The sequence below is a fragment of the Haliotis rufescens genome, unplaced genomic scaffold (genome assembly GCF_023055435.1).
Source record: "Haliotis rufescens isolate VD_foot unplaced genomic scaffold, xgHalRufe1.0.p SCAF_4, whole genome shotgun sequence".
Taxonomy (NCBI): Eukaryota; Metazoa; Mollusca; class Gastropoda; order Lepetellida; family Haliotidae; genus Haliotis; species Haliotis rufescens.
In genome coordinates this window covers 61624175-61912532 of record NW_025964112.1, presented here as the reverse complement: position 1 = coordinate 61912532, position 288358 = coordinate 61624175, and the positions used below count along the sequence as shown (strand labels likewise).

The following is a 288358-nucleotide window of genomic DNA, read 5'->3' as shown; positions in this document are numbered from 1 at the left end:
GTCTATAGGCTGCTACCCCCGTGACAACACCGACCCACACATGCCCTTGTCTCACCACCTCTCACAGGCCGGCTTGGCTAAATTAACCGATGTCAGTGCCCATTTCTTACGTTGTTTAACCAATGCATGTGTCTCAGTATCACAAGATATATGGCAGATGTATTCAGGTCTGTGGTACTTTGTTTAACCACGCTATGCATCTAAAAATAACCTATTATACCACCTTAATATTACTCATAAATAATAATAATAAATCATTTTCTGTGGTAAGTATTGGATTCAATCATGTCATTTGTATCAACATCATCTAATATAGAACCGATGTATTACCAATGAATAGACATATTTTCAGTGAGTTTGTTATTTAATCACGTCATGTCTCAAAATATGCTATTAAAACTAGTTTGACATGGGAAAAGACCGTTTGTAAATTTGTAGTTTTAAAGAATATTATAGGTATTTTGTATGCTTTTAAAAACAAATATTAAAAACGTTTGACATTTGTAAAACATTTCATTTAAAAGTTAATATTTCAGCTTTTAATTCATATCATTGTGATTACTTACTTATATATATTAAATAAGTATGCTTTAAATAGCATAATGATATATCAGCCATGAAGAAAACAAAGTTGATATGGTCACCTAAGTGTAATATCAGAAACAAACTTATAAATCATTATTAATTAATTGAAATATGAAAAGTAGAAATAATGATAGTTTCTCTGATTTATCTTAAGTTATAAAAACAAGCAATCTGTACCTAGAATAATAATGCTCTTAAATATCCCACATTTCAAAAGACCATTTTAGCACTGAAATTTCAAACGATTGAATTTGACATCAGCGTTTTCGAAATAAATCTTAAAATGTGCCTATAAATGTCGTTTAAATATGTGTTAAATATCAATAACATACCAAACTGCTTTTATCAATTATTTTTTTTGGGCATAAATTAATAATGCAGTTTACCTCAGCGATTTAACCGCCAAAGGAGTTTCCCTCAACAGCTGTCTAAACGCGTGTGCATAGTTTACAAATATCAAAACTTTTTTGTCATTTTGAGAGTGATATACCATGTGTTTGACACTCCGTTTTTATGTTTTGGAATTAAACATTGCCACCGTGTTTTTTTGTAAGCATGTAATATATGCCGCAATTTTGTGAAAGGTGTGAAAGACAGGCAAACAGAGCGCCGGTGATGATCAGAAGGGTAAACAGTTGCAATGAATTTTGGAGTGGTGCCTAGCTTCAAAGTGGGTGTGTTGCGTTGTGTTGTGTATACATAATAAATTGCTACTGGGACGAACGTTTAAAAGAGATAATTAGTATTTTTGACTTCCAAAATAAATAGTATGAAATTGAAACAAATTTGAATTCGGGATGTATTTCATATTTCAAGCTAGATACGGGTATTTCGACACTAAAAGTGTGGCATCAGTCAATGAAATTCTCAATAACTTTATGAAATTAAATTAGCTCTGACGTTATTTGATGAGTATGTGGGCGCTTCTCGGTACTGACACTGAAAGACATTGGTGTAATTGCACAATCATTGCAAATTAGCCCCAAAGAGATCATATCTTTGTAGTAAGTGTTGTTTCGTCACTGCCATGTGCCCTTCTAGAAACACTACGGTAACGAGTAATCAGGCTGTACTCGAGCGAGTTGCGTAAATGACACAATATTTGTGTACTCTCTGTTTCTCTGTCAGTTCATGAGAGAGGTAGTATAAATATAATAAACTACATACACAGAGTTTTGAAAACTCGTTCTAGTAAATAAACAATTTGGTCCCTCCTTTTGAGTAAAGAAACAGGCCCTCTCTGTTCAACGAACAAAGAACATTTATTTTTTCATTTAGTTCATGTCCTGTGCCCTTTAACCCCTAAAATATCGAATGGAATCTTCCGGCGTTTGATACGGAACATACCAAAAGGATTAGAAAGGGAAAAAGGGTAAACATTGTCCTCCCATAACATAGTTTCCTGTGCTTGTATAAAAACACCAGCCAACGTTCTAATACAGGAACGGCATCAAAGGTCCGTCTCTTTGAAACCCTGGCTACAATTTTGATTTTGCGAGTCAATTTCAAACCCTGTTTATCAACATGACTGGGCTCACTAGGGTACTGGTCTTGTTTTCTCGATCTGCTGGTGTTGAGATCGTATTGCAATTCTGTTCACATGCACTGGAATAGGCACTACGATCTTGGGTTTGTTTTGTTGATCGTTCGTACTCCCGGCCCGGGCGTGCACCAATCCAGCTTTAACACGTTTCCATTTTGCACGACGGTTTTGAAACCAGATTTTCACTTGTACTTCACTGAGTTTTAAGTTATGTGCAATTTGAGATCGCTCAGTTAATGACAAATATTTCTTGCTATGGAACTCTTTTTCCAACTCTAACAACTGTTCGCTCGTGAATGCAGTCCTCCTCCGCCTTGTTTTCCCACCGGAAGTGCCTATATCGCCATTGGAATCGTCAAAAGTTTTCCCGGAAACTCCGTCTAAATTGCCACCTCCGTCAATACCCGTCCTGTCGCTGTCAGTTGTTTCCGAAATACTCTCCCCTTCACTCGTGTGGTTCATAGACGTGTCCGCATCTGATAGATAAGCACAATCGTGGAATTAAAAACATAATCTGTGTATATGAAAAAGATCTGTAATGCAATTTTAAAAATTAGGATCGATTTGAATCATCTTATCACCAAAGATGAATGAAGAAAAAAACCCCTTAAAATTCAAAACACCAGAGAACAGCCAGTCTCGATTATCTACAGAAACAGATTCAATTGGACGTAAAAGGCAAATTAGTAATGAAAATATGTAAGGATTACTGAAAATCAGCCATGACACCAGGTGTTCTCCAAACCAACGGAACACATTAGTTTTCAAACGTGTTCAGCATTTTATTAATACCTTCGCTATAGCATTTTGTTTGCCTATATGTTTACTAACCGAATTAGGTATATGTTCCCGTGTTTTGTTTCAGGTAAACAATTGACTTGCCTTTGCATGTGTTTGTGACGGGTGCCACTGGGCAGAATACGCTCACCTTTTTGCGCACACCTGGTACCGTCAGTATTTGATAGTGATTCATAAACACATGGTCTTAATATTGTCGGAATCGTACAATCGACTCTGCTTTTAGCAAAGATTTCTTATGTGAAGGGAAAGGTGTTTTTTTCGGTTTTATTTTCATCATACTTTCTTATCATTTCTAAACTTATCTTGGTAAAACATTGCTGGTCCTATTTGTCAGCTGTTTGCCGATTATTTGTATGTAAAGGATTTTGATAATTGATTACATAACCGTGAAATCGGCAGTACATGTAGACGCGGGCATTTGAGTTTGGGTCTGTAGCTCACCTGAATTATCTGGAATATTTTCAAATTCATAGATTAAGTTATTTGAAACGATACAAAAAACAGAAATGTACGCACAAGGCATACTCATTATATATGTTAATTACACACTGGTACTTGAATAACTGTTTTGGTAGTGGTAATATCACCAGTAGAAATCTTAAGTAAGATTTAAATGACACTATTTCTGAGACCATAAACACATTTCAACTCATAAACACTGTTATTGGAAGAAATATTTAAAAAGTGGTATAACAGGCGTAAAGGGTTAAATGAAGGGCAATGGTTAAAGGTTATATTAGGGTAAGTTATCAAAACATCCCCAAGTCCCACCACATATTTCATCAAAGATACAGTCACTTAATTTTGAATAATACACTGAATTGGGAAAACATGATTCTATGGACAATTTCCGAGAGAGTACTGCCGGATTTTATACACAAAATTAACAAACCTGTCGAACCCATTGTTTTAAGTGAGTGAGTTTGGTTTAACGCCGCTTTTAACAGTATTCAAGTTATATCACGTCGTGTCAGTTTAATGTAGGAGGAAAGCCCGAAGTGATGCAGGTGTCAGACGTTTACCACTTCGGTGAAACCCACGAGCACGGGTATGGTGCGAACCGGGATTCGAACCCACAATCATAGGTTTCTGGCGTGCCCAGGGGACGCAACTCTGCACAGCGAATCGTGGCGCCTTAGACGACTGGGCCACCTGTGCCCCCCATTGTTTTAAGAGATGTCGAAATAGGTATAGGAGTATCTATCGGCTGAGAATAATAACTTTTTATTATAATAAAATAATAAATAATATAATTTTTATAATAACATTAGTAGTGAAATAAACAATTGCACATACCACATTCCCTCAGCATGTCTAATTATCTAACAACTTGTGAGCAGTGGGTCAACGAGACATTTTCGATATGGCTGACACCAGCCGCCATTTTTCAAATAGGATCGCAATCCAGTTATCATCAATACTTGGAGTATGTGTAGAGTAAAGTTAGGTAAATAGAATGACACACATATCGGAAACAGTGAAGTCTGGCTCGATACGTGGGAGTTTTTACAAAGAGTCAACTATGCTAGCAGCGGTCCTATCTGACGCAACGGCTGCATGAAACTGTACGTTACGATTGCCCGCGGTGACTGACCGACAGTCGTCTAGGGCACCATTTTATTTCCTAGAGGTGTGTGTGTGTGTGTGTGTGTGTGTGTGTGTGTGTGTGTTATCGAAAAAATGAAATTGTTGAAAAAAATAATCGTCCCTCCTGTTAGAATATCAAATGGTCGGTCCCTAAGGCGCTGTGACATTTCGCTGTGAAGAGTTGCGTCCCATCGGCACGCCAGAAACCTATGATTGTGGGTTTGAATCCCGACTAACCCTGATTAGGTTTCTAGGTTTGTCAGCACCATACCTCTGCTTGTGGGTTTCACCGAAGTGGTAAACGTCTGAGACCTGCATCACTTCGGGCTTTCCTCCCACATTAAACTGACACGCCGTGATATAACTGGAACACTGCTAAAAGCGGCGTTAAACCCAACTCACTAACTGCCATACGTCGCATTAGGTGTTTCAGTAGTTGCTAGCGTCCCAACTGCCACGGAACACGAGGTCAAGCCGAGGAAGGTGTCTGACGAGACAACGCATGCGAGTTGGCCAATACAAATTAGCCGAATGGTTAAAGCGTTAGCTCGTCACGCCGAAGGCCTGGGTTAGACATCCCACAAGTGTGCAATGTGAAAACCCGTTTCTGGTGTCACCCTTGATAAAACTTACCCACTCCCTTAACACATATTACTACCTTAATAAGCGACCTGTTTTGATGTTCTTGTTTTCGTATTGAGAAATAAATGCTTGTGAACAAGGGAATCTCAACATTAATCACTCGTAATCAACCTACAAGTGAGCTGGGCTCCGTTTCAGAAAGGAGAGCGGAAGGTCCGGGGTTCGATCCCCGGCCGCGTCATACCAAAAGACGTTTAAAGATGGTACATCTTGTTACCCTGTCTGGCGCTCGACATTAAGGGGCTAAAACAAGGACTGGTCGGCTCGGAGTCAGTATACTGTGTCTGAGTGGGGTATTCATGTTAACTGCGGCATGGTATCTCAGTGAGCTAGCACTATAAATCGGCATCAGTCCGGACTAGTACAAGCAGCCACACACACACACGTGCATGCACGTCGCTATATAAGTGCAATAATCTTGGACGCGACGTTAAACCCAATTTCACCTCACCTCACCGTTTCAGAAAGCGACCTTAGTGCTACGACTAACGTACGACTGCTTGAAACAGATGCTGCTCTTTGAAAACAAACAAACAAACAAACAAACAAACAAACAAACAAACAAACAAACAAACAAGAGAAAACAGAAAAAGGAACGATTAGCAAATTACACCGATTTACTCAACAGAATTTGACATCTTTGTACATCGGCTAACAATTGCCATTGTCTCGGGTACTCTATATCCTATAAACCACTCTCCGATTTAATTAAGCCAGAGAGGTCGTAATGACATTATGTATATAATAGTAGTTGTAAAGCTAATTGCATGTCAGTCTAGGACCAGGCGGTGACTCCAATACTGCACACTGGGTTATATGGTATAGGACAATAGACAGGTACCATATGCCACCAAGATGCTGGACACAGCACGTTGTGATTGGTTGATTACTGGGCCTCATATACATGTCAGGTTACGTTCTCACAGCTAATGGGGCGTGGTCATGCTTGTCAACAGTAATTACGATACGATCACCCAAAACAGAAAGGGTTAAGGTTTGAAAGGGCTATGCAGAGTAAATAGCACAACAAGGGTTAATGTGGTGATTTGCATAGTGGGATTGTCTGTATATAACCCCTAACGAATTGTTGGAACGGCTGGAAGCTCATAAATCTGTCAATGATGTGAAGACGACAACGGGAACGACAATGACTGAGATGCTATAGATGACGTAATATACAACATCTACTGTACACACGTCCACGCCGACGTGGGCGGCGGTTGACCAGTGACCAGTACTGCAATGTCATACACACAATGTAATCAAATATGTCTGTCGCAAAATAAACCGGACACACAACTTCGCCATCATAACTCTTGTAACAGTGTACTTATTACTTATGGAGCGGTGGGGAAGCCTAGTGGTTAAAGCGTACGCTCGTCACGCCGAAGGCCCAGGTTAGATTCCCTACATGGGTACAAATGTGTGAAGCCAATTTCTGGTGTCCCCCTCCGTGATATTGCTGGAATATTGCTAAAAGCGGCGTAAAACCATACTCACTCACTCACTTATTACTTTTATTGATTCCAATAACTTAAAATGCACATAAAGAATTTCAATGAAAAAAACGCGATAGCTTGAGGTTATCAAATGAAGCAACTGCAGGCAGCATTGACTCTACCCCAGGGCCTTCCGTCTGCGCCCTGTCTCAGTCTAACCTGTCGTCAGGTAAAATTCATTCGGTAGAATGACTTTTCCAGAATATGTCTCCCTACTTGATTAGCCGAACCGACCTAAGCATCCACAGACCTTATAAACCTATCTACTGTATACCCCGATCTACCACATATACCAACCCATTTATATATTTACCCATACATCAATCTGCCCAATATACCAATCTACCCCGGTATGCCAAATATCCCAGTCCACTGTACACCCCGATCTGCCAAATATCCCAGTCCACTGTACACCCTGATCTGCCAAATATCAGTCCACTGTACACCCCGATTTGCCAAATATCCCAGTCCACTGTGCACCCCGATCTGCCAAATATCCCAGTCCACTGTACACCCCGATCTGCCAAATATCCCAGTCCACTGTACACCCCGATCTGCCAAATATCGCAGTCTACTGTACACCCCGGTATGCCAAATATCGCAGTCCACTGTACACCCCGGTATGCCAAGTATCGCAGTCCACTGTACATCCCGATCTGCCAAATATCAGTCCACTGTACACCCCGGTATGCCAAATATCGCAGTCCACTGTACACCCCGATCTGCCAAATATCAGTCCACTGTACACCCCGATCTGCCAAATATCGCAGTCCACTGTACACCCCGGTATGCCAAATATCAGTCCACTGTACACCCCGGTATGCCAAATATCGCAGTCCACTGTACACCCCGATCTGCCAAATATCAGTCCACTGTACACCCCGGTATGCCGAATATCGCAGTCCACCCTAGGCCCGACCTGCATAAATAGTAACCCACCCTATACCCCAGTCCATCAAATACACCACCCACCCATACCCTGAACACCCAACCCCATGACCCTAGATTCCCTCAGCCGCAGACCACGCCGACAAAACATAAGGTACACGTACACAGAACAGCTCCATCAGACAACTCGTTTTCCCAACCACACAACATACTTGTGGCCCATGGAATCTCCGTTCAGCTTAATCCTCACCTTATTGATGGGGTGGTACATAAAGGGTTAACGGGCAGGAAGGAGAGACACTTTATAATGTCGGTAAGTTTTAATACCATTACCAGGACAGTGACAAATGTTTCTCATTTCCATCTCAATCTATCGGGTGTTTACAATCTAACACCTTCGGTGATAAAACCCTCTCAATGGAACCTCCTTTCAAAAGCTGCAGTGTTATTTATTACTGAAGAGAGAAGTGCTGGGTCGGTATCTGGCTGTCCGGGGCCATACAACGTCAGAAAATACGGAGTTTTAATTATTGCGGATTCGGAGTGTGAATAGTTTATGGTTTAGGTGAACTGACCATGAGTATATAGGACACTTGACAAGCAATAAGTGCTTTCAATACATACAACGCGGTACACTAAGGTGAGGGTATGTTCAAGTTCATTTCTCAGAGTTTGTTTAATGGTAGGACAAAAAAGTTGAAACCGTTTTTAATCACGTTAATGGTCGTTGGTAATAAAATTCGTTACGAATTATATGAAGCAAAACGATTGCTGATTAATGTATGTTTGTACCTTAACAGTCTAATGTCATGTTTCTTGTTTCAAATAAGGATGTTCACGTTATAAAGTGTTAATGTTTCTCAAGATCATGTCTGGATTCAGAATTTGCAATGCAGGTGGAGCCTTCTTTCGATTACAGTTCATTCCGCGTGTAGTCAGTTCCACTGCGTTAACTGTGGAAAGGTAGAGATATCCGACTAGACTCGGTCCCACCCCTCATTTCATAATGGACAGGTCCAAACTCCACAATACTAGAGACAAAAACCGTAATACATTTAAAACTTGAAAGAAAGCGGAACAGTTTAAAATATCCCGCTGAGGTGTAACTTAGAAGTGAACAGGAGGAAGCACGATTTAATTTAAACAACAATTATTAAGAAGCTTAGCTACCCCTTTTCCTGAGTAGACTCTCCTTTGTCTTTCAGATATTTAAGTATAAAAAAACATTAAACCAATCATGACGAACAGGTGCCTTACTAAAATTAACAAAGCGATATATATTTACACTCATAGGCAATACACTTATAGTTCATAGCCAAGGATTAAATAACTTCTCCCCTTTGTGTAAACAGATTTCTGAGTCACATGATCATCAGGAGATGTGTTTTTTTTTTTAACTGACTATAACTGAATGGTATTTAAATTCCCAATATAATTCCCAATATGCACACACTGATCTGTAAGAGAGGCCAACCCTCGGCGTGTAGCGTAGGTTGCATCCCAGAGAAGAGGAAGACAGGTTATTCTATATGGCGTTCATTACAGACTGTATAATACGCGACTGACATGTGTCCACTGGAGATGTGTCACTGACAGAAAAACCCAGTCAACCTATCAGGATTCCTCACAACACAAAAACTAACAATCGTCTTGGGGCTACTAGACCCCCAGGTTTCAGGAATAAATTGATATTATATTGTTCACCTGCTGCTGCAGTACATAACTCCTATAGAAGTGTTAGAATTATGAAATAAATTGATATTACCCGGTATATTGTGCATCTGCTGGTGCTGTACAGAACTATTATTTCTCTGAACTAGTTTGCAGAAAAGTTAGAAATTGGGAATATGGCTTGTTGAATATATTATGATATATAATATTTGGTCATTGTATATAATAAATATATTCAATTCTCTCTTATTTTTGTTTTATCGTCTCCTACACGGACTGGTCTACTATGTTTCTAAAGCTTATCACCCCTAATCACCGGTGCATAACTTTGTTTTCATAACACTATAGACGAACTATAGCTACACCCATAGCTCAATACAAGAAATAGTAATGTACATACAACTCTATTAATAATAATGTTAATAATACATAAAAAACAACCACTACACAACACAATTGCCATGTACTAGAGAAACAAGGAGTCCAATTGCACGTGCATGTTCGCATTTAATCATAGGTTCATTAACAGTTTATTTAATTTCACAATTCCCAATAATTACAAAATTTGTCACTTAGTTATTCGATGCCAAAATGATTTCGCTTACCCTACACCCAAATTAATTTACAGTGGACCATTATGTTTCTATGAGAGATGAGATGATAAAACAATTTCTACACTCTCAGTTATATAGTCTGAAAAATATTAATAACAATCAGGTAGTGAATTCTGGCACCGATGCAACATGGTCGTGACTTTGTGGGGATACGTTGAAAAAAGTAATTAAGATATGCATCGAGTGAGGAAACATGTTATTTTTAATTGGATTAGACTCACGATACGATACATATTGAAGTATTTAGAATCTAGTTGCAATTAGGCAGGGTTTTACGGGTCTAGAGCTTTACAGATGCGTATGATATTCCGATGAGTGGATGGGAAGAAAATTGTGAAATAACTGTTTCATATTCTTAGTTTATTTCTGAAGGATCTCATAAAAACGACGAAGAACTGACGATAACCTAACAGACACTCTCATCCCGCACAGGAAATAGTTAATCTGTATTGATTGCCTGTCTCGTGTCAATTTCAATTAAAGTTGAAATTTTATTATGAAATAGAATATGTGTTTCGTAAGCTTTCTTTAAGTTTCAGCTTTTATACAAGTTTTTTTCTTTTTGCTTCATGGATATCAAAACATTTTGAAAATAAACTGAAGTAACAAAAAACGTTTGATTTTGTATTTTGAAGTGGCAGTTCCTAATTTATTATGAATGATGTTGAAAGGTCACAGGGCATGACAGCAAAAATAGTCTTTTCAAGCCTCATCCATCAAAACCCCATTACTTTTCTCGCGTTTAGAATTTCTGGGTCACACACGGGAAAAAAAACAATTTAAATTTTGTAACCAAATCTACAACAGAGGGGATATACCTTATTAGGTTTTTAGATTCTAAGCTAGACGCGGATAGTATGAAAACAGGTTGAAGAAAAATAAACATGATAATAAACAATAAAACTGGTTATCAGTTTAGATCTTGATTCATGATTTTTTGCCTCCTGTTTACATCTCCATATGTGGAATTAACATTTTGAAAGTATTATTTTTTCTCAGAATGTTCATAATCGATCAGTTTTATGAATGTTTATGACAGACTCGAATAGTATAATTATATACGGTCATTAAAATAGCAACAATTTATTTTTTTAAATTCCATGTGTATTACAAACATTTTTATAACGTATCTAGTACTGTTGTCCATGAACTGCGAGATTGACGTGGTGAAGTGTCACTTCGGGTGACATAGAATGTGAACTATAATACAAATATTAGATTTAAAAAACACTTCAGCAATTTTCAATTGCGTGTGAATATGAACTATTTACCAACCATTTAAATTGTTTCAACTCTGTCATTCTTGTTTGTCCTATTTGCAATTGCAATGTCAACCAGTGATATGAATTCATGCAGATTACATCCACTAACTGAGCATAATCTTACAATTATTTATGACACTAACTAAATCATTGACACTTCAGTTGGGATAATTTCACTAATGAGATGCAGGTGCAGAAAATTGCCTTCCAATACACCAAGTCCCCATTGTCTCTTCTTATTTCCAAGCTCTGCACATAATGCCAGTTATGTAAGTTCGGTAAAAAATTCTTCATAACGACCATATCATAGTGTGTTTTCACTTGAATCATACAACATTAAATTGAATTTTTTGGTTTGTGTATTAATTGAAAAAACCCATTAATTTTAATATCAAACGTTTACGTTTAAATTATTATATATAGTTGATTTATATTTTTAATAGATTTGAATACTTTGAATTGCCTGAAATAACACACCTGATATTGTTTTGAAAAAGAAAGAACCCATTATACTTTTAAGTCTTTTACGATAATAATATTATCATTTAATAACCAACTTGTGATTTAATTTGCTTTGCTTCATCAGAAAATACATCTGCATGGACAGTGCTTAGGCAGATTAAACACTCCTACACATGGATCGTGTTTGTCTTCATCATAACGCCATTCCGTCCTTGATGATATTGATAACGATCACAAAATGCCAGTAAACATGCAAATTAATTTTCTACGAGAGGATAACTGATTAACATTACGGGCAGTAAGGCACTATAGGTTGGTAGCGCCACTCTGCATGCTAGAGCTAAGGCGTATCCTGTGTTGTTGCATGGCGATTGTATGACAGTCTGGCCTCCATCCTCATTGCAAAAAAAGTATTGTCAAAGAATGCAGCAACAAGAGAATCAATCATGACAAATTAATAATTGCTACATATTGTACAGATGTTTGTGCTTTTTAATATTTTTATGCTTTAGGGGGTATTTAAATTTTCATGTGCTCACCTCTCAACATTATTCAATATAATTCTTTACAGGTAAACGGTGTTAATTTTAAATTGTAATGCAGAATTTTTCGCCTTTAAAGGTTAAGGAAAGTTTAGAGAAGAGATTATTCCTGAAGTGAATGCCCAAATTCAAATAAAAGTGACAAGGGTTCAACCCCTAGTTGACAGCGATGACTTGGGGATTAGGGACCAATTTGAGGAAACCCAATAAAGCCACTGACAAACAGAGTTTAAGTAAGGGACAATAGCGATATGTTTGAGTTTTCCGATGCCAACAATCTAGCACTAACTTGGTGATTGACAAAATTAAACATTTCAACAATCGGGTATATTTGGTCAACAAAACACGGGGAAATTGAACAATTAACCCAATCTGAACGACGGTTATTTGAATGACTTGACGGTCCTTGGCACCGAATGACATGTTCGATGGAACAAACAAGGAAATAATAGCCATTTGACGTGCAGGGTTGAAGAGAATAGCTGTCGATAGATCGACGATTATACCCCCTCGCCGGTCAAACTGGGCTGATTTAATTTTAATTTTATATTTTGGTTTGATAGTGGAGTTTCTGTGAATGATAAACAACTCTAACAAATACAATTGCAAATAATGTTTCTTATGAAAGCGTTTTTTTTATCAGAAAGGTTAACATCAATTACAATGAAAATTGTGAATCTCAATTATTTTTTAATATATTATATATTAATGTATTTAAGGAAAATATGAAATTGTTTTTTTTAATTCAGCCTTATCAAACTGGAATAATGAATGAACTGTTGTGAAGGCAGTGATGTGTGCCTCGCCACATGTATGTGACGGACAACACTCAATGGTGACTGATTCCCCCATGAAGACTGCCAGTGAAGACTGGCAGGCACCACTGGCCATGTGGTTGTTGTGTTAATAGCTTGACGATTAGGTTTCACACATCTGGCATTCTGGGGGCATTAAAACCTATCAGGAGTCAATTACATACGTAATTGGGGTTAGAAACACGACAATTAATTGCCAAAATGTTTGTCCGACTGAGAGAGTTCCTCCTCGGCTCAAAGAACTGTCTGGGTAATTTACCAACAATGTAGATTACTCATTTCCCTATGCAAGTTTGTATACTGAATGTGTGAATGGGTGACGATAACAGGTAATTGGTCAGCTCAGCGCTGACAGTGCCGGAGGCTGTGTCAGAGTGTATTGTGTTAATACATTTACAAGAAAGGTTATGTTACTCTCCTACCAATGATGAAATAGTTTCCACAAATTAAATTTGAAAATAATCTGGCAATGGAATATGAAATTATATTTTTTTTTAACAATAAAACATTTATAAAACGACTAACATGATTACGAAACGTTGTATGCTTTCCATCGCCATTTTGTTGAATATCAGGAATTATTGTTTTCCTTTATCGCAAAGATATTATGTGATATAAAATAATAATTATATGAATAATTCTGGAAGAAAAAAAGCAGTGTTTCTGAGCAATAAATTATTCTTCCTTCAAAGAGAATGTTCCCGTCAGACACACGTTAAACACATTACAAGATAATAAAAGCCATTTTGAGGGCTGTTTATGGCGACATGATCTAGGGTTATGTTGATAACACTTCTAGGTCAACCGTTCAACTGAAACATACCTTGTTGCTTCAAGTAAAGACAAATTTATGTTGATGCACTTTAAACACAACTGACAGTACTTCCTGTAACTTGACATAGAACTTCCTATTTAGCTCTTTACAGGAAACAATACACACATTTGCGAATATGGTAATTTCATTTAGAATTTTTGCTCGTTTGTTTGTTTTTTTACATCAAATTATTTCCCGAGTCTTTACCTCAATACGATACACGTGTAAATAATTCTTTAGCGATTATATATTTATTTGACATGATAACAAGTTTGAATACAACGCTTACCTTCCAACATTTCATCGTCAATATCCTCTGTGTTTTCATCACTACTGAGCGGACTGACTGAGCGGGTAGATTCGTTGACCCGCGGGGTGGGGATTGTCGGTTGTGCCGTAGGTCGGAGGGGTGAGGCTTGCATGGTGTTACCCGCATGATGAAGTAAAAAATCTCTGTGTTGCTGGTTTAGGGCAGGGGATCCAAGGAGTTGGGACTGGGAGAATACCGCGTGGGTAAGAGAACTCATCGCCCGGGGGTCGCCGAGATTCGCTGGGAGGGACGGGGCGACAGACGCTGAGGGCATGAACATATACCCGGGGTAGTAGAGTGGAGGAGATATCCGTGGTTGCGGCGCCATCAAGGCATCGATGGAAAACGAACTGTACATCGGTCTGTGCATGACGATCTGTTTCAGACCCGAACGGGTCGTCCTGCTTCGGGCTTGTATAGAAGTCTAACAACTGGGATCGTTGGCTTTAGAAGTGACGGTATCAGTGTTGTCTAAATTGAGAGGTGTACCCCCTCCGCTATTCATCATCGTCAAGTTACAGTTGACAGCGGGAGGGATGTCTAGCTGGAAAAACCCTCCCAATCACGTGACGGCAAACACAGCCATCCCATTGGTTTAAAGTCACGCGCTGGCTCTTGTCAGAGAATAATTGACAGGTCGACCCAGCACGCTTCCGTCTCTATTGGTCTGTTGCGGGAGGGTTTGAAAAGCGGCCACACCAGTGCAATCAGGCGCTAGTAATTATGATTGATGAAATTAAATTGGACTTGCCAAAATTGAGGTTATCCGTAGCCACTGTAGCCGCGTAGAGATCCATGAAGGCCATGATCCGTGATGGAAAGTCCAAAGAGATAGGTTTTCTATGACTTCAGTACGTTGGCTATCTTATTGGGATGAACCGTGCAGCCTAACTCGCCAGGTCAAGCCTCTACTGTCCCCCCGCGGACCCCCGATGATATGAGATTATGCCCTGCGACCCTCCAAAGTTTGATTACGTTTAGGAACCCCACATCGCTATCCTATCACCCAGCATCTTGCTTCTGCTAAGTTAAAACACATATCTATAATTTCAAGCAATAATACCTTTGATCTTTATCAACCTATGACATTTTATCTACAATATCATCAAATCTGTAATATTTGTATTTTCATTAAATGATTTCTTTGTGTTGACAGATATGTATGTATGCATGTCTGTATATGGGTATGTATTAATCATAATGTTTTGTCATTTTATAATTGCATCTGTTCCGTGAGAATAATCTTATCTTACACGAGAAAACATTTTGTTAGGCAACACAAGCTAGATCAACACCCATTACTGGTAGGCTAATACTTACTAGCGACACAGAGCAGTACATGTATTTGGAGAAAATAATATTATTTCACTAAGGAAAAATAACATTTTATTCCAAACTTATTCTTAAATATATTAAATAGATTTCAGAGTATTATATTCTGATGTGGAGATCAATCTTTTTCGATACTCTAAATAAAATTGATTTAAAGTTAAATCGCAATTAATCTGAATAATATACTAAAAAAATCTTGTTTATAAACAACATGTTTCATTATTTAGTAATGAAGACTTTGTTGGGAATCGAATTACTAAATACTAAATATAGATAGTATATTCAATTTTTATTATGTACGCAGAATACGGTATTATCAATAAACGTTTTTATATGTCTATCAGTATCAATATATCCCGCATCCTAGATTTTCTTATTCAGCCAATTGTATTTTTTGTTATTATATTACTGCAGTAGTATGTGTTATAGAAGCAGAAATTTAATTTATTCTTTCTTCGTAAACTACGAATATACGCAGTAAGCCTGACAGGTTGTATGAGGGGTGTGATCCCTTCTGAGCCATATGGGCAACAAACTCCGCAGTGAATAATAAGACACGTTGATAACCAGTAGCATAGCCCAGTCCAAAAATAAAGCATTTAAATCCGAAACTTGATATCCACAAACATCGCTATCTAATTATGACCAGAGTAAATCAAATTTTATTGCTGCGCCGCAGATTATGAGACCTCAGTGCGCAATATCATAATTTCATAAACAGACATGTCAAATGCAATTAAAATTTTAATAGTATTACCCACTGTGAAATTCAGCTACGGAATTATGGGCTGATGGGAATAATTTCCCTTTGAATTTAGGAAAAATATAAATTTCAAAATTGAAATTTAGCTGGTGATTCTATTATAGATTTCTTTGTGTGTAGCATTTTTAAAATTAAAAATCTAAATATCATTCTTAAAATGATTGAAATGGATACATAAATGTGTATATTTCACGAAGTGTGCACATAAACATTTACAAAATAAATCATTGAAATTTGAAGAAACATATTCATCCTGTTCAAATCTAGAGAAAAAACACGAAATGCAAATGTTTAAAAATCAATTATTTTCCCTCAGGGAATCCAAACAATTAATTGACTATGAAAAGAAATGTGTTTAACATCAACACCCGGCCTCTGGCAAAGTCGCTTTCTGTCCTGATCAGTAATCAACGGCTTAGTAAGTGTGTAGCGTCTAATTTTACCTATATACCCCAGGCGTATTTTTGTGTTAAATCAAGGAGACAATTGAAGATACAATAAACTTGTCACGCCCATTTGTGCTAAAACCTGAATTGTTTGTATTCGTAACTATCTGTAACAAAGATGAAAAGGGGAATAATGTTTACATTAATTTTCCTGCATCATTGTATTTGTTGAGTGAATAAACATATACAACAGACAACAATTACAATTAGTGTTTTGTTGACCTTCGACCCTGAACAAAAACATATACTATACAAGACGTGAACGGGTTATTCTTAAACCAGGATTCCCGTCGTTTAATTAATTACATTGCCATCTCTTTAAATGTATGTGTGCATAAACATTAATCGTTGCAAGTATCATCAAAATAAAAATATTATTTTTTTGTTTTCGTAGAGTGTGGAGGATGAGGAAGAAAGAGTATAAAGTCATGCCGTTAATAATACATATCAGATATTTCAGCATAACGTCAGAGTGAAGGAACGAGCTAATTAGGAGATTCAGTGCATTGCAATTCGTAGCCAGGTACGAACGTTTTCAGTGCAGAACAATTCATCCACCGACTATTAAGCATGCTCATCTTATTCAGTGAAACTCTTAAGTGGGCTCGCATTTCCAAGAGTTAACCACTCCGATAGAAGAAAAATCAGAAAATTGTGTAAAAATGCACGAAACCTCCCCAGATTTACCGATGATTTCATCTTGGTGATATCGCGCGGTGGTACACAGATCTCTCGGCCTTCAAAGCTTGCTTCCGCGAAGTCGCAGTCTCCTGTTTCAAATCACCTTAAAGGTTTCACGACAAAGTTTTAGGTTTTGTACATTGTGTGAACGTGTGAGGAAGAGGTTGTGACGGATAACAAGCTGACGGCCTATTGTCACCTGGAGGACACGTGCCCTTGTGCTCATTAACACCGCATGTTTTGCTACACAACATAATGACATCGACAAGCACTGGTTTTGTTTGGGGTTTCTGGACTCGAACACGCATTTATTGCTCTCCGAAATTAAAACACATTTTTTTCTTTAAAATATCCACGTTATTCATCGGTGAAGAAGTTCAAGATACTTAGTGTCTGTGAAGAGTGGTGTGCTTTCATTATGCTGTTCCCCTCCCTGTATTGATATCTTATCAATGAGGATAGAGAAGCTATTTTTATCCCGCTGACAAAAACAGAAAGATACGCACGTGCACATGCACACGCATAAGAGATTGTGCTTGTGGTTGTAAAGTCACTAGAACCGCATTATATTATAATCAATTCATCAATGTTATAAATGACAATCAATATGTACCTTGTCGGCTATGTGTTTATGGTGGTGGAATACTTTACACAAGCGTGGAACTGTTTGCATGTGCGTGTGGGTCCGTCCTTGTGTGCGTGCGCGGACGCCTGTTTGTGTGTGTACGTGCGTGTCTGTGTGCGCGCACGCGTGTGTAGTATCGTTATATCCAGTTTCAGGTTATCATATATCTATTTTGCGACATCATCTTTTGCAGCTAGACAAAGCAACGTTAATATCCACTGTGTAGATCCTTGTATGCCCTTCTATGTATCTGGAAACGATTTCGTTAAAAGTTTCTGCTGATCTGATTCATTGTCTAAATTATGTGTTGTATAATGATGGTGATAATGACATTATAAATTGATAGTACAGTGGTGGTGATGTAAACTGATGGTATATGGTGGTGATAATGTCATTATAAACTGAAGCTGTATGGCGATGATAATGTCATTATAAACTGATAGTATAGTGGTGGGAATAATGACATAATAAACTGATAGTTTGTTGTGGTGATAATGTAATTATACACTGATAGTACAACGGTGGTGATAATGTTATTATAAGGGTAACGCTATTTTTCAGGGCATTATCATTTGCAGAAGCCCAAGGTCTTCCATTAACTGACCGACGAAGGATATAAACTGATAGTATATGGTGGTGATAATGTCATTATAAACTGATGGTGTATGGTGATGATAATGTCATTATAAACTGAAAGTATAGTGGTGGCAATAATGTCATTATAAACTGATGGTATATGGTGTTGATAATGACATAATAAATGTATGTATGGTGTATTGTGGTAATAATGCCATTATACACTGATAGTACAATGGTGGTGATAACGCCATTATAAACTGATAGTTTATTGTGGTGATAATGTCATTATGAACTGACAGTACAATGGTGGTGATAATGTCATTATACACTGATGGTATATGGTGGGAATAATGACATAATAAACTGATAGTTTGTTGTGGTGATAATGTAATTATACACTGATAGTACAACGGTGGTGATAATGTTATTATAAGGGTAACGCTATTTTTCAGGGCATTATCATTTGCAGAAGCCCAAGGTCTTCCATTAACTGACCGACGAAGGATATAAACTGATGGTATATGGTGGTGATAATGTCATTATAAACTGATGGTGTATGGTGATGATAATGTCATTATAAACTGAAAGTATAGTGGTGGCAATAATGTCATTATAAACTGATGGTATATGGTGTTGATAATGACATAATAAATGTATGTATGGTGTATTGTGGTAATAATGCCATTATACACTGATAGTACAATGGTGGTGATAACGTCATTTTAAACTGATAGTTTATTGTGGTGATAATGTCATTATGAACTGACAGTACAATGGTGGTGATAATGTCATTATACACTGATGGTATATGGTGGTGATAATGACATAATAAACTGATAGTTTGTTGTGGTGATAATGTAATTATACACTGATAGTACAACGGTGGTGATAATGTTATTATAAGGGTAACGCTATTTTTCAGGGCATTATCATTTGCAGAAGCCCAAGGTCTTCCATTAACTGACCGACGAAGGATATAAACTGATGGTATATGGTGGTGATAATGTCATTATAAACTGATGGTGTATGGTGATGATAATGTCATTATAAACTGAAAGTATAGTGGTGGCAATAATGTCATTATAAACTGATGGTATATGGTGTTGATAATGACATAATAAATGTATGTATGGTGTATTGTGGTAATAATGCCATTATACACTGATAGTACAATGGTGGTGATAACGTCATTTTAAACTGATAGTTTATTGTGGTGATAATGTCATTATGAACTGACAGTACAATGGTGGTGATAATGTCATTATACACTGATGGTATATGGTGGTGATAATGACATAATAAACTGATAGTTTGTTGTGGTGATAATGTAATTATACACTGATAGTACAACGGTGGTGATAATGTTATTATAAGGGTAACGCTATTTTTCAGGGCATTATCATTTGCAGAAGCCCAAGGTCTTCCATTAACTGACCGACGAAGGATAATGCCCTGAAAAATAGCGTTACCGCTATTGTAGCTAAAATGGATAGAATGTGTTATCAAATAAAAATAAACAACAATATCGGCTTTGAAACATTTACTGCATTCAACACATAACGAATGTCACTGACCCACTTTTACAAATATGGAACTGATAGTACAATGGTGGTGATAATGTCATTATGAACTGATAGTATATGGTGGTGATAATGTCATTACAAACTGATAGTATATGGTGGTGATAATGTCATTATCATTCTATGGTTTATTGTGGTGATGATGTCATTATACACTGATAGTATAGTGGTCGTAATAATGTCATTATAAACTGACAGTATATGGTGGTGATAATTTCATTATAAACTGAAAGTGCAATCATTTTAATAATGTCATTATAAACTGATAGAGCAATGATGATAATAATGTCCGTATGAACTGATATCGATATTCCTACTCTCGCTACCCCACATTTGATGATGGTAATAAGGTCATTATACCCTGATATTGGTAATCATATTACCCCTAATACTGATGTCAAGGATGATAGTAATAATGTCAAAATACACTGATACCCACCGATACCCACCGATTTCGCGGCAATATATCTTAAAAGGGATTATCCCTTTTAACACTGGAATAGGAAGACCACACCCCTTCTTATCCACACACCTTAAAGTGTAGATGGACGGGCACTCTCTCTTGATACTGATGGCAGCGCTTCTTTAGGGGCGGATATTTAAAACTTTTGTTTAATAGAAGGAGCACGCAGCCTGAGCATCACCCTACATCCTGTATGTGTGGGTTACCCTTTGCTGTGATATTGCGACGTTAAACCTAAACTAACCCATTTATCGTGGATCATTTGGACAGAATATATGTGTTGGTTTTCGAAAGTCAGGTAAGGTAGGTTAGACATTCTTGTTGACTTTACTGGAACCTATTGCGTTATTAAGAGTGTGGTGTCGGCATCGGTTCGTGACAGAGGAGTGTAGGCATCGGTTCGTGAGAGAGGAGTGTAGGCATCGGTTCGTGAGAGAGTAGTGTAGGCATCGGTACGTGAGAGAGGAGTGAAGGCATCGGTTCGTGAGAGAGGAGTGAAGGCATCGGTTTGTGAGAGAGTAGTGTAGGCATCGGTTCGTGAGAGAGTAGTGTAGGCATCGGTTCGTGAGAGAGGAGTGAAGGCATCGGTTTGTGAGAGAGTAGTGTAGGCATCGGTTCGTGAGGGAGGAGTGAAGGCATCGGTTCGTGAGAGAGGAGTGTAGGCATCGGTTCGTGAGAGAGGAGTGTCGGCATCGGTTCGTGAGAGAGGAGTGAAGGCATCGGTTCGTGAGAGAGGAGTGAAGGCATCGGTTCGTGAGAGAGTAGTGTAGGCATCGGTTTGTGAGAGAGTAGTGTAGGCATCGGTTCGTGAGAGAGTAGTGTAGGTATCAGTTCATTCAACTTCCCGAGGCAAGGGAGTTAACTGACTGTAAATGTCCAGTTTCCACCCTTGCTGAACTAGGCTAGAATTTCCAGGCTCGATCGTAGCGCCACCAGTGGCTATTGCGAGTTATGTCCCTTCTATGTCCCTACTATTGACCAATCAGATGCCATCTCTCATATCACTTGTATTTACTTCAAACAAAATGGCTGTGGCCAGTCAAGATGATCTGATCGATAATCAAGATACATATTGTAATAAAACGGGCCTTACCCGCGAAGTGCATAAAATCACTTGAGCACCTTAAATAAAAGCAAAAAGTTGGCGGTACAGATGCTTTGCAAATCCTGCAGTCGACCGTAGTCTGGATGTTGAAATCCATGATGTTTTTAAGAACCGGATGTCTAGTTCGTTACGCGATTTTGATTGGACTATGCATAGACTCGTTAGTCAAGCCAAAATGTAACTCCAGAATTCCAGCCTAGTTCGGCAAGGGTGGAAACTAGACTTTTATAGTCAGTTAACGCCCCTGCTTCGGGAAGATGCGGTTCCAGAGAGAGTAGTGAAGGCATCGGTGAGTGAGAGACAAGTGTAGGCATGTGTTCGTAAGAGAGTAGTGTGGGCACCGGTTAATGAGAGAGTAGTGTAGGCATGTGTTCGTAAGAGAGTAGTGTGGGCACCGGTTAATGAGAGAGTTGGTAGGCATGTGTTCGCAAAAGAGAGTAGTGTAGGCATCAGTTCCTGAGAGAGTAGTGTAGGCACCGATAAGTGAGAGTAGTGTAGGCATCAGTTCCTTAGAGAGTAGTGTAGGCACCGGTTAATGATAGTAGTGTAGGCATCAGTTCCTGAGAGAGTAGTGTAGGCACCGATAAGTGAGAGTAGTGTAGGCATCGGTTAATGTGAAAGTAGTGTAGGCACCGGTTAATGAGTGTAGTGTAGGCACCGGTTAATGAGAGTAGTGTAGGCACCGGTTAGTGAGAGTAGTGTAGGCATCAGTTCCTGAGAGTAGTGTAGGTACCGGTTCCTGAGAGAGTAGTGTAGGCATCGGTTCGTGAGAGAGTAGTGTAGGTATCAGTTCATTCAACTTCCCGAGGCACCACGCGTAACAAGGAGACACCAAACGACACGGCGTGGCGAGAAACACCCACACCCACCCCCCACCCCCCACCCCACCCTCCATGCCGTTATATAGTAGTAATTCGAACCCAGGACTTCAACGAGGCAAGCGAACACTTCATGATTTGATCTGCGATCTTACGTGACAGGGGTACAATTTTCATCTCTCATTATCATTGCAATGAACAAGACTTAGTCACTATTTGGCTGGTGTGACTTTAAATTTTAAGTCACTCACTCAATACAATGCCACCGCCAAAGTGCATACACATGGAATTATGCAGCAGTTCTATACATCAATGATATGCATAGGTAGAAATATTCACCATTACTCATTACAAGCAATAACACCTATAGCTATGTGTATTACCTATGTAAGATAAACGTATAGCGTAAGCCACATCTCCTGCCCTTCCACAGCGTGCTTTTGGTGATTTCACATTGCACTGACAACACAATGTATATATACCTACTCATCTAGAGAAATACATCAACCGGTTTAATCCCATCCAAAGGTAATAATATACTATCCCAGGCAGTATATACTGATAGATGTGTTTGTTTCCTAATGTTTGGGGAGGACGATATTACAGCATGACTCACAGCGAGGTAAGTATGTACACTCCGCGCCCAGCACGAGTCTTGTGTGGCTACTTAGGGGAACAGTTCAGAAGTTCGATGTTGGACAAAAGTCTTAATTTCTAAAGTTTACAGGAGGGGACAGACGGGTTGTATGTCAGCAAGGTTTTCGTCCCACGGGATAAACGTTTCAGTTGATTAGCATTAGTAAAATAGAGACCATTTACATAATCATAGCACATTGTACGGTTCCGACTACCTGTATACCATGTGTCAATCATGTATCAAATAGTGTTGACACCAGATGTTTGCGAAAAGGTGAGCGCATCCTGCCCCACTGGTGTGACCTTTCACAAACACTTGCAAAGGTAAGTGTCACACCAATAATTTGAACAAAATCATTGTGAAGTAGGATTCGCTTTATAATTATTCGTACGAAGATGTCAACATTTTCACAATTAATTGTTATTTTGTTTGTTTGTTTTTTGTTTCTCCCTTGAACTGCTTCCCATGTGGATGCATTGTGTATTTATGGTCCCACTGACTTCAGCACACTGGGTTTATCGTTATGAGTTGGGTTTAACGCCACTTTTAACAGTATTCCAGTCATATCACGGCGTGACAGCTTAATGTGGGAGGAAAGCCCGAAGTGATGCAGGTCTCAGACGTTTACCACTTCGGTGAAACCCACGAGCACGGGTATGGTGCTGACAAACCTAAAAACATAATCGGGGCGAACCGGATTTCGAACCCACAATCATATGTTTCTGGCGTGCCCAAGGGACGCAACTCTGCACAGCGAATCGCGGCGCCTCAGACGACTGGGCCACCTGTACCCCCTTATCGTTATGAGAGTCGCTTAGGTTATTGTATTCCAGGTGTCGAACGAGTGAGGTAATATCAGTTGACACCGCAACCACAATCGATGTAAATGCGAATTAAAATAATCCCATATACTTGCGGACCGCATACGTAAAATGTACAGATTGTTTACTTTTACTCTTACTGAAGTATTGTAAATCATACCGATGCACTTAAAGAACATGCAAATATGACATACAAACGTCTTATGTTTCTATTGCCTAAACGTTTATAAATGCCCGTTTGTGATGTGTAATGCGTGTCTATTTACACTGCCATCAACACGTTATTGTGAATTATGCATACAGGGTAAGTTTTGGCAGGTAAACATGCAGTATTGACCGAATTGTGAGTGAGTGAATTTTAACAAAATGCCAGCAATACCACTGTCGGGGTTATCCAAAATTGTGTTTACGCATTGCACTCATTTTGGGAATCGAACCCGGGTCGTCGGCGTCCCGAGTGTCTTTTGATATCAAATATATCAACACGAGTTGATAAAAGTGTAAAAATCCGAGGCTCACCCGAGTGTCTTTTGATATCATATATATCAACACGAGTTGATAAAAGTGGAAAAATCCGAGGCTTGCCGAGGATTTTTGCCACTTTTATCAACGAGTGTTGATATATTTGATATCAAAAGACACGAGGGTGAGATTTTAATTATCATCCAACATCATTCTTCCAACTTTTTCAAATTGTAGACAGTAATTAGCAGTGTCTTCAGTGTAAAAAGTACTGCTAACAGCTTCAGTAGCAGAGCTATTAGTGATTCCAATTGATTGTGACGTCATGGTAACCAGTGACGTCACAATGGTCTGCAAAGCATTGTGATGTAATTTCATTGCAGCGATATCTACAGCGATAGCTACGGTCGACTTTATTGACGGATTATTTCAACATAATCCCCTCTGAGGTCCACCCCTTTGTGCCAACGATGCTGGAGTGTCCGGATCCCGGCGTAGAAGGCTTCCCTCCACAGCAAAATGACGCCATCGGTTGCCTACTTGGCAGACAGTTTTATCTTCACGTGTAATAAGAGGTGGAACTACTTTTCGGTGCCATGTCTGGTGAATATTACCCATGAAGATCCGGGTGAGAATAGGTCTTCAGCAACCCAAGCATGTCGTTAAAGGCGACTAACGGGATCGGGTGGTCAGGGTCGCTGACTTGGTTGATGCATATCAGCGTATGCCAATTGCGTGGATCGATGCACAGGTTCAAAATCACTGGATTGTCTGGTCCAGACACCATTATTTACAGACCGCCGTCATATAGCTGGAATGTTGCTAAGTGTGGCGTTAACAACAAACAAAACATCTAGGGAATATGGAGGATGTTCAATGAGTTCAAAGCCATAGTCATGCATTGCAGGCGATAGACTTGAGCACAAGGTCGGTGTCCTGGGGGAACAACACACCTTTAGTAAGTTTCAGCCTTTCTATGGTTACAGATCGCCCAACAAGGTCATCTATCGTCCGCGTCAAAACCACGTACATTCTCTCGAGAGATGATGAACCTGGAGCGTGTCTGATCGGGAGTCTGAAGCCTTGGAACCATGCGTGCTGAAACGTTTGTCATGCCCAGTTCATTCCTCAGAATGGTATGAACTCTCTCACGCCTACTGTATTGGTTATGTGGCGTTATGGTGAGCCGTCGATCATCCATAATCATATCATGTATTTTATGAAAACAATTTTAAGTGCTAGCAGTTGAAGGTCTTCCTGAGCTTGCATCATCTCCGGGGCTCTCTCTTCGGAACTCCTGCTGCCTCTTTAACACTAGCAAAGGAAGGAGCATCGCCCCCTAAAGTTGACACCATTCTACATGGTTGGCTGTTGGAGTTATCCCTTTCAGTTGGAGATACATGACAGCGCGGTATCCAATTCTGTCCATTTTCATCATCAGGGAATCTGAAGGCACTTTGATGCCTGCAGAAATCTGTTGCCTGGTTGTTCCAAGCCGTCATACAGCTAGAATATTGACGTGCGGCGAACAACAAACAAATAAACAATTTGGTTCAAATGCAGCCTGTTAGCATGAAAGTATTGTACTAATACATGCACACTGTGGGGGGCACGGGTGGTCCAGTCGTCTAAGGCGCCGCGATTCTCTGTGCAGAGTTGCGTCCCTTGGGCACGCCAGAAACCTATGATTGTGGGTTCGAATCTCGGTTCGCCCCTATTATATTTCTAGGTTTGTCAGCACCATACCCGTGTCCGTGGGTTTCACCGAAGTGGTAAACGTCTGAGACATGCATCACTTCGGGCTTTCCTTCCACATTAAGCTGACACGCCGTGATATAACTGGAATACTGTTAAAAGCGGCGATAAGCCCAACACACTCACATGCACACTGTTATTAAGCGTGTTCTTTACATGCTTAGTACTTTTCAGCCACGCTCGAAATTTTATATTCCAAATATAGATAACAGTGTTCATTTGTCTCAGGCATACGTAAACCAGTGAGTTATTCACTGTGGACAGAAACTGTACCCAGTACACCATGTAAGAGCCGACTAAACTATGGATTGCTAGGTTACAGTGTGTGATCTGTCTTAGTGTAGGTCATAGTTGCTGGCGTTGTCAATCACTGGTGGTTTGTTTAGACTAGACTCAAACCAGGCCCCGAGATATACATCGTAACTGGAATAACAGCATTTACTCCCTCATCTTAAATTGTTTCCCCGCGCTGCGCAACTATCCAACTTTTAATTCGCCAACATTGTGGGCGCCACGTGTGTATGGTTGAAACATTTGCTATGATTAACATTCCTTGCATTGCTTGTATTCATGACAGGAGAATGATTTAAGGAAACCTTTTTTATGTGAGAACAATAAATAAATATTTGAGGGTACGGATGGTCCAGTCCTCTAAGGCGCCGCGATTCACTGTGCAGAGTTGCGTCCCTTGGGCACGCCAGAAACCTATGATCGTGGGTTTGAATCCCGGTTCGCCCCGCTTATGTTTCTTGGTTTGTTAGCACCAATGTGGTAAACATCTAAGACCTGCATCACTTCGGGCTTTCCTTCCACATTAAGCTGACACGCCTTGATATAACTGGAATACTGTTAAAAGAGGTGTTAAACCAAAGTCACTCACTCAATTAAGTCTATTTCTTTAATTTGTTACAAGGGAAATGTTAAGGCAACCTATATCACAATTTCTATTTTTCTGAATGCCAATGTGTCACAGGTCAAATAAAATGCTTAGTTCAACTCATTTCGAATACCAGGTCATTGGCCCATGTTTCGGGTGGGCAGTGAAAAGAATTCTTTCTTGTACCTCTGACTGACTGTAAAGTGGAATCGTCACACTGTCGTACAGTGCACACCCAAGGTGCATCCAATGCACAGCGTGTTCAATGTCAACAATCAATATCTACCTTTAATGAGTTTCTAAGTCTGCAATATTTGGGTTTCTACTCGAACCCCCTTTTTAAGACATCAGCAATACAATGTCAGTGAATTTCACCACGTGCATTTCCACTATATACAAAATTTGAGCAAGCATACACCCCATTGTTGTCATCTCAGCCAAAGCTATTGGTGGGATAGGAACATAACATAGCGTTATTCCAGTCATTATCCGCAATGGATCAGTTATATGAAACATCCCTGTCAATCTGCATTGCAATATGATCAAAGAGGGCTAAGTGCATCCCTTGCAAATTGCTTGAATAGGCCTAATGATGCTCAAACAAATCATATGTAAGCAACGCACCCCGATGAATAGGAGCCGGGTTAGCTAAATCACGCTTTGAATGGTTGTATTCAACAATGTCCCTTGGTGGTCGTTATCTCAGCACCTTCCAACTTCTCATTTTGGGATGATGGTGTGTTGCGAAAAAATCAGTTTAAGGACTCAGTTGAATCTATCAATAATCGCATGGTAAATAAACGTATAATAATAATTTCTTAATAATGGCACTGATGCGATGTGAGGAATAGAATGGAATAACAGAGCAAACAAAAAACAAATGGCGACCATCAGTGGAGTAATTACGCATGCGCAGTCAGATGACTTCCCATGATGCATCATAATTGCTCTTTGTAAGAGTTAGTGTGATAAAAAGCTTCGTTGATCACGATTTAGGTTAACGACACAGTTATTATCAGGCGAAAAGGCAAAAAGATTGGATTATTTGGGTAACTGGATTTCGGGATTGGTTTGGTTATTGACTAGCAATGGATACACAAACTACGGAACAAAAACAGAAGCGATTTGGAAATTGCATCGATGATAGCAGTTTTCCCACAGGGGCCGTCTTGTTTTTATTGATAGCTTTTTCAGAGGTGTGATGTTTCAAATAAAACCCAATTGTGGAAAGTCTGTTAGCAAATTAGATCCCCGATTCATCACGACTGTATTACGGGCACTTTGAAGTGAAGACGTTCACAAAGGCCACAAGCTGAATCTTTCGAACGATTGCAGATTTGTGGAGGCGAAGTGTTGAGTGAAGAGAACGAGACTGTTGGGTTTAACCGCTTTGTCATTTACAGAAATGCTGTAAAGGAATTTAGTTAAAGGGTGTGATTGTACCTAGATATACGTATGATATAGTCTATGTACTTCAAAAGATTCAATCTGTAGGGAAGGTCTGCAGACGTCAAAGAGCTATTGTGTACTGTCGTGGCGTTACGTGAAATGGCTACATAATGTATGGTTCATCTGGGAGTCTATATACCGCGTATATAGACTGTCTGGGTTATCGAGTACATAACGATACAGAATACAATAAATGCTCTCCGTTATTATTAAATACGCCGGCAAAGGGATTAGACAACATTGAATATCCACCGTTGTTGGTTTAACCAAAGAGGGCGAGGGGGTAGCGGCGTGGTTAAGGCGTTCGCTCGTCACGCTGAAGACGAGTTTGATTCCCCGCATGGATTATAATGTGTAAAGACAACTTTTAGTTATCTTTCTTTCAATGTGATAGAGGATGAACATTGCTAAAAGCTCTACACACCTACCATGTCGGGAAAAGTATATGGCTCCCTTCGCTTTGTACTTTCTGCAGCATTAAGCTAACACGCCGCGATATGAAATAATGTTCATGCAGCGTTAACCCCAAGAGACACGTGAACGTATACAGTATACATAACGTATAGATGTTTGCTAAGGTCTGATTTGTATTGTTGTACTTACGCCCTTGATATTAGAAAATGTAAAACGTCAACGCAAAAGAATAACCAGTCTCAATTATCTGCCGAAACAGATTCCATGGACGTAAATGGCAAAATAGTGGTGAAAATGGATCAATGAATATCAGTGATGACACCAGGTGTTCGCGAAAAGGGTAAGCGTATCCTGTTCTTTTCAGTTAGCACATGCCACTCACAATTTACACAAAAAAAGCGGCCTGTCAACCATAGAGTCTTGACCAGACATTCCAGTGATGGAGTCTGGACCAGAACGAATGTGGACATTCAAACACTCTGACTTTTGGCCTAGACCACACCATAGGACAGTGTATCGATACAAAACGCAGACATGTATGGATGTATATGTTATTAACAATTTATAACTCGGGGGCACCGGTGATCCATTCACCTGGGGCGCCGCAAGTCGCTGTGCAGAGTTGCTTCCCTTCCTCCCAGAAACCTATGATCGTGGGTTCGAATCCCGGTTCGCCCCAATCATGGTCCTATGTTTGTCAGCACCATAGCCGTGCTCGTGGCTTCCACCAAAGCGGTAAACGTCTGGGACCTGCATCACTTCAAGCTTTCCTCCAACATTAAGCTGACAGCTGTGATATAACTGGATACTGTTAAAAGCGGTGCTCATTAGATGTTTGTGAATAATGAAATGAACTGAAATTAGTATACACCCGGAAACGGATTGGCAATCAATGAGAACTCATTTCATTTATCGTGGATCTTGAAAAAAACCCAGATAAAAACAAGCGACGTGGAACCGACGTTGACACAGTGCGTTAATCTACATCATGTGACCCATCCTATGTAATAGACTCTGTACAAGATTAGGAAGGGGTCAGTTAGCAGTCAAACTTTGTAAGTCTAAAAAAATAATGTATTTGACGATAATTGACGTAATTACACAGAAATCATGTATCAGCGTAGCAGATGCATTAATTATAATATCTAGTGAGCACGATCCATCATGAGCGTAATAATATTTCCTAAAGAATCTATTTATCTCGATCAAGACACCAATATACGAACACACGTGGCAAGTTGTACGCACCCCCTGCACTCTGTACTGGCACTTCGCTACACTCCGGTAACGCCACCTGCCAGCAATACATCCTCGCCTACACTCCAACTTGACTAATACATCTACGTGAGGTAAGTACTATCAGCTACAAATCTCAATATTACGCCACATCACACAGAGCTCCGATCCTATCTAAACACTGTTGTTCAATTTCGGTTAGACCGGCAACCAACAGATTGCCAAACTCGGCCCTGCGTTACCAGAACCCTCGTCTCGGCGCTGGAAATTGGAAGGTATTAATTTCTCGCCAACTACCGACCCGAAACGTAGGGTAATGAACGCCTGCAATAAATCGCGCCATCTACGCTCGTTATGGCCGCGTTATATATTTCATAATTAAATTTGGGTACTTCATGGGCGATTTGCCCCCAAATCTCTCTCCATTATGCCGAGGTAGTGTCTTTTTACATTATTATTTCCTGAATATTGAGGTTTAAAGACCTGTCGGTCCTGCCAGTCCCTAACAGGGGGCAAATTATCGTATGAATTATGAGGGTGCAATCTTAATGCGTTAATTTCTTGATATAAAAATTATATGATACATGAATATCAATGAATAGATCAATTCAGTTGAAAAACTAATATTCTCCAAGTAACCTGTCACTCAATGTCGGCCATTGCGCTGTGTTGAGCGGTACTTCCGGTATAGATCTCAGCAGTGCTCAGAGACCGTAATAATTAGCTATACATCACTCAGACGGCATTGTCAGGGTCCTCACTCCAAATACATATGTATACCCACCGTGTGTTACTATCAAAGTGTTCTGGTATATGCGTTTTGATGTAATTGTTTGTTCATAACGCTTTATTATTGACGTTATGGCAGTGAAGTATTGGTTACGTCGAGTGTCTTTTTACCATGCGGGTAATACATACATTAATGAGACGGTGAAGCACAATTGCTGCGGTCATTATTGTTTGTAAAACTGATATTTTGAATTATATCCCAACAATCATGTTTTATTTCTCCACGGCACAAGTCTGTAATAACGAGCTTGTCAAGGTTTTGACTCCACAGCAGATGCTCTACGCGGAGTGTATTAGCGTGTTAGACAGTATGCATGCATATCTGTTCATTAATCAGTTGTCTATCGTTAACACGTAATTGGGTTGACAGCTGTTAAAAAAAAAGGCTGGCATAAAAGCCGATAATTGTTCCATAGCAATTAACATATTTGATGTCAACTATTATGTGGATCTACAATAGCACCGAACAAGGCTGTAATGGCTTGAAGCACTGGTGTACTACGATGCTAAATGCTAAAGGAGAGAATACTGAGAAAAATAGCTCTCTTTTGCTTTGTCCTGTTCTTTTATAGGCATACGTCTATCAGTCAGAGAAGACTGAAATTCATATTCTGTCCTAAAACATTACTGGGTGTTGTGTGTCAGCTTTATTTGTTGTAACGATATTGTATGTAAACAAGTCCAGGTACAGAACCACCCACCTGTGTCCCCATTGTCCTGGTGCACTAGGCTATCTAACTAGTATTTAGTCTACGAAATCTTATATTACACAATACCCTTCTTGCCTCTAAAAGTAAACAAATAATTTTCCTGATACTGATTTCATAGAGCTAGTTAGAGCTGGCTAGGTTTGCTTTTGTATACATATCTAGATTCGATTTTTCTTCATCAAATAAATATATTCCACAGTCATGGTGCAGGATTATAGGCTAACATATAGTCTCAGAAATAAAGTTATCTTATAACACATATGTTTATTTATCTAAACAAAACACAAAATAAAGCACAAATGGAGCCCAGAACAATGCTTAATGGACAATCTAGACTTACCGAATCATCCTAGACTTGACTTGGATTCCTTTCTTAATTTATTGTCTAAGGTCTGGGGACTGCCTACTGGTGCACATACAATTACAAATATTTATCTAAGGCGTCTGTTTCGATCAAAGGGAATCTCTTTCATTGATCTCCAAAACGTGTCTAAAATATAAATATACATATTACTCGAGATGGGAAATAGACATTTATTGAGTGAGTGAGTTTGGTTTAACGCCGCTTTTAACATTATTCCAGTTATATCACGACGTGTCAGCTTAATGTTGAGAGAAAGCCCGAAGTGATGCAGGTCTCAGACGTTTACCACTTCGGTGAAACCCACGAGCACGAGTATGGTGCTGACAAAACTAGAAACATAACAGGGTCGAACCGGATTTCGAACCCACACTCATAGGTTTCTGGCGTGCCCAAGGGACGCAACTCTGCACAGCGAATCTCGGCGCCTTAGACGACTGGGCCGTCCGTGCCCCCGACAGTAAAAGATTAAAGAACAGCAGATGTAAAAACCCAAAATAAGCATGGAATGGTAGCATACAGAAGCTTATACAGCGTAATGGCGTTAACTTTACATCCACCGTTTCACCGAGTCAAGCCAAGGATAGTCTGCTCTAGAAAGGCCAATAATATTATTAAATCACCTTGACCTTCAATTAATATCTAATAATTGAAAAATCTACTTCATTTCAAGTATATATCATAATCATATATAGTTACTATAGTTCACTACGGTTATAACGAACTCAAAAGGACAACTAAGTTTAGTTCGTTGTAACCGTAGTTCGTTATAAGCATAACATACAGAATATAAGCAAATGACCGTTATATTCATCAGTTCGTTATAACCGTGCTCGTCATAAACGTAGTTAACTGTATATTACTACTGTATCAAGAGGTGGTGTTGATTATGTTAATTATAACTGCTGGGAAAAAGAAAGTATGCATTTGAATATTGGAATTGACCAAAACATTACAAACATTATGAAAACTTTATAAGGCGAAAACAGTCGCTGACACACAACAATGAAACCAGTATCAAATACATCAAAATCTAATAACCATTTCTTGCTTACTCCATTTTAGCAACCATCAAACTTTCTTTTGCCCGCCAGCTTAGGCTATTTGTTGTTTGGTCTCCTTCAGTCAGATCATTCATTGACAGAGACAACCGATTACGCTAAAAAATGGCTGGTTTGTATTGCGTCTCGAATGTCAGTGACGTCACCACACGAGACATTCACTAAAGGACACCCTAATGATGTGATCATTTAGGAGTGACCCTTGCAGTTCTTGTGTAACGTTTACTCGCAGGATCATCACTAAAGTGACAAGTCCTCACTCGGCCTTCTTGCAAGTTAAACCAGACACGCGTCGAGGCTAGAATTTCGAGAGGGAGTTGGAGGGGAGGAACGGGAACGCTGGAGAAGACTTGGTGTCTCCTACCATTGATTTCAGAGAAAAGGGGGACCTGTGTGTATAATGAGCGCCCAGGACGAGGGGGAGAAGGCGGGGCTTGGGGCCCACTCGCGCTTTACACACAACCGTAAACCTTTTCAAGATGGCGGTTGAATCCCTGATAGGTTCTTGCGATCACGGTTTTGTTTGACAACAAGACTTTGGCCGTCGTCCCCTGCCGTGCTCCCCTCGATGTAAACATGGATTAGCTAATTACCGGTCTGACATCAAACGTGCCGCATACGTGAATCAGACGCCACGCAACGTGGCCGCCATAATTGTCGCGCGCGCCAATTACACTCAAGCAGACGACACGGAAATGACTCTGTAATGCACGAGCATTGATTTGGTAAGACGAGAAATTTGGATGAACCTCGATGGTTGTTTGATCATTTCTTGGATGTGCTTGTTAGACAGACGAAGAGCGCCTGGCCATTGGGAAATATGTAAAAAAGGTTTACCACACTGCAAACTTTGTGCCAAGGAACGCCCTTTGTCAATAAGCTTTACGGTAGCCTGTATATAAATCTCTTGTCACTTTCACGGAACTCTTTAATAGAATACTATTTAGAGAACTTCAAATACATTTGTCTGTAGTATGTCAACGGCACAAACTTTAGGGTATATAAAGTTCGGTCCATGGCAATTCATATCAATTTTGGTCTACGATATGGAGAATATCGTGTCTGTGAAATGTAACATCTGGTTTGTGACATATACTATATGTTCTACGATATGTTATATATCTTTTATTGTCTGTTCTACGATATGTAATAGCTGTTCTACGATATGTAATACCTGTTTTACTACATGTAATACCTGTTCTACGATATGTAATGACTGTTCTACAAGTAATACCTGTTCTACGATATGGAATACCTGTTCTACGATATGGAATACCTGTTCTACTAGTAATATCCGTTCCACGAAATGCAATACCTGTTCTACGATATATAATGCCTGTTCTACTGGTAATACCTGTTCTATGATACGTAATCTTTGACGTTGCAGTAAGACATGGGGTAGTGTCGAAGAAAAAAAAATCAACAATATCAGATCCTTTTGTGGATTGCACTATATTCAAGCCTGTCCAATCCCTTTTATCCATTGAAATTAATTTCATACGCAAATAAGTTTTTAAAAAAATGAAAACAAACGGAACAAATGAGACCACAATTACATAACATAATATTTGAAGTTGTAATGCCTTATCATGACACCAACCCGGCATTCAGAGTTATTGGTAGGACAGGTTGCTTGTATGGCTTTAATCAACTGTAGGCACGGTTATGTTGACTGGTTGTTAACATGCGTACAACCACGTTTCACTGGAACAGGGGTTATGATATCTTCCTGAGGTATAAAAGTCCAGTATCCACCCTTTGTAGAGTTAACTGACTACAAAAGTCCAGTTTCCACCCTTTGTTGAGTTAATTGTCTATAGAAGTCCAGTGTCCACCCTTTGTGGAGTTAACTGACTATAAAAGTCCAGTTCCCACCCTTTGTGGAGTTAACTGCCTAAAAAAGTCCAGTTTCCACCTTTGTGGAGTTAACTGACAATAAAAGTCCAGTTTCCACCCTTTGTGGAGTTAACTGCCTATAAAAGTCCAGTTTCCACCTTTGTGGAGTTAACTGACGATAAAAGTCCAGTTTCCACCCTTTGTGGAGTTAACTGCCTATAAAAGTCCAGTTTCCACCCTTTGTGGAGTTAACTGCCTATAAAAGTCCAGTTTCCACCCTTTGTGGAGTTAACTGACAATAAAAGTCCAGTTTCCACTTTTATAGTCAGTCAACTTCCTGCCTTGGGAACTGGGGTTGTTGACGTTACTCTTCATCTTTCGCTCGAAGCTGTAGGGTCAGTTTGTATCGTTTGGCTCTCAACACTCTCTAACGCTTTCTACTCGACCAATAGAACTTTATTATATTACTAGTATATCTCAGTGAAATAAGAAAACATATGTTAAAGTTTATGGATAACAAATTCTGGTCCACTGCACTTAACGATGTAGATTCTAACAACGTTATCAAGCCGGAGGTATATTGGTATACGAATCTAGATCGAAAACTCTGTTGTCTTATTTTACTCGCCACCTTCAAGAATGCCAAACAGTTATATTTCAGTGTTCATCAAATGCCTCACTATAACGAAGTACAAGGGGCCAGAGAAATCAGGTCGTTATATATGTTGTTCGTTATATTCGTTTTTGCTCGGAAACTTCCGTCATCTTGGATAAAACAAAACACAATACACGTAATAGCGGTTCGCTGTATCCGTTTGTTCGCTGTATCCGTGTTCGTTATATCCGTGTTCTACTGTACTGCAAAGACGCTACCATAGCCTCGTCTAAAACACATACAGTATATTAAAATGCACCGGAGTGTCCATACGATGCACCTCTGTGGCCCGACCATGTATCAAACGGTAAAGAGATGGCGACACGTAAAACAACAAGAAACACACATGTATATGCTCTGGTGAACGTCGCCATGCATCACGGTAGTTGAATGTCAATACATTTGGACTATTCCAGTATATGTTCTTACATAGCTTGCATTTAAAGGAAAGTATATTATCCCTTTGTTAGTTTTTAGCATATTTTCATCGTAAGCTTGTAGGTAAAGCGAGGTATTATTTCTTCGTTAGCTGGTGGGTGAGGCAAAACATGACGGATCCAGAATTTTTACAAGGGAGCGTCCAAAATATTAAAATCCTCTCTCCGTGGGGGTGAGGGTGGGGCGTTGTCTACAAGATACTACATTTGATTTTACAACTCCCGCCGCCTACACAAAATATATTTTCTTCGTTAGCTGGTGGATAAGGCAAAATGTGTTTTCGTCGTTAGTGCAACACATCGCTAGTGCCAACAAGAACCCGTTTGGACAGTCCTATCACCAACACAGGACGTAACAACACTAGCGCTGACTAGTGCCCGTCTTCAGATCTAACCAGAGTTCCGTCTCTGATACTCAAACGAAACTGTCGGTTGCCTGGTTTCGCCACGGCATTAGATCCGAGTTGCGACCTGGGGAGGAACAGACGTGCAGACTTTACTAACACAGCGGATTGGGTAGACGAGCTTTGCAAATGTAATAAAGAGTCACAAACAATATTTGCTCGTTCGATTAAAGTGATCTATTTCGGCAAAAACACTCTAATTGAGAGAAGTTGGAAAGTCCCTACAAACGATCCTCAAACAACTAGTCTGAAGAGAGGTACGCCCCTTTTCGGACTCGTTAATGACTGAAGGCAAGAAAACACAACCTGTATAAGACATGTCGTCTATAGAGAAGGCGGACCAAGGTGTCGTTGTACAAAGCGATCTTAGCCTTAAGGTGATCGTAACTCCCATACCTTAACACAGACTTACGACTAGTCGTAGTGCTAAGGTTGGTTTGTACATCGGCACCGTCTTCTACAAACTATTGTCCGTTGCAGTCTTTGTGACGCATAGTCAGCTATTTACATACCACATTTATACTTGTTTGACTGACTTTCATCTCAGTAGGGATCGCGTCTATGGTCTAGTGGGAAGACCGTTTGTCCGGAGAGCGGACTGTCGGTAGTTCGATCCACGGCCACGGCAGACCAAAAGACGTTTTATAGATGGGCCTTGATAATTCCCTGCCTGGAGCTCGGCATTAATGGGACAAAACAAGGACTGTCGGCTCGGAGTTTGAGTGGGGTATCCATGTTAAACTTCCACATGGCATCTCAGTGGGCTTGCGCAAATATACGGCATTAGTCTGGACTAGTACAAGTAGTCACATACATGCATGCATCTCGCTATATAAGTGCAATAACTTTAAATGCGTCGATAAACCCCATTTTACCTCACCTCACTTCAAAAGAACACTTTGTATTTTTGCATGTGAAGTATGCTTGACCTGTAGTACAATTTCAGTTTTCAGTAATAATCAACCAGGGTCTCATTATTTAATGATAGATTATTAGCCTGACTCACCATTGTAAGTCCGTATACTTAATCTGAATATATTCTCTTACTGTTATTTTTGCAAGGGGATATGTATGCTTTAGTACTCGGGCCACGGTAAGAGGTCGACGAAGACCTTTAAGAAATCCAGACCAGCACTTACTCATTCCTTTTAACATATAGCTTATAATGAAGTGAATGTAACTGTTATCGTTTGTTTGAAAATTCCTGAAGTATATGATTTCAACACCAACCCTCCTTTTAACCAACAAAGGGAGACAATCAGATCGGTCTAGACCAATTCCACACAGAACGTCGTGTGATTTCCAGGAGTCATTCAATCAGAGAAGTGGAATCTTCGCTTCCATCAGAGAATTTGCCAACAGGGCGACAGTGGGCGTGGTAGAGATTTATCCTCTTAATTAACACGCTTTTGGCAAGCTAAAACTGACAAAGAGAGTTAGCAAAATTGACCCAAGATGCTTGGAGTGTAGCCCTGCGTCCTGACCAAGGCAATGAAAGCTAAAGGGAATTTTCCGGGCGATTATTTTGATCTGCCTTTAATGTCAAATGCATTAGTCTTTATAGGGACCCTTCACGAGCTATCGTCACATCTAACTATGTGACTCAGATGGACACTCAATGAAACGGGCACTTGTCAATTTTTATTTGATCAGGAAAGGACCTTGGCCCTCATGCAATAGACCCACGAAATGAGCAAGGGTCGTCGTTCCATTTCTTTTCAGGTTGTGTTCAATAATTGAGAGTAATTGATTAAGCGAGTATCGGGTAATTTCTGGCGGTGAAATAATTGACAACAACTCGCTCATTGTAACGAGATACGGTCGCTGGGACAGTCTGAATTGAATGAGAAAATATTATGACAACATGGTCAGCAACTGGCATAGGGACTCAATCATCACAGGCTTGGCTGTAACCCAATTGAATGAACGCCCAGAATGTATCATAATTCCTTTAAATGCATTGCTGCTACAACTGTGGAATGGCGCTCGATTTGGATTATGGTTTTGTGATGAAGTTGTGCAAGAATAAATGGAGATTATTATATTTGAATAACGCTATGGAATCGTGAACACAAGATCAATATAATGCTGATATCCATTAATACGTCCCATAACAGGAACACAATACTATTTTGGGGTTCACGTGGTATGTCGCCATTGTTTCAGCACTCCCTGACACGCTGCCCACGAAACCAAGGAGCTGCGATCATTTTAGGAAAATATTAGTTTTAATCTTAATGACGACTGCGATTTCAAGCCATGTCTACAGGGTCTTTATCAAGGGGAATAAGGGTTATCTTGTTTTGTGAATCACCAAGTAAGGAAACAAATATCCATAACATTAAGATTTCATGTCCAACAGTTCAACAAGGGAAATATGATGTGAAATAGGTAAAAGTTACAATTATTTCACCTGTATTGTTCTCAGTAGCTTGTTACTTGTTAGTCCTTGACTGATCAAGACAAGTCCTAAACATGCAAGAAGCAACGTCGGCCCATCCTTCTATACATCCTGCCGAAGAAGTTCGAAACTGTCTGCATTCTATTGTTTTCCTTTCCATCCATGTGGTCGTAGACTGAGTGAGTATGGTTTTACGCCGCTTTTAGCAATATTCCAGCAATAACACGGCGGGGGACACCAGAAATGGGCTTCACACATTGTACCCATGTCGGGAATCGAACCCGGGTCTTCGGCGTGACGAGCGAACGCTTTAACCACTAGGCTACCCGACCGCCCTGTGATCGTAGAGTAATTTGACAGTGTGAAATATCTGCCAATACTTAATTAGACGGGAGTTCAGGCTCTGGCAAATTTGCAGTCCCAGCAAGTACCATTCAAGTCCTTCAAACATGCTAATTTACATTAAACTGACACAATTTTATGGATAACAACTTCTTTAATATACTTCTATCGCGACGTTTCGGTCCAGATCCTTATACGGTCGTCAACGGATAAATATCTACCCCTTAGATTATCCATAACATTGGTCCAGTTTTCGGAAATGTGTAAAAAACAATCAAATTGAATTATTTATATCAATCTTGGAATTAATTAATACGCTATTTACGAAGCGACAATGTATCAATTTGCATGGCATCAATTCAAAGTCTAGACCGAACAGGAACCCAGACATGAGACCGTTGCGAATATTGTCTCGCTTGATATGAACGTCGGGTTTATTGATAGCTGATATGTTTGTTTGATATTTAACATTTCTGTGGCTTACAACGTGTATCAAGACGACATTGTGAGTATGAATACTGTTTTCCAGAGAGACAGACAGTTTTTATTAACACAGTGGTAACACAGTATACCACGGGTTTTTAAATCGTTATTATTGATGATAATGTTAGGCTGCCTTAGATAGTAACACCACGGACTTGGTTGTATAGGCCCTTGGTAACACGCTTTCTTGCAGAAGTCAACTGATGGAAATCCTAGGAGTGTCACCTCGACGATGGTTTTTATTTTAGTTTTCATTGAAGAATAAATTTGTCCAATATCTTCCGTGTGTTTCTTGTGAGAAGAAACGGTGCCCTTTGTAAAGGAAGTCGTCAAGACTGGCGTATTTGGAAGGCACGTCCCAGCCACGGAAGCAGTGGTAATGAGGCATTTGCGATACAACCTTACAGAATTAATATCGAGAGAAAATATGTCTAGAACGTTTCATCGTAAAATAATAAAATTTTATGATGCCTTAGTGACAGATTTGCAAACAAAACGCTGTGACAGCATAGGAAAATGGTGATTGTACGGCTCATTTGATTCGAACAACTTTCAACACCAAGATGGCGGACTTTGATTTCTGCAGACGACACGCACAATGAAGTCAATCTACTCTTGTGCGAATCGTGTATGGAAATCGAAATTGGCTTTGAAATAAGGACTTTTCAGAGCACTTGTAGCGGTTAGCAGACAATGGATTGTCGTTACGGTCGGCGCGGATATAATATTGGTCTAAATTACTAGCTGTGAGGATCGGAAAGTGTTATTCGCTTAAAACGAACCCGGATCGTAATTACCCTATATACCAACGCACAAACTAATCAAAACGATACCTCTCTCAAGCGGACGGCCTCCCTTCGTTGATTTGTAACAATAATCCCAATTCATTATTCTGAGGACGCAGCGGAGCGTGTTATTGGGCTGAGAGGTGTCAACATGTAAAGAAAAAATTGAAATCAGGATGATTATCTCCCGTGCCCTTGATCATCAAAATCAGGAAAAGGTGACTTTTTTACTGTGTTATAAATCTAGTTATGGATTCTAGATAACTATCCCTCATTATCGTCATCAGTTTGTCAAAAGAACTGCAGTATTAACACATGTGGCTTCCCCATTATCAATTTGTACTGATTAAGTTTCACTTCTGTAAAGTATATTGAAATTATGTGCCTTGTAAAATCGCTGAAGCGTATTAATCTATTTTTGACTGCTGCGGATGGGTGAAATGAGGTCCTGTACACTTGTCGAGTAGAAACAATAGTATTTGGACAGATAGAGCAGTTAATAGCGTTAAATTCGACAATTTTCCATTAGTTTCTCTTTTCGGTCGGAGTATGGGACTTAGTTCTGATAACGAAGGACAATGTCCCCGACAACAAAAGGATGATGTCATTCAATAATAAGAACAAGAATATGAACAGCAAGAATGGATAGCCGCACGCATGTATGCACGCATGCACGCACGCGCGTAGTTGATAACCCCATTATGTCCGACCATGCATGAAACATATGTCTTTATTTATGAAGATTGGGGATGGGCGCCGAGCAACCCATTCTTGTGAGAGTCGACGGAAATGAGGATTGGTTGGTTACGATGTCCGAAGGGGGGTACTTCGTGCAACTGAACCCCGACGGCGTTGATTATTGCCTGTTCTACCAAACACTGGTGTTCCTGATCAAGACTCGCGAGATTTTAGAGGCCTTCGTGATATGACTGGAGTAATGGTGTGGCGTCACGCAACAATCACAGCTTATGACGTGGATTGCTGTGTCGTAATACATGCAGTTAGCATCTGGTTCGTCAAGGTCTCGCAGAATCACGTTCGACTGGGCTGGAGATTGGACTTTCACCGTCTGAGTGTTTTACCCTCAGAGTATTTTGTGCATTTCAATATTTTATTGTAATTTCGATGTGTTTTATCATCTCAAACTACCTCTTTTACATATGGGTACAAAAAGTGAGACAAAACCTAATAATCGCTCTCTCTCTCTCTCTCTCTCTCTCTAAATACAGCAAAGGCTAATGCTGTTAGAAACTCAGGAGGACTTTAGTGTTGATAAAAGACAAGTTTGCACCATCTTGTGATCTACATACATGCAGCACAACAGATAATGTAATCATGCTGAATGTTCATGTGTTTTTTCCCAATGAAAGTGCTTTACACAACCTATCCATTTGTCCAAATTACACCGAGATGAGATAAAAGCTAACAGTATGTTGATGGATATGACCTTAAACCCGTCCTGTTTGGAAACGTCAACCTAAACAAAGTAATACTCCTTAATATCGTTGATAATTTCGTTGTACATAATTTCTTCACTATGAGCAAAAGATAAACATGCACCCTTGTATATAACTCACTAACTGTTTAACTTTGATGTACCTCATGTGACATAAAATCAAGTTCATACTACTATATAAAATATATACTACTGATGCTTGTTTGAACTTTGATGTTCATCAATCCCCTTTCACTGAACCAAGTGGAAATACATATATTTTTAAGAAAAAAGATAATATCCAGTGAGGGTGAAAGTGAAGGATACAAAAAATCACATCCCTTTGGTTTTTGACACTAGTGTATAATACACCAGTCAACTCAAGTGTACATTCAGCAGAACCTGTTGGACATGTTGGACAGTGACATCAGACACATCAAAACAGATCACCCTGGTTGTCATATCATTGTGATGGGAGATGGGCGTGTGATAATTTTATCGATAATGATGACATTTCATATTTACCTATAGCTGATGACCTTCACTATATCGAAGATTGTGAGTTCATTCCACGAGTCTCACAAGATTGTGTTCTTTATACACGAGGTTGTAAATGACTTGATTTGAGCACAGCTGGTTTGAGAATCTGCAATGGTGAGTGAGTGAGTGAGTATGGTTTTACGCCGCTTTTAGCAATATTCTAGCAATATCACGGCGGGGGACACCAGAAATGATCTGCAATGGTAGGCTTGGTGACGATGCAGGATGTGGAAAGGTAACACGTAGAGATAACGACGGTAATAGTGTAGTCGACTAGGTTATGGCTTCCGAGCATGCCTTCCAATGTTTTACATCGTTTACCGTGACGTTTCGGGTAGAATAGGTCTTCAGCAGCCCATGCTTGCCTTCAAAGGCGACTACGCTTGTCGTAAGAGGCGACTAACGGGATCGGGTGGTCAGGCTCACTGACTTGGTTGATGCATGTAATCGATCCCAGTTGCGTGGTTCGATGCTCATGATGTCAATCACTGGATTGTCTGGTCCAGATTCGATTATTAACAGACCGCCGTCAAATAGCTGGATTATTGCTGGAGTGCGGCGTTAAACAACAAACCAACAACAACATCGTTTACCGTCTGCGACCAAGTTGAATATTCTCAAATGCCAGTTGCTTTCTCTCTCCAAAGAAACGTTACATACTCTTATACATATGAAAACGTGTCACCAAAACAACGATTTATGTGGAAAGATGACTTCCAAGTAGAATATACTACTAAATCTACATACTTCAATTCTACGGGATCTCTATTTCCAGCTGACTCAGCAAAACATTCATCATGCGGTCTCCTTGTTTACAAACAAACATAATGACAAGTTGCGCAATTATCCGCTCGTTGATTGCTTCATGCATTTCATCCCACTAAAAACAGTAAATTTATCAGACAGAAATACAGATCAGCTCGGAGATATTATAAAGACTTGTGTATGGAGAAATGGATGTTTCGTTTAGTATGTATAAAATTATTGATAAATTACAAGTTGCCATCAGCGACTACAACAGTAAACCTTTCTGTTCATTACTTTCGGGTACACCAGATATTGATATTAACGATTATACTGATTTCTATTCAACCACCGATGACTTTGTGAATTCATTATCCGATAAACTCATTGGTAATTCTGTTGATGAATATTCATTTATGGATTCTGATATAACCGAGTCTGAACTTTTAGAAGCCATCCATGATATGAAATCTGGAAAAATCACCTGGATATAGTTGTTTGCAATTGAATTTTTCAAAACTATACCCCCACTCTGTATTGAAATATTAAGATTATATAATGTCCCACGGACATGAATTTATCAATGGACATATGGTGTTATCTTGCCTATTTATAAGGAAGGAAGCTCCAATGACCCAGGATCCTATAAACCTATTACATTATTGGAGTGAGTGAGTGAATATGGTTTTACGCCGCTTTTAGCAATATTCCAGCAATATCACGGCGGGGGACACCAGAAATGGGCTTCACACATTGTACCCAACATTATGGGAAAATATGTACCAAAATTCTCGCTCTAGATTGACATTATTGGCTATATTGAAGATAAAATAGTAAAGGAAAAGGCGTGTTTTCGGTCCTCAGATAATACATTTATTCTGAATACTATAATTCAAAACAGCGTATCTCAGAAAGGTGGTCGTTTCTATTGTGCATTTATAGATATAAAGGCTGCATTCGTCAGAAATGGTTCATTGTATAAACTTTGTATAAAGCTTGTATTTCACTAGATACTGACTGTACAGACTTTTCATTTGCAAATATGGATTGGGGCAGGGCCGCCAAACGTCACCTTTTTCTTTTCTTTTTATATTAAGGATATTGTAGACGTTTAAAATACTCATGTACAAGAGGAATTACCATGGGTCTCATGGGGTTGTTTATATTGCTGACTGCTTACGATATCGTCATGTTTGATTTTACACCAGTTGGTCTACAAACGCGTTTAGATATATTAGCCATTTATTGTAATAAATGGAAATTGGAGGTAAAAATTGATATAAGTAAGGTCATTGGTTTTTAGAAATGGTGGACCATTACGGTGTAATGAAATGTTTTGCCTCAACACTAATGATTTTGAATAGTATCTAGCTATAAGTTTCGGGTGTTCATTTTTCCTCATCTGGTTCATGGTACTTAACCCCCAAAACATTGGCGCAAGAAGCTTGAAAAGTTATCAAAATATTGCAATGTAAGTCTCTCAAAAACTTCCCATAAGTATACAGCTTCATATATTTTACATTAAAATGATGCCAATATTATATGGATCCGAGGTATGGTGTTTCCACTCATCCCCAGATGTTGATAAAATTCATGACAAGTTTTGTAAATCGGTATTGGCTCTTTACGCCAAAGCCCGACTAAAGTTGCGAGGGTGGGAGATTCTCTATGAAAGTTTTCCAATATAAGAGAGTAATTACTTACTGGTTCCGATTATTGAGCCAAAGCACAAATATTATTCGTAAGCATGCGCAAGACTTCGAGTTTAGCAAGGTCGAAATGGGGAAAATATTCTGGGCTTATGATGTTAAAAACATTGTTGTATAAGGTACGGTTTTTGGAGACGTTTGACTCCATCAAGGGGTTGGCTTTGCTAACTTGTCTACTGACCATTTTGTAAAACACTGTAAAGATATTACAAACAAGACACAATCCCCATAAAGTGTGCATCGCAGGCCTGCAGCTGTGTCTGTATGTGTCAACCAACAGTGTTCAGCCCCATCAACAGTTGCCAATGTGTCGGTCTGTGGCTGTGTTCAGTGCCCACGGGCACTGTTCATACCGCTACTATCAGAAAGAGATCAATGCTTTCTGCCTTGTATCATGACCAGGTCATACAAAACGAAAGTGATAACTTTCGATTATTTGCACATGTGGATTTAAGTGGATCTAAATGCTGATTGGTTAGCTGAAGTGATATGACGTCACATTCTTAATTACTTATACTATATGACGTCATTGTTCATGACGCAGCAAAGTTATAAGGATTAATATACGAGGTGTGTCATAGTGGTTTTATTAAACGAGTGTCAGAATTCTTGTATTTTCCGAGCGAGCGCGACAAAAATTCTTACACAAGTTTCGTAAATAACATTACATCATGTGGGCAGTGGGTAGAGTTCAGTGAAGTTTCTCTGTAGAGTTTACCTTTCATTCCTTTCTACGTCATTTTCATTTACTTCATTGCCATAGAATAAACTACTCGACAAACGGATTAAGGATTATCTGTCCCTCGTGAATGAATGCCAAGGCGCGGAGCTTACACTCAGGACAGTTAATCCTCGTTCCTCGTTGATTATGTTCTAATCCTTACACATAGGCGCGGGGACACGAGTGGACCAGTCGTCTAAGGCGCCGCTATTCTAGATGCAGAGTTGCGTCCCTTAGACGTGTCAGACACCTATGCTCTCGGGATTGAGACCCAGTTCGACCTGGTCATGTTTCATGGTTTGTCAGCATCATACCCCAACGAGGCAAACGTCTAACGTCTAACCATGCTTAAAGCGGCGTTCAATCAAACTCACTCATTTTAATTCTTACGCATATTCTTGTAAAAGTCGTCTGATGTTTACTTTTGCATAAACAGTCAACATTCGGTGACTAGCTGTAGTTGTAGTAGTAGTTATAGATGCATGAGCAAACAGACGCCCCAACACAACACTTTAAGTTATACTATATATCCATAATATGACCTGGGCACAAACAAAAGGAAAGGAAAAAAGAAAACATACAAAGTAAGAAAAAAATAACCATAGTGTTCAATGTATGTATACAACGTGTAATCTGTACACAAAGAGAAGAAGTAAGCTGGTTCCCGCATAACAGATCCAAATGCAGTTCAAAGAGATTTAACATTGATTTAAATCAACAAAATATTTAGAAAACTAAACTAGGCACGACAAACTAAAAGCTACATACATGGTCGATTGAACAATGTCATCAAGATAAAATAATATTTAATTGACAGTCCATGAGTGCCCATTGGACTGAACCACTCATGGCGTTTGGATTTTAATTGCAATTTCCTGATCATTTCATAAAGCAATAGGACAGAGTTCCGGGGACAACACTGTCACAATTTCCACATCCTTATATATCATAGCTTTAGAGGCATTTCCACAACAGCGAGTCGGATTAAATCACATCTGATCAGCCTTCGTTCCTTTCTGCGAATACGACAGTGACTGAAGACCACACGAGTAACGTCCCCTTACCGTGTAAACTTATAAAGTCAGAGAAACGTCATAAAATTATGAGAGCACTTACATTTTGACATTTAGCTCCATTGTGAAGCATTTGATTTTGAATTTGCGTCACCTCAAGACCCCGTCACCGATGACATACCACTGTACACCATGAATGTACTGGTATCTACAACTGTATTATACCATGTCTGTACCGCTTTATCAGAATATCACGCGTGGTGATGGTAGCTGTCTAAACGGCAAGTCGCCGTCTTGTAAATTCCTGTAAATTCGGAGGACCAACCTGTTTTGTTTGTTGTTTGTTGTTTGACGCCGAAATCAGCAATAGCCCAGCTGTATGACAGCGATATGTAAATAATCGAGTCTGGACCAGACAATCCAATGATTGACATCATCATCATCGATCTACGCACTTGGGATACGATGACACTGGCCGGCCTGTACAGATATCATGACGTCTTAATGTTTGAGTTGGGTTTAACGCTGCTTTTAAAATTATTCCAGTTATATCGCGGCGCGTCAGCTTAATGTGGCAGGAAAGCCCGAAGTGATGTAGGTTTAAGACGTTTACCACTTCGGTGAAACCCACGAGCACAAGTATGGTGCTGACAAACCTAGGAAACAAAATTGGGGCGAACCGGGATTCGAACCCACAATCATAGGTCCATAGGTCATGCCCAAGGGACGCAATCGCGGCACCTTAGACGACTGGGCCACCCGTGCCCCCGACAGTAAAAGATTAAAGAACAGAAGATGTAAAAACCAAAAATAAGCATGGAACGGTAGCATGCAGAAGCTGATACAGGGTATTCCGTATGTGGCATTAATTTTACATCCACCGTTTTACTGAGTCAAGTCAAGGATAGTCTGTCACATCACCTAAAACGAGTTTTGCAACTTGTATTGACAAATTAGTTACATGTGTCACTAGCGGGGTGTGGGGCGGTGGGGTCGCCCAGTGGATAAAGCATTTGCTCCTCACGCCGTGGACTCGAGTTTGATTCCCCACTTAGGTAAAATGTGTGAGGCCCAATATTGCTGAAAGCGGCATACATCCACTCACTCACTCACTACTGGGGCTGAACGTTCGTATAGACGGCCTACAGTGGGAGGCATGAACGCTTTAATTACTTTAGGCTACTGTCACCAACATCTAATAGTGACGATTGAAAGTACAAGTACGTTTGTACAAGTTCCTTCAGAATAGGGAATTTTGATGGCAGGGTCGGCGAAAAGCCTTAAGATATAGACACATCTTGAAAACGCAATTCTCTGATGTCTTTAGGTCTGTGATAGTAAATGATTAATTTTGTTAGTTTGAGCAAGTACATATGATGAAAACGTAGACGTTTACAATTCCAGTAGTCACTTCATATATCTTATCCTTCACAGGCAGACTTCTCCCCACAAGTCCATGGAAAGTGTCAGTAAAAGTGCTCAAATATGAATTCAATATTTTCAAATTCAGACCATCATAATTCAACATGTATTTTAGCTTTGCGAAGGTAGTTTGTAGTTCACTGGCAACAGGATTAATGCGAACAAGGCTTAATATATTGCATTATATGACTACATTGAGTGCAACGACAAACCAACTTCTACTTTAAGAAAATAAGACCAAATTGAGTATTTGTCCAAATGTGCCTGCCACAGTCAACAGTTCTAAAATCACCGATAAAGTCCTCAAGGCTTTTATTCCTTCGTTGTGTCATGTGGTAATTTGCTTAGGGTTAGGAGTGTCACATGCTAAACACTAACACTAATATTTGTTTCAAATCGTGATAACAATTTGTCATCAAAGAGTAATATTTTAATACTTTTGTAAATAACACTCTGTGGAAGGCATGACATCACTGCGTAACACGTGTGTTGAATTTGTGCAGCAGCTCCAGGGTTCAGTCTGAGACTACTGCAGCTCCAGGGTTCAGTCAGAGACTACAGCAGCTCCAGGGTTCAGTCAGAGACTACTGCAGCTACAGGGTTCAGTCAGAGACTACTGCAGCTCCAGGGTTCAGTCAGACACTACACACTACTGCAGCTCCAGGGTTCAGTCTGAAACTACAGCAGCTCCAGGGTTCAGTCTGAGACTACACACTACTGCAGCTCCAGGGTTCAGTCTGAAACTACAGCAGCTCCAAGGTTCAGTCTGAAACTACAGCAGCTCCAGGGTTCAGTCTGAGACTACTGCAGCTCCAGGGTTCAGTCAGACACTACACACTACTGCAGCTCCAGGGTTCAGTCTGAAACTACTGCAGCTCCAGAGTTCAGTCTGAGACTACACACTACTGCAGCTCCAGGGTTCAGTCTGAGACTACACATTACAGCAGCTCCAGGGTTCAGTCTGAGACTACTGCAGCTCCAGGGTTCAGTCTGAGACTACAAACTACTGCAGCTCCAGGGTTCAGTCAGAGACTACAAACTACTGCAGCTCCAGGGTTCAGTCAGAGACTACTGCAGCTCCAGGGTTCAGTCTGAGACTACACACTACTGCAGCTCCAGGGTTCTGTCTGAAACTACAGCAGCTCCAGGGTTCAGTCTGAGACTACAGCAGCTCCAGGGTTCAGTCTGGGACTACTGCAGCTAAAGGGTTCAGTCTGAGACTACTGCAGCTACAGGGTTCAGTCAGAGACTACTGCAGCTCCAGGGTTCAGTCTGAGACGACAGCAGCTCCAGGGTTCAGTCTGAGACTACAGCAGCTCCAGGGTTCAGTCTGAAACTACAGCAGCTCCAGGGTTCAGTCTGAGACTACACACTACTGCAGCTCCAGGGTTCAGTCTGAAACTACTGCAGCTCCAGGGTTCAATCTGAGACTACTGCAGCTCCATGGTTCAGTCTGAGACTACACACTACTGCAGCTCCAGGGTTCAGTCAGAGACTACTGCAGCTCCAGGGTTCAGTCTGAGACTACTGCAGCTCCAGGGTTCAGTCTGAGACTACTGCAGCTCCATGGTTCAGTCTGAGACTACACACTGCAGCTCCAGGGTTCAGTCAGAGACTACTGCAGCTCCAGGGTTCAGTCTGAGACTACTGCAGCTCCATGGTTCAGTCTGAGACTACAAACTACTGCAGCTCCAGGGTTCAGTCAGAGACTACAAACTACTGCAGCTCCAGGGTTCAGTCAGAGACTACTGCAGCTCCAGGGTTCAGTCTGAGACTACACACTACTGCAGCTCCAGGGTTCAGTCTGGGACTACTGCAGCTAAAGGGTTCAGTCTGAGACTACTGCAGCTCCAGTGTTCAGTCTGAGACTACTGCAGCTCCAGGGTTCAGTCTGAGACTACTGCAGCTACAGAGTTCAGTCTGAGACTACACACTACTGCAGCTACAGGGTTCAGTCTGAGACTACACACTACTGCAGCTCCAGGGTTCAGTCTGGGACTACTGCAGCTAAAGGGTTCAGTCTGAGACTACTGCAGCTCCAGGGTTCAGTCAGAGACTACTGCAGCTACAGGGTTCAGTCTGAGACTACTGCAGCTACAGGGTTCAGTCTGAGACTACTGCAGCTCCAGGGTTCAGTCTGAGACTACACATTACTGCATCTACAAGGTTCAGTCAGAGACTACACATTACTGCAGCTACAGGGTTCAGTCTGAGACTACTGCAGCTCCAGGGTTCAGTCTGAGACTACACATTACTGCATCTACAAGGTTCAGTCAGAGACTACACATTACCAACACTAAGCATGTTGCATCCTTCCAAGGAGGTGGGAAACACCAGAAGCTAAGTTTTGGAAAATCTTTCAAATTGTAATGTCTGTTAAATTCATATTAAACATGAACATATTACAGCAGTGTCTTAGCGAGCATTCAAATAGAACTGAAAATACCTCTTCCAAGCAAACATCACTTCAGAAACAGTCCCGACAATGACATGAGTACATACATATGTCAAAATATTTACATGAGATTAAATCATGAACTGAGAGATTTTCCTTAGGTTACCATGGTTACTTCATCTCTGCACTGTGTTGTGACAATCACTGAACTGTTTTGTTAAATTCAACATAAAAAAACCATAAAATAAATATAGTCCTTGTAAATTCTGATCCCGCTGTTCCATATTAGCATTAAGAGTCTCTTGGCTTCGGTAACATTAATAACACTGAATTGTGTCTGTCATATATTCCATGCCATTCAATGTCATTCCCACTGGACACAATGTGCAAAGAGATTGTCAATTCCTCTTTATGATATAACCATCCGTATATGCCAGAACATCCAGGCTATATCATCTCCTGCATCTGTTAAGAACAGTATTGTCAATTGAAAAGATTCAAGTGTTGTCGCAGTCAACCAGATACAGACCACAAGAGTTTAACTTGGATGATTAAAAAATGTGTATGGACAATGGACTGTTAATGACAATGTTTTCTCATAATTATGGTTTTTAAACTCAGATCTGAATAAGTAGGTTGCAATATTACCATTCATCTGAAATGAACTCAGAAGTTACCTTTATCATAATCACTAAAGATTTTATCCCTAATATTTCACAAACAGATGTCTTTTTGAGACTAGAACAACCAAACAAATGCTAGCCAACTGACTGACCTACAGGTCTGAACAGGCATTTCAAGGGTGCTTCATCCAACCAAGATGTCTGTACAGTTAACCCAGGATACAGAACAGAGCAGAGTCTGACTGATATAACACACTACACTGCCCTCACGGTCATCTGAGGAAAGAGGCAGACGTCTGACTGATGTAACACACTACACTGCCCTCACGGTCATCTGAGGAAAGAGGCAGACGTCTGACTGACATAACACACTACACTGCCCTCACGGTCATCTGAGGAAAGAGGCAGACGTCTGACTGATATAACACACTACACTGCCCTCACGGTCATCTGAGGAAAGAGGCAGACGTCTGACTGATATAACACACTACACTGCCCTCACGGTCATCTGAGGAAAGAGGCAGACGTCTGACTGACATAACACACTACACTGCCCTCACGGTCATCTGAGGAAAGAGGCAGACGTCTGAAAGTCTCCATCAGTCTTCAAAATGTCATGCGTCTGCTTCTGTCTAGAGTCTAAGATTGATGATGTATGTACAGCTGCTGACTGTGCCGAGTCCTCCTTAGAAAACAAACACATAATTCCCCAGTCCTCTGAACTGCTAGATCTGCTGTGAGTGTCCATAGTCCTCAATGCGTTGAGCATCTCACTCTGCAGTTTGATGACCTCTGTTGGCGCCATGCTCCGACTGACGTTGAGGGTGATGTCTAAAGGGTTCTCTATCTGCATGGCACTGTCACTTGTCTTGTCAAAACTGGTGCCCGTCACAAGAGATATCCTCCGTCGTCGGAAGTTGAATTTAGTGTAGAAAGAGAAAAAACCATGAAGTAATTCCTCTGAAAAAATGAAACAAATGTCAACATACCCTGTGAGATCAAATACGTTCTGGGGCACAACAAGAATCAGTAACAGCATTCGATGAGTTTACAGTGTTTATTCTGGACTTGTTAAAATGATAAACAATTTAAAACTCTCAAATATCTTTGATCGAAGCAGACGAATGGCGAGTACTACATACTGCCGGCATCCACACAACGTCACAACCACTCCTCATCATCCACTCACCTAGCGTTCTTGTGTCTGTGGGTTTGGGCAGACTGTCCATATCTCGCACAAAGTAGAAACTTTCTCCACCATTTAGAAACTCACTGTTGGAGTCTGGAAGATTGATGCAAAAGAACAAAAATTGGTTAGCAAGAGAGTGAGAGAATGACTAATAGAATGTGCATGGTGCGTGTGTGTGTGTGTGTGTGTGGTGTAGTTTGTACACTCTGGAGACAGCAAGCCACTATATATTTCAGCGGTTGAGCTTAACACTACAAGCATGTATGTTGGTTTTGACACCACGTCAATTTCATGTGGAAGTAAGCCAAGAGAGATGCAGGCTCTAGATGTTGACCAAAGTATCCTTGTATGACCAAGGGATGCAACTCCGCACAAACAGATGTGTTACAAGGCATCATACATTTAACTCACCGATAGATGCATGCAGAAATAGCCATGAAAATGTGTTTTCAAAACATGGGGGCACTTATTGGAGCAGATTGATTAATTGCTTGTTACCGACATAGTATGTTGTTCTGAATCCATCAGTTGTACCTACCTGGATTGATCATGATGTGTTACGATGCATTTAACTTTCCAGTAGATACAAACAGAGTTATTGGAGCGGATTTATTAATCATGTTATTTGCTTGTTACGAACACAGAGTTCATCTGAATCCATCAGTTGTTTTGTTTGTTTGTTTTGTTTGTGTGTTTGTTTGTTGTTTTTAATGCGGCACTCAGCAATATTCCAGCTATGTGAAGGCTGTCTGTAAATAATAGAGTCTGGACCAGACAATCCAGTGATTGACAACATGAGCATCGATCCACACAATTGGGATATGATGACATGCATCAACCCAGTCAGCGAGCCCGGGCACCCGATCCCCTTAGTCGCCTCTTATGACAAGCATAGTCGCCTTTTACGGCAAGCATGGGTTGCTGAAGACCTATTCTACTCCGGATCTTCACAGGAATCCATCAGGTGTACCCACCTGCCATAACCTGCATGGCGCCGACGGTGGGCAGCAGCTCCTGGGTCTGCATGTAGAACACCACCATGGCCAGGAGGATGAAGTTGGTGGCGTAGCGCCCCGGCATGGGCCGAGTGATCAGCTTGTCCCGCGCCCACTGCTTCACCACACTCATCAGGGGGTACAAGTCGGGGTTGTAGCATCCGTACACAAACATCAGCTCCGACAACTTGTGTGTGATGCTGAAACCCATTGTATTATATTATGGATAGTGTTAATGACGCAATAAAACAATCCGATAAACTTGGTATCATGATCTGATATATATGCAAATGAGGTCACCTAGCGGGAACTACATCGATGCTGTGATGTACGTGCCCAATAAACTACTGACTTAAATTCCCAATAACTAACATTAGTGTTTCGGAAGGTTTGGTTTTCCCAATGATGGCAGCAAAGCATTTGACACAATATATGACAAATGGGGCCATGTGGGGTGTGTGTGGTTGCTTGTACTATTCCGATCTGATGCCGACTGATAGTGCTAGCCCACTGAGGTACCATGCCGCAGTTTAACATGAATACCCCACTCAGATACAGTATACTGACTCCAGATGACGAGTCCTTGTTTTAGCCCCTTAATGTCGAGCGCCAGACAGGGTAAGAACAATTACCATCTTTTAACGTCTTATTGTATGACGTGGCTGGGGATCGAACCCCGAACCTTCCGCTCTCCGGGCGAACGCTCTACCTCTAGACCACAGAAGCGGTCATTTTAAGAATGACATACGATGAAGAGATTATTAAAGTACAGCTATGAAATTGAGATTTGTTACAGATATTGACAAAATAACATGAATTACTCTCTGAGTTTAACTCAGATTCAAAACAGAGTTAGTAAATGGTGTTTCTATCAGTTGGAAATATTCAAGCTATATCACCAGTTTCCATTACACATTCGAACCAGTGGATGACAGCATGAACAACACATGACATTTTGGTAAAACAAGGTCCCCAGCAATCTACTGTAGGAGGTGACTAAATTGGAGGGGTTGTCCAGCTTGATGACTTGGTGGATACACTGTCATCATACCCCGACATGTGATGTGCTTATAACACCAACCCCTGGTTTGTCATGCCCACACTAGATGTCATACAGGCGGCCATTGTGACTACAATGGAATATTGCTGACCGCAACATTAAGCAATATTCACTTTGGAGTCACCAACACACAAGGTCCGTACAGTGACCATTTGATCCTGATTTGCCATGACATTTAACTTGGTTGGTTTGTTGTTTAACGCCACACTAAGCAATATTCCAGCTACATGATGGCGGTCTGTAAATAATCGAGTCTGGACCAGACAATCCAGTGATTAATATCATGAGCATCTATCCACGCAACTGGGATCGATGACATGCATCAACCATGTCAGCGAGCCTGACCACCCGATCCCGTTAGTCGCCTTTTACGACAAGCATAGTCGCCTTTTACGACAAGCATGGGTTGCCGAAGATCTATTCTACCCCGGATCTTCACGGGTCGACATTTAACTATAGTAATATGAAAGAATCGGGTGTTCTTCAACTTCTTTTAAGTAGTATAATAAGTCATGTCTTATGACAAGAAAGGGGTATCTATTCTGCTAAGATCCGTGTAATAGAGTTTCGAACAGAGAAAATGAAAAGACTCTTGTATCTGAAGAAATAGCCAGAAATTGAAAAAATATATCTTATCAGACACGTCAGACTTTGTGTCCAGAAAGCCATATAAAGAAATAAGCTTACCTGTCATGGTAACTGAGGTCACATCTTACACCTGCAAGGCCGTGCCTGAACCTGACTATTGGCACACGAGCCTTCAGTATGTTTTGGAACTCTGAACACAAGGGCACATAACTCCTCAGTGTCTGACTCAGGCTTTCCAACACCCTCCGACTCCTCTGATCTTCTGACAACCTGGCGTACTGCTGTTTCGCTGAGATGAACTTCATGTCTGTTCTTCCAAGTTGCTATTCAAAATCAACATTAAATCAATGACAGACATGATGAGTGAGTAAGTGAGTATGGTTTTACGCCGCTTATAGCAATATTCCAACAATATCACGGCGGGGGACACCAGAATTGGGCTTCACACATTGTACCCATGTCGGGATTCGAACCCGGGTCTTCGGCGTGACGAGCGAACGCTTTAACCACTAGGCTACCCAACCGCCCGACAGACATGATGGGGGTGTTCATATGAGATTAAGTTTAAAAGGGTCAGGAAAAAATGACAGTGAAAGAGGGGGTTGTCCAAGTGAACAAAATGGGGGGATGAACAAAATGTTACATGATTGGTTGGTTGGTTTGTTGTTTAATGCCGCACTCAGCAATATTCCAGCTATTTGACAGCGGTCTGTAAATAATCGAGTCTGGATCAGGCAATCCAGTGATTGATATCGATCCACGCAATTGGGATCGATGACATGCATCAACCAAGTCAGCAAGCCTGACCACCCGATCCCGTTAGTCGCCTTTTACGACAAGCATAGTCAGTTTTTACGGCAAGCATGGGTTGCTGAAGACCTATTCTACCCCGGAATCCACACGGGTCAAATGTTACATGAAGTGGGGGCGGGTTGGGCATAAAAAATGTTACATGAAATGTGGTGTGAGGGGGGAGAGAGAGATATATTACAGTGCCAAGAACAATCTCACCACACCCTATGATAAATGACCAGTCCCTTACTGTATTGTTGAACTGGAACATGTAAAGTATCCACACATCCCGACCTCCTGCACAATGAACTGTCTGATCCTTCTAACCCTTTCTTAAACCTGAATCAAGTTGTTCCAAATCTTAGCCCCCAACAAAAACTGAAACTGTAAACATGATGAAGAGAAATACATCTGCTTTAACTATCAGTTACCATAGCAACTTACAGTATCAGGTGGGAAAATATTACAAGTGAAGTCCAGATCACAGTCAGTCCAGCCAAAGCCGTTAATGCACGACCCGAATGGCTTGATCTGGCAGTGGGGTAGCATGCCTGACAAGGCTTCTTCAATGGCAGACGCAATGAAGAACCGCAGATGTTTCTCTTGCTGAGTAAGACGTTTGCACTGATGGAGGGCATCCATTTGATCCGAAATCTAGAACAGATGATGACAGTTAATAAAAATTTGTTCAAATATTTCATTTTTTACCAGTGTTTGAACTAAGCATGAAATTCACAGGGTCCTTGTTGTAATGCAAGCGCAGGACACATGTCAAGGCAAACCTTTTGGCTCCAAGGTTCTCCTGAATTTTGAACACTAGATTTTTATGCTGATTGATTATAATGGTTTAACCACAGAAAGATGTAACCAGGTAACAGGATTACAAAATATCAGTAAATGTGACTTAGCCCACATTTGACACAAAGACACAATATCTTGGTCTTAAACCATCTTTACTCTGGAAGTAAACGTGGTCCACGCACGTGTGGCAGTCAGTATCCTCAGCGCCATCAATGTAAGTGTTCTACTTCACCATTACAAGCAGAATAACCCAGTGGAGACTCCGGGTTAGAACAGGTGCGACGCAATCTATGCCGGTTGTAAGAGGTGACCAAATGGATCAGGATGGACTGGCTGACTTGGTTGATTGAGTGTCTTCATACCGACAGGTCCGACTGTTGCTCGGAATACTGATTACTGGTTGTCTGATCCAGACTTGATTATTTACAAGCTACCAGCATAGAGCCGGAATATTGCTGAGTGCAGCATTAAACAACAAACAAGCCTCCACCTCTGCTGGTTATGGCAAACTGTTCACAATACCTTCCTTGCCGGCTGCGCAGTCCACAACAAGTACCGACAGATATCTGCCATTAAATATTGTCGCAGTCTGTTGCCTCGAAGCCATATACAGTCAAGTTCTGTTAATCCGACATGTTTGGCTGCATATGATTATGTCTTATTCCCGAGTATGTCGGATAAACAAAATTAAGCACTATTAACGTTCGTGATTGAAAATCGGACAGCTACACGATTGATAATGATACCTAATAGAAAAATGAAATCTTCATATTGTAATGTTATCGGAATATGTTTTCTTATCATGCAACCTCAAAAACTAAACACAAAACTACTGTTACGGGCTGTATGACTGACTCAAAATACTTCTGAAAGCAAAGTCCGGAATGGAGGTCTAGTGCCGCAAAGCTCAAGAAAGTTGCTTTCTTAGTGGCTAATGTTGACTTCCTGCTACTCATTTAATAGGTTGGTCAAAGTTCATGAAAAGGTCGTTCAGACGTGACCTGTAATGGGATGACCTTCAGCGGTAGCGAAACTTATATCAACGAAAGGTAATCTAAACATGTGACTAATCCTGTTTTGTTTATTTAACTAAAGCATTAATTGTTTATTGTTAAGCAAGTTTATCTCTGCAACTGTTGTAATATGCAGCTACTAGCCAACAGTTTCGCATCAAAACACGGGCTGTGTACTTGTGGGTACATAACCACAGTGTACACTGATCACTGAGTGATTTCGGCAATTCATTGCAAATTAGGTTTGTCATAGTGAGAGACTGTCGGATTAACAGGTCTAAGTGGTACTGAATAAATCAGTTCTGATCACTAGTGTCAGACAAAGCCTATTGTCGGATTAACAAGTGTCTGATAAACATGACTTGGCTGTAATTTGGGAATCAAGTCCCAGGTTGGAATATACTGTAAATCATGAAATTAAACCGAGCGGGAATTAAATGCAAAAAATGCGAGTGGTCTTTGCTCGCATTATTAAACATCGCATTTATATAAACAATAAGACATTTTGTATACCAGAAATACCAACTTAGACATATGCTGAAAACAAACAACTATGTATTCCACATCACTGTTTATTGAGCAGCACTTGTAACAAGTATATGAACAATGTCATTCAAACACTAATTACATCCTGTGAATTGTCACTGCTGGGGTCAAGACAACAGTTCTACTCACTTATGTCATCACTGATCACACCTGCATGTCCAGACAGATGCCACCCGCGCAACACAGTCTTTCTGCTCTTTGCGACTGCATCAAAGGCCTACACAAGCCAGCGTGCATGGATGGATGGGCTTCATCACACTAATTTTTAGATGGACAGCCTTTGTTTTGTCACCCGCCTTCAAGTTTGTTGAACTTCTTTAATGCCAGTCAACAGAATAAACACAAAAAGTATCTGTTGTTCTTAGAAAAACACTATTGTTTTAGAGGAAGTACTTTACTCAGCGCTAATAAGCGGTGCTATTTGGTGTGTGATTGGATTAAGGTGAGGATTCTCCTGTAAACCTGACAGAAGACATTTTCTTTATACATAATTCCACTGATGCTTGAGAGGAAGGGGGTGTCGCATTCATATTGAGTCGCATTTTTGGCTAGGGGCATTCTTTTGGAGGCGCAATAATTTCACGATTTACAGTACCCAGTAATGTAATGTATACAGACAGGTGATGGACGTTACACACTTCTACTTACTGACACGCATTCCTTCAACCTTGAAAGCACATGTTCATGTGAGGTAATATCTTTTTGAGGTGCTCTTTTTTTCTTAATACTGTGTTGGTTTAGGAACATCACTCTGGATCTGACTGGGAACTCCCCAAATGAATAGCCGGTGTCCACCATCAAATCAGCCACCGATGTCCTCTCCTTGTACTCCACCATGAAGAAAGACTAGAAAAAACAAGTACATATTGTCACGGTGATAGGATCTGGGAACAGGCAAATCTATACTAATGTCAAATAAATATCATTGTACAAATGTTTCAATTTTGTATTCACTGCATAAAAATGTCTTAAGTGCCTCGCAATTATGTTCATCATGTAAATTGTCATGACAGAAATTTCAAATGGAAAGTTCTCATTTGCAACCTGTTGGCTGACGATTATGATAGAATACAAAACATTTATTCTCCACATCACTTGTTTGTTTATTCAATTGTAGACTGCCTCTGTGGTGTAGTGGTAGAGCGTCCGCCCGGAGAGCGGAAGGTCTGGGGTTTGATCCCTGTCTGAGTCAAACCAAAAGACATTAATAGATGATATTGTTGTTACCCTGTCTGGCGCTCGGCATTAAGAGGATAAAACAAGGACTGGTTGGCTCGGAGTCAGTATACTGTGTCTGAGTGGGGTATTCATGTTAAACTGCAGCATGGTATCTCAGTGGGCTGGCACTATTAAATCGGCATCAGTCCAGACTAGTACAAAGTACAAGCAGCCACACACACACACACATATGTGCATGCACATCGCTATATAAGTGCAATAATCTTGGATGCGATGTTAAACACCATTTTAACTCACTTATTCAATTGTAACATTACATGAAGTGGAAAAAGAAGTGTTAATTGTTGAAAGAAAAGAAAAATATCACATCCATTCCACAAACATAAATGTAGCACATATATTTCAATGGTGACCTCCTAAAAAGATAACATAATAATCTCTTAGTATTACCTTCCTTGCATGATGGAACTGCACAGCGGACTCGATGATGCCATACTGTTGCAGGTGCCGACGCACCTGGTCCTCATCTACCCCCTGCACCACCACGGTGCGATGTGCCGCCTCCCTCCTTCCTTCCACTTCTCTCTCATATGTACTCAAGGATTTCCTCCCGTCATGTTTTCTGCCTACTCTCTCATCTGCAAAAAAGTTACACGGCATGGACAGATCATCAGCTGCACATGTCCCTAGCATTGGGGGGTCTTCCACATGGTGTAAATGATATGATCATCTGTATTTCAAAAACTGACTGTTTTTTTTACTTTGTGTAACATTTATCTTTTTGTTTTCCTTTTTTGTTTTCCTTTTTTGTTTTCCTTTTTTGTTTTCCTTTTTTGTTTAACACTGCATTGAGCAGTATTTGAGCTATATGATTGTACTCTCTAAATAATCAAGTTTTGACAATCCAGTGATTGACATCATGAGTATAGATAAACACAATCAGTGACAAAGTCACCGATCCTATCAATTTAGTCACCTCTTACGGCAAAGGCCCTGTCAGTCTTATGAAATGTGACAATACCAATATGTTGGACACAGTAAGAATCCAGCTTTATGACAGTGGGCTGTAAAGAACTGAGTCTGAACCAGCCGAAACAGTGATGGACATTATAAGCATTGTCCATATTGGCGATATATTATTTTCAAAAAGGAGGGGTGGATAATCCATGAACACACACTCCCATAATGTGGACAACCCCCACCAAACATTACATGCTACATGCTTACTGTAATCATTGTAATAAGATCATGGCAATAACATGACATACATGTATGGATACATTACGTTAGCATTTAATATCTATTGAAAGGAGTGAGTGAGTGAGTTGGGTTTAACGCCGCTTTTAACAGTATTCCAGTTATATCGTGGCGTGTCAGCTTAATGTGGGAGGAAAGCCCAAAGTGATGTAGCTCTCAGATGTTTACCACTTCGGTGAAACCCATGAGCACGGGTATGGTGCTGACACAAATCTTGCATGACTATTGGATTCTTAGGGTTAGTTACCTCAGGGTTACCCCCAACTTTATCCTTAGCCCTTGGATGCCCTTACTGAACAAGCAACCCAATACGATCGTTTACTGGGGTTAAGTACCCCTTTCTCATCAAACACTGATCATTTGAGGAAAATCTGTATAATTTGTGTCTAGTTTGAAGTATTGCAGATAATATTGGGCGCGTATCAAGGTTAACAATCTGGTGATGATCAGTAGGTATATGAGCACTAGTCATTTTGTGACAGCGCCTGTGGTCCCGTGGTAAAGTGTTGGCTAACTATATTAACTCATAAGCCTAGTTTATCTTCAAGATCGCAATGTGAGTTCCAGCCTCCGTGCAGTGCTAGCTGAAATCTGAAAAAAGTGAGACCAGACTTGTTCAGTAAGTACTCCCATCAAAGGTAGCTGAGTTTGAATAAATCAAATTGTGACGTTTTATAATCAGAATACAAAAGCTGCATATGAACACATCGGATTGCATCATATAGCAAGGTTAATTATGCTATGGCAACCACACACTACCACAACAATGGTCACAAATTTGTGGTTTAGACAGTGTCATCCCCTAAAGCTTGCATCAACAAACATGACAGGATATTTTGTTTTGGCCAACGTTCTCAATTATGTTTGAATTGCAGCCGATGTGGTGTATACATAAATGGAAACAGTTGTCGCTAGTGACAATACAGTAGCTTAATTTGTCCCCAATCCCTCTACACATGAACTATACAAGACTCGTGCATCTAAATGGTCTAGGCTACTCTGGGCCTATATTTAGGTTCAACATGATTGACAGGTTGAAAGAAGAACTGCCTGAACACCGTGATCGAGTGCTCTACCTGCTCTGTGTGAGCCCCCCGGTCTAGATCCGTAATTTCGTGTACTGAGGCGGTGAGAACAGATGAATGGCCATTCAATGCCTAATGACATTGGATAACGTCTGAGGACATGCCGGCGAAGCATGTTTGGCAGACAAGTCGCCATATTTGAAGCTATTAACATCCGGAAAATGAATATTAAACTTACAAAGTTAGTATTCACATTATGGTATTACATTTGTTAATGTAACCAGCTTTAATAATAGTGTATAGATCGAAAACAAAATGTTTGTTCTATAACAAAAGTTGTACCACAGCGTTTTATTCATATGCGATTGCATTTTCCGCTAAACAGCCTGGTTAGATAATCCGTACGGAAACTCCACACGGGACTGTATGGTGTTAGGAGTTTATCACCAAGGGGTCGTAACTCCGACGTGTTTCTTTGCGATTTTCCGCTTTTTTGCTCCGGTTCTTCTCATATGTTTCTACGTTTTTTCACATGGTTTGTTTCATAGATTCCACACGCACACTTAGTACACTTTGACGTAACCGTTATGTTAAAGTAACTGACTATTCAGTTGTAAACAATACATACACTAACTATTTTCATGACATTAGAATTGGCGGTGCATCGAAATGTATAATTGGTGTTATTATGAATGTTCCAGCCCATAGTTAAGGTTTAAACACTAGTAGGGCCATTTACTGTCCAGGGAAACAGCAAATGTCGCCATGAACACTCTGCAACCTTTTCTGAAGCTGCCATTAATCATCATAAATGTATATGTTTGCTGTTTTTGGATGAAATACATTGCCGAACCCGTAAATCGTTTGTATTATCTTGCTTCAGACCAGAAGAGGTAGATACATGTGTATTACCTGCCATGCTTGTTTGATGCTCCTGATAAGTATGAATCATAATATCAAGTGAATTTATAAATTAGTGTTACTTTAGGATTAGGTACCCCTTTCCAATGAAACATCCCTTTATGATCCTTAGGGTTGGGCACCACTTGCTAGTCAAACACCCCTTTACAATCCATAGGGTTAGGGAAAGCAGATGCTGAAAGTCATTGCGCAATGTTGTGTCCCTTAGCTGCCCGAACAATATGATCCAGGATTTACGCCCAGGGCATGCTTGCACAAAGCGTTCTTAAGACGATTGTCTTATACCACAACTCTCATACCTACAATAATCGTAGGGCTAGGATTGCTTTGTGCAAGTGGTCCAGATTTGCCCTGACAATGATCCTTGCCATGTCGGCACTATTCCTGTGCTCATCAAGTTTTGCAACATTGATTGACTTCTATGACCCGCATCCCGTTTTTCTTTCCTCCTGCATTAAGCTATCAAGCTGTCAATAAATATCACCTTGTCAACAACCATTATTTCCAAGTTGTCCTTCCAGTGGGGTAGCCTATAGTTGTCTAAGCATTGGCTCATCACATGGAAGATCATGGTTCAATTCATCATGTTGGTAAAATGCATGAAGCCAAATCATATGTGGGGGGCACGGGTGGCCCAGTCGTCTAAGGCGTCGCGATTCGCTGTGCAGAGTTGCGTCCCTTGGGCACGCCAGAAACCTATGATTGTGGGTTTAAATCCCGGTTTGCCCCAATTATGTTTCTAGGTTTGTCAGCACCATACCCGTGCTCGTGGGTTTCACCGAAGTGGTAAACGTCTGAGACCTACATCACTTCGGGCTTTCCTCCCACATTAAGCTGACACGCCGCGATGTAAGTGGAATACTGTTAAAAGCGGCGTTAAACCCAACTCACTCACTCACCCATTCATATGTTATTCTCCATATTCTTAGTGACTTATTAACCATATTTAAGACTGTTTGACTAAGAAAGCATTTTATTTTGTCCATGTTGTTTTTATACTAATATAATAAAACATTTCACTTCGTAGCTTACTTTTTTAGAATGCAAATAGAAAACATGGCTGTCGCTCATCCCTACAATTTCTATTAAAGTCTGTCACTGTTTGTGTCTTCCAGCTGGTCATAATGGAACAAGATGATGACTTTGTGTTGTATGTTTCAGGTTATATATTTCTGAAGCCAGGAAACATGGTGATTCAGTGTGAATACTGTATGGTGACTGTTCCTTCAGGTAAGTCAGAAGTGTTTGCTGTCAACAGGATTACCAAGATCAAAGCACAACCGTATGATGAGTTTGCAAAGAATAAACATTTACCAAGTTTAAGCAAATTTCTAGGACCATTAGCTCCAATGATAATAAACAAACAGTGATAAACCAAGGTTTCTAGTAGTACTGCTGCTGCTTATGGTTTAGTTGGAATGATTCATTTAGTCATCCTCTTCACTGCCTGTGCCTGAAATTATGAGTTCAAAATAGATTTTACTCATTAGTTATGGGCTATCTTATGCTGAGCTTATTACCGATAGACCAAAAATTTTTACTAGACTAGGATTTCAGACCTGTGAAGATCCAAGTTAGAAATGGTCTTTTGCAACCCACGCTTGTAAGAGGCGACTAACGCGATGGGTGTTTGCTGACTTGGTTGAGGTGTGTCATGTATCCCAATTGTGGAGATCGATGCTCATGATGTCAGTCACTAGACTGTCTGGTCCCGACTCAATTGTTTACAGACCACCATCATATCATGCATATAACTGGCATGATTGACACATTCATGTTTGACATTGCTGAAAATCAACAGATTATATGTAATAGTCAATACTTGAAGACATTGTAAATTAGATTGGCATATCATATCCAATATTCACTTGATCAACAACACATATTTTAACTACATGGAGATTATTTTGTGGTGTTTTGTTTTGATATTATTTTACTGTCTTCAACATTTAATACTGCTAGTTAGCTTAGATTCATCGTCAACAGGTTAACAGGTTTTGTATACTCTGCATTCATCCATCCTGTGAAGTCGTGATGGCTTCTCTTGTTCTGGAAGACTATTGAAATGTCATACTCATCTAGTGATATGACCGGTGACAATTCGTCCTCAGTAAAAGATGCTTGTCATAAGAGTCGACTATGATGAATCAGTCAATCAGACTCTAACTTGGTTGTTTTGGGCGGTCGGGTAGCGTAGTGGTTGAAGCGTTTGCTCGTCACGCCGAAGACCCGGGTTCGATTCCCGACATGGGTAAAATGTGTGAAGCCCATTTCTGGTGTCCCCCGCCGTGATATTGCTGGAATATTGCTAAAAGCGGCGTAAAACCATACTCACTCACTCACTCTAACTTGGTTGATTAGTGTATGCCATCATGCCCTGATGACGTAGATCGTTGTTAATGTTTTCATTCAATGGTTTGTCTGGTCCAGACATTATTATTAACAAGCCACTATGATATTGCTTGAATATTTCTGACTGCGGTATTGAACAACATTCACAAACATGAAAAACACTGTTATATCTAAATTGTTTTGAAAAGGATGCACAAAGTCAATGATATAGTCGGTGTGGGTAGTACATGTAATTCAGAATGAATGTGACTGTGCAGAGGAGGCCATGAAGGACCATGTGAAGGGGAAGCGCCACATCCGTGTGATCGAGGCCTGCAAGCTGCGGCAGAAACAAGCCAGCCTCACTGTCTTTACAAAGGGCTTCAGCGATGACACCACTGAAGACGAACTCAGAACATATTTCTCCAAGTTTGGCAAAGTGGAGAAAATTTTCATGGAGTACAAGAGGGTGAGCAGATTTGTCAGATTTGTTGAAGAATATTTCATGTAAAGAAACATTTTGACCTGCTGAAGAAACAAGATTTTAAACCAAGCTTTTAAACCTGAGGGTTATTGTTGACTCAAAAGATATGTCACATACAATATTTGGCTGAGTTTTCAATACATGCCACTGCGCCCCGATCAAGTAGATCATTGTTCGTATGTTCAGTCAGTGGCTTTTCTGTAGATTTTTGCTCTTACAAGACTGAACAGATTTTTACTAGACTCTGGCTTTAGACTAGTGGCTAAAGTTATTACTTTGCAGATGTGGCTTGTATTTCACTGATAACGACCAAAAAACAAGAAGAGCTTTTAACATATTTAATGATTATTTTTTCATTCTTGATTTAAATGAAATATTAAAATACCCCTGAACTTTCAGAATATTTGGACTTTCAAGAAAATCCCACTTTTGAACAAAATTTCATCATTTCCGAATTTTTCTGTCAAGGGCAATAAATTGGGAATCCTGGATACATCTGTGCCCTGCATCAGGGAAAGCCCTGTCAGCCATCCAGAAACTGGTCACATTGACAGCATGATCAACTTAGGGACTTCCTCATTATCTTAGACCTGTTTCCGACCCTCCCTATGGCTGTTACAGGGCCTGTTTGCCATGGTTGAATATGCTGAGGAAGAGTCTGTCACAGCTGCCATTGCTCACACTGAACATGAACTGAAGGGGGACAAGATCGTGGTGAACCCCCGCAAGGTGAACCAGACCCCCCGCTGGGTGCTGAAGGAGAGGAAGATGAAGGCCAGACAGAATGCCAGGGTCAAGGCTGCCAAGGAGAACAAGAAGGCCATTGCTGTCAACAAGGAGGAGCTGTTGCTGAAACTCAAAAGTGCTGAATCAGTAAGTTTGTCAAGAGGAAAAAAACTAGGGGCTCAACAGCTCTGAATCAGTAAGGTGGCAGAACCAGGGGCACAGCAACTCTGAATCAGTAAGTTTGGCAAGAGGTCTAAACCAGGTGTTCAACAGAGCTAAAACAAGGGGCCCAGTATCTGGAAAGGTTCCTTGTTTAACACTAAAGGCAATGGTCAAAACAAAAGCAAATCTGGAACACACACACACACACACACACACACACACACACACACACACACACACACACACACACACACACACACACACACACACACACACACACACACACACACACACACACACACACACACACACACACACACACACACACACACACACACACACACACACACACACACACACACACACACACACACACACCCCACACACACACCCCAATTAGGCCACGCCCACTTTCGGACTACTGTTTCTTGATTGGCTGAAAATAGAATGGGTGATGCTTGTGTTGCATTAATTTCACAGATTGATGATTGTCGTCAGTTTTTTGTTTTTTAATAATTAAGTTAGTCTGTGAAGTTATAATTGTTGACATTTGTATTTCAAGAATGTGTTTTTGCGCTTTTTGAGTTGGATTTATTCAGTATGCACGCAGGTTTTTACAAATAGGTTGAAGTCAGTTTCAGTAAGTCAAGATATTCCTTCCTTATGGTGGTAATGACATGATGCTGTGTGGTACATGTGACTGCCATGTTTCTGCAGATTGTGGACCAGATGCGGGTGCTGGCGGACTTTGTCCGTATGACGGATGAGGAGATCACACAGAAGCAGGGCATCTGTGACATACTCAGTGCAGCGCTCACAAAGTTCTTTCCAGGTAAATCATGCTCGTCTTAACATTATTCAACTGTGTTTTCAGATCAGGCAATATGTCATAACTATGACTATCCTGATATGACGATGTGCAGTGTCATTCTTATCTCTGATATCCACAACACATCACATGAATGCAGCCAGGAAATCGGTCACCTACACAGAGTTATCTGTCCTTGAGCTTCCTCTTGCTTCAAAACACCCATGTACTAGAATGTTTAGTTTGGTTGGATCGTGTGATGTCCTTTATCTTCCTTTTAAAAAGACCTTGTTTGTGTTAGAATTTGGCTGTGTGTACCTTACTGTTTATTTGTGAGTGGCTGGGTAGCCTAGTGGTTAAAGTGTTCGCTCCTCGTGCCGAAGATCCGGGTTCAATTCCCGACATGGGTACAATGTGTGTAGCCCCTGTCTGGTGTCCCCCGCTGTGATATTGCTGGAATATTGCTAATAGCGGCGTTAAACAATACTCAAAAATTGTTGTATTTTCGTCCACTTTTCATGCAGCATTTGTTGCCTCTACTTTGAGGAAAGACCAAGGGCAGCTAACTCCGAACTTGTCATGCCTTCGTGCCATCTGCTTTTACTCTGTGCTATGGATATCAATGATAAGAAGAAAATTGCACAGATGGTACTTGTTGTTACCCTGTCTGGTGCTCGGCATTAAGGGGCTAAACCAAGGACTGGTCGGCTCGGAGTCAGTATACTCTGAGTGGGGTATTCATGTTAAATCATTTCACCTCACCTATTAATATCATGTACAGAATACTCAGATTGCAGTAATTTCCTCTAATACAGGCAAAGTCTGAACCAAATAGGAAGAATAGATTGAACACAGTATATACTATACAAGTAAAACAGTATATGAATGATCCCCATTTAGAATTCATATAATGACTAGTCCTTTACCTCTTGCGATACTTCAGTCACGACATACTTCAGTCAGGATATTTGAATTGCACCCTTTTTGCAAGAAATTCTTATTATCCATGTTACCAAGCTAATAAGCGGTTGTTGCTATCAGCCAGTTTGTGTTTAACTCCTATGACTGGATAACTGAGGTGGATTCTACCAGTATTGTGCGATCAGATTTTACTTAGTATTTCGTTCATGATAAGCAGTAATGCTGTAGCTGGATTGTGACACCTACTCTATTGTCAGAGGTGTAACGATACAGTGGGGTTGCGATATGACTTGTATCCCCATACAGTTCTTTTATTTCAAAGTTTATATTCTTTTCTTTTGCAGTTGAACCACAACCCTGAATCATTTGTTTTTAAATTTCAGAAATTAAGATGGGATATTGTAAGGCAGAACCATATAGGCAAGAGGGCACTGTGAATGTTATGTTATTTATAGCCAGTTGGATAATACTAGAGAATCTGTGTAAGCTGGTTGGCAAACAGTTTTGTTTACCATCAAATTTATTATTAGTCACATGTTTTTACACCAGTATAACTTGTAATGTGATGTATCGTATGTATCGCAATGCAGGAGTTGTAAATGGATGTATTGTATCGTGGCCCCCGTATCAGGATACAATACTGTATCACCGTATCATTATACCACTATATATTGTGATGATATTTGTTCCTCAGCCTGCTCTGTGCATCAGTTTGGCTCCTCTGTGAATGGGTTCGGAGTGAAGGGTTGCGATGTTGACATATACCTGGACTTCCATGATGACCAAGAAGAGGCCCTCAATCTCCCAGATTCCCAGGTACACTAGACATGATGTGACAGTTGTGTGGGTTTGTTGTCGGCTGCATGCAGTGGTAGAGTGAAATAAAAAGATTGAAGTAAAAATAATGATGACTTATTTCTTTCCGCTAAAATATGTCACCAAAAGATGTTAAAAGATGGTACTTTTTGTTACCCTGCCTGGTACTAGGCATTAAGGGGCTAAAACAAGGACTGGTCAGCTCAGTGTACACTGTGTCTGAGTGGGGTATTCATGTTAAAAAGTGTGGCATGGTATCTCAGTGGGCTAGTGCTATAAAAACAACATCAGTCCAGACAAGTACGAGCAGGTGCGCGCATGCATATCACTATTAGTGCACTAATGTTGAATGCGATGTTAAACCTGATTTCACCTCACCTCTTCTGATCATGACTCAGGGGTTGATTTTACTGCTGCCTGTGGCCAGTTAAAATTACAAAAACACCTCATGGCCTCCACCAATTAGTTGTAGGCCAGTTAGTTTGGAGAAGGGCCAGTAACTTTTGAAAGGAGCAAGCCCTGCTGGCTACATTTGTTCTTTAATCTACCCCTGATGACTTGGTATTAACAGTAAGTTGTCTGATTAGCTGAACCTTTTCATCATCCCTGAGGTCGCAGGAATGGAAGTTTTGCCATTCAGATCTGACTCCCTTCAGTTTAGTGTGCCAGTGTCCTATAATCGTGGGGTAAAAACTCAGCATCATTAGTTTGTCGGCACTTTCTGTGACATTTGGGTTTCATCAAAGTGGAAAACAGCCAAGATCTACACCATTTTGGGATTTCTGCCAACAGAAAGCTGACACACCCTGATACTGCTGATATATTGTCAAAACTAACTCACTCACTCACTCACTCACTCACTCACTCACTCACTCACTCACTCACTCACTCACTCACTCATCCCCACTCACTCACTCACTCACTCATCGCCAGGCCCCTGTGAAGCTGCCGTACCACCGAGACATCCAGTCCCTGAAGAGGACCGAGGGCCCTCTGACCTCCGCTGACCTCCAGCTGATGACAGCGTATGACAAGGTGAAGCTGGTGTCCCGCATCCTGGTGGAGCATGCCCCCGGCTGCAACAACATCATCGTCATCCCCAGCGCCAGGTGTCCCCTCATCAAGTTCACTCACGAACCTTCGGGCATCAAGTGTGACCTCTCCATCAACAACAAGTGAGTCAGCCATCTTGGCACAGTTATTCTAAACATGGGAACACTACAGAAACAGGCCAGTGATTCTAACTGGATTTTGATTCTTTGTCTAGTTATGCATCTTCATTTCATTATCATAAGTTATCAAAATTCTTGACTTTCACTTGCCCAAATTTAAGTTAAGTTCACCTCAGGACTGTAAACATTTTGTTTGTTTTTTGTCAACACTGATATTGTACAAATGAGTCAGTTTACATCTTGTACATTCAAGATTCATTGAAAGGTCTTGAATTTTCACATCACTTTGTTAATATACTACTCAAAAAGGTTAAGGATCACCCATTTCTTGCATATTACTACAGTTAATCAGTCATGGCTGTTATGAAAGAATTGGGTGATCCTTAACTTTGTTTTTGTAGTATAGTATGCAGATACAGGACAAGTTGGTCACAAACACCTATGAACAGTTGACACCACCTTATCAGTCACCCAGTGTCCGAAATAACTGCCTGCCCACCTGCCCGTGGCCAGTAACTTTTTTGTCGGGCTGCATGAAATATTCCTCAAGCTGCCCGACGGTCAGATAATTTTAAGTCTGCTTGTGTATCAGTTTCATTAGAACTCCTTTTAGCTTCTCAAGTTGTTCTTTGAAGTATTTCAACTGAATCAAGATGCGATTTGTCTCTTAGTTTTGGCGATTTTTCAATATTTATAATGCATGAGTACGGGCAGGTAATTTTGAAGATGGGCAGGCAACACTTTGGGCCACCTTCCTGACTGTCTTGTTGGGTTTTAAAGTTATTTCAAACACTGCAATCACCACCTCACTTCCCCTACAGACTGGCGTTGCGTAACACTCGGCTGCTGCAGCTGTGTAGCCGGATCGACGAGCGTGTGGGGCTGCTGGTCTATACTGTCCGCTACTGGGCCAAGGTCAAGGAGATTGCTGGAAACATCAACTCAGGCCCTCGTCTGTCCAACTACGCTCTCACATTCCTCGTGGTTCAATACCTCCAGAATCTCGCCACTCCCATATTACCAACAACCAGTAGACTGGCGGAACTGGCAGGTAATATATACATATCAACCATGTTAACATTGATATAGGATTGTGTATGTCATGACCAGAGCCTAAACATAAACAAATTGTTGTTTGGCAGTATGGCAAAAACAAATACTTCGCGTCTGTATCTCGATTTGTTTTCAAATTCGTGGACAGCTTTTTTATTGTCTAAATATTTGTATTATTATTATTATTATGTACTTCTCGTCACGATATGGCTGAAATACTGCTGATGTGGCGTTAAAGCTTAACTCACTCACTCAAATTGTGGTAAATTATATACATGGTGGTAAGTTAAATGCAGTTTATCCCTTGGGGAATATAGATTGATGTACCCTCAGATGATGTACCCGTGCCCCACAGAGGGTACATCAAACTGTATTCCTCTAAGGATAAGACTACAACTTACATTGTTATACCTCTCTTAAGAATCTTGCAATTCCATTGGTTAATCCGTACCATGTGATGAAACAGTACATTTCAATGGAGACCCTTAAATCATGTTCCCGACACTGACCTCGCATATTGACATGTTACATGATCAGTATTGACCCGTCACATGATGAATATTGACTAGTCTGCTAGAAAACAAGTTGGAGTCTGGTTTGAACTTTTCACAGTTCACAGCTAAGTTACTGTAATGAATCAGAGGATGGTTTAAAGACATCAGAAATTTAAATGTGAATTTCGTTATAACAAAACGAATGATTATTCTTGACGAGGTTAATATACGAAAACAAGGACCCTCGGACCTGACCCCTTCGGCCGTCAGACCACCTCAGAGTTTGTGTCCTCGGTCTTTGTTTTTGCATATTGACCTCGTTAAGAGTACTTACCGTATTTGACGTAATAAGCGCCCCGCTCTAATAAGCGCCCACGGCGTTATTTGCTAATATATTGGCTAGTGAACAATCCCAATTAGCACCCCTTCCGATTGATCAATGAACACAAGACTTATTTATTCGTGTGTAATACGCATTCGTTTAATTTGTTATATGCACCCTTAATTATGGGCAATTAAATTCTCGAAAAATATATCTATCGTGTATAATACTAACAGATTCTTCTTTTATATCATTCCAGGCTTACCCAAAATTTACAATCTTTCAACCTCGTTTTAATCTCACCAAAATCATATTCTAATAAGAGCCCCCTATTTCTAATTTTGAGAGCGCCCTGAGCGCTTATTACGATGAATACGGTATTTGTATAATATTCAGCCCTCAATCTAGAACACATAACTCTATTCTTGAATCAAGCCCTCTAAGTTCCCACAACTCGCTTTGGGAGTTATGTCCCTTTGCTGCATGATTTTAAAAACCAGTTTTGCTGCAATCCTGATCATATCCATCAGTCCATACTCATGTCCTTTGACTTCACAAATGTGGTAACTCTAAACATTTTCAACCTGAGCGTTCGAATATAAACATGGAAATTAGGGGTCCTTGTCGTAAATCTAAGGTCAAATACAAATATAAATAATTTAGTGGTCCCTGGTTTTAAATACGATCTCAAGGACCCCAGGTCGTTGTTGCGCTAAGATCTCTGTCGGATATGACCCTGTTATGTATCTGGAATGCTGAAGTGCCTTTAGACCCAACCCTAACACACTGTGCTTTGTGAACCAGGCAAGGAGAAGGTGGTCATTGATGGCTGGGACTGTTCCTATCTGGATGAGCCGGAAACATTCACATCATCGGCTAACACGTGGTCCGGAGGTGAGTGGGAAGTGCAAGTGAGGTGTAGTTTCATTAAAGGACATGGAAAATGGCGTGTGTAGTCATGTACTTTGCGTCAGCTTGAAGTAAATTGGCCATGTTTGTCCCCCTAAAGATTTTGTTGATCCTTGGTGTCCCATGACTGCTGAGGAGGCTGAACACTTTATTAGTTGAGGTACTGGACACTGTGCCAGTGAAAGTTGAGGTAAGACTTCCACCCGTTCCCTCCCACCCCCTCAAAATATATAAATTTACCATGATTGAGCGACAATGCATACACATGCTACTTTTGGTAGGGGATACGGGCAGAAGTCTTTCCAAAGTTGACTTTTGAGTTGCCCTTTATGAATATCACAATTCCAGTAATGAAATATGTTTCAAATATTCATGTAATTCAGTGGTAGAACATAGTGCTGGTGATCGGAATTTGTGTATCCTGGATCAAGCAAACTACCGTGTTGTAATTATGATGGTAGTGGATAGTGTCTATGTTTCACTTGCAGAGGATCTGTTGAGGGGCTTCTTTGAGTACTACTCCAACTTGGACTTCAGCACGGTCGTGTTACAAACCCGCACTGGTCACATCCTCCCAGTACAGCAGATGCTGGAACAGCCCAACACCGAGTCACAGACATTCAAGGTACGTTTCAAAGTTTGAAGATTTTGAATCACTTTTGTTTAATTATTTGTTTTTATCCCCCCTGTATGTAATATGGGGGTATATTGTAATCAGCTTGTCTGTCCGTCGGTCTGTCCGTCCATAATCATTTTTGGTCCAGTTCATGTCTCTAAAACTAATAAGTATTCTTTCATGAAACTTTGCAAGCACAAAAACAAGGTTGTTCTTTAGGGATTTTTCTCATTTTTATTTTCCCCGTTTCCATGGCAACGAGTTTGACTTTGACTGTCCATATTGTGTTTGTCTGGACCATATCTCCTAAACTACTTGATATTCATTCATGAAATTATGCGCACAGAGAGATCAGAGAGGTCAACTGGTGCCTTTTGCTATTTAGGGATTTTTAGAAAATTCTTTTTTCCATTTTCATGGCAACAAGTGTAACTTTGACCCAATTCAGGGGCATGTGTTTTTGCAGAGCTTTTCTTCAAAACTGCCAGTTTTCTTCAGTATGCGCACACCATGACCAAATTGTAAGCAGCTGTTTGTAATTCTTGACAGAATTTCAATTATTTGTTACGCCTCTGTTTCTTTACATGATTATTCATATTTACATCTTATCCCAATTTCATGGTATTGTTTTGAAAGCTCAATAACTACTCTTGTATACAGACAGACAGATTTGATAGGGATACTCTCATCAAGTTGCACAGATTTCTCTTGCAGGACTTGCTGGAACAATCAGATGATTTGTTGTTTAGAATTTGTGGGAGCCGGGAGGATTTGTCATCTTCTGATGGCTCTTGTAATGACATTGTCAAAGTGAGCTGTTGTCATGGGTCTGTGGGTCAACTGAACTGAAAAGAAATATTATCAAAAGCTCAAAATGACTACAGCCTTTACACCAATCTCTTCTCCTTCAAGGTTATCAGACAAATTGCTTTCAATTATATGGAGGATGTTCATGCTCACTGTACTTGTACGATTTGTTTTCTACTTCAGCAGACCCCTTCTAAATGAAGGCTGATCTACCTAAATGATTGGCTAACTTTGAGGGTCAAGGTCACTACTAAGGTTACAGAAAGCTAATGAGCCCCATACCCTGGGATCTGTTAAAATCCAATTATCTTGCAAAATTCTAAGGGGAAAGGAAATTCTCATGTTTTCCTTACCTAGATTTCAGCACAAGAGAGGATTAATAATTCAAGTTTAGGCAATTAAATCTGTTATGTCCTGACTCTAACTCAAAACTTTTCTTCAGGGTATTATAAATGTCAGCACAACAAGAAATGAGTATGTGGAGTTCAAGTTCACAATATTTCCTAATATCCATCCTGTCTTTGAGTTGTGAATTGGGTTTAGCACCGCTTTTAACAGTATTCCAGTTATATCAAGGCGTGTCAGCTTAATGTGGGAGGAAAGCCCGAAGTTATGCAGGTCTCAGACGTTTACCATTCGGTGAAATCCACGAGCACGGGTATGGTGCTGACAAACCTAGAAACATAATCAGGGCGAACCAGGATTCGAACCCACAATCATAGGTTTCTGGTGTGCCCAAGGGACGCAACTCTGCACAACGAATCCCGCCACCTTAGGCGACTGTGCCCCCTCCTGTCTTTGAAGTGTAGTACAGCTATTTTGTTTATAATGTGCACCATTGCAATGTCATAGTTTTAGTATTTCAGTACAGTTGACAATACAATGTATGTCATGTCTGTTTTCACTGCCTCTCAGATTGGGCCAATCAGCATCCAGGACCCATTTGTCCTGGACCACAACATTGGTGGAAACGTAACTGAAAAGATCAAGCAGAAGATTTCGGAGGAGTTCCAGATCGCAGCCAAGAAATGTGAGCAGTGGTCCAACGTGGTGGCCGAGGTACAGTTGGGGCTGGTGGACCTGCTCGGTGTGGACGTACCAGCGGAACTAGAGGAGGAGCTGACGAGGCTGCGAGACCTGGATGAGGAGAAGGAGGATGACCACAGCTTCACCGTCATCTTGAAGGTGGCGCAGCTACCAGCTGAAGCCTTCAAGAATCCCCAGACACCTGACTTCCGACTGAACTGGTGTTTTAAGGTGTGCCTATTCATACAGCGAGTCCTCGAGACCATTCTCATGTTTGAGACTGAAATTCTCGCCCAGACAATATCGGGAGACGTGCCCACGGAAAAAATGGAGGTTGATCCAGAGTCGAAAATGGATAATTCTCAAGCAAAACCAACTGTAAAAAATACTAGTCCTAAAAATTCATCGGAGCAGAAATCAGGAACTCCCAGTAAAGGAGCTGCAGGGATGAAGGAGCCCATGGTTGCCCCAGGAGTGAAGTTGGAACCAGGCATGGCTCCCCTCGGATCTCCCCAGTCCCCAAGCCTCCACATGGAGCTGATGTGTAGCTCCTGCTGCCGGACCTGGAGCGGGCGGAAGACGCTGAGACGCGAGGTGATGGAAGGTGAGCTGGACGGGTTGGAGCTCGAGCGGGAGATCTCCGAGAAGATCATAGAGAGCGATGGATTCTCACCGAAATATGTAGTGCAGTTCCGTTGTGACATTGACACTGTTGTTAAGACATCCAAAACAGCGGTCATCCTAAAACTCGAGCCCACCGACGAGGGCAAGGAGTTCTCCTGTTTCTACCCTTTCTTCAAGACATTGATTCGAAGGTTGGTGGATAAAAATCTGTATGAAACTTGGTAGGGGAAGGTTTCAAGTTTGGAAACAAGTTGCTTCTCAGAAGAACTCTGAACATAGCTGTTCGTTTCATTATTTCACGTTGATCATGTTGATGATGATTGAAGGCTCATTATTGATGTAGGAAAACATCCCTTTATATAAAATATGCTGAAGTTTTCATTTCGGTCATTATTTTCATAAACATATCTCATTTAAGACCTATTTTCTTATTTTGACATTTATTGAAAGGTTGAGATTATGGAGCCATTGTGAGTTGCATGAGGCTCACGTGGCCTCATCTTCCCAAGGCAAGCACGTCCACTAGCCTTTTATCAAAATTTAGTTTTCACCCTTGCCACATCAAGCCCACTTTCCTGTGCTAAATATCATTGGAATATCGCACATATTGGTAGTCCAATCAGAGAATGTTTCACATCACCATCCATGACTGGTTCACCTTCGTATGAAAGTGATTTACCGCTGCCTGTCTTTGTTGACACGTCTTCTTCATCTTTTAAACCAATGTTTTTGTGTTGGGGATGCAATCGCGAATGTTTTTATCATATGATCGGCTAGGTCGTCGCCTATGGTAGTCGCCATCTTTGTACAGCTATATGAGATAGGAACATCGTTCTGATTGGAAAACTCTTTTTCATTACAAGGGGCACAATTCGTAATCTACGCGAGGTGGCGCCAGGGTCGAGCTAAGAAAAGTGATCTCGATGTGGCAAGGGTAGAAACTAGGCTTTGATATAGGCTAGTGAACACACTTGCCTCGGGGAGGTCTTTGTTGTAGTTGTGACTGAAGTGGTTATGCAAGTTGTTCTCCCAGACATGTCGTAGATATGATTATTAGAATATCTTATACCTGATTTTGATTCTATGATCTGTATGTTTTTTTAGGCTGAAAAATATGAAGGCTTGTTGATTCATTAATTTGAAACTGATTTTATGAGGATCTTTTCGATGTGCATTTGCATATGTATCTTAAGAGAAAGAAGAATTATTTTCAGAATGTGGAGGGCACTTCTGTTACTGATTTGGAATGGTTTTGAATAAGTTTACTAATGTTCTGATACAGATGATATATATGAATTGTCCTCCACATGCAGCTGTTGTGTCACTTGCAGATGATCATATGTAATTCTCAGAGCTCTGATCGCAGCTGATCATATGTAATGCTCAGAGCTCTGATCACAGCTGATCATATGTAATTCTCTGAGCTCTGATCACAGCTGATCGTATGTAATTCTCAGAGGTCTGATCACAGCTGATCGTATGTAATTCTCAGAGCTCTGATTGTAGCTGATCATATGTAATTCCCAGACCTCTGATCACAGCTGATCATATGTAATTCCCAGACCTCTGATCACAGCTGATCGTATGTAATTCTCAGAGGTCTGATCGCAGCTGATCATATGTAATTCTCTGAGCTCTGATCACAGCTGATCGTATGTAATTCTCAGAGGTCTGATCGCAGCTGATCATATGTAATTCTCTGAGCTCTGATCACAGCTGATCGTATGTAATTCTCAGAGGTCTGATCGCAGCTGATCATATGTAATGCTCAGAGATCTGATCGCAGCTGATCATACGTAATTCCCAGACCTCTGATCACAGCTGATCATATGTAATGCTCAGAGCTCTGATCGCAGCTGATCATATGTAATTCCCAGACCTCTGTTCACAGCTGATCAGATGTAATGCTCAGAGCTCTGATCGCAGTTGATCGTATGTAATTTCAGAGCTCTGATTGCAGCTGATCGTATGTAATTCTCAGAGCTCTGATCGCAGCTGATCATGTTCAATGCTCAGAGCTCTGAACAATATTATCTGTGGAGGTCCGTTTCCGAAGGGATATTTAGATATGTATTTTAATGTTTAATGATCAATGTAAAACATTTAAAGGATGAAATGTGTGCCTGTAATATTTCTGTGACCCCTTGCAGATGTTTGTTCTACCCTTAGGCATGAGGCAAAGGGTATTTTTTTGTTTCAAAGACATCTTACTAAGGCATAGCAATTAACACAAGGCCTAAACTAAGTTGCAGAAATCCACCTGTGGAGATTCCAGATCAGAATAGGCCCAGTACCCCATGCTTGTCTCTTAATGGAGTTTCCAGATCAGAATAGGCCCAGTACCCATGCTTGTCTCCTTATGGAGATTCCAGATCAGAATAGGCCCAGTACCCCATGCTTGTCTCCTTATGGAGATCCTAGATCAGAATAGGCCCATGACCCCATGCTTGTCTCCTTATAGGGGTTTCCAGATCAGAATAGGCCCAGTACACCCTGCTTGTCTCCTTATGGAGATCCTAGATCAGAATAGGCCCATGACCCCATGCTTGTCTCCTTATGGAGATTCCAGATCAGAATAGGCTCAGTACCTCATGCTTGTCTCCTTATGGAGATTCCAGATCAGAATAGGCCCAGTACCCCATGCTTGTCTCCTTATGGAGATCCAAGATCAGAATAGGCCCAGTACCCCATGCTTGTCTCCTTTTAATGATTCCAGATCGAAATAGGCCCCAGTACCCCATGCTTGTCTCCTTATGGAGATCCTAGATCAGAATAGGCCCATGACCCCATGCTTGTCTCCTCATGGAGATTCCAGATCAGAATAGGCCCAGTACACCCTGCTTGTCTCCTTATGGAGATTCCAGGTCAGAATAGGCCCAGTACCCCATGCTTGTCTCCTTATGGAGATTCCAGGTCAGAATAGGCCCAGTACCCCATGCTTGTCTCCTTTTAATGATTCCAGATCAGAATAGGCCCAGTCCCCCATGCTTGTCTCCTTATGGAGATCCAAGATCAGAATAGGCCAAGTACCCCGTGCTTGTCTCCTTATGGAGATTTCAGAATGGGCCCAGTACCCCATGCTTGTCCCTTATAGGGACAAGCTTATAGGGATTCCAGATCAGAATAGGCCCATGATCCCATGCTTGTCTCCTCATGGAGATTCCAGATGAGAATAGGCCCAGTACCTCATGCTTGTCTCCTCATGGAGATTCCAGATGAGAATAGGCCCAGTACCCCATGCTTGTCTCCTTATGGAGATTCCAGATCAGAATAGGCCCAGTACCCCATGCTTGTCTCCTTATGGAGATTCCAGATCAGAATAGGCCCAGTACCCCATGCTTGTCTCCTTATGGAGATTCCAGATCAGAATAGGCCCAGTACCCCATGCTTGTCTCCTTATGGAGATTCCAGATCAGAATAGGCCCAGTACCCCATGCTGTTATCTGACTTGGCATGACATTGTAAGCCAGCATCATGGCACGTTGAACATTCTGTAACCATGGAATTGTCTGTCCCAAGCTTGATTATTTACCTGGCAACTTTTATTACTGATTAACATGTTGTATCACTCACTACATGTTACAGGCCAGCAAGGGCAGAAGGCAAAATAGGGCTCTTCTCTTTCCCATTGCTATGTCATGTTATGCTCTCTTCTCCAGCACCACATGTTTTCATTTCATGAATTTTTGTACCATGTGTAACACATTAAATTATTAAATACTTGGTTCTTAGGCAAGTGCTGTTGAAATATTGACAGGGGCAAGTGACCTTTGTGTTTACAACATTCTGTAAAATGTCTCCTTGTTTGAGTAGAACGTCATGCAGGCATGTTTTAACCACACCAATAGCCTGTTATAAATCAAGTATTATGAGTGATGTCACTTGTTAATGAAATTTTTCAACTGCTTCTGAATTTGAAAGCAATTATTACCAATATACTTATTAAGATGCTGAATGTTCAAGGCATATTGAATAGGTCATGTTTCTTTCTTGTGGCAGTGTTTTGCCAATTTTCATGTGATGTGTACATGTTGCCATGGTTACATGTATACGTGGAGGATCATTTTAGAACCTGATTATTACCTGCACAAATTGAAGGATGACTACCGTAAGCGACCATGTGTGCTTGGACTCTAGTGAAACTAAGTCATAACCATGTGTGATGTCGGCTACAGATGCAGGGTGAACTCATTGTTGTGTATTTTGTACATAGAAGTCAGCATTAAACAATGTTAAGATGTTTCCAGTTGTGTGTTGCATTGTGTATTGTTTGTTCTCCATTGGGATTTCTCATTGCTTGTCATTTCTGTGGGGACTTGGGGTGAGAATCTGTCACCAGCTACCTATATTCTGTTTGCTAGAGCCGACTTTTATGAATCAGGTACCAGTAATCAGCATCGGTGACCTATATCTTGGTCGTAAGGGACCGACCATTTAATATTATTGGGAGATTTTTATTTTGAAAAAAATATATTGTCCCAGAAAATTCTTTAAAAAGTATTCATGCTTCAAACTGTTGGGAAGTAGACAACAAAAAATATATTGTTGCAAAAGGTTATTCATATATTTAGGCTCATAGTTATAATTTTATAAAATATCTGGTTTTTTAGGTGTTGCTGAAAACATATCTCCACATGAAATCCCAGGCATCCCCAGCCCCACACACACACAATATTAAATGGTCGGTCTGTAAGAGGCGTCCAAGAAGTGGATCGGGTCGTCAGGCTCTGTGATTTTGTTGATAGCATGTGACTTTACCTGACAACATGGATCATTGTTCACATAGCTGAGTGCAGCTTTAAGCAGCAAACAAACAAACAAACAAACTCAATACTGGCTGTAAGAGGCAGCGGCGACTGAATTCGATGTCACTTGACCAGACTGGATGGGTATGACCTTACTGCGACAGATATAGGCATGATACAGCTGTGATATTGCTGACAATGCCATACACTTGTATGTAATCACATTTACAGTACTGTCATCTCTTATGCTCAATCACAAAATCCATGTGTCAGTTCTTGGTGTGTATATCTCCAGCAAACTCTGCTTGTCACAGACCTAAGGGCAGCTCAATGGACTGGTTGGTCAGGCTCTGTGACTTGGTTGATTGCATGTCATCATACCCTGATTATTTACAGGGGAAGTGAAAATGATTAACATCGCCTTCAAGATTATTGCACTCGTCTGTCTGTCTGTCTGTACTATTTGGGTTGGTTGATTTGTTGTTTAATGCCACACTCAGCAATATTACAGCTATATGATGGCAGTCTGTAAATAATCGAGTCTGGACCAGACAATCCCGTGATTAATATCATGAGCATCGATCCACGCATTTGGGATTGATGACATGCATCAACCAAGTCAGCGAGCCTGACCACCCGATCCCGTTAGTCACCTTTTACGACAAGCAAAGTCACCTTTTACGGCAAGCATGGGTTGCTGAAAACCTATTCTTCCCCGGAATCTTCACGAATCCTGTCTGTAGTTGGGACTAATGCTGATTTTATAGTGCTAGCCCACTGAGATTTTATAATAAATACCCCAATTAGACACAGTACATTCACCCCGAGCCGACCAGTCCTTGTTTTAGCCCCTTGATGCCACACACCAGGCTGGGTTACAGGTACCGTCTTTTAACGACTTTTAGTAGTCGCCGACCTTCCACTCTCCGGGCAGACGCTCTACCACTAGACCATGGAGGCAGTCAAGATTACCACCACCACTACCACATAGGTGGAATATTGCTGACTTTCAGTATTAATCGAACAGATCATTCACAAAATAAAACAATGCAACATATAATATACAATTTTATTCCAGCTCTTCTAACAAGACAACCGAATTGGTTCATAACAGAGACATACTAACAGGCAACAGGCAACAGGCAACAAAATAAATGCCTACGGACGGACATAACACTTTATGATGACATACAATAAATAAATCTGACATTGCTACTTCGATGAACACTTTACAGTAGATGGATGGATATCACAGACACTGGGTCAATTGATGATAGCTAATCACTTCTAAAACAAATAATCATGATAATACTAACATATTCTTCTGTTGAAAATATTCTTATTGTACTATTATTCTACTCATGTTATAGCTGTATAAGGCACAAATACAATTTGTTGTGATAACCCTTTAAGATCATGTACTACAAATATTTAAGGAAGCATTTTGAAAGGATACATTTTGGAGAAACAGTTTTGCTGTTTTGTTATGCAATTATTTTGTTCTCTTTCACATTCTGGGTTCAGTCGTAATGTTAATCAGAAACATTACATACATACAACATACAAATTTTATTTGACCTAAAATCCACATGACAGTTCTCGTGTGACAGGACTGCTAATAGAAGCCGGATATATATGTAAACAGGTATGCACAATAAAAGTGATAGATTAATATATCCATATGTATAATTTCAAAAACGTGTTTATGTACTGGATCTAATTTATAAATAATAGTCAAAAATGTAAAAGATAGAATGCCTGAGAAGATGGAATGTTTTGAATGTGTGCTGTAGGGAAGCGGACATTCACAACCATGCAGGGATCATTGCCAGTGATAGAACCTCATCCAGCATACGAGTGCTGTAGTTTCAGGGTAAAAATATAAAAAAGCAATTGCTTCACTGGCACTGATGTTTGTAAAACTGCTAGTGGGTGTGAAAATAGGTATTATTATGTTAATGTACTGAAAAAAGAACGTAACTGTACCTGCTCTACGATAATAGACAGCTGTGGTGTGGGACTAGATGGTTACAGGCCATATAAGGAAGTACCATACACATGCGAGATGGTTGTCACTTCACAGAATTACAGAGCGGATCTGTGTTGTGAATATCAGATGGAAGTGGTTATTGTTGCTGGAGACTGGCTTGTTTACTTCTTCTTGCCTGGAATAAACAAACATTGAGATGAGAACTAGCACAATAACTGATGAAAACAGAATGTTTCACAGAGTACATTGCATTGTCAATATTAATCAGATGATCCATGTCACGACACATGTTCCACAACAGTTTATGATGATCCCTCTTTACATAGTACCAGAACAACAGTTTGTCATGATACCTCTTTACGTAGTACCAGAACAACAGTTTATCACGATCCCTCTTTACATAGTACCAGAACAACAGTTTATCATGATCCCTCTTTACGTAGTACCAGAACAACAGTTTATCATGATCCCTCTTTAGGAAGTACCAGAACAACAGTTTATCATGATACCTCTGTACGTAGTACCAGAACAACAGTTTATCATGATACCTCTTTACATAGTACCAGAACAACAGTTTATCATGATCCCTCTTTACATAGTACCAGAACAACAGTTTATCATGATCCCTCCTTACGTAGTACCAGAACAACAGTTTGTCATGATACCTCTTTACGTAGTACCAGAACAACAGTTTATCACGATCCCTCTTTACGTAGTACCAGAACAACAGTTTATCACGATGCCTCTTTACGTAGTACCAGAACAACAGTTTATCACGATCCCTCTTTACGTAGAACCAGAACAACAGTTTATCATGATCCCTCTTTAGGAAGTACCAGAACAACAGTTTATCATGATACCTCTGTACGTAGTACCAGAACAACAGTTTATCATGATACCTCTTTACGTAGTACCAGAACAACAGTTTACCATGATCCCTCTTTACATAGTACCAGAACAACAGTTTATCATGATCCCTCTTTACGTAGTACCAGAACAACAGTTTATCACGATACCTCTTTACGTGGTACCAGAACAACAGTTTATCATGATACCTCTGTACGTAGTACCAGAACAACAGTTTATCATGATACCTCTTTACGTAGTACCAGAACAACAGTTTATCATGATACCTCTTTACGTAGTACCAGAACAACAGTTTATCATGATACCTCTGTACGTAGTACCAGAACAACAGTTTATCATGATACCACTTTACGTAGTACCAGAACAACAGTTTATCATGATCCCTCTTTACGTAGTACCAGAACAACAGTTTATCATGATCCCTCTTTACGTAGTACCAGAACAACAGTTTGTCATGATCCCTCTTTACGTAGTACCAGAACAACAGTTTATCATGATCCCTCTTTACATAGTACCAGAACAACAGTTTATCACGATACCTCTTTACGTGGTACCAGAACAACAGCTATCATGATCCCTCTTTACGTAGTACCAGAACAACAGTTTATCATGATACCTCTTTACGTGGTACCAGAACAACAGCTATCATGATCCCTCTTTACGTTGTACCAGAACAACAGTTTATCATGATACCTCTTTACGTGGTACCAGAACAACAGTTTATCATGATACCTCTTTACGTGGTACCAGAACAACAGTTTATCATGATACCTCTTTACGTAGTACCAGAACAACAGTTTATCATGATACCTCTTTACGTGGTACCAGAACAACCGTTTATCATGATCCCTCTTTACGTGGTACCAGAACAACAGTTTATCATGATCCCTCTTTACGTAGTACCAGAACAACAGTTTATCACGATCCCTCTTTACGTAGTACCAGAACAACAGTTTATCATGATGCCTCTTTACGCAGTACCAGAACAACAGTTTATCATGATCCCTCTTCACGTGGTACCAGAACAACAGTTTATCATGATACCTCTTTACATAGTACCAGAACAACAGTTTTTCATGATACCTCTTTACGTAGTACCAGAACAACAGTTTATCATGATCCCTCTCTACGTAGTACCAGAACAACAGTTTATCATGATCCCTCTCTACGTAGTACCAGAACAACAGTTTATCATGATCCCTCTCTACGTAGTACCAGAACAACAGTTTATCATGATACCTCTTTACGTAGTACCAGAACAACAGTTTATCATGATCCCTCTCTACGTAGTACCAGAACAACAGTTTATCATGATCCCTCTCTACGTAGTACCAGAACAACAGTTTATCATGATCCCTCTTTACGTAGTACCAGAACAACAGTTTATCATGATACCTCTTTACGTAGTACCAGAACAACAGTTTATCATGATCCCTCTCTACGTAGTACCAGAACAACAGTTTATCATGATACCTCTTTACGTAGTACCAGAACAACAGTTTATCATGATCCCTCTCTACGTAGTACCAGAACAACAGTTTATCATGATCCCTCTCTACGTAGTACCAGAAGAACAGTTTATCATGATACCTCTTTACGTAGTACCAGAACAACAGTTTATCATGATCCCTCTCTACGTAGTACCAGAACAACAGTTTATCATGATCCCTCTCTATGTAGTACTAGAACAACAGTTTATCATGATCCCTCTTTACGTAGTACCAGAACAACAGTTTATCATGATACCTCTTTACGTAGTACCAGAACAACAGTTTATCATGATCCCTCTTTACGTAGTACCAGAACAACAGTTTATCATGATCCCTCTTTACATAGTACCAGAACAACATCTTATCATGATACCTCTTTACGTAGTACCAGAACAACAGTTTATCATGATACCTCTTTATGTAGTACCAGAACAACAGTTTGTCATGATCCCTCTTTACGTAGTACCAGAACAACAGTTTATCATGATCCCTCTTTACGTAGTACCAGAACAACAGTTTATCATGATCCCTTTTTACATAGTACCAGAACAACAGTTTATCATGATCCCTCTTTACGTAGTACCAGAACAACAGTTTATCATGATCCCTCTTTACGTAGTACCAGGTACAGCTTCATGAACATGCAATAGAAAATGTTGTTATAGGTGAGGTGAATTTGGGTTTAACGTCACATCCAAGATTATTGCACTTATATAGCGACGTGCATGTACGTGTGTGTGTTTGTGTGGCTGCTTGTACTAGTCCGGACTGATGCCGATTTATAATGCTAGCTCACTGATATACCATGCCGCAGTTTAACATGAATACCCCACTCAGACACAGTATACTGATTCCGAGCCGACCAGTCCTTGTTTTAGCCCCTTAATGCCGAGCACCAGACAGGGTAACAACAAGTACCATATTTAAACATTTTTTGTATGACGCCCGAACCCCGGACCTTCCGCTCTCCGGGCGGACGCTCTACCACTTGACCACGGAGGCGGTCCAAATGTTGTAATAATCCTAAAATTATGTAAGATATGAAGTCAGACAGCCCACTTGCAGCCTGACTCTCCCTGCACTCACCTACACCCTCGTCGCGGATCAGAGCCAGCAGCATGGTCCGGTAGTCCCCGGACGTGTCATCCTGCAACAGTGGGGACAGAGTAAGCATGTGGAAGAAATACTTTACTTGTGGAAAATAACCTTCACTCCCTTCATAACAGTTAGCATTCAGACAAGTTCTATTGTAGTCTAATAAGAGCTGGTATTTTCGTCGTTAAATTATTGGGTTCATCTTGTTAGCGTGTAAGATTAGTGTCATGATTTCTGTTAATGTATCAAGGGAGAAATTAAATTCTTCCCCGTCGGGAAGTTTTTGCTGATGTGCCAGAGCCTCAGAAACCAGACAAGACAAATACATAATCTATCTTTATAATGAACACACTTATAACGAACTGATGGAGGAAACAAACTTTGTTTTGTCCATTTGCTATATATATGTGCATAACAAACTAAAGTCATAACAAACTAAAATTAGTGGTCCCTTAGAGTTTGTTATAACCATAGTTTACTGTATACAGAATTATGTCTAAACAGGTCCTGAAAAGTATCAATCCAATTAAATCAGACCTTTTACTCTGCATGATCTGGGACACCTCCACAGAGGTCGCTTAAGGTGAACTTTCTAATGAGCCCATCAACGTCAAGGCTCCTAAACGCTTGGTATGAATAACAAAAACATTCAGACCAGCATATCTGATTTCTGTGTCTCGAAAACGAACTAAAACAAATAGTTCTGAAAGTTGATGTTGTCATGGATATTTTATACACCGTGTCACTTCTGAGCACCATGGCATCTACATCCCAAAGGGAGAACCATTAAAGGAACATGTGTGTTCTGTAAGGGTTTTCTTATGTACAAACTGAAATTTCCCAATCTAGGTGGTAAAGAAATTAGGCTAAATATATAGCTTTAGAAAGCTGACATCTGACTGGCTAAAACCCATGCATCCTTCACTAGATTGGGCAGTCAAAGTTCACTCAGTGTTCACCTGACGCGACCTGACGGCGTCCTCAGATCTTCATGCAGAGAGGTATCAAATCACAGTAAAACATCTGTTTGCAAACACCTGGTGTCCTCACTGATATTCAGTGATCCATTCATATAATTTTCACTGCTATTTTGCTGTTAATGCCACATGGAATCTGTTGAGACTGATCGATCTCTGGCGTTGACATTTTATTTTTGATGAGATTGTGAAGAGTGTCCGAGTACTGAGAGAATGACGTCATGATCGTAAGTTAAGATAGTATTTTTGCGACAACAAGCAGTTTCTCACCTTGATGAACATTCCGAGAGTCTGTTTGAAGTTCCGCTGAAACTCCTCCTTGATCTGCACCATGTCCACCTCACACCGAGACCCGACTACACGGACCAGCGTGTCGTCATCCGTACCAAGACCCTTCATAGCCCGGTACAGTTCCGACGCAAAGTAGAAGGCTTTGTTGCGGATACACTTCACTAGAAGGGGAGAAATAAATTTTAATATTTCAGGTCCATAATTATGTTCTCATGGTTTCTAATTGATAAGTAGAACTGGCCTCTGTTATCTGAATCAGATATTCTCATCAGTGTAGACAGCGCCTCAATCCACAAAATGATTGTAGCGCAAACATTTTGTAATACCCATACTTTAACATAAACTTATGACAGTCATAGTGGTATGATGGCTTTGTGGTATGGTCCTGATATTTAAGGTCCTAGACAACCATTAATGTACTTTTAGAAAGAAGAATAATAATATTTCTCAGAAGTCCTGAATATATCTATTGCTTTCTGTTCCACTATGGGTAATATTCCTTGTGTTGTCTCACCGACTGCAAGGAATCCTTCCTTCAGGTCCCCGGACATTTCGCTGGTGATGGTGTCCTCGATGTCTTTGTTGGCCAGCTTGGCATACTCCTGGAACGTTGCTCTCAGCTGAGCGTAACTGCGGGAAACGAGGATCACGTTGAAGCGGGACTCATCCGTCCCCCACTTCTTCTCCCCAGCGTTCAGAAGCTCCTGAGCATCAAGCTTGGCCTGGTTGCGGTCAAATGTGGGCTCCTCTGGACGATTGGCCTGTAGACATGCCACCAGGAGGCGCTTGAAGTGACCAGACGTGTCAGAAGCGACATCTGCTTCCAGATCCTTGCTGAACACTGTGGAGTTGAATACAGCAGTCATATACAGGGGAGTCGGATGACAAATACTGGAACACTTTAGTAGGATGATGAGTGAGTGAGTGAGTTGTGTTAACAGCCGCTTTTAACAACTAGTATTCCAGTTATATCACGGCATTCAGCTTAATGTAGGAGGAAAGCCCAAAGTGATGCAGGTCTTAGACATTTACCAATTTGGTGAAACCCACGAGCACAGGTATGGTGCTGACACACCTAGAAAACATAATCGAGGCGAACCGAGATTCGAACCCACAATCATAGGTTTCTGACGTGCCCAAGGGACACAACTCTGCATAGCGAAATAGGATGATGAACGCGGAGGGGTATGATGAAGAGAGGGGAGTTGGGCGATGAACACAATGTGTGTTTAATATACTCCGAAACATTTTGCCAAGTTTTGCAAATTTGGAAAATGGCCCACACAAACAAATTAGAGTAGCTTCCTTGATGATTCCTATCTAAGATTGCATGAAGACAAAATATCAACATATCCAGATATAAGTTATCAAGAAGGATTACTGAAATGGTGACTATTGCTGCACTTACTTGTCTTGTATGTCTCCTTGATGGTTTTGAGCTGCTCATTGGTCCTGGTACAGATAATCTCCACAAGCACCTTCTCATCCGTGCCCAGGCCCTGTACAAGGTCACACACTCATTAGCACTGACCATCTTGGTGGGGGGGGGGGGGGGCTTATGCCCAGGCCCTGTACAAGGTCACACACTCTTTAGCACTGACCAGCTGGGGGGGGGGGGGCTTATGCTCAGGAGAAATTAATTTTGTTGATGCTTATCAGAAGGTGTAGATTTACATTAAACTCTACAACACAATACCTGTTCCTTTCTTTGGTTTGCTATTCATTTTATCCCCCATATTGAGAACTGTTTTCTTCACTTGTTGTTCTCAGTTTTTCAAAACTCGAAACATGCCAAATGTTTTGCTGTATTGTAATGTACCTGATTCATTGGCTGGAGCAATCATGTCCTGTTTGAGCATATTTGGTTGGGAATTTTGTGATTGGCCTTTCATCATCATAAATTATTAATGTGCTTTAGACATGAGAACAACACTTGTATTTGCTGAACTATTGCTTGGATTATGGTGCAATTGAAACAAGTTTTATGACAGGTTATGAAAGAGATCTTCCTGAAACTGGCTACAATTCATGTCTAAGTGTGGTCATGAATAACAATGTGACCAGCCATGAGATAAGGGACCTCATCGGTGAAAAATCACATTCTAATACTACAGCATCTCCGTAAGCCAAAAATACAATTCACAAGCTTTAATTCATATTTAAAACAGAGATACATGACATCACACATGTCAATCTTTACTGAAGTAAGTTGACAAACATCAAACATCTTTATGACGTCATAGCACAATTGTATCCTAGCACCCATAAGGTCCCCTTTCTCCTGGTGGGTCACAAATTACATGTAGATTTCAACATCAGAAAACAATTAATTAAAAATAAACAAATGGGGGTTTGCAAATGGAATTGTATCTATGGTATGTTAACTTGCGTTGTTACCTTAACAGCCTTGTTGAGTTTCTTGGCATCGAACTCGGCAGAGGACAACAACATGTCTGTGCAGAGGGTCTTGAAGTTCCCACTCAGTTCACTAGACAGCTCCTTCGACAATTCCTGGGCAAATGCAAAAAAACCATTTAAATTGGGTCTGGTTTGTTTAATACCATCTCTCATCATGAGATCCCCATTAATGGACTCAGTTCACTAGACAGCTCCTTCGACAGTTCCTGGGCAAATACAAAAAAAACATTTAAATTGGGTCTGGATCTCATCATGAGATCCCCATTAATGGACTCAGGTCACTAGACAGCTCCTTTGACAGGTCCTGGGCAAATACAAGAAACATATAACTTGGGTCTGCTTTGTTTAAATACATTCCAGGGGTCAATTGTAATGCTGGCCCATTGGCCCATGGCCACTTAAAATTACAAAGGGCTTGCTGAAACGTAAAGTAGATGGCGGTCTGGCTAGTCAACAATTCAACCCTTCTCCGTGTATGTTTAATATTTTAATTGGATGATTTCGGTAGAATGACAACCAGATGCCATTTTGTAATATTGTGCACAACAACTTCTTTATTTGCTCATAAGTCACCATGAAAGATTTGATCGCAGAGTGCAGAAAAAAACGTTTTAGGGGTGAGGAGTTCTAAAGTTTTCAGAGCCCTGCTAGGTGGCTACATGACCTCAGGTTCAGCCTCTTCATGGCCTCCACCAGTTTGGAGAATGGTCAGTAACTTTTGAAAGGAGCAAGCCGTGCTGGCTACATACATATATGTTGTTAAATCTACCCCTGCAATCTCTCATCATGAGATGACCATTAATGGACTCGCATCATTTGTGGCACAGGAGGATGCAGAGGGGTCTTCTATCATGAAGATACTTCATACAAAACAAACAAGTGTATACTGTGCATGATACATGACTATATAGTGATACATGTGATTGTATTGAGTGAGTGACTGTGGTTTAATGCTGCGTTTAGCAATATTCCAGCAATATTCCAGCAATATTCTAGCAATATCATGTCGAGGGACACTAGAAATGGGCTTCACACATTGTACCCATACAGCGAACACTTTAACCCCTAGGCTACCCCCCCACCCTGTATAAATGAACAGGGAATGCAGAACCTACCTTTCCAAACATCGTCTTGAACTTTGACGTCAGCTCCACCCTCTGTTCATTGGACCTGTAGGCCAGGATGTCGATAATAGCCTTCTCATCCGTGCCTGAAAGTACATCACACGACTGTCACCTTGGTCCCATCACATCCATATCAGGCAGCATGGTTACATGACTGTCACACAACACATCACACGACTGTCACACAACACATCACACGACTGTCACCTTGGTCCCATCACATCCATATCAGGCAGCATGGTTACATGACTGTCACACAACACATCACACGACTGTCACACAACACATCACACGACTGTCACCTTGGTCCCACCACATCCATATCAGGTAGCATGGTTACATGACTGTCACACAACACATCACATGACTGTCACACAACACATGACACGACTGTCACCTTGGTCCCACCACATCCATATCAGGTAGCATGGTCACATGACTGTCACACAACACATCACACGACTGTCACCTTGGTCCCACCACATCCATATCAGGCAGCATGGTTACATGACTGTCACACAACACACCACACGACTGTCACACGACTGTCACACAACACACCACACGACTGTCACCTTGGTCCCACCACATCCATATCAGGTAGCATGGTTACATGACTGTCACACAACACACCACACGACTGTCACACGACTGTCACACAACACACCACACGACTGTCACCTTGGTCCCACCACATCCATATCAGGTAGCATGGTTACACGATTGTCACACAACACAGTATCAGGTATGGAGAGGACAACTGATGTTACACGATTGTCACACTACATACATGGAACGCTGATAATGTGTCAATGAATGTTTGCGATGTGGTGTGCGGAAACTCACCGAAACCTTTCATGGCTTTACGTAGCGCCTCTGCATCCTGCTCAGCATTGAAGCCCTCGAATGGAGTGACTGTTGGGTCAGCCTGGAACAGAGATGTGCTTATAATCCAACAGTCTCAATCTTTCACAGGATGCACATTCAACTCAAGCATGTAGCTGTCAGAGGGACAACAGTGCTATCCAACATACAAAAACCACTTCCAACAATGAAACCACTGCACTACTAGTAGCTTTGACTGTGAAGCAAACAGACAGGGTATATCAGAATAGGATAATTTTGTAATATTCTGTATAACTACCCACAGAGTAACAGTGAGTGAGTGAGTTGGGTTTAACGCCACTTTTAACAGAATTCCAGTTATATCGCGGCGTGTCAGCTTAATGTGTGAGGAAAGCCCGAAGTGTTGTTCTCAGACGTTTACCACTTTGTTGAAACCAACGAGCACGGGTATGGTGCTGACAAACCTAGAAACATAATTGGGGCGAACCAGGATTCAAACCCACAATCATAGGTTTCTGGCGTGCCCTAGGGACGCAACTCTGCACAGCGAATCGCGGCGCCTTAGACGACTGGGCCACCCGTGCCCCCCCACAGAGTAACAGGCCTATGCAATGGCTGATCCTGTTGCCATATCACAGCAGGTGTCTACATGGCAGGTTAACCATAGTAATGTGACAGAATCAGGTGTTCTTTAACTTCTTTTGAGTAGTATATCTATCTATTACCTCCACTTTCTCTGTCTCCAGGCGAACCTCTTCATCAAGCTCCTCCTCAGTCTTATTCTTCACTGCCTCCACGAAACCCTTCCCCGCTGAAACACGTTACCACACAATCACACCAACCACCAGCACCAGGGAGTAGAACTCAGTGAAAGGAGGGCAACTACACTTCCAACACTATTTTAGTTAAATACTGAACAATTTTTATTTTTTTTTAGAAAACTGAGCACACAAATTCATACAATTACTGCAAGAAATATTCATGATCGATACGTTTGTTTGTTTCAGTATATATCAAGGAGGATTCTCTACAACATACTACATTTTGTTTTAAAGGGAGGGGTCCAATGTCAAAATCCTCTCTCAGTGGAGGTGGGGGAGATTGTCTACAACACACTCCTCTGAATCCGCCTATGGACACATAGATATATATCAGCCTTGATATGTTAAACTACTCCACACTTGGCTGAGAATCACTTATGAAAAATGACAGCATCTCATAATAGCTTGAATCTGAATTATCACAAACTCTTCACAGCGATAGCTCATTCGCAGAGCTCTCTATACTATCGCTGCCACCAGTCAAAACTCCCCACTGTCATATGTGGTCACAGCCATGCTTGGAGTTGAACTCGCAACAGACGGACCGTTATGCTTACAAACAAGCGATGACAGCCGTGACGCCGAATACTCTTACCCTAACAACATTATTTTCTTTCTTCGTCTATTTGAATTTCTATTTCATTTCAACTATCATGTAATTGGTATAGTAAGAATGCAAGGGGGAATTTGGGTGATTTTCCATTCGTCTGCAGTCTTGAACCAATCTGATCAGTCGTAAACCTTGTAAAAAATAACTGTATTGGCATTCCAAAAGTATATACGTTACTACATTTGGGTTAGAGGGCAAATTTCAAGATTCTTGTAATGGCCGCGCCCACACTGGTGGCAGCGATGTTACCGAGAGTGTTACGAAAGTGTCACACGCTGGGAAGGAGCTTGCTCAATTTAAGGCTAAGGGGAGTAACTCTGCACAGTGCATAGTGGTGCTTCAGAGAGCTGGACCACAACCCCACAAGCAGGACATCTCCAGAAATATGTTGCTGCATGTTGCTGATCACCCATGCTGTGCCATAACCTACAAGGTGAGTGTAACTAGGGTCTGTGTGAGGGAACAGCTACAACTTACACTGCACACTGGAGGCAGGAGGGGGGCCACCCGTCACCAGGGCCAGGATGATGTTACGGTAATCTCCAGAAATGTCATCCTGTCAAGTGAAAAATACAGTGAGTCAGAATTTTAGTACCTGAAGAAATCTAAAGTATCGTCAGATCATAGGTTTTTGGACGTCATACGTTTTCGAGCGGCCATGTTTATCGCAATTAGGTGCGCAATAACTGGGGGTGTAGCATCACACTGACATCGATAATACTCAGATGATGGCTTGTTTTGAAGAGAAAATTGTCTTTTAAAAGTGAATGAGATGTTTTACAGTTGTTAATGTGATTAGAGAGAAACCTATGAAAGTTTCTTAAGCGTCCAAAAACCCATAACACGGGATATTTGGTGAACACACTGCACTAACCCAAGCTCACCTACAGTAGATGATATGAAGGAGATGAGTATAGGAACTGCCCAGTGACTACCTACTGTTATATACTGTTGCAGGGTCTGTCCCGTCAGCTTCTCGAACTCCTCCTTGACCTGCACCATGTCTATTTCACACCGACTGACCACCACGCGGCAAAGTGTGTCATCGTCTGTTCCCATGCCCTTCATCGTCTTCTGCAGCTGCCGGGCGAAGTGGCCGAACTTGTTCTTTACACAGCGCACTAAGCAAGAACAGAAACACCACCATGAAACATCACCTGAACTGGAGGGACTGTTTGTTTGTTTGTTTGTTTGTTTGTCTGTGGCCGAACTTGTTCTTCACACAGCGCACTAAGCAAGAACAGAAACACCACCATGAAACATCACCTGGCCTTGATGGATTGTTTTGTTTGTTTGTTTGTTTGATTGTCTGTGGCCGAACTTGTTCTTCACACAGCGCACTTAGCAAGAAGAGAAACACCACCATGAAACATCACCTGGCCTTGATGGATTGTTTTGTTTGTTTGTTTGTTTGTCTGTGGCCGAACTTGTTCTTCACACAGCGCACTTAGCAAGAACAGAAACACCACCATGAAACATCACCTGACCTGGAGGGATTGTTTTGTTTGTTTGTTTGTTTGTCTGTGGCCAAACTTGTTCTTCACACAGCGCACTTAGCAAGAACAGAAACACCACCATGAAACATCACCTGACCTGGAGGGATTGTTTTGTTTGTTTGTTTGTTTGTTTGTTTGTTTGTCTGTGGCTGAACTTGTTTTTCACACAGCGCACTTCGCAAGAACAGAAACACCACCCTGAGACGTCCTAACAAACAATGAAGTTGCTATTCATAAACTCTCCTGTCTTCAAGAGTGAAAGGTTTCAGAAGCAATAAATTAGATTTCAGCTCAAAAACAAAACAGAGGTACTTTAGATAATAATAATATACTGATGCTAAGTAATAATAAGTAAAACATGACATTTGTACGAAAATACTCCCATCTTGAATGACACTGCTGGGAGAGAAGGGCTTTACCAGCTTTAAGACATATACTACTCACCATTTACTAAGCACCCATTTGACTAAGACTATTTCGAACCTTAGCAAACGTTGAATAGTACAAGTGTGTTTTCCTACATACCTATGATACCTCAGAATATGACACATGACTTAAACCTACTTTCCATACAATTTCTTGACTTTGTGTTAAAATCTTGGGTTTGAAGCTGCTTTGATCAGTATTATAAATTTTACAATATAATATTCCAAAAACATGTCTCCATAGTTTGAGAAGAAGAATGAAGTGGAAGGGGGAGGGGGGTCATGTGATTGTATCATGTAGGTCGCTAACCACAGGACTACAGTGCATGACCCATTTGCTAGGGAGGTGACCGTGGTGATGCTTGGATGTGTTTTGGTGATTTGTTTTAGAAGCTGGAAACATTGTTCAAGCATGTTTCCACATAGGATCGAAAATAGAAGGAAGAAATGCATAGTGCGAAATAGGATAAGTTTAAAATCTTTTATTTATATCATGGTGTGGGGATAATTCTAGGGTGGGACCTTGTGCTTTTAGACCCTAAATTTGAAACAGCCTACATTTTAAAATACAAAGGGGCATTTTAACATTGTGCAGTATGGGCGTACCTCTGGAATATTTGAAATTTTCACATAAAGGGCCCATGTCAGAATATTCCTACAGTCAACCTAGATGGTGTGTCAGTTTATGTTACAAGGAAAGCCCAGACTGACACGGGTCAGTTATCACTTCGGTGTGACCCACCAGCACAGATTTATATGCTCACTGCCAAAACAAATGTGACTATCATACATGTTAGTAACATAAGAAGACTTACTCATATTCAAGAAATATTAGATTGGTTCGATGCACAATCAAACGTAGTGGTATGTTGTGTGAACTGATACTCATGAACGTATCACATGTGACGTCATAGATCCATGACTCGAGATGCTCCATTGTCTCAAGCAGGATTAGCGTGTAAAGTTTGGAAGTTTGGAAACATATCGTAATATGAATATAGTACAGTGATCCCTCGATATACCGCTGTCATCGGGGACCAAGAAACCGACCCGCGTTCTAGGAAAGAGCGTTGTACAGATATTCATTGCTGAGGTTCACATTACGTAATGATGGTAGTGAATGGAACAGTGGCGCAATTATTTCACAGTGGCATGGGACATGTAGATCTATGTAACACTGATCGTGGACGATGATTCAAAATGCATGCGTGAAAAAATATAAATACTTTGTGTAAATCAGTCAAAGTACAGTGTATTATTTTACGACTGGATGTTATACATGTAGAATCTAAATAAGTGTAGTTAGTACTAAATGTAAATGTAGACACTCTGTGGTAACACTTTGACTGGTTGTTAGTTTTGTCCTTAAATGATTCACAATGGAAACATCTCTTCTTAACGTACAGACTTCTCTACATGTTTCTATGTTTTTTTTGGAGGTGAGAATACATACTCTTGACAATATCGTAATATTTGCAACTCTCTTCCCAACTTCAGGATCTGCACGAAAACATTTCCCCCAGACTGTATATCTACCTATGGTGAGCATCCCCCGGAGGATATCGCCCGACATCTCACTCTTCAACACATCTTCAATGTCCTTCTTGGAGATCTTCTTGTACTCCTCAAACATGGCGCGAAGCTGTGGGTAGCTCCGAGAGCCTAGGATGACATTGAACTTGGACTCGTCCGTCCCCCACTTCTTCTCCCCTGCCTCATACAACGCCTTGGCATCCTGGTGCGCCTTGTTTCGGTCCACCTCGGTAGCGTCGCTCCGACTGGCCTGGACCAAAGTCACCAGGAGGCGCTTGAAGTGACCTGAGGTGTCCCCTATGATGTCCTTCTCAAGGTCCTTGTTGAACTCTGGGAGGAAGATAGTGAGAGAGTGAGTGGAGTTTTAACACTGCTTTGAACAGTGAAAAGTGAGAGAGAGAGAGTTAAGCCTGATGTTGCTTTGTACAGTATATTGATTTTATGAGTGTGTTAAAAAGTGATGTGTCTTAGTTGACTAAAAATAGAGTTCTCACATTTCTGAGAATCAATGCAACTATAAAAAATATGAAATCAAGTTAATATCAGTAACAAATTGCAGAGATCAGAGTTGTCCCTCTTCATAGTATCTGACTCGTGTTTATTTTATTCATACCTTCACAGAATCAAATTTCTGAGGAAAAAACTGTTGCATATATACCGGGTAAGCTAGTGAAATTTGGAACTGGCTTGTAACAGTTAAGGCCAGCTAACCTACCTGCCCAGCACTATTTTGAGACTATTTCACACGTTGCACCCAAGATTTGTACAATAAAGTGTCCTTGGGAAGATGTGTGGAGGCTGACATGAGCAACCACACTGTCAGGAGCTGACACATGCATATCATGATCACACATTTTGTGTGTCTGATAATAATGTCCAGAAACAGATTTGTACTTATACTTGTCTTACTTTCTTTATACTTCTTCTTGATCTCCTGTATCTGGGCGTTGGAGCGTGTACACAGCACCTCGATCAGGACATCCTCGTCTGTTCCGAGACCCTGCAGCAACATGTATGATCTTAATGTTAATAGTACTGTGAGAGAACAGCAGGGTCTAGAAGCTAAACTAGGGATGAAAACCTGAGGTGAACAATAGGGCTGTAACGAACACCGATACCTACGACATCATCAATACTTAGGTTCATACGATACTTGAATCGTCAGTTCGTGAAATCGCGTTATGATATAAAGAGAACAGGAACTAATAGAGTTACCTCCAATAATGGCACAGGTAGCATAGCGCCACCTATAGGCATATCAGAACACAAGGACGCGTTAGCTGAGGATGTGCCGAATAACTATTACATTTAATAACCATCACCTACATTTCAAACGGTTCTTGTGGTTTTCTTTGTTAAAGGTTTTGAGATAACTATAAATAAATGCATGAAGAAAGAGGTTCTAGGGGTGTATTTCAGTGATTTCATCATTTCTTCCTATTTGATGTAGTTTATCATGATACCAGTAGTATGGTCAATCCGTATCGTGATACGAATTGTATCACAAGATACCAGGATACCATGCGATACTCAGCTCTAGCGACCCAGGTAGTTGACACTTACTTTCACCTGGCATCGATACAGAAGCTCACCTTCTGGTTTGTCTGGGAAACCAATCTCATTAAAATCAGATCTTAGTTCTCGCTACCGCTAAACAAAGATCTGAGGACATCCCATTACAGGTCACGTCAGACCGACCTTGCACGAACTTTGACCAACCAATGGCATGACCTATCAGAAGGCCGCTTTCTCGTGCTTTACGGCCCTTATTTCAAATTGGCGACTACGCTTCGAAACATATTTTGACAAATTCTCGAATATGAATTTGAAACCTGAACAAAAAGAACATTCTGGAATGGCTAATAGATGGTCTACATTGTATGGATTCAGTCGTTAAGCCCGTAACTATCGTTCGGAGTTAAAGTTTTCAAGGTGGCATGATTAGAAATCACATTCCAACTGTCACTTTCATAATCTGGTAAGCGATGGTCTGATTGGTCGGATGAAAGGTCGTTCTGACGTGACCCCTAATAGGATGTCCTGAGATCTTTGTTTAGCGGCAGTGAGAACTGAGGTCTGATTTTAATGAGATTGCTGGGAAACAAACCCACAATCAGCACATCCTGCTAGTTTGACAGTGCACAATTCTACACCGTGAGTTGCAATGACTAAGGTGAGGTGAAATGGGGCTTAATCTTGTGTTCAAGGTCATAGCACTTTTACAGCAACGTGCATGCATGAGTGTTGTGTGTGTTGCTGATTTTACTAGCCCTGACTGAAGCCTATTGCATAGTGCTAACCCTCTGAACTGCCAAGCTGCAGTTTTAACACTTATACTCAACTCAGACAATGTCAAGCACCAGGCAAGGTTACAAGGACTATCATTCAACAACATTTTGCTAGATGCAGCCAGGGACCAAACTCAAACAAACAACCTTCCACATTCGGGGCAGATGCTCTATCCACTAGGCCACAGAGGCTGTCTTACTTAGGACCAGTTTACCACCAATGGAGTGTGTGAGTGAATATGGTTTTACTCCGCTTTTAGCAATATTCCAGCAATATCACGGCGGGGGACACCAGAAATGGGCTTCACACATTGTACCCATGTCAGGAATCAAATCTGGGTCTTCGGCGTGACGAGCGAACGCTTTAACCACTAGGCTACCCGACCGCCCTACCACCCATGGCCAAGATCTAGCAGGGAAGTGTTCCTGAGTGACTAGATGCTTTGAACATTTATCAGGAGTACATAGTTAACAACTCCAGGTACACAACCTTGGTGCATATTCCATGACAGAAAACACCTTATCACAAACAGCCATGACATAATCACATCTGCTTTGCATCATTAAGTGGCAATGATAAAACCCCGATTTTAAGCCCATCACATTATTATTACATCTTTCACAATTTGATACTTCTCTTGAGAGAAGACCTGACAACTCTGCCAATCAGTGTCAAGGATTCTAAAAACCTCAGTATGAGTGTATGAAGATGAATTCAGACCAGAAGATATGTTTCTTGTATTTTTTAAAACAAAGTAAAAGGACCAGCGCCAACATTATTGTTTATGGTTGTTATAATGGCAAGTCACTGGAGTTATCTCCCTTGCCCGGCCTCTGTAATGTCTGCCATTAAACACTGAAGCCTTACAAGCGTGTTCATGGTGTGTATCGCATTGGGTGATAACTACCGTTTTTACTGGAGCAGTTTTACAAATAAATAATAAAAGCCACACCATTGTTGTGGATATTTTATACACTCTGTCATTTCTAAGCTCCATGGCATCTACATCTAAAAGGGAGTATGATCAAAGAAATGTTTGTTCTGTGTGGATTGGCCTTTCTGAACAATTACCGGATCAAGGTGGTAACTAACAAATTTAAGCCGAATCATATTAGAAATCTGAAATCTGATTGGCTCAATGACGCATGAATCCTTCATTTCAGACTGGGTTGTCAAAGTACAGTTCTTCCCACACAAAGATCTGATTGTAATGAGACTGAGTTCAAGCAAGCATTACCCAGCTGTCGTGGTACCTTACCTTGATGGCTTTCCGGAGAAGATAGGCATCAAACTCGGCTGGAGCCATGCACAGAAATTTGGCCACATCGCAGAATGATCCACTCAATTCCGACTTCAAGTGCTCTATCAAGTCCTGCAATTGTAGTTGACAAATCAATACTTTCATGTGACATGTTTTAAGTCGAGAACATGTTATTTTCTGGGTTTACAGATTTTCTGCGTCAACATGCAGAGGGGCATGCCCAGAGGCAGGTGGCAAAATGTAGGGCTGATTTGATGTTAATATATTGTCTGAGTTGATGTAAATATATTGCCTGGGTTGATGTAAATATATTGCCTGGGTTGATATGAATATATTATCAGGGCTGATTATTGTCAGGGTTGATTTGGGTTGATTACTGCCTGGGTTGATGTAAATATATTGCCTAGGTTGATGTAAATATATTGCCTGGGTTGATGTAAATATATTGCCTGGGTTGATGTAAATATATTGCCTGGGTTGATGTAAATATATTGCCTGGGTTGATGTGAATATATTATCAGGGCTGATTATTGTCAGGGTTGATTTGGGTTGATTACTGCCTGGGTTGATGTAAATATATTGCCTAGGTTGATGTAAATATATTGCCTGGGTTGATGTAAATATATTGCCTGGGTTGATGTAAATATATTGTCTGGGTTGATGTAAATATATTGCCTGGGTTGATGTAAATATATTGCCTGGGTTGATGTATATATATGGTCTGGGTTGATTTGATGAGATATATATTATCAGGGTTGATTATAGGTTAATTACCTTCAAAAAATCTCTTGAAATAAATTAATTATTAGGAAATATTGTAAAATAGGAATGGAAGTATACCTTTCCAAACATTGTTTTGTACATGGAGACAATTTCCATCCGTTGAGGGTTGGACCGGTAGGCCAGCACGTTGATGATGGCGTTCTCGTCAGTCCCTGGACACACCATGCACATTTTATAATCCAAACTACATATACCAAGAAACCTAAGGGACCATAGACAATATATTCATACTTTGAGACAAGTACAAGTATAAAATACAGGACAATATAGCTCATACAACAATTTAGTTTTCTCCTCAATGTCAAAAACAAATCCCCATAAACCATGAAATGCTTGAGAAGAGAATGTGAAGAGTCCCAATGATGTTTTCACTTTTCTCAATTGGAACAAAGTGAAACTACAAGTGAAACTCAGCTTGTTAGAAGTTCGTTATTCATAATAACATCAATCACCACTCCTACGTGACTACAACTTCATTAAAATCAGATCTTAGTTCTCGCTACAGCTAAACAAAGATCTGAGGACATCCCATTACGGGTCACGTCAGACCGACCTTGCGCGAACTTTTACCAACCAATGGAATGACCAATCAGAAGGGAGCTTTCTCGTGCTTAAGGGCACTAATTTCAAATTGGCGACTACGCTTCGAAACATATTTTGACAAATTCTCGATTACAAATTTGAAACCTGAACAAAAGAACATTCTGGAAAGGCTAATAGATGGTCTAGATTGTATGGATTCAGTCGTTAAACCCTTAACTATCGTTCGGAGTTAAAGTTTTCGAGGCTGCGTGATTAGATATCACAATCCGACTGTCACTTTCATAATCTAGTAAGTGACGCTCTGATTGGTTGGATGAAAGGTCGTTCTGACGTGACCCCTAATGGGATGTCCTCATATCTTTGTTAAGCAGTAGCGAGAACTGAGGCCTGATTTTAATGAGATTGAAGTGACTAGTGTTGGCTTCTGAATAAATAATATTATGTTAGACTAAACTGACAGTGTTGTGTCTCAGCTTACCTAGACCCTTCATTGCCTGCTTCAGAACTTCAGCATCTTGTTCCGCATTGAAGGCTGCATACGCAACCACCGTGCCCTCTTGCTGAAGGAGCAAACACACGGCACATCAGTACCATCAGAGACCATATAATAGATCTATTATATGGTCTCTGGTACCATCCCTCCAACTGTTCCATGACGTTCAGCTTGATTACCCATCAATTATCTCATGCTCTCAATATTCATTATACATACACCACAAGCAAATGGTCTGTTTTGGTAAACACCGGGTCAGTTTCAACTAGAATATTGGTGCATATCGCCAAAATTGTAAATCAAATTGTATATTTATATACTTATCCTATCTCAGACTATGCATTTCTTCTTCTTTTGATTATTGTGTGGAAACGTGCTAGAACAAAGTTTCCAGCTTCTAAAAACATTTCAACCGAACACATCCCAGCATCACTATGGTCACCACCAAAACAAATGGGTCACACACTTTATTCCTGTCTGTGTGACCTTACACGACTTGATCACCTGACTACCCCTGCCAACATCATTCTCTTTCTCATCGCCACGTTTATTGAGCACCAGAGAATAACTTTTTGTTTTTTTGTGTGAGAGCTTAGTTTACATTTGTTTCAACTTCTACGCCGTGCAGACGTACCTATCACTCAGTTGATTCACATGATCTTTGTTGCGATTCTCACAGCCTTTGCAAGCCGGACCACTGATGCTCGTACGTATTTACATAAATGTCGGGCGAAATGTTTTACGAAGCTGGATACTTTGTTCTAGCACATTTCCACACAAGGATCGAAAGAAGGAAGAAATTCATAGTGTGAGATAGGATAAGATAAAAAAATTGCCATCTTGGCACTGCTTTCACAACCGTTTTACCATTATACCTCCTGCATGATCGCGCCATAATGGGTTAAGATAGCTAACCTAGTTGCCAGTAGGAGGAATAGGAATACTCGTCGTACAAACCCTTTAAAGGGGGAAAAGGCTCAGCTTATCGTCTGTCCCAGAAAACTTGGTTCACATCCGCTAGCTAAAATTTTATGATATATTCCAATTTAGCAGTTAATGATAACCATCAGAGATAATGTTTAAGTTCCACACAACATATTAATTAAAATGTCTAGATGTAGGTGGAAAATGAGTACTGTCTCCCTATGTACAGAGAGTTAACTGAAACTGCTGTCTGTGGATTAAGTATTATTTAGGAGTGTTTACACCGTCTTACATTGAGATCCTCAGTTTCCATAGCGTAGTAGGGATCCTTCTTAGCAGGGGGATCCTTCTTCTTTGGCTTCTCTGGCTTCTCTGACTTCTTGGAGGAGTCGGACATGCTACCAGTCGGCTTCCAGGGAGGGTGGGTGGGTGGCGGTGCAGCAGCTGGTGGCTTCTTCTTCTTTACTGTACCCCCTGAAATAATGGACCAGTCCACTGCAAGTAGCACCAGCCTGCTCTGGTTCCAGTACGTCTGGTTATGATGATCTAATGTTCTGTGTTTCCGACTATGTATGAGGATTGATTGTTTTGTGTGTCGTAACTTTTATGAGGATAGATAGTTGTGTGTTGACTTCGGACAGTTATTTGAGGGCCTAAGGGCCTGTGTGTTTCTGACTTTCTGAGGATCTCGTGGTCTGTGTATTTCTGACTGTTTATGAAGATCTAGTGGTCTGTGTATTTCTGACTGTTTTCAAGGATCAAGTGGTCTGTGCATTTCTGACTGGTTATCAGGATCAAGCGGTCTGTGTATTTCTGACTGTTTATGAAGATCTAGTGGTCTGTGTATTTCTGACTGTTTTCAAGGACCAAGTGGTCTGTGTATTTCTGACTTTCTGAGGATCATGTGGTCTGTGCATTTCTGACTGGTTATCAGGATCAAGCGGTCTGTGCATTTCTGACTGTTTATGAAGATCTAGTGGTCTGTGTATTTCTGACTGTTTTCAAGGACCAAGTGGTCTGTGTATTTCTGACTTTCTGAGGATCATGTGGTCTGTGCATTTCTGACTGGTTATCAGGATCAAGCGGTCTGTGCATTTCTGACTGTTTATGAAGATCTAGTGGTCTGTGCATTTCTGACTGTTTTGAGGATCTAGTGGTCTGTGTATTTCTGACTGTTTTGAGGATCTCGTGGTCTGTGTATTTCTGACTGTTTTGAGGACCTCGTGGTCTGTGTATTTCTGACTGGTTATCAGGATCAAGCGGTCTGTGCATTTCTGACTGTTTATGAAGATCTAGTGGTCTGTGTATTTCTGACTGTTTTCAAGGACCAAGTGGTCTGTGTATTTCTGACTTTCTGAGGATCAAGTGGTCTGTGCATTTCTGACTGGTTATCAGGATCAAGCGGTCTGTGCATTTCTGACTGTTTATGAAGATCTAGTGGTCTGTGTATTTCTGACTGTTTTCAAGGACCAAGTGGTCTGTGTATTTCTGACTTTCTGAGGATCATGTGGTCTGTGCATTTCTGACTGGTTATCAGGATCAAGCGGTCTGTGCATTTCTGACTGTTTATGAAGATCTAGTGGTCTGTGCATTTCTGACTGTTTTGAGGATCTAGTGGTCTGTGTATTTCTGACTGTTTTGAGGATCTCGTGGTCTGTGTATTTCTGACTGTTTTGAGGACCTCGTGGTCTGTGTATTTCTGACTGGTTATCAGGATCAAGCGGTCTGTGCATTTCTGACTGTTTATGAAGATCTAGTGGTCTGTGTATTTCTGACTGTTTTCAAGGACCAAGTGGTCTGTGTATTTCTGACTTTCTGAGGATCAAGTGGTCTGTGCATTTCTGACTGGTTATCAGGATCAAGCGGTCTGTGCATTTCTGACTGTTTATGAAGATCTAGTGGTCTGTGTATTTCTGACTGTTTTCAAGGACCAAGTGGTCTGTGTATTTCTGACTTTCTGAGGATCATGTGGTCTGTGCATTTCTGATTGGTTATCAGGATCAAGCGGTCTGTGCATTTCTGACTGTTTATGAAGATCTAGTGGTCTGTGTATTTCTGACTGGTTATCAGGATCGTGTGGTCTGTGTTTCCAACACTTTTTTCAAGCAGCACAAATTCTCCAGCAAACGAAGCTGACTATCCTTTAGCAATATTCTGTCTCTGTCTGCAGTACACCAACTGACCATGTTACATTCCTCCACTACGCGAGTGTTAAGCCCTACTAAAATCAATCCAAGTATATAATCTTTTCATATGATGACACCTATAAAGCTGTATTACTGTCTGCTTATTGAATATTAGACGACATCAAAACACCATGAATTAAAACCATCCCAACTTGTTTCTTTGTTTTCTTCAGAGATAGTAACTGAACACAATCATGTCTGCTACCACATACTTTGCATAATCAAAGTAATATCAATTTGATTAACATTCTCACATTTTATCAACAACCTGGGCTTTCTTGTAAACAAATTTTGCTGATAGCATGGTTACTATGATGTCAAAACATCAACCAAGCACTGTCCAAGTAAATAAGAACAAAATAGACGTTTCAAGATATGTCTTTATTTCTGTACAGAAAAGTGGTACAGAAAACTGCTAGAATGTACAGAGAGATATCACAGATGGGTCTGTACAGTAAACATGTACAAATAAGGCAGGGAAAATACTCATAGAAAATTACTTTAAAATTATCAGTGACTAAATAATGAAGACAGAAAGCCCAGGATGTTTCTACAGATGTCCTATGTTACATGATCTATTCATTATTTCTGTTATATAGAAATACAATGTAAGCTACAAATTGATTATTCCATCTACCAACATTACCTTGCTATCATGATCCTTATTGCATAGAAATAACATGGGAAAAAATACTTTATATACTTTAAATAAATAATTCCTGATTACAGATATACAAGAAATATGAGAGTTGGGGTCCCCTTCAGTGACTGACCATAGCCCTAATACTCTGGAAACTCACATGACCATGTGACGTGCGGTGCTGTGAGTATAAGACTTCATTAACGTGGAATGGGGACTTGGTCTCAGACTGGTGGAATGGTAAACAGTTTAGGAAGGTCATGTGCCAACAATGTTGACTTGTCCCTCTAATGTTGGTTCTGAAGACAGATCTGATGTATTTCCAACCCCCATGTTTGACTTCCCAAAATACTGGTACAGTTAATACCATTAGTAACAATGCTGTTTTGACATACCAGTTAATGCCTTTTCATGTCATTTCGGGTTTCAAATTCATGTGTTAAATGTTTAAAATACACTGCCAAATGTGCCAGTTTGTTACACCTTTCCCAACTATCACATACAGATTGATCAGTTCTACAAGTGTTAATAATCAATCTCATTCAAATTAGATCTTAGTTCTTGCTACCGCTAAACAAAGATCTGAGGACATCCCATAGGGGTCATGTCAGAACGACCTTTCATTCGACCAATTAGAGCGTTGCTTACCAGATCATGAAAGTGACAGTCGGAATGTGATTTCTAATCTTGCAACATCGAAAACTTTAACACGGGGTATTCCGAACGATAATTACGGGCTTGACGACTGAATCCATACAATCTGGACCATCTATGAGCCATTCCTGAATGTTTTTTTTGTTCAGGTTTCAATTTTTTTATCGAGAATTTGTCAAAATATGTTTCAAAGCGTAGTCGCCAATTTGAAATTAGCGCGATAAAGCACAAGAAAGCTGCCTTCTTATTGGCTAATGTGGACTTCTTGTCAGTCATTTCATTGGTCGTTCAAAGTTCGCGCAAGGTCGGTCTGACGTGACCCGTAATGGGATGTCCTCAGGTCTATGTTTAGCGGCAGTGAGAACTAAGATCTGATTTTAATGAGATTGGTTAATAATGTACACATCATTTGCATAGAAGCTTCTCACAGCACCCTCTAGTTCAAGAAGTATATTTTACAGACATTGACTTACCCTACTCTAGAATTTGTAAATACAGGCAAACCACTTTCCAGTTGTTTTTCCAATTCCTGAACTATTTGTGATCAAGATTTCCAAGTGTGCAATTGTTGAAAGCAATATGTTACTGAAAGATTTCACAAGAACACTAACAAAGATGTATTACTCGAGGTCAGAGTACACCCTAGTGGCTGTAGACTGTGTGTGTCCTAGGTTATCTGGTCTGTGAGTTGTCTATCTGAGCTGTATTGTATGTCAGTCTGACTGAGAGCTGGACTGAGAGCTGGACTCACTCGGCACGCCTGGTTTGGAGAGAACAACCGTCAGTTTGTAGCCATCTCCCTCATCTTCCAACTTCCCCTCCAGTATCTGCAAATCAACATTGTCACATTGAAATATCCCTTCCAGTACCTAGAGTAAGTGCCGCACCGATGATAAAACATACACCGATCAGCATACCAGAGAATGAGTGAGTGAGTTGTGTTTAACACCACATCATGTGGGAGGAAAGCCTGATGTGATGCAGGTCGTAGACATTCACCACTTTGGTGAAAACTATGAGCACGGCTATGGTGCTGACAAACCTAGAAACATAATCAGGCAAATCTGAACCCATGATCATGCATTCCTGGCAGACCTAGGGGACACAACTCTGCACAAAGAAATGCAGCACCTGTCAATTGGGCCACCAGTGTCCATGTCAGTGCCAACAAATAAACACTGAAATGTTGAAATGCAAGCGATAGAAACTAACAGTTTTAGTCCACTGGTCCACATAATGATAACAAATGGCAAAACCCTTAGTCCTTATGATACCTTAACTATTCATCTTCCCGAGGCAAGAGAGTTAACTGACTCTAAAAGTCCAGTTTCCACCCTTGCCGAACTAGGCTGGAATTCCTGTGCTTGATCATAGCACCACCAGTGGCTATTACGAGTTATGTCCCTTCTCCCTCTCCTATGGACCAATCAGATTCAACCTCTCGAATCACTTGCATTTGCTTCAAACAAAACTGCGGTACCCAGTCAAAACGATCTGATCGATAATCAAGATCTATATACTGTGATAAAATGATAAAATGAGTCTTGCATCGCGATGTGCATCAAATCATGTGAGCACCTTCATTAAAAACATAAAAAGATGTAGAAAATATTTGTTGACAACGAGTTAGCGGTGCACATGTTTTGCAAATCCCGCAATCGACCCAAATCTGCATGACAGATTACGAACCGGATTTCGATTTTTGAGCGCGATTTTGATTGGACTATGCATAGACTTGTTAGTCCAGCCAAAATGTAACTCCATAATACCAGTAGTTCGGCAAGGGTGGAAAGTGGACTTTTATAGTCAGTTAACTCCCTTGCCTTGGGAAGATGTAACTATTGGGCAGTTTGGCAAGGACAACACTACTAGTGCCAATTTCTATCTCTGAATATTAGTTAGAAATTATTAAAAGGGAAATATACAGTACATTGCAGATCCTGATAGCGCAAATGACCCATTGTTTCTGACAATATTAATCATACTGACCTCCTGATCTTGTGTGAAACCTACATCCATGGTTTTCGAAAGTAAAGTTTACTTGATCAACAAGGTGTATAATCAACCTGAAGCTCTGTATGCTTCATTTATGTATTCATGTTTAGAGTTAACATAATCTTCATCATTAACAGCTTCAAGCCAAACATGCTACAGAAAAAGCCAACAGATAACAGTGGACGTCACCTACCTTCCCCATCCGTGGTTCTGCGACCCGCAGTCGGAAGTCACCGTTGTTTTTCGCATGTTCCAACATGTGGGCGTATATGTGGAGCAGGTTGCCCTTGAAGTCCCCTGGAGAGTTGAACATGATTGATATATGACATACATTCCCCTGCAGACACAGTTGTTATGTTCCATACCCCAACATGTTTAACTGTTAAAGGGCATGTGGAAGACGGAGCAGAGATGACAATACACATCTATATCCTAATGGCCGCTGTGTACTGGCTCTAGCATTGTAGAAGTCCCTGCCTGGACTACTGGTCAATCCTACTTCCTCTGATCATGTGTTTACATTTTTAGGTATCAAATCAGGGTCTAGCATTGTAGATGTCCCAGCCTGGACTACTGGTCAATCCTACTTCCTCTGATCATGTGTTTACATTTTTAGGTATCAAATCAGGCTCTAGCATTGTAGATGTCCCTGCCTGGACTACTGGTCAATCCTACTTCCTCTGATCATGTGTTTACATTTTTAGGTATCAAATCAGGCTCTAGCATTGTAGATGTCCCAGCCTGGACTACTGGTCAATCCTACTTCCTCTGATCATGTGTTTACATTTTTAGGTATCAAATCAGGCTCTAGCATTGTAGATGTCCCTGCCTGGACTACTGGTCAATCCTACTTCCTCTGATCATGTGTTTACATTTTTAGGTATCAAATCAGGCTCTAGCATTGTAGATTGGACTACTGGTCAATCCTACTTCCTCTGATCATGTGTTTACATTTTTAGGTATCAAATCAGGCTCTAGCATTGTAGATGTCCCTGCCTGGACTACTGGTCAATCCTACTTCCTCTGATCATGTGTTTACATTTTTAGGTATCAAATCAGGCTCTAGCATTGTAGATGTCCCTGCCTGGACTACTGGTCAATCCTACTTCCTCTGATCATGTGTTTACATTTTTAGGTATCAAATCAGTATGAAAACATACATCTTTATGGATAACTTCTGGTTTATTGCATTTAGCAATGTTTTGATGTAGATTCTTACACCATTATCAAGCATTAGTGCTTGATATTCAAACATCGCTTAATGCAATAAATGAAAAAGTTGTTATCCATAAAGTTGTATATTTTCTTATTTACTCAGATTCCTGCATTTAATACCCTTCCATAGGCTCAGATACAGGCTAAAGTTGTGAGGAGAAAAATACAAATCTGAATTTCCAGTTACATACAATATTGAAGGCAAACAGCACTGCTCTATCGCTCCACAAACTTTACATAGTGAGGCAGCAGGGTGACGCACCTTTCCCCGGACTGACTGGCTCTAGGGGTGGGTTCTTGTACACTGGCTTGTACTCTATAGCTGGCGCTGGGGCAGGAGTTGGGGCTGGGGGAGGCGGCGGCGGCGGGGCTTGGGTCCTACTGGCCTCCTCCATCAGATGGCGCAGCTCCCCGACTGTCACCGGCCGGTTAGCAGCATTCAGTTTCTGAAATCAGGGGCATCTCTGTGACGACCTCCATCACACAATCACATCTTACCTCCTCAAAGGTATCATCATAACAGTTAAAACTAAGAGTCAAACATTACCAATCCAGAAGTGGATGTGAAATTAATGAGTGATAAAATTTCACATTTTGTAATTTGTTTGTAAAATTGTATAAGACAGGTTATAGGCCTCATTCTAAACCTCAAAAAAAAGGAGGTTGGCTGATCAAAAACCAACCTTCTTTAAAAGCATTTGCAGGGACCCCGGTCAAGAGCATATAATGATGGAAATGTGCCACTGAATAATTTCACAGCCTGGTCCTATGGGATAGTTTCAATCAAAAAACCCTGTTTGCTGAATAAAGGCAATAATCCCATGATCCCTGCTCAGCATCACCAAGACTCACCTGTATCATCTGTTCTGTAAGGAAGCCATACTGGACTGGGTACGGAGGCTGAGGGTTGCCTCCTATTATTAAACTCCCTGGCTGTCCATTCATCATCCCCGGGGGTGCCCCACCCCACACATTTATCTGGGTCCCTGAGTAGTTGGTGGGGTTGAAGGGGCCATCCGGTATAGGTGGGTAGGCTGCAACATATCATAGACTCTTTAGCATGTTTAGTTGAGGTCTCTCTAATATGCGGTCGTCTCAGGAGCAGCAGTTCACTGTGCACAGTTGCTTTCCTTTGGGCATGCCACAAACCTATGATCATGGGTTCGAATCCAGGTTCATCCTGATTATGTCTCTAGGTTTGTCTGCACCATACCCGTGCTCGTGGGGTTCACAAAAGTGGTAAACATCAGTGACCTGCATCACTTTGGGCTTTTCTCCCACATTAAGCTGACACACCGTGGTATAATTGGAATAAACACAACCCACTCACTCACTCATTCTCTAGTAGGCTGATTGGCTGATATTTTATTATTGGTGCGGCAAAATGCAAGAATTATCAGTTCTTTGCACAAGCATGTCTCATTCTGTTTAAATATTGCCTCTTGTGCATGTTTCACTGGGACAAGGCAGAGCAGGGTGACCCTAGGTTTCTATCTTACAAGATTCTTTAACATGACAACAACTGATCAAACATATGAAATTTAGTACATTCAGATAATAATATTGAACTCTTTGTACATGTATAGTCTGTTTAATGTTATATATGAGAGCCTGAATGCCATGTATCTGGCCTCCTCCATGGTCTAGTCAGGGCGGTGGGGTAGCCTAGTGGTTAAAGCGTTTGCTCGGCACGCCAAATACCCGGGTTCGATTCCCCACATGGGTACAATGTCTGAAGCCCATTTCTGGTGTCCCCTGCCGTGATATTGCTGGAATATTGCTAAAAGCGGCGAAAAGCCATACTCACTCACTCACTCAGGGTCTTCTAGCGGAAGGTTGGTGGTTTGATCCCCATGCCATGTTATACCCAAAAGACATAAAAAGATGGTACTTGTTGTTACCCTGCCTTGTGTTCGGCATTAAGGGGCTTAAACAAGGACTGGTCAGCTCAGAGTCAGTATACTCTGTCTGAGCAGGATATTCATGTTAAATCTCAGTTGACTAGCTCTATAAAACTAGAATTAGTCTGGACTAGCTACACACACACACACATGCATGCACATCGCTATATAGGTCCAACAATCTTAAACCCCATGTCACCTCATCATGTCATAGCTATTTACCTGCATCCCCTGTGGCCCCAACTTCTCCCCTCTCCACGTCCCCTTCACTGGCCCACGCTTCCCGGGTCACATGATTGCGAGGTTTGCGTGTGGGAGATTTCTGCTGTGAGCAAAGAATCAAGATACAATACATCTCACCTCCATTCCAAATCACAGGCAAAGCATCTAACAGGTATGGTTACAAAAACATATTTTGCTTTTGCTACCGATCTGGTAGTTCATAAACTTATGAAACATTCTGTGTATGTATGTGTGTATATGTGTGTGTGTGTGTGTGTGTGTGTGTGTGTGTGTGTGTGTGTGTGTGTGTGTGTGTGTGTGTGTGTGTGTGTGTGTGTGTGTGTGTGTGTGTGTGTGTGTGAGTGAGAATGTGAAATTATGAAACATTCTGTGTGTGTGTGTGTGTGTGTGTGTGTGTGTGTGTGTGTGTGTGTGTGTGTGTGTGTGTGTGTGTGATAATGTTTCATAATTTCATGAACTACCAGAAATTTTAATACAATGTTATACAATGTTATATATATTAAAATTTCATTCTGACTGAAGTGTAAAAGGTATTAATTGACATGTGCATCTTCTGTTTTCTAATTTTGGCATTGATAAATAGTACTTCTAGTCCCTCCCTGAAAACAACAACCCAACTTACTCTTTTCTTGGGCTTGGATTTGGATTTGAGTGTAGACTTGGATGTGTCGGTGTCGGATGTTTCGAAGAAGCTGCTGTAGCTGCTGTAGTCATAGCCATCGGAAGTTTCAGGATTCTCCTCAATCAACTCACTCACGTTAAACGTCTTCGTCACAACAGCACTTTCCTGTAGTCCATCCCTGCATGTTATAAACATGGGTGAGTATGTGTGTGGGCTGTGTGTGGGGGTGGGTGGTTGTGGTATGTGTGGGGTACGGTTTTGGACGCATGAGTAGGTGATCGCATCTGCATTCAAGGACACGACATTGTGTAAGTTACATCATGACTCACAACATCAAGTGATACAGAATGAACATCTCATTATTAACAGTCCGATTTTGTTGAAATTTGACTTCCGCTACCAATGAGTTTACTAATGACTACTACACACAGGATTATTGACATTAGAGATTAGTCTTCCATTGACTTCTTCAGGCAGAGGTGATAAGAAGGTCAAAGGTCAAGGTCACAAGATAGAAATATAATCACCAAAAACGTTTGATTACACTTTCTCAAAACATAATTAAAACAATTACTTTTAAACTTGGTATGTACCTTCTCTGAGATTGGGCACTGCTTTGAAATGGTTTCGGGTCAAAATAAGAGAAATGTCTGTCAAGCTTTTTGTGTAACATGGTCATATATGTTTCAGTTTCTGAGGTATGCCTACTTCTCTATAAAGCATGAAACCTTTTATTTGAAAATATCTTTACAAATCTTATCTCATCCTGTGTTTAAAATTAAGGGGTGTTCTGTGATCCCTGAGTTTGCTCCTATAGTATTTGAGTCTCGGGTCATAGTTGGGACACTAAAACCTTGAACATCTAACATTAGGGTAATGCAGGCTTACAGTGACATCTAATGTTGGTGCTATGACTAAGCAAAGGTCAAAGACATCTCTGAGGTATGGTAATTGTGAAACATGGTTGTATCATTTATTGCCTGTTACTGGTGCCAGTTTACTGGAAGTAATGTATTTGGGCATGGTGGTATTTTAACACTTGAAGCTTTGAGGAAATGGCAGTGATGTCTGCTTCTGTTTTGCGAGTATTTGCAAACACTTCTAGTCAATCTTTGTAGCCTAACTAAAAGATCATAACTAATCTCTACCGAGAAACTACTGAATAAGCGGGGCACAGTTTGCATGACTTATTGGCTCATGTGGACGTTTGATGTCACAGATACAAGAGAAAGATGATATTGGTCATCCAATATATTATAATGACAAATAAACTTTTTTTAATGAAAAACAATATCTCTAACTGGAGATACGCAAATATATCACATTGTGCAAACTGGTATTGGATGATGTATATCCTTAATGTTTTAGAGCATCAATCCTCAAATAACCACTCCCAGTTACTCCATCATCCCCTTTCCACTGCAAATGAATACTTTTCTCTCAACCCCTCCCCCAAGAATGATGTCATGGCTCTCCTACACTGTGGGAGTCCAAGTACAGCGAGAGTGCATCAGAAAATTACTAACTTTCGTAGTTTACAAAATTAATAAACATAAGTTGTTTTCAGATTTGCAGGTACTATTATAATAATAGGCTATTTATATTGCACATATTTCCACACAACACAGGAGCATCCTCAAAGCGCTATTATTATCCCGGTCACTGGATCAGTGTGCACTCAACAATCATTCTCAGCTCCCTGAGGAGTATACAACCCAAGCTGCCTGTTAGGCACTGGAAGATAATAACAATCCTATCCTACCGGGTACCCACTCACTGCTGGGTGAACAGAGGCATATTTCGAACAAAGTCACTTGCCCAAGGAGACACCACATATGTTACATGTGCTTCAGTGTGGGGCTGGACCGAAGCCCTAGAAACTCTCAGGAGCCAAGCTGCCGAAACACGGTCAACCATCCAAGGACTCTCCGCAACCGACGTTGCTTAACTTCACCTGATGTGTGACCTGGGCACTGTGCACAGGACCACGTGCCACCACAAGTTGAGATTGAATATTTCATGCACAGAATTTGAACTTTTGAATGAATTTCTGGTACACTCAAGAACCACTGCAAATGTTTATGTGTCAAGAGGAATTCCTACCTGGTGGTACATACTGCCTTCAGTACTCTCTTCCCTGGTTTCAGTGTGAAGGGGGCAATGTATTTATATGTGACTTCCCGCCCTGCAATTTTCCGCTGGAATGGACATGGCTTGGTTCCATCAGTGGTGAAGAATATCTTACAGTTGTTACTCTCTGAAAACAAAACATTGATACATCAAACTAATAATTAAGAATTGATAAGTTAATGTTTGTTTGTCGTTTGCAGCAGCACCTAGCAATATTCCAGCTATATGATGGCACCCTGTAAATATTTGAGACTGGACCAGACAGTCCAGTGATTGATATTGTGAACAATGATCCACGCCGTCTGGCATATGATGACAATCTATCAACCAAGTCACCAAGCCTGACCACCCGAGCCATTTGGTCGACTCTTACAGCCAGCATAGGTTGTATTCTATTCTAACATTGGGATCCCCACATCATTGAGTTCCAGCACATCACCCAATTTAGTCACCTCATACGACATATACTTGTTCTAGTCCTGATCCCTATGATGTGTATAACCATGACTGTCTATGTACCTGTAGACAGCTCGATGAGGGAGTTGACATCGATATGGTTGACTGGCAGCTGTATCCTGTCGGGGATCCTCCTGATGGGGGTAATTTGGGGAGGACATAGTGCTCCTGCACTTGGCATCCTGAATGTGTTAGCTGCAATAAAATTTTACAATGTATATTCTGACAATGTCATATCCTTTTTACAAGTAAAACATTTTGACAATATGTCAGTCCCTTAAACAAAGTAATACGGCCTCATCTGAAGGTACTTTTTGAGGTTTTTTCCTTCAAACTGTTTTAGCACTTTCAGGTATGAATTAAAACAATGTGACCATTATTATGATTGATGAGGCGATACATTTAAGGATTGACTGTATTTTTATCGGTCCATTTATGTATGAATCGAAAAACTTATGTGCAAACTGTATGAATCTGCATATCGGATTCTTACAAAAGTTTGCACATCACTTTTCAAATTCATACTTCAGTGAACCAAAAAATATACACAGTCAATGCTTATGATTAAATTTGACTAGTAAAACATGTTTTGTCTACAATAGTTTAACTAAAAAAGTTGTATATATATCAAAGCAGACAAAAATGACGACATTGATGAACATTCCAGGTGTAAGAACACATACTGTGGCATGACGTGAATCAGTTGATCGTTTTATTTATGCACATAACTTGACACGCCTACAAAGTCAGAAGCTAATCAAAGGAGAGTAGGATCAAAACAATGTTCATAGGACCTGTTAATTAAGGCAAGAGGCGAGAAGAACTGCAACAGTCAGGCTGTAATGAACCGGAAGAAATTTGTACGAGAGAAGGCGGCTGTTTCAAATGACATGGACAGTTACCGCCAGATGTAAACATTCGTTCCCTGAGAATGGGAAGACGCAGGTGGAAAAATGCTAGTTAGAAATGAAACCTGAAGACATGACAGTTGTGGAACCAAAATGAGCGGGAAAAACAGGCAAGGGTTGGTTTGAAAATGAATATGCATGAATTTTGCTAAATGTCCTGAGCATGAAAATACACGTAAGCAGAAAGGAAACTGTAATATTGGGAGTCCCCGACATTATGTAGTAATAAAAGTAGTCTGTCTCGGTGGGCGTGGCTTAATTTTTTACATCCATTTGGAAATGAATGCAATAACATGTGACCAATTCAGCTAATTAGAATGCAGGAATTTCAATGAACAAAACGAAACTTTAAATATTTCAAATTAAAATTATTGGTTCTTTCAGCTTAATTTTTTTTTAATTAAAATAGTCTGTCTTATAGATTTTTTTATTCAAAACATGTATTATCGAAAGATTTGGGATGTTATGATCCTCGAACTGTTTGATTGGCATTCTAGAAGTTGGTGAGTAAATAAGAAAATGGACAATATTATGGATGACAACTGCTGGTTTATTACATTGAGCAAAGTTGTTATGATCCTCTTTGGTAAATAAGTCTAAAGCTCCCTATGTTATCATGATTAAGTCCGACAACTATCTCCCTGGCAAAATGGTCTGGATTATAGCCGCAAGATCACTGGAGCACTACAGATAACAGAGAATCTTTTCTTAAACCAACATTGTGAAAAAATAAGATTTCATTTTCAACTTATGATTAAGTACAAACAGTTGAATTTGTGTTTTCCATCAATTCAGAAGTTTATAAAGAAAACTAATCAACAGAGTATGATATTTTGTCAAAAGGATAAAAATATTTCTGTTTGCAGCGATTTGGTGTCCTGAAACTTGAAAATGATTGTATCATTTTTATATTAGCACATTTCCGAAGATCATTATTAACATTATTCTTCTAATAGAGCATCAAGGAGTTGACAGGGTACATAATTTAAAGAGTGAAACCTTGCAGTATTTCTTTGAATAATCGGTCATTGTAATTTCAGTAGGCATAGTTGTTGGTTGCAAACTTGATCTGACAAGTCCAAATTTGGTCTTGGTACCCGTCTTAATCTGTTGCACTAAACGTGATGATATTTTATCTAATGTAAAACCATACTTGTGCGGTCATTTCTAATAACTTACGGTAATGGTATGGAAAGAAAATACTCAGAAAATGGACATTACCTGGACGACATATAAATGTGATGGCAGATTCTGTTGTCAGGCGGCCATATCAAAACAATGTAATACATATTAGCAATACACGACTATCATTAGCACATATACACCGATACACAAAAATAATAATGTTTTTAATTCTAATTTGTACATATCTTATACAAGTATTTCTTACATGCAACAAAAAATAGTTTAATTATCATTATATAGTGAAATAGTGTCATAAAATCAGAGTACTATTCAAAATATGATTATAGCAAATAGCTGTTGTCTTGACAGTAGTTTACTCTATTTTTAGCGCACCTGCCGGAAATAACCTCCGCTATGCGACCTCTTCCGCCATCTCCATTTCGGGAAAAGACGACAGTGACATGTGAGTAGTCAAATCCGCGTTTTATCGAACAAATTATCCACCATCCCGACAAATATAACGACGATTTGCTTTCTTTGATGTTTTGATTTTTCATTTCTACTTGTTGTTTTATCTTAGTTGTTAATTTCTTTACTTTTCCGATAATTGTTCAAGCAAGCATTGGGATGCTGTAGTAAACAAAGTTGAATATATCCATGTACTCGGATTCTGGAATTTCCTCAGGGAATGATTTACGGGCTAGTATCTGAACTTTATCATTAAAAAGGTACGAATGTGAATTGAAAAAAATCTACATTTTAATAATTTGGATGTGGTACGAAATTTGGGACCGTGCGATTTTTGAAACCGATGCCAGGTGAAAGTTATGCATGGAACTAGGACCCTTATGCACAGGCAGATGTTTTAAGTGTGCAATTGTAGATAACTCCTCATGTAGTATTATTCTACAATATGATATCCAAAATAACGGACTGAATAAAATCAGAGATTACATAATTAATACTTGAATCTCATTCCTCAGAATGCCTACCGAGGCAGTAGAAAAACCTGTCGAGGAGACGAAACCTGAAGACTCAGGGTCTGCAACAGATACTGATGGGGACGATGATTCCCCACCCGAATTGGAGGACCAAGATGCTTCGATGCAACAGCAAAGCCAGGTTTGATTCTTTTTGTTGAGGTCTGAGATTGTAACCACTGGCCTGAAGCTAAAATGTCCTGTGTATAGTAACCTCAGCTCATGAAATAGCCCATATGATAATAGTGTTTATGTGGGCTATGTTACTTAGCCTGTGTTGCCTAAATATTTTAAAGGTAAAATACTTGGATCTGTTCTACAAATCTTGTATTCTTCACCTTGTAATTGTTGTTTTTGTTTTTAGGTGGCACAGGCAGCAGGTATTCAAGAGGAACTTGTCAGCAAGTCGAAACAGTCACGTAGTGAGAAGAAAGCCAGAAAGGCTATGTCCAAACTTGGTAAATTACTTTAGAATTCAATTACCTGTTACCATCTGAGCTAATGATGACAATATGTGCGATTTCATTTGATATTTGAAGAACTTCACCATGTTCACCAGCACTCAATAATATATTTGCTCATAGTGTATGTTATCAAAGTCTATTTTCACCTGGAACATTCCCACATGATTATCAATAATGTATGAATAATATGTTTATGGTGCATTAATTTGTAATTGCATATTTGGTCAGTGAGAAATCCTACATAGAAGGGAATAAATTGTGGTTATCAATTCATGCAAGCAATGATGAAAAACATTTTTGTTTCTAATAACATAAATTAAATTTGTAACAATAGTATACACCATTTTCTTTCAGGTTTGAAACCCGTCACAGGAGTTACCAGGGTAACAATAAGGAAATCTAAAAATATTCTGTTTGTAATCAACCGACCAGATGTATACAAGAGTCCAGCTTCAGATACATATATTGTATTTGGCGAGGCAAAGGTGGGTATTTAATCAGTCTGATAGATGGTTATTTAGTAGATTAATGAACTTTTATGGTCGACTTTCGAACTTTGACATTAACATTTATTCAACAGTACTTATCCCATGACCCTCAGTTCACCATGGGTCCCCAGGGCCTACATTTCTCATATCTGACCAATCAATTTGCAGGTAATAGATCACTGGTCCCATAAGTGGTATTGTCAGTCTTGAAACTGTCCCAATATTATTTCCATGATACCTGTTTTGCACCGTCTGAGAGTGCTGAAAGTTGATAGCGTCCGGTGCCTATGATGTATACTTTTTTCCCCGGCTTATCGATAGATGCTGAGAAACATGCATTTCATGCCAGTTTAGCTGAGGCACCGTTGATTGTAACCATTTATGTCCAGCTTCAGCTGTTACTTTATACAGTGGGGCGGTCGGGTAGCCTAGTGGTTTAAGCGTTCGCTCGTCGCACCGAAGACCCGGGTTCGATTCCCGACATGGGTACAATGTGTGAAGCCCATTTCTGGTGTCCCCCGCCGTGATATTGCTGGAATATTGCTAAAAGCGGCGTAAAAACATACTCACTCACTCACTACTTTATACAGTGCTGGTATGTAGTATGCTACTTGAGATATGTGAAGTTTCCGTTGTCATTGCCCATACTTTGGTTAGGTTATTCCCTTTTCAAAAGATGTGAGTATTTAACTTTAATTCTGGTTATGTCTGTTGGGAAAACATTGTGGAAAATGTTATTTGTAACAATAGATCCATGCATTATGTTAGGGGTTCATTTTCATTATCTTTGTTACTCGCTATACATTCTAAAGACAGGTTGATGTATCTCCGAAATAGGAAAGTATAGGTTTCATTGATACTTACAATGTGTACCATTTAGATCATTCCATCAAGATCTTTGTCAACAAAGCAAGCAATTTATTTTTCCAAAGTTAATGTCCATTGTGAACTATCCTCAGATACACATGGTATGGATTGATTCGTTTTACTTCACAAAAGACTGGTGCTCTCGCTGTCAGTCATTGGTTTCTCATCCAGGGTTTATAGAAGCATGCTATCTAAACTCGACATTATCATAGAAGTTATTGTTGCCTATGATGTATACTTTTTTCCCCGGCTTATCGATAAATGCTGAGACCCTTGCATTTCATGCCAGTTTAGCTGAGGCAACAATCTTCGTATATTGATATAATTGTCGAAATTGGAAGCCCTTCAAAACAAGAAAGAAATATCAGACGTTTCTGTTATTTTAGCGAATTTGATAAGACATTCGTCTATACAATGACCAAAATGGAAAACTGTCTTCAGGACATTACTGATAAGTCATGTCCTAGAAAATGAACTCGTCTGAAACCCTGACTTCCATTCAAAAGACCCGTGGCTCGCCACAACTGGGCGTCTTTTGAATGGAGGTCAGGGTTTCAGATGAGTTCATTTTCTAGGGCTTGCCACAACTGGGCAACCCGTGAAGATTCCAGGTTAGAATAGGTCTTCAGCAACCCATGTTTGCCCTAAAAAGCGACTATGCTTGTCGTAAAAGGCGACTAACGAGATCGGGTGGTCAGGCTCGCTGACTTGGTTGAAGCACGTACATGTTATCGATCCCAATTGCGTGGATCGATGCTCATGATGTCAATCAATGGATTGTCTGGTCCAGACTCGCTTAATTACAGACTGCCGTCATATAGCTGGAATATTGCTGAGTGCGGCATTGAACAACAAACCAACCAACCACAACTGGGCAGTTGTGCAGTGTAGTGGTTATAGCTTTGGCTCGTAACATGACTTTTCTTTGATTCCCCATGTGGTACAGTGTGAATGTGTCCAATATCATGGATTGACTTGAGTGGTACTATGAGCTCCTTTAAGCCAAAAATGTCTCTTCAATCTGAAGTTCCTGTTATTTGTTGGGGAAAGTACCTGCATTTGGAAAACTGACTTGACCGAGGAAATACCTTAGTTTTTTAGAGTTACTTAAATCAAATTTGTAATCGGAAGCCAGTTCAAAGGCTGATCGTCCAAATAATTTGTGAATCTTGTACACTGAAGGACAGATTGTTGCCTATGATGTATATTTTTTTCCCCGGCTTATCGATAAATGCTGAGACCCCTGCATTTCATGCCAGTTTAGCTGAGGCAACAATCTTGACCTTCAATCAATACAGTTCCTCATATTCTGTTCTTGTTTACCTTTGCCTCATAATTTTCTGTGAGGGACAGGGAATTCTGTTACACAATCGAAGTAGCACTCATCCTATGATAGGGTTCCAAGCAGTGAAATTCTAATGATTGGACATGTAGCGGTGTTTGACCCTGTTCAAAGAACTCATTGAGAGCTGTGCAGAAATGTATTGAAATATGTAAATTTGCACATACAAACAGCATTAGAAATTGGCCCCAGTCCTGTAGTCCTTGCCAAACTGCCAAATAGTTAAGGTATCACAAGGACTGGTAGAAATTTGCAGTTCTTAGGATTTTGCTATTGATCATTAGGACTAGCGTACTAAAACTGTTAAGTTTCTATTGCTGACAGACCACCTGAACATGAGCTTCATGGCTCTCAATGGTTAAAAAGTACATTACGTTATTTGTAGTCATTTCTAAATTTTTATTTAGTTTCGTTTGTTTTTCAACTTTTCTTGACATTCAAGGGCCACCTTCTGAAAAGAGCCATCTTGTTTATCTTTCCCAAAACTTCAAAATGATGCCACAGTTCAAACGTTGGATGAATTATTGTTGCCTATGATGTATACTTTTTTCCCCGGCTTATCGATAAATGCTGAGACACCATGCATTTCATGCCAGTTTAGCTGAGGCAACATTTCAAAAATATAAGACCGGTGTGAACTGCTGGTTCAGGTGTATGTTCAGGGTCAGATGTTATACATGTCAACTTGTGCCCTTTTCCATTTTGCTGCAAAACCATTAGGATTGTCCACGGTTCAAAATCAACACAAGTCCGCTGGTCAGAGACTAGTAAGATTCAGGTGACATTGTCAGTAGAACTTATTTCAATGTCTGGGTGCACCGGTGGCCCAGTCTAAGGTGCTGCAAGTCGCTGTGCAGAGTTGTCCCTTTGGCACACCAGAAACTTATGAGTATGACCGTGGGTTTGAATCCAGATTCGCTGATTGTTTCTAGGTTTGTCACACCATACCTGTGACTAAGCTTTGTGTTGTCTTTATTTCAGATTGAGGATCTGAACCAACAAGCCCAGATGGCAGCAGCCGAGAAGTTCAAGGCTCCAGAGAACCCTGCTGGTGCTGGGGAAGGCGGAGTCCAGTCCACCATCTCACAGCCCATCCAGGAGGAGTCCGAGGAGGAGGAAGATGTAAGCCTCCTTGTTACTGACCCCTGAGATTCCGGGTTGGAATCAGTCCATGTTGTGAGAGCAAACTAAAATATTGGATCACGAGGCAATATGTGCCTGATCGAGTGAGATCAGTCTGCTGATTAGATGGAGCATTGCCTCTAGGACTCCCTTGCTCAACTATTTGCTTAGTGATTTGAGTGATTTATAATGAGCATGGCAGTCTCAAAACATTTAGATAATGACAAATATTTGATATGCTAAAATGGTTTTCCTTTGATCAATGAATATCAACTAAAGACACCATTTATTATAATACAGTTTTATATAAAGTTATATACTGTAGTCATGAACGAGGCCAGGCTGCCATTCCACATTGGTTCTGAGCTTTAGATTTGCACATCCAGCTTGCTATGATGACAATTTTTTCCCCGTCTTATCGATAAATGACGACACATTGCAATTATTTGCCAGTACGTCTGATGCAAGCTTGAAGAGAAGTTACTCCTTTTTAGTAGAAAAGATACAATTTCAGTGGAAATTTCTTATTTTGATATTTGTGCATTGTTTTCAGGTTGACGAGTCTGGAGTTGAAGCTAAAGATATTGAGTTGGTCATGTCGCAAGCCAACGTCTCGAGATCAAAGGCAGTCAAAGCCCTCAAAAATAACAATAATGATATTGTTAATGCTATTATGGTGAGTTTCAGTGGCCAAGTGCATTGTCTAATATTTTACACACACAAGGACAAAGAAATGATGACAATGTGTCTGGACTACTGATAATTGTTGAAGATACACCTTGAGTTCCTGATCTTTGTCTGTGATGTGTAAATGTCAAGAAAGTCCTGTTCATCTAATAATTATAATTTCTAGAGCCCATGGGAATAATTGTGCACCTCCATTAATATATCTTGCATACTTTGTAGGGGTGTCAATATTCACCAAATGTTAAATGCATCACAAATTGACACTTGACCGTATGATACACGATAGTGTTGATTCATAATTTAATTCTCAAACATTTTAATACCCCGGCCTGATAGTTACTTGGGCTAGCATTACTTTACTGCCTTTCTTGAAATGTAATGTTCAGTCTTCTGGTATGATGGTAATAGAACGATCCTAAATTAAACAGTGAAACAAATTGGTTGATGGCAACCAGGCCACTGGAAATATGGAGAATTTCACACAAAGACCTGCTAATTTGGTATTGTGATTTGTATTGTGACTAAGTATCACGTAATGTATTGATATGTGAGGTATGCAAATGGCACCCCTAATACTGTATGACTTGTTCATCTCTCATTTCAACCTTATCGTGGAGCCATGCTTAGTCTTGGACTATTTTGGTGTCTTGGACTATTTTGGTGTCATTTGTGTTGTCATCAGGACTTTGTTATGAAAATAAGGATTCTGAAAGTGTTCTTCATTTTCTTTGTTTCACAATTTCCAAGTTCTTTCAAGTTTGAAACAGTGTTGAAGGACAGATTGTTGCCTATGATGTATACTTTTTTCCCCGGCTTATCGATAAATGCTGAGACCCCTGCATTTCATGCCAGTTTAGCTGAGGCAACAATCTTTTATGTCTTCACTGCTCTATTTCCCCAGTAAATCTAATCGATATATTGCCTTTCCTGTTGTAATTAATTGTATAGGTTCGGCATAGGGAGTTGTGTAACGCCTTCAAAATCACTTGACATGGACCATCCATCTTTGCAATAGGTCCTGGGTGTTCTTGGTTCCAGAAATAGTAGTTGTACAAGGAGAACATGTCCCAGGCTGAATTATTTAGGTCATGGTGTCGTTATTTAGATTTATCTTTGACTCTTGTCCTAGGGGAAGCTGTTATGAATCCTGTAGGCTCTTTAGTATGGCAGTCTTTATACTGACTGATATCAATAATTATACCTCTGTCAGCATGGTCAGAGTATTGTTTTTGTTGCCTGTGATGTATATTTTTTTCCCCGGCTTATCGATAAATGCTGAGACCCCTGCATTTCATGCCAGTTTAGCTGAGGCAACAGTTTCTGTAATTATTGACAACATTAAATGTGTGTATGCTATTCAGAGGCCCACGTATTGAGAAGTGCATTTAGCTTCATCCAACAACTAAACTTATTTTTTCACCATAATATACATGATAAATTTGGCCTCTTTTGTAGTTCATGTCTAATTTTCATTTCTAGTTTGTCATTTATCTCAACATGATTATGTACTTATTGATCCCTTATCTTGAAGTTGTTGCCATTTTCTGGTTTAGCCAATTAAGTTTGAATACATATCTTACAACACATACAAGGACAAAGACATGATGACAATGTGTCTGGACTACTGATTAATGTTGGAGATACACCTTGAGTTCCTGATCTTTGTCTGTGATGTGTAAATGTAAAGAAAGTCCTGTTCATCTAATAATTATAATTTCTAGAGCCCATGGGAATAATTGTGCACCTCCATTAATACATCTTGCATACTTTGTAGGGGTGTCAATATTTACCAAATGTTAAATGCATCACAAATTGACACTTTACCGTATGATCATGATGATACACGATAGTGTTGATTCATAATTTAATTCTAAAAATCTTTAATACCCCAGCCTGATAGTTACTTGGGCTAGCATTACTTTACTGCCTTTCTTGAAATGTAATGTTCAGTCTTCTGGTATGATGGTAATAGAGTGATCCTAGATTAAACAGTGAAACAAATTGGATGATGGCAATAACCAGGCCACTGGAAATATGGAGAATTTCACACAAAGACCTGCTAATTTGGTATTGTGATTTGTATTGTGACTAAGTATCACAACTAAGTATCACATAATGTAGTGATATGTGAGGTATGCAAATGGCACCCCTAATACTGTATGACTTGTTCATCTCTCATTTCAACCTTATCGTGGAGCCATGGTTAGCCTTGGACTATTTTGGTGTCTTGGACTATTTTGGTGTCATTTGTGTTGTCATCAGGACTTTGTTATGAAAATAAGGATTCTGAAAGTGTTCTTCATTTTCTTTGTTTCACAATTTCCAAGTTCTTTCAAGTTTGAAACAGTGTTGAAGGACAGATTGTTGCCCATGATGTATACTTTTTTCCCCGGCTTATCGATAAATGCTGAGACCCCTGCATTTCATGCCAGTTTAGCTGAGGCAACAATCTTTTATGTCTTCACTGCTCTATTTCCCCAGTAAATCTAATCGATATATTGCCTTTCCTGATGTAATTAATTGTATAGGTTCGGCATAGGGAGTTGTGTAACGCCTTCAAAATCACTTGACATGGATCATCCATCTTTACAATAGGTCCTGGGTGTTCTTGGTTCCAGAAATAGTAGTTGTACAAGGAGAACATGTCCCAGGCTGAATTATTTAATATGGGGTCATGGTGTCGTTATTATGGGGTATAGAAACGGGCTCCGTCCGTCCGGAGCCCGTGGGATATAGAAACGGGCTCCGTCCGTCCGTCACGTTTCATTTTCGGAGCTTAACTCAGAAACTGTTCAATATTTTTTCATGAATCTTGGCAGGTTTGTAAGGTATATGCTGAACTGGTGCCTTTTGCTATTTAGAAATTTTAGAAGTTTACATATTTTACGTTTCCATGGCAACAAGATGGACTTAGGTTCCAAACTCTTCTTTTTTTTTTACAATTTCCATGACAAGTTCCACCTCGGTTAAAAAAGGTTAGGTTTTGTTTAGATTTAATTATGTCATAAATTCTGCAACAGGGGCGGGGTCTATAGCCACGTTAGTGGCAAACTCTTATATAGATTTATCTTTAACTATTGTCCTGGGGGAAGCTGTTATGAATCCTGTAGGCTCTTTAGTATGGCAGTCCTAATACTGACTGATATCAATAATTATACCTCTGTCAGCATGGTCAGAGTATTGTTTTTGTTGCCTATGATGTATACTTTTTTCCCCGGCTTATCGATAAATGCTGAGACCCCTGCATTTCATGCCAGTTTAGCTGAGGCAACAGTTTCTGTAGTTATTGCCAAAATTAAATGTGTGTATGCTATTCAGAGGCCCCCGTATTGAGAAGTGCATTTAGCTTCATCCAACAACTAAACTTATTTTTTCACCATAATATACATGATAAATTTGGCCTCTTTTGTAGTTCATGTCTACTTTTCATTTCGAGTTTGTCATTTATCTCAACATGATTATGTACTTATTGATCCCTTATCTTGAAGTTGTTGCCATTTTCTGGTTTAGCCAATTAAGTTTGAATACATATCTTACAACACACACAAGGACAAAGACATGATGACAATGTGTCTGGACTACTGATTAATGTTGGAGATACACCTTGAGTTCCTGATCTTTGTCTGTGATGTGTAAATGTAAAGATTACATGTGGAATGAAAGTCAGAAATATTATTGTCAGATATTGATGTCAGTTGGGTAGACTAGGTCTCCTTACATGGAGAATTTAATGCAAAAACAGCTCAAATTAGGTGTGGTGACATTTATCATGTCACGAATCCAGTAACGATACATGAGGTAGGATTTTGAAGGCCCAAACCCCTTGTATGGTTGTATCTGCCTAACCATGAGTTCTTTTGTGCTGCCATCTTGATTCATTTGGAGCTCACAAGATTTGTCATGAAAAAAGGGATTCTGATTGCTTTCATTTTGTTGTTATCACGTTTAGACAATGTTGAAGGACAGATTGTTGCCTATGATGTATACTTTTTTCCCCGGCTTATCGATAAATGCTGAGACCCCTGCATTTCATGCCAGTTTAGCTGAGGCAACAATCTTATGTTATCTGAAGGTTCGTTGTGGACTTTGAAGACCTGTTTTGGTCTTGTCTCACAATATAACTGCTAGCATACATACTGCATAACATGTGTTGTCATCTCCTCAATGATGCTGCTGTTGTATGCTTGAAATAAGGTGGGAAGTAGTTTGGGGTGAACATTGCTCTTTATGTATTCTGTTATTCATTGTCTGTAGAGTGGATGAGGTGATGAGTTCATGGATTTTGACAGCCATTTTCTTGTGTTTCAGGAGCTGACAATGTAACCAGCGCTGAATCATGCTGCCGTTGTCCTGTAAATTTGTTTCCTCTTGTTTATTTACTGTCGCCTGTACATCTGTGTGTATAAAACCCATCATGGGAATAAAACATTTTGATAAAATGTTGTTTTAGTCTTGATTCTCAACACCCGATACCCTTACTTTCAAACCCATTTGGATCACCGATCTAGTTTCCTAGAGTAGACTTGTCAGGGTTGAATGGACATGTCACCACGGCAAGGCTTGTTGGCTATGTCATTAGCAAATCATTCGCCTGGTCCAGACCTGTATTTAGTTTTTTTACAGGCTGAGACCATTGTTACCAGGGTTAGAAACTAACAGTTTTCGTCCACTAGTCCTTATAATGATAACATAAAGAAAAACCCTTAAAAAGGGCAAAATTCTGCTAGTCCTTATGATACCTTTACCATTGGGCAGTTGGCAAGGACTAAAGGACTGGTCCCAATTTCTAACGCTGGTTACATTCGTCCTTGATAAAATATGGAATAGCTTCACAGCACCCTTTGTTTGTAAGAGCAGATTGATTGGAGTTTGACACTGCCTCTAGTACGAAACTGGTGAAAATCTAAAGGGACCATCCCCAAATCTAGTAACAACATAAAACCACTGGCCTGAAATAGCTGTGGACAAGTTTTATGTGACAATTGTCTACCACTGCTTATGAGGATCGGGTGGCTACAAAGTGGTTCAGATGGTGTTTAGGCTATGGCATGGATTGTTGCCGACTTCCCAGTTCCAAACTTGATTTTGTAATTTACAGACAGCATCAGTATCAAATTGAATTGCGAGGTTCATAACCTAGACATATTCAGATGTTTTATGTATTGGTTAGAGCACGAGGACCATTTCAACGATTAGACCGCATGGTCCAAGTTCCTTCGTCACCACTCGCCCCTTTCCGTAACCTGTACGAAGACTCGTCCCCCCTATCGCTGAATGTTATGTGCGAAAATATGACATCAATCAACGCGAGTATGATTTCAAGTTCTTCGTCAAAGAATCCCTAAGAAATATTTTTTTTATTTTACATGTCTTGCATCTAAAAAATCTCAAGGCACAGTTAAATGTGTTTAATCATACTGTTTAATTCTGGATGTGCTTTAAATTACATTTGAAATATATACTGAACTGCAAAAGAAACATCACCATGGATAGAAAAATGAGAAACCTGATTTGTCCTAACACTGTAAACATACTTTGAGACATATTAAAAAGATGAAACTTGAAGGTCATAGGCACTTGAGCCCACACTCTGAGAAACGCTGGACCCAGTTCAGCTGCAGTTGTCGGCCTTGGTCGGACGTCATTCAGCCATCTTTGAATCTCATCCCACGTGCTAAATGGGATTTAAATCTGGACTGTGGGCAGGCCACTGCATGGTTCTGATGCCATTCTGCTGGAGGAAGTCTTGTTCTAGCAGTGTGGGCACAGGCGTTATCATGATGAAATTCGTGGCTGTGGCGATGTGCCAATGGAGGTCTGGCGTGTGGTCACAGACTTGATCAATGTACTGAGCTGTGACACCATTTCCTCTCCAAGGACCGATGTTCTGGAAGAGGGGCGGTCGGGTGGTCATAGTGGTTTAAGCGTTTGCTCGTCACGCCGAAGACACGGGTTCGATTCCCTACATGGGTAAAATGTGTGAAGCCCATTTCTGGTGTCCCCCGCCGTGTAATTGCTGGAGTATTGCTAAAAGCAGCGTAAAACTGTACTCACTCACTCACTCTGGAAGACCACAGGGCCGACCCTCTGTGCAAGACCAATTTCCCCCCCTCCCTCTCCCCACACCATGATGCTCGGACCACCCCACGAGTCAACAACACAAACATGCGAATAACGTTCCCCACGGCGTTGCCAGACTCTCTCTCTCTTCCATCTGCTGTTGAGGTACAGTAACGGCTCTCGTCTGAGAAGAAGACTCTTCACCACTGCCGGTGGTGCCAATGCGGGTGCTGTGTTGCCCACTGAAGACGGTGCCTGGCCTGTGACACTGGAGGTGTCTGTTTGTCAATAATCGACGAACGGTATCCGCACTAATATGTCACTGGTGTGTCCCCCATGGTCTGTCGAGCAGTTTCCACAGCAGTAACAAAGCGATCCTTACGTCAGGTGGTGACCCTTGGTCTTCCACTACACGGTCGGTCATCTGTAGTGTTGGTGGTCTGGTACCGTTGCTGGAGCCTGTATATGGTCCTTATGTGGACTTGAAATGCATTGGCTTCTTGCCGGGCGGTATGTCCAGTTTGCAATCGTCCAAGGGCTTGGTGTGGCTGATTTCTTGTCAATCTTGGAATGTGGTAGCAATTCAATAACGAATCAATGTTATCTGATATGGGTGGAATTTTTATAGGGCAAGAAATGGGGGAACTCGCATGCATCAGGTTACTAAGGCCTTTGCCGTGATGCGCTTTGGCGATCGGTTTTATTGTCATCTGCTTTGTTTTTTTATCATCAAATTTCATAATTCCGGGCATGGTAATGTTAAATTTTAGAAACTTTGACAAAAATTACCCAGATATTTAAATGACAACTTTTCATGCAATGCTGAACTCCAGGCTGGGTAACAACAAGTACCATCTTTTAAAGTCTTTATGTATGAGATGCCTGGGATTGAACCACCGACCACTCCCCGGGAAGACGCTCTATCCACTAGACCATGACTGCTGTCCTGAAGAACATGCTGAACACTCAAACAATGATCACAAAGAACAGAATTCATTGTACACAAATATATTTTAATCACTAATGATAATGTACAAGTAAATGAATCATTTATTTATGCAACTGTTAATGCTGAAGGCAAATATGTACAAATTGACCAGATTGACAAATTTCAAATGTATTTATTTATGCATATCAAAAAAGCCAATCGAGACCTGTCCACGGCAAAGTTAGAGGGTATCTCTTTGAAATACAGCAAGCACTAGCGTCATCTCCTTAACTGCATGATCACTGGAGGTATAACAATATAGTCGGGTTGCGATATGGATCATGATACTACAGGTGCGATATGATTCGTATACCGACACAGTACTTGTTGGTACCGTATTCGACGTAATAAGCGCCCAGGGCGCTCTCAAAATTAGAAATAGGGGGCTCTTATTAGAATATTATTTTGGTGAAAAAAAACAGTTGAAAGATAAATTTCATGGTTATGCTGACAGCCTGAAATGTTTATGTACGACAGATATATTTTTCCAGAATTTTATTGCCATTAAGGGTGCATATAGCACACGAGTGCGTATTATACGATAATAAATTAGTCTTGTGTACATTGATCAATCGGAAGGGGTGCTAATTGGGATTGTTCACCAGCCAATATATCAGCAAATGTCACCATGGGCGCTTATTAGAGCGGGGCGCTTATAACGTCGAATACGGTAATCTATTCTTTTGCAGGTGAAGCACAACCCTGGATCATTTGTTCTTAAATTTCGGAGATTGAAGATAGGATATTGTAGAGCAGAAACAGGCGAGAGGGCACAGTGAAGGTTCTGTTGGAATCTGTGTAAGATGGATGATGAACAGTTTGTTTGCTGTATCTGCATATCGTTACTCCACTAAAGATCACGAATGGTCTGGACCTGGGCCCACTTGCACAAGGCAATCTTAGCACTAAGATGATCTTAACTCCCATACTTTAACATAGGTCTACAATTGTCTTAGCGCTTAGATCGTTTTGTGCAAGTGGGCCCAGAGCAGATGCATCTTAGAGTGAATGACTTATTTGGAATGAAATTGATATGCTTAAGCATGGCTGTCTATATGACACTAGCGCCATCTCCTTCACTGCATAATGGGGAATGGTCATGATCTGTGTAGATGCAACTTGATGTATTATAAATAGAATCTCTGTCTTTACGCTTGGCTGTCCACATGGTCAATTTCCAGGTGAGATGTCATCACATCCTCTTCCGGCTGGTCATGGAAGTTAGGATTGGTAAACCCGCCATCCTTGTCTTTTGACAAAACCTTCACCTTGAATGACAAGAACATGATCTAAATAACGCAGCTTCAGGAGACAAACCACAATTCTTGTGCCTAAGGGCTGTGTATTGGCAAAAGAATTGTGTTGCAAAAAATTGCAATACAGGTATCTGTCATGTTTGTATTGGTAAATATGTGGAGGTAAAGTGTAACTGACTGACACTGATTGTACATGTAGATCCTACATCATGTAATGACTTGTTTGTTTGTTGTTTAACGCTGCACTCAGCAATATTCTAACAATATGACAATGGCCTGTAAAAAATCGAGTCTGGACCAGGGAAACCACTGGTTGATATTATGAGCAATGATATATGCCAACCCATTAAGTCAACCCTTACAACATACGAGGAGCGTTCAATAAGTTTTGCAACTTCAATATAAGACTAAGTCGCAGAATATCTTTTGCACTTTTATTTTTCAATATAATGAATGTGATGTGCGAAAATACGACAAACCAATCAGAATGCGCGTATGATTTCAAGTTCTTTGTCAAAGAATCCCTCAGAAATAATTTTTGATTTTACATGTCTTGCATCTAAAAATATACCCATGACACAGTTAAATGTGTTCAATCATACTGTATCATCTTTTGGTCTGATGCAGCTGGGATCAAAGCACCAACGTTCCGCTCTCTGTAGATGCTCTCTCCACTACCCTACCGAGGTGGTAAGTCAACATGGCCTCCAGAGGTGAACTAAGACTGCAGCTTCATGTACCTCATTGTCTTCGTATTTGACTGGAGAAGTTGGAGCATTCTTGAGTGTCCGTCGCCTCATAAAGAACCCCATCCCTACGATGGCTGCCACCAGCACAATGAGGAAGGCAATGACGATACCGATCACCTGTCCAAGACTTAGGGAGAAATCTGAAACAAAGGAGGACAGAATGGAATGCACAGGTTGTCATGGCAGCACCATTTCCTCTCCCGAGGCCCCTGCTTTACAAGAGTGACTGCTGATGTCAGCACATCTCTAAGTAGAATGTGTATGTGTGTGTGTGTGTGTGTGTGTGTGTGTGTGTTTGTGTGTTTGTGTGTGTGTGTGTGTGTGTGTGTGTGTGTGTGTGTTGTTTAATACCACACTTAGCAGTATACCTGCTATTTGCTAGTGTAAATAATCAAATCTGGATCAAATAATCCAGTGATTGATATTATGAGCAACGATCCACTCCGTTGATGACACGCCATCAACAAAGTCACCAAGTCTCACCCTCCAATCCATTTGGTCTCCTCTTTCGCCCAATAGGTAAGTGAGGACCAGATCTAGCCTGGAATCCCCAAAGGTGAATTTGAGTGTGTTAGGACTGGTCATACAAAGGGCAATAGTTTTCTCTAACTTTAATGTTAATGAGCCTTCGCCAATAGTGTTGGCTGGTTATTAGCGTGGTTTTCGAAAATAAAACCTCTCGCAACCGAAAAGCCTCTCCATCTTGTGTCCCAATCGTCAGTGGTCTAAGAGTGTCTGTCAATCCATACTGGCGTTTGTTTGCCCGCAAATATACAAAATCTAGACACAGGCACATAGTATCCAGGTAGTTCACTATTCCAGAAGGAAGCAACACACCACCACCCAGTTTACTATCCCAGGTAAAACACACCACCACCCAGTTTACTATCCCAGGTAAAACACACCACCACCATGTTTACTATCCCAGGTAAAACACACCACCCAGTTTACTATCCCAGGTAAAACACACCACCACCCAGTTTACTGTCCTAGGTAAAACACACCACCCAGTTTACTATCCCAGGTAAAACACACCACCACCCAGTTTACTATATCAGGTAAAACACACCACCACCCAGTTTACTGTCCCAGGTAAAACACAACACCACCCAGTTTACTATCCCAGGTAAAACACACCACCACCCAGGTTACTATCCCAGGTAAAACACACAACCACCCAGTTTACTGTCCCAGGTAAAACACACCACCACCCAGTTTACTGTCCCAGGTAAAACACAACACCACCCAGTTTACTGTCCCAGGTAAAACACACCACCACCCAGTTTACTGTCCCAGGTAAAACACACCACCACCCAGTTTACTGTCCCAGGTAAAACACACCACCACCCAGTTTACTGTCCTAGGTAAAACACACCACCACCCAGTTTACTGTCCTAAGTAAAACACAACACCACCCAGTTTACTATATCAGGTAAAACACACCACCACCCAGTTTACTGTCCCAGGTAAAACACACCACCACCCAGTTTACTGTCCCAGGTAAAACACACCACCACCCAGTTTACTATATCAGGTAAAACACACCACCACCCAGTTTACTGTCCTAGGTAAAACACACCACCACCCAGTTTACTGTCCCAGGTAAAACACACAACCACCCAGTTTACTGTCCTAGGTAAAACACACAACCACCCAGTTTACTGACCCAGGTAAAACACACAACCACCCAGTTTACTGACCCAGGTAAAACACAAACCATACAGTGAATCTCCCAGAACTATTAACAAGCCTCTTTCTGAACATGAAGTTGTGTCCCACCCACCGAATTGGTTTTGGCTGCTCCTCAAGTTCTGACCTTGACCTGTCATGCAGTTGTCTCCCATCCAGCCCAGGACACAGTTGCAGCGACCCTTTAAACACAGAGTTCAATGCTTTTATATACGTGTAACTGAAATATAGACTTGGACCTATTTGTCATGAATGGTTAGACAAAGGGCGAGACATAAGGGGCTTCTTTTGCCAGGAACCAGCCGGCAGTCTCATGATTGTCACACCACAATCTCATTAAAATCAGATTTTATTTCTCGCTACCGCTAAACAAAGATCTGAAGACATCCCATTAGGGGTCACGTCAGAAAGACCTTTCATCCTACCAATCAGTGCGTCACTTACCAAATTATGAAAGTGACAGTCGGAATGTGATTTCTAATCATGCAATCTCGAAAACTTTAACATGGGGTATTCCGAACGATAGTTACAGGTTTAACGACTGAATCCATACAATCTAGACCATCTACTAGCCATTCCAGAATGTTTTTTGTTCAGGCTTCAAATTTGTAATCGAGAATTTGTTAAAATATGTTTCGAAGCGTAGTCGCCAATTTGAAATTAGTGCCGTAAAGCACGAGAAAGCTGCCTACTGATTGGTCATTCCATTGGTCGGTCAAAGTTCGCGCAAAGTAGATCTGACGTGACCCACAATGGGATGTCCTCAGATCTTTGTTTAGCGGCAGCGAGAACTAAGATCTGATTTTAATGAGATTGGTCATACCAATATTTCTTTTCCATAGTTTAAACATTTGACATTTCCAGGGACCCACGGGGCTGTTAGGACATCTCTACCTTTGCTGTTCTGTTCATGTTCAGTTCTTGTGAAATGACAAGGTGGTTATGTATCACTGAGAACTGACCGATCCTTGACTCTTCACTAAAATATGGTGTAGGCCTACAACTTTTATACTGCAATAAAAAGTTAATGCTGTAGACGGCTTGTCACTAAAGGGTGCATAAGTGAGTTGAGTTATATTCCAGCAATACCAGAGCAGGGGACACCTTTGGCATGATGATCAAACGCTTGAGCCACTAGGATGACCACAGAGGTGAGTCAGGGGAGGATTAGCTTTGAACACTGTTGCAGCAACATATCACGGCGGGGTCTTCATAATTTGTAGGCAATGTAGGACTGGGCTATATACCCTACAGAAGTGTTTGACTGATGTTTTTTGTTGGAATGCCCGAATGTTGTCCAGATTTATCATAGCTGCCTTTGGTAATGGATCCTTGGCAACTAAAAACAGTGTTGAATAGCACCTACAATCACCTAGATGACAGTATCACCTCCGGGATCCCGTTCCGCAATGGACTAACGGGATCGGGTGGTCAGGCTCGCTGACTTGGTTGATGCACGGTCATCAATCCCAATTGCGTGGGTTGATGCTCATGATATCAATCACTGGATTGTCTGGTCCAGACTCAATTAATTACAGACCGCCGTCATATAGCTGGAATATTGCTGAGTGCGGCGTTAAACAACAAACCAACCAACCAACCATTCTGCAATGCCATCGTAGCGCTATGGCTGTCTTAAGTTTATGTTAAAGTATGGGAGTTACGATCATCATTGCGCTAAGATTCCTTTGGGCCTGGTCCTTATTTTAGTCTAATGACATGAGTTTGGCATGGGACCCCCCACAGGGTTCTTCCATCATTAAACTACTACCCCCCACCCAGCTCTGGAAGCTGTGTCATTAAACATGAATTCAGAATTAGATGAGTGTGTTGGGTTTAATGCTGATAAGAACAATATTTCAGTTATAATGTCCATTTACCACCTTGGCAAATCAAGAAACCTAATCAGGGCAAATCTGGGCTTCGAACAATGATCATAGGTTTCTGGAATTTCTAAGGGAGACAACTTTGCACCATGACTTACAGCACAGGATAAATGCAGCTGTGCGTACATTCTACTTCTGCTTATCCTATTCGCTGTCTGTGAAATTGTTTTGTGTGTTAGTAAGAGTGAAACCACATGCGGATGACAGAGATGATATAGATTCTACACATTATCTTAAGTGTCATCAGGTCTGAGCAGTATGCTTTAACAAGGTTCCGCAATATCTGGTAACTGTAGAATGACGAAGATAAATCTCACATCCTTGCCACACGTTCCTCCATTCTGGCATGTCCACATCTGGCACCGGCAGACTCCAGTGTCTGCCAGACAGCTGGCGGCACACAGGGACGAACACTTCTGTCTGCAGCCATCTCCCCATGTCCCTCGCGCACACGCTGCAACATGGCGGGGAACATCTCACATAGTGCTGGCATGAATGGACAGTAGCTACTAGGGCTGGGACAGGTAAGTTGGGTACTTGGGTCGGGTGGGTCCTGAGTAGGTCACGTAATATATTGTTTACGTACAATAACAATAAAAGTCACTTTTTTTAGTTTGCATTTATTTATTTCTATGCACACATTGTTTCTGATTTTTATACATTTGAGAAAAGCTATAACTGTAGTTGACTTCGGTGTATGCATGATCTGATTGTTTTATACGTGCATGTAAATAGCATTTGCCAGCTCATAACAATAATAACAATTCCCAATCTGACGTGATGTACCTAACTCTTGATACCTACAGTGGGTACCCAGGGTAGGGTCGGGTAACAGGAAGTTGAGTACCCAGGTCATAAATTTTGACTCATCCCACCCCTGACAGCAACTTTTGATAAACTAATTGTCACTGAATCAACTCAGCACTTTACAATAACAAATTGACAAAATTATAACTTATAAAAAATATATTTTCTACATGTTGTTGGGGGATACTATTCTTTGCATACTTTCTGTAAATAATTTTTTTTAAAATGGGACTCATTGATGTTTTGGATGTTATTGAAATTCCAAATTTTAAACAAAAAAAGTATTTAGCTAGAGATTTAACCTTGGTGGCATCAAGATGCCACTGCTGGGGCAGTCATGGAAATATGTTGGACCAAAAGTTTCAGAGAAAATGTTGAAAACTAAAAAGCGTGTGACAGACATGGAGTGAATGACACAATGGAGACACAATGGAGACACAATGGAGACATAGTGGAGACACAATGCAGACACAATGTTCCTGACATTACCACCAAGTAGCATTACTATCTCTCACATTGTGAGCAGTTGGTGCCCATGTACCCAGCGGCACACTGGCACGTGCCAGTCGTGTCACATGACGCTCCGTTCATACAGTTACAGGTCATCGTACATCCGTCACCATAGCGACCACGGGGGCACTCTGAAAGACATCAAGGGTACACCTGTGACAGTCACCATTCCTTCGAGGAGGTAGTGGAATGTTTACAAACTATTGTGCAGCAGTCTTGAATGATACAGACACTGTGCCTAGGACCTACTCAGCCTTGTAGACCATCTTTCCACCTTGAGACTATTCGTGATGCAGTGGGAGAGATAATCCATAACTTTCACCTCATCAAACAGGAAGCCAAGGCCGGATCCATGATATTAAAAAAGTAGGGGTACACATTACCCAAAATAATGAGACAGGTCGACAGATATCTGAAGAACAGACTTGGAATCAGTACTCTTTAGAGGAGAGGGGTCATAATTTGAATATGAACATCGGTTGGTGGTGGATGGTGGATGGTGGTTGGTGGTTGGTGGTCGGTGGGTGGTGGGTGGTGGGTGGTGGGTGTTGGTTGGTGGTTGGTGGGTGGTGGTTGGTGGGTGGTTGGTGGTTGGTGGTTGGTGGGTGGCTGGTGGTGGGTGGTTGGTGGGTGGTGGGTGGTGGGTGTTGGTTGGTGGGTGTTGGTTGGTGGGTGGTGGTTGGTTGGTGGGTGGTGGTTGGTGGGTGGTGGTTGGTTGGTGGGTGATGGTTGGTGGGTGGTGGTTGTTGGTTGGTGGCTGCTGGTTGGTGGGCGGTGGGTTGTTGGTGGTGGTTGGTGGTGGTTGGTGGGTGGCGGTTGGTGGGTGGTGGGTTGTGGGTTGTGGGTGGTGGTTGGTGGGTGGTGGTTGGTGGGTTGTGGGTGGTGGTTGGTGGTTGGTGGTTGGTGGTTGGTGGGCGGTGGGTTGTGGGTGGTGGGTGGTGGGTGGTGGGTGATGGTTGGTGGGTGGTGGTTGGTGGTTGGTGGGTGGTGGTTGGTGGGTGGTGGGTGGTGGGTGGTGGGTGATGGTTGGTGGTTGGTGGGTGGTGGTTGGTGGGTGGTGGGTGGTGGTTGGTGGGTGGTGGTTGGTGGGTGGTGGGTGGTGGGTGTTGGGTGGTGGTTGGTGGGTGGTGGGTGGTGGGTTGTGGGCGGTGGGTGATGGGTGGTGGGTTGTGGGTGGTGGGTGGTGGGTGGTGGGTGGTGGTTGGTGGGTGGTGGTTGGTGGGTGGTGGTTGGTGGTTGGTGGGTGGTGGTTGGTGGGTGGTGGGCGGTGGGTTGTGGGCGGTGGGTGGTGGGTGGTGGTTGGTGGGTGGTGGTTGGTGGTTGGTGGGTGGTGGTTGGTGGGTGGTGGTTGGTGGGCGGTGGGCGGTGGGTTGTGGGTGGTGGTTGGTGGGTGGTGGTTGGTGGGTGGTGGTTGGTGGGTTGTGGGTTGTGGGTGGTGGGTTGTGGGTGGTGGTTGGTGGGTGGTGGTTGGTGGGCGGTGGGTTGTGGGTGGTGGTTGGTGGGTGGTGGTTGGTGGGTTGTGGGTGGTGGGTGGTTATTTTGTCAATGTTATTGGGTCTGTGTGGCATTTGGCTGATCCACCTCAAGAACCTCCCCCAACTGATGGACAACAGAGACTCTGACAGTGTTAACAGACTTACTTTGGTTGCAGTAATCTCCGGACCAGCCTTGTGGACAGTGGCAGGTGCCGGTGACAGGGTCACACGCGGCACTATTCTTACACTGACATGTCTGGGCACACTGCAGGCCAAAGTGGCTCCCATCACAGTCTGAAGAGAAGTGAAGGAGAATATTTCTTCAACTCACAAGAAAATAGCATCAGTTGCATTACAGCCCACTTCAGAATATTCACTGGAATGTTTGTGAACATATCACTGCCAACTTATGATTAAATAAAAGCTATGACAAAATGCATAATACTGACCACAGCATCAAGCGTATGGTTCCATGTCAAGGGAATGACTGGTACAGATAATGCTTGCAGGCAAGTCAACAATGGATGTTCTTTCCAGGAACTTGCAATATTCCCAGGAGCACATAGTGTTTAGAAAAAGAATAAAAAGTAAACAATGTCCACTTACTTTTTACTCCTTAAAAAACATAGAGAAGCTCTTAAAGTGTCATATTTGAACAAATTGAAATTTTGTGTACTGTGTTACCCTGTTGACAGTTAGCTCCAGTTTTTCCAGCCGGGCAGTCACATGATCCAGTCACATGATCACAGTGGTGACCATTACAGTTGCACTGGTTGGCACAGTTCTTCCCCCAGAAGACATCTTGCTTACACGCTGAAATAACAAAATATTCCATCTGATTTCAAATCAAATCAGGAACAAAAAGGAATATCACACATTATTATCTCACATCTGATGTTTTTACTTCTCCCAAAAGTTGAACTGTAAGTTGAAACTTGAATATATTGTCTTATGCACTGTGTTTCTCAAGTTGTGCTGCAGATATATATTCTTATAATCAAATCTGGAAATACATAGCCTTAACATGGTCTTGTAGCAAGTATATGTGTATCAGAAATCCTGTTTGACAGGAGCGACGTTTCGGTGTAGGTTTTCTAACACCGTTATGAAGCAAGAGCTCGAAGTGCGATCCTGCATGGAAACGTCGCTCCTAATTGTAAAAAAGAAGTTGTTCATCCATATATCTCATCCTTAATAAGTACTCCAACTTTGAAATACCTCTCAAAAAAATTAATTGAATTCAAACAGCAAGTTAACATACGTTGAACACAAGTTGCACCCATGTAGCCTGGCGCGCAGTCACAGACGCCGGTGGTGATGCTGCAGTTGCCTCTGTTGGAGCACTCACAGTCCTGGGTGCAGCCGTTGCCCCACTTCCCCACTGGGCATGCTGTGAACAGAGTGAGTGAGTGAGGGAGGGAGGGAGCGAGAGAGTCATGGCAGGTACATTTTTCATAAACGCCTAAAGTCAGGCAGGCTGATGTTTAAACCAGTCAAATGTATAAGCATGGGTAAGATGGTGACAGATCAAGGACATAACCAGGTTTATCTAGGATTCAAACCCATGATCAGCTGATCCTGGTACAATTAAGGGGAGTAATTCTCCACAGTGAACTGCAGTGTTTAACATGCCTGTAAGTGCCTGTGCTCAGGCCCCTGTTGCATAATATCTATATTCCGAGAAATCTTTGACTGAACCTGGCCCTCTTCTATTCATCAATACACTCGTAGGTCCTTTCAGTGGGATTTGCCTGGGGGTGGGGGAGAGGTGTGGCCTTCTATACTCACGCTGGCTACATGTGGTGCCTTGATATCCAGCAGTACACTCACAGGAACCGTCGAGAGGGCTACAGCGAGACTTGCCAGCAGCACAGGAGCAGGTGAGGGAGCAGTTGGCGCCGTAGTAGCCGGAGTCACAACTCTGACGACATTTCACTGAAGACCAAAAAAAGCAACGTTATATAAAATCTGAAACTTGTTAAGTTATCGGTAAGTATGTTTTGGACAATAACAACCTCTCATTGTCTTATATATCACCAAGACACCAAGACCCATCTCATAATACAGACAATTGAAGCACCTCTATGGTATCTACTTTGTTCATCACATAATCTAACTCCCTTGGGTTTTCAAAGACTAAACACAAAAATTTCAAAACATGAAAACATTTTCCATTCCCCCAGCACAATAAAATAGGTGAGGTAAGGTGAAAAGGGTTATAACGTCGTGTACAAGATTATTTCACTCAAATAGTAATGTGTGTGTGTGTGTGTGTGTGTGTGTGTGTGTGTGTGTGTGTGTGTCTCTGTGTGTGCATGTCTGTGTGTGTGTGTGTCTCTGTGTGTGTGTCTGTGTGCATGTGTGTGTGTGTGTGTGCATGTGTGTGTGTACGTGTCTGTGTGTCTGTGTGCATGTGTGTGTGTGTGTGTGTGTGTGTGTGTGCGTGTGTGTGTGTGTGTCTGTGTGCATGTATGTGTGTGTATGTGTGTGTGTGTGTGCGTGTGTGTGTGTGTGTGTGTCTGTGTGCATGTGTGTGTGTGTCTGTGTGCATGTGTGTGTGTGTGTGTGTGTGTGTGTGTGTGTGTGTGTGTGTGTGTGCGTGTGTGTGTGTGCGTGTGTGTGTGTGTGTGTGTGTGGCTGCTTGTTTGGACTTGTTGGTTTTATAGTTCTAGCTACTGAGAGTTCAAGCCAGAGATTAAGATGAATACCCCATTCAAACAGACTACACAAACTGGGATACCAAGCTGCCTTGTTTTATCACCTTAATGCAGAACACCAGGCAGGGTAACAACAAGTAACATCTTGTAACACTCTTCGTATGACAACGTCACCGGATCAGAAAACCGACCTTTCATTCTCCCACAGTGAAACAGTGATGAAAACAGATGATAGAATGACAATAATGACACAAAATAATATTAATATTTCCAAAGTGACCATGCACGTGGCAATAGTCAACTGATCCTAGGGTTGGCTATCGATACACATCATAGAGATCGGTTTTCGTTAACTTACTGTCAATCAATTATCGATAAATATCGGAGAAGTAACTTTGAGGAAATACACAAAACAAATTCTGAAAGAAATCGACATATTTGACTCCACTGGTGATTGGTGGCACATTTATGTAGGGATTACTTTGTGGACATTTGAGATGTACACGTAACAAAAACAGTTACTTTCCATCCTCGACAATTGACATTATTGACAATTACAAATCTGTTTCGGTAAATCTAAACTTTTATTTCATCACAATAATTTATATGAGATATTATCGATGACACACTTTCCATATCGATAATCGTTAATATTTCTTCCCACCGATTATCGATCTGTTTTTTGCCAGGCCTAACTGATCCTGTGAACATTGTTGCCTACCTCCCTGGAACCCGGGGTTGCAGATACAGAATCCCATGGTTTGGTCACAGCGAGTTGAGTGTGGTCCACAGTTACACGAATTGATACAGTTACCTCCCCATGTTCCATCAGGACACTGCCATGCAAAGACATATAAATGAATGTATAACTTAAAAAAACCTTATCTTTTGACTACATAAAATATCACATTAATCTTTTTGAGTGGAAGTTGATATTAAAACAGTATTCTTCAACACACACAAAAATTACCATGTTTTAATAAAAACAATTCCTTAATGACAATTACCTTAAATATGACCTTGTACATGAAAGTGTACATTCCTAAAGAAAACAAAAGGAAGCTCTGCACGGTTTTATTCTATACCACGCACCACATTCAATTAGAAGATAAACATTATGTGCTTTTAGATTTGTGAGCATCATTGAATAATCAATGGCCGGAAATTTCATCTCAAACCAATGATGCAAGCTGGAATGTTCAATTTTTTCAATTTCCAGGAATTTGTCAATAACACCTGCAAATCTAAAAACACATAATGGTTATCAACTTTGTACATACAAAAAGATTTCGGTAATTTTTTAATGCACTCTTTCTACAAGCTGCTCAACATCAGATTGCTGGTAGTTATAAGAGGAAATACGGTACATGAGGGAGTAACTTGCTGTGACTTACCGCCTGATCACACGCAGTGCCTGTGTAACCAGGGTTACACGTGCAGTTCCCAGTCACCGTGTCACAGGCACCGTTCACACAGCTGGAGTATAACACAAGCCAATGTCATAAACATCCACATAAAATGTCACAGTATTTGTCACAGTATTTGTCACAGTATTTGTCACAGTATTTGTCACAGTATTTGTACAGCAGTTACTTATATGTTGGCAATGTTATCATATTTGATAGCTATCATATTTGAAAGACGGCAAGTTGAGCACTGTTGCTGTTTAAACTTGAAACCTCTTATGGACAACTGTTCATTGTTTTTAGATATCAATTATTTTCTCCATAGATTTAACCTTTTTTTTAACAAATGGATCTATGGTAAAGTTTCATGTTAGAGACAAAAACTTACTTTTGCCAAAATGGCAGTTGATACAATGGCAGCTATTAAAGAAGTTGATTAAAGAAGTCTGTTAAAGAAGTTTCTAATGGCAATTACCTACACATATGTTCAGATCTTTGTGCCTGCAAGGAGATTCTTTAACATTGCTTTCTTAAATTTGGAAATTTTAGAGAATTCAAAACCTTACTACCTTTAATATCATAGCATCATTTTCTTTTCAATTTGAAATTTTAATCCTATTAGCCTCCAAAAGTTTAATCCCAGTTTTGAGAAGCTGAGAGTTAACGTAAATCATTAGGATCTCTGTCCTGGTTAGGAGAAGTGGGGTAGCCTAGTGGTCAAAGCATTCCCTCAAAATGCCAAAGGCCCCGGTTCAATTCCCCACATGGTTACAAGGTGTGAACCCCACTGTGATAATGCTTGAATAGTGCTAAAAACAGTGTAAGAACTCTCACTCACTCACTCACTCACTCACTCACTCACTCACTCACTGTCCTTGTCAACCGAAAATGTGGTCTTTTTTCAACTAATATAGACAATGTCTTCTCACATTCACATGTTGATGCTCAAACAATCGTTATCTTTGGACCTGATGTAATGCCGCAAGGAAGTACCAATAACTACCCAATATGACATGGCAATATCCTGTATACCTACTTGCATGTTTTACTACACTGGTCACCATACTTCCCCTGTGGACATGGCTGGTCACATGACAATCCAGCATAGCCTGTGGAACACTGGCAGATGCCAGTCACAGGATCACAGCCATACGACCGCGACCCACAGGATGGGCAGGGCAGCTGGCAGTTGGGTCCGAAGGTACCATTCTAGAAACATAGAACTGACATGAGGCCTTGGGTTTCCCTGTAGCTTTCTGGAAACATAGAACCAACATGAGGCCTTTTTTCCCCACTACTTTCTGGAAACATAGAACTAACATGAGGCCTTGGTTTCCCCGTAGCTTTCTGGAAACATAGAACCAACATGAGGCCTTTTTTCCCCACTACTTTCTGGAAACATAGAACTAAGATGAGGCCTTTTTTCCCCATGGCTTTCTGGAAGCATAGAACTTAGATGAGGCCTTTTTTCCCCATGGCTTTCTGGAAACATAGAACTAACATGAGGCCTTTTTTCCCCATGGCTTTCTGGAAACATAGAACTAAGATGAGGCCTTTGTTTCTCCGTAGCTTTCTGGAAACATAGAACTAAGATGAGGCCTTTGTTTCCCCACTGCTTTCTGGAAACATAGAACTAACATGAGGCCTTGGTTTCCCCATGGCTTTCTGGAAACATAGAACTAAGATGAGGCCTTTGTTTCCCCACTGCTTTCTGGAAACATAGAACTAACATGAGGCCTTGGTTTCCCCATGGCTTTCTGGAAACATAGAACTAAGATGAGGCCTTTGTTTCCCCACTGCTTTCTGGAAACATAGAACTAACATGAGGCCTTTTTTCCCCATGGCTTTCTGGAAACATAGAACTAAGATGAGGCCTTTGTTTCCCCACTGCTTTCTGGAAACATAGAACTAACATGAGGCCTTGGTTTCCCCATGGCTTTCTGGAAACATAGAACTAAGATGAGGCCTTTGTTTCCCCACTGCTTTCTGGAAACATAGAACTGACATGAGGCCTTGGTTTCCCCGTAGCTTTCTGGAAACATAGAACTAAGATGAGGCCTTTGTTTCCCCACTGCTTTCTGGAAACATAGAACTAAGATGAGGCCTTTGTTTCCCCACTGCTTTCTGGAAACATAGAACTAACATGAGGCCTTGGTTTCCCCATGGCTTTCTGGAAACATAGAACTAAGATGAGGCCTTTGTTTCCCCACTGCTTTCTGGAAACATAGAACTGACATGAGGCCTTTTTTCCCCATGGCTTTCTGGAAACATAGAACTAAGATGAGGCCTTTGTTTCCCCATGGCTTTCTGGAAACATAGAAATAACATGAGGCCTTGGTTTCCCCATGGCTTTCTGGAAACATAGAACTGACATGAGGCCTTTTTTCCCCATGGCTTTCTGGAAACATAGAACTAAGATGAGGCCTTTGTTTCCCCACTGCTTTCTGGAAACATAGAACTAACATGAGGCCTTGGTTTCCCCATGGCTTTCTGGAAACATAGAACTAAGATGAGGCCTTTGTTTCCCCACTGCTTTCTGGAAACATAGAACTAAGATGAGGCCTTTTTTCCCCATGGCTTTCTGGAAACATAGAACTAAGATGAGGCCTTTGTTTCCCCACTGCTTTCTGGAAACATAGAACTAACATGAGGCCTTGGTTTCCCCATGGCTTTCTGGAAACATAGAACTAAGATGAGGCCTTTGTTTCCCCACTGCTTTCTGGAAACATAGAACTGACATGAGGCCTTGGTTTCCCCGTAGCTTTCTGGAAACATAGAACTAAGATGAGGCCTTTGTTTCCCCACTGCTTTCTGGAAACATAGAACTAAGATGAGGCCTTTGTTTCCCCACTGCTTTCTGGAAACATAGAATTAACATGAGGCCTTGGTTTCCCCGTAGCTTTCTGGAAACATAGAACTAAGATGAGGCCTTTGTTTCCCCACTACTTTCTGGAAACATAGAACTGACATGAGGCCTTTTTTCCCCATGGCTTTCTGGAAACATAGAACTAAGATGAGGCCTTTGTTTCCCCACTGCTTTCTGGAAACATAGAACTAACATGAGGCCTTGGTTTCCCCATGGCTTTCTGGAAACATAGAACTAACATGAGGCCTTTTTTCCCCATGGCTTTCTGGAAACATAGAACTAAGATGAGGCCTTTTTTCCCCATGGCTTTCTGGAAACATAGAACTAACATGAGGCCTTTTTTCCCCATGGCTTTCTGGAAACATAGAACTAAGATGAGGCCTTTTTTCCCCATGGCTTTCTGGAAACATAGAACTGACATGAGGCCTTGGTTTCCCCACTGCTTTCTGGAAACATAGAACTGACAAAAGGCCATTTTTCCCCACTGCTTTCTGGAAACATAGAACTGACATGATGCCTTTTTTCTCTAAAAATAACAATACATTTTTTACATGACAACACAAGGTACCCGGATGTGGCTGTTGTTACTTACTTTTAACACTGCATTGTCAAAGGTCTAAGCACTGTGGGTTACCCTTCATGAAGATCACTCACCGCACAGGACATGGCACATGTTGGTCCTGTGAATCCATCTGAGCAGCTGCATGAGCCATCTGTTGGATCACACATAGAGTTGACACATTTACATGGACTCCCGCAGTTCGCTCCATATGTCCCTGTATAAAGACAGCAACACCTTTCATAAGACGATATACCTACCTGTATATATACCCGAGGTGCATTCTACAGTGACCTACCCCAGGTGCATTCTACAGTGACCTACCCTAGGTGCATTCTACAGTGACCTACCCCAGGTGCATTCTACAGTGACCTACCCTAGGTGCATTCTACAGTGACCTACCCCAGGTGCATTCTACAGTGACCTACCCTAGGTGCATTCTACAGTGACCTACCCCAGGTGCATTCTACAGTGACCTACCCTAGGTGCATTCTACAGTGACCTACCCCAGGTGCATTCTACAGTGACCTACCCCAGGTGCATTCTACAGTGACCTACCCCAGGTGCATTCTACAGTGACCTACCCTAGGTGCATTCTACAGTGACCTACCCCAGGTGCATTCTACAGTGACCTACCCTAGGTGCATTCTGGGTACTTGCTACCCACCCTGGGTATATATTACTATACTGGGTACACACCCTGGGTATATCTTACTATACTGGGTACACACCCTGAGTATATATTACTATACTGGGTACACACCTTGGGTATATATCACGATAATGGGTACAAACCCTGGGTATATATTACTATACTGGGTACACACCCTGGGTATACATTACTATACTGGGTACCCACCCTGGGTATATACTACTATACTGGGTACCCACCCTGGGTATATACTACTATACTGGGTACACACCCTGGGTATATACTACTATACTGGGTACAAACCTTGGGTATATATTACTATACTGGGTACACACCCTGGGTATATATTACTATACTGGATACACACCCTAAGTATATACTACTATACTGGGTACCCACCCTGGGTACACTGGGTCTGGCACATGGTGCCTGTCCACCCGGCATCACACACACATGCTCCAGTCTGAGAGTCACATCCTCCATGGACACAGTTACAAGGACTACTGCACTGTGGCTTCCAGAAGCCCTTCGGACAAGTGCAGGTGCCACTCTGAAGCAAGGAGAACATCCTGACTGAAGTGATTCAAGTGATCATAGTTTTACAAGTACAGTAGTGGTGCTGCATGTTTAGCTTCTGAACTGACTTGTTTTGGGTATCAAGAGTCAAACATAAGTGTATGTGAAGCAAGATGAAATAAGATAATTTCAAGGGATTCTCAAGTTAAGGCAAAGACATAGTAGAGATCAAATCTATGTGTACTTCCTAATAGTAAGGTTAAAGCTGAAAGGAAAATCTCAGTACATTATATGCCCCCTTACCTGAGATCCATGAAGATCCAGGGTAGAATAGGTCATCAGCAACCCATGCTTGCCACAAAAGGGGACATTGTTTGTTGTAAGAGGCGATTAACGGGATAGGTTGGTCAGGCTTTCTGACTTGGTTGATGCATGTCACCGTATCTCAATTGCGTGGATCAATGCTCATGACATCAATCACTGGATTGTCTGGTCTAGACTCGATTATTTATAGACCGCGGTTTTATAGCTGGAATATTGCTGAGTACGGCATTAAACAACAAACAAACAAACAAACAAACAAACAAACAAACAAACAAACCTTACCTGGCAGATACAGGTGCCATCTGCCTTGCTGCACACACCTGCTGAACATGTTGGGCAGGTCAGTTTACATCCAGCTCCGTATTTCCCTGCTGGACAAGCCTGGTTACATGTGGCGCCGATGAGCCCTGGGATACACTGACACTGGCCACTGACCTGAGAACAGGGCACACAGGCTCTCAATGATTCATACAATAACAGGCAGACAAGCGACCGAACAATACATCAACTGAGAATAAAGGGGATAAAATTTACCAATACACAACAATAGTCAGATGTTATGAAGATAATAATAATGAATGGATATTTGTAATGTGCTGTTGTCCATCCATTGAAGACCCATTATTTACCCCGGTCAATGGATCAGTGTGGACTCGATGTTCCTCCTCAACTCCCTGGGGAGTATACAGCCCAAGTGCCCATGAGGAGCAAGAAGATTCTAAATCACATTACCATCTCATCCTACCGGGTACCCATTCACTGTTGAGTGAACAGAGGCATATTGCAAAGAAAGACATTTTTCAAGGTGACACAACATGTGTTCAGTGTGGGACAGGACCGAAGCCCTAGAATCTCTCAGGAGTCAAGCTCACTCATTCCAAGTACTCTCCACGACTAAGATTATTGCACTTATATAGCGACATGTATGCATGTACTAGTCCAGCCAAATGCTGGTTTAACAGTGCTAGCTCACTAACATAGCCTGCCACAGTTTAACATGGATACCCTCCTCAGACGTGTGTGCTGAGTCAACCAGTCCTTGTTTTGTCTCCTTCATGCCGAGCTCCAGGCCGGGTAACAAATAAATGTTTTTTTGGTGTAGCTCTGCTACCAAATGTAGCGGCCATAAAATTTTCGAGTCCCATGATGGGATTCGAACCACGGACCTTCTGATCCGAAGTCGGACGCCCTGTCCACATGACCAAAGAGGTTAACCCTGTCAGCAAGCTGACAAGGTAAGGATGTCATCTGTGGGAAGACAGGCATCCAACAATGACCTTCTGGTCTTCTGATAGATGCACTGTCGACTAGACCATGGAGGTGGTCAGAAAACAAAGAACATGACTATGCAGCATAGCTATATGTCATATCTTTTGCCTTTTCATAACCCATGAGAGGTTACATGTATTTTGTATTGTATTCTTCTGTTGTTTGGCTTGTAATAAATAGTTGGACCCAAGGTTGAGTTGTGATACAAGTCAAATACATGTGAGACAGAGCTTAAAGCCATAAACCAAAACGATTCACGAATTCCTAGAAAAATTCCTTTTTACTTAATAATTCCGGGCCCAAGAACATGAAATGGTTGGCCCCAAAGGTCAAGGTCTCTGAGGCTAAGGTCAAGGCCTAATCGCAATTCCAGGCAATTCAAATGCTGACATACCAGATGAAGGACCCAATCAGTGTATGACTTTCAAATTAATCTCAACTGCTCATATTGGGAAAAGTGTTGAGGTTGCAATGTATTACGAACTGGGTCACACGGAGATCCTCCCGAACAGGCGCACGTCTGCTTGCAGCCAGGACCGTAGTACCCACTGGAACATGGCAAGCTGCAGTTACGTCCCCTGAAACCTGGCTTGCAGTGACATCTACCCAAATCAAAGTCACAGGAAGCGGTGTTGGCTTGAACACATGAACAGGTCTGAAGGCAGTCCTGCCCATATCTGAAAAACAAAAACGTATACTATGCTGGTGGCTCAGAAGAGGAACTTGTGTGATCATAAACTCATAGCTGTTGCATTTCACATAAACCTTGACATGATACCAAGTTGTGCAATGAGTACTGAACGACATGACTAGCTTCAACAAGTAGAAGCTAAAGTCAAGCTTTATTAAATATTGTTTTGAATGAATTATGCATTGTGCTATCAGATGAGAGTTGCTCTGCCCAGATGGACTTTGTGGTCGGTGTGCTCATGCTATTATTGTAATCACAGCCACTGGGGTAGTTTCTGCCAAACAAAGGGGGTGGTCCGTTGGCCTAGTGGTTAAAGCGTTCACCCGTCACGACAAAGACCTGGGTTCGATTCTCGACATGGGTACAATGTGTGAAGCCCATTTCTGGTGTCCCCCACTGTGATATTGCTGGAATATTGCTAAAAGCGGCATAAAACCATACAAGCTCACTCACTCACTCTGCCAAACAAGGGGTGGTGGAATAGCTTGTCCAGGTGGACTGGTCAGTGTGCTCAACTGATACTTTTGTTATTAATGCAAAACAGCTACTGGAGTGGTTTCTGGCAAACAAGGGGTGGTTACACATTGTGGGTACAAGGGGTGGTTACACAAAGTGGGTACAAGGGTTGGTTACACATTGTGGGTACAAGGGGTGGTTACACATAGTGGGTACAAGGGGTGGTTACACAAAGTGGGTACAAGGGTTGGTTACACATTGTGGGTACAAGGGTTGGTTACACATAGTGGGTACAAGGGGTGGTTACACATTGTGGGTACAAGGGGTACACAAAGTGGGTACAAGGGTTGGTTACACATAGTGGGTACAAGGGGTGGTTACACATAGTGGGTACAAGGGGTGGTTACACATAGTGGGTACAAGGGGTGGTTACACATAGTGGGTACAAGGGGTGGTTACACATAGTGGGTACAAGGGGTGGTTACACATTGTGGGTACAAGGGGTGGTTACACATAGTGGGTACAAGGGGTGGTTACACATAGTGGGTACAAGGGGGGGTTACACATAGTGGGTACAAGGGGTGGTTACACATAGTGGGTACAAGGGGTGGTTACACATAGTGGGTACAAGGGGTGGTTACACATAGTGGGTACAAGGGGTGGTTATACATAGTGGGTACAAGGGGTGGTTACACATAGTGGGTACAAGGGTTACACATAGTGGGTACAAGGGGGGGTTACACATAGTGGGTACAAGGGATGGTTACACATAGTGGGTACAAGGGATGGTTATACATAGTGGGTACAAGGGTTACACATAGTGGGTACAAGGGGGGGTTACACATAGTGGGTACAAGGGATGGTTACACATAGTGGGTACAAGGGGGGGTTACACATAGTGGGTACAAGGGTTACACATAGTGGGTACAAGGGGGGGTTACACATAGTGGGTACAAGGGGGGGTTACACATAGTGGGTACAAGGGGGGGTTACACATAGTGGGTACAAGAGGTGGTTACACATAGTGGGTACAAGGGGGGGTTACACATAGTGGGTACAAGGGGGGGTTACACATAGTGGGTACAAGGGTTACACATAGTGGGTACAAGGGGGGGTTACACATAGTGGGTACAAGGGGTGGTTACACATAGTGGGTACAAGGGGGGGTTACACATAGTGGGTACAAGGAGTGGTTACACATAGTGGGTACAAGGGGTGGTTACACAAAGTGGGTACAAGGGGTGGTTACACATAGTGGGTACAAGGGGGGGTTACACATAGTGGGTACAAGGGGGGGTTACACATAGTGGGTACAAGGGGTGGTTACACATAGTGGGTACAAGGGGTGGTTACACATAGTGGGTACAAGGGGGGGTTACACATAGTGGGTACAAGGGGGGGTTACACATAGTGGGTACAAGGGTTACACATAGTGGGTACAAGGGGGGGTTACACATAGTGGGTACAAGGGGTGGTTACACATAGTGGGTACAAGGGGGGGTTACACATAGTGGGTACAAGGAGTGGTTACACATAGTGGGTACAAGGGGTGGTTACACATAGTGGGTACAAGGGTTACACATAGTGGGTACAAGGGGTGGTTACACATAGTGGGTACAAGGGGTGGTTACACATAGTGGGTACAAGGGATGGTTACACATAGTGGGTACAAGGGATGGTTACACATAGTGGGTACAAGGGGTGGTTACACATAGTGGGTACAAGGGGTGGTTACACATAGTGGGTACAAGGGATGGTTACACATAGTGGGTACAAGGGATGGTTACACATAGTGGGTACAAGGGGGGGTTACACATAGTGGGTACAAGGGGGGGTTACACATAGTGGGTACAAGGGGTGGTTACACATAGTGGGTACAAGGGGGGGGTTACACATAGTGGGTACAAGGGGTGGTTACACATAGTGGGTACAAGGAGTGGTTACACATAGTGGGTACAAGGGGTGGTTACACATAGTGGGTACAAGGGGGGGTTACACATAGTGGGTACAAGGGGTGGTTACACATAGTGGGTACAAGGGGTGGTTACACATAGTGGGTGCAAGGGATGGTTACACATAGTGGGTACAAGGGGGGGTTACACATAGTGGGTACAAGGGGGGGTTACACATAGTGGGTACAAGGGATGGTTACACATAGTGGGTACAAGGGGGGGTTACACATAGTGGGTACAAGGGGTGGTTACACATAGTGGGTACAAGGGGTGGTTACACATAGTGGGTACAAGGGGTGGTTACACATAGTGGGTACAAGGGATGGTTACACATAGTGGGTACAAGGGGGGGTTACACATAGTGGGTACAAGGGGGGGTTACACATAGTGGGTACAAGGGGGGGTTACACATAGTGGGTACAAGGGGGGGTTACACATAGTGGGTACAAGGGATGGTTACACATAGTGGGTACAAGGGGTGATTGGGCGGCCTGATGGGGAAAGCATTTTCTCAAATAGGCACAATGTTCTTGGTGTTCCATGACATTAATGGAACTGTGTTAAAGCTGATAACACCCCACTCTGGCCTCACTGTACCCATGAAGTGTAAAGGGTCCAGGTTTGACGACTTACTTCCACTGAGTACACTTGGTGCCACAGTCAGAACCTACATAGCCTGGAGGACACTGACAGAGCCCCGTGGAGCCATCACAGCCAGCGTTCTGCTGACAGGAGCAGGTCTTGGCACAACTCTGGCCATACTTGCCGTGGGGACAATTCTGAAACACAAACACACATGGTGGTTAACTCCAGACACATTACAGCATGGCTCCTAGGCCAGGGCGGATCCATTAGTTTTAAAAGGGGGGGGCCAAATATTTAACCTCTCTCATCTCAGTCAATTTTACTGCCTTCAACATACTACATTTGGTTTTCAAAAGGGGGAAGTCCGGGTCCCCTGGACCAACCTATCCCCCTCCCCCCCTCTGGATTTGAACTAGTCCGTATATTCGTACTGCACATGCATTCTGATCATTGGAGCCAGTACATTCATAACGCAAATGCTTAGGATTAATGCAGGAGTTTAAAATGTTCATTGCAGAAAGAAGGTCAGTCAACTGTCAATTCATAACAGATAATCTACAGCTGAAACAGTAGCGTGACATCACAGCTGTACTTTAAGCGGGAATAAGCTCAAAGTGATGTTCACAACTTGGGTGAAGAAGGTGTCATTCTGCTAAGGAAAGCATGGTTACCGGTACGTCTCGGACGTCATGCCTACCTTCTGGCACTTGTCACCAATGAGACCCGGTCCACACTGGCACACTCCGGTCTGGTAGTTGCAATCCTGGTAGTTACAATCACAGAAGAACAGACAGCTCGGACCGTACGTTCCCGGATCACACGTCTCTGCACAGAAAGCTGCACGCAGACAATGAAACATGAGATCATGTATCACTTTGGTGAAATGGTTTAACTTTGATTTGTTTGTTTGTTTGTTGTTTAACACCACACTCAGCAATATTCCAGCTATATGACGGCGGTCTGTAAATAATCAAGTCTGGACCACACAATCCAGTGATTGACTTCATGAGCATCAATCCACGCAATTGAGATACAATGACATGCATCAACCAAGTCAGCGTGCCTGACCACCCGATCCTGTTAGTCGCCTCTTACAAAATGCATAGTCGCTTATTACGGCAAGCATGGGTTTCTGAAGACCTATTCTACCCCGCATCTTCATGGTCACTTTAACTTTGAACAGCTCTTCAGTTACATCATGTCAGCTTAATGTAGGAGTTGTCCACTTCTTAGATGTTTACCATTTTTGTAAAATAAACAAGCAGAATATGGTACTGGCGGAGCAAAAGTTGTGGTTGTTTTTTATCTGGGATTCAAACTCTCAATTGACCAGCCAATCCTGGCAACTAAGCGAGGCAACTCTGCACCTTAGACCACTGGGCTACCCATGATCCCAAGAACATGTTCAAGCAATTACAAGTAACAATTTGACCAGTCTGATGATAATCAGGTCCTACTCTCTCCAGAATTCCAGAATCAACAGTCTGTGGAAGCATCATAGGATTAATCACTATTGTTCAATTTCAAACAATTACATCTTCCCAAGGCAAGGGCGTTAACTGACTAAACAGAGTCCACTTTCCACCCTTCCCTAACTACATGTATGTCTGAAATTCATAGCTCGATCATAATGTCACCAGTGCCTATTACGAGTTATGTCCCTTCTATGTCCCACCTAGTGACCAATCGGATTCCAACTCTCATAACACTTATGCTTCAAACAAAACGGCAGCGCCTAGTCAAGATGATCTCATTGATAATCAAGATCTATATTGTAAAAAAATGGGTCTTACTTCACGGAGCGCATCAAATCATTTGAGCTCCTTGATTAAAAACATGAAAAGATTTGGAAAATATCATTCAACACCCAGTTGACGGTACAGATGTTTTGTAAATCCTGCAGTCGACCCAAATCTGCACCTTGAAATCCATTATGTGATTATGAATTGGATGTCTAGTGTGTTACACAATTTTGATTAGACAATGCAGAGACTTGTTAGTTCAGCCAGCATGTAACTGCAGAATTCCCCCCTAATTCGGCAAGGGTCGAAACTGGACTTTTATAGTCAGTTAACTCCCTTGCCTCGGGAAAATGAATAATTATGGCAAGATGAAAATGTTAATTTCTCATTCAATTTGTTTGTTTGTTTGTTTGTTGGTTAACACCACTCTCAGCAGTATTCCACCTACATGACTGCGTTCTATAAAAAATCAAGTCTGGACCAGACAATCCAGTGATTGACATCATGAGCATCGATCTATTGGGATATGATGACATGACTCAACAAAGTAAGCAAGCCTGATCCGATCCTGCTAGTCGCCTCTTTCGACAAGCATTGGTTGCTGAAGACCTATTTTAACCTGGATCTTCACAGATATGTCATTCAGTAAACATAACAAAAAGTGACAGCCACTATCATTCCCCTGACAACTATATATGGAATGGGTACCTACGTAGCATATATCCCGGGTCACAGTTGCAGGTACCATCTTCCGGAGAACACGAGCCATGGTAACAGTGACACTTTTGAGTGCAGTTGATGCCATATTGCCCCGGGGTGCATGGAATGTTACATCGGGGACCCGACCATCCTGCCTTGCAGCTGGATATTAGAGAGCTTAATACAAATATATGAAATGTTTTGGGCCTAAAAATATTTTGATTGGTCAATAACTGCTGGAGGAAAATTTAAAAAAAATGACATGTGTTATCAGGATTGAATTGAGCTTAATTTTCTTTCAAAACTTTAAATATAATTTTTATGCAAAGATAAAAACACATATTTTCAATCAAACATAGCATAAATTTAAGGTAGGCTTATCTATATTGATCTGGTCTAAAAAAAATAATCTTCTCGTTTTGCAGCCTTGAAGAAAGGAGATTCAGATGACAAATTCAAATTCAATTTTACATGACCCTGTTTGTTTAAGAAGGTCAGAAGCTCTTGGCATGCTGTTGCCATATTTCTATGTGATCAGAAAGAAATTGGAACAGAGTTTTACATACATGCAGTTTCCTGTACGAGAGTCACATGTTGCTGTCTCAAGACAATTGCACTTTCCTGGAAACATAAATAAATAAGACATTATACAACTAATCACACTTGCGACTGGAGATGCAGACATACTGAAACAATAGGAAAACACAATACTTGTTTGACATAGTTACCAATGTCAGGGTAATGTATTACTTGTTTGACATAATTACCAATGTCAGGGTCACGTATTACTTGTTTGACATAGTTACCAATGTCAGGGTCACGTATTACTTGTTTGACATAGTTACTTATGTCAGGGTAATGTATTACTTGTTTGACATAGTTACCAATGTCAGGGTAATGTATTACTTGTTTGACATAGTTGCCAATGTCAGGGTCACGTATTACTTGTTTGACATAGTTACCAATGTCAGGGTCACGTATTACTTGTTTGACATAGTTACCAATGTCAGGGTCACGTATTACTTGTTTGACATAGTTACTAAAGTCAGGGTAATGTATTATTTTGTTCACTGTTCATTGACTATGTAAAACAAGTAATACATTACCCTGACATTAGTCACTATGTTAACAAATACTATTTTAAACTGACATTAGTAACTATGTAAAACAAGTAATATATTACTCTGACATTAGTTATTATGTAAAACAAGTAATACATTACCCTGACATTGGTAACTATGTAAAACAAGCAATATATTACCCTGACATTAGTAAATCAAGTAATATATTACCTTGACGTTAGTGACTACATAAAACAAGTAATATATTTAGCTGACATTAGTAACTATGTAAAACAAGTAATATATTACCCTGACATTAATAAAACAAGTAATTTATTAACCTGACATTAGTAAAACAAGTAATATATTAACCTGACATTAGTAAATCAAGTAATACATTACCCTCACATTGGTAATTATGTAAAACAGGTATTATATTAAGCTGACATTAGTAACTTTGTAAAACAAATCATATATTAACCTGAAATTAGTAAATCAAGTAAAATATTAACCCGACATTACTAACTATGTAAAATCAGAAGATGACAAATCCCCAGGCCCAAACAAATCATCAGACTGTTACTTCAAGTCCAACTTGATGAGAGAATTTCTATCTAAACTGTCTGTCTATGTACAAAAGAAGTTATTGAGCTATCAAAACAATACCATGCAATTGGGATTTGAAACTTTGTATTTCAGGTACACACCAAACTGGTTGCCATGGAAACGGAAAAAATATAAATTCTTAACACTCCTAAGAAGCAAAAGGCACCATTTGACAACCTGGTCTTAGAGTGTGATATGGTCTGGACAAACACATCACTATGAACAGAGTCAAAGTCAAACTTGTTGCCATGGAAACAGAACTTATTTCAAAAAAGAAATTTCTGAAATGGCAAAAGGCATCATTTCAGCCCCTGATTAATACATGCACCAAGTTTGGATTTATAATGTTGAATAGTTTTTCAGTTCTGCCCCGGAAATGACACCTACCTCTGTTTCAGCTGAGTCCATTGAAACAGGGGAATACAAAATAGCAAGAGGTACCACTTCAGCCATTGGTTAATATATGTACCAAGCTTGATAGAAAAGTCTTTCACGGTTTTCAAGTTGTGCTCGGGAATCAAAATCACCTATCCACTTATCAGACTAAGTACAAATTGTCTCCATGGAAAGTGAGAAAAATATAAATGCCAAAAATAAAAAAATAGCAAAAGGCACCACTTCAGGATCTGTTTGATGTATCTGCCAAGTGTTGTTGAAAAATATTGAACAGTTTTCGAGTTGTGTGCTCTGGACATGAAATGATTATGGACGGACAGAAAGACAAGGCGTCATAATATGCCAGGGGGAGATCAATGTAAAACAACTAATGTTTAATGTTTTACATTGGTAACTATGTAAACTAAGTAATATACCGGTACATTTCTAGTTTACCTTGGCAGTTGTCCCCAAAGGTTCCGTTGGGACATCTCTGGTTGCACTGAGGCCCAGTGAATCCAGGCTTACAGTTACACTGTCCATCGTTGCTGTTGCAGTTGATGATGTTGGTAATGTTGCAGTTACAGGGATTGCGGCAGTTGATTCCCCACGTTTTGTTGGTGCAAACCTGCAAATATCAAACAATAGTTATCATTGTGAATAATTCTAGGAATTATCTGAGTGGCTCTTGCACGAGATGAATAGACGTCTTTGACGTCAGCAATGTGGATCAGTGGCTGTCAGATAGAACTTGAGAGCTCGTATAGGACAAAGGAGGCGCCAAGGTGGGAATAGTTTAATGTCTGTGACCCAATGGACAAGTAGCTGTGAACTGATTCTTGGCTATAAAGTCCGGTAAGGACCGCAAATGATGGAGGTCCAGTTGGGAGCGTGAGTGAGACTGAAATAGTCGAGAGTGTGGAGTTCAGAAACTCTAGCTGCAGAAGCCATGGCTAGTAAAAATACTACTTTACAGGAATTTTGGAGAAGGTTTAGTGTTTCCAAGAGGTTTGTATGGAGCAGTTAGTAGAGCAGACAGGACGACTGATAAATTCCATTTTGGGAAGAACCGGGAAATGTGAATATCCTCGCTTGAGTCTGTTAAGCACTGGATGTGTTCCAATCATCAATCCATCGAGGTGGAGAACAGAATGGAGGGCGGATCTATATCCTTCAATAGTTCCATGTTAGAAGTTATTATCCTGTCGTAGGTGTAGAAGGAAGTATGCAACTAGGGAATGTCCACTGTGACATTTGTTAGACCACATCTGTGTCTCCACTGGACGAATTTGTCCCATCTGTTGTGATAAAGTTGGGGTGGATGACGATCTCCATGATCTTGCGACAGCAGTAGAGGCAACTTGAGGGAACCCGGAGGCCTGCATTCTCTGCAAGATACTTTCCAGGCGGTGAGATGGAGGTTGGGACGATTGGAGTAAAATAGGCTCGACCTGGGCTGAGGCAGGAGTGGAAGAGTGAGGGGCTCATCCATCAGGAGTGATAGTAGTCTGGGAGTTGGAGTTGGAGTTGGAGCGATGAGGATGACTGTACAATCTGTCACTTCCAACTTCATTATGACCTTCATGACGGATGATTTGATGAGGCGATCTTTCCAAGTCTGGAGTTTATGTGTAGAGCTGTTTCCGTCTCGGTCCATAAACCCTGAACTTGGAGGTTATCCATGTGAGCTGAATCCGACGCATCTGTGAACAGGTGGTGTTCGGGAGCTGGTAGGGTGAGAGGAATCCCTGTCATTGCATGATCTTGGTGAGTCCACCAGATTAGATCTTGACATAGGTGGAGAGGTATCCTGTGTATACAGGGTCTGAGATCGTAGGCAAAATTGTAATCAGCCTCTTTGAGTTATATTTTGTAGAGAGGACATCGTTCCCATGGGAGACATCCACCTTTTGATCGATCTGGTAGGTTGGTCTCGGGGCTGCGTTGATCATGGCGATGGACTTGTTGAACTGATCATCCAGGGGACAAAGATATCCTGTGCATAGGGGAAATCTGGCCCCAATGTAGACTATGTCTTGTACTGGACAAATCTCCGTCTTGGTCGGATGGATAAGGAACCTGAGATAAGACATGAATTGGGTGAGGAATGTCACATCCTGACGCAGCTGGGTGTGTTCCTGATTGGCGGCTGGAAATCATCTAGGTAGGTAAATGGGCGAAGTTGATGACTGGAGCCGTTATTCTGGTAAATAACCAAGGGGCTATTGATATGCCGAATGGTAGAACCTGGAATTTGTAACGTCAGTCGTTTACTCCGAAACGGAGGTACTTTCATGACATGCAGTGGATTGGCACAAGAAGATATGCCTCCTGAAGGTCGAGGCTGATGACCCAATCTCCTGTTCCGAGTGATGAGTGTAGTTTCCCGACTGATTCCATCTAATATCTTGGAGGCGGGACCAAGTACTTCTTGTTGAGAGTTTTGAGATCTATGATCATTCTTATCTCTGTGGAGTTCTTTTTTGGTACTAAAGACACCAGGGAGTAGTACTTCTTGTTGAGAGTTTTGAAATCTATGATCATTCTCATCTCTGTGGAGTTCTTTTTTGGTACTAAAGACACCAGGGAGTAGAACCCCTGAGTTTTGTTGGTATCCCGCAACCTCTGAATGGCCTATTTGGTGATAAGACCCTTGATGGCAAGGTCGGATGCGTCCAGTTTGGCACCCTTCAGGTGAAACCTGTTCCCACCGGGCGGGAAGGCGAGGGCGCTTGGGAAAATGTAGCTTGTACCCATGATGGATAACGTCTAAAATCCAGTGGTTGTTTGCAATGTGCGTCCAATTTTCAGCATATGACAAACGACACCCTCCCACTGGACCCTGAGATGGTGTTATGTTGAATGGCGAAAGTCGTGTATCGTGATCCGTAGACAAAGCCATGGATCGATAGGATCTGAGATGCTTGGAGGGGGGAGAAACAAGTCATCTTCTATCCCCGCGACCTCCGGACTTGAAACCTCAATGGCCAGATCCGCGGCCTTTGGAGTCTGAGTTCTGAAAAGAGTCTGGCAATGGCTTGGATGCCTGGTAGGATTCTTTTCCTGATGGGATGTACTTCTTTTGTGGTGGTTCTTGGAAAGAGGAAACCCTGGCCCGTTCTCATGCTCATTTAGACGGGAACCGTGATCCATGTGGCCTGGCTGCCCGGTTGATCGAAGACACTTGGAATCTCTCTGTCGTCATGCCCAGCTTGTTGTTTAAGATTGTCGATGATGTGACTGGCTGTGACATGACCGTCTGCTTGGCAAGCTTGGAGACAGCCCTTGATCTGACTTGGGACAGGAGTTGTTGACGCTGAAGCCATAGGAGCTGGGAGGCAGTCCAGACCTGCGTAGATAACATGTCCTCCTGCATGCGGGCAATCGCATGATGAGTCCCATTTGGGCCATTCGGATAGACATCAGGGTTTCTGCCGGGACATCATCAAAAGACCTTGGTAGAGGTGGCAACCCCAGTATACTTACGCATCCAGCCAGATCGTAACCAAATAGTATAATATTTCTGAAGAAATTAATTAAACAGTGTGACTACCTATACCAAGTGCTAGAGCGAAAACAAAAAAACAGGTGTTGACTCTAGCACACACAGAAAAGAAGTGACGTTTTGTCCGTCTTTTTGCACAGAAGAGCTGAGGAGCTACGTGTGCTATTAGGGGAACAACTAGTTGTATGTAGTTGACAGTGAAGAGGACTTCTGTTGAAAATCTGAAGATTTAGTTATAGTGTGTCTGCAGGCCAATTACAGGATTTATGGCTCTGATGTAATAGAGGTAGAGGATTTGCAGGAATTATGTTGGGTTTCACAAATAAACATGAGTGAGTGGTTGTAATATGTTGTCTTAGTGAACGGGGTACATGGTGAGCGTACATGGTCTCAGTGAAAGGGGTACCTGGTCCCACTGAATGAGGTACCTGGTCTCAGAGAATGAGGTACCTGGTCTCAGTGAATGGGGTACCTGGTCTCAGAGAATGAGGTACCTGGTCTCAGTGAAAGGGGTACCTGGTCTCAGTGAATGAGGTACCTGGTCTCAGAGAATGGGGTACCTGGTCCCACTGAATGGGGTACCTGGTCTCAGTGAATGGGGTACCTGGTCTCAGTGAATGAGGTACCTGGTCCCACTGAATGGGGTACCTGGTCCCACTGAATGGGGTACCTGGTCTCAGTGAAAGGGATACCTTGTCTCAGTGAAAGGGGTACCTGGTCTCAGTGAAAGGGGTACCTGGTCCCACTGAATGAGGTACCTGGTCCCAGTGAATGGGGTACCTGGTCTCAGTGAATGAGGTACCTGGTCCCACTGAATGGGGTACCTGGTCTCAGTGAATGATAATAATTCGTTAACCACCTACTCCTATTTGAATGACAAGCTTTAGAAGGTGAACATAAAATGAAATGAATATGGCAATCTGACAGGACCAAAATACTTATGTGATGCCTCTACCTTTAGAATCAAGCACTGTGTAACATCAGGTTAGATCAAATATGTTTTCGTGAGTGATGATTTAAGGCTTGATGTAAAGAAACAAATGTTTGAAAAGAAATTGAAACAAGAATAAAGGTATCAAAAATAATATTTTTTAAGCCTTTTTTTAAGCATTTTTTTATTACTCTTACAGAATTTTCAAGAATTTAAAATGGTCTGGCCTTACCATTCCTATAAAGCCATGAGATACATGATATGTGACTGACCTGGTCACAATTTGAGCCAGTAAAACCTGCTGGACATTCACAGTGGACATTCCATGAGGTGGACGTCAGACTCCTCAGATCACACACTCCCCACTTGGGCTGGAACATACATAGCATGTGTCAGCTACAGTGTACAATGTGTGCCTCCATAACTTCCTCTTGGGCCTTATTTGGCATGACGGTTAGTTTAACAGTCCAATCAAATTACACTCAAGAATGATAGAAATCAGTCTAAGAAAGGAGAGATAGGAATGGTGACATCCCTTCCCAAATGAATCTACAGTGGCTAAATAGGTCCAGGATACTTATCAATATAGACTGAGATATAATACACTGAATAAGAACAGTTTTCATGTTGCTGAATTGCCAGGAACATTTAAGATTTTGTTCCCTTTGTAATATTTCAAAACACTGCAAGTTTACCCGAGATGGTGAATACGTATCTGATCATGATTGGTGTATGGTTCACGCTCTACAAGCTAAATATTTGTTTTATTTCGGATCATGGAGGATGTCTGCAATCACCTGACTGGAGAAGGCGTCTGCTGTGGCGCACCATGGCTGACAGGAGGATGCCACGCCGTTCTGACCCTCGCCGGGGATGTAGGGTCGGGGGCCATACACTGCCAACCGATAGGAGGCACCGCAGTATTGTTGAGAGTCACCTTTACATGGCATCCCGCAGTCGCTATGGAAACAGGCATACTGATTGCATCACAGTTGATATTCCCACCTTCAGGGATTATAACAGAAACAAATCCAGCAATTTGATTGGCTGATGAGATAAACAGTTTGTGTTAATACCTTTCAGCCATGCCCCAACTCCTACTAATATATTCACCATGTTGCATGTCATGAGTGTTTTCTGTTTGATAGCTCTTTAACGCCACACTCAGCAATATTTCAGCTTGGTGATGGCAGTCTGTATATAATGGAATCCGGAATAGACAGTCAAGTGATTGATATCATGAGCACTGATCTATGCCTCTTTCGACATGTATGGTTTGCTGAAGACCAATTCTAAGCAGGATCTTCACAGGGTGTGACAATCATTATTAACAAAATACAAATGCACAGTAACAGGTACACAACATTTATTTGATCTCTGACCCGTCAAGATCCGGGTTAGAATAGGTCTTCAGCAAACCATGCTTGCTGTAAAAGGCGACTATGCTTGTCGTATGAGGCGACAAACGGGATTCGGTGGTCAGGCTCGCTGACTTGCTTGATGCATGTCATCGTATTCAAATTGCATGGATCGATGATCATGATGTCAATCATTGGATTGTCTGGTCCAGACTTGATTATTTTACAGACCTCTGTCATATAGCTGGAATATTGCTGAGTGCGGCGTTAAACATTTTGATCTCAACTAGGTAGGGCGGTTCAGCAGTGAGTACACATGGATATCCCAGTGATGTTGGAATCAAGTTTTGTTACATACACAGTGATATATATGTATGTGTATATATATGTATGTGTATATGTTAATAATTATATATATATATATATATATATATATATATATATATATATATATATATATATATATATATATATATATAATAATCAACATTTTGACACAGCATATTTTTTAAAAATTGGATAGGCCTTGATCATGTAGGATCGAGCAAGATGTTCTGGCATGAAAGTTGTTAACACCATATTTATGAGCAATCATAGAAAGATAAGCTAATAATAAAAGAATAAACAATTGTTGGAATCAAGTTGGCCGTGTAATGTTCACCTGTCAGGTTTCTTCAAGCCCCAGTTAAAGTTGTTGTCACAGTAACACTCCGATCCATACTCGACTCCAGACACGGTGTACCCCTTTTGTCTGGAAACATAGGAACAGTATACATATAGCCACACAGAGTGAGTGAGTGAGTGAGCTGAAGTTCAATACTCATTCATACTACGTCATGACAGTTTAATATACTCCTAAAATTGAAACGTATAACCACCTTAGAGCTTGGTAATTAATTAAGGGTGGTGGGGATGGAGGGTCGGTGAGATTGTACTTTGGACTGTATCCAATCTCATTAAAATCAGACCTTGGTTCTCGCTACTGCTAAACAAAGATCTGAGGACATCCCATTATGGGTCATGTCAGACCGACCTCGCGCGAACTTTGATCGACCAATAGAATGACCAATCAGACGGCAGCTTTCTCGTGCTTTACAGCACTAATTTCAAATTGGCGACTACGCTTCGAAACATATTTTGACAAATTTTCGATTACAAATTTGAAACCTAACCAAAATAACATTCTGGAATGGCTAGTTGTATGATTAGAAATCACATTCTGACTGTCACTTTCATGATCTGGTAAGCGATGCTCTCATTGGTCTGATGAAAGGTTGTTCTGACGTGACCCCTAATGGGATGACTTCAGATCTTTGTTTAGCAGTAGCGAGAACTAAGGTCTGATTTTAATGAGATTGGACTGTATCATATTTTGCTGACACCCCATTTATGCTGAAAGCTGTTGCAGTGTTTGTGGTTCAGGATACTGCTGTCGATCTAACTTGTCCCAACTCGTCCCATAGGTGTTCTGTTGAACACCTTGGCTTTAGCTGACTGCAACTCTCCTGCTTTTAATTGACAAAGTTGTTCCGTTGTGTTTCTGCTGGTCGTGGCATGACTTGACATGACAACTGTTGCTAACAGACAATGTTTGGGCAACAGAGAGCCCACCACTTTTGTAGACCTATGTGCAGCGTTTTGTATGCACTGGCATCAATCCAGTGGTTCACATATCATGTCAGTTTTCTGTATTGTTATGCTTAAATAATGCATTTAGTCAGTGCTGCATTTTGATGATTCCAGGAATGTCATCATTAATGTGGTACCAAATGTCATCATTCATGCTTCAAATAGTGTAAGTGTGCAAACGTCTTTCATATATGACAAATCACCATATCAATATGACGTATGCATTTTTCTTTTTGAGGAGTTCTTGGATATTAGCAGTAATGTTTTGTATCATGTTATGTTGATAAACAATACATGATTAATATGATGTTGTGAGATGAGTGAATCATACAACCAATGCAGGGTTGTTACAACATTCCATAATAATTAAATTTTCCTTGTGTTCGTTGAAATTCCTGCATTCTGATTAGCTGAATAGGTCATGTGTTATTGCATTCATTTCCCAATGAATGTAAAAATTAAGTCTTGCCCACTGAGGCGGACTAGTTTTATTACTACGGAATGTCGGGGAATCCCACTATTACAGTCGGGGGAATTCCCTTTCTGCTCACGTGTATTGTCATGCACAGGCCATGAAGCAAAATTCATGCATATTCATTGTCCAAACAACTCTTTGAGACCAAGGTAGAAGGAATGAAACAGCAAACATGCAGGCTCTCTCGCCTCTTTTTTCCCACTCGCCTCGGTTCCACCACTTTAAATTCATGTCTTCGGGTTTCATTTCTGACTAGCATTTTTCCAACTGTGTCTTCCCGTTCTCAGGAAACTAATGTTTGAATCTGGCGGTAACTGACCATGCCATTTGAAACAGCCGCCTTCTCCCCGACATATTTAATTAAAAGCATTGACTGTGCATTTTGGGGGGTTCATTGAGGTATGAATCGAAAAACTGATGTGCAAACTTTTGTGAAAATCCGCTATGAGGATTCATACAGTTTGCACATCGGTTTTTCAATTCATACCTCAATGAACCGAAAAAAATGCACAGTCAATCCTTAAATGACAGGATACATATCTCCATAATAGTCAGATTATGAGTACATTGCATGAAAGGAGGACTCACTCACTCCCTCAGAAGATCAGGGAGTGATCAGTGCTCTCAGGATGAGGTGAGGCCCTCCCTCCCCTACTCACTCACTCACCCACCTGCACATCGCCATACAGAAGTCAGGTGTGACCTGTGCTGTCTGCTGTTGAGACAGAGATACACGGTAGACAAAGTGACGGCTTGTTGTGCTATCCAGGAAGCAGCCCCGGTAAATCTCATTTCCGATCACGGTGGTTGTCGGGTCAATCATTTTCTGTCCTGTAATGCTGTAATCCTAAAATAACAGATTGACAAAAACTTGTCACAACTGCAATAAAATCTTCCTCCATACTGACCACTTTCTATCAAGCAACCTGCCAAATAGATACAGAAATGTTTACTGTGCTATTCAAATTGTACTTGATGTTTTAGCGAACACATTGTTCAACAAGTTCAAGTGGGAGACTGTCCCACTCAGAAGCAGCTGCAAGAGAGACGGCCATAGATGACAGTCTTAGTTATGGTACAAAGAGGAGTGTCAGACCTTAGGGTTCATGCTGGTGTGTAGATCTTAAGAAACAGACGTTCAAACCTGAAGGGTCATGCTTGTGTTTAGATTTTAAGAAAGTCACGTTCAGACCTGAAGGTTCGTGCTGGTGTGTAGATTTTAAGAAAGTCACGTTCAGACCTGAAGGGTCATGCTGGTGTATAGATTTTAAGAAAGTCACGTTCAGACCTGAAGGTTCGTGCCAGTGTTTAGATTTTAAGCAAGTCACATGTGAGTTTCAGTCAATGGTCAATGGTCAATGGTCATTATAAAATAACTTTTTGTATTTAACAATGTTACTAAATCTATTATAATGATGTTGACTTATTGATTGTGTTAAGGATTGAAAACCAAATAGCGAACTTTTATTCCAATCAGCATCATAGACTCATACCACTTGTACATTTATAATAACTAATAACTCTTCGGGATTATAGATAATACTAGTCAACCTATGAATACCTAAAGGTTTTAAGTCTGGTCCCTTCCACTGCAATCAGTCTGAAGAACAAATCCTCTATGTAGCAGAAGACAATGTCAGTACAACAAACCTATTTACAAGTCTTTGTGTAAGGCACACAACTCCATACCCAATGCCTGCTCAAAGCACTGCATTATCATTACCCTGGTCAATGGATCAGTGCGCACTCCATTATTCATTCTCAGCTCCCTGTATACAACCTAAGATGCATGTCTTGCACTAGAAGGTTAACATTCACATAACCATCTCATCCTACCGGGTACCCATCCTCTGTTGGGAAAACAGAGGCATATTTGGAACCAAGTCCAATCTCATTAAACCAACCTTAGTTCTTCTCGCTACCGCTAAACAAAGATCTGAAGACATTCCATTAGGGGTCACGTCAGATCGACCTTTCATCCGACTAATCAGAGCGTCGCTTACCAGATTATGAAAGTGACAGTGAGAATGTGATTTCTAATCACGCAACCTGAAAAACTTTAACAAGGGGTATTCCGAACGATAGTTACGGGTTTAACGACTGAATCCATATAATCTAGTCCATATATTAGCCATTCCAGAATGTTCTTTTGTTCAGGTTTCAAATTTTTAATCGAGAATTTGTCAAAATATGTTTCGAAGCGTAGTCGCCAATTTGAAATTAGTGCTGTAAAGCACGAGAAAGCTCCCTTCTGATTGGTCAATCCATTGGTCGGTCAAAGTTCACGCAAGGTCGGTCTGACGTGACCAAGAATGGGATATCCTCAGATCTTTGTTTAGCGGTAGCGAGAACTAAGATCTGATTTTAATGAGATTGAACAAAGTCACTTGCCCCTGGAGAAACAAGATGTGCCACATGTGCTTCAGTGTGGGGCAGGACCAACGCCCTACAAACCTTCAGGAAATTGCTGAAGTCTTAAGTCATAGCTATGCACACTTGAACTTCCAAGTAAACAAATAAACTTACTATATACTGCTTGGTTGCATTGTTGGTGTTGATGTGCCCATAGGCTGAGGAGACATGGCCTTTAAAGATGACTGCGTTGATCTGGATTCTGCCGACTCCTCCATCTCCACCGCATCCCCCCACGCCACCGTATCCCCCCTGCCCCCCATTGCCCCACAGACGGTTGTGACCTACAACACACATGTTTAGTAAGGGAACAAACATTTGGTCTTAAAGAGAGAGCTGAAGACTTTGCTTACAAACTCTGTCCCAGATTGTTAGGGGGCTACACAGTTAGATAGAAGCAATAAACTTAATGTACAATTCATTCTTTTTGGGATTAAGTGACACATTGTGGGTTTTGTGGTGCTGCAGCACTCATCTTGACCTGGGGCCTCATGCTCCCATATCTTTGTTTGCATCACTGATGATGATACTAAACCTCACCAAGACTGCAGAACACAACAAACATCTGTCACATAAGGACTTGAGTTATATGTAGGATAATGCACATCCGACATTCTAAAAAGCTTATCAGCGCCTCTGTAGCCTAGTGGTACACTCACTGGGCTACATATACGAAGGTTGCGTGTTCGTTCCTCGGGAATATAAAGAAAACATTCTGAACGGAAGTTGTACTAATAAAATACCCAGGATATTATAACACATTATACAGCAAATAAGTCTGGATTATCCCATAAAATCCCGGGGACATTGCAACATCCCTGTTTATGATATTTAACCCGACTGACTTCACTAGAGGTTTATAAGTGCAGTCATAAACTTTGTAAATATCTCCATGGCCTGTATGCTTCTGTCAACTAAGGTACATAGAGACCACAGGCCTATATCACATTTTAGATGTTAAACCATTACTGGTTGGTTGAGAATAAAAATCACGTACCGACATCGACAACATTTCCTGTCATGTACATGCTACCGCCACTGCCGCCGCCTCCTGGACCAGACATGTCCCAGCAGGCACTTGTGCTGCTGCCAATGCAGTGACTTGGGTTGGAGGCTTTACACGATGCGGGGCATCCCTTACAACTGCAGCAGACATTATCTGTTGTTTGGGTACTTAGGAATTGACATCAATATAATGCATTTATGGAGATGAAAACGTATACACTGGTGTTTGTTTGTAGTTAATCCCGCACTCAGCAATTTTCCAGCCATATGACGGCGGTCTGTAAATAACCATCTTCCCGAGGCAAGAGAATTCACTGACTTTAAAAGTCCAGTTTCCACCCTTGCCGAACTTGGCTGGAATTCCTGGGCTCGATCGTAGCGCCACCAGTGGCTATTACGAGTTATGTCCTTTCCATGCCTCTCCTATTGACCAATCAGATTCAACCTCTCGTATCACTTGCATTTGCTTCAAACAAAATGGTGGCGCCCAGTCAAGACGATCTGATTGATAATCAAGATATATATTGTGATAAAACGAGTCTTACATCGCGAAGTGCATCAATTCACGTGAGCGCCTTGATTAAAAGCATGAAAAGATTTAGAAAATATCTGTTGACAACGAGTTAGCGGTGGACATGCTTTGCAAATCCTGCAGTCGACAGAAATCTGCAAGACACTTTACGAACCGGATTTCGATTTCAGTGCGCGATTTTGATTGGACTATGCATAGACTTGTTAGTCCAGCCAAAATGTAACTCCATAATACCAGCGTAGTTCGGCAAGGGTGGAAAGTGGACTTTTATAGTCAGTGAACTCACTTGCCTCAGGAAGATGGTAAATAACTGTTACTGACCCTGATTGAGTGAAACTGTCCCCCTGTCCAGCCTCCCCGGCCACTGAGATGGACCCAGTCACTTGGATGTTGCCAGTTGAATACAGCACTATGGCCGCTCCACCATTCCCTCCATGGCCACCTGGTGGACAAAACAGGAGTCTGTCAGTTGCTGCGAACTGTCCCAAGAATCAACTATTGAACATTCTTTTTAGGGTGAACTCTTTCACCACAATGTATGACATTACGTACCCACTGGTCCAGCCTGCTTGCAAACATGTTAGCAATTGTGACCTATCGCAAAGGTTCTGGGCCATGTTCCACAACCTGATCTTAGCGCTATGACCATCCTAACTCCCGTACATTAACATAGGCTTACGATAGTTGTAGTGCTGAGATTGCTTTGTGGAATGGGGGCCTGGTCAGTCGGGCTCTGATGAGTACTCAAGTTTATTACCCATAACGTTAGAAATAACCGAGTTCATAAAAGTCACATAGTGCAAATATCTCTAAGTACAGGTAAGACTCACCTGGGGGTGTGTGAGTACAGGTAAGACTCACCTGGAGGTGTGTGACTGAGTACAGGTAAGTCTCATCTGGAGGTGTGTGAGTACAGGTAAGTCTCACCTGGAGGTGTGTGACTGAGCACAGGTAAGTCTCACCTGGAGGTGTGTGACTGAGATCCTTGGCATTGCCGCCACTTCCTCCTCCAGACCCCATGTATACTGTTGACACTGCATTGTCTCCGTACACCGCACCACCAGAACTCCAGCCATTGCCCCTATTAGATCTCTTCACTGAGCTCATCCTACAGGTAGACACACAAACACACACCTGTACAGCACTCGTTATTTCCACTTTCCATAGAGGTATTACAATCAATGTGTCGAATCCCAGGTGGTGTCGAACTCCTGACTGGCAAAATCTTATCCTGTTTATCCCCATATTAACCCATATTTGTCAAACTCTCAGTAGTCTCAAACTCAAGTTATAGTACTAGTGGTACAAAGTAAGTTACCCTGATAATTCGATTTGATTAAAAAAACACAAATTTATAACAGAAGTTGTAATTTGTATCAATTTAGGTATGACAAGCTTGTTTCTTGTTATTATATAAATGTTACTGACGTAACATGCATGCTTTCTATTGGCTGATGGCTAGGTCATATGACAATAAGGTCAAGTCGGATGTGTTGAACCTCAGATAAGTCAAACTATTTCTCTGATCTGCAGGAGTTTGAGTCAATGGGTACAACTGTATATCAATTATCAACTTAATAGGAGGACTATCTATCATTGAAAGCAAATATTTCGTTGTGTTGTAGAATTATGAAGTATTCTGTATAATGATCATAATTACCACAAAACATGCAAGAAGTGAGATCAAATTTAAATTTTAAAAAAAAAATCAATATTAAGGACAGTTTGGCAAAGCAATTGCTAATGTCATCAGCAACAGCCCAAGTTGTGAGGTTAAGATAAAACACAATCAACCCACAATACACACTGACCATCCAATCCCCAATTCTGTCAGCTCTTATAACAATCACATGGGACTGGTCTATCCTGGGATTGCCAACAGAGCAGTTATTATTGGAAAATCTGAAGCCTTCCTGGTAGAAGTTCGTTCCACTGACCAAAATTATTGATTGATGAACCCCATGGACATGACTTACCCTGCGGTGCCATACCCTCCTCCGGCGCCGGGTCGACCATACCCCTGGGAGTCAATATGGCCGCCACTGCCACCTCCACCACCTCCCTTGTTGGCTCCTGTGCCCCTCTTGCCGACTCCTGTCACAACAATCAACTGTCATCAAGCAGTGGCCATAAAATTGTCCTGTGATAGGAATCAAACCAGGGGCTTTCTGATCCAAACTTTGACGTCTTGTCCACATGACCAACCCAGTCAGCAATTTCTCTGGATGCCATCTATGGAATGACTCCATGCCCTACATGAATCATTTGCTAATATTTTGTGCAACTTTGTGCATCCCAAATTGTAACATTAAGACAACTTCCACATCTGTATGTAAACAAGCATAGCGGGACTTTTGTATCACATTGTATCAGCTAAGACCCAGTGGCAAATGCCATTGTCCAGATTTGGTCCTTTCGGTGGCGTGGCGTTGACGTCATAATCTCACGATTTCATGCTCTTGTTGCCTAGCGAGACCGAAACAAGGTCACCTCCATAAGATGACTGAAGTATTTCGTGACTTTTTCCTCCTAAGTTAGAATTAATATATTGAAATATATTGAAATAAATATGAAAAATATGATGTGTTAGTTAGTTTTGGATTGGAGTATTCCTTCAATATATGGGGCTCTTTAAAACATGCCCAAACCTCAAAACATCAACTGGTTTAGATTTCAATCATGAACAAACAAAATCAATCATCAATTTCAGAAGCGAAATTTGACATTTTAATGTAATGGCACAGGGGAGTAAGACATAGTTGTGACCAATCACCCGATCCCGTTAGTCGCCTCTTATGACAAGCATGGGATGCTGAAAGGGTTGGGTTGGGTTTAATGCGGCATGTCAGCTTTTTGTGGGAGGAAAGCCAGAAGTGATGCAGGTCTCAGACGCTTACCACTTTGGTGAAACCCACGAGCACGAGTATGGTGCTGACAAACCTAGAAACATAATCGGGGCAAACTTGGATTCAAACCCACAATCAGAGGTTCCTGGCATGCCCAAGGGATGCAACTCTGCACGGCCAATTGCGGTGCCTTAGACGACTGTGCCAGGCGTGCCCCCACATTGTGATACAGGGAAATATCTAAGATAAGGTAGTGATTCAATGATCAAGTTGTAGGATCAGCTTCTATAAATACCCCATGCTCTAGGAGCTGGAGCTGCAGCTAGTATATACCTACCATTTATAGATTCTCCTTGCATGCCATCTTGATTTGGGTAGGCGTCACCCCCTGCTGCACCACGGTAACCAGCACCCATCCCATTCAGGTAGCCGTCAATCTGTATACTCTGTGTACACACAAGCATCTATGATCACCACCACACCACTCACATATCCAATCACCACCACCCATACCAATCACATAGCCAATCACAACCACCCATACCACTCACATAGCCAATCACCACCACCCATACCAATCAGAGAGCCAATCACCACCACCCATACCAATCAGAGAGCCAATCACCACCACCCATACCAATCAGAGATCCAATCACCACCACCCATACCAATCAGAGAGCCAATCACCACCACCCATACCACTCACATAGCCAATCACCACCAACCACACCACTCACATAGCCAATCACCACCACCCATACCACTCACATAGCCAATCACCACCAACCACACCACTCACATAGCCAATCACCACCACCCATACCACTCACATAGCCAATCACCACCAACCACACAACTCACATAGTGATTATTATTTAATGATATGAAACTCTGAGAAAAAAAAAATCATCATCAAGGATATGATGTTTATTTTATCTCAAAAGTCAATAAAAAATATGTCAAATAGTTTGATGCTAAGTACATGAATAAATATACTACTTACAACAGAGTACATACAGTTTTTTTGTACCCTCAAATACATGTACCATTGTTTCATGTCCCTGCCTTCCCTCAAATAAATTACCAGTCCCAAAAAAATATTTAAATGTATAACTTTTTTGTACACAAAAAAATATTTTTTCATGCTCCTCCCCCCCTATCTTAGTTGGGATACAATTTCATGACCCCCTCTTTTGCTGTCATTCCTCCCCACCCCTCTCAATCCCTTGTTATCGACAACAACACACTTCATCCACACATCCCCTTCCCCCATAACAAATGACCAGCAGTCCCTGAGCTCGACCCAAAGTAAAAGTATAGCTACTTACTTCAGAGTACACTTCAAAGATGCCCCCTGAAGTCCCATCATATTTCTTGATGAAGACTGTCACTCCCTTTGGGATGAAGAACTGACTTACATTGCAGTGGGAACCTGGAGGGGTCAACATGTGAAATGTAAGACAACGTGAAACATCATGCTCGTACCATAGAGAGGATCTAATTGTCTCATGGAAGATAAATACCTCCATGTACGCATTGATTTAAAATACATGAGGCAACAAGTTTGTACTTGTAGTTTACATATTCAATCATGGAGTCAAAGCCACAAAGAATAGAAATAGTTCAAATATATATTTATTTGCCCCGATTGATTTACTGTACTAGAAAAAGAAAAATATACCTCTACAAAGACCTAAACAACAATTCTGATAATTATTATATAAAACCAGTATGACAGACACAAATGTAATCATATCTGTTTATAACATTGCTTGCATAATGTCATTGCTGACATGTAATATCCTGTGTTTATACCATACTATATATGTAATAACATCTGTTTATCACATACCAAACAGAATGTCATTTTGGGCGACAGTCCAGTCGTCGCCCCCGTGGTCGATACCATTACACGGCACCTTGATGCCCTGCCCCAGCTCATAGTGTGCCACCAGACCATTATATCTCGCCTCAATCTGACAACACAAACCACTTCATTTACCAGGCACACACGGTGAAAAAATGACATCAGTCCACTGGTCTAAGACTGGGAATACAGTAAAGGAATCAGTGGTACTTGACATTTCTAATTACACCATGTAATTCCAAAAGTGGATGAGTGGATTTCAAATTGGTGTCTACCCCCTGAAGATAAACTAAAACATTTTTAAAACATATTAAATGTACTGCGGTTTTCATGTCAATTTATCCTCTAAATACCAGTACATGTGGGTTCGAATGGTTCACCACGATTATGTTTCTAGGTTTGTCAGCACCATACCCATGCATGTGGGTTTCAACAAGGTGGCAATTAAACGTCTAAGACCTGCATCACTTCTGGCTTTCCTCCCACATTAAGCTGACACACTGTGATATAACTGGAATACTATTAAAAGCGGCATTAAACCCAACCCACTCACTTACTGAGGACTACACACTCAGCTGGCACTGATGCCAATGATGTCACATTCAATCTGTTAGGGCTGGGAGGAGTCCAAATTCACTACCTGGGTACCCACCCAACTATTGCCTGATCCTACCCGGGTACCCACTGTAGGTCTCAGGAGATGTCTCAAAATGTCCTATTGGGAACATTTTTAGCATAGCCCTGGCAAAACTTATTTAGACACGTGATAAAATAATCTGGTCATTCATACACTGAAGTTAATTAAGTTTTAATGGTACATAGTCAGAAAGAAATGCGAACATTAGTGACTTGTAGTGTAACCATAGATACTTTTTGTCATTGAACAATATATCCCGTGACTAACCACGGGTCCGGGTAGTCATGTGGGTACCCGGGTCCTACTCAGTACCCACCCCACCTGGGTACCCGTGTTACCCGTCCCAGCCCTACAATCTGTAGCTAGCCACACACAGCCCATCAGTATCCTCTACTGCACAGAGTAACAAGTAAACAGTCCAGTTTCATCATATCACCTTCACCATCCAGGACCAAGCTTGCTCAGTATCTAACTTGATCAGGTTTACATAGAAAGTACTTCATTGAGAGGCATTTAGAAGTTGGAGTACTAAGAACTTCGTTATTACAATTAGGAGTGACGTTTCTGTGTAGGTTCTAACACCATTATCAAGCAGTGAATGAGTGAGTGAGTGAGTGAGTATGGTTTTACGCCGTTTTTAGCAATATTCCAGCAATATCATGGCGAGGGACACCAGAAATCGTCCTCACACATTGTACCCATGTCGGGAATCGAACCCGGGTCTTCGGCGTGACGAGTAAACGTTTTCACCACTAGGCAACCCGACCGCCCCTCATCAAGTATCACTTGATAACGGTGTTAGAAACTACACCGAAATGTCTCTCAATATTGTAATAAAGAAGTTGTTCATCCATATTTCTTATCCTTACACAGAAAGTACTAAAATTGTTTTTAAATTCCAACTCTATCAGTTTATATTTCTTACAAGACCGACTAAAAGTGATTAAGCTTTTTGATTGTCCAATTTCATCATCAGCTTTTTGTGCCATGATGTTTGTCAAAATGAAATGTCAACAAAGAAAATGACTATGGTCTAAATTTCATGTTAGTGTTTTGAAATAGATTTGATGTGAACATTTGACAAGCCCTAATTATTCCTGACAGGTCTATTTGACCTTGACCCAGCCCCCGTGTATATCTGACAAGTCCATTTGACCTTGACCCAGCCTCCGTGTATTTCTGACTAATCCATTTGACCTTGACCCAGCCCCTGCGTATTTCTGACTAATCCATTTGACCTTGACCAAGCCCCCTGTGTATTTCTGACAAGTCCATTTGACCTTGACCCAGCCCCCGTGTATTTCTGACTAATCCATTTGACCTTGACCCAGCCCCCGTGTATTTCTGACTAATCCATTTGACCTTGACCCAGCCCCTGCGTATTTCTGACTGATCTAATCCAGCTGAATACTTACTGTTGAGTTGACACTGCCGACCACACTCATGCTTTGAGTGATCTCATCTATACCTAGGCTTCGTTTCCAGACCTTCACCGACTTAAACAAATAATTTCACTCATAAATTACATTTTCACTCATCAAATATAATACATTATTATTACAGCAACGTGTAAGTAGGTGTAGAACCTATATTGCTATTCCCTATATTTATGATGCTCAAGAATTACAAATACATTTATTAGTTTTTGTGATTATTTATTTTTTTCTGTGTTCATTCCATGGCAATATAATGGATGGATGGTCAGGACTGGTGAATGCATGTCACAATACCACCTGAGTGAATTGATGTTCATAATATTATCAATCAATCACAGGTATGTCTGGTAGGATGAGATGGCAATGTGGTTGTTAACCTTCTAGCACCTAACAAGCAGCTTGGGTTGTATACTCCCCAGGGAGCTGAGAGTGTGTTGAGTGCACACTGATCGAGTGACCGGGGTAATAATAGCATTTTGAGCATGTCCCTGTGTGGTGTGGAAATATGCACAATATAAATGGCCTATCATCATCATCATCATCATCATCATCATTTACAGGGTGCAGTCACATAGCTGGAATATTGATGAGTTCAACAAACAAACAATTATTTGTCCTATGACAGGATTGTACTAGTGTTGTGTGCCAAATGCAATCACATGAAGTTAAATCTATAGGTACCCCAGCTCTACACTGTAAAACCAGCATCCCCTCATGCTTCAATACTTGCCTTGATCATTCCCTGGAAGTTCTCCCCCTTACAGCATTGAGAGCTCCCGATCCGGAAGCCTGATGTTGTTGGAAGTGAATATGGACGATTCTGACAACAACAAAATCTGATGAAATATGAAATAGTTTGATAGCTTGATGTTTTCAATGTGGAGCTAGGTTACCTGTAGATTTAGCCAAACCAAATACAACATTTGAAATCTCACAATGTGTGTTCCAAATTGAATTTAGCTCAGTTAAATCTGCAGGTAACCCAGTCCCACATTGAAAACACATCATACTTTTATAGCAGATGTCAAAACACCAGTATCCTGTCATCTTCCTGAGTCAAGGGAGTTAACTGACTTTAAAAGTCCAGTTTCCACCCTTTAAAAAAAAGGCATGAATTATGGAGTTATAATTTGGCTGGACTAATGAGTCTATGCATAGTCCAATCAAAATCGAGTAACAAAGTCGACATCTGGTTCGTAAACTGCAGTGCAGATTTTGGTCAATTGCATGTGCACTGCCAAATTAGCGTCAAAAGATATTTTCCTAAACTTTTAATGTTTTTAATCAAGGTTTAGTTCGTGAAGTAAGACTCTTTTTATTACAACATAGGTCTTGATAAGCAATCAGATCGTCTTGACTGGGCGCCACTATTTTGTTTGAAGCAAATGCAAGTGATATGAGAGATGGAATCTGATTGGTCAAGAGGAGGGACATAGAAGGGACATAATTCGTAATAACCACTGGTGGCTACTATTGAGCCAGGAAATTCCAGCCTAGTCCAACAAGGGTGGAAACTGGACTTTTACAGTCATTTAACTCCCTTGCCTCATGAAGATGGTATCCTCTTGGCTAATTTATAACCTTGTCTTTCATAAACGTCCAGACCAGGAGCATGATGCACTGGGAAGCCATCCTGCTCTAGAATGTCCATAGGTGCTGAGAGAAATGAAAACATGCCCTCACCTTGGCTGTGTTGACCTGCTTGCCGTTCAGGTAGAAAAATGTGTTGGTTCCATTATTGGCAACAGCCAGGAGATACCATTTCCCCTTGGTGTAGGGAGTTGGTGCAAACAGAGAGGAAGTGCAGTGTCTCCCTGTAGTAGGATAGTAGTAGCTATTGAATTTGCCTCCCTGCATTGCTAGACCAAAGTCTCGACAACCAGCCACACCACCAACAATAGTCTGTCAACAAAAATACATGATTGAACCAGATCAACTTCAGTAGATGTGAGTGTTAGGGATTACAGTTATTTGATGAGAAAACTCACAGATTATTCCAGAAATGTGCCATTTCAGTTGCAAAGATTTCCTCATCATTTTACAAAGGTTAACCAAAACCCCCAAATCATTTTTTTCTGCCCCTGAAAAAGGCCAAATAGAAAGACTACATAAATAAAACAGAAAAGGCCAATAAGAAAACTCAATATCACATAAAGGTAATAAAGAAAGAAATCGAGCCTGACATTGTTTGCTGGTTAATTAGAGGTGTAACAATATGTAGAGGTTGCGATACGATACATATCCTGATACTCTTGGTGCGATACGATTCGTATCCCGATATAGTACGTTCATTTCACAAGTTGATATTCTTTCTTTTTGCAGGTGAATGATAACCCTGAATCATTTGTTATTAGTGAGATCAAAGATGGGATATTGTATGTATTGCGATACATGGATTGTAAATTTATGTGTTTTATCATGGGCCTCGTATCCTGATACAGCACTGTATTGCCATATTGTACACCTCTAGCCTCAATCATGTACAATAATGATTGATAGTTGGAATAGCACATTATGAACTCCGTCTCAAATTGAAAGAAAAAAGTTTGCTAGAAATCCCAAGATGTCGACATAATTCCTGAAAAAGTGTCTAGACATAAAGAAATGTAAAAAAGTGTTTTAGGAAATGGAGCTGAAAGCATTATGCTCTTCTGTTTTGCTACAGACATGATAATAAAGTTCACATGACACTGTAATCTGACGTCAAACATGATGGACTGTTAGGCAAACCTTTTTATGTATTTTCTAGTATGTAAAGAAACAAATTATGAAAGAAAGTTGACAGACATGATTGGAGTTTCTAAACAAATCTTGAAATAAAAAGTTTTCACCACAGACAGTTGTCTGTGTTTAAGACATTCATTTATACATTATAGCAGTATATAAACAATTGCCCACTTATTACAATTAGTTACGAGAGGACACTTACCCTCCTCCGTGAGTCTGAAATTGTTGGGTACAGCCATGCTGCAATTGTGTACACCGTTCCAGGGTTCCATTGTCCCAGATCAATAAAGTCATTGTTTCCGTCAAACTTAGCTCCACATGCAAAGGGGGGTCCAACCTACCAAAGCATAAAAACAGAGTGAGTGAGTGAGTGAGTGAGTGAGTGAGTGAGTGAGTGAGTGAGTGAGTGAATTGGTGGGTGAGTGAGTGAGAGTGGGTGAGTATGGTTATACACAGCTTAGCAATATTCCAGCAATATCACGGTGAGGGACACCAGCAATTGGCTTCACACATTGTACCCATGTCGGGAATCGAACCCGGGGCATGATGAGCAAACACTTTAACCACTAGGCTACCCCACTGCCCCCATAACAACAGAAGATACATGAGACATATAGCATTGAGGGATGGATTCAGATCATTAAGCATCAACACTAAGTTCAGAGCCAGTATCCACAGTTGAATCAGTCATTGAATTGACCACGAGTAGTTGAAACATGTAGGATTAAAAAGTCATCTCTCAATGACTAGCATCAAGATCATGGCTAATCACAATTGTTTAAGAATGGAGTGGCCCTAGCATCAAGCTTCAGGCAGCTGTGTCACTGGTATCGTACAATGCATGGTGTTGAATCAAGGTACTTTCTTGACTTAGTAGACAGTTGCAGTTGTGTTTGGAGACATGAGTGCTTCCAGCAGTGAACCACAGCACAGCATGGTGATATAGTGGTGGCACAGTGATGGTGTGGGCTGCCGACAAGGGAGCTTTTACAGGAATCTACTCACCTGGATGCTGTCGCTGATTACCTGGATGCTTTTGATACAAGTGAGCCCTGTGTAGGTCAACTTACCTGGTTGCTGTTGATACAAGGGTGCCCTGTGTAGGTCTACTTACCTGGTTGCTGTTGATACAAGGGTGCCCTGTGTAGGTCTACTTACCTGGTTGCTGTTGATACAAGGGTGCCCTGTGTAGGTCTACTTACCTGGTTGCTGTTGATACAAGGGTGCCCTGTGTAGGTCTACTTACCTGGTTGCTGTTGATACAAGGGTGCCCTGTGTAGGTCTACTTACCTGGTTGCTGTTGATACAAGGGTGCCCTGTGTAGGTCTACTTACCTGGTTGCTGTTGATACAAGGGTGCCCTGTGTAGGTCTACTTACCTGGTTGCTGTTGATACAAGGGTGCCCTGTGTCAGTCCACTCACCTGGTTGCTTTCTATACAAGAGCTGAAAGTGAGCCCTGTGTAGGTGAAGGGGAACAGACAGTGGTCTCCAGCGTTGTCGCCACCATAGGTGTGGACTGAGTGCTCTGGCACTGCCAGGCAGGTTCCTGCAGGTAACAAGATTTTAATAACTGTTTAATGCTGCTTTTAGATTTGCTCCTGCTATTTCAAGGTCTGGTACAAGAAGAACTAGCTTCACACATTGTACCCAGGTGGGGAATTGAACTAGGATCTTGCAGGCGACAAAAACCCAGTAACTGTTTTATGGTGCTTTAAGACATGTTCCATCCATTTTTCAATAACTTAATGTCATCATATGTGATCTTAATTTCCCTGCAATGGCTGACAGCTAAAACATGGTTGGTATCACTCCTCCAATATCTCAATAACTGTTTTATGGTGCATATTCCAGCGGTTTCTCAATAACTCAATAACTGTTTTATGGTGCATATTCCAGCGGTTTCTCAATAACTCAATAACTGTTTTATGGTGCATATTCCAGCCGTTTCTCAATAACTCAATAACTTTTTTACAGTGCATATTCCAGTGGTTTTTCAATAACTCAATAACTGTTTTATGGTGCATATTCCAGCGGTTTCTCAATAACTCAATAACTGTTATATGGTGCAAATTTCAGCCGTTTCAATAACACAATAACATCAGTATCTTTTTCCTTTTTCTGCAATGGCTGACAGTTGGTGTCCTGTGAGTGACTACTCGGTTACCTGCTCCGCATGCAGTTCTGTTGTTGTGGTCCTCGTAGTAGCTGCAGTAGTCGAACAGTTCACAGTGGTCCCCGAAGTAGGCTGCCGGACAGGTACACGTCCCAGTCACCCTGCTACATGTGCCGCCATTCAAACACCCACACATGTACTCTGGAGGGACAAAAATCCTCTTGTTAGAAAGAGGGATGTTGTTTACAACAACTGAGTAAACAATCATATAATGCTTGCCTGTAAATAATCAAGCCTGCACCTGTCAAACCATGCCATCATTGGTTGATTGGGTTAACAACGTTCCAAACTGTCAGGGTACAGAGACACAATCAGGGATCAGAGAAACACAATCAGGGACCAGAGACACACAATCAGGGATCAGAGACACACAATCAGGGATCAGAGACACACAATCAGGGACCAGAGACACACAATCAGGGGTCAGAGACACACAATCAGGGATCAGAGACACACAATCAGGGACCAGAGACACACAATCAGGGATCAGAGACACACAATCAGGGACCAGAGACACACAATCAGGGATCAGAGACACACAATCAGGGATCAGAGAAACACAATCAGGGATCAGAGACACACAATCAGGGATCAGAGACACAATCAGGGATCAGAGACACACAATCAGGGATCAGAGACACACAATCAGGGATCAGAGACACAATCAGGGATCAGAGACACACATTCGGGGATCAGAGACACACATTCGGGGATCAGAGACACACAATCAGGGATCAGAGACACACATTCGGGGATCAGAGAAACACAATCAGGGATCAGAGACACACAATCAGGGATCAGAGACACACAATCAGGGATCAGAGACACACAATCAGGGATCAGAGACACACAATCAGGGATCAGAGACACACATTCGGGGATCAGAGACACACAATCAGGGATCAGAGACACACAATCAGGGATCAGAGACACACAATCAGGGATCAGAGACACACAATCAGGGATCAGAGACACAATCAGGGATCAGAGAAACACAATTGGAGATCAGAGACACACAATCAGGGATCAGAGACACACAATCAGGGATCAGAGACACACATTCGGGGATCAGAGACACACAATCAGGGATCAGAGACACACAATCAGGGATCAGAGACACACATTCGGGGATCAGAGACACACAATCAGGGATCAGAGACACACAATCAGGGATCAGAGACACACAATCAGGGATCAGAGACACACAATCAGGGATCAGAGACACAATCAGGGATCAGAGAAACACAATTGGAGATCAGAGACACACAATCAGGGATCAGAGACACACAATCAGGGATCAGAGAAACACATTCGGGGATCAGAGACACAGTTCTTGTTTTAGCTCCTTAATGCCAAATGCCAGGCAGGGAAACAACAAGTACCATCTTTTAACATATTTTTGTATGACGCGGCCGGAATCGAACCCCAGATCTTCTGATCTCCGGGCAGACTCTCTACTACTAGACCATGGAAGCAGTCACCTTTCCAAAGTAGGATCCCATACAAAACCAAAAGGTATATACCAAGTTTAATGTTATATGCATTGATACTTTTTGAAAAATGTGTAACCACAATCTTTTTGCTAACAATATCATCAACATCATCATCTTCATCAATATGAAGTGAACAGTCAAATTTGTTACTGACGTTTACATCGTGCTTGCACTGTACAAGAGCCGCAACCAGAGATTGAGCACTTCCTGTTGGCAACGTCCATTGTTCCAGCACCTTGTCCATGATTGTGGTGGTTGCTGAGACAGGAAACAAACATTGTTATCAAATGTTACAGTGGTACATCTCAGTACTATTGTGAAAGTTATACTGAGTATAGCTGAGTATAGTATTCATAGATTTCAACCTCACAACAAATGTTGTCTTGAAACATCAGTTTTGAATGCAATGGAATATGTCCGATAACGAAAATGCCTCTAGAATCTGTAAGTACCATTGGCACCATTAGAGCAAAAAGTCACTGTAACCATGGTAACAAAGCAGTGTCACAGCTGAGAGCCACTTTGTTTGTTTGTTTTCTATGCTGCAATCGGGAATATTCTGGCTATATGACAGCGGTCTGTAAATAATCGAGGTAATTCAGTAATTGACATTATGAGCATCGATCTACGCAATTGGATGGATGACATTCATCCATTAGATCAGCGAACCTGACCAACCGATCCTGTAAGTCACTGCTTACAACAGCATGGGTAGCTGACTCACGACTTTCAACCCAGATCTTCTGTCTGTGTACATGCGTGTGTGTGTGTGTGTCCATGTTTACATGCATGTGTATCTATGTGTACATGTGTGTGTGTCTATGTGTACATGCGTGTGTGTGTGTGTGTCCATGTTTACATGCATGTGTGTCTATCTGTACATGTGTGTGTGTGTGTGTGTGTCCATGTTTACATGCATGTGTATCTATGTGTACATGTGTGTGTGTCTATGTGTACATGCGTGTGTGTGTGTGTGTGTGTGTCCATGTTTACATGCATGTGTGTCTATCTGTACATGCGTGTGTGTGTGTGTCCATGTTTACATACATGTGTGTCTATCTGTACATGCGTGTGTCCATGTTTACATACATGTGTGTCTATCTGTACATGCGTGTGTGTCTATGTGTACATGTGTGTATGTATGTCCATGTTTACATGCATGTGTGTCTATCTGTACATGCGTGTGTTTGTGTGTCCATGTGTACATGTGTGTGTGTCTATCTGTACATGCATGTGTGTCTATGTGTCCATGCATGTGTGTCTATCTGTACATGCGTGTGTTTGTGTGTCCATGTGTACATGTGTGTGTGTCTATCTGTACATGCATGTGTGTCTATGTGTACATGCATGTGTGTCTACCTGTACATGGGTGTGTGTCTATCTGTACATGCATGTGTGTCTATGTGTACATGTGTGTGTCTATCTGTACATGCATGTGTGTGTGTGTCCATGTGTACATGCATGTGTGTCTATGTGTACATGCAAGTGTGTGTGTGTCCATGTTTACATGCATGTGTATCTATCTGTACATGCGTGTGTGTCTATGTGTACATGTGTGTCTATGTTTACATGCATGTGTGTCTATGTGTACATGCGTGTGTGTCTATGTGTACATGCATGTGTGTCTATGTGTACATGTGTGTGTGTCTATGTGTACATGCGTGTGTGTGTGTGTGTCCATGTTTACATGCATGTGTGTCTATCTGTACATGCGTGTGTGTGTGTGTGTCCATGTTTACATGCATGTGTATCTATGTGTACATGTGTGTGTGTCTATGTGTACATGCGTGTGTGTGTGTGTGTCCATGTTTACATGCATGTGTGTCTATCTGTACATGCGTGTGTGTGTATGTCCATGTTTACATACATGTGTGTCTATCTGTACATGCGTGTGTGTGTGTGTGTCCATGTTTACATGCATGTGTGTCTATCTGTACATGCGTGTGTGTGTGTGTGTCCATGTTTACATGCATGTGTGTCTATCTGTACATGCGTGTGTGTGTGTGTGTCCATGTTTACATGCATGTGTGTCTATCTGTACATGCGTGTGTGTGTGTGTGTCCATGTTTACATGCATGTGTGTCTATCTGTACATGCGTGTGTGTGTGTGTGTCCATGTTTACATACATGTGTATCTATCTGTACATGTGTGTGTTTGTGTGTCCATGTGTGTGTGTCTATGTGTACATGTGTATGTGTCTATGTGTACATGTGTGTGTTTGTGTGTCCATGTGTGTGTGTCTATGTGTACATGTGTGTGTATCTATCTGTACATGTGTGTGTTTGTGTGTCCATGTGTGTGTGTCTATGTGTCCATGTGTGTGTGTCTATGTGTACATGTGTGTGTTTGTGTGTCCATGTGTGTGTGTCTATGTGTCCATGTGTGTGTGTCTATCTGTACATGTGTGTGTTTGTGTGTCCATGTGTGTGTGTCTATGTGTCCATGTGTGTGTGTCTATGTGTACATGCGTGTGTGTGTGTGTGTCCATGTTTACATGCATGTGTGTCTATCTGTACATGCGTGTGTGTGTGTGTGTCCATGTTTACATACATGTGTATCTATCTGTACATGTGTGTGTTTGTGTGTCCATGTGTGTGTGTCTATGTGTCCATGTGTGTGTGTCTATGTGTACATGTGTGTGTGTGTTTCCATGTTTACATGCATGTGTGTCTATCTGTACATGCGTGTGTGTGTGTGTACATGTGTGTGTGTCCATGTTTACATGCATGTGTGTCTATCTGTACATGTGTGTGTCTATGTGTCCATGTGTGTGTGTCTATCTGTACATGCGTGTGTTTGTGTGTCTATGTGTACATGTGTGTGTGTCTATGTGTACATGCGTGTGTGTGTGTCCATGTTTACATGCATGTGTGTCTATCTGTACATGCGTGTGCATGTGTGTCCATGTGTATATGTGTGTGTGTCTATGTGTACATGCGTGTGTGTGTGTCCATTTTTACATGCATGTGTGTCTATCTGTACATTCGTGCATGTGTGTCCATGTGTACATGTGTGTGTGTCTATGTGTACATACTTGTGTGTGTGTGTGTGTCTATGTGTACATGCGTGTGTGTGTGTGCGCTGACACTCACTTGTCCCAGACAGAACAGCCCACAATGTCGGAGCCCACAGGACATATTGCTGTCTGTTTGGAGGTGCCGGTTGGTGCCTGATTGTACAGCAACACGAAGCCAGGGTCACCATAGCGACATGTAACTTGTGGCTGGAATACACCATGATCAAAGGAATTAGTCAGGAGAAAACATTAGGTGTTTTTCAGATTAGTATTTACATTGACCAGGAATTTCATCTGCAGCAGATCCCATAAGCCAGGGGTTTCAAATGTTAACATGCTGGACACAAAATCACTTTACGAAAGGTATGTCCATAGTTTTCATGATCTTTCCAAACACTGTATTGAACAATCCTCCTCTGACCACGCCATGTCATTTTCCATTTTGCTGATTGTAACAGGTGAACCCAATGTCCAACTGCGGATACATGTTGTGGCATGCAGCAAACAAGCTCCAGGGCTCCCTTGAGTCATAGGCTTCATAAAGTCAGTCTCTATCTCATTAAAATCAGATCTTAGCTCTAGCTACTGCTGAACAAGGATCTAAGGACATCCCATTAGGGGTCACATCAGAACGACCTTTCATCCCACCAATCAGAGTGTTGCTTACCAGATCATGAAAATGACAGTCGGAATGTGATTTCTAATCATGCAACTTCGAAAACTTTAACACAGGGTATTCCGAACGATAGTTATGGGCTTAACGACTGAATCTATACAATCTAGACCACCTCCTAGCCATTCCAGAATTTTCTTTTGTTCAGGTTTCAAATTTTTAATCAAGAATTTGTCAAAATATGTTTCGGAGCGTAATCGCCAATTTGAAATTGGTGCCGTAAAGCACGAGAAAGCTGCCTTCTGATTGGCTAATGTGGACCTCTTGTCAGTCATTACATTGGTTGGTCTAAGTTTGTGCAAGGTCGGTTTGATGTGAGCCATAATGGGTTGTTCTCAGATCTTTGTTTAGCGGTAGCGAGAGCTAAGATCTGATTTTTTAATGAGATTGAATCAGTCTCTTAGAAAGTTTTTCATGGGAGATAACCCCTCAAAATAGATTTTGAAATTATCTGGACCAAACCATCATCAGAATTGCAAGATAAGCTAGGGGGCTGATGGGCACACATGGATCAAGGATTTTGGAAAAAGGGAGAGCACACTACCCAAGTCATGAAGTGAATAAAATTGGAGACTGACATAGGTTGACATGTGGATCGTTGTGGTTAGTAGCATGACCGGTGCAGGTCTACCTTGACACAGTGACTGAGTGAACTGGGTTTAATGCCGCTGTATGTCAGATTAACATGGGAGGTAAGCCCAAAGTGATGCAGATCTTCGCTGTTGACCACTTTGCTACCTTACACCACAGGCAGGAGAATGACACCAAGAATGGACTTCCCATGTACCAATGTGAAGAATCAAAACCCAAGTTTTGATCTGACAGTAAACGCCTGTCGACACCAGCACCAGGTGTGTTTATAAGAGCAGGTTGCTTCCCACTGAATACAGTTACATAACTTGCAGTTTCCCTGTGCAGAGCTACTCCCCTTACTCACCCCAGGATAACCTGTTAATGGGTTCAGATCCGTGGGTGTGGTGCTGACAAACTCAGAAACCAGATTAGGGATTCATTTCTAGGTTTCTGGCATGTGTGTGTGACGCATTCTGCACAGCAAACTACATCTTCCCAAGGCAAGAGAGTTAACTGACTTTAAAAGTCCAGTTTCCACCCTTGCCGAACTAGGCTTGAATTACTGGGCTCAAACTAAATAGCGGCGCCCAGTCAAGACGATCTGATCGATAATCAAGATCTATATTGTGATAAATCAGGTCTTGCATCGCGAAGTGCATCAAATCAAGTGAGCACCTTGATTAAAAACATGAAAAGATTTGGAAAATATCTGCTGACAACGAGTTGACGGTGCACATGCTTTGCAAATCCTGCAATCAACCGAAATCTGCACTACAGTTTATGAACCGGATTTCGATTTCGGTGCGCGATTTTGATTGGACTATGCATAGACTTGTTAGTCCAGCCAAAATGTAACTCCATGTAACCAGCCTAATTTGGCAAGGGTTGAAACTGCACTTTTACAGTCAGTTAACACCCTTGCCTCGGGAAGATGTGAGATAAGAGACTTTATGGGTGAAAAATCACATTTTGACTTTTCATTATATTTTAAAACTACAGTATCTTTATAACCCAAAAATATAATTCAAAAGCTTCAATTCATATTTATTACAGAGATACATGACATCACACATGGCAGTCTTCACTGAAGTAAGTTGACGTCGAACGTCTTTATGTCGTCACAGCAAAATTGTATCCTAGCACCCATAAGGTCCCTATTCTCCTGGTGGGTCACATATGGTGTGACTATTCAAAGCAGCTTAAAACCCACTCTGACATGAGTGGTACCCTCGCTCACCTCACTCTCAAGATAGAGAATTCAAATAAAATGACCTTTGTCAAATGATATCTTGGAAAATAGACACCTTGGAAGAATGTGGAACCATGATTTCTTACAGGAAAACACAGATCGTACAATTCACAACATGGCCGACTACATTGTCAGTCTCACCTTCCCGGATGATGTGGTGCAGCTGTCGGCCTCGAAGCGGGCCCCGGAACACGTGGAAGAACAGGAACACTGCTCTGGCTGCATGGCCGCGGGGCAGTCCGACCCGTCCACATTGATGAAGGCTGGACAAAAGGACAATTTGCAGCAAAGTATCATCCAGCTCAATGCATGGTAAAGCCATTAATAGTATTTATTTGAGCTGTCCTAAACCTACGATGGGGACGGATGGCCCAGTCATCTTAGGCACCTCAATTCGAAACGTATGATCATGAGTTCGCCATGATTAAGTGTCTACACTTGTCTGCACCTAGACTAACATCTAGTCTCTGAAATGAACTATTTTTTAAACAAAAAATAACAGCTGTTAAATTTGAGTTATAAAACATAAAAAAAAGGAGCCCAGAGACTTTCTTCATTTTCAGATTTTCATTACCCGGTATTGCCAATTATTATAGACTTGCACAGGCTGTATTGGACATATTTGTTTCAGGGTCTGTACGACAGACAAGTCAGCACCATACCCATCAGCTCATGGGTTTCACCAAAGTTGGTAAACATATCAGACACGCCCTGTTGTAACTGGAATACTGGTTTATGGAAGCATAAATGCACAAATAATTGCTATGTTAGCCAATCAAATGACATGGAATCACTTGCAATTTATTAATTCCAAGGTAAATCTGTACTTTTATTGAGTCCTCTCATTGTGTACAGTGGGTGATTTGCATAACCTAACACATGAGAGGAGGTATGGAGGTATTTATTTGGGAATTGGAGGTACCCATTTGCATGGAACGTTCGTCGGGTATCGGTACACAGGCATACAAGTATGTTCCTGAGGTGCCTTCTAGAAGTACCTGTTCCACCAACAACCCAATCAGTGTTTCCTCACTGCCTGCTCCACACGGGGATTCTAGATTGTGGATTGGGTGGTCAGACTCAGTTACTTGGATGTAGCGTGTCATCATACTCCAATGGCATGGATAGTTGATTATAATATCAATCTGTGGTCTGCTCCGGATTCGATTATTTACAGCCCACCGTCATATAGCTGGAATATTGCTCATTGCGGATTTAGGCAACAAACAAAATAAATATATAACCTATGACACCCTTCTATGTTTTATTTGAACACCAAGACTCCTTAATGAAATATCATAACTTACACTGCAGCTGATCGCAGAGCGGTCCCACATATCCGTTCTGGCAGATACACTTGAAGCCCAACTCCGACACAGCGACACAGCTAGCCTCGTTCCGACACACACCACTGAACAAAATATTCCATAAATCAATTCCATGGCCAAAACGTATCGAAATGTACAGATTTTTCAGGTTTGAAAACACTGGTAGGTTATTTTTTGGGAGAACAACCAATATGGGATTAAATGTAATTACCGTATTCGACGTAATAAACGCCCCGGGCGCTCTCAAAATTAGAAATAGGGGGCTCTTATTAGAATATTATTTTGGTGAAAAAAACAGAGTTGAAAGATAAATTTCGTGGTTTATGCTGACAGCCCGAAATGTTTATGTACGACAGATATATTTTTCTAGAATTTAATTGCCCATAATTAAGGGAACATATAACACACAAGTACGTATTATTCACGAATAAATAAGTCTTGTGTACATTGATCAATCGGAAGAGGTGCTAATTGGGATTGTTCACTTGCCAATATATTAGCAAATACCGCCGTGGGCGCTTATTACAGCGGGGCGCTTATTACGTCAAATACCGTAAATATTAGCTCCCAAACACCACAGACTATTCCTCCTTGGACTGCTGGGCATTTATGAACATTTAGTTATTTATATATGCTTATAGATCAATATCTTCAGATGTTACATATGTAAATAAGGCAGAATTGTGTCATGGGACATATCATACAAATTGCACCCTCCAGCGTGTTGACCTAAATGTATGATGCAGATGTCTATAATGGCATGATAGGGAAATGATAACAAGACATATTAATCACCAAATACACATAGTGAAAATGTGTTTTCTTCCGGATTGGTTCCTCTCTTGAAAAAACATGTATACCAGCATTTTAGAGGGATGTCAGGAGTTGATAAGTCATAGGCACCAGATTTATTTGATTCATAAATCAATAGATGTATACAGAATCTCACCCAACTGTCTTTTGATATAACATATATCTACACGAGTCGATAAACGTTTATACTCTGAGGCCTGCTGAAGAGTTTCTGAACTTTTATTGACGAGTGTTGATATGTTTGATATCAAAAGACACATGGGTGAGATTCTACTGATCATTCTTTGATCTGTTCCAGTTTGTAAACAGTAGTAAGCAGTGTCTTAGTGTAAAACATACTGCTAACAAGAGAGATTTGTAATGAGGTCACAATGGAATACAATTTCAATGCAGCTATGTCTCATGGGAGAGGTGAGGTGAGGTGAAATTGGGTTTAACGTCGCGTCCAAGATTATTGCACTTATAAAGCGACGTGCATGCACGTGTGTGTGTGTGTGTGTGTGGCTGCTTGTACTAGTCCGGAATGATGCCGATTTATAGTGCTAGCTCACTGAGATACCATGCCGCAGTTTAACATGAATACCCCACTCAGACACAGTATACTGACTCCGAGCCGACCAGTCCTTTTTTTAGCCCCTTAATGCCGAGTGCCAGACAGGGTAACAACAAGTACCATCTTTTAACGTCTTTTGGTATGACGCAGCCGGGGATCGAACCCCGGACCTTCCGCTCTCTGGGCGGACTCTCTACCACTAGACCACGGAGGCGGTCCTCATGGGAGAGATTGTTTGATCTCATCCAAGCGATATCTCCTGTGGAAACTAGTTTTGGATGAACATATTCTACCTTATAAATCTTTATAGATTCATTGTGAGCACATTTGATCCCAAATATAATAACTCCATAATTTTTTAATTTTTTGTTTCACGGCCCCGCCGCCCCTAAGAACGAGCGGTCCAAGAAAAAATGAAACATAAAAATATTTATCTTTATTGTTATTTATAAATAAATAAATATATAAAAATAAATAAATACAGCATCAAAAGATATTGTGAAGCTTACTTGAGGCATGGATGCTTGCTGACAAGTGCAAGTTTTATGCCCTTGAGCGTCAGTGATGACTTGAGAGCGGGGAAACATGATCCGGGCATCCCACCACAGCTTCCCTGGGTTATCTGGTCTTGTGCTGAAGGTCACAGTTCAAGGTTGCCAGTCAGAAATACAGATAATTATGGGCGGCCATTCGGTAAAAAAATACAAAGTTGAAAAAAAGGACAAAAGTACACAATAAAGGTCAAATATTAAGAATAAAGAACTAAATGTTACTAATAAAGGGTCAAAATACAAATAAACAGGCGCTGGTTAAACAAATACAAAGTTGAAATAAAGGTCGAAAGTATTGATATTAATAGTCAAATGTTATGAAAAGACGTCATAAGAAAAGAAAGAACAATGTGTTCGAAAGAAGGCAGTGAGCACGAAAGAACGTTTACAATAGAGAACGCCAGTGAGCACGAAAGGACGTTGACAATAAAGAATGCCAGATGGCGCTGCAATTTGTAAAACATTCAGAGTTTAATCGGCTTGTTCCGCCGTGTATATGATAACTGCATGCATGCCGAGGTGCACAATGTATTACGTCACTCCTCATGCACTTACCATCTGACGTCACAGTCTTTCACACACAGCCGCGATACATACATCCCTGAATTACGCGTACATTTCAGCATCAACTAACAACTTGTCTTTGTCACAAATATAAACAAGCGAAATAAATCTGGTTTGAAAATGAACGCTGGTGTCTAAGAGGAAAATCGCTTTTCTTTATTTATGGCAAGTTATTTTTCCTTACGAATGTGTAACGTTATACATATGCATACAAATCTATTTGATATTATTTCTGACGTTCAGATATTGGGCAGCATTTTGTTCGCACACAGTTTCCGAAAAGCTGTTACATAAAACAATTCTCGCACAAAGTTCACTGTTTAGATGTTATGACAATATGTGTGTCTGACACAAGACTCGGCATCATAGCACCCTCGGGTTGCACCAAGCATGAACAGTTATTGGATCATTGTAGATTAATCCTAGTTTAGCGTTAAATGAATGTTTATTGTAGGTTGTATACAAAATACATGTACAAATTAGGCAGATGTCGGATTACACAGTATACTGTATTTAAGAAAAGGCCCTCAGCCGGTGACGATGCTTAAACATAATATGTATATACACAATGTGTACATTATACATTATACGTACATACATTACATACATAAATATATATGACGTCAGACGGTGAGAGCACGAGGAGTGACGTAATACATTGTGCACCTCGGCATGCATGCAGTTATCATATACACGGCGGAACAAGCCGATTAAACTCTGAATGTTTTACAAATTCCACCGCCATCTGGCGTTCTTTATTGTCAACGTCCTTTCGTGCTCACTGACATTCTTTATTGTAAACGTCCTTTCGTGCTCACTGACATTTTTTCGAACACATTGTTCTTTCTTTTCTTGTGACGTCTTTTCGTAACATTTGACTAATAATATTGCGTACTTTTGACCTTTATTTCAACTTTGGATTTTTTTAACCGGCGTCTGTTTGTTTTGTATTTTGACCTTTATTAGTAACATTTAGTTCTTTATTCGTAATATTTGACCTTTATTGTGTACTTTTGTCCTTTTTTCTATGTTTGTATTTTTTAACTGAATGGCTGCCCATAGATAATGTCAACAAGCTTATAGTCGAACAAATGAAAGTATCATGCATAAATGCAAGAAATAGTATTTGGAATCATCATACAAGAAAGTCGGTATGTTGTGTAGAGGACACTTTTTGGTCTACCGATGAACTTTACCTGTAGCATACACAGATATCCTGTAAGCACCCCCACAGGTCTGGGCGAAGTCTCCCTGACACTTGGAGTTACATTCTGTCTCCTTAGAGGCCAAGGCATAGCGGGTGTGGCTGTCTCCACAGAAGCACTGGTTTGTATACTGAAATCGGAACACAGATATCAGACTAGGCCAGAGTCTTGAACCCTCACAAGAGTCCTACCATGGACCTGAACCCTTGCATGAGTCCTACCATGGACCTGAACCCTTGCATTAGTCCTACCATAAATCTGAGTCCTACCATTGACCTGAACCCTCACATCAGCCCTACCATAGACCTGAACCCTTGCATGAATGCTACAATGGATCTAAGCTCTACCATGGACCTGAACCCTTGCAGCACATCCACTCACCTCTACTCCAGCATAACGGTAGCCCTGCTGTTTGCAGTGACTGATGCAGACATCAGGAGTCATGGAGGAGGATGTCATATACGCAGATGGTAGCAGACGAACACGACCATCTATGAAGCATCCAATGTAAGCTGGAACAAGTATATGGAATGAATGTGGTACCCATCAATAAATGATCAAAAGAACAATAAGAGAGAGAGAGAGAGAGAGAGAGAGAGAGAGAGAGAGAGAGAGAGAGAGAGAGAGAGAGAGAGAGAGAGAGAGAGAGAAAATGGATGTAAAATTCTTTATTATGGGGAACACAACTTTTTGGAGTATATGCTTACTCCTTTTTCTGGTGAATGAATTCAAGGATTCAGAGAGTATATATCTGTACATGTAAATGTCCCAGTCAGCTCCAAGACTGGCTCAAACAACTGGCTCCAAACGGCAATATCAATTATCTCCGCCATCAGTTAATAGACACAATCAAGAAGCCCCCACACCATGCTAAAACTTCTCCACCCAAGAGACAAGCCATGACTGAACTCCGTTAGGATAACACCATCACCATAACAGAAGCTGACAAAGGCAAAGCAGCTGTCATCATGAACACCCCAGATTTCCTGCAGCTCTTCAACAACACCCTCTCTGTCGCGACCACCTATCTCACTATCCAGAAAGACCCTACTGCTAAACTAGAACGTCAACAGATGACCCTGAAAGATCTCCACCAGAACAGAGAGGTAACCAACACCATCTTCAACCATGGGACCCAATCAATTCTGAAGCCCCTTATTAAAGTGTGACAGTCATGTTCCACAAGAACCCACCAAAAGCCAGAATACCAGTCCTCTCGAGAGGACCTTTGTTCTACAACACTGCCCATTACCTCTCCCGCCTTCCAGCCCTTAGGCAAAGATGGCAAGTCCTACATCAGCCATTCCTCCTCCTTCATCAACCAGTGTATAGAAGCAAACCTCACAGGCACCATGATAAGCTATGATGTGATCGCCCCCTTCACTAACATCCCTCTACAAGAAGCCCTTCACATCCTCCACAAGCTACAAACCAGAATTGACGACCTCGACACAAAACTGACCATAGACAGCATCATCAATCTTACCTCTAGCTGCTTGACACCTCATATTTCACCTTCAACAACAAGATCTACGAGAAAATCCACGGACTGCCCATTGGTCCCCTGTCTCCACTCATCACTGAAAATCTTTATGACCTCCTCCTACAACTCCTGCCACCATTCCCAGATAAAACAAGCCATCATGCCATCATCACCAGACATGCCAAAACCATTTACCACCCTGATGCCCTCAGCAGTGAACTGAACCATCTAAAAAAAAATTAACTGAACAGTTACCCTGCCCACCTAGTCTCCAGAACCATCAACAAGACCCTCAAGAACTCCGAGACCAGACCAAAACCTGCCCCATCACCCATCAGAATCTCCATACCATACCTCCTGTCAGCCATCAGATTTCCTGCCTCATCAAGGAAAAAGCTAACATAGATGTCACCTTTTCCAGCAGCAAGACCATCAAGACCCATCTGCATGCCAATGGCTGAGGCACCAGCAGCAAAAGTCCCAACCCTAGAAGATTTATATACCAGATCCCCTGCAGCTGTGGCCACCAATACGTTGGAGAAACCCTCAGACCTCTCCACACCAGACTCAAAGAACATCATACCTCTGTCAACACACTAGACCCGAAATCTGCAATTTCCGAACACATCATAAAGAACCAAGACCATACCATCATGTGGTAAGCTTCCTAAGTCCTGTTCACCAACAACAACTGGCGTCATAGGAAACTACAAGAGGCCATTGACATCAGGCGATACCAGCCAGCCATGAACCATGACCAGGGAACATCTGTCTTGTGCTTGGGACTCACTGATTCATAAATCTATCTGAAGCATTGTCTCTGAATCAAGGCTAAATAATCAAGTTGGTTTCCATCCAATTGGCTTCCTTTTGTCCGTTGCTTATTACTAATCTGTGCTTTTATTACAAATCAGTTCTAAGCTAACTCCTGTCTTCCAGTGCTTACTTAACTCCTGGCTTCCATTTGTCCTTCAATCACCTATCAGCACTAGTTACTGAAGTTGGCAATGAAGGCCTGTCCCTGGTGTGTGTTACTTGCTGTAGTTGGCAATGAAGGCCTGTCTCTGGTGTGTGTTACTTACAGTAGTTGGCAATGAAGGCCTGTCCCTGGTGTGTGTTACTTACTGTAGTTGGCAATGAAGGCCTGTCCCTGGTGTGTGTTACTTACAGTAGTTGGCAATGAAGGCCTGTCTCTGGTGTGTGTTACCTACTGTAGTTGACAATGAAGGCCTGTCCCTGGTGTGTGTTACTTACAGTAGTTGGCAATGAAGGCCTGTCTCTGGTGTGTGTTACTTACTGTAGTTGGCAATGAAGGCCTGTCCCTGGTGTGTGTTACTTACTGTAGTTGGCAATGAAGGCCTGTCTCTGGTGTGTGTTACTTACTGTAGTTGGCAATGAAGGCCTGTCCCTGGTGTGTGTTACTTACTGTAGTTGGCAATGAAGGCCTGTCTCTGGTGTGTGTTACTTACAGTAGTTGGCAATGAAGGCCTGTCCCTGGTGTGTGTTACTTACAGTAGTTGGCAATGAAGGCCTGTCCCTGGTGTGTGTTACTTACTGTAGTTGGCAATGAAGGCCTGTCCCTGGTGTGTGTTACTTACTGTAGTTGGCAATGAAGGCCTGTCTCTGGTGTGTGTTACTTACTGTAGTTGGCAATGAAGGTGTGTCCCTGGTGTGTGTTACTTACTGTAGTTGGCAATGAAGGCCTGTCCCTGGTGTGTGTTACTTGCTGTAGTTGGCAATGAAGGCCTGTCCCTGGTGTGTGTTACTTACAGTAGTTGGCAATGAAGGCCTGTCCCTGGTGTGTGTTACTTACAGTAGTTGGCAATGAAGGCCTGTCCCTGGTGTGTGTTACTTGCTGTAGTTGGCAATGAAGGCCTGTCCCTGGTGTGTGTTACTTACTGTAGTTGGCAATGAAGACCTGTCCTGGTGTGTGTTACTTACTGTAGTTGGCAATGAAGGCCTGTCTCTGGTGTGTGTTACTTACTGTAGTTGGCAATGAAGGCCTGTCTCTGGTGTGTGTTACTTACTGTAGTTGGCAATGATGACCTTTCCTGGTGTGTGTTACTTACTGTAGTTGGCAATGAAGGCCTGTCCCTTGGCTTGGCCAGGCTTGCTGTACTGCCCGTTCCAAGTCCATTGAACGTCTGGGCTGATAGCAAATGGTGTCTCAGACAAGTCAATCTTGAAGTTCCCATGTGGTGTGCAGTTGAGAGAACTGGAGAAGCTGTCCCCAGCACATCCATAGCTGTAAGAGTGAGTCATTCTTTAACAGAGGAATCATGACATCGGTTGCATCATGGCATGTCAGTCAAATGGAAGAGGAACATCCAAATGGTTAGTGGTATAAACAAAATTCAAAAGTTTGCCAAATAGCGCTTACCATATATGGTTTGGTCCAATCTGTTTGGTGAATGTATAGTCTGTGATGTCTACATTAAAGGTGTCAACATGCAGTCTGATCTTGGTGAACTCCGTCCGCCCCCATTGGCTGTATAACTGTGCTGGGGACATGCTCCCACAGCTGTCAGTTCCTGTACAGACATCAGTCACATCCTACACAAACATCGGTCACATCCTACACAAACATCGGTCACATCCTACAAAAACATTGGCCAGATCCTACACAAACATCAGTCACATCCTACACAAACATCAGTCACATCCTACACAAACATCAGTCACATCCTACACAAACATCGGCCAGATCCTACACAAACACCGGCCAGATCCTTCACAAACTTCTGTCACATCCTACACAAACATTGGTCACATCCTCCATAAACATCGGCCAGATCCTACACAAACTTCTGTCACATCCTACACAAACATTGCTCACATCCTCCATAAACATCGGCCAGATCCTACACAAACATCAATCACATCCTCCACTAACATCAGCCAGATCCTACACAAACATCGATCACATCCTACACAAACATCGGCCAGATACTACACAAACATCGGCCAGATCCTACACAAACATTGGCCAGATCCTACACAAACATTGGCCAGATCCTACACATATATCGGCCAGATCCTACACAAACATCGGCCAGATCCTACAAAAACATTGGCCAGATCCTACACAAACATCGGTCACATCCTACACAAACATTGGTCATATCCTTAACAAACAACAGTCACATCCTTCACAAACATCGGTCACATCCTACACAAACATCGATCACATCCTACACAAACATCGGTCACATCCTATACAAACAACAGTCATATCCTTCACAAACATCGGTCACATCCTACACAAACATCGATCACATCCTTCACAAACATCTATCACATCCTACACAAACATTTATCACATCCTACACAAACATCGGTCACATCCTACACAAACATTGGTCACATCCTAAACAAACAACAGTCACATCCTTCTCAAACATCAGTCACATCCTACACAAACATCGATCACATCCTACACAAACATCGATCACATCCTTCACAAACATCTATCACATCCTACACAAACATCATTCACATCCTACACAAACATCCGTCACATCCTTCACAAACATCAATCACATCCTACACAAACATCGATCACATCCTTCACAAACATCGATCACATCCTACACAAACATCATTCACATCCTACACAAACATCGGTCACATCCTACACAAACATCGATCACATCCTTCACAAACATCAATCACATCCTACACAAACATCGATCACATCCTACACAAACATCATTCACATCCTACACAAACATCGGTCACATCCTACACAAACATCATTCACATCCTACACAAACATCGGTCACATCCTACACAAACATCATTCACATCCTACACAAACATCGGTCACATCCTACACAAACATCGATCACATCCTTCACAAACATCGATCACATCCTACACAAACATCAATCACATCCTACACAAACATCATTCACATCCTACACAAACATCGGTCACATCCTACACAAACATCATTCACATCCTACACAAACATCAATCACATCCTACACAAACATCGGTCACATCCTACACAAACATCATTCACATCCTACACAAACATCGGTCACATCCTACACAAACATCATTCACATCCTACACAAACATCGGTCACATCCTACACAAACATCGATCACATCCTTCACAAACATCGATCACATCCTACACAAACATCGATCACATCCTACACAAACATCAATCACATCCTACACAAACATCATTCACATCCTACACAAACATCGATCACATCCTACACAAACATCAATCACATCCTACACAAACATCATTCACATCCTACACAAACATCGGTCACATCCTACACAAACATCATTCACATCCTACACAAACATCGGTCACATCCTACACAAACATCATTCACATCCTACACAAACATCGGTCACATCCTACACAAACATCGGTCACATCCTACACAAACATCGATCACATCCTTCACAAACATCAATCACATCCTACACAAACATCGATCACATCCTACACAAACATCATTCACATCCTACACAAACATCGGTCACATCCTACACAAACATCATTCACATCCTACACAAACATCGGTCACATCCTACACAAACATCGATCACATCCTTCACAAACATCGATCACATCCTACACAAACATAGGTCACATCCTACACAAACATCGGTCATATCCTACACAAACATCCGTCACATCCTACACAAACATCGGTCACATCCTACACAAACGTCATTCACATCCTACACAAGGATTGGTCACATCCTAAACAAACAACAGTCACATCCTACACAAACATTGGTCACATCCTACACAAAAATCAGTCTCATCCTACACAAACATCGGTCACATCCTGAACAAACAGTCACATCCTACACAAACAGTCACATCCTACACAAACAGTCACATCCTACACAAAGGTCAGTCACGGCTACACACAGCTACACACAAACATCGGTCACATCCTGCATAAACATTGGTCAGATCCGAGACAAAACATCATTTACATCCTACACAAACATCAGAATGTTTTGGACGTCATTTACAACTGGGCTTTTTCATTTCTTACAAATGACCACAGGTGAAACCCTGAAACACAAAAATGGAGCTGACCAATGTTTACACTGACAACATTTCTGACTGTGTGCTGCAAACCACTTACCTTTATGTTTAGAGTAGACTGCAAAGTTGTTGCTTCTCCCTGCCTTGAGAGTGAGGTATTCCTTAGGGGAGTTGGTGTTCATACCTGTACCAGACACACAGTGATACTTGTTGAAAGACAGTACAGCTGTAGACTGTCATACTGTTCACATACCTTACTGTATATTACTGGGGGAATCGGCCATATCCAGTGTCAGCCAATACCCTGATAGTATTAAGTAATACTTTTATTTAACAGTTACAGTACAAATACTTGTAACAAGAATAATTTCTCATAATGTTTCACTATCTTTTTCTTTTTGACTGAAATATCTTGGTGTCAGTTATATTCCTAGTTAAGCAGTCTTCAAAATGAGAGTTCACTGAAGCTGCAGAAACAATATGACATAGTTTCAGTATTTCGATCCCTGGGGACAACATACATGCCACAAGCCAGTTTTTATTATCAATTACATGGTTAAGAGTTCATCTGATCCAAAATTTCACAAATTTGGTATTTAGAAGAAAGTAGGACAACACAGGAAGGAAGCAACCCTTTAATTCTCATTAGAAAGCAAAAATTCCTTCAAGAAATCACTTATAAATCATGTCTTCTGAGGGTGGGCGTTATTACCTGTATATCAGTATATTGAGGTTCACTAGTTTCCACAATAATTTTATCACAATATCATTTTTTAACGCTCAGTATATCGGGTGATTTCAAAAAGAGATTTTTATCATGTGTTTAATGTGAAACACTTGCTAAATACACAGAGCGTGCATCCGTGCATTTTTATTAAATGAGTATTCAGCATTATGGCAAAAAAAGATTTTTCAAGTATTATATGCAGGAGAAAATGACATCGTATCCCTTCAGCCAATTTCATTTATCAACTTCAATTCATACACTGATATTTCAAATTGATTATGAATTCAAATTTTAGAATTATACAATATATTGTGATATGTATCGCAATACAGCCTTGTGCATCATAAATATTATGATACACTTTAAACCTCAAATACCCATCCTTAATGTGATCATTTTTTAAAATTTTGACCAATGAACTAACTTTTTGGTAAAAACTCTGGAAACAAAGTTATTAATAAAAAGAAGTCGAGCCTTGCCAATTATTGACACAACTACTTCTGGTGATAATAATTCTGCCTACAGTGAGATTGAGTGAATGACTGTCTCGGAAGATACCGAGAAGTATATGTATTGTATCACAGTTCTGAACGCCCAATTGTGAAGCTGTTATCACCGGTATCCCTTTGGGACTGTCACTATCCACACCTACACCACATACTATCTACATGGCCTTGACAGTGAACCTTGAGTTTGTGTGTCAGTAATGGTGGGTTCTGCATGTGTTCCGAGTGATGCTGCTTATATCCCGGCTTATTAGCAGTTCTGACATGTGATGAAGGTCAAGGACGTTTATGCCCTTACCGAAACTCTTGATCATCGTAAGCAATAATGGTAAGATTCTGTGAATAAAGTGATACTAATGCAGGTCATAATTTGCATATGAATAATGAAACTAAAAAAACAAAGCAAATACCAATAAACAACCCTGACATTTATCGTGAGTGAGTGAGTATGGTTTTACGCTACTTTTAGCAATATTCCAGCAATATCATGGCGGGGGACACCAGAAATGGGCTTCACACATTGTACCCATGTCAGGAATCGAACTTGGGTCTTCAGCGTGACAAGCGAATGCTTTAACCACTAGGCTACCCGACCGCTCCGAGAGGCTGAGAGATTTGGCTGTGAGAATGTTACTGGTCAAGTCAAAGTTTCAAAGAGTCATGATCAGAAAAAAAAACCATGTGTTTTTCCAGGTACTATTCTCTAGCTTCGCTTTGATATTTATACAATTAGATATTTATACAATTTCAGTTATTAATGTCTTCAAATGAAGCAATTTCATTGGAAATTCATACAAGTCAGAGGTGATGCCAACAGTATAATTTGTTCATAAGTAATGACCTTGACTTTCAAAGCAATCAATATGCCAGAATAATCATTTTGAAATATATTGGGTTGTTTAAGTTCACTTATCTCTAACAAGTACAATAATCATAAGGTAGACACTATTAGTTAATCACCTGATCACAAACACCCTATTTCTGATCACAAACACTCCATTTCTAACAAGTGTTGTTAAAACAGGTATTAATCTTGCAAAAGTAATACCTTACTCTGTTGGTAAGAAGGATCTTATGAACATCCTTTGAAAATTTGAAAACAGTGCATTATTATGATAGTTTCTTACAGGAAACTATTTCATCCATTTGTTGTTAAAATATGTCAAAAAGTCAAATATTATTCAAATTATACACAAGGTACTAATGGGACTGGTGCCTTCAGCATTAAAAAGGTCTCAGTCAGTGTACACTCTGGAATAACAGGGTCTGGATTAACAGGGCCTCAGTGTACACTGTACTGTCCCGATTAACAGGGTCTTAGTGTACACTGTACAGTCTGGATTAACAGGGTCTCAGTGTACACTGTACAGTCTGGATTAACAAGGTCTCAGTGTACACTGTACTGTACCGATTAACAGGATCTCAGTGTATACTGTACACTCTGAAATACCAGGGTCTCAGTGTACACTGTACAGCCTAGATTAACAGGGTCTCAGTGTACACTGTACTGTATTGATTAACAGAATCTCAGTGTATACTGTACACTCTGGAATAACAGGGTCTCAGTGTACACTGTACAGTCTAGATTAACAGGGTCTCAGTGTACACTGTACTGTATTGATTAACAGAATCTCAGTGTATACTGTACACTCTGGAATAACAGGGTCTCAGTGTACACTGTACTGTCCCGATTAACAGGGTCACAGTGTACACTGTACAGTCTGGATTAACAGGGTCTCAGTGTACACTGTACAGTCGAGATTAACAGGGTCTCAGTGTACACTGTACAGTCTGGATTAACAGGGTCTCAGTGTACACTGTACAGTCTGGATTAACAGGGTCTCAGTGTACACTGTACAGTCTAGATTAACAGGGTCTCAGTGTACACTGTACTGTACCGATTAACAGTACTCAGTGTATACTGTATAGTCTGGATTAACAGGGTCTCAGTGTACACTGTACAGTCTAGATTAACAGGGTCTCAGTGTACACTGTACTGTATCAATTAACAGAATCTCAGTGTATACTGTATAGTCTGGATTAACAGGGTCTCAGTGTACACTGTACAGTCTAGATTAACAGGATCTCAGTGTACACTGTACAGTCTGGATTAACAGTGTGTCAGTGTACACTGTACAGTCTGGATTAACAGGGTCTTAGTGTACACTCTGCAGTCTTGATTAACAGTGTGTACACTTCACAGTCTGGATTAACAAGGTCTCAGTGTACATTCTGTTGTCCTCTTCCAGAAAGAAGGCATGTTCCTTGTGTGTCCAGGTTTTACTTATTTTACATATTTGCTCAGGAACTATTGAGTGTTCATATAGTCTCATTACCTCTGAACATATATCATTTAAAGAAATTCATAAATCATTTAGTTTTTGTCCAAAAAATGCTAAAATTGTGTTGACATTTAAAAGATACTCTTTTCATGCGGTACAGTGAGTGAGTGAGTTTGGTTTTACGACCGTTTAAGCAATATTCCAGCAATATCACGGCGGGGGACACCAGAAATGGGCTTCACACATTGTACCCATGTCGGGATTCGAACCCGGGTCTTCAGCGTGACAAGCGAACGCTTTAACAACTAGGCTACCCGACCGCCCCTCATGCGGTACAGTATTTGTTGTCCACATACGAAGATGCAGATGCTGCTGATCAAACTGCTTGAAGTGATAGTCACAACCAACATACAAACAGATGTTTAAAATACATATGTTTAATTGAAAACATAAATTGTTCATTTTTGACTTCTGCAAATCTTGAGCAGGCTTCTCCATAGTTTAAATATAACTGACTGTTCAAACTAATAATAAAATAATAAAACATAAACAAAATACCAGAACAGTTGAAAACATGCGATAACTCACCTGTAAGGCATATAACTCACCTGCACAGTATATAACTCACCTGCACAGTATATAACTCACATAACTCACCTGCACAATACAGTGAAGCTCCAGTATTTTGTTGCAGATACAAGATATATTCCCCGTCAGATGCGTTTCCAGTCTGTTGCTTCACATCCACGCAGGAATGGAACACTCCATGAACATTCAAGACAAATAGTACAAAAATAAAACATTCTTCCAAACAGTTTCTCTTCATTATGATAACACAGCGTCTGTCAGTTATACTAGGGTTGAGAGTCGACCTTGGAATAAATATAACGAAGCAAGTTCTCCTATTCACAAATTCTTTCCTGAACCAATTGTCCCTCTGACATGATCTACTCCAGGCTACTCATTGTCACATCTGAGAACTCTAGTAGGACTGCTCACGACTTCCAGCGATGGTATCCTGTTGTGTAATGTCCCTTCTGCCACTTCAGGCTCTCAGTCTTTGAATCAACAAATTATAATTAGCAAAGATAACAATTCAAATTTGTCAGCTGGGAGAACGACTTGCAAACTTATTTATGATCTAAGTCCACATACAACGGACACACAACATCACACTGTGGTGTCTTTGATAAGCTATCACAGCTATCACTGTCTGATATCTGTCAGTAGGCATTGTGGCTGAAAATGACTACAATCATTATCTGCTCTGATATGACATACACAGGGCAATAAGCAGTGAAATAACTAATGATAACAATTCATTGTTAACAGATATATTATGTATACAGTTTATAGTAGGTATTTACAGATTACTGATTATTAACATGGTGTTAAAGATAGATTAAGGGAAAACAATCTACTGTCCCTTTAAAAAGTCTCACCGCTTGCTCCAATATACAAGTACTTGCAACTGTCTATAGACTTATGACTGGTCTCTTGGGTCACCGACTTTAAATAAAAGTTGGCCTTCATCTGCTGGTCAAGAGGCCATGCTACCAGTAAGGATGACCCTGAGAGGGGGTAGCTTGCTGGTCAAGCCAGTCATGCAGCAAACAACAGAACATAGGAGCAAATTTGGGGAGCGTGGTCAGGGAAGTGTGAAGCTTGGTTGTATAGTGAACTGGACCTAGAGTCTGTGATCAGGGTGTGAAGCTTGGTTGTATAGTGAACTGGACCCAGAGTCTGTGATCAGGGTGTGAAGCCTGGTTGTATAGTGAACTGGACCCAGAGTCTGTGATCAGGGTGTGAAGCCAGGTTGTATAGTGAACTGGACCCAGAGTCTGTGATCAGGTTGTGAAGCCTGGTTGTATAGTGAACTGGACCCAGAGTCTGTGATCAGGGTGTGAAGCCAGGTTGTATAGTGAACTGGACCCAGAGTCTGTGATCAGGGTGTGAAGCCTGGTTGTATAGTGAACTGGACCTAGAGTCTGTGATCAGGGTGTGAAGCCAGGTTGTATAGTGAACTGGACCCAGAGTCTGTGATCAGGGTGTGAAGCCTGGTTGTATAGTGAACTGGACCTAGAGTCTGTGATCAGGGTGTGAAGCCAGGTTGTATAGTGAACTGGACCCAGAGTCTGTGATCAGGGTGTGAAGCCTGCTTGTATAGTGAACCTGACCTAGAGTCTGTGATCAGGGTGTGAAGCCTGCTTGTATAGTGAACCTGACCTAGAGTCTGTGATCAGGGTGTGAAGCCTGCTTGTATAGTGAACTGGACCTAGAGTCTGTGATCAGGGTGTGAAGCCTGCTTGTATAGTGAACTGGACCTAGAGTCTGTGATCAGGGCATCTTCCCGAGGCAAGAGAGTTACCTGACTTTAAAAGTCTAGTTTCCACCCTTGCCGAACTAGGCTGGAATTACTGGACTCGATCGTAGCGCCACCAGTGGCTATTACCAGCTAAGTCCCTTCTAAGCCTCTCCTATTGACCAATCAGATTCCACCTCTCGTATCACTTGCGTTTGCTTCACACAAAGATCAAGATCTATATTGTGATAAAACGGGTCTTACATCGCGAAATGCATCAAATCACGCGAGCACCTTGATTAAAAACATGAATAGATTTGGAACATATCTGCTGACAACGAGTTGGCGGTGCACATGCTTTGCAAACCCTGCAATCGACCGAAATCTGCACGACAGCTTACGAACCGGATTTCGATTTCGGTGTGTGATTTTGATTGCACTATGCATAGACACCTTAGTCCAGCCAAAATGTAACTCCATAATACCAGCCTAGTTCGGCAAGGGTGGAACCTGGACTTTTATAGTCAGTTAACTCTCTTGCCTCGGGAAGATGTGATCAGGGAGACGTGAAGCCTGGTTGTACAATGAACTGGACCCAGAGTCCGTGATCAGGGAGACGTGAAGCTTGGTTGTACAGGAACTGGACCCAGAGTCTGTGATCAGGTTGTGAAGCTTGGTTGTACAATGAACTGGACCCAGAGTCTGTGATCAGGGTATGAAGCCTGGTTGTACAATGAACTGGACCCAGAGTCTGTGATCAGGGTGTGAAGCTTGGTTGTACAATGGACTGGACCCAGAGTCTGTTATCAGGGTATGAAGCTTGGTTGTAAAGGAACTGGACCCAGAGTCTGTGATCAGGGTGTGAAGCCAGGTTGTACAATGAACTGGACCCAGAGTCTGTGATCAGGGTGTGAAGCTTGGTTGTAAAGGAACTGGACCCAGAGTCTGTGATCAGGGAGACGTGAAGCTTGGTTGTACAATGAACTGGACCCAGAGTCTGTGATCAGGGTGTGAAGCTTGGTTGTAAAGGAACTGGACCCAGAGTCTGTGATCAGGGAGACGTGAAGCTTGGTTGTAAAATGAACTGGACCCAGAGCCTGTGATCAGGGAGGTGTGAAGTTTTTCATTTTGGAGGAAACCTGGGAACACTATCTGAGACAACATATCTTTTTTACTTCACAACAATATTTTTCTGGACATCCAGAATGACAAATGAACAATTTCATTTATTTATTTTTTTAAACCTGAGGCACGATCCATTTTTTTCAGGTACAATTCTATTAAAAAAAATATATATATATGTATTGCGAAAAACAAAACATCAAATCCGACAACTAACTAAACAAATCTCACATTCCCTTACATCCTGTATGAGAATGGCAGACAAGAAGCAAACAATAGTGTTTTCAATTCAACTCCTGTAACCTCTTGAGTGAGTGAGGATGGTTTTACTCCGTTTTTAGCAATATTCCAGCAATATCACGGCAGGGGACACAGAAAAGGGCTTCACACATTATACCCATGTCGGGAATCAAACCCGGGTCTTTGGCATGACAAGCGAACACTTTAACCACTAGGCTACCTGACCGCCCTTGTAACCTCTTGAATAAATTCAAGCGACATCATTGGTGGAACAAGCATGTGATGTTCTTTCTTCACTGGTCCAGTGGTTGTTGACAAGATTTTACAACCGACAACGCACAACTGACAAGAGTCGGGGAATCAAACACAGACCGATGGCATGATGAGCCAAGGATAATACAAGGCAACCCCATAAGGCAAAAAAGGTGAGGTGGTTTAACGCCGCACTCAGCAATATTCCAACTATATGACGGCGGTCTGTAAATAGTCCAGTCTGGACCAGACAATCCAGTGATTGATATCATGAGCATCGATCCACGCAATTGGGATAGATGATATGCATCAACCAAGTCAGCGAGCCTGACCACCCGATCCTGTTAGTCGTCTTTTACGACAAGCATAGTCACCTTTTACGGCAAGCATGGATTGCTGAAGACCTATTCTACCCCCGATCTTCACGGGTCGAGGTGAAAAGGGGTTAACATTGCATACATGGTTATAGCACTTATATTAAAACAAGCAAGCACTCGTCTGTGTTCTTGTACGGGTCCTGACTAATGCCGATGATTACTGCTAGCCCAGTGAGATGTCATGACACAGCTGCTCTATCCACTTGACCATGGAGATCTCCACTGTCCCATGTAGCCATATGGGGAATCAAGTACAGGCCACTGAGCCAAGGGTATCACCATGAGGCTCTCCTACCCATCCAGAGTAAACGAAGTGGGTGATCTTGATTGTACACTGCTTCTAGCCATAATCCAGCAATATCTCAGCAGGGGACAGCAAGAATAGGCTTAGGCTTTCTACATTGTGCCAAGAGGAACAGACCTTTGAAGATTCCGGGGTAGAATAGGTCTTCAGCAACCCATGCTTGCCGTAAAAGGTGACTATGCTTGTCGTAAAAGGCGACAAACGGGATCGGGTGGTCAGGCTCGCTGACTTGGTTGATGCATGTCATCAATCCCAATTGCATGGATTGATGCTCATGATATTAATCACTGGATTGTCTGGTCCAGACTCGATTATTTACAGACCGCTGTCATATAGCTGGAATATTGCTGAGTGCGGCGTTAAACAACAAACCACCCACCCACCCAGAGGAACAAAACCTGTGTCTTTGGCACCAAAACCACGAGGTTACCCTTCTTGGCCTTGGAGAGAAAGGAAGTAAATGAATTTACTTTCACACTGCCTACAGCAATACTCAGGGCATATATATCACAGCAGCGGACATTGTTATTGACTGATATTGAGGGATAGTAACTGATTGGCTGCTTACTAACAAGGTGGCACAGGACATCATGTTTCCCACTTAGGTGAACGCTATGGTAATTCATTTGGTAAACAATGCATCAACTGAAAGAAGAGTCATCAGATGACAAATCCCCCCGGCTCTCACAAATTCGAAAGAACAAAACATCTGACTGTTGCTTAAGTCCAACTTGAGAGAATGTCTATCTGATCTGTGTCTGTATGCAAGAGAAGTTATTGAGCTATCAAAACAGTACCACGGATTGGGATTTGGAACTTTGTATTTCTTTTGACAATAAAGATACCACTATGCAACAATACTCAACTGTTATGAATAAAGTATCAAATGTTACAAATAAGGTCATTATATGAATATGGATAATGACATTAAGAATTCAAAAAAAATAAAAATGATCAACCTTGATATATATATATATACAGTAAACTACGTTTATCACGAACACGCATATAATTAACCGACAGATATAACAAACTTTGTTTGAGTCCCGTCAATTTGCTGTATATATGCTGTACATTTGCTTAAAACGAACTACAGTTATAACGAACTAATATTAGTGGTCCCTTGAGTTTGTTATAACCGTAGTTTACTGTAGGTAGCAAACAAAAGACACCATATGAAACAAAGAACATGTTCTAAAGAAAGTCAGTGCACACAAAAGGACACCAGATGGCTCTGATATCTGAATAACATTCAGAGTACGATTGGTTTATTCTGCTGTGTATGACACAAGCATTCAATGCCCCACTATGACCCTAATAACTAACATTTAATACTTTAATCGTAACATTTGAGTATTATTGCATACTGCTGACCTTTATTTTTTTACTGAATGGTAGCCATGGAAACCAACAAGCACAGATATCTTGATCAGGTTGTAGCTGGGTTTCAACCAGAGGTGAGGTGAGGTGAGGTGAAATTGGGTTGAACGTCGCGTCCAAGATTATTGCACTTATATAGCAACGTGCATGTACGTGTGTGTCTGTGGCTGCTTGTACTAGTCCGGACTGATGCCGATTTATAGTGCTAGCTCACTGAGATACCATGCCACAGTTTAACATGAATACCTCACTCAGACACAGTATACTGACTCTGAGCTGACCAGTCCTTGTTTTAGCCTCTTTATGCCGAGCGCCAGACAGGGTAACAACAAGTACCATCTTTTAACGTCTTTTGGTATGACGCAGCCGGGGATCGAACTCCGGACCTTCCGCTCTCCGGGCGGACGCTCTACCACTAGACCACGGAGGCGGAAAACCAGAAAGAACAAAGTAAGTCATTGATGCTGTACAAGATTTCTCATGTTTTATTCATAAATAAAACTATAAAGACAGTGGAGATGTCTTGATTTATGTCAAATAAAGGCTCTTCTTCATTCTGAATCTGAAATTAAGTATTGCATACGTCAAGCTCACACATACACACATGAACATAACTATTTCAGTGTTGTCAGCACATACACAGTACCTGTAATCAACCTATAACAGCCATTGCCATGGCACTGGTCTACCTATTCATAACACTACCTGGCACCTCATAATTATCTTATTGTTTAAAGCTTGGACAGCTAATATAAATGTTAATTTCTTTTTTCAATTCACTAAAATATTAACATATTATTATTAAGTTCTTGACTTCTTATTTTGGCTGCAGATTTCTACTGGCATTGAAATATCTAAAGCTCCTGTATTTTGTCTATTTCTTGCAACTGCTACTTTCAGTATTCTTGAATGTGGAAAAGAAGAGTCACACGGAGCCACATAGCATTCGCTTCAGACAAAGCTGACGCAAAGCACCAATTACCAGTAGTGTCTAACGTCAGGCGTGATATCTATTTTTGGCTTGGTTTACAGATCTGCTGTTCTAAAAAATAGAAAATTCAGAAAGAAAATATCAGAATGACAAGGTTGTTTAATATTGTTGATGCTAAAGAAGGCTCTGAAAATAAATATAATCCAAGGGATTTTTATATGACATTTCTTTTCCAATGATAAATGTTCATTGTTTTTTTCATCACCAACCGATCTGTATTGAACCTTAAGATGAATAAAAAATCCTGTACAACGTATTCTATTTTTATTATTATTTTGTCCTACCAATCAAATTTTCACAACCAAGTCCATAAACCAAACAATCAAAAGAAGTCTGGCCTTAATAACCACAATAGGAGTCTTTAGACTGAAAGTATAGGTTGTGTAATAAAAATACACAAAACACTTGTACCAATAACAGTGGAAGACTATTCAGTTGTTTCTTAAAAAAGGACCGATGATGAGATACACTATGATTCAATTCAGAAACAGCTGTGGAACATAAATGGACCTTGTCAATGTGGTGTTGGTGATGCGGGTAGTGTCTGCAACTCAGCAGTGAGTGAGTGAGTGAGTGAGTTGGGTTTAACGCCGCTTTTAACAGTATTCCAGTTATATCGCGGCGTGTCAGCTTAATGTGGGAGGAAAGCCCGAAGGGATGTAGGTCTCAGACGTTTACCACTTCGGTGAAACCCACGAGCACGGGTATGGTGCTGACAAACCTAGAAACATAATCGGGGCGAACTGGGATTCGAACCCACAATCATAGATTTCTGGCGTGGCCAAGGGACGCAACTCTGCACAGCAAATCGCGGCGCCTTAGACGACTGGGCCACCCGTGCCCCCGCAATTCAGCAGAGTAAACTAAGAGCCTTAAGGGCCAGTACATTTAAAAAACTCCGCCCAGTGGAAAAACTGTAGGCCCAAATATTTTAGCTGATGCAGGGAGACATACTCTTGGAATAAAAATTGCAAAACACAACCAGTCAACAAGAAGCTTTCCTGCCTCATGGTGGTTATAGATGAACCCTACATTTATGAGGAAATTATCAGCTTGTAAAACACGACTACATGTCATTTGAAAGGTATAATCCTACTATTTAAATATATATGAAGGTATTGATTATCACATTACTTGAATAATTACGTAAATAAACTGCAAGCAATAAGGGCCTCCTGAAACTTACAACTATCAGCCCGAGGCAAATCTGTTGGCCTACGGACCGATGTCTATTTTGACCACTGGATGTGGGCCTTCTGACAAGTAAGACAATTTTCATGGTAATAATTTGTTTATTAGCCTAAACCTAACCCTAACAATTTATACAATTTATACAATCATGTACAATTCTGATGGTGACTGTATAGATATATTTTGAAAATGGATGTATCACGTGTATCATTACACCTCTTCTGCAGAACAACACAAATGTGTCCATGACAAACAGTTTATTTCTTCTTGCCCTTCTTCTTCCCACCCCCGATTGTCTGGTCTGGGTCCAAACCCTGAGCCACGGCAAGCTGACGTTTCAGATCCAGGAGCTGGGCAACAGCGGCATCAATGGCCGCTTTGTCTCCCTTCTTTGTCTTTAGCTCTCGTACAACGGTGCCCTGCAATATGACAAAGAAACATAAACAGTCTTGTCCAAACATATATAGCAGGGTCCAATTCAACAAAGTGATCTCAGCATTATGACTATTGTAACTTCCATACACTAAGGTCAGCTAGCTTTGAGGAATTGGGCCTGAGTATGACTGAGTAAGCGTTTAACCTTTCATACCCTTTCATGTGGGTGCTGTTACTGTGGTGTTGCTGCTGTGGGTGTTGCTGTTGTGGGTGCTGTTACAGTGGTGTTGCTGCTGTGGGTGTTGCTGTTGTGGGTGCTGTTACTGTGGCTGTTGCTGCTGTGGGTGTTGCTGTTGTGTGTTGTTGCTGTGGGTGTTGTTACTGTGGCTGTTGCTGCTGTGGGTGTTGCTGTTGTGTGTTGTTGCTGTGGGTGTTGCTGTTGTGGGTGCTGTTACTGTGGCTGTTGCTGCTGTGGGTGTTGCTGTTGTGTGTTGTTGCTGTGGGTGTTGCTGTTGTGGGTGTTGTTACTGTGGGTGTTGCTGCTGTGGGTGTTGCTGTTGTGGGTGTTGATATGGTGGGTGTTGCTGTTGTGGGTGTTGCTGCTGTGGGTGTTGATACTGTGGGTGTTGCTGTTGTGGGTGTTGTTACTGTGGGTGTTGTTGCTGTGGGTGTTGATACTGTGGGTGTTGCTGCTGTGGGTGTTGATATGGTGGGTGTTGCTGTTGTGGGTGTTGCTGCTGTGGGTGTTGATACTGTGGGTGTTGCTGCTGTGGGTGTTATTACTGAGGGTGTTGCTGTTGTGGGTGTTGTTACTGTGGGTGTTGTTGCTGTGGGTGTTGATACTGTGGGTGTTGCTGCTGTGGGTGTTGATATGGTGGGTGTTGCTGTTGTGGGTGTTGCTGCTGTGGGTGTTGATACTGTGGGTGTTGCTGCTGTGGGTGTTATTACTGAGGGTGTTGCTGTTGTGGGTGTTGTTACTGTGGGTGTTGTTGCTGTGGGTGTTGATACTGTGCGTGTTGCTGCTGTAGTGTTGCTGCTGTTGGTGTTGCTGTTGAGGGCGTTGTTACTGTGGATATTGCTGCTGAGGGTGTTACTGTGGATGTTGTTGCTGTGGGATGCTGCTGTTGAGGGCGTTGTTACTTAGGATGTTGTTGCTGTGGGTGTTGTTACTGTAGGTGTTGTTACTGCGGGTATTGCTGCTGAACTGCTGTGACTGACCTGTGCAGAGACCTGTTCAGTGAGTCTGTCAATCTCTCCCTGGTCCCCAGAGGGTGTGGCTGGAGTGGGTGTGGCTGGAGTGGGTGTGACTGCTGGGGCTGGTGTCGACTTTGCATCACCCTTCCCCTGCTACAACACAGAACAAGTCATCTGCAGCAGTTGATGCCAATAATGGACATCAACATCTCTTTGTGGTGTTCCTTATTATCCTTCATTCAAACACAGATTTGACCGCCTCCGTGGTCTTGTGGTAGAGCGTCAGCCCGGAGAGCGGAAGGTCCGGGGTTTGATCCCCGGCCGCGTCATACCAAAAGACGTTAAAAGATGGTACTTGTTGTTACCCTGTCTGGCGCTCGGCATTAAGGGGCTAAAACAAGGACTGGTCAGCTCGGAGTCAGTATACTGTGTCTGAGTGAGGTATTCATGTTAAACTGCGGCATGGTATCTCAGTGAGCTAGCACTATAAATCGGCATCAGTCCGGACTAGTACAAGCAGCCACACACACACGTACATGCACGTCGCTATATAAGTGCAACCCAATTTCACCTCACCTCACCTCAAACACAGATTTGGATCCAGTCTATATTTGTCATCAAGTTTCTGATCTATCTTCATCAATATAACAAAACATGTCAATATAACAATATTGTCTCTCATTTATTTTGTCTTGGTCTGAGTCACCAAGTGAGACATTACTTGTTACAACAAAGCAACAAAGCAACAGAATCACTGTGGCTTGTAATTACCCAAGTCTGGGTCAGTCTTATCAGTAACTAGTGACATGACCAACTCTCCACAAGTAAAGGTAGAAACACATGAACCAGCTAGTCACACATAGTAACCACACAAAGTACATTACAGTCTTCCTAGGACAAGCATGGGTTACCATGCATTGTGACAGAACCTTGACCGATACAACGGCAGATCTAACCTTGCCCTATACAACCGCAGGTCTAACCTTGCCCAATACAACGGCAGATCTAACCTTGCCCAAAACAATGGCAGGTCTAACCTTGACCGATACAACAGCAGATCTAACCTTTCCCTATACAACTGCAGGTCTAACCTTACCCTATACAACTGCAGGTCTAACCTTGCCCTATACAACTTCAGGGCTAACCTTGACCGATACAATGGCAGATCTAACCTTGCCCTATACAACTGCAGGTCTAACCTTGCCCTATACAACTGCAGGTCTAACCTTGCCCAATACAACTGCAGGTCTAAACTTGCCCAATACAACTACAGATCTAACCTTGCCCTATATAACTGCAGGTCTAACCTTGCCCTATACAGCTGCAGGTCAAACCTTGCCCTATACAGCTGCAGGTCTAACCTTACAACATACAACTGCAGGTCTAACCTTGCAACATACAACTGCAGATCTAACCTTGCCCAATACAACTGCAGATCTAACCTTGCCCAATACAGCTGCAGGTCTAACCTTGCCCTATACAACTGCAGGTCTAACCTTGCCCTATACAACTGCAGGTCTAACCTTGCCCAAAACAACAGCAGGTCTAACCTTGACCGATACAACAGCGGTTCTAACCTTGCCCTATACACCTGCAGGGCTAACCTTGCCCTATACAACTGCAGGTCTAACCTTGCCCTATACAACTGCAGGTCTAACCTTGCCCTATACAACTGCAGGTCTAACCTTGCCCCATACAACTGCAGGTCTAACCTTGCCCTATACAACTGCAGGACTAACCTTGCTGTATACAACGGCAGGTCTAACCTTGCCCTATACAACTGCGGGTCTAACCTTGCCCTATACAGCTGCAGGTCTAACCTTGCCCTATACAACTGCAGGACTAACCTTGCTGTAAACAACAACAGATCTAACCTTCCCCTCTACAACTGCAGATCTAACCTTGCCCTATACAACTGCAGGTCTAACCTTGCCAAATACAATGGCAGGTCTAACTTTGACCGAAACAATGGCAGGTCTAACCTTTCCATATACAACTGCAGGTCTAACCTTACCCTATACAACTGCAGGTCTTACCTTGCCAAATACAACAGCAGGTCTAACCTTGCCAAATACAATGGCAGGTCTAACTTTGACCGAAACAATGGCAGGTCTAACCTTTCCATATACAACTGCAGGTCTAACCTTACCCTATACAACTGCAGGTCTTACCTTGCCAAATACAACAGCAGGTCTAACCTTGCCAAATACAACAGCAGGTCTAACCTTGCCTTATACAATGGCAGGTCTAACCTTGCAACATACAAGGGCATGTCTAACCTTGCCCCATACAACTGCAGGTCTAAACTTGTCCTATACAACTGCAGGTCTAACCTTGCCCCATAAAACTGCAGGTCTTACCTTGCCCTATACAACTTCAGGTCTAACCTTGACCTATACACCTGCAGATCCAACCTTGTCCTATACACCTTAAGATCTAACCTTGTCGTATACAACTGCAGGTCTAACCTTGCCCTATACAACTGCAGGACTAACCTTGCTGTATACAACTGCAGGACTAACCTTGCTGTATACAACTGCGGGTCTAACCTTGCCCTATACAGCTGCAGGTCAAACCTTGACCTATACACCTGAAGATCTAACCTTGTCGTATACACCTGCAGATCTAACCTTGTCCTATACACCTGCAGATCTAACCTTGCCCTATACAATGGCAGGTCCAACCTTGCCCCATACAACTGCAGGTCTAACCTTGCCCCATACAACTGCAGGTCTAACCTTGCCCTATACACCTGCAGATCCAACCTTGTCCTATACACCTGCAGATCTAACCTTGCCCTATTCAATGGCAGGTCTAACCTTGCCCTTTTTCTTGCCAGCTGCAGGAGGTTCCCCTCCCTGAGCCTTGGTCAGCTGCTTCTTCAGGTCCAGGAGTTTGTTTACAGCAGCTTCTATCAGGGCCTTCTCCGCCTTCTGGCCCTTCAGCTCCCTCACCTCATTACCCTAAAACACAAACGTCACTGTCAGAGTTGACGAAACAGAGGCTGGTCACTCTCATAGTGGAGGAATCACAGGTCGGTCACTCTCATAGTGCATGAATCACAGGTCGGTCACTCTCATAGTGGATGAATCACAGGCTGGTCACTCTTATAGTGGAGGAATCAAAGGTCGGTCACTCTCATAATGGATGAATCACAGGTCGGTCACTCTCATAGTAGATGAATCACAGACTGGTCACTCTTATAGTGGAGGAATCACAGGTCGGTCACTCTCATAGTGGATGAATCACAGGTCGGTCACTCTCGTAGTGGAGGAATCACAGGCTGGTCACTCTCATAATGGAGGAATCACAGGCTGGTCACTCTCATAGTGGATGAATCACAGGCTGGTCACTCTTATAGTGGATGAATCACAGGTCGGTCACTCTCATAGTGGATGAATCACAGGTCAGTCACTCTCGTAGTGGAGGAATCACAGGCTGGTCACTCTCATAGTGGATGAATCACAGGTCGGTCACTCTCATAGTGGATGAATCACAGGCTGGTCACTCTCATAGTGGATGAATCACAGGTCGGTCACTCTCATAGTGGATGAATCACAGGCTGGTCACTCTCAAAGTGGATGAATCACAGGTCGGTCACTCTCATAGTGGATGAATCACAGATCGGTCACTCTCATAGTGGATGAATCACAGGCTGGTCACTCTCATAGTGGAGGAATCACAGGCTGGTCACTCTCATAATTGAGGAATCACAGGTCGGTCACTCACAAAATAGATGAATGCTGTTAAACATCACTGTAGATTTGTGGACCAAAAGTTATGTTTCATCAAGCTAATCTGAATTATTAAAAACAACACTACCTCTTTCATAGAACCGATCCATTAATAGGGTAGGTGAACAAAAAACGAACAAAATTTACTCAAATTCAAAATACTTTCTGTAAGCATTGTAAATAATGCACCTGTTTCCATGTAAGAATTGTCAGAAATGTACCTGTTTTGCCACCTCCTGTGTCAGTCTCTCAATCTCCTCAAGGCTGGCTGCTGATGCAGGCTTGGGCTATAAACAGAAGGCACAGACCTTATTGACTATAATAAAAGGTGTCATGTATTCATGTTCTCTCAACTTCTAAATGGCTATCAAAAACTTCATGTCATCAGTGATCAAATACACTTAGGAAGTAACTGTACCTGTCCCGAGGCAAGAGAGTTAACTGACTATAAAAGTCCAGTTTCCACCCTTGCCGAACTAGGCTGGTATTATGGAGTTACATTTTGGCTTGACTAACGAGTTTATGCATAGTCCAATCAAAATCGCGCACCAAAATCAAAATCCTGTACGTAAACTGTTGTGCAGATTTCGATCGATTGGAGGATTTGCAAAACATGTGCACCGCCAACTTGTCAGCAGATATTTTCCAAATCTTTTCATGTTTTTAATCAAGGTGATCATGTGATTTGATGCATTTCGCGATGTAAGACCCGTTTTATCACACTAAAGATCCTGATTATAGATCAGATCGTCCTGACTGGGCGCCACCATTCTGTGTGAAGCAAACGCAAGTGATACGAGAGGTGGAATCTGATTGGTCCATAGGAGAGGCTTAGAAGGGACATAACTGGTAAAAGCCACTGGTGGTGCTACGATCAAGCCCAGTAATTCCAGCTTAGTTCGGCAAGGGCGGAAACTGGTCAGTTAACTCTCTTGCCTCGGGAAGATGAGGCAAACCAAATCAGCCAGAATGTGAGCAGTGATCTTAAGGGTACTATCAGTGGTTTCTACGCCTACTAAAAGGTCTTATCACCATAACTCAAGTGCTGACATGTACAGGTTTTTTACCCTTTTTATACTACGGGTTTATGACGATTAAAGAAATAAATACAAACATCTTTTCGAAGTCGTTATAAGGGACATCAGTCAGAGTCTCACCTGAGCGCCTGCAAATCTCTGCTTCAGCTCCTCGATCTTGGAAGCTTCTATCTTCTGGAACAGTGGGCTTGGCTGGAATGGAAGGAGATCCATGTTTAATCAACAAGAACCATGTTAAATACAATTTATTTTGAAAATTACAATTACAATTTGAACAAAACCTTTGAAGTAGACACCAACTCTTCTATATGACTGACTTGTCACCGGATCAGATATGGTGATAGGGTCAAGTACTGGTTCATACTTTTCACCAACAAGCCACTACCAGATGCAGGGGAAGACTGGATGAGACCATTCCATCAGAGACAACAAATCATTGAAACAATAAACACTCTTACTTGACACCAAATCTGGAACTGTGTCTCAAAATTCACAGGCCTCAAATTTGAAAATTGGTCACAAAAAGAGCTGTAGCAGTACAAATGCGACAAGTTCTACATTCTAAAACTGTTGTTGAACTCTAACACAAAAGATGCTGGACTTTCCTAATTTGTGTTTGAGGCCTCTGGGTCTCATCACACTTCTCCACACAGAGTTGTTACCTTGCCAATCTTGTGTCCAGATTTGAGCTGACAGGTGAAGTTACTGACGATGATGTTGCAGTCTGCAGGGGCGTTGAGCTGCTCCTGTATGATGCCGCTGGTGACGGGCAGGTAGGGCTGGAGTAACACGGACAGCTGGCACGCGATGTTGGCAGACAGACTCACAACACATCCAGATCTGGCCCTGTGGACCACACGACAATAACCACATATATGAGATTACTACGCGATAAATTGCAAAGGACAATGAAGAGCAAGGGTTGGTTTATTTCATGACAAAACATTGTTCTATCATGACGTCATTTCGGAAGACTCGCAACTTGATGACACTGTATATTGGAATGTCTAGTGAGTTGTTCCCCATAGATGTAGCTTGGCAATGCAGATAAACGCGATGGCCGAACGATCACAGGAGAAAGTCGGAGAGATATGAAAATCGTTACTGAGAGAAAAACTCGGGTAATCGATGTGAGGATTGTGAGAATATGCAGGAAATACCCACCTGTGCATAAAATAGACTTGTCCGACAATGCCGCGGTCGGATTCTATTGAGGGAGTCATCATTATTGAAATACGGGTAAATATCTTCAATGCTTGTACATTTTATCCTCATACGTAAAGAGTGAGTGAATGAGTTTGGTTTTACGCCGCTTTTAGCAAAATATTCCAGCAATATCACAGCAGGGGACACCAGAAATGGGCTTCACACATTGTACCCATGTCGGGATTCGAACCTGGGTCTTCGGCGTGACGAGCGAACGCTTTAACCACTAGGCTACCCGACCGCCCCTCATACGTAAAGAAGCTGTAAATAATGGTGATATCTCATATAAGAAATAAATGACTTGTGGTCATTATTTATCATACAACAATGCAGGGAGAAAACAACATTCTATTTCATGACAAACTACGACCACAAGTCATTTATTGTCCCCTTCTTCATTGTCTGGCACAACCACATATGACCAACACCACCTCACCCTCACCCTCAGCCATAAAAGGCACTCAAGAATATAATGGAATATGATTATATTCATATTACCTGTTAGAGTGAGTGAGTGAGTGAGTAATGTTTTATGCCGCTTTTAGCAATATTCCAGCAATATCACAGCGGGGGACACCAGAAATGGGCTTCACACATTGTACCCATGTCTTCGACGTGACAAGCGAATGCTTTAACCACTAAGCTACCCAACCGCCCCTTACCTATGAGAACATCAGGATCATAAATAATAAACATAAATAATCTATGTGTCATATATATAGGTCATGAGATGCATTACTGTTGTTCATTGCTGATCATGATGACATTGGGTCAGTCACTGGCTCACCTCAGCCCCTTGTGTTGTAAATAGAACAAGCGCATAGTTGACAAAGTCATCTATATCCCCCGCCCATTTTAACACGTTATGTTCCCAAACCAGGTAACTGACCCAACATTTCTCTTAGCCCATCTCAAAATAGCTGCAATGGAAATTCTAAAATAAACATTTCTAAAACTCCTTAATATCAAATGGCACTAGTTCAGTATGCGCTTTATATATAGACATGCAATGTTTGGCAAGGAAATATTTAACAGTTTATTTGTTATACTACTTAAGTAAACCAATCCTATATTAAAACTTAAATCCAACTTGTTGTCATGGAAACATAAACAATAAAAATTTCTAAAAGTGCTATATATCAAAAGGCACCAGTGACCAGTTCAGTATGTACCTGGTAGACATGCAAAGTTTTGTAAGAAAGTATTTAACGGTTTTTGAGTTACACTCTGGAAACGAACACCACCCCTGTAGAACTGAAGTCCAACTTATTGCCATGGCAACGTGAAAAATAAGAATTTAAAAAATTCCTAAATAGCAAGAGGCACCAGTCCAGTATGTGTCTGTTAAACATGCACAGTTTTTGTTGGAAAGTATTGAATGGTTTTTGAGTTACGCTCCGGAAACGAACAGCACCCTTATAGAACCTAAGTCCAACTTATTGCCATGGCAACGTGAAAAATAAAAATTTTAAAAATTCCTAAATAGCAAAAGGCACTAGTTCAGTATGTGCCTAGTAGACATGCAAAGTTTTGTAAGAAAGGATTGAACAGTTTTTGAGTTATGCTCCGGAAACGAACACCACCCTTATAGAACCTAAGTCCAACTTGTTGCCATGGAAACGTAAAAAATAAAAATTTATAAAATTCCTAAATAGCAAAATGCACCAGTTCAGCATGAGTCTGATAGACATGCAGAGTTTCGTAGAGAAATATTTAACGGTTTCTGAGTTATGCTCCGGAAACGATTTCGGGATGCACGCACGCACACGGACGGAACCCATTTCTATATCCCCCGCCAACTTCGTTGAGGCGGGGGATAATAACTCTGGTTACGTACCTTTCCTGTGGAGTCCCTTTGGCTAGCACCCATGGTTTGTTTGCCTGCATGTACTGGTTCCCCAGGCGTGAGATACTCAGAATATTGCGAATAGAGTCTCGTATCCTGCAGCAAAATTACAAAGAAAACAAAATTTCATGTTCGGCAATCGATTGCAAAGTGTAAAAGACACAGTTCATCACATCACCTGAGCAACATCTACAAACTCACATGTGGCAGTTTACAACACCAACGATGCAAACATATGTGACACCTCACCCTTTGTGTGTCCGACCCTGAGTTCCAAAACCTGTGTTACCCAAATCCAGTATTACCCAACCCTGTGTTCAAAATGCTATTTTACCCACTCTGTCTTCCTTGTGTTGCCTTACCCACTGCTATCACTCTGTGTTACCCCTGTCAGTGTTACCCCACCCTATAACCCCACCCTATGCTCCAACACCGTTAACCCCTCCTCTGCACCCTGTCCCACCTGTCCTGTCACCCACCTGACACTCTCCATGTTGTCAACGTATGTGGCCAGCTCCCTGTTGACGAGAGCAATCAACTTCTTGTCTTCCAGAGAGAGATTCATGTCCTGGATGGTCCCCTCAAAGCAATTGGACACAAACATCAGCGCCCTGAAAACATCACACAATTATCATAAGTCTGCCGACATTCAGAAGCAGGGGTGGTCACATGTATTCCTCCACATCAACTCCAGGAGTTATCAGCAGTCAATACAAACCTGTACAACCAAATGTACATTCTTGGAGTTACTGTCATTGACAGTGGTTTCATTATCTCACACGCATGGTGTCAAAAATGTGTGGCAGCAGCAGTCAATTTCAGAGAAAACCTAAAAACATCTCCATTTATATTGAGCTCCCCAAATAAGTATCACGATAAATATCACAACCCAAGAATCACAATTTTTAACAATAGATAGTTAGTCTTATCGCGGCACCTCGGCTATCTTTGCTGAAGCAGCAGAAAAACTTGATAACATATTTCTCCCCATAAGACAAGTTATTGTTTGTTTGTTGTTTAGCGCCGCACTCAGCAATATTCTGTCTATATGACGGCGGTCTGTAAATAATCGAGTCTGGACCAGACAATCCAGTGATTGACATCCTGGACATCAATCTACACATTTGGGATACAATGACATGCATCAATCAAGTCAGCGAGCCTGACCACCCGATCCCGTTAGTCGCCTCTTACGACAAGCATAGTCCTTTTACAAGCAATGGGTTGATGAAGAACTATTTTACCCCTTATCTTCACGGGTCCATTCATCCTCATAACATACATGGGTAGCTTGAAGATAAATTCTAACCCAGATCAAAGACAGGTTACAGTGAAATGTTTATAATACCAACTTATTAAACTGGCACAACTGACACATTCTCTACCGTATTATTACCGGCATATCTATGTGTGTACATCTTGACTTACTTCAATGTACAAATTGATTCTATCCCTACAGATCATCAGCACCACCTTATTGCCTTTATGTCCAAACACCCTTAATAACAGAACTCTGTAGTCCATACCTGTTGATGAAGTTGCCGATGTTGTTGAGGAGTTCGCTGTTGTTTTTCAAGAGGAAGTCATCCCAGCTGAAGGCAGAATCCTGGGACTCTGGTCTGACATAGAGGAGGTAGAATCGGTATACGTCCGGCGCGATGCCGGTGTCCCGAGCCTGGTCCCCGAACACACCGACACCTCGGCTCTTGGAGAACTTGCCATCCTCGTAGTTGAGGTACTCTAGAGGAAAGTAGATCATGAAATCACACTGAGCGATAATCAGTTTCAAAATGTCAAATCCCAACTGTCAACTCTATAATTACATCATATCAAATGAACGTGATTGTTTATAATGCAAAACGAAAGAAAAACATGGAGTTTCACTTGAAGATGTCACCAATTCCTCAAACAAGCTACATAGTCCGCTGTGTGGTGAGTACCAGCACCAACATGACCAGTAACATGAGTGAGTGAGTGAGTGAGTAGTGGGTGAGTGAGTGAGTAGTGAGTGAGTGAGTGAGTGAGTGAGTGAGTGAGTGAGTGAGTGAGTGAGTGAGTGAGTGAGTGAGCGAGCAAGCGAGCGAAGAGTACTTCAGTTATATCATGGCGTGTCTCAGCTTGGTGTTGGAGGAAAGCCCAAAGTGATGCAGGTCTCGAGACATTTACAACTTTGCCAAAACCCACATCCACGGGTATGGTGCTGACAAACCTAGAAACATAATCGTGGCGGACCATGATTTCAAACCACAATCCCAGATTTCTGGCACATCATGGGACACAACTCTGCACAGCGAACACGGCAGGAACAATCAATGAAGCATTGAAACAGTCAAATGGACCAAACACTAGTATAAGCCGAACAAGAAACTACGACGGCTTGAGCACAGGTTCATGATGACACACAGCCGTGCACACATTGTGACCACCCAGTCCTCATTAGTCAGCTGCCCCGTCAACATCTGGGCTACAATTGGCCTTGAGCATCCCATGCCTGTCACACCCCATCAAATTCCAGGTTAGAATTGTTTTTCAGCAACCCATGCTTGTCGCAAGAGGCGACTAACGGGATAGGGTGGTCAGACTTGCTGACTTGGTTGTCATGATGTCATTCATCATATTTTAATTACATCGATCAATGCTTATGATGTCAATCACTGGTTTGTCTGGTCCAAGGTCGATGATTTACAGACTGTCGCCTCATAGCTGGAACATTGCTGAGTGCGGTGTTAGACAACAAACAAGCATTAGTCAACTCCTATGACAAGTATGGCATCCTGGGGCCATCTTCTGCCCTGAATCCCCATAGGGGACTTCTTACTGAGAATACTTGACTTTATACAAGAAAATCCTATCAATCTAGAGAATAAACACCAAACAATCGAACACAGCCCTTGTGACAAACACCTCATGTAACTTGTTTGATAGGCATTACTTAGAAGTTGACGGATGACAAGATAGACACAATTTTATGGATAACAACTTCTTTAATACTGTGAAAAGCGGCGTTTCAGTATACCGAAACGTCGCTTTTCTCAGTATTAAAGAAGTTGTTATCCATAAAATTGTGTCTATCTTGACCTCATGTAACCTGACCACACTTCAGTGTTGGTCTACAGACAATACCCACCTGTTGCCAACATGCTGTTGACGATGGTGTAGTTGTCGTCAGCTCCCAGCAGGGTGCAGGGGAAGATGACGCTGTGGAAGGGAACGTTGTCTTTGCCGAGGAAGTTGTACATCTCCACCTACAGACAGTACAGTCATGAATTCTACATGTGGCAAGCGTAAAGCCCAGAGACTTGTAGGACATGGTAGGCTTCATAGTCCTCGAAGTTTCTGGATGGAACAGTTTCTAGTAGGCTGACTGAACCAGATCGACAAGAGAGCACTTCAAGGCCTGTTTCAACTAGACTGGTTTCTACTCTACAGGTCAAATGCAGATTGGATGCCTATTCAGAAAGAGCGAATTCCTGCTAGCTTCCAACTTTATTTGAGCCCCTTATGGTTTATTCTCCCTGCAGTGTTTTATTGTACGATAACTAACGACCACGAGTCCTTTATTTCTTATATGAGATATTAATATTATGTACAGCTTCTTTAAGGAAGTTAAAGAAAGGTAGAAACTTTAAAAATATTTACCGGTACCCGTATTTAAATAATAATGACTCCCTGAATAGAATCCGATATTGGCAATGTTGGATAAGTCCATTTAGGAACAGGGAGGTTAAATTTGGTCGTTCCCGCACATTCTCACAATATTCATGTCGTTTATCTGTACCTTTTCTCCCAATAACGATTGTCATAGCTCTGCCACTTTTGGATACGATCGTTAGAGCATTGTGTTTATCTACGTTGCCCAGCTACATATATGGGGAACAACTCCCTGGTCACTTCCCTCTCAAAACTAACGTTGTTCAATTTACGTCATCAAGTTGCGAATTTCCCGAAATGACGTCATGATCAATATTTTATCATGAAATAAACCATGCTGTGTTCTTAAATGTTCTTTGCGATTTATTGCATAGCTATCTTATATTGTAGATTCAAGACTAGAGACTGTCCTTTCTCAAGACATTCAACAGTGACAATATTCTGAACTTTCCCGAGAGGTGAGACATAAATACCAGTGTGAATGAGTTGGGTTTAAAGCCGCTTTTAACAGTATTACAGTTATATCGCGGGTTGTCAGCTTAATGAGGGAGGAAAGCCCGAAGTGATGCAGGTCTCAGATGTTTACCACTTCAGTGAAACCCACAAGCACGGGTATGGTGCTGACAAACCTAGAAACATAATAGGGGCGAACCGGGATTCGAACCCACAATCATAGGTTTCCGGCATGCCAAGGGAGGCAACTCTGTACAGTGTTTCCCCTGGCCCTACATAAGTACTAGAGCCCATTACTTACCGGTATTGCTTCTATCACTTATTTGACCAATTGTATTGCCATTTTGATTGTAAACCTAAAACTGTGGGTTTAAATATATCTTATTTCCGACACCATATACATTGACTCATGACCATCTAGGCACCGGTACTACTGTTACCTTGTCTGGGTTCTTCCACCACTTCTTCCACTCCTTGGTGTAGTTGGCGGTGATGGAGATGTAGCCGATGGGAGCATCGAACCACACATAGAACACCTGCAACATCGTCACGTCAACACCATCAGCCCCAACGTCACGTCAACACCATCAGCCCCAACGTCACCATCTCGTTTCACACTTGCAGTCAATGTCACGGAAACAATCTTGACACTTCAGTCTTATAATTATGCTTAACCTTGTGAGTTAGATTATTTTGATAAGACAGTCCTTATTAGATTAACTAGAACTACATGGAGAATTGAACGTATTGATGAATCTCCTATATGCAAGAAAACAATATTTTTTACTTGACACTGCAACATCCAATGTTCCAAGCAACGTCTGACATCTGAGACGCCTTTAGCAAGGTCCGCTAAACCAAAGCACTTCGATTATGCGTTCACAAGAGTTACTAAATTGGGAACAAGTGAAGCAACTGAGCTGATTTCAACATGGCATCCCCCTTCGCGATACAGTGTGTGGACATCACAAATAGCGACTTGACCACATCCACCATCTTTGCCTCCTCATCAGAGTGCGGGTATGCTAGAGGGCAAACGCAGCCAGCGGCTTGTTCATAGGGAAATATTCCGATGATCGCTGGTACATCAGCACTCCTAGGGTTATTGAATTCGCAGCTGCTCACCTTATCAGTGTATCCTTCTAGCGGCACAGGCGTCCCCCACTTCAGATCGCGGCTGATGCATCGAGGCTTCAAGCCGTCCCTGATCCACGATGATGTGATAACTTGTGCGTTGTGTGTCCACGTTCCCGTCTCAAACACTCTGTCTAAATGCTGACGCAGCTGGGGTTCAACCTGGGAAGAAGCCTTTATGTTCACAACACGGTCACAGAATTCAACATTCCACGTTGAAGTAAAAACAGCGGAAGTGTAAGTATCTGTAAGTGTGTGACTTCTCATCTTCATCAGCTCGATACCATAAGGCCAGGCTGAGGGCAACCAATGTCATCATATTGTACAAGGGGGGTCACTGATTGGAAATTATGGTTCTGATATATTGACTCACACGTATCACGCTATATCAAGTTGTATAGACAAGAATTACTCAGGTAGACCTGCAGTTAATTAACTCAATGCTAAACTTCTGCTAAAAATGAATTAGGCTGATCCATTAAATTTTCTTTTCATGGTTCATCTTAACCATGGTAATCTAAATAAATGTAAACATTTCAGTGGAAGTAAATCATTAAATTAGTGTGGATAATGATTATTTTGATATGCGATGACATCGTATATTGTACACGTTTAAAAGAAACAGTGAATGTTTTCTTACACCAGTTAGCAATTCAGGGATTCACCAACGATCCCATTTCATGGTTGTACAATTACTAAACATCAGGCTGATCAGAAGATACTCTATTGAAGTCAGCTACTAAGACAAGCAGCAATCCCATGAATGACCAGTGCCTACCTTGGGCAGGTCCAGGAAGAGATGCTGGGACGTCTTGATGACGGGGGTGCTGCTGCAGATCTTACACTTGGGCTTCTTCAACTCCACGGCGTTGATGAGTTTGCCACAGCCATCACACTGGTCCCCTCTTGCATCATCGTAGCCGCACAGTGGACATGTCCCTTCCACGAACCGATCGGCCAGGAACCTGCACAAGAAACAAATGTCTCAGAACTTCTTTCTGTTCATTCTGCAGCAAGTGCCTATGTGCAAGTTGTTGTTTTAATCAGAGTGTGTTTTCTTTTAATGAGCTTTTTAAGCATGTTGCATATAATTTCTGTTCATCCCTCAACCTTCAGCACTCTAAAAGGGTGTCTGAGCTGGGACAAAATGGCAGTCTCAGCACTTTTGATTGAAACCCAATTTTTTTTTTTTATTTTAATTTTTATTCAGTCATATACTCAGGATACAGATGCACTCGAAAAACAGTACAGCTTTATGAATACAGGTACTTCTCAAAAGGATGTGGTACAGAGGAGGCCTAAGGCATAATCCACAGCATGGTACAGATGAAGGCATATTTATGTATACAATTAAGAAGATGCGTTATTTATGGTACATCAAATTATGTTGCAAGCATCAAGTGAATAAGTTATTTTGCAGTTTGAGTAAACAAAGCCCATTTTCTATTAAAGGCAGAGTTGAAATCCAATTTTGTCCGTTTGCTTACACAAATACACGACATAGATCCATCTATCACCTAGTTATCAGCACATAATACAGAGACAATGTCTGGGAAAATGTCTCAGTTTCACACAGGGCAAGACTGCATGTTCCATCTCTACACTTAGTACCATCTTATCCCTAATACTTAGACTGCATCTGAAAAACAATGTTCTCAACAATATCTCGCAAGGATCAAACACAATAAAATGAGATATGCGTACCTGACACACTTCTGACACTGAAGCTGGTCTACACTGTCCTTGAGGATGAAGCCTTGATTGTACAACTTCCAGAATATATCCTGAGCAATTCTAGAATACAACAGTTGAGTCAGCACAGTGTGAAGTGTAAAGACTAGCAAACATGGTACTCACACTCATCATCAAAACCATTATCCCTTGTATTATGTCTCCAGGCTGTTGCCACTGACCCCCTGAACCCATGTGACACCAAGTCGGGGGTCAGCAGTGACGTCATCTCCATCTGACTTAGGGACAGGTCATTTATCATAGAGATGGGATGAGGGATGGGGTGGGGGGTGGAGGGTTTCATGAAATATTGACACAACAACGAAAGAGGGGGTTCACCAAATTTAAGAGGAATCAATGAGAGTTCTAATTTTCAAATAAAAATGTCACAAAATTGAACACTATACATGGACTGGTTGTTTATTATATGGAATGGGGAGTGGTGGGGGAGGGGGAGGTCATGGGGAAATGTTACTTGTATTTGGGGGCGTGATACGTTACACATAATGGGTGTGTCAGGAAATTATTAAGGCCAAGCTAGCCCTTCCCAAACAGACCCATCCTCCCACATAAATGAATATCACCAATTCAGCACTGAATTTCTCTCACAGAAAACCTTGAAACTGATCAACAATCAAAATGCTTCTGAATCCCCCTATCCAACCGCAACCTCACTCACTCACTCACCCACAGTCACTCCAACAAATCAGATAATTCCTACACCTACTCAGTTTGTTCTTTTGTCGTTGTCCTGCCAAAGTAGTCAAAGTCGATGTTGAGCCACTGGTAGATCTCGGAGTGTAGTTTGTTGTATTTATCACAGATCTGTTGCGGGGTGAGGCCTTCTTCCATGGCCTTCGTCTCAGTGGCAGTGCCGTACTCATCAGTGCCACACACATATAGCACATTGCGGTTCCGCAGTCGACAGAACCTACAAGACAATTCAAACATATCATGCACTCATACACTGACTATCCCACAGATATCATCAGGGTTAGAAACTAACAGTTTTCGTCCACTAGTCCTTATATTGATAACATACAGCAAAACCCTTAAAATGGGCCAATTTCTACTAGTCCTTAGGATAGCTTTACTATTGGGCAGTTTGGTAAGGACTATAGGACCAGTGCCAATTTCTAACGCTGTATCATATTCTTATCTATTACTCGCCCTTTGAAGATATCGCTGTTTAATAGCAAAGAGCATGCTTATGTTATGCAGGAACTAGTTTCACTAACAAATACTGAAAACTCTCAACATCTCTGGGCTTATCTAATCACATTGCATGTGGAGATGATGGATCACTGAGAGGAGCTACGCCCACTCGATGACCCCAGCAACCCTGTCACGATACTGACATCACAGGGCATTGTTTTGCTGGTGTATCTTGCAACAAAATTTCACAAATTACATCATAGGGTTTTGTGATGTGTTTGGAACCTTTGAGGTGCTGAATTCTAAAGGTAGGCCATATCCACACAATTGGGATATGATGACCAACCAAGTCAGCAAGCCTGACTACCCGATCCCGTAAGTCGCTTCTTATGAAAAGTATAGTCACCTTTTACAGCAAGCATGGGTTGCTAAAGACCTATTCTACCCCGGATCTTCACGGGTTACCGTCAGAAGTAATAACTGTAAATGTGAGAGGATACTGCAGCTCACCTGGAGAAGACATCGCCACTGAGTACACAGCCGATGATGTTGCCGAGGTGAGGGACGTTGTTGACGTAGGGCAAGGCACTGGTTATGAATATATTCTTCTCCCCCTCACAAGGTAATCTGAATGCACATCACAACAATAATTAGGCAGGTTCTAACATAGTGATACTCAATTACTTTCACTATTATAAGGGTAACGCTATTTTTCAGGGCATTATCATTTGCAGAAGCCCGAGGTCTTCCATTAACTCTCCGACGAAGGAGGGCAGTTGAAAAGACCGAGGGCTTCTGCAAATGATAATGCCTTGAAAAATAGCGTTACCCTTATTATAGCTAAAATGGATGGAATTTTTTATCAAATAAAAAGAAACAACAATATCGGTTCTGAAACACTTACTGCAATCAACACGAATGTCACTGACCCACTTTTACAAATATGGAAACGTCATAGAACAAACCAGATGGCGTCACTATTCAACGTGACATCACTATCCCTACCCTATGATGTCACCTAACGACGGGCATGATAATGGCCCGTCGTCAAGCAATATGAGGGCATTATCAAGTTACAGTGCATTATCAGTTTAATGATAATTCTATCCATTTTAGTGATAAAGAAATATAATAAGAAACCAGCTGAAGAGGACAAGAAGTAACCAAATGTTGACATATACTTCAAGGTCATAGTATTCATACACCATAACTTTCACAGGGCACGGGTGGCCCAGTCGTCTTTGGTGCCACAATTCATAAAAATCTGGGCTATGTTACTGATAAGGGAGATGAGAGAGATGTGATGTGAGTCCTGAAATGAAGCTATGGAGGTGAATGGGGACAGGTTTTCATCATAAAAGGATGGAGGTACAATACACAGGATATAAGAGGAAGTAAGATGTGTGATAGTCTCACATTGGGTGTTTGCGGAGTCTTGGTTTGGGGCTAGTGCTGGCGCCGGACAGAAAGGACTTCTCTCCTGTTGCAAGCTCCTCCGCCGTGATAGTTTTCTCTGGTTGCAGGAACTGTGGGATAGACATAATGTTGTCCTTATCAATGTTTGAAACAACACAAAGTATTCGTTGTTAACAAATAGTGGGATATCCATAATGCTATCATTGTAATGGTTGGATATAACAAAAAGTTATTCTTGTAATGGTGGGATATAGCACAAGGTATTCGTTGTAATGTGGGATATAAAACAAGGTTATCCTTGTAATGGTGGAATATAACACAAGGTTTTCGTTGTAATGTGGGATATAATAAAAAAGTTATTCTTGTTATGGTGGGATATAGCACAAGGTATACGTTGTAATGTGGGATATAACACAACGTTATCCTTGTCATGGTGGAATATAATACAAGGTTATCCATGTAATGGTGGGATATAACACAAGGTATTCGTTGTAATGTGGGATATAACACAAGGTTATCCTTGTAATGGTGGAATATAACACAAGGTTATCCGTGTAATGGTTGGATATAACACAAGGTATTCGTTGTAATGTGGGATATAACACAAGGTTATCCTTGTAATGGTTTGATATAACATAAGGTATTTGTTGTAATGTGTGATATAACACAAGGTTATTCTTGTAATAGTGGGATATGACACAAGGTATTCCTTGTAAAGGTGGCATATAACACAAGCTATTCCTCGTAATGGTGGGATATAACACAAGGTTATCTTTATAATGGTGGGATATTACACAAGGTTATCATTGTAAAGGTGTGATATAACACAAGGTTATCCGTGAAATGGTGGGATATAACACAAGGTATTTGTTGTAATGTGTGATATAACACAAGGTTATCATTGTTAAGGTGGGATATAACACAAGGTATTCCTTGCAATGGTGGGATATAACACAAGGTCAGGTCAGCTGAGCAAAACAGGTGATACACAAAACAGTTGTTTTCCACATGGTTTGATGAAGCATGATGTGTCCTCTAGGTGGTGTGATATGACATGATCTTATCAAAGGAGAGGAGTGATGCAACACGGTATCCATGTCACAGAGAAGCTTGTTTTCACCTGAAACTCATCTACCGGGGCTGCAGATTTGGCAGCCTGTTGAGCCCCTTCCGCTGTGTGGCCCTGCATCCCCTTGTACAACTTGGCTGTGTCGATGTTGGCTGGAGGGGGCACCGGTTGGGCCAGCAACGACGCCTGCAGGAGGAAACATGGCACCAGTAGCTGGAGTTTCTATGTTAGCAGCATCAACTTACAGTATCCAGGGACAGACATGTAGTGTTTTCCAAGCGATCCACAGGGGACTCACTAAGACATCTTGGTGTGCCCTTCGGAATTTAAGTGAAGGAGAATACTTTTGATTCATCTTCAAATTCAGTGAATGTTTTTTCATCATGAGCTACATAATAAACAGATGTAATTTAGACAGTTCCATTTCATTTAGATCGATATCATCCAACCTAATTTCCCAGGTCTACTTTATGAAGTAGAATAATACTGTGGGGGAAGTATTCGTGTGTTCTTTTTACAACCTTGTCCAGATTACCTTTGTGAAATAAACAAAAGGTGTGCCCATCTGCAGGAACATATTTTAACAGTGCCATTGGCAATAAAACACAAGTAATTTCCTATCCTAGTTTGTACTATGAAAGTTGTATAAATCTTACCTTCAGAGATTGTACATTCCCCCCTTCTGTGACCTGTCTGAGCGCCCCCTCGACCTGCGTGAGATCTGCCACGGTCTGCCCCCACGCCTGGATGGATGGACACTCCTTCACACTGTCTGTAGGAATCGGAACACTCGCAGTAATGTATTGGAAGATAATAATGGGTATGCCATGGTGGCTAAAACAAATTAACTACATTGTTGAGTTGGTCTGGGACGTTGGTCCTGAGTAGGACCTGGGTACTCGCAGGACTACCCGTACCTGTGGTTAGTCAAGTGACATATTGTTTTATGACATTAACAATAGAACTCCATGGTTACACTACAACTCAATAATGTTTGCATTTCTTGACTATGCACGCATGCCTTCTGACTTTCATTTGTGTAAAGATAAAGCTTAAGTTAACTTAAATGTATGCATGGTCAGATTTTTTTATATGTGAATAGTATTTACTTGGGACCTGGTAAAACAATTCTCAATCAGACATTTTGTACCCAACTCTTGAGACCTACAGCGGGTACCCGGATAGGGTCGGGTAACAGGGGATCAGGTACCAGGCCTACTTGCACAAAGCGATCTTAGCGCTAAGATGATTGTAACTCCCATACGTTAACATAGGCTTACGACAGTCTTAGCGCTAAGATCGCTTTGTGCAAGTGGGCCCTGGGTAGTAAGTTTGGACTTGATCCAGCCCTACTTCTGAGGGAAATAAAGTACCACCTTCAAACAACAGGTATGCTTCATATTAACAAAATAAGGTGTAAATCTGTTATAGTAATACTGTTGAACTACACAGAGGAACAATACAGGGATCATGAAATATCTACCTTTTGCAAGATTACCCAGCAAGACTGGAAACAGGGTACCAAACACGATGATGTCAGCTGAAGACACTCTAGACTGAAACATAAACAACGCCTATGTTCCACAAACCAATCTTAGTGCTGTGACTGTTGTATACTTTAACATGGGCTCATGATTGTCGTAACTCCCATACTTTAACATAGGCTCATGATTGTCGTAACTCCCATACTTTAACATAGGCTCATGACTGTCGTAACTCCCATACTTTAACATAGGCTCATGATTGTCGTAACTCCCATACTTTAACATAGGCTCATGACTGTCGTAACTCCCATACTTTAACATAGGCTCATGACTGTCGTAACTCCCATACTTTAACATAGGCTCATGATAGTTGTACCTCCTATACTTTAACATAGGCTCATGACTGTCGTAACTCCCATACTTTAACATAGGCTCATGACTGTCGTAACTCCCATACTTTAACATAGGCTAATGATTGTCGTAACTCCCATACTTTAACATAGGCTCATGACTGTCGTAACTCCCATACTTTAACATAGGCTAATGATTGTCGTAACTCCCATACTTTAACATAGGCTCATGATTGTCGTAACTTCCATACTTTAACATAGGCTCATGATTGTCGTAACTCCCATACTTTAACATAGGCTTATCATCATTAGTGTCGGATAAAGCCGATTGTCGGATTGACGAGACTTGCCTGTACTTAACATTGGCAAAAAACTCTTTCTTGGCCAAACAACCCTGCAATTTGTCAAAAGTCAAGACAGAATTAATTCATTTAATGAAGAAGAAACCGACATGATAAAAGCACAAACAAACTCACCCCGACCAAGAACTTCTTTCCTTTGAGTTTTGCCTCCAGATACTTGAGTAGAGGCTGGAGAGTCTTTTCCTGGGTCTTGTCCTGCTTGCCTTGGCCAACTGCGCTCACCAGGAGGGGCACCACAACTGGCTGAAGAGAAGAGTGAGGGAGTTTTGACTCGAAAGCTACCTTTGATAGCATATGCATCAATACCATGCAATGGGGGTTACGATCGATCGTCTTAAGAGCTAAGATTGCCTAGCAAAACAGGGCCCTGATAGTCATCTGTTACAACAAGTATAGTGTACCGGATACCGATTCTGCTGGATTCTAAGGGTGCAACAATCTGGTTATACATCAGGCTTTGGGTTGACACTTCCAAGATTCTAAACTGTCTTAAAACAAAAGATTTCCCCTAAAAAAACACCAAGACCCTGACACTTGACACCTGACATTTATTTTATTGTAACCAACATGAAGGATACCAAAAAAGAATGTTCCAAACTAAGGACTTTTCTATTTTGTATTAATTCATCATTTATTCTCTCCCACTCCTTCCTCCTGTTTTCCTGCTCCACCCACCTCCTCTCCCACTCCACCCACCTCCTCTCCCTCTCCACCCACCTCCTCTCCCTCTCCACCCACCTCCTATCCCTCTCCACCCACCTCCTATCCCTCTCCACCCACCTCCTCTCCCACTCCACCCACCTCCTCTCCCTCTCCACCCACCTCCTCTCCCTCTCCACCCACCTCCTATCCCTCTCCACCCACCTCCTATCCCTCTCCACCCACCTCCTCTCCCTCCATCCACCTCCTCTCCCTCTCCACCCACCTCCTCTCCCTCCATCCACCTCCTCTCCCTCTCCACCCACCTCCTATCCCTCTCCACCCACCTCCTCTCCCACTCCACCCACCTCCTCTCCCACTCCACCCACCTCCTCCACCTCTCAACACACCTCCTCTCCCTCTCCACCCACCTCCTCTCCCTATCCACCCACCTCCTCTCCCACTCCACCCACCTCCTCTCCCTCTCCACCCACCTCCTATCCCTCTCCACCCACCTCCTCTCCCACTCCAACCACCTCCTCTCCCACTCCACCCACCTCCTCTCCCTCTCAACACACCTCCTCTCCCTATCCACCCACCTCCTCTCCCACTCCACCCACCTCCTCTCCCTCTCCACCCACCTCCTATCCCTCTCCACCCACCTCCTCTCCCACTCCAACCACCTCCTCTCCCACTCCACCCACCTCCTCTCCCTCTCAACACACCTCCTCTCCCTATCCACCCACCTCCTCTCCCTCTCGACACACCTCCTCTCCCACTCCACCCACCTCCTCTCCCTCTCCACCCACCTCCTCTCCCTCTCGACACACCTCCTCTCCCTCTCCACCCACCTCCTCTCCCTCTCCACCCACCTCCTCTCCCACTCCACCCACCTCCTCTCCCTCTCCACCCACCTCCTCTCCCTCTCGACACACCTCCTCTCCCTCTCCACCCACCTCCTCTCCCTCTCCACCCACCTCCTCTCCCTCTCCACCCACCTCCTCTCCCACTCCACCCACCTCCTCTCCCTCTCCACCCACCTCCTCTCCCTCTCCACCCACCTCCTCTCCCACTCCACCCACCTCCTCTCCCTCTCCACCCACCTCCTCTCCCTCTCCACCCACCTCCTCTCCCACTCCACCCACCTCCTCTCCCTCTCCACCCACCTCCTCTCCCTCTCCACCCACCTCCTCTCCCACTCCACCCACCTCCTCTCCCACTCCACCCACCTCCTCTCCCTCTCGACACACCTCCTCTCCCTATCCACCCACCTCCTCTCCCTCTCCACCCACCTCCTCTCCCTCTCCACCCACCTCCTCTCCCACTCCACCCACCTCCTCTCCCTCTCCACCCACCTCCTCTCCCTCTCCACCCACCTCCTCTCCCTCTCCACCCACCTCCTCTCCCTCTCCACCCACCTCCTCTCCCTCTCCACCCACCTCCTCTCCCACTCCACCCACCTCCTCTCCCTCTCCACCCACCTCCTCTCCCACTCCACCCACCTCCTCTCCCTCTCCACCCACCTCCTCTCCCTCTCCACCCACCTCCTCTCCCTCTCCACCCACCTCCTCTCCCACTCCACCCACCTCACCTCCCTCTCCACCCACCTCCTCTCCCACTCCACACACCTCCTCTCCCTCTCCACCCACCTCCTCTCCCACTCCACCCACCTCCTCTCCCACTCCACCCACCTCCTCTCCCTCTCGACACACCTCCTCTCCCTCTCCACCCACCTCCTCTCCCTCTCGACACACCTGCTCTACCTCTCCACCCACTTCCTCTCCCTCTCCACCCACCTCCTCTCCCACTCCACCCACCTCCTCTCCCTCTCTACACACCTCCTCTCCCTCTCGACACACCTCCTCTCCCTCTCCACCCACCTCCTCTCCCTCTCCACCCACCTCCTCTACCTCTCCACCCACCTCCTCTCCCTCTCCACACACCTCCTCTCCCTCTCCACACACCTCCTCTCCCTCTCCACCCACCTCCTCTCCCTCTCCACCCACCTCCTCTACCTCTCCACCCACCTCCTCTCCCTCTCCACCCACCTCCTCTCCCTCTCCACCCACCTCCTCTCCCTCTCCACCCACCTCCTCTACCTCTCCACCCACCTCCTCTCCCTCTCCACACACCTCCTCTCCCTCTCCACACACCTCCTCTCCCTCTCGACACACCTCCTCTCCCTCTCCACCCACCTCCTCTCCCTCTCCACCCACCTCCTCTCCCACTCCACCCACCTCCTCTCCCTCTCGACACACCTCCTCTCCCACTCCACCCACCTGCTCTACCTCCACCTCCTCTCCCTCTCGACACACCTCCTCTCCCACTCCACCCACCTCCTCTCCCTCTCGACACACCTCCTCTCCCTCTCGACACACCTCCTCTACCTCTCCACCCACCTCCTCTCCCTCTCCACCCACCTCCTCTCCCTCTCCACCCACCTCCTCTACCTCTCCACCCACCTCCTCTCCCTCTCCACCCACCTCCTCTCCCTCTCCACCCACCTCCTCTACCTCTCCACCCACCTCCTCTCCCTCTCCACACACCTCCTCTCCCTCTCGACACACCTCCTCTCCCTCTCCACCCACCTCCTCTCCCTCTCCACCCACCTCCTCTCCCACTCCACCCACCTCCTCTCCCTCTCGACACACCTCCTCTCCCTCTCCACCCACCTCCTCTCCCTCTCCACCCACCTCCTCTCCCACTCCACCCACCTCCTCTCCCTCTCGACACACCTCCTCTCCCACTCCACCCACCTGCTCTACCTCCACCTCCTCTCCCTCTCGACACACCTCCTCTCCCACTCCACCCACCTCCTCTCCCTCTCGACACACCTCCTCTCCCTCTCGACACACCTCCTCTCCCTCTCGACACACCTCCTCTCCCACTCCACCCACCTCCTCTCCCTCTCCACCCACCTCCACCCACCTCCTCTCCCTCTCCACACACCTCCTCTCCCTCTCCACCCACCTCCTCTCCCACTCCACCCACCTCCTCTCCCTCTCCACCCACCTCCTCTCCCACTCCACCCACCTCCTCTCCCTCTCCACCCACCTCCTCTCCCACTCCACCCACCTCCTCTCCCTCTCCACCCACCTCCTCTCCCTCTCCACCCACCTCCTCTCCCACTCCACCCACCTCCTCTCCCTCTCCACCCACCTCCTCTCCCACTCCACCCACCTCCTCTCCCACTCCACCCACCTCCTCTCCACCCACCTCCACCCACCTCCTCTCCCTCTCCACACACCTCCTCTCCCTCTCCACCCACCTCCTCTCCCACTCCACCCACCTCCTCTCCCTCTCCACCCACCTCCTCTCCCACTCCACCCACCTCCTCTCCCTCTCCACCCACCTCCTCTCCCACTCCACCCACCTCCTCTCCCACTCCACCCACCTCCTCTCCCTCTCCACCCACCTCCTCTCCCACTCCACCCACCTCCTCTCCCTCTCCACCCACCTCCTCTCCCACTCCACCCACCTCCTCTCCCTCTCCACCCACCTCCTCTCCCTCTCCACCCACCTCCTCTCCCACTCCACCCACCTCCTCTCCCTCTCCACCCACCTCCTCTCCCACTCCACCCACCTCCTCTCCCACTCCACCCACCTCCTCTCCCACTCCACCCACCTCCTCTCCCACTCCACCCACCTCCTCTCCCTCTCCACCCACCTCCTCTCCCTATCCACCCACCTCCTATCCCTCTCCATTCACCTCCTCTCTCACCAAGCCCACCTCCTCTCCAACTTCGTTCATCACCTCTCCCTCCACCCACCTCCTCTCCCACTCCACCCACCTCCTCTCCCTCTCGACACACCTCCTCTCCCACTCCACCCACCTCCTCTCCCTCTCTACACACCTCCTCTCCCTCTCCGCCCATCTCCTCTCCCACTCAGGCCATCACCTCTCCCACTCACCAAGTCACCTCTCCCACTCAGCCCATCACCTCTCCCACTCAGCCCATCACTTCTCCCACTCAGTCCATCTCCTCTCCCACTCAGCCCATCTCCTCTTCCACTCACCCCATCACCTCTCCCACTCACCCCATCACCTCTCCCACTCCGCCCATCACTTCTCCCACTCCACCCACCTCCTCTCCCTCTCGACACACCTCCTCTCCCACTCCACCCACCTGCTCTACCTCCACCTCCTCTCCCTCTCGACACACCTCCTCTCCCACTCCACCCACCTCCTCTCCCTCTCGACACACCTCCTCTCCCTCTCGACACACCTCCTCTCCCTCTCGACACACCTCCTCTCCCACTCCACCCACCTCCTCTCCCTCTCCACCCACCTCCACCCACCTCCTCTCCCTCTCCACACACCTCCTCTCCCTCTCCACCCACCTCCTCTCCCACTCCACCCACCTCCTCTCCCTCTCCACCCACCTCCTCTCCCACTCCACCCACCTCCTCTCCCTCTCCACCCACCTCCTCTCCCACTCCACCCACCTCCTCTCCCTCTCCACCCACCTCCTCTCCCTCTCCACCCACCTCCTCTCCCACTCCACCCACCTCCTCTCCCTCTCCACCCACCTCCTCTCCCACTCCACCCACCTCCTCTCCCACTCCACCCACCTCCTCTCCCACTCCACCCACCTCCTCTCCCACTCCACCCACCTCCTCTCCCACTCCACCCACCTCCTCTCCCTCTCCACCCACCTCCTCTCCCTATCCACCCACCTCCTATCCCTCTCCATTCACCTCCTCTCTCACCAAGCCCACCTCCTCTCCAACTTCGTTCATCACCTCTCCCTCCACCCACCTCCTCTCCCACTCCACCCACCTCCTCTCCCTCTCGACACACCTCCTCTCCCACTCCACCCACCTCCTCTCCCTCTCTACACACCTCCTCTCCCTCTCCGCCCATCTCCTCTCCCACTCAGGCCATCACCTCTCCCACTCACCAAGTCACCTCTCCCACTCAGCCCATCACCTCTCCCACTCAGCCCATCACTTCTCCCACTCAGTCCATCTCCTCTCCCACTCAGCCCATCTCCTCTTCCACTCACCCCATCACCTCTCCCACTCACCCCATCACCTCTCCCACTCCGCCCATCACTTCTCCCACTCACCCCATCACCTCTCCCACTCCGCCCATCACCTCTCCCACTCAGCCCATCACCTCTCCCACTCAGCCCATCACCTCTCCCACTCCGCCCATCACCTCTCCCACTCAGCCCATCACCTCTCCCACTCAGCCCATCACCTCTCCCACTCCGCCCATCACTTCTCCCACCTCCTCTCCCACTCAGCCCATCTCCTCTCCCTCTCCGCCCATCTCCTCTCCCACTCCGCCCATCTCCTCTCCCACTCAGCCCATCTCCTCTCCCACTCAGCCCATCACCTCTCCAACTCAGCCCATCACCTCTCCCACTCAGCCCATCACCTCTCCCACTCCGCCCATCACTTCTCCCACCTTCTCTCCCACTCTGCCTACCTCCTCTCCCACTCAGCCCATCTCCTCTCCCTCTCCGCCCATCTCCTCTCCCACTCCGCCCATCTCCTCTCCCACTCAGCCCATCTCCTCTCCCTCTCCGCCCATCACCTCTCCCACTCAGCCCATCACCTCTCCCACTCAGCCCATCTCCTCTCCCACTCACCCCATCACCTCTCCCACTCAGCCCATCACCTCTCCCACTCAGCCCATCTCCTCTCCCACTCACCCTATCACCTCTCCCACTCACCCCATCACCTCTCCCATTCACCCCATCACCTCTCCCACTCACCCCATCACCTCTCCCACTCACCCCATCACCTCTCCCACTCACCCCATCACCTCTCCCACTCACCCCATCACCTCTCCCACTCACCCCATCACCTCTCCCACTCCGCACATCACCTCTCCCACTCAGCCCATCACCTCTCCCACTTCGCCCATCACCTCTCCCACTCCACCCATCACCTCTCCCACTCAGCCCATCACCTCTCCCACTCAGCCCATCACCTCTCCCACTCAGCCCATCACCTCTCCCACTCAGCCCATCACCTCTCCCACTCCGCCCATCACTTCTCCCACCTTCTCTCCCACTCTGCCTACCTCCTCTCCCACTCCACCCACCTCCTCTCCCACTCCACCCACCTCCTCTCCCACTCCACCCACTTCCAAAATTCTATCCCTCCCCTCTTATCATCACTAGTAACTAGTACCCACCAACAGTTGGGAGCTCTCCCACTCCGCCCATCTCTTCTCTACAGCCTCATCAACAATCTTCTTGCCCAAGCTCAGCAGATACCTAAACACAAATATGGTAGAAATAGTTTGGTCCCTATGTTACTAAACAGCCTGGTCCTTAACTCACAAAGCAACTCTTCTTAAGCCAAAATTCTTTATAAATGTGATTCCAGGTTTGCCTTATCTGGAGTCCCTAAACGTGTTCCTTGTTTTTCTTAAATTGCACCATACCTTTTATCACAATTACATTCCATGAGCGTAAATTTGTTGTGCTTCAAGATGGACAAACATAGCATTATCTTATTTTGAAAGAAAGTTTTTACTTGACATGCTGCAAATTAAGGATTTCCAAAGAAAAAGAAAAAGGTTTAAAATAATACCTGACCCACCTACCCTACTATCTATTTAATTTGTTTTGTCCTGAAGGGATGGGTGTTTTCTACCCACTCACTTTGACAGAATACTATTAAAAATGCACTATGTTTCTTGCAAATAATGACTGTGACAGTGCTTTCAACATCAACCTTTTTTTCTTTGTTAACATTTGTTAAAATAAAGCATATATATACCCATGGTTCAAATTGAGTACGGGGTTTTATGTCATTTATTTTTATTCTTGCAATAACACGATGGGGACACCAGAAAGGGGCTTCACATTTTGTACCCATGCAGGGAATCATCATGGGTTTTCTACCTGATGGGAGAACACCTTAACCACTAGGTTACCTCACCCCCTGGTTAGATTTGAAATGCACCACAGAATTTGGTTCTCAAATATCCAAACCTTGTTGCTGCATTTGGTGAGAAGATGAACTCCCCGCACTCAGGCTCCAGCACCGGCAGTTTGTTACAGGTGAGATATGGAACCACCTTCGCTGAAAAACATATGAATACCATGGAGACGAGATTTCACAGAAACCATGAAGAGTTGGGCGATATTGCATGTGACTGAAGACAGAACACTGCCACCTTATTGTTCCAGCATGTTCAGTGAGCGATATTAGTGTTGGGATTTTATCATCATTCATTGGACATGAAGTAGACAAAGAATTTTATGGATGATAACTTCCTTATTATACTGTAACTGCGACATTTTGGTACAGATCATATACTGTTGTCAACATGGTCAAGCAAGACCAAAAATGTTTACCGAAACATCACAATTACAGTAAAATAAAGAAGTTGCTATCAATAAAATTCTTTGTCTGCCTTGTTATCCGTCAACTTCTAAGAAATGCCTATTAAACAATTCATTGGTCATAATCATCATTCATCCTCAGATATTATTTTCAAGAAACTGCATGTAACAGAGCCTGAATTTACCTTGATGTGAATGTTAAGAGTCTTATTCCATTAAAGAAAGCACTTGACAAGATGCATATTCATACTTGTATAAAACTCATTTAAAGATCTGATGAATGGATGAACAACGAAAAATTAAGAGAACTGCTATCGATTAGGGGCACTAATCTCTGGCTTCTTCTTGGCTGTCTCACACTGCCTGCTAGGGCTCACTAGCTGCCGTGAGAAGATTTGCTCGCTAACACAACTGAGCATGACAAGAGACTGGGCTACCGTCTGTAAAGACAGCGTAAATAAACTTAGAGGAAATATTTGATTTACGCATTTTTGAACACTGATTGGTTACCCGTGATCTATGAAGATTTCGACAAAGGGCGCATGTTAATTAATTTCTTAAGCCTAAACAATCAGACAAAAAGAACGGCAGCAGCTCTTCGGATGTCGTTATTTGGAAATACCCCTGATGGTTATAGTTTAATAATAGAAAAGTATCCCTGCAGTGAAAACATTTTCGGATTTCGGATTGCGTGGATAATATGATTACTACTCCCTTGTTGTCATCCACGTTTTCTGGTATTACCTTATACTTGTGTATTTGTCGTCATTCACTTGATGCTCAATTAGTGAACTTATTACAAGTATAATTAGTGGCAGCACCACTCAGATTACCAATAAAGGTTCCCATTTGGCCTTTGTTGTGTCTTGGGTAATTATTCAATCTAAATCCAGGTTTGAAGTGAGGTGAAATGTGTGTTATGTAATATGCACGTGGCAGCACAGCAAGAGATGAATGATCAGTTGATTTACCTTTTTGTAAATCAACGGATCATTCCGAGCCATCAAAGGATCAACCAAAAATACATTGATTGATTAATCACTGTTATCTTGCACAGTGGATATGTCAAAAGTAAGTGTTTACTTTACATGTCTAGGTTTACTAAAGCAAAGGGAATACACTCATATCATGGCGTGAGGTGCCGATGTAAGAACAACATACTATGTTCAAAGGGTGATCATTATAAAAATAGTTGTCACATGGGCTTTCTCAGCTGACCTTTGAGATATGACACCTATGTAAAAAACACCTGAAGCAAACTAAGTGATCAGTTGAGAAACGAACACAGGTCATAATATCCCGAAATGATATTTGCATTTTGTTTTCCTTCATTTGCTGTAGCAGTGAACAGATTCATTCTTGTTCCTCTACGACTTGGTTGGGAAGTTCTTCGATAGATGTTGTTTTCAGCCTTTTCCTTTGTAAGCGTGTATATATTACAGTCAATTTGTAAAATGTGATTCACTCAGGCAATTTATAAAATGTCTAAATATTTCAGTAATTTTACATATTGAATGAAAAATCTGTCCATTTGTTTAACAGAAAGACTAAATATAATTAAGACGGTCAAAAGGGCCTAAAAACATTATAATAGATTAAATATGCTAGGATTTTAAGTCAAACAATATAGAAATGTACTTTTAATCCTAACATTTTCAGTTACTTGGTGACGATATTAAACATTTTAAAATTTTAGAATTCGTTGTCATAATAATACAGATGGACATATTTTTCAGTCAATTTGTAAAATAACTGAATATTTAAGCGTTTTTATAAATTTCCTAAGTGAAAATTTTGCACATTTTGACCGTAAAAATATAAACACGATAAAATAAGCAATACTCAGGAGAAATATTTACTTTGTGTTGCAAGTCAAAATAGTGTAAACGAAAATCTCACAATTACCAAGCAAGTGACTTATCAAAACTTCGTCACCATTGCCGATGCTACCCACAAAGATACCTAGATCTGCATTTCCTTATTATCTCAAACTGCATGTATTTTATTTTGTTTATCAATGTGACCATATGGTCTTATACTACCAATAAAAGTGACAAATGCGCTTACGAATGGCGCGGCAGAAGTCACGAACTACTCTAGACTTCTGCCATATCATCCGGGTACTCACAGGGAAAAAATAATAACAAAGGCAACAACCAGTGCTGGGGAATTGCTTTAGATCAGTGCCCCCTTAAAGGGGCACTAATCTAACGCAATTCCCCGGACTGGTTGTTGCCTTTGTTATTGTTTTTTCCCCCGTGAGTACCCGGATGATACGCAACGCAACTGAGCGTGACCAGAGACTGGGCTACCGTCTGCAAGGACAGCTAAATAAACTTGGAGGCTGGAGGCAATATTTGTTTTACGCATTTATGCATAAACACTGATTGGTTAACTGTGATCTATAAAGATTTCGACAAAGGGCGCATGTTAATTAATTTCTTAAACCTAAACAAACAGACAAAAAAAACAGCGGAGCTCATCAGATGTCGTCATTTGGAAATACCCCAGATGGTTATAGTTTAATACTAAGAAAAGTATCCATGCAAGGAAAGCATTTTCGGATTTCGGCTTGCGTCGATAATACGATTACTTTTCCCTTGTTGTCATCCACATTTTCTCGTATAACCCCTACACTTGTGTATTTGTCGTCATTCACTTGGTGCTCAGTTAATGAATTTATTACAGGTACAATTAGTGGTAGCGCCACTTAGATTACCTGACAAAAGTTCCCATTTGGCATTTATTGTGTCTGGGGTAATTATTCAATCTAAATCCAGGTTTGAAGTGAAATTGAAATGTGTGTTATGTAATATGCACATGGCAGCCCAGCAAGAGATGAATGATCAGTTGATTTACTTTTTTTTGTAAATCAACGGATCGTTCCTAGTCATCAAAGGATTAACAGAAAATACGTTGATTGATTAATCACTGTTATCTTGCACAGTGGATATGTCAAGAGTGAGTGTTTACATGTCTAGGTGTACTAAAACAAAGGGAATACACTCATATCATGGCCTGAAGTGCAGATGTAAAAACAACATACTTTGTTCAAAGGGTTAACTGATAATACGTTGATTGATTGATCATTGTTATCTATCACTCAATGGATTTTTTAGGAACCGTGGACGTAAGTTGTCACGTGCGCTTTCTCAGCCGTCCATTGAGACTTGACACCTATCTAAAACACCTGAAACAATCCAAGTGATCAGTTGAGAAATGAACACGGGTTATAATATCCCGAAACGATATATATCTTTTAAAATATAATTTTTGATTGTTACTGAGACACGTGACATCGAATAAGTTTCTTTGTACAGCTACAGACAAGTGGGATATTGTTGCTTTGTGTGGATATTCACGGATACATTCCTCGAACAAAGAAGCTACCTAAAATTTATACATGTACACATAAATTTGGTAGGTTGTAATTATGAAATTTGCATTTTGTTTTCCTTCATTTGAACGGATTCGTTCTTGTTTCTCTACGTCTTGGTTGGGAAATTCTTCAATGCGCGATAGACGTTGTTTTCACAGGTCTTTTCCTTTGTAAGGGTGTATATATTACCGTCAATTTGTAAAATGTGATTCTCTCAGGCAATTTATAAAATGTGTAAATATTTCAGTCATTTTGACTAAAAAATCTGCCCAGGTTGATTAAGACGATCAAAAGGGCCTACAAACATCACAACAGATTATTATGTAGGATTAGAAGCCAAACAACATAGAAATGTACTTTTCAACGCAACATTTTCAGTCTCTTGGTGATGACATTACACATCAAAATGTTTGGAACTCGTTATCATAATAATACAGATGGAAATGTTTTTCAGTCACTTTGTAAAATAACTGAATATTTCCTTATTATCTCAAAAAATGTATTTCATTTTGTTGATCAATGTGACCATATGCCCTTATTACTACCCATAAAAGTGACTAATGCGCTTATGAATGGCGCAGCAGAGGTCGCGAACTAGTCTAGATTTCTGCTATACATCCGGGTACTCACTGGGAAAAAACAATAACAAAGGCAACAACCAGTCCCGGGGAATTGCGTTAGATCAGTGCCCCTTTAAGCTGCAAAACACTGGTAAAGTATATATGTAGAATATACAAACTCTTGGTAAAGCTTCTTTCTTCTCTTATGAGACTGGGGAAAAAATTAGTTTTTTATGCATGTCAAAATTTAGGCGATCGTAAAATTTGTCAATCACTAAATCAGCTGATAACTTGACATGGGTGCAGTCCCGCTGTAACGCAAATACAATATGTAACCTATCTTCACTTATCTCATTAACCTATTCTATCTGGGTGCCGTTGTACATAACAACCTTAGCGCTACGACTGTCGTAAGTTTATGTTAAGGAATGGGAGTTACGATCACCTTAGCGCGGAGATCGAGTTACTGTCACCCATAGCAAAACAAATATGGATGGTTCTCGTACGATGTAGAAAGTGTTAGACTATTTATTAGTATTTAACGTTCGAACCGTTTCGGCTACCACATAATCTACTTTGCCAGTGTTAACAGTTTATATTGTTATTCGCAACGCTAAACATTTCATTTATAAAATCACACACATATGCAAGAAATACAGCATCGTTTTTACCATTAATTGTCACCACCACTTCCACATCCACGCCAGCTGTAGCAGCTGCAGCCAGTAACTTTACGGTCTGAAAATTCCCAACGTCCGTATAGATTTTCATCTTTGGGGAAATGTCTTCCCTGTTTACTGTCTGTCAAACTATATACAACGAATCACCAATTACAGTTAGATTTCATCAGCTTGACTCGTATAACCATTCACAACATTAATGGCCGCGCCCACGAAACACATGGACAAAGGGAGGTAATTTAGTTACGGGCGAGTTACCTAACTTTACTGATACCCTTGTTCCGTATTTCTGAACTTATGCGTTGTTAATATTATGTACATTGATCCTCTCTTTGTCACAGGATAGGCTACATACACCGTACTATGTCAAAATAAAGGTTAATGTTTTAAATATGGAAGATTGCAGTTGACATCTATTTCAGGATCTTTCAGAACAAAACCAGTTATAGCGAATAGGTACATTACAATGAATAGGGTTATAATGCTGCATGGATGTATCCTAGCTATTATGAAATGTTGTACAGTTACACCTTACAATATGCACTTGCATATATATTTGCATAGAGACACATACCTATAACAGATTCATGCAATGAAGTTGACTGAAGCTTTATATCTATTCTAACATATAAAAGTAAGAAGGAATGCATGCATAGTCAGAAAGAAATGTGAACATGAGTGACTTAAGTAGTGTAACCCAAGGGTGTATCCAGCATTTTTAAAAGGGAGGGGTCCAAAATATCTAAATTCTCTCTCAGATAATTTTAGTGCCTACAATATACTACATTTAGTTTTCAAAAGTAGTTGTGTGTGGCGGAGTGGGGTAGGGGGGTGGGGTAGGGGGGTCCCATCCCCCTGAACCTCCCTCTGCCTATGTAACCATGGATCGAGTAAAAAAGATAATTTTTGTCATTAACAAATAACAATATATATCATAAATGTGACTAACCATGTGCAGGTTTGTGTGTTTGTGTGTTGTTTATGCTGCACTCAGCATCATTCCAGCTACATGACGGTGGACTTTATATAATCAAGTCTCGACCAGACGATCCAGTGATTGCATGATATCATCGATCTACACAATTGGGATACAGGTCCAGGTAGTCCTGTGGGTACCCAGTCCTCAGTACCCACCCCGTTTCCCACCCCAGCCCAAGCCTCCACATTGTCTCAGTTCCAGACAGTGCACTAATCAAAGTGTCACAACCTTGCGTGGGCACCAGAGCATGTCTCACTAACTTGTTTACACTTACCTCTCTCAGCGGGTATTATGCAGGTATTCTTTTGGTATTGCTTTCTGAAAAGCCATTCACATGATATATAGGCTACCTGTCAAGTGGAAATTGTGTCCTGATGCAGGAGGTATACAGCTATACTGCAGCAAAGGAATAATACCTTTACGACTAAAATGTAGGATGCGATTTGGATATGGAACGGACACATGTTATGCTTCATTCCATGCAATAATATGCAAAAGCGACATGGCAGTGCGTGCGTGTGTGTGCAAAGATATATATTACCACAATGTCGCAATGGTTATGACATGGTTTAGACAGTGGGTGTTCAGTCTTGCAAAACAGATCAATTGCAATAAAATGATCTTATATCAAAATGACCCATTGACCTACTCGAGATGTATTTGGACACATCATTGTCAATATGAATTCATCTTTTAAGAAAAATGGCAATTCCGTCCCCACAATTTGAAAAAAATACTCCATTCAATTAATCTGCAACTGTTTGTAATTAAAGGGTTCCTGTAAACATCAGGGTCATGACAGGGACCCCTTGACTTTATTGCTTAATTTTGAATGCTGTAAAATAATAAGTTACATGTACTTGTTGAACAATCTTTCCAAAATTCTATTGTTCCAGAACTATCCATTTGAAATCTCCATTGTTGTGCAATCTTATTAAAATCAGATCTTAGTTCTCGCCACCGCTAAACAATGATCTTTGTCTTAGTTCTCGCCACCGCTAAACAATGATCTTTGTCTTAGTTCTCGCCACCGCTAAACAATGATCTTTGTCTTAGTTCTCGCCACCGCTAAACAATGATCTTTGTCTTAGTTCTCGCCGACGCTAAACAATGATCTTTGTCTTAGTTCTCGCCACCGCTAAACAATGATCTTTGTCAGATCTTTGTTTAGCGATAGCGAGAACTAAGATCTGATTTTAATGAGATTGCATTGTTGTGTGGTCTATTTTCCACATTTTTACCTGTGATTATATTAGTGTCTTATTATATTTTTATGTACATATATTAATATCATATATTTTCTTTTTTCATACTTTAGTGCTAATCAACTGTGCAATATGAATTTCCCCTGGGATAATAGTTTTATCTTATCTTATTGTTGTGTGGTCCATCCACAATGTATGTGGTGACCATTGTATTCTTGTTTCATCGTCAACATGTTCAAATCTCACAAATTTGCAAATATATCCATTTTGATATAAAATGTATAACATGATGAGGGTTGAAAGGTTCACCACATCTCACAGGGGCTGTATCAAACTGTAGCTGTGCAGGTTTGTGAGGTCACCTCCTCTAACAGGGGCTGTATCAAACTCTAGCTGTGCATTGTTTGTGAGGTCACCTCCTCTAACAGGGGCTGTATCAAACTCTATTTGTGCAGGTCTGTGAGGTCACCTCCTCTAACAGGGGCTGTATCAAACTCTAGCTGTGCAGGTTTGTGAGGTCACCTTCTCTAACAGGGGCTGTATCAAAATCTAGTTGTGCAGGTTTCAAAAGGTCAGCTGGGTGCCGTTGTACAAAACAACCTTAGCACTACGATGATCGTAAGTGTATGTTAAAGTATAGGAGTTGAGATCACCTCAGTGCTGAGATCTCTTTGTACAACAGCACCCTGCTCTAACAGGGACGGTATCAAAATCTAGCTGTGCAGGTTTAAAAGGTCACCTCATCTAACAGGGGCCGTATATAAATCTAGCTGCATGTTGATTGTTGGAAAGTCACCTATTCTCACAGGGGCTGTATCAAATTCCAGCAGTGCATGTTTCAAAGGTCACTTCACCTCATAGGGGCTGTATCAAATTCTAGCAGTGCAGTTTTGAAAGGTCACCTCAACTCACAGGGGCCGTATCAAAATAATATATATAACTGCAGGCCTCCAAACACTCGACTGATTGCCTCACTTCCAAATATTGATAAGACCCTGTGCTTCATTCAAGGTTCTTGCTATTGATATTTGTCTTGGCAAAAAACAAAGCAAAGTGGTGAAACTTTATTTATTCAACATATACATGGAAAAATACATATGTGGGTATCATTGCACAATACTGACTTGGATTCGTGTACATCTTGATTAATACATTGACATGTGCGAATAAATAGAACTGTCATACATGAGATGTGTGTCCGGGTACCCTTTGGGGAAATGTCAAAACAAGAACGTGATTGTAGATCTGATGCAGAGACTAGCGATAAAACAAAGTGAATAATGTTATACCTCATGCATGAAAATATTCTTTAAAAGTATACATGGTAAATGACAAATGCCTCTGACATACTCTGTCACAACTCCTTACAATACGCTGGAGCTGTTCCAGAGGTGAACCAGATCTGTGTAACTGTGATAGCATAATTAGAGTGAGTGAGGATGGTTTTACGCCGCTTTTAACAATATTCCAGCAATATCACGGCGGGGGACACCAGAAATGGGCTTCACAGGTTGTACCCATGTTGGAAATCGAACCCTGGTCTTTGGCGTGACGAGCGAACGCTTTAACCACAAGGCTACCCGACCGCCCCTAGCATAGTTAGAGAATAACCAATAATGAGCTGCTAAGAATTCTGGATAATGTCCCGTGTGAACGAATCATGTTAATCCATACCAATTGGTGTGGGACTTACAGCATCCAGAAGGGACAGATAACTCTGTAATTCCAAGTTACGAGTAGGTTATTCTATATATTACTCATTGACATTTTTTAGGAGAGAAAACGAAGAAAAAACCTGTTTCAAATATCAACGAATAGAGAAACTTCAAGGAAGGCAGCCTACTGTTCAGATGACATAATGTTATAAACTTGTGAAATCATGAAATATGGATGACCTCATATATTTTGCACTGTGCACTGTGATGTCATATGGCTTCAACTGACCAAACAGCATTGAAAATGGCTAAAATACATGCACGTGTGCAAATATCTGAAAGTTATTATACATGTTCATTCTATCCTTATTGGTTATTTAAGATGGTTCAAATGTTTTCAGAAACAGTTTCTCACAGCTAGTTGCCCCTGTAATGGAAAGACTCTGCAACCTAAATGATGTTGGTGACAAATCCCAAAAATTACATTTTCAAAAAACATTATTTCAAAGACCTACACAATTTGTATATCCTTATATATCAAAATACCAAAAATGTCATAATTGAAGCACTGTTTCAAAGTAAGAACAGTGTTCAAAAGAACTAAATTCTGTGCAAACATTATCAAAACTGAATCTTCTGGTTAACCACTGTCTGACAATCATGTACATGTTAACAGTTGAACCTCATGCCTTGGCTTGACCTAAATAAACATCAGCCTTCATCAGATGAATCAGTGTCTGACATAACTCAAATATGTTACCATGGTTACCTTCCAGATGGACCAGTAGTTTCAACTGTATTACTATTATCCTACAGCAAAGATCACCAGCCAATATAAAATGTTTGTTGTTTATCACTGCACTCAGCAATATTGAAGCTATGTGACGTCAGTCTGTAAATAATCCAGTCTGGACCAGATAATGCAGTGACAACATTATGAGAATTGATCCATGCAATTCAAAACATCAAGCCTGAAATTTGATCCAATTAGCCAACTCTTACAACAAGCCTAGGTTCCAAAAAGAAACCATGAAAAAATAAAGATTACTGATTTCATAAATAAGGATTAAGATTCAGTGTCAGTTTACCAATACACGTAGAAAGTTTCTGAGGAAATATAATCCCAGACCAACAGAACACATGAATGATTACAGCCCGCTGTAAAAGTTACTAGCCACAGGACAACAGGCCAGCAGCTATGTTGCATGCTGGGTACAAGCACAGTGAAGTATATATCTGTATGAATTCATGAATATAATCTGACAGGGTCTTAACATGACTAATGAGAGTTCCTTCTACAAATATGTTATAAACAGGGATTAATATCTGGCCATGAGTATTTTGTGTTTCATGATTTCTAGCTAAATACATACAAACAGCACATATATCCAAATAACTTAATAACAGCACTATTTACATGCAAAAATATGTAACAGCCAGAAACAAAGTACTACAATAGCAATCAACATGAACCACAATGATCTTGATGCACAGCAATGTTAACTGAACACAATGACAATAATGGACACCGACAACTTGACGTGTTATATAATACGACATGAAGGCATCATAACCATTTCTTTTTTTTGTTTAACACCACACTCAGCAATATTCCAGCTATATGACAGTGGTTTGAAAACAATCAAGTCTGGACCAGACAATCCAGTGATTGACATAATGAGCATCTATCGACGCAATTGGGAGACAATGACCTGCATCAACCAAGTCAGCAAGTCTGACCACCCGATCCTGACAGTCGCCTCTTACAACAAGCATAGTCGTCTCTTACGGCAAGCATAGGTTGCTGAAGACCAGTTTTAACCCGGATCTTCACAGGGCTTTACACATTGTACCCATGTGGAGAATCGAACCCAAACCTTGGACATGACAAGCAAACCACCAGGCTACCCCACCATCCTTACCAAATGTTTAACTACATATCGATGTTCATAATGGAATGAAAATGTTCTGTATGAGATACATAATGTGAATCTGATAGTGAGAATGTGAGAAAAACATCAGCATCTATCCTTTGTAACAAGGGTCTGTTTGTTGATGATGTCTTGTATGTTGTTTAATGCTGCACTCAGGAATACTCCAGCAATATGATGGCAGCCTGTAAATAATCTCATCTAGAACAAACAATCCTGTGATTGATATTGTGAATAACGAGTCAATACATCCTCAGACAAGCAAAGTTTGTTTGAGACCGCTTCCCGTCCCTCAAAATGAAAGCGACAATGTAACATGCAGGATTAGAAAGGATTCCGACAGTTGATGCTATGAAAGCCCTGACAAGTCTGTCCTTGTGCTTATGCTAGTTTGGGATCCAGGCTGTTGCCTGATAAGGGATTGCATCATGGAAGTCGTTGTATTTAGTGAATTTGATTTCTCATACTTTGAACAGTATTTTAGCTATAAAATGGTATGATGTGCAGGAAGGTTAGTGATGTAGGTTGTGAATGTTTCAATGTTTAGCGCCTCGATGAAACCTTAATGAAACCCTCTAGCCATGCCAGATCAGCTGTTATTGCATAAGATACAGTTTATCAGGACAATGGCTGTTGCAGGTAAAATAATATCACGGTTGGATGACAAGGAATTTGTTCATTTTTTTCTAAAATAAGCCACTCACATGAACAAAAACATTTTCATTTTGAGGGCAACAAATTCTGATACCAAATTCTTCGAGTTAAAACCCAAATTAACATTTTAATGAAACCCTCAGCATTTAATAACTGAAAACTAAACTATAAGCTGTGTCTGCTATTCTTTATCATACCTCTATGTCAGAATCATGAGATCTGATTGGTTCACTTGATTGGTGAAAATACTATATATTCTGCCTGGGAGGGAAATAAATCACTGAGCGGGAGAATAAATCCCTTATACCCTGCCACAAAGAAAACAGGCCGCACATAGATTTCTGAGCTGGAGAATAAATCCCTTGTACCCCACCATGAAGAAGACAGGCTGACCAGGGATTTCTGAGTGGGAGAATAAATTCTTATAGCCTGCCTTGAAGTAAAAAGCCACACGCAATTTCCGGGTCAATGAAAGTCACGTGACACAGCACAAGTTAACCTAAGCTCAATCGAACAACTGTTTTCTATCAATTTTGAATTTGTTTTAATTCTTTCACAATGGCACATTAAAACATGTTGGTAAGATAAATTTGTTGCAGCAGCATCACTCGGGGTACATGGGGTTTTATGCGTCCGGCTGGTGGTATAAAGCCTAACGTGGGACGCATAAAACCACATGTACCCCTCATGACACTGCTACAACTTATAATATATGTATGATGCATCATGTATGATCTATACAACACACTGAAGTTTTGATATGCTCAGTATCACAAAATAATCTTGATTAATCGTAGAACAAATATGAATATAATACAAATAACAATCAACAACTGATTACAAGAAGCTTATCATCACAACGCCGGTGTCTTGTGGACAATACACATCATATTTGGACATTACATATGAAATTTTCAACTCAACTTATCCCATTTAGAAACATCTAACTGCTTGACTGCTTTGGAACTTACAAGGTGTATACTTTGTTCCATATCTGTTTTGTAAAATCAAATCAAAGGGAATTACTGCACTGCCTCTCACCTGCTCAAATATTATTATAATCAGTATCAACACCTTATTTTTTTCAAAATCATCAATGATGTCCAATGTTGAGTGCTGACAATGATTTCATACATCTCATTAAAATCTTATCTAAGTTCTCACTGCCGCTAAATAAAGATTTGAGGATATCCCACTATGGGTCACGTCAGAACGACCATTCATGAACTTTGACCGACCACTGAAATGACTAACAAGAAGTCGATATCAGCCAATTAGAAAGTAGCTTTCTCGAGCAGCAGACTCTGGCAACTCCATTTCAGACTTCCCTTGAAAAATATGTTGTTCTCGATTAAAATTGATAGTATGGCAGTGCTTCCCACGTACTGTGCAATGCCTCCACCGTTCAAATGTTTATCCCACGGAAGCGAGAGAGACGATAATTTTGATGGAATTAGTCGTTCTGAATGCACCGTGTTAATTTTTTCAAGGTTGCATGATTAGAAAACACATTCCGACTGCCACTTTCATGATCTGGTAAGCAACGCTTTGATTGGTCGGATGAAAGGTCGTTCTGACGTGACCCGTAATGGGATGTCCTCAGATCTTTATTTAGCGATAGCGAGAACTAAGATCTGATTTTAATGAGATTGTGATTCCACAAAAATTATGAAAATTATATAAGTTTTCACAAAATATGTGTGATCCTCAAATATCCGCCTGAACATATGATACATATAAACAATGCTTGATGTTAAGCCAAAATGGTGTAAAATTGTATCAGTATTGCACATACAATCATGGCAAGGTCTGACAACTAGATACTTATTTCAAAGCAATGTTAACAAATTACGTCTTAAAAAACACACAACCAATTACTTCTATGGAACATCTAATGTAGCACACATAAAATGATTTTGCTTACACTGTGTGGATGTTGATATTTGAAAAGGGACATCACATATATACTGCTCACAAAAAGTAGGGGATATTGAAATTAAAATCAGTGGCACAAAGACAGTAATATAGAGGCCTACAAATAATTTATGTATAATTGAGGAAAAGCATAGGTCCGTCTGAGCATGCCTCACAATGACCACCAGATGCCCTTGCATCCAGGAAAATTGCACCCAAACGTACCAGGGGGTGGGGATGAGAAATCACATCTTGTGTCACACGTGCAAATGAAAAAATCCAAGTGCCTCACGTGCAAAAATGGGTGTTAACATGTGTCTTGGACCAAGTTCATCCATCACTTCACCACTTTCCACAATGCGAAGGTTACGAGAAGACGAAAGATTGAGAGCAATTGGGATGATCCAGGCCGGAAGAACGCAGGCCTACACAGCAGCACAACTGCATGTCTCACCGTCAGTAGTCAGCCGGTTGCGGGCACGTTACATTGCCACTTCAAGAAACTTCAAGGGTTCAAGACAGACCCCGAAGTGGTCGTCCAAAATGCACGACCAGACGTGATGACCGGCGGATCATCACTGGAGCCCTCCGTGATCGACGTTTAAATGCGACACAGCTGCAGCAGGTTCACAGACATGCCACTGGGAATCTCATCTCCACACAGACGGTACGAAACCGGCTCCATGCTGCAGAACTTCCAGCAAGGCGACCTTACATCACATTACCCCTAACAAACCGTCACAGACAAGCCCGGCGAGAGTGGGGTCGTCGTCACCAGAGGTGGAGCAATGCCCGGTGGTCCCATGTGATGTTCAGTGATGAGTCGAGGTTCTCTTTAGACTTCAATGATGGCCGTCATCGTGTCTGGCGTCGTCCTGGTGAGCGTCATCAGCCAGCTGCCATGATTCCACATGATCGGTATGGGAGGGGTTCTGTTATGGTGTGGGGTGGAATCACGGTGACAGGCAGAACCGATCTCCACATCTGCCAAGGAAGAGTTACGGGTGTTTACTATCGGGACAACATCATCACGCCACATGTCCTGCCATTTGCACACCGTCACGGACAGGGTTTCATCTTCCAGGACGATAATGCCAGGGCTCACCGTGCGCACGTCGTCCTTAACCATTTGCGGCGGCACCCAATTGAAACTCTTCCATGGCCAGCGATGTCCCCCGACCTCTCCTCTATAGAGCATGTGTGGGATATGCTCGGAAGACGAGTGCAGAGGCGGCATCCCCCATGTCAAGACTTGCAACAACTGGGCGTGGCACTCCAAGAGGAATGGCAGAGGATTCCCCAAGTTCACATTGGTCGCATCATTGGGAGTATGAGACGTCGGTGTAATGCTTGTTTGGCTGCTAATGGTGGGCCAACCCGGTTTTAACCAATTTATGACTTTTGGGTTTCTACCCCTCATGAACTTTCCAGTGTCTACAAAATGAAATTGCAGCTGGAACAAAGTCATTACTTTCAAAACTGTTTCTTTACATTCTTATTTCCACATTATTATTGTTTCCCAATGAAAATTAAACATAATTCTGAATCTTTTCGTCGTAACTTTTCAATATCCCCTACTTTGTGTGAGCAGTATATATAAAAAACAATAATTTCAGATTTGCCTGACCAGGAACCAAAAATCTCAACCAGATAATAATACTAAAATAGTTTACAAAAAAAACCTACAAAATTCTGATAAAAATAACTTATGGATAAGCTACGAGTCATATCCGACCATCTTGACATAGTCAGCAGCTCTCATCGTCCTCCAAAATCAGGGCATATCATGATATTGTGGCTTCTATTTCCGAAACGTACCTCTCGAACATGCCGGCACAGCCTGCTGTGTGTTGAAATTAAGTTAAATTAACAATGTTCGAACTAAGGTGGGTCCTGGGGTCCGTGAGGTTTGTTCCTTTAGTATTTGAATCAAGGAACCCCTAAGTTAGGGCTACGACAAGGACCCCTTAACTTCCATGCATCAATTTTGAGTTGATGTTTCCAGTTTCCATATCTGGGCCCTTACATGTAGATACCAGTAACTGAGGAGGGTCTTACGTTGTTTTGAACAGTATTCCAGAAAATATCACGGCAGGTCAGCTTGATGTGGGAGGAAAGCCTGATGAAATGCAGTGTCAAGACTTTTACCATGGTCAAATTCATGAGTATGGGTATGGTGTAGACAAACCCAGAAACATCATTGACCCCAACAACTGTCACCCGTGCCGAACACAGAGTTGCAATTGAGGCAGGATTAACAGACTTCAGTCATAAATCCCTTATTTCCTGCTTAGAAACAAAAGGCAAAACACATTTTCCGAGGCAATGAAAGTCACGTGACATAGTTAACTTCGGCTCAATTGAACAGCTGTTTTCTATCACTTTTGGATTTGTTTTAAATCTTTTAACAATGGCAGATTAAAACATGTCAGTAAGATAAATCTGTTGTAGCACCGGGGATACATGGGGTTTTGTGAGTAGGAGTTATGGTTTATACATCCCGCGTTAGGTAAAGCAGTGTCAAGACTTTTACCACCATGGTCAAACCCATGGTGCAGACAAACCCAGAGGCATATCAAACCCACGTGTAAAAAGCGACTGAGTCACCCATGCCCCATCTTGGTGCAACTGAGTCAGGATTAACAGTGCTTCAGTTATATCATGGTGAATAACTCAATTTAGGAGCTCCTTGACTGAACATGCAGTGAAAATAACAGTTTACAAATACAAGGAACTAATGGTTGATATCATGTGTTGCATTCAAACATATCCCATTCCTCCATGTTTTATATCATGAGGCAAGTATCGTGATACAGCCATGAATCATGCCATCCTTCTTAGAGTAGACCCTAAGGATACCGGGATCATCATTCTTTTGGCATAAACAATATTGAAATTTGACCGATTTTACAAATTCTGTAAGCTTGACCACGCGATTGGTTACAATTGTAATAACTAAACAAAACACATCTACAATCAATATCAATAACTTCAGCCTGTGAAACACAACATAGAAATCAGGGTTCTAGCACTACTAAACGTAGATTGAACACACAGCTGCTGGAATTACCAGTAGAACAAACAACAAAAACACCCATCTTTCAGTAAACATTTCCAATGGACAATCTGGTGAAACCTGAGCCACAGAAATGGCTATTATATACTAAAACACTTTATAAACGCATAGTAGATTTCGACTCATGATAAGTAAGAAGGGACTGGAGGCTTGCGTCCGGGTATGACAACATGAATGAGGATTCAAACTCAGACAACATTCGTGTAAAGTTGCATGCCTTCAGGTCTCACTACCACGTGCCAATTTCTTAGTTTTCTGTCAGTTCACTGAAAACTATTTTCCAAATTCCACTATGTGTTTTCCTATTAATTTGTCAGTATACCTTTGGAACATTCAATATATGAGTGCATCTTCATCATTAGCATCCATATAAGACTCTTTGCATCTCCTAACTTACTTAGGTGCCCTTATGGGTTTTCCACAGAGTAATTGTATATGCTTAGTGCATCTTTGGTTTCTGCTCATAAATTTCAGAAATCCTACTTTTCTGATAAAAACTAATTGAAAAAAACATACCAAGCAAGACATCAAACATAATATATACCACAGGATACTGATGAGTCATAATTCTTTGATTCTAAATCAGTCTTGAGCTGTAATCAAAATTATTTCTCTTGTTTCTTTTCTTGGCCACATGAACATTCAAGACATGATTTAAAACAATAATATATACTACTCAAAAGAAGTTAAAGAACACCATATTCTTTCATCTTATTATTGTTAATCTGTGAAGCATGTAAACTATTGTAATATGAAAGAATTGTCTGTTCCTTAACTTCTTTTGTGTAGTATATCAGACAAGTATTGTTTTCAGCAATACACATAAATTCAGTGAAGAGACATTCAACTATTTTTGGCCATTTGAAATTTTTGTTGGAACTAATGTCACTAAAGTAACTAATACAAAGCACCACTGTGAACAATAAATAGTTGTCATGGTACGTTCGTGACACTCCACGAACAAGCACACATACAGGACACTGACTAGAAGACATTCCAACACTCATCCAAGAATCCATCTAACTCGTACACACTAATCACATTGGAATAAATGTATACCTTTCTAAAAATGTATAGTAATATAAATGAATCTTATCTTTAACTTCTTTTGAGTAGAATATAATGCTACCAATACTGTTGTCCACAAATAGAGAGTGACAGAGTGTGGTTTATTCTCAGACAGTATGACCATCATGATATAATGTTAGTTTTCATAGTTTCACGTCTTATGGAGATATATAGTGCACAGAGCACTTAAGTACAGTGAATGCTGCGCTATACAAATGCATAAATTATTATTATTATTATTTTCCTTTCTCACATATAGATCTGGTTGTTATTTTCGTTAACATTGAAAAAAACCCACCAAAATGTAATGAACTAGTATTTAAACCCTAATGCAAATCAAACAATAACTAACAATAAAAAACGTAAATGTTCTTATTTTTAATTCCACTGGACAAAGGCTTGCCTCGGTCAGCTGCACTTCACCATCTACTGTTGTCCTGATCATGGACACAGCTCTTGGAAAAGACAGTGTGAATTTTGTGATTTGGCTATTTGTGTTGGGTAGGTATACTTGTGTAATATCATTGAAAAGATATCACAATGTGATAAAATTACACTTGTTGGAACACTTAGATTATAAGGTCACCCATTAAACTTCCGTAAATGGGGAGGGGGGGGGGGGAGCCGGGGGGAGCACCATGTGTAAACAGGTGATGTGATGACCCAAATATATCCCAGTGAAGAGATCTGTAGTCTTTCAGCAGCCATCACACTGGCAAAGAGTGATTCTACTTTCTGCTGCTCTTAAATCAGTAACAATAAAGGTCAAGGTCATGGTGGGGTACAGATATCGGGATCGGCGGGACGCACACATACACCTCAGGTGTATCCACTCGTACCGCTACCTTCACTTCATGCTTGGTAGTCCTGGCTGCTCTTGACTCCAGAACCAACACTTTCTGATGGTAACAAACACAGTTTGATTAATTGTAAATGACATACATTAACAACTGAATTGTTGCTGTCTAAATATACATTGAGCTTTCAATATCACAAGTAGCAACAAAAATAACGTGAATATCGTAACGAACAAATGATGGATTTCAAAGTAACACATGGACACAGCATGCTATGAGATTCTTGATTTTCACAAACACAAAATATATTAAAACATTATGGAAAATAAACTGACACATGATGATATGGATTTTAAACATTGTTAAAGTTTGGTCAGTGATAATATGAATTATCCAGTGTTTAATATCTGAATTCTATTTTCATAAATACCCTGGACCCATTTTCGTCTCTACTCTTGCTTCATCTTGACCAGAATCGAAAACAATGCTAATAATAACCATTCAATCAAATTGCTCTCATGAGCAAGAGAAAAACTGCTAAACTAGAGATCAGAGGAATGGCGGTGGTAACGCCACTTCCGAAACAAAGCTTCAAAGTATTTATCATAATAGAATGGAGATGTCTTGCACTGGACAATCAAAGGTGATAATGTATTTTTGATTTTCTATTCAAATGTGTCATGCAATCTTCAAATGAGCAAATACAATGCACCAAAAACAAGAAAACATTGCTGATCCAATAAATCCATATTCACTGAACCAAACAACTCAGCATTTCTTTCTCAGTCTGCAAATACAAGCTTCCATATATTGTTCCATACACAGTCTGCTTCTCCATCTGCCTGGCTGACAGCCTCGGCTGAGTGAGGGGGTCGGGCTTGGGTATGGTGCTGACAAACCTAGAAACATAATCGGGGCGAACCGGGATTCGAACCCACAATTATAGGTTTCTGGCGTGCCTAAGGAACGCAACTCTGCACAGCGAATCGCGGCGCCTTAGACGACTGGGCCACCCGTGGCCCCGTTATATCAAGAGATGCAGGACATTATTGGTAAGTAAGGACCACAACACACTCTAACCCTGATAACAATATATAACCATTAGATCGAACATGTCTGTAGCAGGCTTACTCTAACCCATCGAGCCCGCATAAAGTCTTCAATAATCAAATACATGAGACACAGCATGGTGAAAACATATTCCAGACACAGTTTTTTATCCAGGTTAAATTTGTCCTTGCTTTATCAAGAAATATTCACAAACTTCTTCAAAGAACCAAATATGCTGCTTAATTTCAAGTTTGTATGGAATATAAACAAACAGCCAGAAGATGTCAACACCACTTTCAAAGACATTCTGTGTCCCGAGGCAGGGCTCGAAATTAGAAAAAAAGGGTGTGCCCAAGGGACTTGTTTTACAGGCTTGCCATTTTCAATTTAGGTGGTGTGTCTATACTACCCAATTATTATAACAAATAGCAATAGTCTGCTATGACTATCACAACAGTCAACATGAATAACCACTTCTATTTGAAACGCAAGACCTACGTAATATTTGTGATACTCCTTCAAATTATGGAAAGAAGCAAGTACATTCAAATGTATTTCGTGCAATCTTGACCATCTTGTCTGTAAGATACAGTCAACGGAAATCACCAAATAATGCTGATTCATTTTACAACAGGAAGTCGTTAAGTGGTAATGGAACATGCAACTAACGAGAGAAAAATTTTCATTTCATAGTACATTTTAGTCAAAACAAAAAATAAAATTAACGTAAGTACTTTTGATGAAAATGACCATGCCCATGAGGCAATTTTCAAGCATGCTATTTTCTGTGTATATATTCCATGGACATGCCCGCACTTGTAATTTCAAGCCCGTTGAGGTTAATAACATTTTTTTCTTTGAAAATGCTCGTTAGCCCTGACCTATTAGCATGATTAGAAATAAGTTCCTGCTGTATTTGGCCAGGGATAACTGATAAAAAAACACCATACCAGCAAAAATGGTCTGGCAAAGAGACAAGGATCTACCGGTATTTTAGCTTACTAATTAACACAGTGATGAGAATATTTTGGCCAACATGTGAGACATGAATGTGTCAAAGTCTTCTACTCTTTGGTTATTCAACTTTAGCAGTAGCTGATGGGGTTGCTATGGCAACAGATAATGCTGGGGATGACTGGCTGACAAGTTGCATAGGGGTCACTGAAGACAATGTTGGAGTATTTTCATTGGCTGCTTGTACAATCGTCATGGCGACAGATGTCAAGGGACTGCGAACTGTCTGAGCTGTAGACACTGCAGATTGGAGGACATTTTGTGGAAGTTTGACTGCTGACTGTGAGGATGTGGACAGAAGGAGGGCGTCAATGGTGGTGTTGTTGGCGATTGTTTTGAGAACACTTGTGGGTGTGTATTGCGTCTTGAGGCTCAGAGATTGGGCAATGGTAGCTGTCTGTGTGGTTCCCATGTCAACTGTCTGGTGCTGCTGAGTACTATGGTTACGAAGGCCTTGGACTGTCTTGTAACTCTTCCCGCAAAAACATTTGTAAGACTTTTTCACACTGAAACAATAAAAACACATTTGTACACATTGGAAAATATTCGTTGTGATTTTAGAGATACATCAGCTTCTTTTTGTTAGCGCCACATACATGTCAATACTACACACATGGCAAGAGTGAGTGAGTATGGTTTTACGCCGCTTTTAGCAATATTCCAGCAATATCAGGACGGGGGACACCAGAAATGGGCTCCACACATTGTACCCATGTGGGGCATGGCATGGGTGAGTGATCGGGGATATGATGACATGAATCAACCAAATCAGCGAACCTCCCCATGTACTCGACCACTCGATCCAGTTAGTTGCCTCTTACGACAAGCATGGGTTGCTGAAGAAGAAATACCAAATGGATGCTGCACAAATTATACATACACTATCTTAGCCTCCCTCTTGTGTCCGTGTCTTGCGTGATACTTGATCCCATTGATGTTCTTGTAGCGCTTCTTACAGCCTGGCACGGGGCAGGCGAACGGCTTGTCTCCCTCCTGGTCTTTACTGCCCATCATACTGTAACATCACACAGCATACAATGATTACTCCCCTAGCTTTATATTTGGACAATAATCCCATCTCATGTAATCTATAAGGGGAGATAAAGCTGGTGGTTTTTTTTCAGTTTGTTGTTTAACGCTGCAGTGCCATATTTCAGCTAAATGAAGACGGTGGATAAATAACCGAGCCTGGACAATCCATTAATTGACATCATGAGCATCAGTCAAGCAACTGGGATACGATGACATTCATCAACCAAGTCAGCGAGCCTGACCACCCACCCCGTTAGTCGCCTCTTATGACAAACATAGTCGCTTTTTACGGCAAGCATGGGTTGCTGAAGACCTATTCTACCCCGGATCTTTATGGGTCACCTCTCATTTTTCTGTTTTGATACAGCCCTTCTATTTTGTATATGCTACAAGGGGCACCGTCAATTTTATCTTTGTTGTAAGTGACATGTTGATAACCACCATTTTTCTGGTTGCGAAGGCTACTGAATGTGCTCGAATGTTGTCATGTTGTCAAATTCATGAACATTTGATAATCTTGACCTTGTTACACCTAAAGGCTCTTTTGTATGATGTTATTCAAGTTAGTATCTATGGCTACAAAAGGTAACTTAATGATAACAACGAAAGTTTACCTGGGTCTATCTATATGTTTGTCTCAGGAATTATTTCAAGGGTTCCTAGGTATAAAACCGTGAGTCCCAAGTTCACCAATGTGACATACAAGTTTGGCATCTACAGACGGCTGACATGTGACACCCAGATATTTTTACATGTGGTGCCCCCCTCCCCTCTCTCCCACAACACACAGTATCTCAACACTACAGCTGGTCCCCCTTGTGTCCTGTGTTGTATGTCATGACACATGTGTTGTATGTCCCTTGTGTCCTGTGTTGTATGTCATGACTCATGTGTTGTATGTCATGACTCATGTGTTGTATGTCATGACACATGTGTTGTATGTCATTACACATGTGTTGTATGTCATGACTCATGTGTTGTATGTCATGACACATGTGTTGTATGTCATGACACATGTGTTGTATGTCATGACTCATGTGTTGTATGTCATGACTCATGTGTTGTATGTCATGACTCATGTGTTGTATGTCCCTTGTGTCCTGTGTTGTATGTCATGACACATGTGTTGTATGTCCCTTGTGTCCTGTGTTGTATGTCATGACTCATGTGTTGTATGTCCCTTGTGTCCTGTGTTGTATGTCATGACACATGTGTTGTATGTCCCTTGTGTCCTGTGTTGTATGTCCCTTGTGTCCTGTGTTGTATGTCATGACACATGTGTTGTATGTCCCTTGTGTCCTGTGTTGTATGTCATGACACATGTGTTGTATGTCCCTTGTGTCCTGTGTTGTATGTCATGACACATGTGTTGTATGTCCCTTGTGTCCTGTGTTGTATGTCCCTTGTGTCCTGTGTTGTATGTCATGACACATGTGTTGTATGTCCCTTGTGTCCTGTGTTGTATGTCATGACACATGTGTTGTATGTCCCTTGTGTCCTGTGTTGTATGTCATGACTCATGTGTTGTATGTCCCTTGTGTCCTGTGTTGTATGTCATGACTCATGTGTTGTATGTCCCTTGTGTCCTGTGTTGTATGTCATGACACATGTGTTGTATGTCCCTTGTGTCCTGTGTTGTATGTCATGACACATGTGTTGTATGTCCCTTGTGTCCTGTGTTGTATGTCCCTTGTGTCCTGTGTTGTATGTCATGACACATGTGTTGTATGTCCCTTGTGTCCTGTGTTGTATGTCATGACTCATGTGTAGTATGTCCCGTGTGTCCTGTGTTGTATGTCCCTTGTGTCCTGTGTTGTATGTCATGACACATGTGTTGTATGTCCCTTGTGTCTTGTGTTGTATGTCATGACACATGTGTTGTATGTCCCTTGTGTCCTGTGTTGTATGTCATGACTCATGGGTTGTATGTCCCTTGTGTCCTGTGTTGTATGTCATGACACATGTGTTGTATGTCCCTTGTGTCCTGTGTTGAATGTCATGACACATGTGTTGTATGTCCCTTGTGTCCTGTGTTGTATGTCATGACTCATGTGTTGTATGTCCCTTGTGTTGTATGTCATGACACATGTGTTGTATGTCCCTTGTGTCCTGTGTTGTATGTCATGACTCATGTGTTGTATGTCCCTTGTGTCTTGTGTTGTATGTCATGACTCATGTGTTGTATGTCCCTTGTGTCCTGTGTTGTATGTCATGACACATGTGTTGTATGTCCCTTGTGTCCTGTGTTGTATGTCATGACTCATGTGTTGTATGTCCCTTGTGTCCTGTGTTGTATGTCATGACTCATGTGTTGTATGTCCCTTGTGTCCTGTGTTGTATGTCATGACACATGTGTTGTATGTCCCTTGTGTCCTGTGTTGTATGTCATGACACATGTGTTGTATGTCCCTTGTGTCCTGTGTTGTATGTCATGACACATGTGTTGTATGTCCCTTGTGTCCTGTGTTGTATGTCATGACACATGTGTTGTATGTCCCTTGTGTCCTGTGTTGTATGTCATGACACATGTGTTGTATGTCCCTTGTGTCCTGTGTTGTATGTCATGACTCATGTGTAGTATGTCCCTTGTGTCCTGTGTTGTATGTCAACAGGGACGTATGTCAAGCTGACAAGGTAAGGATGTCATCTGTAGGATGACTCCACGCCCTGCTACATGCTCTCCCGTCAACAGAAGGCACGTCCCGGGCCGCATAGTAGGGTACTGAGGCTTATTTTGCTCAAATTTAATCTGAACGTGCTCAGCCCCACGTTGGGCGCCAATGTAGCAGCCATAAAATTTCCGAGTCCCGTGATGGGATTCAAACCACGGACCTTCTGATCAGAGGTCGGACGCCTTGTCCACATGACCAAAGAGGTTAACCCCGTCAGCAAGCTGACATCTGTGAGATTACTCCACGCCCTGCTACACTGACAAGAAGTAAACCTCTTCACCCTCTACTCAACACACGAAGTCCTCACCTGAGTATTGTGTCTGAGGAGAACTCCTCCTGTGTGGTCCATGAGTCGTTGCTGTCCTCCTCGTCATCACTCCTCACCTCCTCCTCATCTATCTCACTCCCTGCAGTGGAATAACACACAGCTGCAGTACACGGTATAACATATATGATACCAGCTGGACACTGTCAGGATGATAGGGCATAACACAAGTCAAGGATACCAGCTGCACACTATAGAACATAACATAAGTATATGAAAACAGATGTACCCAACAAGACATAACATAAGTATAGGATACCAACTGGACACTTTAGGACATAACATAAGTATAGGATACCAGCTGGACACTATAGGACATAACATAAGTATAGGATACCAGCTGGACACTATACATGCTATAGGACATAACATAAGTATAGGATACCAGCTGGACACTATACGACATAACATAACTATAGGATACCAGCTGGACACTGTAGGACATAACATAAGTATAGGACACCAGCTGGACACTATAGGACATAACATAAGTATAGGATACCAGCTGGACACTATACAACATAACATAACTATAGGATACCAGCTGGACACTATACGACACGACATAACATAACTATAGGATACCAGCTGGACACTATACGACATAACATAACTATAGGATACCAGCTGGACACTATACGACATAACATAACTATAGGATACCAGCTGGACACTTTAGGACATAACATAAGCATAGGATACCAGCTGGACACTATACGACATAACATAACTATAGGATACCAGCTGGACACTTTAGGACATAACATAAGCATAGGATACCAGCTGGACACTATACGACATAACATAACTATAGGATACCAGCTGGACACTTTAGGACATAACATAAGCATAGGATACCAGCTGGACACTATACGACATAACATAACTATAGGATACCAGCTGGACACTATAGAACATAACATAAGTATAGGATGTTGCCTAGTTACGCTGCTTGCCGCTACATATTGGTTGGAGTGCTGTTGGGGAGGGGGATGATATCATGGCACAATGTTGCCTAGTTACGATGCTAATTGATACGTTCCAGTTGGAGTGCTGCTGGGAAGGGAAGTGTTATCACAACACAGTGTTGCCTAGTTACGCTGCTTATCGATACATACCGGTTGGAGTGCTGCTGGGGAGGGACATGGCTGGTGACTGGGGACGGACTCTCTTTCTGAACGGGTCAGCATTCTCCTTCTTGGCTGCCTCTGTGAAAAACCTAAACAAATGGAAGCGGAGAACAAAATGTAAAGTTGTGGAAAATAATTATCTATTTGTCAGAATCAAAGAAGTTACTGAATCATTTGTGGTAATTTGTATAGATTATGCTATCAGAAACATCTTGTGTTATTAGGTAACGTTTCAGTTAGATCTTATCAAAGTGCAAGTTCTTCCGAACACAGAAGCATCACCTTCACCGCCATTTCTAGAAGGCACCAGAATCATCACCACCAGCTTGGTGAAGTACATGCCCAGTACAACCTCAAAACAATTAGAAATACCCTGGTTCCAGCTGACATAATGACGACCATAAATGAATTTCTGCTAATATGACAACTGCTTCCAGTTTGGAAAACAAATTTACAAATTTATATCAGAAAGTCCTGTGCACTTACAGTATATCATTTAGATTGGTGTAAATACATGGCACTTCCAGTCTGTGTTAAAGCATTCTGAATCGATTTGGCTGAACTTGTATTTTAGCATTATATTCAGCAGATATATTGACTTGTAAAAGCTCATCTTGCTTGGCCAGAAGAAAGTTTATTAAACTCAGACTTCGGACTAACGGCCAAGGTTGCAAACTACATATACAGTGCTACTTAAAAACTACATTAATAAGAAAGTTTTTTGCACTTCTGGTTTCATGACGTCACTTCTGGTTTGGGAAAGAACACATCCAATGCAAGACAACATTCAAAAGAAAGTCCCACAACTAGCTACCATGGCTAAATTAACATGCTAATAAGAAAGTTGCATGCACTTCCACCTTAATGACATCACTTCCAAGTTGACAAAACACATGCCTAATGTAAAACAACTTTAAGACAAAACGTTCCATGCTTCTAGCTAAACTAAACATGTTAATAGGAAAGTCATATGCATTTCCAGTTTAATGACTTCATTTCTGGTTTTGGAAATCATATATCTCATGCAAAACAAATACAAAACAAAAAGTCCCATGCCAATAGTACCTTGATTAGAAAGTTATATCACTGTCAGTCTAATGTTCCTAAACTTTAGACAATCGTATTCTTATTATTTCTATTTGAAGAGAGGGTGCTAGCTCTGTCATGACATACAGGTCATGTGACCACAGTGGGTCAGTACAGTACACAAAGCATTTCAGTGACTTTGACCTTCAATGAAGGTTACACAAAACCTTACCAATTACTTAACTTCCAAAGGATGACACTGATCCTACTATAGTATACACTTCTTGTATATAATACATTTTTCAGTGTTTATGGTGTATGACCTTGACAGTAACTTTGACCTTCACTATCAGTTTCTATGCACATATGATGTCCCTCAGTGGAGTTCAATTTAACAACAAAAATATAGCATGTGCTACTCATGGAAGATAGATCACCATGTACCTACTTCTGACATATCAATATTGTCATCACTTGTTATACATAAGTATTCAACCATAATAGAACCACTACATGCATCAGATTTAAAGAAAATATCTGACATGATAGCGCATCTTAGTGAAAACAGCAAAGATACTTTCTGAAAGACATTCATCATGACCTTGACCTTTAAATGAGGTCACTCATGACCTTTTACAATCTCAGCCTAGCCCTAAGGATGACATGTACTTGTCCATAGTTTTATTGACCTACAGTGTGTGCGTGTGTGTGTGCTTGTGTTTGCTTGTACTAGTTTGGACTAATGCCGATTTTACAATGCTAGCCCACTTAGATACCATGCTGTTGTTTAACATGAATACCCAACACTGACACAGTATTCTGACTCTGAGCAAACCAGTCCTTGTTTTAGCCCGATAATGCAGAGGGTCAGGCAGGGTAGCAGCAAGTACCATTTTGGTTTGACACTGGTGGGCATTGACGCCATGACCTTCCGCTCTCTGGGCAGACGCACTACCACACGGCCACAGAGATGGTCTTCATGCTAACTGGGACCTAAATGAGATGATAATTTGACACCCCCGAGGTTTCAAAGCACTGCATAGTTAAAAAAGCAAAGTGTGTTCGCAGAGGCGTTAAAATTGTGACATGTCCTTAAACGTGTTATATGCATCCCCATTTACCACTTGGCACTGAATCATGCCAATAATTAACCATGGCTGCTACATTTAAGCTACAGTCTTTTCCTCCAAACAATCACTGGTTTAAGCATGTATATGTTAAGTAAGCAGAGCTCCAGATAAGCTTTTGGTGTTGTGGGTATTTTACTCATGCATTTTAAAATCATTCTATCTGGGTATTCAAATTTCACACATGTGGGTATTTAAGTTCAATATTTAAAAACACTATTCATCTAGTCCCTGCAAACTTGTGTTGTGTGGGTTCGAGAGCTTTATAGGACTCAAAAATACCACGATACTTTCATAAGAAAGTGTGATGGCAAATGATCATGATGTAACTGTCATCGTGGAGTTTGGCAAGGTTGACGGAATGCCCGTTTATAATTTCAAAATAAGTTGCTGATTTGCTAATCGAATACGCAGGGTTACTTCACAATATTTTGATGATACACACAAGTTTTATTTTTGTAGCGTATCTGTAATCATGGTAATGTTCGTTGCGTATTTGATATGCTTGGATTTTACTGTATATTTCTGCATATCTGATGCGTATTTTACGCAGATACGCAGCTTATTTGGAGCTCTGAGTAAGTGAGTAAATATGATTTTGTGCCATTGTTAGTAATCTTACAATTTCATGTTTAGGCTACAGCCTTTTTTTCTCTAAACAATCATTGGTTTAAACATGTATATTTTAAGTGGAGCCATTGTAAGTAATTTACAACTTAATGTTATGGCTGCCAATAAATAGTCAAATCTGAATGAAACAGACCATTGACTAACCATGCAAACAATCATCTACACTGCAGAACAAATACACACAATCAGACCTAAAGTACCTGACTAGATATATTGGTAAATATTACATCAACGTCACCTCTAAATGCACACCTTATACGCAAGAAGCATGAATACACACACAAAGTTGATGACTAACACAACATTGATTAAAGGTTGTCCTATCTACCTCAAGACGTAACTAAGGGCGAGAGCTGATGGCTGTTGGAGTTCCTGTTTCTCTAATGCACGAGGGTCTGTATCTAGAGAAAGGGAACGATGAACTATCAAGATCAACATTACAAATAAACAATCTTATAACGATGGTAATATTTCCAAAACATGCCAAAGGCAGACAAATTAATTTCATCTTTTACAGATTTTCATTGTAAATATCAAACAAGGAACAAAATGCACTGTTTCTCACTTGTGTCTTAAAATCATCTGCACCCGTTATCCAGGTGAGAATTAGTCTCCAGCAGCCTAAGCTGGTTGTAAGAGGCGACCAAACGGATTGGGTGATCTGATTCATTCACTTGGCTGATTGTGGGTCATCGTACCCTGAAGGAGTGGATCGTTGTTCACAATATCAATCACGGGATTGTCTAAACTAGGCTTGATTATTTCGGGCTGCACTCCTATAACTGGAATACTGATGAGTGTGGCGTTAAACAAGAAACAAACACAAGATGATCTGGATCACACACAGTGACCATCCAATCCTCATTTCAGTCAGTTGTTAAGTCTTGTGACATGGGAAACTCAGGACCTGTTGTGACCTGGACTCCATGGGGAGTATCCCTTAGTGACATCAAATGAATGATCAACATGATCTCACACTCACAGTGAGACCATACCTGTAGCAGATCGTCCTTTGGAAAAACATCAGATTGTATGGTAGTATACAGTTCTGCTAAGAAGTAGACAATCTGTCCATAGGTACATGTCCACAGTTAGGAGTTCTATAGTATTCTTTCATATACATTTGGTAGAACAGACAGACAGAATGGCCAACAAAAAGACCCATATAACATAAGCTCTCATTGACTATGTCAAGGTAAGCTCAAAAGTCAACCTTTACTGGTGCTTCAAACAAATATAATCAACTTTTTAATACAAAAGTTGACTATGACTAGACACAAGGGCTGCAGAAATACAATTACTGACTTTTCTGATTCAGTGGTTGCACTTCATTTGTCCAAGACTAAAAATTCAAGGAAGCAGAATTAAATATATACATTCTGGTATTTACACATTATGATTCATGCACTTGAGTGTTTAGTGAAGTTGGAGGACACTGATAAAGAGGATCACGACTCATTAGAAGTGTGACAATGGTTGATACATTGCTGATAAGTAAAGCCTTAAGTACCCAGGCACCCAGGTTTAACGTAAATGCCCATGAATTGCAATACACAAGATGCAAGACACTGTACACTGAATCAGATCCTGATCAATTTGCCTTAAACTCCAGACAAGCACTTTTACCTTTTATTTGCCAAAGGACAAGTAAACATTATTTCAAATTCCACACCCATCACAAAGAGGTGAGGTGAAATTTGGTTTAACGTCTCGTCCAAGATTATTGCACTTATATATAGCGACGTGCATGCACGAGTGTGTGTGTGGCTGCTTGTACTAGTCCGGACTGATATCGATTTATAGTGCTAGCTCACTGAGATACTATGCCGCAGCTTAACATGAATACCCCACTCAGACACAGTATGCTGACTCCGGGCCGACCAGTCCTTGTTTTAGTCCCCAAATGCCGAGCCCCAGACAGGATAACAACAAGTACCATCTATTAACGTCTTTTGGTACGACGTGGCTGGGGATTGAACGCCGGACCTTCCGCTCTCCAGGCGGATGCGGTCCCAAATCAAAAGGAAAGGTTTGGGTGTAATGAAATAAAAATGGTTTTCCATGTTGCTCTGTTATTTGCTCTCTGACCAGGGCCCACGATACACAAAGCTGTTCACAGCACTACATCATAAGCCTATAAGAAACTGCACAGTTACGATAGGTCGTAATGCTATGAGGTGAGGTGAGGTGAAATTGGGTTTAACGTCGCGTGCAAGATTATTGCACTTATATAGCGACGTGCATGCACGTGTATGTGTGTGTGTGGCTGCTTGTACTAGTCCGGACTGATGCCGATTTATAGTGCTAGCTCACTGAGATACCATGCCGCAGTTTAACATGAATACCCCACTCAGACACAGTATACTGACTCCGAGCCGACCAGTCCTTGTTTTAGCCCCTTAATGCCGAGCGCCAGACAGGGTAACAACAAGTACAATCTTTTAACGTCTTTTTGTATGACGCGGCCCGGGATCGAACCCTGGACCTTCCGCTCTCCGGGCGGACGCTCTACCACAAGACCACGGAGGCGGTCCGTAATGCTATGAACATCTGTGGATCAGGACACAGGGCACCATTCCACAAAGAGATCTTAGGGCTAAGACGATAGCAACTCTGATTGCTTTGTCAAACAAGCCCCTGTGGATGTCAGACAGCAAAAGCAGGTCAGTACATGGCTATGATTTCAATTTCACAGTTACAGTTGAATACAGACAGCTGACAGATCCTGACCAAACGATGTGGTTCATTATACACTCGTGATTAAATAATCAATAAAAGAACAACCATGCCGCTACACTAAGTGGTGTTAAAGGGATCGAGATTGCAAACGTTCGGTAATGCGGCTGAGAGGGCACTAACAATTGTCCTGATTCTTCTTTATATTAACTTTAAATATAATGTAGGTCTGTTTCCATCGATTTTGGGTACGCTATTGTCTTAGATCTACTTGCCAAAAACTACATTAGCCTTCAAAATCTAACATGAAATAAGAAAAATATCGCATAAGCAACACGGATCTTTCTAATAATACGAGAGATTTTTATGGTCCAAGTTCAAATACACAACCTGTAAGTTTGACAGCTCGCGGGAAGCTGCACGTGCGTCACCCATGCTTGTGTCAAAATGTAAACAAAGCGTCGTTGGAATGTTTTTTGTAAATTTTGGAAACAATGTTGCATGATTGACACGGATCGTCCTCTGGTCTAGTCGATTTACCTATGTGTATGTCCTCGATATGTTGGATTAGGTCTGCAAGGCATGTAAATGTCAATCCACAACCTGGAAATGCACAGTTATTTACCAGGAACACCGCCATTAGCTCACCGAGTACCTGCAGCCTCGTTTTAGCAATCTAATTATCATAACAAAACACTGACTTATTTTATGTTATTTTTATTTTAGGTGTTTAAGTTTTTCATCACAACGTAATTTATTAATATATCTGTCTGAAATTAAATCACAAATATTCGTATATCGTTGCGACGGGAAACTATACTTGCGCATGCGCTGTATCGGTCTCCTTCATTCACCTCTGGGTAAGCGTTATTGTGCAGACAGGCTCTCTCTTTGGAATCGGTCAGAATTGCTAATTATTTTGTGCCATCGGAATACTTTTTTGTTTAAATTTAAATCATTTCTATTGTGGTGATTACTGGGATTGCTATTTGTGTTGCATGGTTGTTTTCTATTAGTGAATTTTTATGATTCGTGTACATGTCGAATAATGAGAAACCGGCATTTTGCAGGCCCGACGAGAGACTGAGTCAACTGTCAAAATGTTTGCTTGCACAAGGTTCCTTCACCCAGCTGCCCGGTCTGTGGTCAGTACATTTCATTCTATGTATTGTTAAGAATATTATGTGGCATTACATATGCAGTTTGTATTTGAGTTCGTGCCCGTACTCGTCTGCATTTACTACAGTCGCCATGATTTTTAGATGCCGGTCCCAACACCGCCCATGTTATTCATGATATTCACATACTATAAAATGACAGTCTAGTGCATTGATAAAACTATGCATATATCCTCTCATCGTTAAGGTGGATACACTGTCATTGAAGAAAACATGAATATATTGGAACTGTCCATATGACCTTCGTCCCTCGACCGGCATATCCAAAGTGAGGTTTCTGACGTCACACTCGCTTCTCACACGAATGCCCTTGACGAAAGACTTTTACCTGAAATTTGATTACAAAGATTTGTGACATGTTTGGACAATAATAATAACTTTACAATGTATGTTTGTACTTTGTGCATCATCGGTTGTATCACTTTGTATTGATAGACCGTTGACCTATGCAGATTATGAGTGTTTATTCACCCAAGTTGAGCTGTGATCATTTTTAGACATTTAACACGTTTATGGGATATGGCCTATTTGTCTATGACAGTTAATCCTGTGGTATCTTTTGAGGTGCCTGTCACTTGTCTCAAGGACTCAAAGGTTGACTGAATTTGAATGTTTACTCTTACAAAATACCCTGAAAACCTGGCTATACATGTGTAAATATGCAACAAATATACAGGTATTGTCCAAGTCATTGAAGCTTATGATCTAACTCAAAGCTAGGTCCATTCTCAAACTTCCCAGATGATTAAACTTTACCGACTTCATACTTGTTGAGACCACAGTTCTAGTGGATAGAGCATCTGCAGAGTGGTAGGTGAATGGTTCGATCCCCTCGTCGCTTTATGTTCATACTTTCTGTATTGTAGGGAAACACTGTCAGGAGTCATAGTGACTTTCTTATTGCGATGTTCATGGCAAGATCATAAATTCATTTGATAACGAATGGTATTGCATTGATTTGTTATGGTTCATCAATCATTCCTGTTGATTTGACTTATTGACTTTTGCTATTGTCTTACTACATTTATTGGGTCCATGTCCTTGACCTATAAACAGCATTTTCACAAAATCGCTGCACTCTGTATTAAGGCGATAAAACAAGGACTGGAGTCTGTATGTGGTATCCATGTTAAACAGTGGCATGTCTCGGGGGGCTATCACAGTAAATGAACCTTAAGTCCAGACTAGTACAATGCATGAACACCTCTTCCCTTTGTGCCCCACATTCTACTTGGACCAAGTCTGAGGAGAGTGCATCTAACATGTCTAAAGGCTCATTATTACATATCTAATTGTGTTTATCATTTTGACATCTCTTTGAAAAACATTGTCTCTAACCATTGTATTGATACTTAATAGGTATGGTATCTAAGCTTTATGGCTCATTACTGTTTCATGTTGCAGGTATCCAGTGGAAGCAGAGCAGTGTTGAGACCATTAGGCAGCACAGTAGTAAATAATGAAGTAAGTATAGCATCTGTCTGCTGGTGACATATTTTGACACGTTAATTCTTGTGGATCGACACAGTACTACTTGTCAAAGGTATTTAGGATTTTTTATGGGCATCATTCACTACATCCTTTCATTAAGATATTTTTGTATAAAGATCGCAATTCAACTTTCATGTTTCTGTGAGTGATCAGAAACAAACATACCTGAACATCTGGAATTAACAAAGAGGCTTTCAGGCCTCAAAGTTGCGACTAAAAAAACCCATTGGTCCTAAATTTCAATTTGTCTAGTGTCTAAAATTCATGTGTAGCCAAAGGTCTACCTTGAAAAATATTTTGTGCGACTAAATTCTATTGCTACACATATACACAAAAATAAATAACAGCTGGTCTTGGTAAACACGTCTGCCAATAATTGTACTCCAAAATAATTCCTCCTAAAGTCGACAATTAACCAAAATACATAAATATTAATGTAATTAGTATTTTATTTTAGTTGTCAATGCTCATTGGATAAGCAAGGATATACCTATATAATCTGGTAACATAATTGCATCATTGTTAGTCACAAGTAACAAAAATCAAGTAGTTTCCGCTATTATACAATTCCAAGACTAGTGCTATGACTTGTCCATATTATAAGTTATTTGATAACAGATAATTTAAAATGCTTTTGGCTACCTATAATATTGGCTTGACTTTGGATTTTACACTAGCTACCTGGGAAAAAAAATATGGCTACCTGGGGAAAAAAATATGGTTACTTGGTAAAATTTGAACTTTTAAGCCTGGCATTTTTAAACATTCCTAGATGCAGTTTGTGTGTATGTGTACAAAAATCTAAATCTCCTATTTATTGGTGCATGGAGCTTTAGTGCTCAAGACAATTGCTAAAAGGAAACAGTGAGTTACTTTTCATGTCTAGTTTTCAGTCACCAAAAATGGGAACTGACATTGTTTTGATATATTTGACATGGATTCATGGCATAGTTATCTGGGAGTATAAATCTTGTTTAGCACTTACCTACTGCTGAAATAAAGTTCAGTTGAAAAGGGTTTGAATTTGATATTGGATATATTATGACTGTTCAGACGTCACAAAGTATTCTCTTGAAATGTTTCAATCTACTGACCTACGTATCAATATTAATTTTTGTCAAATTGTCCATTGGTTTTGACATTTGTAAGTGCAAGTATTAACAAATTAAGAAAAATGTTACAATGAAAAATTAACATTTGAAAAGAACATATAAAGTAGGAAACATGTCAACCTAACCGAACAATCTCTAAAGATATACAAAAAGTGAGGGTTGCATGAAACTATTAGTGATATGACCAGATGCTAAACTATTGCCTTTCATATTTTTCAATTTTAATTTTGTTACTTGCTTGTGTTACCATGGAAAAAAAATGGAAATTTTATGGATTGGCATATACATTTATATTATCAACTTGAACTAATGTATCAAGATAATGGTGGGGTGGGGACATGTTTTTATGAGTGAAAACACATTCTTTGTTACCATTGGTGGTGTTGAATTAGTTCATCATTTTCACCTCGCTACAATACACTACACCAGTGACACACCACCTCATCTGTCATTTCCATTGTTTACTTGATGATGCCCGTGGAGATCTAGGTAAGAATTGGTCTTCAGCAACCCATGCTTGTCATAAGATTGATGCATGTTATCTTATCCCAGTTGCGTAGATCGATGCTCATGTCAATCACTGTGTTGTCTGGTCCAGGCTTGGTTATTTACAGGCAGCTGTCAGTGTCACATTACTGGAATATGCTGACTGTGGCGTTATACAAACTTTGGTGAAATGTACTCTTAACTTCATTATTTGCCATTTTTGTGGGATTTGACCGGGCACCGGAGCCAACTTAATACATACTATTTAGGGGACAGCGATTGAATTTGTATGTTTTTTTTATCCCCCGCCACGAAGTGGAAGGGGGATATAGGAATGGGTGCTGTCCGTCCATCGCATTTCGTTTCGGAGCAGATCTTGAAAATCGTACCATATTTCCTCACCAAACTTGGCACATAGATCTAGTGGTGAACTGGTGCCTTTTGATAGTTTGGGATTTTTAAAAAAAGTGAATTTTCGAGTTTCCATGGCAACAACTTTGATTTTGACTGAAAATGGCGGTAGTCCTCATTTCCGGAGCAGATCTTAAAAACCGTACCATATTTCTTCACCAAACTTGGCACATAGATAGATCTAGTGGTGAACTGGTGCCTTTTGATAGTTTTGGATTTTAAAAAAAGTTATTTTTCGTGTTTCCATGGCCACGACTTTGATTTAGACTGAAAATGGCGGTAGTCCTCGTTTCCGGAGCAGATCTTGAAAACCGTACCATATTTCTTCACCAAACTTGGCACATAGATAGATCTAGTGGTGAACTGGTGCCTTTTGATAGTTTTGGATTTTAAAAAAAGTTGTTTTTCAAGTTTCCAAGGCAACGACTTGATTTAGACTGAAAATGGAGGTAGTCCTCGTCTGGAGCAGATCTTGAAAAACGTACTATATTTCTTTACAAAAAGGCCCAGTGAACATAGTTCACAGGAGCTAATGCATTGCACACACCCGACATGTCATATTGGCGGCGGATGTGAGTATTTCATGCTTGTTTTGTATGGTGGGAGTGGGAATTCTTTTGACAATCTATTTCCTTCTCTCTTCTCTCTCCTCCTCTCCCCCCTCCCCCAGCTGTACCCAAGAAACTTATTTATGGAGCACCATCAAAAATATCTAATCATTTGCACTATTAGTATTAACACAAAATAGTGTTTGGGTACTTTCCACAAAACATGTCCATTTTGGCCATGTTTCTGAACAAACTATTCATCACACCCCAGTCCCTCTACCCACATAAATCAAATGGATATACTCCTCTTAGAACTCTACTCTAAAAATATTGGATAAATGAAGATACCATTTGTTTATTGATTTTATTTTTTTTCTTTCAGCAGATCCCTCAAGCAGCTCCAACAGCAAACCTCTCATCCTACACAGGTTTCAGCGCTCTTAACATAGCCCCTGTTAACAACAATGTGTCATCAATTATCTCACAGGTACTATGCAGACATATCTCGACAACATGCTCCCAACTGATAAATTTGTAAACTAGTATGCCTCCCTTTTCTATGGGGCGAGTAGGGATATAAAGTGTTCATCCTAGATGATGGCATTGCACCGTAATGTAACATCTTGAAATGCCAGAAGTAAATGCTTAATGTTAACTTTGCATTTTTTAAAGTCTCATGAAAGTTCAATTGGTTAGCTTTTCATATATATGCAGAATATCTATTAGAATATCAGTGCTGACAGCAACTTTTGTTCAGTGGCTGTTCTTTAAGCTGTTGAAATTTTATACTGTTCAGGGTTAGAAACTAACAGTTTTCGTCCACTAGTCCTTAAAATAACATATAGCAAAACCCTTAAAAAGGGCAAAATTCTACTAGTCCTTATGATACCTTTACCATTGGGCAGTTTGGCAAGGACTATAGGACTAGTGCCAATTTCTAACGCTGCTGTTGAGTAAGTATCCATGTGAGCTCAATTGCCATGGCACCATCTTTTCAAAAACAAATTGAAGATTGATGGCTTTCGGGCGCAACATTGTAGAGTTAGTCAAAATCTGACCCTTAATGTCTGAACTCAAAATGTCGGAAGTTATTGACATTGGACAGGCATTGTCGTTGATTGACTGTTGGTTCCCAGAAAAGTGTTGAATGAGGGTTTTTTTTCATTTTGATAATGAATTTAGAATTGACAATCATGATAATGGTCATATCCATTTAACCAAAGCATTTATTCATGGCAATTCATACTTCAGATACGAACATTTCAAACAAGTGCTGTGCAACGTGATATTGATCAGGCTGCCAAATACATTGGCGCTGGAGCTGCCACAGTAGGAGTAGCAGGATCAGGTAAGAAATAACTAATGTTTTTAATGCCACTACTGGTACTCCGTTTAAGCATACCTATTTGGTTCGGGTATTTTATCTACATCTTTAGGTTAGATTTGATTTCCGGTATATTTTCATTTTTAAGTGTTCATGTTTTGCCTGGTGCAAACTCATCTGAATAGCATACAGTAACTGCAAGACTGGCTTAATGAATACTGCACAAATAGTAAGTTTTTATCAACGTAAAGTACTATGACACAAATGTCTTGTTTCCCTCCCCCCGACCATGATCTGGTCTGTAAACAAAGTATGTTCAAAGAATGCAATTGATGACATTGTATTTGTGATTTCAGGAGCTGGAATTGGAAGCGTTTTCGGAAGCTTAGTTATCGGTTATGCCAGGAATCCATCTCTGAAGCAGCAGCTCTTCTCTTATGCCATTCTTGGATTTGCCTTGTCAGAGGCTATGGGTCTTTTCTGTCTGATGATGGCTTTCCTCCTGTTGTTCGCCTTTTAATGTTATAGACAATAGAAGAAATACCAGGCGCGTTTGTTTGTTCAACTGTTCGTGGATCATATTCATAAAAAAAAACTGGTGTGTTTGCAGATCTAGGGCCCAACATGAGGAAAAGCAGTTCTAGCAGAACTGTATAAAACATGAAAGTTTTGTAGGCGAGGTGTAAGATATAAACAAGAAAATCATTAAGTTTGATTGCTGTACAGATACCGTATCCACTCTTTATAGAAAGAGTTCAAAAGACAAAATAAAACGTATTAACATTTACATGTTTGTTGTTATATATAACACTTTTTTTGGACAGAGCTTCTGCTTGAACAATCCCAAGTTTTCCAATTAAAAAATTTGACTACCAGTAAGGGACAAGCCATAGACCATTGGTTATTGTCTATAAAGCTTTTTTTTAAGCATATATGCTGTCCCTTGGGGAGTCTTGGAAAACTTGTCAACCTTTGCATGTCGCAACTTCGTGTATCAGGTGGTTGTGCATGGAGACTTCACGACTCATCGGCCAGTTTGTGTGGATCTTTGCTCACAATATCTATCACTGGCAGTGATACTGTTGGAGACACTTGTCATCAGGACATCGTGGTATCAGAACATTTTGTTTGGACATTCTTCTGCTTCATTACCAAATTTGAAAAATATCGAGGACATTTATGACAGTGGTTCAGTGTATAAGGTGAAGGTCTTTAGGTCTCTGCCATCCGTAAATATTGAAAATTCAGAAATAAAATGTAATCGGAATGTTCATTTTATATCGTTGACGGTAAAGATAGCTGTAATAATAAATATTATTAAAATAATCCAAGGGACATTTTAATAACTGAAACAATTGTTTGCGACTATAAATCATTACAAGGCGAATTTTTTGTCACTACCGATCCAGATCACTAATTTCGGGATCTACCAACCACGTTTTTTCACAATCAAGTCATTAAAACAAACGTAAAAAGAATGTCTGGTCTGCTTGGATGACGGACTTGGCATGAGGATTTATTCCCATGCAGTAATGTGAACAAATACATACATGTACTCATGATTTTTTATCCATTCAAAAATGCAAGTTCAGGCTTGGGAGGCATGACTGATTGCATTGACAGGTCATGTGCTTTAAATTAATCAGAGCTTAAACTGGAATGTTGACATATTCTCAAATCTCATACAATGCACTAACCTATCAACAGTCGATGAAAGGGTCCACTAATCAAATTCTGAAGGGACTCAACTGCAAAGCCCACAAGACTCTTCTCAAAGTGAGTTATGTGACAAATATTTTTTAGGTTGATGACCAACTATTCTTGGGTTTGAATCCTGGTTCGCCCCATATGTTTCAAGGTTTGTCAAGAAAATAACTTGGCACATGGTGTTCAGCAAACTGGCCAACGTGAAGTCCTCAAGCTTACAGGCCGTCATGTTACTGAAATACTGTTCAAAGCAGCTTTAAAACATCGCTCTGAAATTGTATGTAGATAGCAATTGCCCACTACATGTAAATACATGATAGCATTTAACAGCTGAGCCGTCATATAGCTGGAATATTGCTGAGTGCGGCATTAAACAACAAACAAAAAAATTTAACAGCTGATTAAAAAATGTTGAAGAAATTAGAAACAACTGAATGTTCAGACATGTATCCAAAACCTCTTGCTTCACACACATTTGGGGGCGAAGTACATTCGACATAATTTGTAGCTTGGAAGCAGACGGATACAACAGAATGGCAAATTGTTGATATTGTACTTGGTTGGTAAGAAAACAAACCACGTCCACAGTTGCACAAGATGTGCGAAGCGATTTCACCTGTTTTCTAGTGGTCAGCAATATTCAAGCTATATGACTGCTGTCTGTAAATAATCGAGTCTGGACTAGACAATCCAGTGATTGATATGAGCATCAGTCAAAGCCATTAGGATCAACGAAGTCGGCGAGCATTACCACCCGACCCGTTAGTCGCCTCTTACAAGCATAGTCGCCTTTTATGGCAAGCGTGGGTGCTGAAGACCTGTTCTACACAGGATCTTCACGGCTCTGTTTTCTAGTGGCAATTTGTACATAACCCGTAGCATGAAATACGGAATGTTAAATTTTCATAGTGAATGAAGCTGACATAATATCTTGCATATATGATTCATGTACAGTTTCAAATTTCATACCTTTTAGTTATGTAATATGAACACTAACATTTTCAGAAAGTATTGAAACGGTGCGAGATTTCTTTAAAGAATAATTTGAAACTGCCACATACCTATTTCCTTGAATGACTTGACCTTTACAAACAAGTACAAAGAAACTAAGTTCAGGGGACACAACTCGTTCAACATTGTTTGTCGCGGCAATTATTAACATTATCAGCAGCCCCAAAACATGCAACATTCATTGTTGTAGCATTCGTAACTAACTCGAAACTAACAAGCGGAATGAAGACTCGTGCCCTTTCGAAGGTTTCAACATTGGCATATGAACACGAGAACTACTTCAAACAAGAACGATAACGACTGATGCTATCCGCGCCATAGTAAAATTAATTAAGGCGCAAATCTCATTAAAATCAGTTCTCGCTGCAGCTAAACAAAGATCTGAGGACATCCCATTACGGGTCACGTCCGAACGACATTTCGCGAACTTTGACCGACCACTGAAATTACCAACGAGAAGTCGACATCAGCCAATTAGAAAGCAGCTATCTCGAGCTTTACAGCACTCGTTTCAACCTGGCGACTTCCATTTCAGACTACGCTTGAAAAATATGTTTACACAGTTCTCAATTAAAATTTTGAAAACTAAACAAACGAACATTCCGGAGTGTCTAATATATGGTTCAGATTGTATGGCAGTGCTTCCCACGTACTGTGCAACGCCACCTCCGTTCAAATGTTTATCCCACGAAAGCGTTTATCCCTGGTCACCTGTGGGTTCGAATCCCGGACGGGACTCAACCCAAAAAAGTACGAGAATCTGTACTATACTAAGAAAGTGTTATCCCAAATATAACATTTGTTATATTTGACCACTTTCTAAATGGCATTGTGTATTCAAAGCGAGAGATAGACGAAACTTTGACGGAATCGGTCGTACGGGCCGTAACTGTCGTTCGGAATACTCCGTGTTAACGTTTTCGAGGTTGAATGATTAGACAACACATTCCGACCGTCACATTCATGTCCTTAGATCTTTGTTTAGTTATAGCGAGAACTAAGATCTGATTTTAATGAGATTGACAGCAGCGCCATCTTCCCGAGGCAAGAGAGTTAACTGACTTTAAAAGTCCACTTTCCACCCTTGCCGAACTAGGCTTGAATTACTGGACTCGATCGTAGCGCCACCAGTGGCCATTACCAGTTATGTCCCTTCTAAGCCTCTCCTATGGACCAATCAGATTCCACCTCTCGTATCGCTTGCGTTTGCTTCACACAAAATGGTCAGGACGATCTGATCAATGATCAAGATCTATATTGTGATAAATGGGGTCTTACATCGCGAAATGCATCAAATCATGTGAGCACCTTGATTAAAAACATGAAAAGATTTGGAAAATATCTGCTGACGACGAGTTGGCGATGCACATGCTTTGCAAATCTTGCAATCGACCGAAATCTGCACGACAGCTTACGAACCGGATTTCGATTTCGGTGCGCGATTTTGATTGGACTATGCATAGACTCGTTAGTCCAGCCAAAATGGCTCCATAATACCAGCCTAGTTCGGCAAGGGTGGAAACTGGACTATTGCCTCGGGAAGATGCAGCAGCGCTCGCTTATTCCTGTTCTAAGACTATTGAAAATCTGATATAGATCTAGATCTAAATATGTCCTTGTGTACAAAAGTATATCTGGCAAGCCATTCAACACACTCACTCACTAAGCTGTTTATCTTTTATTTACAAAATATTGATTTTTAATAAGATGTTAATATTAGATGAAAATTGACAAGAAGAGGGTGGTTTTCGGATTGAAGTAATTTCAACAATGAATTTCTCTGACATGCTCAGTTAAGTATTGCAAGTTTCACATTGTCTTTCAGTGCTATAACGACCGAATCTCTCCTTTCATGGACAGCCTTAACAGTATCCAGATTTTATGTAAATTAACTATGGCGTAACTACATATACTATAAATAATCGAGTCTGGACCAGACAATCCAATGATTAATATCATGAGCATCGATCCACGCAATTGTGATCGATGACATCCTGAATGTAAACAAACGTACCTGCACATTTGAATTTATCATCCAATATGATCCAACAAGTAACATCAATATATAAATATCACAGTACTGTTATCTGTATACACTGTGCTGTGGAACTGATCCATCTACAATTTTCTACATTTTTTAAAGAAACGCATACTGCCAAAATTATTAAATACTATAGGGATTATATTGATCGAAGCATTAGATCTGGTTGGCTTGCGACATTTCGACGCGTAGCGGCCTTCTTGATGGGGACAAGCCTTGTAGGTTACGGAAACATGCGAGTGGTGACGAATGGTGCCCACAGCTGCCGACGTTGACGTGACGTTAGGTCACTGGAAATTCCTTCCTTGAATGTAGGTGTCGTTTTCAAGGCACGGGATTTGTCGTCAAACGAATGTAGCTTAGCAATCATTGGACGAGGTCGACTTGCATTTACACGTTAACGCCAAGCCCATGTGCACGTATTATGTCCAATGGCTGCCACGTTTTGAATTGAGTATGTTCACTGAGGACGGACAACACCGAATCTTTACATGCCGTTGATTATTTCTACGCCTGCAGCTTCCGGTATTCCGTGGATGAGGATATTATTACGTCTGCAGTAGGACTCAAGTCTTTCTACTTCGTTATCATTTTTTTACATCTTATCAAACACAGTATCTACCTTGCCTGAAAGTGCATCAACGTCGTCATACATTATATCATGGTTCATCTTCCCGAGAGGCAAAGGAGTTAACTGACTTTAAAAGTCCAGTTTCCACCCTTGCCGAATTTGGCTGGAATTTCTGGGCTCGGCCGTAGCGCACCCAGTTGCTATTACAAGTTATGCCCTTACGATATCGGTACGAGATTTTTTTGTACTATGAATAGACTCGTTGGTCCAGCCAAAATACAACTCCATACTTCCAGCCTAGTTTGACCCTTAGCCCTGGAAGATAGATAAGCATGGTTCTGTTTCATTCTGTTTAGATCACTATGCATTCTTTAACATAATCTTCCAATTTTTCACATTTAGAATAAATAAGGTGAATGTCGTTCTTTTGTTCTGCAATTTGTGTGCTTATATCTGATTTGGCGTTAAATATCTCCGAATTCAAGCTCCCTATTTCCGCAAGTATTTTCTCCAGTACTTCTTGAAGAGTTATGGGACCTGGGTGTGTCTCTTCATCTTTAATGGCTATATGGCTGAAATAATGCCGATGCAACGTTAAATTTTACACTCGGGTAAGGTTAGCTCGGCCAAGCGAGGGTTGTTTTTGGGAATGAGTTTGGTTTATGCTGACATATAAACGGTTTACATATGAGTGGATTCAAGAACTTCTACAAGGCTGTCCATGTTGTCTGGCGGTGTCACTTCGGCATCCTCAGTCGTCACACTCGCCATGTTGGACTTCCCATGGCAGGTTTCCGGGGAATTCTGAAAATCACATGGGGAACTTAAGCTTCTTAGCCAACGTGCCCTGCATTTTAATCAAACAGTCTGCACAGAGCAGCCTCTAAATCAAATCGTACTTTGAAAGTTCTGTTTTTCTTGCATGACAATGTATGTGTGTAGTTTAGTTCCAAAAACCATAAATAATTTTGGGATTTCCGTAATTTTCTATTCGGAAATTGATTCTTTTGTGCAAGTAAATGTATAATGTTTGTTTGTTTGTTGTTTAATGCTGCACTAAGCTGTATTCCAGCTTTATAACGACAACCTGAAAATACTCGATTCTGGACTAGACAAATCATTGATATTATGAGCAATGATCCATGCCGTCGGGTTTGACACACAATCAACTAGGTTACCATGACCACCCGATCCACTTAGTCACCTCTTCGTGTTATTATTATTTTTGCAATGTATCTTGGCTAGTTGATATGTAATTCTCTGGAAATTCATGTTTTGTGAATGAAACAGACACAGTCACACAATAAAGTTCCAAAGTACGAGGAGTCGGGTTTTGTCCATCTCTGATTGAGTGAGTGAGTGAGATGGGATTCTACGATGCTTTTAACACTATTTCAGTTATGGTATATGTCAGCTTATAGTGGAAGGTAAGTCCAAGATGAGCGTAGATTTTTACCACTGGTAGAACCCACAACAATTTAAAGTGAGGTGAGGTGAAATTGGGTTTAACGTCGCGTCCAAGATTATTGCACTTATATAGCGACGTGCATGTACGTGTGTGTGTGTGTGTGTGTGGCTGCTTGTACTAGTCCGGATTGATGCCGATTTATAGTGCTAGCCTACTTGGATAACATGCCGCAGTTTAACATGAATACCCCACTCAGACACAGTATACTGACTCCGAGCCGACCAGTCCTTGTTTTAGCCCCTTAATCCCGAGCGCCAGACAGGGTAACAACAAGTACCATCTTTTAGCGCCTTTTGGTATGACGCGGCCGGGGATCGAACTCCGGACCTTCCGCTCTCCAGGCGGACGCTCTACCACTAGAGCGGCCCACAACAAATTAAGGACTATGAAACTGGAATTCGAACGCACTTGAAACTTTGGTACAACAAAACACTTCGATCCGTACCGAAATAGATTACCGTATTCGACGTAATAAGCGCCCCGGTTCTAATAAGCACCCACGGCGATATTTGCTAATATATTGGCTTGTGAACAATCCCAATTAGCACCCCTGCCGTTTGATCAATGTACAAAAGACTTATTTATTCGCGCATAATACGCACTTATGTGTTATATGCACCCTTAATTATGGGCAATTAAATTCTGGAAAAATATATTTGTCTTATATAAAGATTTCAGGCTGTCAGCATAAACCACGAAATTGATCTTTCAACACTCTCCAAAAATGATAATCTAATAAGAGCCCCCTATTTCTAATTTTGAGAGCGCCCTGGGCGCTTATTATATGTCGAATACGGTATGTGCTGCTTGCTTGTTACCTTTAAGTTGTGGGATGACGTCATCAAGAGCGTTGATACATAGGCTGGAGTCAGGACAAGGCCCTCAGGAAACTCCCCATCGATGAAGAAGCCGGAAAACTGAAGCGTTCTACTCAAACGGAGCACCATCAAACCCCCGAATCCAAGTATATGTATTAACCACTGGGTCAAATTTGAATCGGACCCTTTTAATAATAAACGTAGTAAGTCCCACATTCCTTGCCAGTACATGACAGACATGTAACATGTGATAAAAACCAAAACATCCTCGAATACAACTTGTAAGATTGGACGTTTTCTATTAAGATATGCGGAGAGCTTCCTGGCGGGGAACTCTGTGATGCAGAGAAGGAGAAGAAGCGCATTGCCAGCGCCTGCAGTGACTGCTACTTGCCAGAAGTCGTTGTTGAGGGCGAGGGTGAGGGATAGCTGCAGCAGTTGCCACTTCCCCCGCCACGTCAGTAACACCAACGACGACACCACCGTCACGCTAAACACAACGTCGACAAGGTGCAAGATGCTACCTCTCTGAAAGACAAGAGTGACTGATTGAGTTTTGGGTTGATGCCGCTTGTGAATTATTGTGGAGTTATATAACGGCGTGTCAGCTTGACGTGGGAGGAAAGCCCGAAGTGATGCAGGTCTCAGACGCTTACCACTTTGCCGGAAGCCAAGGACTAGAACCAAGGCAAAGAAGATGTAGCTGCAACACATTTCACCACCATCAGACTTCAAATCTATTCTCTGCAGGAAGCTGATGAGAATAAGAAGTGAGTGAGTGAGTGAGTATGCTTTTTACGCCACCGCTTATAGCAATATTCCAGCGATATCGCCATCATCTATGCGGCCGTAAACTCATTTACAATCATGTGTTCGGCACCCCATGCTTGCCGTAAAAGACGTCTATTCTTGTTGTAAGACAACAAACGGGATCAGGCGGTCAAGCTCGCTGACTTCGTTGATGCATGTCATCGTATCCCAATTGTGTGGCTCGATGCTCATGATGTTAATCACTGGATTGTCTGATCCAGGATCGATTATTTACAGACCGACGTCATATAACTTGAATATTGGTGTGTGTGTGGCGTTAAACAACAAACAAACAATCATGTTTACTACACAAATTGCAAAATCTCACCTCAGATCTGAAGAGAGTGACGACTGTAAAGGGTGTTCCTGTATTTACATCCAGACTCCAAGCACCCGGTGGAGCGAGAGTGTTCCTGTAGGCGCGCATTAGCACTAAACCCATCACTCCACCAATCAGATTCCAGCATGCGCCAATCATGGTAACGCCAGTATACCTATCCAGCAACATCCAGATACCCCGCCAGTTATTCACTATAGCAAACGCTGTAACGTAACTGTATATTCGGGTGACAATCACATTCTTGACTGGGTGGCCTGGTTTTATGCAACCATTCAGGCGAGACTGCATAACAAAGGTCATTCCCATTATGATAATACTAACAGTTACAGAAACACTTCCTGACGTGGTCTGGTTGCTAGGAAACAGATAAGTGTCAAGGATAGCCCACGTGCTGCTCCAGTAGCAGATGACAAGAGGACTGAACAAAAACAGCACCAGAACAATATCTGTCGCCCGTTCTGTAATAGAGGTAGCCATGTTTGAACGCCGGTTACAGTCAACTGTCCTATTTTTACACACACACACCTGAAACGTAATTCTACCTGACAGTAAAGTTATAGTCACCCTTCAGAGGTACAGATAGCTTTTTTGTGAATTTTAATTCGCGCATCAGGATGTAATCTGTGTGTGCCATAGTATATATACCCAACATGTGCAGCTCACGGGGCACGAAGGAGAGGTCCCTCGAGCAGACAATGCGTTATATATAACCTCTCTCGTCATGCAGGTGGGGACCGTGTTCGTCCAGCGAGGTTAAACAAATATATTGCGGAAGACATTATGTCTATATACACAACACAGTTAGATGTAGGATGAGTTTCACTACATGCTATTATATGTTAACACCCAAAGCTCCTGTATGATGCCCACCCGCTCTTGTGTGTGCACATGCGGTCCTGCAAAAGAAGTTAGATCTTTACTAAACATGTTATGCATTTTTCTTGATGTCTTGGGTGTAAACACCTCGTATATATTATATCTAACTATGGAAAGACCATACCTAACATGGACAGACTTGATCTAGTGACATTAAAAATATATATTTTTTCAACATAATTCACTTCAACAGTGAGACACTTTTGTAATATGCTCCATCTGTTGTCTGCCACTTTTGGAAGAAGGCGAACCATGATGACACCCTTGGCATCCCAGAACACGAAAGACATAACTTTCCAGGGGGTGGGACTGTCTGCGCGTTCTTTGGTGAAGGGTATGTCAATTGCTTCCACTGTTTTGATTGTTGACTCCAGGTTTCACTCATAGTCAATAAATTGTCACAAGAACCTTTCCGGATCAAGTTTGATTATCTGGTACATTTTCGATCTGATGTCAGAAGGTTTGGAACTCAACTGATACTTTCTACATTGCCAAAGTTCCTGTGTAAATTGAATGTATTCTCTCCTGGGAAATGACTTCTGATCCAGCAATATGACGCACAGTCTTTAGTCCGTGAGATCATTTTTCACCGTATGCCTCTATATTTTGCCAGATACTATTCGTTTCAAATTGGCATACCACGTGTGACCAGAATTACTTCCAGATCAGTGCCCTAGCAATAGACAGGTTAGAGATTGTATCCGTAAGATTGAGCTTTGATTCTAAAGTAGGTATCACCTGCTTGATGAGCCATTAGCAGAGAATAAGTAGTGCTGATTGGGTGCTACGTCGTAAAGAGTATCTGGCAGCCGCCAGATTAAATATTGAGGCATACAGGAAAAAATGATCTCACCAGTGGCGGGTATGGGCCACCGTAGGATTCTGCTCTTGGTAGAGATTTCTAATGATTATGCGCACACAACAGCTCATGGGTACGTCCTTAGTTCTTTGTTCAGGTGTATATATCCAAGTTAATGTATTGGTATAGAAGGTAAGAGGTCAGTGTGACAGCGAAAGCATGGCTCTTCAGCCTAATCTGGGTTAGCGTGTCGTACACGCATATAGTTATTTATAGCTGGTGTCCCGTATCGTTCTGAGCATCGCTTCCAGTGCTAAACAATGGTAAGGAAACACTAAAAGTACTCAAAGCAACACCATAGCTTTTAGACAATGAATGTTCTTGCACAAATTCTAGCTTCTAACAGTTTCTATCAAGTCTAACTTGTGAATAAAGTTCCTCCT

At 41.5% G+C, this 288358-nt stretch overlaps 10 protein-coding genes and 7 non-coding genes across 23 annotated transcripts in view; 10 read left to right on the top strand and 7 right to left on the bottom strand.

Annotated features, from left to right (window-relative positions):
• Positions 1 to 14557, bottom strand: part of LOC124125770 (homeobox protein GBX-2-like) — a 14795-nt gene extending 238 nt beyond the window's left edge. The window contains exons 1-2 of the mRNA XM_046489135.2: positions 14015 to 14557; positions 1 to 2604 (exon numbers count right to left, since the gene is read on the bottom strand). The exon at positions 1 to 2604 is cut by the window's left edge and continues 238 nt beyond it. Of these exons, the coding sequence (XP_046345091.1) occupies positions 2123 to 2604; positions 14015 to 14405 (873 nt within the window). The 5' untranslated portion in view covers positions 14406 to 14557 and the 3' untranslated portion in view covers positions 1 to 2122. The remainder of the gene's footprint in view (positions 2605 to 14014) is intronic.
• A 35721-nt stretch (positions 14558 to 50278) lies between these two features.
• LOC124125765 (poly(A) RNA polymerase, mitochondrial-like) lies at positions 50279 to 61592 on the bottom strand. Its single transcript, XM_048381914.1, has 8 exons — positions 61441 to 61592; positions 59558 to 59745; positions 58577 to 58774; positions 56013 to 56222; positions 54876 to 55099; positions 53108 to 53328; positions 52134 to 52226; positions 50279 to 51904 (listed from the first exon to the last, which is right to left on the bottom strand). The coding sequence occupies exons 1-8, from the start codon at positions 61583 to 61585 to the stop codon at positions 51507 to 51509; spliced, it is 1677 nt and encodes a 558-aa protein (XP_048237871.1). The 5' UTR covers positions 61586 to 61592; the 3' UTR covers positions 50279 to 51506.
• Positions 61593 to 61812: 220 nt separating this feature from the next.
• LOC124125762 (speckle targeted PIP5K1A-regulated poly(A) polymerase-like) lies at positions 61813 to 78602 on the top strand. Its single transcript, XM_046489127.2, has 11 exons — positions 61813 to 61924; positions 63472 to 63540; positions 64920 to 65110; positions 65747 to 65998; positions 66731 to 66845; positions 68437 to 68558; positions 69492 to 69733; positions 70552 to 70781; positions 72404 to 72493; positions 72997 to 73133; positions 74847 to 78602. Exons 1-11 carry the CDS (start codon positions 61816 to 61818, stop codon positions 75804 to 75806), a joined length of 2517 nt encoding a protein of 838 aa, XP_046345083.2. The 5' UTR covers positions 61813 to 61815; the 3' UTR covers positions 75807 to 78602.
• Positions 78603 to 81381: 2779 nt separating this feature from the next.
• LOC124125764 (annexin A6-like) lies at positions 81382 to 116830 on the bottom strand. Of its 2 annotated transcripts, none has more exons than XM_048381912.1 (26): positions 116774 to 116830; positions 114708 to 114839; positions 114162 to 114315; positions 112059 to 112236; positions 111416 to 111518; positions 110145 to 110326; positions 109555 to 109738; positions 108271 to 108374; positions 106834 to 106909; positions 102895 to 103076; positions 101664 to 101745; positions 100700 to 100794; positions 99857 to 99970; positions 97219 to 97309; positions 96313 to 96639; positions 93795 to 93976; positions 93333 to 93411; positions 92150 to 92235; positions 91425 to 91506; positions 90570 to 90664; positions 89434 to 89547; positions 88445 to 88535; positions 87551 to 87877; positions 87016 to 87197; positions 85760 to 85820; positions 81382 to 82491 (listed from the first exon to the last, which is right to left on the bottom strand). In XM_048381912.1, the coding sequence occupies exons 2-26, from the start codon at positions 114823 to 114825 to the stop codon at positions 82478 to 82480; spliced, it is 3303 nt and encodes a 1100-aa protein (XP_048237869.1). In that variant the 5' UTR covers positions 114826 to 114839; positions 116774 to 116830; the 3' UTR covers positions 81382 to 82477. The 2 variants fall into 2 exon arrangements, with proteins under 2 accessions (XP_048237869.1, XP_048237870.1); XM_048381913.1 differs by having other exon boundaries at positions 111416 to 111515.
• Positions 116831 to 117054: 224 nt separating this feature from the next.
• Positions 117055 to 127066, top strand: LOC124116090 (nascent polypeptide-associated complex subunit alpha-like). The gene is made up of 7 exons (XM_046477306.2): positions 117055 to 117140; positions 117661 to 117799; positions 118022 to 118115; positions 118476 to 118606; positions 121800 to 121940; positions 122494 to 122616; positions 126936 to 127066. Exons 2-7 carry the CDS (start codon positions 117662 to 117664, stop codon positions 126948 to 126950), a joined length of 642 nt encoding a protein of 213 aa, XP_046333262.1. The 5' UTR covers positions 117055 to 117140; position 117661; the 3' UTR covers positions 126951 to 127066.
• LOC124116137 lies at positions 119694 to 119783 on the top strand. The gene has a single exon (XR_006858074.1). It is a non-coding gene; the product is annotated as a small nucleolar SNORD12/SNORD106 (small nucleolar RNA).
• Positions 120664 to 120753, top strand: LOC124116138. Its single transcript, XR_006858075.2, has one exon. It is a non-coding gene; the product is annotated as a small nucleolar SNORD12/SNORD106 (small nucleolar RNA).
• On the top strand, positions 121342 to 121432 carry LOC124116135. Its single transcript, XR_006858072.1, has one exon. It is a non-coding gene; the product is annotated as a small nucleolar SNORD12/SNORD106 (small nucleolar RNA).
• Positions 123408 to 123497, top strand: LOC124116132. The gene has a single exon (XR_006858069.2). It is a non-coding gene; the product is annotated as a small nucleolar SNORD12/SNORD106 (small nucleolar RNA).
• LOC125372491 lies at positions 124988 to 125077 on the top strand. The gene has a single exon (XR_007218158.1). It is a non-coding gene; the product is annotated as a small nucleolar SNORD12/SNORD106 (small nucleolar RNA).
• LOC124125775 lies at positions 125813 to 125902 on the top strand. Its single transcript, XR_006859695.2, has one exon. It is a non-coding gene; the product is annotated as a small nucleolar SNORD12/SNORD106 (small nucleolar RNA).
• LOC124116139 lies at positions 126594 to 126683 on the top strand. The gene has a single exon (XR_006858076.2). It is a non-coding gene; the product is annotated as a small nucleolar SNORD12/SNORD106 (small nucleolar RNA).
• Positions 127067 to 130227: 3161 nt separating the features above from the next.
• Positions 130228 to 203230, bottom strand: LOC124116089. Of its 2 annotated transcripts, XM_048382104.1 has the most exons (50): positions 202700 to 203230; positions 198628 to 198711; positions 195880 to 196030; positions 195569 to 195744; positions 192398 to 192528; positions 192008 to 192146; positions 190206 to 190329; positions 188310 to 188413; positions 187144 to 187265; positions 184584 to 184714; positions 181645 to 181748; positions 179989 to 180138; positions 179246 to 179370; positions 178026 to 178160; positions 176780 to 176998; positions 175827 to 175916; positions 175076 to 175156; positions 173009 to 173132; positions 172485 to 172588; positions 171494 to 171602; positions 170287 to 170404; positions 169273 to 169418; positions 168632 to 168752; positions 167771 to 167916; positions 166888 to 167057; positions 165033 to 165208; positions 162919 to 163008; positions 161697 to 161859; positions 161172 to 161270; positions 156920 to 157091; positions 154988 to 155042; positions 154435 to 154583; positions 152678 to 152817; positions 152029 to 152174; positions 148781 to 148973; positions 147310 to 147462; positions 146587 to 146737; positions 145631 to 145752; positions 143147 to 143319; positions 142099 to 142180; positions 141426 to 141540; positions 139836 to 139982; positions 139309 to 139437; positions 138732 to 138860; positions 138213 to 138341; positions 136578 to 136703; positions 135573 to 135709; positions 133464 to 133551; positions 131672 to 131820; positions 130228 to 130943 (listed from the first exon to the last, which is right to left on the bottom strand). In XM_048382104.1, exons 1-50 carry the CDS (start codon positions 202866 to 202868, stop codon positions 130824 to 130826), a joined length of 6606 nt encoding a protein of 2201 aa, XP_048238061.1. In that variant the 5' UTR covers positions 202869 to 203230; the 3' UTR covers positions 130228 to 130823. The 2 variants fall into 2 exon arrangements, with proteins under 2 accessions (XP_048238061.1, XP_048238062.1); XM_048382105.1 differs by lacking the exons at positions 195880 to 196030; positions 202700 to 203230.
• Positions 203231 to 209733: 6503 nt separating this feature from the next.
• On the bottom strand, positions 209734 to 245182 carry LOC124116091 (methionine--tRNA ligase, cytoplasmic-like). 2 transcript variants are annotated; one of them, XR_007218072.1, is made up of 25 exons: positions 244955 to 245182; positions 239991 to 240081; positions 239186 to 239267; positions 232513 to 232641; positions 231686 to 231758; positions 230859 to 230974; positions 230254 to 230388; positions 229134 to 229243; positions 228228 to 228344; positions 227290 to 227493; positions 226536 to 226625; positions 225610 to 225796; positions 224823 to 224993; positions 224138 to 224233; positions 222721 to 222838; positions 221120 to 221333; positions 220073 to 220204; positions 219585 to 219689; positions 217204 to 217387; positions 216662 to 216733; positions 215726 to 215791; positions 214590 to 214733; positions 211795 to 211923; positions 210234 to 210620; positions 209734 to 210105 (listed from the first exon to the last, which is right to left on the bottom strand). XR_007218072.1 is itself a non-coding variant. In XM_046477307.2 (24 exons), exons 1-24 carry the CDS (start codon positions 245052 to 245054, stop codon positions 210459 to 210461), a joined length of 3027 nt encoding a protein of 1008 aa, XP_046333263.2. In that variant the 5' UTR covers positions 245055 to 245182; the 3' UTR covers positions 209734 to 210458. The 2 variants fall into 2 exon arrangements, 1 of the variants encoding a protein (XP_046333263.2); XM_046477307.2 differs by having other exon boundaries at positions 209734 to 210620.
• Positions 245183 to 258076: 12894 nt separating this feature from the next.
• On the bottom strand, positions 258077 to 271671 carry LOC124116093 (juxtaposed with another zinc finger protein 1-like). 2 transcript variants are annotated; one of them, XM_046477308.2, is made up of 6 exons: positions 271465 to 271671; positions 268577 to 268649; positions 265454 to 265554; positions 264318 to 264417; positions 261187 to 261321; positions 258077 to 260812 (listed from the first exon to the last, which is right to left on the bottom strand). In XM_046477308.2, the coding sequence occupies exons 1-6, from the start codon at positions 271562 to 271564 to the stop codon at positions 260368 to 260370; spliced, it is 954 nt and encodes a 317-aa protein (XP_046333264.1). In that variant the 5' UTR covers positions 271565 to 271671; the 3' UTR covers positions 258077 to 260367. The 2 variants fall into 2 exon arrangements, with proteins under 2 accessions (XP_046333264.1, XP_046333265.1); XM_046477309.2 differs by lacking the exon at positions 268577 to 268649 and having other exon boundaries at positions 271465 to 271574.
• A 61-nt stretch (positions 271672 to 271732) lies between these two features.
• On the top strand, positions 271733 to 278261 carry LOC124116094 (ATP synthase lipid-binding protein, mitochondrial-like). 3 transcript variants are annotated; one of them, XM_046477313.2, is made up of 6 exons: positions 271733 to 271784; positions 271995 to 272069; positions 273507 to 273566; positions 276536 to 276637; positions 277402 to 277498; positions 277831 to 278261. In XM_046477313.2, the coding sequence occupies exons 2-6, from the start codon at positions 272025 to 272027 to the stop codon at positions 277992 to 277994; spliced, it is 468 nt and encodes a 155-aa protein (XP_046333269.1). In that variant the 5' UTR covers positions 271733 to 271784; positions 271995 to 272024; the 3' UTR covers positions 277995 to 278261. The 3 variants fall into 3 exon arrangements, with proteins under 3 accessions (XP_046333269.1, XP_046333266.1, XP_046333267.1); XM_046477310.2 differs by having other exon boundaries at positions 276533 to 276637; XM_046477311.2 differs by having other exon boundaries at positions 271753 to 271824; positions 276533 to 276637.
• Positions 278262 to 281937: 3676 nt separating this feature from the next.
• LOC124116128 lies at positions 281938 to 286853 on the bottom strand. The gene is made up of 3 exons (XM_046477358.2): positions 286229 to 286853; positions 285091 to 285618; positions 281938 to 283608 (listed from the first exon to the last, which is right to left on the bottom strand). The coding sequence occupies exons 1-3, from the start codon at positions 286715 to 286717 to the stop codon at positions 283486 to 283488; spliced, it is 1140 nt and encodes a 379-aa protein (XP_046333314.2). The 5' UTR covers positions 286718 to 286853; the 3' UTR covers positions 281938 to 283485.
• Between the last annotated feature and the right edge of the window lie 1505 nt (positions 286854 to 288358).

Bases quoted from the DNA above. Each gene is read 5' to 3' on its own strand.
- LOC124116091 (XM_046477307.2), bottom strand. From the start codon at position 245,054: ATGAAAATCTATACGGACGTTGGGAATTTTCAGACCGTAAAGTTACTG. The intron at 230,975-231,685 runs GTAGATATTTCA...CGATTCCTACAG, and splicing joins GCTGGGTAATCTTGCAAAAG to ACAGTGTGAAGGAGTGTCCA. The intron at 222,839-224,137 runs GTAACAGTAGTA...TACTGTCTGTAG, and splicing joins GGTGGAAGAACCCAGACAAG to GTGGAGATGTACAACTTCCT.
- LOC124125765 (XM_048381914.1), bottom strand. From the start codon at position 61,585: ATGGCGACTTGTCTGCCAAACATGCTTCGCCGGCATGTCCTCAGACGT. The intron at 59,746-61,440 runs GTAGAGCACTCG...ACTTTTTTGCAG, and splicing joins GGGGGGCTCACACAGAGCAG to ATGAGAGAGTAGGCAGAAAA. The intron at 58,775-59,557 runs GTAATACTAAGA...TGTTTTTTCTAG, and splicing joins AGTTCCATCATGCAAGGAAG to TCTTTCTTCATGGTGGAGTA.
- LOC124116094 (XM_046477310.2), top strand. From the start codon at position 272,025: ATGTTTGCTTGCACAAGGTTCCTTCACCCAGCTGCCCGGTCTGTG. The intron at 272,070-273,506 runs GTCAGTACATTT...TTCATGTTGCAG, and splicing joins ACCCAGCTGCCCGGTCTGTG to GTATCCAGTGGAAGCAGAGC. The intron at 277,499-277,830 runs GTAAGAAATAAC...TTGTGATTTCAG, and splicing joins AGTAGGAGTAGCAGGATCAG to GAGCTGGAATTGGAAGCGTT.
- LOC124125762 (XM_046489127.2), top strand. From the start codon at position 61,816: ATGGTGTTAGGAGTTTATCACCAAGGGGTCGTAACTCCGACGTGTTTC. The intron at 65,999-66,730 runs GTAAGTTTGTCA...ATGTTTCTGCAG, and splicing joins AACTCAAAAGTGCTGAATCA to ATTGTGGACCAGATGCGGGT. The intron at 70,782-72,403 runs GTAATATATACA...TTTGTGAACCAG, and splicing joins TAGACTGGCGGAACTGGCAG to GCAAGGAGAAGGTGGTCATT.
- LOC124116089 (XM_048382104.1), bottom strand. From the start codon at position 202,868: ATGAAGAGAAACTGTTTGGAAGAATGTTTTATTTTTGTACTATTTGTC. The intron at 184,715-187,143 runs GTGAGACTGACA...GGTGTATTCCAG, and splicing joins GCACCACATCATCCGGGAAG to CCACAAGTTACATGTCGCTA. The intron at 139,983-141,425 runs GTAGGCAACAAT...TTTGGTCTTCAG, and splicing joins CAACCCCGGGTTCCAGGGAG to TGAAATGTCGTCAGAGTTGT.
- LOC124125764 (XM_048381912.1), bottom strand. From the start codon at position 114,825: ATGCCAAGTGCAGGAGCACTATGTCCTCCCCAAATTACCCCCATCAGG. The intron at 108,375-109,554 runs GTGCGTCACCCT...TCAACTCTCCAG, and splicing joins GCCAGTCAGTCCGGGGAAAG to GGGACTTCAAGGGCAACCTG. The intron at 101,746-102,894 runs GTAAGACGGTGT...TTGCTCCTTCAG, and splicing joins TGGAAACTGAGGATCTCAAT to CAAGAGGGCACGGTGGTTGC.
- LOC124116128 (XM_046477358.2), bottom strand. From the start codon at position 286,717: ATGGCTACCTCTATTACAGAACGGGCGACAGATATTGTTCTGGTGCTG. The intron at 285,619-286,228 runs GTGAGATTTTGC...CTTGTCTTTCAG, and splicing joins TCACTCTCTTCAGATCTGAG to AGAGGTAGCATCTTGCACCT. The intron at 283,609-285,090 runs GTAACAAGCAAG...TGTGATTTTCAG, and splicing joins CGTCATCCCACAACTTAAAG to AATTCCCCGGAAACCTGCCA.
- LOC124116090 (XM_046477306.2), top strand. From the start codon at position 117,662: ATGCCTACCGAGGCAGTAGAAAAACCTGTCGAGGAGACGAAACCTGAA. The intron at 117,800-118,021 runs GTTTGATTCTTT...TTTTGTTTTTAG, and splicing joins CGATGCAACAGCAAAGCCAG to GTGGCACAGGCAGCAGGTAT. The intron at 118,116-118,475 runs GTAAATTACTTT...ATTTTCTTTCAG, and splicing joins AAAGGCTATGTCCAAACTTG to GTTTGAAACCCGTCACAGGA.
- LOC124116093 (XM_046477308.2), bottom strand. From the start codon at position 271,564: ATGGCGGTGTTCCTGGTAAATAACTGTGCATTTCCAGGTTGTGGATTG. The intron at 268,650-271,464 runs GTAAATCGACTA...CCCTTTCTCTAG, and splicing joins TATCGAGGACATACACATAG to ATACAGACCCTCGTGCATTA. The intron at 264,418-265,453 runs GTATGTATCGAT...ATTCCACTGCAG, and splicing joins CCCCAGCAGCACTCCAACCG to GGAGTGAGATAGATGAGGAG.